The sequence below is a fragment of the Culex pipiens genome, chromosome 2 (assembly GCF_016801865.2).
Source record: "Culex pipiens pallens isolate TS chromosome 2, TS_CPP_V2, whole genome shotgun sequence".
In the NCBI taxonomy this organism is placed as follows: Eukaryota; Metazoa; Arthropoda; class Insecta; order Diptera; family Culicidae; genus Culex; species Culex pipiens.
In genome coordinates, this window is record NC_068938.1 from 117,902,132 (window position 1) to 118,120,627 (window position 218,496).

Below are 218,496 nucleotides of genomic sequence, written 5' to 3' on the forward strand. Positions count from 1 at the left end.
CTAAAATTCTAAAATTCTAAAATTCTAAAATTCTAAAATTCTAAAATTCTAAAATTCTAAAATTCTAAAATTCTAAAATTCAAAAATTCTAAAATTCTAAACTGCTAAAATTCTAATAAAATTAAGTTCCGAAATTCGAAATTCTTAAAAACTAAATTTTCTTGAATCATATTTTTTTTTTTAATTCTAGGGTGCCTCAATACCAAAATCATTTATTTCAATTCGTAATATTTGTATAACTCCTATTTTTTAATAGAATTTGTTTTAAATTTTGACCTTGTAATTTTCTAAAGTTTATAGATTTGAGATTTTTTGTACTATTTGAAAATTCAAGAATTTGTTTAATTTTTTTCAAATTTGTTTTACTCTTTTTAATACAAAAACAACAGTTTTAAAACTTAAAAAAACATTGAATTTGCATTTTTTTTTTCAAATTAGTGATAAAAATATTTTTTAAAATTTTTTTTTGAATTATTTTTAAATTTAACATCTAAAAAAATAAAAATCTGACATTTTTTATTTTTAAAATTTTAAGAAACTTATGAATTTTTCAAATGCGTAAAATAAAAAAATAGAATTTTTGGAATTTTAGAATTCAAAAATATAAGTTATTTTAATTTTAGAATTTATAGAATTTACAATTTTGGAATTTAAGAACTCATAATTTTTAGAATATTAGAATTCATAATTCCAACTCGTGCGTCCAACGTTTTGGGTATTTAAGAACTTTATAATGTTAGATTTTTATTATTTATAAATTGAAGAATTTTAGTATTTAAGAATTAAGGAATGTTAGTGTTTAAATTTTTTGTCAATTAAACAATTTTCTTATTTTTGAATTTAATTGTTTTTTGAGAATTTGAAGAATCAATAAATTCTAGAATTTAAGAATACTAACAATTTGCACAATATCAAGAAATTAAATAAATTTAGAATTTTCAAATTCTTGCATTTTTAAGTTCTGGAATGCTAGAATTTTACAACTTTACAATTTCAGCGTTTAAGTTTTTTTTTAAGTTTTAGTATTTTAGATTTTTTAATTTTCAGTTTTGAATTATTGGATTGAAAAGTTGAGGATTTGTTATGTTCCATTCATCCTATTTTTAATTTCGATTGTCCAATCGCACTTCCAGCACACCTCCATCGTTTCTAAAACATGACTCACCAGTTCCATTAGGCATGCGTCGCAACCTCCCGCGAACGGTAATACACCAAACATCAACCGCTTCCACGATCGCAAACTGGTTCCTGCCTGTCCCGTCTTCCGGAATGACCCGCCGAGTAAATAATATTTCCCGTCCTCCTCCTCCACCGCCACGAAGACCGAAATCTGGAATACAAGACACTTTGATTCGGTCGCTCGCCCACTCCGGCCGGAACTTTTCGGCAGAAAAAGTAATTGAACCTAGTAAACAACTTACCTATTAACTGTCCAAAATCCTCCAAAAGCCTAAAAGCAATAACAACTGGTTCGACTCGGTTGCAATCAAGTCCGAACAAGATCAACTGAAGAGAACTGTCAAACTGTTTGCGTCGACGATAATCGACGTCGAATTGAGGTAAATCGATGGAAAAACAATGTCGGGCATGTTGAGTGTTTGTCGCACATTTGTCGTCCTTTCGACAAACCGATATCGAAACGGTAAAATCACAACCGCCCTGACTGAAAAGTCCGTCAGACGTCCGTCGTTTGTCGTCCGTGCAATTGTACGACGTCGCACGACAATGTCGTGCGACTTTCGCACGAATGTCATACGTTTTTGCACCAAAATGTCGTATTTGTCGTGCGATCGATCATCGAAATTGTACGACATTGTCGTACGACATTCGACCGACGTCGCACGGTTTTGTTATTTAGAATGTCGTGCTATTGGCGTATGCTGTCATTTCGGATTTTTAGGTTATGTTGCAGTTGAAATAACCGCTGTTTTATTTTTATTGTTTTTTTTTATTTAATCTGTCAAAATTTTACAAAAATATTCACTTGTTCACCTAATTTCACTTGCGGACCGCCGATTCTTCTCCAACTTGGCTTCCTACGGGATTTGCCTTGACCGCAGCTTCCGGTTTGGATATTGGTATTCTTCCGAGGCGGCTTGGTCGTGTTGGACATTTGCTCCTCGGCGAGCTGATCGAAACCCGGATGCGACGCCAATCTTGGATCTCCGACGGATTGATGTTTACCGGAGTACGAGGAAACGTGGCTGCTTCCGTGGGTTCTACGAAAGCCACGCGGGACCACACGGGGACGCATGGTATCCGGCAGGATCAGATTGGAAAATGTGCGTTGCCCTCGTTGTTGCCTGAAAAAATATATCATCAGTCAACAATTGGCAAAATTCTAAAATTCTAAAATTCTAAAATTCTAAAATTCTAAAATTCTAAAATTCTAAAATTCTAAAATTCTAAAATTCTAAAATTCTAAAATTCTAAAATTCTAAAATTCTAAAATTCTAAAATTCTAAAATTCTAAAATTCTAAAATTCTAAAATTCTAAAATTCTAAAATTCTAAAATTCTAAAATTCTAAAATTCTAAAATTCTAAAATTCTAAAATTCTAAAATTCTAAAATTCTAAAATTCTAAAATTCTAAAATTCTAAAATTCTAAAATTCTAAAATTCTAAAATTCTAAAATTCTAAAATTCTAAAATTCTAAAATTCTAAAATTCTAAAATTCTAAAATTCTAAAATTCTAAAATTCTAAAATTCTAAAATTCTAAAATTCTAAAATTCTAAAATTCTAAAATTCTAAAATTCTAAAATTCTAAAATTCTAAAATTCTAAAATTCTAAAATTCTAAAATTCTAAAATTCTAAAATTCTAAAATTCTAAAATTCTAAAATTCTAAAATTCTAAAATTCTAAAATTCTAAAATTCTAAAATTCTAAAATTCTAAAATTCTAAAATTCTAAAATTCTAAAATTCTAAAATTCTAAAATTCTAAAATTCTAAAATTCTAAAATTCTAAAATTCTAAAATTCTAAAATTCTAAAATTCTAAAATTCTAAAATTCTAAAATTCTAAAATTCTAAAATTCTAAAATTCTAAAATTCTAAAATTCTAAAATTCTAAAATTCTAAAATTCTAAAATTCTAAAATTCTAAAATTCTAAAATTCTAAAATTCTAAAATTCTAAAATTCTAAAATTCTAAAATTCTAAAATTCTAAAATTCTAAAATTCTAAAATTCTAAAATTCTAAAATTCTAAAATTCTAAAATTCTAAAATTCTAAAATTCTAAATTCTAGAATTCTAAAATTCTAAAATTCTAAAATTCTAAAATTCTAAAATTCTAAAATTCTAAAATTCTAAAATTCTAAAATTCTAAAATTCTAAAATTCTAAAATTCTAACATTCTAAAATTCTAAAATTCTAAAATTCTAAAATTCTAAAATTCTAAAATTCTAAAATTCTAAAATTCTAAAATTCTAAAATTCTAAAATTCTAAAATTCTAAAATTCTAAAATTCTAAAATTCTAAAATTCTAAAATTCTAAAATTCTAAAATTCTAAAATTCTAAAATTCTAAAATTCTAAAATTCTAAAATTCTAAAATTCTAAAATTCTAAAATTCTAAAATTCTAAAATTCTAAAATTCTAAAATTCTAAAATTCTAAAATTCTAAAATTCTAAAATTCTAAAATTCTAAAATTCTAAAATTCTAAAATTCTAAATTCTAAAATTCTAAAATTCTAAAATTCTAAAATTCTAAAATTCTAAAATTCTAAAATTCTAAAATTCTAAAATTCTAAAATTCTAAAATTCTAAAATTCTAAAATTCTAAAATTATAAAATTCTAAAATTCTAAAATTCTAAAATTCTAAAATTCTAAAATTCTAAAATTCTAAAATTCTAAAATTCTAAAATTCTAAATTCTAAAATTCTAAAATTCTAAAATTCTAAAATTCTAAAATTCTAAAATTCTAAAATTCTAAAATTCTAAAATTCTAAAATTCTAAAATTCTAAAATTCTAAAATTCTAAAATTCTAAAATTCTAAAATTCTAAAATTCTAAAATTCTAAAATTCTAAAATTCTAAAATTCTAAAATTCTAAAATTCTAAAATTCTAAAATTCTAAAATTCTAAAATTCTAAAATTCTAAAATTCTAAAATTCTAAAATTCTAAAATTCTAAAATTCTAAAATTCTAAAATTCTAAAATTCTAAAATTCTAAAATTCTAAAATTCTAAAATTCTAAAATTCTAAAATTCTAAAATTCTAAAATTCTAAAATTCTAAAATTCTAAAATTCTAAAATTCTAAAATTCTAAAATTCTAAAATTCTAAAATTCTAAAATTCTAAAATTCTAAAATTCTAAAATTCTAAAATTCTAAAATTCTAAAATTCTAAAATTCTAAAATTCTAAAATTCTAAAATTCTAAAATTCTAAAATTCTAAAATTCTAAAATTCTAAAATTCTAAAATTCTAAAATTCTAAAATTCTAAAATTCTAAAATTCTAAAATTCTAAAATTCTAAAATTCTAAAATTCTAAAATTCTAAAATTCTAAAATTCTAAAATTCTAAAATTCTAAAATTCTAAAATTCTAAAATTCTAAAATTCTAAAATTCTAAAATTCTAAAATTCTAAAATTCTAAAATTCTAAAATTCTAAAATTCTAAAATTCTAAAATTCTAAAATTCTAAAATTCTAAAATTCTAAAATTCTAAAATTCTAAAATTCTAAAATTCTAAAATTCTAAAATTCTAAAATTCTAAAATTCTAAAATTCTAAAATTCTAAAATTCTAAAATTCTAAAATTCTAAAATTCTAAAATTCTAAAATTCTAAAATTCTAAAATTCTAAAATTCTAAAATTCTAAAATTCTAAAATTCTAAAATTCTAAAATTCTAAAATTCTAAAATTCTAAAATTCTAAAATTCTAAAATTCTAAAATTCTAAAATTCTAAAATTCTAAAATTCTAAAATTCTAAAATTCTAAAATTCTAAAATTCTAAAATTCTAAAATTCTAAAATTCTAAAATTCTAAAATTCTAAAATTCTAAAATTCTAAAATTCTAAAATTCTAAAATTCTAAAATTCTAAAATTCTAAAATTCTAAAATTCTAAAATTCTAAAATTCTAAAATTCTAAAATTCTAAAATTCTAAAATTCTAAAATTCTAAAATTCTAAAATTCTAAAATTCTAAAATTCTAAAATTCTAAAATTCTAAAATTCTAAAATTCTAAAATTCTAAAATTCTAAAATTCTAAAATTCTAAAATTCTAAAATTCTAAAATTCTAAAATTCTAAAATTCTAAAATTCTAAAATTCTAAAATTCTAAAATTCTAAAATTCTAAAATTCTAAAATTCTAAAATTCTAAAATTCTAAAATTCTAAAATTCTAAAATTCTAAAATTCTAAAATTCTAAAATTCTAAAATTCTAAAATTCTAAAATTCTAAAATTCTAAAATTCTAAAATTCTAAAATTCTAAAATTCTAAAATTCTAAAATTCTAAAATTCTAAAATTCTAAAATTCTAAAATTCTAAAATTCTAAAATTCTAAAATTCTAAAATTCTAAAATTCTAAAATTCTAAATTCTAAAATTCTAAAATTCTAAAATTCTAAAATTCTAAAATTCTAAAATTCTAAAATTCTAAAATTCTAAAATTCTAAAATTCTAAAATTCTAAAATTCTAAAATTCTAAAATTCTAAAATTCTAAAATTCTAAAATTCTAAAATTCTAAAATTCTAAAATTCTAAAATTCTAAAATTCTAAAATTCTAAAATTCTAAAATTCTAAAATTCTAAAATTCTAAAATTCTAAATTCTAAAATTCTAAAATTCTAAAATTCTAAAATTCTAAAATTCTAAAATTCTAAAATTCTAAAATTCTAAAATTCTAAAATTCTAAAATTCTAAAATTCTAAAATTCTAAAATTCTAAAATTCTAAAATTCTAAAATTCTAAAATTCTAAAATTCTAAAATTCTAAAATTCTAAAATTCTAAAATTCTAAAATTCTAAAATTCTAAAATTCTAAAATTCTAAAATTCTAAAATTCTAAAATTCTAAAATTCTAAAATTCTAAAATTCTAAAATTCTAAAATTCTAAAATTCTAAAATTCTAAAATTCTAAAATTCTAAAATTCTAAAATTCTAAAATTCTAAAATTCTAAAATTCTAAAATTCTAAAATTCTAAAATTCTAAAATTCTAAAATTCTAAAATTCTAAAATTCTAAAATTCTAAAATTCTAAAATTCTAAAATTCTAAAATTCTAAAATTCTAAATTCTAAAATTCTAAAATTCTAAAATTCTAAAATTCTAAAATTCTAAAATTCTAAAATTCTAAAATTCTAAAATTCTAAAATTCTAAAATTCTAAAATTCTAAAATTCTAAAATTCTAAAATTCTAAAATTCTAAAATTCTAAAATTCTAAAATTCTTAAATTCTTAAATTCTAAAATTCTAAAATTCTTAAATTCTAAAATTCTAAAATTCTAAAATTCTAAAATTCTAAAATTCTAAAATTCTAAAATTCTAAAATTCTAAAATTCTAAAATTCTAAAATTCTAAAATTCTAAAATTCTAAAATTCTAAAATTCTAAAATTCTAAAATTCTAAAATTCTAAAATTCTAAAATTCTAAAATTCTAAAATTCTAAAATTCTAATATTCTAAAATTCAAAAATTCAAAAATTCTAAAATTCTAAAATTCTAAAATTCTAAAATTCTAAAATTCTAAAATTCTAAAATTCTAAAATTCTAAAATTCTAAAATTCTAAAATTCTAAAATTCTAAAATTCTAAAATTCTAAAATTCTAAAATTCTAAAATTCTAAAATTCTAAAATTCTAAAATTCTAAAATTCTAAAATTCTAAAATTCTAAAATTCTAAAATTCTAATATTCTCCAATTCCAAAATTCTAAAATTTTAAAATTCTTTTTTTTTATTTTAGAGTACCTCAATACCAAAATATTTAATTCAATTCGTGATATTTTTATAACTCCTGACTATAACTAAGTATAACTTAGACCATTTTTTTTAATTTATACTTAATCCTTGAAAATTTTCAAAAATGATAGATTGTAGATTTTTTCCAATTTAAAATTTAAGAATTTTTAGATTTTTTTTAAAGAATTTTTAAAAGTTTAAAGTTTGTAAAAGAAATTCAAAACTTTTACATTTTTAAAACTTAAAAAAAATATTTTGTATATTTTTAAATTTTGTATAATTTTTGTACTTTGTTTTTTTTTTCATTTTTAATTTTTTTTTAATTTTTAGAATTTGTATTTTTTTATTTAAAAATATGAATAATTTGAATTTAGGCATTTTTAGAATTTACAATTTTGGAATTACATAACTGATAATTTTTAGAATTTTCAAATTCGTGCGATAAACGTTTTGGAAATTTAAGAACTTTATAATGTTAGATTTTTAGTATTTATGAATTGAAGAATTTTAGTATTTAAGAATTAGAGAATTAGTATTTAATTTTTTGTCAATTTTAAAATTTCATATTTTCGAATTTCAATTTGTTTTTTTAATATTTGAAGACTTTGAGAATTTTAAGAATTAATAAATTCAAAAAATTTAAAATTATTACAATTTGCACAAAATCAAGAAATTAAATAAATTTAGAATTTTCAAATTCTTGCATTCTTAAGTTCTGGAATGCTAGAATTTTAAATAAGGAAGAAAAAGTTTCTAATTTAATTTTACAATTATCAAATCAAATCAGCGTTGAAGTTTTTTTTAAGCTTTTGTATTTTAGATTTTTTTTATTTTTCTGTTTGAAATTATTGAATTGAAAAGTTAAGAATTTGTGATGTTCCATTCATCCTATTTTTAATTTTGATCGTCCAATCGCACTTCCAGAACACCTCCTCCATCGTTTCTAAAACATGACTCACCAACCGCTTCCTCAGTCTTCTGGAATGGCACGCCCTCCTCCTCCTCTTCCTCCTATACCGCTACGAAGACCGAAATCTGGAATACAAGACACTTTGATTCGGTCGGTCGCCCACTCCGGCCGGAACATTCCGGCAGAAAAAGTAATTCAGCCTAGAACACAACTTACCTTTAAACTGTCCAAAGTATTCCCAAAGCCTAAAACCAACAACTCGGTTCGACTCGGTTGCAATCAAGTCCGAACAAGATCAACTGAAGAGAACTGTCAAACTGTTTGCGATAATCGACGTCGAATTGAAGGTAAATCGATGGAAAAAACAATGTCGAGCATGTCGAGTGTTTGTCGCACGTTTGTCGTCCTTTCGACCAATCGATATCGAAACGGTGAAATCAAAACCGTGCGACAACTCGTACGACGTGCGACATTTTTCAAACAGGGCGTGCGACAACTCGTACGACGTGCGACATTTTTCAAACAGGGATTGAACGCGCAACATGGAGTTAAAATTTCTGTCAAGCTGTTGTGAAGTTTTTCATGACAGCAGTGAAAGTTTCACTTCATGTTACCGGCTCACATCTCTCTTTTTAATTTCTCGATGCTGTAGAGCGAATAATTTAGATTTGTTTAGACTATCGAGAAATTAAAAGTGCAACATGGAGTTAAACTTTCTGTCAAGCTGCTGTAAAGTTTACCATGACAGTTGCGAAAGTTTAACTCCATGTTACCTGCTCACATCTCTCTTTTTTAATTTCTCGATAATAAGATGCAAAATGCGCAATACCGGCTCACATCTCTTTTTTAAAATTTTTCTATTTAAGCAGAAGGATCTGGGACGGGACGGCTGGATAGAATCCTGAGTTTATGTTCCATCATTTTACGGTGGATTCGTTCATAAGGAGCTGCCGGATATAAATCACTAGAAATGGTTGGCAAATCAAAGATGACTCGAGGTCACGCTCGAGGTAAATGATACGATACGATCACGACGAGTCAAAAAATGTTCACTTCTTCAACTTGTAATGTGTTTTTTTTTATATGAATGATTTTTAATTTTCATTTGGATATGAAAAATGCAATATGATTTAAATGCGTTTTCATACTTCAATCTTAAAAAATCCTAAAAAGCCTGCAAGTCATTAAATGGGAGGGGAGATTTTTTCTTAGATCTGCTCCTGTCGTTGTCCTGTTACGCAAAGAAAGTAAATAAATCTTTCCCAGTTCCCCAAAGAGGAGCACACTTGAAGAGCATCGGGGCCGGCATTTACAAAGCGAATTCAGCGGCAATTTTTACTCAACTAATTCGCAATTCGCAATTCGCAATTTTCAGTGTAAGAACGGGCCTTGACCGATCTTATGCACCAGGTTCCCGACGAACACGCACTGCCCTTACACCTACATCTCACCCATGCTCTGAGTCAGTACGAGCAACACGCTAGAACACGCTTTGAGTGTTTGTGCCAGGCATGCACACCTTCTTTTCCGGTTACGCATTTTAACTCGGCCGGGGGTGGTACATTACGTAGGGTTTGATGTAAGTATAAGCGCCTAACCATTTATAGTGTGCCTATCAACGTTCAATAAAGCAAAAACTGTTATATTTTTAGTTTGAATTCAAAAACTAGTTGTTATTTACTGTGTATTGTTTTCTCCTGAAAGCTTCCCTATTGTTGAGTCGTGTTTATCTGTTGCTATTTCTTTTGTCGCGGGGTTTTGTTACAATATTTTGGTCCTAAGCATTTTAGAAAAGTTTTTCAAAATTACAATAGTAATATTTGTGTTAATCTTTTAATCATTCCATAAATTGAGTAAGGGCTCGAACCTCACTTGCTCAAGGAAAAGGTGAAGTTTTAAAACAATGGACAGTGTTCCGTCTAACGTCGGAGTTTTGCCCCTCCCGCGCAACCAGAAATCCCGACGCCCATGCGCTAACGGCGCAGCCGTTTGACAGCAGATGAAGGAGAGAAAATACCGCGTGTGACAAGCGACGCGGCCAGCATCAACAGAAGTATCCGATCGACCGACCGAGTCGGACGCGCTCGACGCGCGTCATCCGAGCAGCAGCAGCAGAGTGAAAACCGCGATCAGAAGAGAGAAAGTGTTTGTGGGAGAAATATAGTTTTAGTTTAAGAAACATTCCAGTGGTTTTCTTTCTGGACAAATCCGATACAGTCCACTATTTTGATTTGGCCAGCCGTGGCAAAAAACCCCGAACCAGTGCGAACATAAAACTGGTCCAACCGAACCGGATCTAGAGTGTGTGTGCGTGCGTTTTCCTGCTGCTGCTCCGCGCGTACGTGCTGAGACACGTCAAGTTCGACGTGCACAGCGGGCGAAGAGTTTTCTGTCGACGCGAGTGTTTGTGCGTCTCGATTCCGGAAAGTGGTGTCCCCGATTCCGACGACGGAACCTGTGGCTTCGCACCAACCGGAGACGGGAAGTCCGCCGATTCCAGTGAGTGAAAAGTGTCGAACCCGAACGCGAGTTAAAAACAAAAAAAAAAAAGAACCGGAAACAAGCTCCGAAAGTGAAACCATGACCCCGGAAGAAAAAATCCCTGCTGCGGCAGAACAGTGGTAGACAAGTGACGGTTTTTCCAATCACGGAAACGCCGAAGACAAACCCCAACGTGACTGCTGCGACCGAGTAGCAGTATTTCGCTGCAGCCAAGCCTGTAACGGAACATCCGCCCAAAATGGAACCGATCACCACGAGCGAGCTGGAGGAAGCCTCCCGATTGCGTGAGAACACCAAACAGAAGGTTTGCCTGCTCCGAGCCACGGTGCTCAACCTCCAACAACCGACACTGCAGCGGCTGACATCGCTCAAGGCGAGCCTCTGGAAGCTGTACGGTGAGTACAACAAATTCCACGGTTTCATCATCGGAAGCGTTCCGGAAGAGGCGCTCGCTGAACAGTACACGGAGTGCGAATCGTTCGACCAACTCTTCAACGAAGCTGGCGTGCCATTTGGAGGAGATGCTGATTGCTCTGAGGAGCAACACAGCAGCGGAACCAAGCACAGCAGACAACATTGAGCACCTGCCGGAAAAGCACCCTTGGAAATGTTCAGTGCCGACGGTCTACAGGATCAGCAGCTGGTCAACCCCGATGGCGTCTTGGGAGTCTGTCCGAAAGGAGCTCTCCGGGCGAACCGACAACCGATCCCGATTCCAAACCCTGGAAGCGGAAGTGGGTTTGCGGAACCACTCTCCGCCGACGAGTTATTCGAACTCACATCCCGAACTTTGGTCCAGGCCCCACAACCTGGAAGCGGATACGGCTTTGCGAAGTCGCATTCCGCCAACGAACGGCCCACGTCGCCGATCCAAGCCTACATCCGCGAGCGATGTCTTGGAACCCGAAGTTGTCATGCGTGACCTCTTCCCGCCTATCGAACCAAACACTACAAGCAAGAGCCGAGAACCGATCACGGCAATCCCCGAACCGAACGAACAGACGGACCTGCGAGCGTTCGTGAACGATGACACCGGCACAGACGGCGTGCCTCCATCAACAGAAGCAGTCAACTCCGAAGTATCTAGAACCGACCGAACCCATCCGGGCGACCGTTCGCTCACGAAGTTCAAAGACGACCCGCGAGTAGCAGAGCCTCCGACGGCGGCACAAGCCATGGACAATCTCTACAATCCTGATACCAGTCTTGCCGCCGCAGACAGCACCCTCGAAGAAGAAGTGGACAACGACAAAATGGCCAAGGCAACGTCGTCCACACCACCGCGACGCTTAGCCAAATCCAACAAGGTCGAGCTTCATCGTGCCTCCACGGACGGTGAAGTACGAATGGATACAACCGAACCGCTGCCAGCGGTGAAACTTCCAAACACGCTCGACGATCCGACACTCGAACCGCAGTTGCCAGCAGCTGCAAAAGCACCGGACAAACAAGACCTACCGTACGCCAATAGAGGCCAGCAGAGCAGCGATCCTCGTGGAAACAATTCTCCGTCGAAAAGCAGCCCAAGCTCACCATCCCGATCCGGAACCCGGAAAGCAGATACGGCTTTGCAAAGTCGTGTGGCTCCAACGAACGGTCCAAATTGCCGACCCAGGCCAAAACTCGCACGCATCTTGAACACCGGAGTGGTCATGCATGACCACCTCGCAACAACCGTTGCCGATCCGAAGGACCTGTCAGTGTCCTCTATCCACAACGAACCAAGAAGAGGCCGTGTCCACCCGGACGAAGATTCCTGGACGACTGTTACGCAAACCTTCGAGTGTCAGAACATCCCTGAAGCCGACCGTGTCTCTGTAGACAGCGCTGAATCGAAGGTCGTACGCGAAGACAGCGGAACACAACCTGAAGTTGAGTTGATGCCAACAGCCCCATCAAGCTCGTCCAAAGCCGACCAGCACAATTCCCAGCGTGCGCTCACGGACGGTGACGCACGGACGCAAGTAACCGAGCAGTTCCCAGCGAATCTCCTGATCGAACTCCACCAGAAAACATTTCTCCGAGACCAGCACAGCTTCCCGAAGTCCGCACAGCTGGACTCTCCAACTCGCCGGACCAGAGCAGATCCCGATCCACATTTGCCAGCTGCTGCGAAAGCGCCAGACAAAGATTGCCAACTGAAAGCCCGTCGCGGTCGCCTGGACAGCGACCTTCCTGAGTTCCAGAAAAAGCAGGACAACATATTTGCTGCTGGAGATCCAAGAGACAAGATCGACCTATCTCCGAAGAAACAGCCACGCAGCCAGCCGCCCAACGAAACATCGCAGCAAGCTGCACATCGTGAACCACGAGCAACCATGCGAACCGCCTGCGACCTGCCAGAAGCGGAAGCCACTGTGAACGAACGTCTCACACATAACCAACTCAAGGTACACAAATCCGAGACCGTCCCGCCGACGGAAAAGAGCACCCAGCCTGAACGTAGAAGTCCCAAATCCAAGTACATCCACTCCGAGCACCCAAACTCACCGAAGAAACGCGTCCGAACGATCGAGGCGCTCGAGAGTCGGCCGCAACTGAATCGATCACCCGGTTTGCCGCTGAGGTGGCGACTCATTTTCGCAGTCTACAGGACCTGCCTGAAGGGATGGATCCCGGACAATCTGCCTAAAACGGACACTCCAGCGCGTATTCCTCGAAGCAGCAACCGATACACCAACCGCGGACGAGAGAGGTTGCCCCGCAATCCGATCATCAACCGAGATGGCAAACGAACTCCGACGAATGAAGCCGAACCAAGCCACAGGAAGTGTTCTGTAGGCAAGCGCAAGCTAAACGCGAAGATCGTTCCTCGACCAAGCAGAACGTGCAGCCAAACGACTACTTCACCAAGATGGACGATCTGCCCGAACGAAGCAGTCTTGTTGAGCGGACTCAACGGGGGGAGCATGTTCCGTCTAACGTCGGAGTTTTGCCCCTCCCGCGCAACCAGAAATCCCGACGCCCATGCGCTAACGGCGCAGCCGTTTGACAGCAGATGAAGGAGAGAAAATACCGCGTGTGACAAGCGACGCGGCCAGCATCAACAGAAGTATCCGATCGACCGACCGAGTCGGACGCGCTCGACGCGCGTCATCCGAGCAGCAGCAGCAGAGTGAAAACCGCGATCAGAAGAGAGAAAGTGTTTGTGGGAGAAATATAGTTTTAGTTTAAGAAACATTCCAGTGGTTTTCTTTCTGGACAAATCCGATACAGTCCACTATTTTGATTTGGCCAGCCGTGGCAAAATACCCCGAACCAGTGCGAACAGACAGTGAAGGCAATATACTATGTAAAGAATCAATAGTAAAAGAAAGATAGTAATTTATGAAGTAGATAAAGAAATTAACAATAGTTAATAAATAGAGGTAACAAACAAGCTTAGATGGTATTGAGGGCAATTTACAGGAAAGATGAGAAATTATTCAAATAGATAAATAAAGAAAAGGCACATGACAAACAAAATTGACATCGCTGCCAAATTAAGGGAAAGCAGACAGTGTTACAGCAGCATCAATTGGTAAAATAGAGTGGAAAAGAGTTGAGAAATAAGAAAATCAAATAAGTAAAATCGAAATCAAATAGAGGATAGTAAACAGAAGCCGTTTTAGAAAATCAGTGAAACAAAATAAACAGAAGATAGCTGTTAGCTGAAATGGAAAGAAGAGAAACCCCGTTCTGCGATGCTCAGGTACATCCACAGCAGTTGACTCAACATACTGCGAATCAAAACAATACCGTCTACAATCACAAATTACTTCCCTTTCCCACATTGACGCGCCCCTTTCTTCTAGCAGTCACTACTCTGACCCTCGCTGGTCAAAGGTTTACGAGTCGTTTCCACAGGCCACCAGCTAGGTTACACCTTGTCATCATGATGACTAAACCAAGCCAACGTGGAGGTAAGAAAATAGGACACTTGCAAGGAACCAGAGCCATGCTGTTTTGTCCAAACAGCACTACGGATGTAGTTGGGCTCCTTCCGGGATGTTCCTCGCCTGGGTGTCAACCGACGAGTATCATCAGTATCATGCACCCTTGGCCTGCAGCAATTTTTACTCAACTAATGTTAACTAAAGTTAACATTCCATAGGTCGCACGACCTAAGGTGGCAGAATCTAAAGAAATGGCTGGCAAAAATTTAAATTTGTACCAATTCGTTCACTTCAAAGAGCAAAAACTTTGTTTTTCAATTTGTGGAAACATGTTGAAATGAAAAGGTGCGAAAAAATCAAATAGGCTATACTGTGGCCATTTTTTTCGTTTGCTTTTTAAATCCAGTTCGACGTTGTTCCGTCACGCCACATTTTAATTTCACGGGAAGCACGGGTTTAATATTGTTCAATCTAGATGACATTTTTATGTAACGCCCAAAAAATTTAAAATAGTTTTAAATGGGCAAAAGAATCGTCAGTTCATGAAATGTATTGTTTTTTAAAATGAAATGTTGATAAGTCAACATTCGGTGTACGATAGAAATAAATGCCTTTCAATTGAAAATATTTTAATTAATCTATTAATGCAATTTACAATTATTTGTGAAATTGATTTGATTTTTTTTATTTTTTTCAGCTCAAATTACAATACTTCTCATTTTCTTCTCATAAGAAAGGACTGGTTTAGGTTGACAGAAGCGGCCATGTTGAAAGTGGTTTAGTTTGACAATAGGTTTTTTTTTCTCTTTGTTTATCCCATCCACTCAAAAAAACAATCACGTTGAAGTTACGTGAAAAGTTATGTGGTTTTTTTCCACTACAGTTTTCACGTAACTTTTACGAGGTGGCCCTAGTAGAAACGAGATTTGATTGGTCAGATTATTTCACGTTGATTCTACGTGTTTCACACGTGAAACCTACATGAATCAACCGATGAGTTTTACTTAAGCGTTTTAGTAAACATTATATGAACTTTATAGTAGAAGGTTCGTATTTTATGGTATTTTTTTCAAAATAGAATAAAAAATAATTGATATGGTGTAAAATTGTTTTATTGATAAATTAGCATCTTCGGAACAATCTCGCTATAAAAGCACGTCATAAAAAAAACTAACAAATAAGTTCGTTTCACTTTCTTGGAACAAACAGATAAACGCATCCGGTCTTCCCAAGATTGCGGAACATGGTCTTCCCCCCAGATCAACGCAGCAACCCGTTTCAAAGTCGTAGTCTTCTGCCTTGACCTTCTGGCGGCGGAAATAGCCGGTACTCTGGCGTAGCAGATAGTTGTGGTCAAGGTTGTGGCAAGGGGTTGGAAACTCTTAGAGCTATAATTATTATGTTAACCAGTATATCAAAATATATGTTAGTATACTTATTATTTTCTTTACATATCGCCAGTATACTAACCAATATACTGAGAGTATCTTAATATACTAACAGATTATTTCTTTTCGGTTAGTATACTAACAAGTATACTGGAATATCGTTAGTATACTCAATATTCTTAAGTAATATTAGAGTTTCCAGCCCCTTGGGTTGTGGTATTTTAGGGAGGTTTGTGTCTTGGAACATATTTGACGCGGACACAACCCCAGCTGCTTGACCAAGAAACGGCAGACCTTCGGGCCACACTCAGGAATGGCCCACAACTTGTTGGCTATGTCCCCTTCGGTGGCGTCAAGATCCACAGTAGCACCAACCATGGCACCGACGGAATGGTAATCCGATGTATGAAATCGACGTCGAGACTGCCAAGTTGCCTTCGAGGAGTCTATAGGATACCGGCTAGAATTCCAACGGCCGTCGGATACGAAAATGCAGGGTCCAGAAGTTGTTTTCTGCCAAAATAAATAATTAGTTTTGAAAATACTATTACACCTAATTAAACATACCGTTTATGACATTTTAATTAGCACAAGTTCGGCAGCAAGTTTTCACAGAACGCCATCAATTTTCATACTAAAAAAATCACGTAGAAATTTGGCCGACTGGCACACTCGAAGCTAGTTGAAGTCACATTACAAAACACATAAAAGCTACCCCGCATAAAGATTTCTGATGAACTTACAGTAAATTTTAACGTTACAAAACGATAAAATATATTGTCATTTTGACAGTGTTTTAACAGTAGACAGCATCGTTTTTTAAGATAATTTGCGTCGTATTTTGGGATTTTACCATAAAAAAGGGGGGTTGTTATGCACCGGTACCATAAAAATTTCGAAATTTTTCCATACATTTTTTTTCCAAATACGACGCATTTTACTGTTAATCTAATGTTGCATTTTTCATCCAAAAACTCGTCCTGACTATAGAAAACATCATACATTAATAATAAAAACAGCAAGCATTACAATGGATTGCACGGTCAATCTACAGTTCTTCATGGTTTTTTCTCTACTAAATGGTACTGTAAAAACTATATTCGGACAATGAAATAAATAATAACTACAGAAGGTTTTATGGTTTTTTCATATTATTTATTTTTTAATCCTCACAAAATGATACTGTAAAATCTATATACGAACAATGAAATTAATCTTAAATAGAATACACTTTATAGTTTTTTTTTGTATCCAGGTTTTTAAGCGAAGATGGCGTTCGAATGGTGAACGCCCGAAATGTTCAAATCGCGCAGTAGCACCAACATTAGAAAAAAAAGTGTGGCTGTCATGCCGTGTCACACTTGTTTCGTAATGTTGATACCACTTCGTGATTTTGACATTTCGGGCGTTCACCATTCGAACGCCATCTTCGCTTAAAAATCTGGATAGCCTCAAAAAGCTGTGTGCGTGTTACAAATCTTTGTTTCTTTAATATTATTCCTCTCCTTCCTTCTGTTCTTCGCGCACTTCCCGCTACGCACACTTGCACTCCTCACTACGCACTCAAATCTGGAGTTTTGTTAATGTCTAGTAAACCAAATTTTCAGTTTTTGCTTTTTGGATGTTTTTTATTACCCCTGGCTCAAGACGGTTTCAAGAACACCCAAAAAGCAAAAACTGGAAATTTGGTTTATTGGACCTTTTTTTAAAAAAAAAACTCCAGAAATGTCTTCCCCTTTCACCGCAGCCACTTCGTCGGACACCCTGCACGTCGTCGTTAAATTTGTACTCGGACGTAGACTCCGGCCGATTTCGACCTCTTGCTGGATCGAACTTTCACAGGAACTACGAGACTCCATTACACCTTTTCGCGCACTTTCTGTATCCAACCACGACAAATCTGACTGCCGTTGGGCCAATATAGAATCACCTTAGCACCTGCCATCAAACTGAGCTGGGAGTGTGTACCCTTGGTCATCAGCTGACCCGAGTGCGGTGGTGTTCCTCCTTCTTGTAAATTGTGGCCGGACTAGAACCCCCGGCAGCACGTGGACCATACGCAATCCACGATCGAAATAGTTCCTGTAGAAAAGAGAAAAGAAAACAATAAATTAATAACACTCAAACAAGGAAAACATCGAGCCGAAATCCGTTTGTTTATACCCAAGCAGGCCATAGAAATTGTCTGCAGGTGTCCACCTCGTTGATCTTCCAAAAAAAAAATCATCGCAGTTCAAATACTCACCCAAGTTGCAGAAAAATTAGAACTCCCGTCAACATTCCGGATCCGTCACTCGGCAGAACGGTCCAACCAACTGGGAACGCGTTTAGCACCTTGCCAGCTGTCTTTTGTCCTGGAGGCCACGCCTCGACGTCGGCCGAACCTGCTTTCGATTCGAGAGCCTCTGTTGAGTTTGGTCCCGGAATCGAATGGTAAAAGAAGTCCCTATAAAAAAAAGAAACACAACTTAGAAAATGCTGGCTGCTGCTAGTGAGATTCCGTCCTCTCCAATTATCACGAAACTCCCAATACTTACCAAAATCTGTAAAGTTTCCGCCTTCCCAGAGCTGTTCCGGATCGATAACCCGGCGGATTTGACGCCGGAGGTGACTTTTTCACATTCACTCGCGATTTTTTTTTTAATTTCGTTCAACACCACGGCCAAACACAAACGATACCAACAGGATTGAACACGCGCGCGGGAGAAAAAATGACAGCTCAACCATGGTGCGTCGTACGAGTTCAGTGTAATGGTGTGTCCGTTGCAAGAGCGTCGGCTGCATAGGTTAAGTGTCATGTTGGATTGGTTGGGTTCGTTTATTGTTATCAGGGGTGACATTGGGTCTAAGGGGGGAGGGGTGAGGGGGGAAGGGTGGAGGCGTGGGGGGGGGGTGGGTGTTTAAATGTTCAAATGTTTAAATGTAAAAATGTGAAAATGTAAAAATGTATAAATGTAAAAATGTAAAAATGCAAAATTTAAAAATTTAAAAATTTAAAAATTTAAAAATTTAAAAATTTAAAAATTTAAAAATTTAAAAATTTAAAAATTTAAAAATTTAAAAATTTAAAAATTTAAAAATTTAAAAATTTAAAAATTTAAAAATTTAAAAATTTAAAAATTTAAAAATTTAAAAATTTAAAAATTTAAAAATTTAAAAATTTAAAAATGTAAAAATGTTAGAAATGTGAAAATGTAAAAACTTCGACATTTCAAAATGCTAAAGTGTCAAATGGAATTTTTTTTTATGTTCTTGAATTTAAAAATTAATATATTGTGTTGGCAATTGTTCACGCTCCTTACAAAAAAAAGTGTGTGGACACCTAATCTATGAAAACCTAAAAGCAGCAAACACAAAATAAACTCTAAACACTGAAGGTTGAGACACAGAGCTTGTCTGTGGTTGAGTGTTCAACATTAAAATAGTGCATTTTATCAAAATATCACATATGACTGTTTAAAATTCAATTTAGCATTGAAATTTTATTTCTTGTATATTAAAATTCATTCTCAATACTTACCAAGTTTAACTTTTTTTAAATCCTTAAAACGAAACGAAAACGAAGTTGACTTTATAGCTGTTGGCCACCATTGCTATCCAGGTTTATAAGCGAAGATGGCGTTCGAATTATAAACGCCCGAAATGTCAAAATCGCGCAGTAGCACCAACATTAGAAAAAAAAAGTATGGCTGTCATGCCATGGCACACTTTTTTCGTAATGTTGGTACCACTGCGTGATTTTGACATTTCGAACGCCATTTTCGCTTAAAAATCTGGATAGTTTGCTAGTACCAACCACTAGTGTCTTCTTTTTATCTACAAGGACTTTGCCGCCCTGGGCTCCTAATTTTACGAGACCATGTCACGGAGCGAAGGCGCTGAAAACCCATCCTGACACTTAGCATTTCAGGGTGCCCGCTACGGGATCCGAACCGGCGACTTGCCGGCGACCTCTGGATTGAGAGTCCAGTGCGCGGTCCGATTGATCCACACGGAATGGACAATCTTTAATCAATTTAATTTAATTTTTATCCTTGCAAATATTTTTCATAGTTTATGTCGCTTTCTTCAAAATCGGCTCGAAAAATCAGGAGGTAAAAAAATCATTAACTTATTTTTTAATGGAATTAGAAGTCTAATCAGCTGAAAACAATTTTAAATGCATTTACTGCGTTGATAAACTTATTTAGCATGTTTGAGCGCGTTTAAAAATATGTTTAATGTTTGTGAAATTGAGGCAGTACCGCAATTTTTTTTTGCAAAACAAAAAATTTGTATTGAACTTAGATATTTTGAAAACTAAAGATTGCAAAACAATTGACCAGGTGTAAAATGCATTTTAAAACACTTGTTTCATTCAAATATTGAATCCATTTGAAGCTGGCGTATTTTATATTTCAAAGAATAACAATTTTCCATTACGTAACTAAGATATTACAATGGAATTTACTATTGCTAAAAAATTTAAAAAATACATCATCATATTACTAATGTCAAAACTATGCAATTTGATGTATCCATACATTTTACGGTAGCTTATTTGTTATAACTTTATGAGACTTCCAATAACAAAACCTTCCAATTAGCTGTAACCATGAATTTTATAGTAGCTTCATCGTCATTCCAATGAAGTTGTAAAAAGTCAACAATAAACTTACCATAAATATTATAATATGTATTGTAATTGCTTAGTTTTAACAGTGCAAATCATCATATAATTTTATGCGGGACATGGAAGATCCTAGTGGAAAAATACTAGAAGGTTTTTCACGTAACTTCAACGTGAAATCATTTTTTTGCCAGTACACTTTCACATTATTTTTACGTGTATCACGTAAAAGGGGCATAGCGAGGGGAAAATTGGGGTTACGTGATTTTTCACGTAGCATCAACGTGTGGATTTTTTTGAGTGTCCCAGAGAGGGATAAGCGTGCCGCAGCCAACTGTGATAGGGCGTCCTCAGAATACTAATGCTAAAAAAACAAGTAAGGTTTTCTTGATATATCGTAAGTTTATTCGTAACCAAACAACTACTTGTAGGAAAACCTAAGCGATCAACATACTTTTCCAGAAGCGACACTATTTTCAGTTATTTAGAAGCATCTATGATTAATAATATGTTCTCACATTTCACATTTTGTTGCTCGTTTATTGTGATTATTGTACAATACTCATAAACAACAGATATTTTACATCATCTTTATTATAGTTTTGATTAACATTTAAATATTGAGTTGCGTCCATGCTGCATTGGCGCACATTATAACATAGGTATATATGCATATCTTACATGAATATCATCATTAAGTTTTTCGTTAGCAATGAATATCGTGAATACATGAACTTATTTATTCAATAGTCATTGTGGGAATTCATGTGAAGTTTTGTTTTGTTCAACATCTACATAGTTATTGCATTTTAATATTTATGCCCGGATTTGCTGCTTATTGTTTTTAGAGTGCTCCGAATGGGTCCAGCTGAATGTTTGCCGCGCTAGCCGGGGGTTGCGTGGGCTGTGGCAGCGGAGATTGACCAATGACACCGTGCGGCTGCGACTGTTGCATAACCATGCCAGCAGGTTGTGGAGATCCCATCATCGGATTCATCATGGGCCTGATTTGGGGCATTCCCTGCTGTAAAAATAATAGTAATAAAATATAAATATGTTTGTACATTTTTGTAAAAGCATAAAGTGCAAAACCAAAAACTGTATGAATTGAGAACAAAATCTTGTTTTGAACTCTGAAGATCTTAAAGCTTTCACCATAGTAAAATGAAATAAGGAAAAATATTGGTCTAATTTTAAATAATCTAAACAATTCTTTACGAACAGTTTTGGCTTCGTCTCTATAGTTTTCAAAAGAGTCTCGAAGCAGTAGGGTAGAGTAGTCATCAATGAGACACGGGGAAATGGCTCTCACAAGACATAGTTTCAACCAAACAGGCTCATATTTGGGGGAAAGGTGTGTCTACTAGATACACGTCTGCCATAATAGTGGCTTTGGTTATGGCCGCTCCCTTGCAAAGTTATTCATACATGTTTGATTCTGAGGTGTAAAAGTAAATTTTGCCTAAAAATTACATTTTCGTTCATAGGCTACCATTAACACAAAAACTAATTTCTCCAAATTTCTTTCGTCATTTCACAGGGCATGAGTTGGGTTACAATTTCCTTTTATTAGGTTTGACCAAAATTTAGAATATACCCAGGATCCAAGGCTGTCACATTGTTCCCCACTCTTTTCTGCCCATGGGTAACAATGAGACACTTTGATTTTTCTTCATTAAACTTTTCAAAATCTATGGAAATGTTTCAAAACATGAGTTGGAAGTGATTTTTGGCATATTTATTGAGTTTGAACTTCATTTAAGCAAACATATAAAGTTATTTCGTAAATTATATGGATTTTACCAAATTTAAATACTTTTTAGTATAACTTTTGTTAATTGAAGTTTCATGTTGACAAAATTGGTTGAAAATGTTTAAAGCAAGTCTCCTGCAATGGAACAATATAAAAACATGATGTTTTACTAGAAAAGTATTGATTTTCGTAGAGTGTCTCATTGTTCCCCACCTGTCTCATTGTTCCTGCCAAGTGCGTCTACAATGAGACAGTTGAATAACTCTGGCTGTAGACGTCAGATCGATCTCATATTTTGGTCAATGTTAGAACACATTAAAAGAAAGTAAATGCAACAAAAAGCTCATGAAAACATGCTGATGAAAAAAAATACAAAAATCGTTGAAAGTTAAAAACCAAAAGTGTCTCATTGATGACTACACTACCCTAATTGCTTTTTATTAGAAAATAAAGCAATAGTTTTGGTAGAAACAAATGATTCTAGAGAAAAGTTAGTATGATATCAACACTTAATTAACAAACAAACACACACACACACATACATACCGCTACACGGTTATTGTTATATTAATTACACTTACCTGCAACATGTACGTTGGTACTACGGGGTAAGAAGTGTGAATAATTGGTTGAATAGTGCTAGGAGCAGGGCAAACTGTCATACCTTGCGCCTTTTGTCAATGTTGATGTAGATTCATTGTAAAGTAAATTGTTGAATATAATACAAAAGAATAACAACCGAAAAAGAAAAAAAAAACAAAAGAAAAAAGAATGAAACCATAGACTCTACCGCCTTAGGATCTATTCATCTATTCAGTTAACAAAATTCATCAAGCAACATGTTCCAATCGATCCGAAAGTTTTCACCGAGAAAAAGCAAAACCAAGAGAAAGAACTCGATAAAGAGAAAAAAACAGGCAATAAGCAGTCATCAAACTGTGCATGTAACTGCATCTAAAGACAGAATATTCAAAGTACACTTAAACACCAATCTTTGTAAATTTATATTATTTACATTCATAAACTAGTTTAACATAGGCTTACAGTACTTACCATTGGTTTGTATCCCGATTGATTTGTCGCCGGCTGTGGCTGAGGAGACCAACCAACCGATCCAGGTTTTGTTGTGTTTTTGGGAGAATTCCACTGAACATTTCTGTAGTTGAGGGAGAGCCAAAACAAACACATTTGCGGACATTAGAACGCACTTAGGCGAGTATGAGCTTTAAAAATGATAGATTTTCTGATTACAGCCAATACAGCCCAAAACTTTTGCAATCAATAGGGTGTCCCAAAAAAAAGGATGTTGTAGGGCATGCCCATAGGACTCTCATGTCTAGTGTCAATTATTATTCTGTATTCATATTGATCCACGAAGCTGCCATTTTTTGTTACTTTATTTGGAGCTTAGAATTCTAATCTTTTTCTTAAAAAAATTGCAAAAACCCGATTTATACAAAATAACTAACATATGCATAAATGGATAAATGTACGAACTGTGCTGAAAAAATCTTCTATCCCGCGACATCGCGTTTTATGACAACCTATTGTACAACTGTTATTACACAAAAATTAACGCGACTTACTTGATTTGCGCCGATGACGTTTTATTGATAGATAAGCTTTCTGCCAGCGATGCCAATGAGCTATCTAAATCTCCTGTGAGCACCTTTCCTGGCTGTTGAGCAGTTGTTGCTAACGGTGCGCTTTCTCCTGCAAATGAAAATGTTCATGAGTCATTTCTACCCTTTCCTTTGCTCTTCGCCGATTGGTCTTGAATAATGTTTTTTGTGTTTAAAAAATACCTACAACTAGAAAGGTGGTGTTACGGAATCCGTAACAAAAAAAGAGGCTTGTTCCAAAACCTGAATATTTCACAACTGCTGGTTATTTGAAATTTGTTGGAACCTTTCAGTTTTTAGAACTAGCCTCTTTCTCTGTTACGAATTCCGTAACATTTTGATTTTTTCGTTTAGTGCCTCTTATCGCTTATCTGTCCGGAAGCCCAAAGTCAATGATATCATGCATGGACATGTAGCAATCAGGAACTGTGCGACCACCTGTCTGTATCGTGCTACAGGTATCTTGAGTGGTAGGAGACGGATGCTTGCAACACACGGTGTGGTTTGGTCACCTTAATGAAAGATCGACAACGATCTGAATTGTGTTCCTGGGAGAATGCACTCGTAAGATCTATCGTAGCTTTCACCGTAATCTAATTTTTACCATGCTTGATCGGATCGCGGCCTACTAGTCTAGTGAGGACAATTGAACATATCCGTCTACTTCGACTGATCTGGCCTATTGCGATCGGCCAAAATTGTGTTCGTGCCGTCGCAGGCATTTTCTCTTGAGACTTCCTGCTTGCGATGTTTTGTCGGGGGGATTGTCAGGTTTCTGCTTACTCTCGTTGAAGCCGAAGTCAAGTACAGCCAGCTTTAAAGCGAATCGATCGTACAGCCGATCACCCGTGCGCACGGATGCGCTTAGGGTGCCCACAGGAAAAATATATATCAGAATCTGTCATAGAAGATATTCTCACTTCTCTGGCAACTTCAGAGCCAGTTACATCACAGTTCTTTGTGCTCCGCGAAAAATCCGTTTTCACGTTGCGATCGTACCGTCAAGTCGCGAGTTAGTGTGTCCGCGATGCGGAAAGGCGCTTCGACCCACCGCAACCCGTTTTTAAACTCGGGCCATTCGCGGAACTCGTCTCCCGGACGAGTGACAAAATGTTCCACATCGAACAACCAAACAAGCCAATCTGCCATCTTGTCTGCACTTGATGGATTAGACTCCACCAAACTTCATCCTCTGTACCAGCCCAGAAGTCCAGTGCAAACCAGATCCAAGAATAAATCTGGACATCCCGCGCCGGTTCCAGGTAATCCAGCCACAGCCTCCAGCAGCAGCGCTTCAGCAACGATCCCAACCAGCAACACGTTCGACGCACTCTCAATTGGTTCGGATGACGAAAACGACGACAACGACCTTGAAGTCCAGTCACCCGAAAATTCAACGCCAGCCAAACAAAAGGCTAGCCGTCTGCCGCCAATACACATTGTTGGTATGGATATACCTTCAACAATAACAGTGCTCAATAAAGCCGGTGTCCAACTGAGCGACACTGTCCAGTATCTGCTCAAGCTGACAAAAACCTCTGTTCAGCTGATGGCAAAAACTAAAGATGTTTTTTCTGCGGTGCTATCAGCGCTGAAGAAAAACAACATTAATTTCTTCACCTACAACGTGGCTGAAGACAATCCTACCAAGATCGTCTTACAAGGACTGCCAGAAATCAGCATCCCAGATCTGAAGGAGGAACTGGAGCTAATTAATATTACCCCCCGGGACATCAAGCTACTTCACAAATCCAACGAAAATGATTACGCGCTCTACCTTCTCTACTTCACCAAGGGAACGGTGAAACTGCAAGACCTACGCAAGGTGAAATCCATCTTCCATGTTGTTGTCTCGTGGAGATATTTCACTAGGCGGCCTACGGACGCGGCCCAATGTCACCGGTGCCAGCGATTCGGGCATGGTTCTCGGAACTGTAATCTTCCGCCAAAATGCGTAAAATGTGGGGAGTCCCATTTTACCGACAAGTGCTCGTTGCCGCAGAGAGCGAACCTCGGAGTTGGGAACAATGCAGAGGTTCACAAACTGCTTGTCAAATGTGTGAACTGTAAAGGTAATCACACAGCAAATTACCGTGGATGCACCGCCAGGAAGGAATACCTCGAGAAGCTGGAGAACAACAAAAAGAAGAAACCAGCCAACTCAACGCAAAAATCTGCCAGTTCATCGGCTGCAGCTCAAGTCAACCAGGGATCTGCTGGGAAACCAAATCCACCCGGGTTTCGGACGTACGCTAACGTCACTGCTGGAAACACAGCACAGGACGGGGTAGCTGATGGTGATCTCTTCACGATCACGGAATTTCTCGCCCTCGCGAGAGAAATGTTTACTCGCCTTCGTGGTTGCCGAAATAAGGAGCAACAGTTCTTAGCCTTAGGGGAACTTATGACGAAATACGTGTACTCAGCCTGAGTTTTACAACTGTGATTTAACATTTAAGCTTCCTTCTCCTATCCCCCATCTTTAACAAGTGAAGTAGGTTTTTTGCTTGATTTCCCTGCTTTTGTTTATTCTTTGCTCCTATTTATAAAATCGCATATTTAATTTTCTAAGCAATAATTCATAGCTGTAAGGAAATCCAAAGCTCTATTTTGTCAACAAATTGAACTCATTGTACATTGCTAACTGGTGAAATAAAAATTGAATTGAATTGAATTGAATTGAAGATATTCGCAATTCGCAATTTTCAGTGTAAGAACGGGCCTTGACCGATCTTATGCACTAGGTTCCCGACGAACACGCACTGCCCTTACACCTACATCTCACCCTTGCTCTGAGTCAGTACGAGCAACACGCTAGAACACGCTTTGAGTGTTCGTGCCGGGGGTGGTACATTACGTAGGGTTTGATGTAAGTATAAGCACCTAACCATTTAAAGTGTGCCTATCAATTTTCATTAAAGCAAAAACTGTTTTATTTTTAGTTTGAATTCAAAAACTTATTGTTATTTTACTGTGTATTGTTTTCTCCTAAAATCTTCCCTAATGTTGAATCGTGTTTATCTGTTGCTATTTTTTTTGTCGCGGTGTTTTGTTACAATTTTTGGTCCTAAGCATGTTATAAAAGTTTGCCAAAAATACAATAGTAATATTTGTGTTAATCCTTTAACCATTCCATAAATTGAGTAAGGGCTCATACCTCACTTGTTTGAAAAAAGGGTGAAGATTGAAAACAATAGACAGTAAAAGAGAATTTATTTTATAAAAATCAAGTATCAATAGTAAGAGAATGATGAGCGTATTTTGAAGAATAAAAATGAGAAGCTAGATGTATTAGATGTAAAATTAGACAATAGTTAATAAATAGAGATACAAAACAAGCTTAGATTATAGTAATGATAATTTATAGGACAGATAAAGAATTATTTAAATAAATAAATTCGCAATAAAATCAAAAAAGATTAGTCGAATGATAAATAGACTTGATATTACTAGTACATTAAGGAAAAGTATATTTTTAAGGAAGAAAAAAAAAAACAAAACAAAGTCTGTTACAGCCAGGCTTGCAAAATGTTTCCAACCCAGCGTACACATGAAGCAAACCAAAATGTCAGTTCACTGCTAGCATCTAACTGTAAGCCTACTGTGTCCGTTCAACCACTGCCGCCTGACTCGTGCCGGTCGGCTGCTGGAGAATGAGAGACTTGAAAAAATGAGCTACACTCACTCAATTCGTGTCGTATGACTGACTCGTAAAATCCTCTCTAAACACTATTTTAACTATTTTTAAACAATTGAATGGTTCTAGACTGTGCAAAACACTTAAAACAACCATAACTTATATTCAAAATAACATTTCCACGCATAAATACCAACTTTTTGTGTAAAAACTAGTTTCTTTAAGTGTGTGCGTACAACGTCGAATGAGCGTTGGTCGACTACTGCCTCGAATTGCAGCTGCTCAGTGAGCTAGGGCACTCACGACTGAGTCGGGTTTGTTTATGTCACGGTTTTGCGGTTCAGTGAATGGATCTGAAAAAATCGTGTATGCGTCGCCGATTTTCGCGTCAGGACCCCTGACATTTTCAGCTCTGGTTACAGCAGTACCAATTGATAGAAAAGAGTGGAAAAGCTTTGAGAGATAAGAGAATCAAAAGTTAGTTAAATTAAAATCAAATGTTGGATATTAAATAGAAGAATCAGTGAAGAATTGGGAATCAGAGGAGCAAAATAAAAATAGGAGATAGGTGGTGGCTGAGAATGAAGAGAAGAGAAACCCCGTTGTGCGATGTTTCAAGTACATCCACAGCAGTTGACTCAACATACTGCGAATCAAAACGATACCGTCTACAATCACAAATTACTTCCCTTTCCCACATTGTCGCGCCCCTTTCTTTTAGCCGTCTCGACTCTGACCCGCGGTGGTCAAAGGTTTACGATCCGTTTCCACAGGCCACCAGCTAGGTCATCATGAAAACCAATCCAACGTGGAGGTAAGAAAATAGGACACTCGCAAGGAACCAGAGCTATACTGTTCTGATCAAGATAATTCGGATGATCTAACAGAACTACGGATGTAGTTAGTTACGCTCCTTCCAGGATGTTCCTTACGTGGACGTCAACCGAAGAGCACGCAACAAGGTCAGTGCCATTGCATGCTCTTAGGTATCAATCCTTGGCCTGCAGAATCTGTCATAGAAGATATTCTACAAAAAATGTTACCTTTTATAACAGATTTTGCAGCAAGGCCATAGATAGTGCGTCCATCCCGGGAATTCCCGGGACAAAAATATCGGGATTTTTCCAAAACCGGGAATTCCCGAATCCCGGGATTTTCTATAATTTGTCCCGGGAATTCCCGAAATTGAAAAAAATCATATTTTGGTCTGGAAATTCAGATTTGGTTCTGAAATTAGTAGAACAATAAAATGAATTAAAATTTGTATTAAGAAAATCTCAGCATTAAATTGGCTTTTTTGGAAAAAATATTATAATTTTAATTAACAGGTGCCTAGTGCATTAAATTTTTTCTCTATTATTTTTTTTAAAGACTGGATATATTTACGTATTTTCGCAATTCGCAATTTTCAGTGTAAGAACGGGCCTTGACCGATCTTATGCACTAGGTTCCCGACGAACACGCACTGCCCTTACACCTACATCTCACCCTTGCTCTGAGTCAGTACGAGCAGCACGCTAGAACACGCTTTGAGTGTTCGTGCCAGGCATGCACACCTTCTTTTCCGGTTACGCATTTTAACTCGGCCGGGGGTGGTACATTACGTAGGGTTTGATGTAAGTATAAGCGCCTAACCATTTATAGTGTGCCTATCAATTTTCATTTAAGCAAGAACTGTTTTATTTTTAGTTTGAATTCAAAAACTAGTTGTTATTCTACTGTGTACTGTTTTCTCCTGAGATCTTCCCTAATGTTTAATCGTGTTAATCTGTTGCTATTTCTTCTGTCGCGGTGTTTTGTTACAATGTTTTGGACCTAAGCATGTTATTCAAAAGTTTACCAAAAGTACAATAGTAATATTTGTGTTAATCCTTTAACCATTCCATAAATTGAGTAAGGGCTCAAACCTCACTTGTTTGAAAAAAAGGGTAAAGATTGAAAACAATAGACAGTAAAAGAGAATTTATTTTATAAAAATCAAGTATCAATAGTAAGAGAATGATGAGCGTATTTTGAAGAATAAAAATGAGAAGCTAGATGTATTAGATGTAAAATTAGACAATAATTAATAAATAGAGATACAAAACAAGCATAGATTATAGTAATGATAATTTATAGAATTATTCAAATAAATAAATTCGCAATAAAATCAAAAAAGATTAGGCGAATGATAAATAGACTTGATATTACTAGTACAAGTATATTTTTAAGGAAAAAAAACAAAACAAAGTTAGTTACAGCAGTATCAATTGATAGAAAAGAGTGAAAAAGCTTTGAGAGATAAGTGAATCAAAAGTTAGTAAAATTAAAATCAAATGTTGGATATTAAATAGAAGAATCAGTGAAGAATTGGGAATCAGAAGAGCAAAATAAAAATAGGAGATAGGTGGTAGCTGAGAATGAAGAGAAGAGAAACCCCGTTGTGCGATGTTTCAGGTACATCCACAGCAGTTGACTCAACATACTGCGAATCAAAACAATACCGTCTACAATCACAAATTACTTCCCTTTCCCACATTGTTGCGCCCCTTTCTTTTAGCCGTCTCGACTCTGACCCGCGGTGGTCAAAGGTTTACGATCCGTTTCCACAGGCCACCAGCTAGGTCATCATGAAAACCAAGCCAACGTGGAGGTAAGAAAATAGGACACTCGCAAGGAACCAGAGCTATACTGTTCTGATCAAGATAATTCGGATGATCTAACAGAACTACGGATGTAGTTAGTTACGCTCCTTCCAGGATGTTCCTTACGTGGACGTCAACCGAAGAGCACGCAACAAGGTCAGTGCCATTGCATGCTCTTAGGTATCAATCCTTGGCCTGCGGATATATTTACGTATTTCGCAATTCGCAATTTTCAGTGTAAGAACGGGCCTTGACCGATCTTATGCACTAGGTTCCCGACGAACACGCACTGCCCTTACACCTACATCTCACCCTTGCTCTGAGTCAGTACGAGCAGCACGCTAGAACACGCTTTGAGTGTTCGTGCCAGGCATGCACACCTTCTTTTCCGGTTACGCATTTTAACTCGGCCGGGGGTGGTACATTAAGTAGGGTTTGATGTAAGTATAAGCGCCTAACCATTTATAGTGTGCCTATCAATTTTCATTAAAGCAAAAACTGTTTTATTTTTAGTTTGAATTTAAAAACTAATTGTTATTTACTGTGTTTTATTTTCTTCTGAAATCTTGCCTAATGTTGAATCGTGTTAATCTGTTGCTATTTCTTCTGTCGCGATGTTTTGTTACAATGTTTTGGACCTAAGCATGTTATTCAAAAGTTTACCAAAAGTACAATAGTAATATTTGTGTTAATTCTTTGATCGTTCCAAAAATTGAGTAAGGGCTCGAACCTCACTTGTTTTAAAAAAGGGTGAAGATTGAAAACAATGGACAGTGAAAGAAATAGACTATTTGAAGAATCAATAGTAAAAAAAAAAGATAGTAATTTATGAAGTAGATAAAGAAATTAACAATAGTTAATAAATAGAGGCAACAAACAAGCTAAGATTGTAGAAGGGCAATTTATAGAGCAGATGAACAATTATTCAAATAGATAAATAAAAATAAACAAAATTGACATCGCTGCCAAATTAAGGGAAAACAGACAGTTTGTTACAGCAGCATCAATTAGTAAATAGAGTGGAAAAGCGTTGAGAATTGAGAGAATCAAGAGAATCATGAAAGTAAAATCGAAAATAAAAAGGACGATAATAAACAGAAAGCGTGTTAGAGAATCAGTGAAACAAAATAAACAGAATATAGATGGTAGATAGAGAAGCTGGAGCCCGTTAGAGAACGGACATCTCAAATCAAAAACACCAATCGAAGCACGAGAACCGTCACAAAGGATTTTGCTCGATAGGCACCTTCGTTTGACAGCTCCGGTACCTCGATTGGCACCTCAGGCCTGAGATGTCCGTTCTCTAATAAGCTCCAGGCTCTCGAAAAAGAAGAGAAACCCCGTTGTGCGATGTTTCAGGTACATCCACAGCAGTTGACTCAACATACTGCGAATCAAAACAATACCGTCTACTATCACAAATTACTTCCCTTTCCCACATTGTCGCGCCCCTTTCTTTTAGCCGTCTCGACTCTGACCCGCGGTGGTCAAAGGTTTACGATCCGTTTCCACAGGCCACCAGCTAGGTCATCATGAAAACCAAGCCAACGTGGAGGTAAGAAAATAGGACACTTGCAAGGAACCAGAGCTATACTGTTCTGATCAAGAATGATCTAACAGGACTACGGACGTAGTCAGTGACGCTCCTTCCAGGATGTTCCTCGCCTGAGCGTCAACTGAAGAGGTATCATCAGAATCATTCGCACTTGGCCTGCGGATATATTTACGTATTTATAATCAAAAACCGGCATCTTGGGCAAATAAGTACAAATGTAACGAATAAATACAGCTATTAAAGCAAAAAATAATTGCATGACGTTTTGGATGACTTCGGTTAAAACAGGAACAGAACAAAAAAAATGTACTTCCAAATGTATTGTTCTAAAATCTCCTGTACATATTTACACTGTAATTCTGATTTTCCCTCGGTTGGCGGTAGTAACTTGAAGATAATTTGTAAAATATGTTTTATATAGAACAATGAATTCAAAACTTATCTAAAATTTTATATTGACTGTTATCATTTTATTTATTGTCCTTTTTTTTGTTTTTTAGACATATAAAATAAATTTTTTAAGCTGTTTTAGTCATATCATATAAAAATATATATAAAAGAAAAAAATATTAAAAGAATTCTAAAGTTTTTTTTTAAATAAGTTTTATAAACACATGGAAGACAAAAGCTTATTGGACCTTTTTAAAAAAAAAACTTGTCGTCTTTGTTTAGATTGAAGTGAAAGGATTATCACCATTTGATATTATTAAGCTAATTCTATGAATTTAAGCTTGAAAACATAACAAATATAATGAAACATAGATTTTATTACTGATTCAAAAATTTCCCGGGATCCCGGGAATTCCCGGGATTCCAAAAATATTTTTCCCGTTTCCCGGGAAATTCAAAACCCGGGAAAATTGGACGCCCTAGCCATAGATCAGGTTTGTAGACAAAATGATGCGACCACCGTTTGGGTTAAGCATGGTGTTTTGAAGAACTTCTTTTGATAGACTAGAGTTCACATCTAGCTTGCCTAGTTAATTAATGGATCACGCTGTATTTATACAGAAAATTTACTTACCGAGTGCATCTTTATTTCCAAAAACTGACGTAAAGTTGTTTTCTGAAACAAATGTATCGGTCAAATTAGCTGCAACCGGTGCTGGCTGTGATCCCATTGCAACTGGTGTACTATTGAAGCCTGAAAGGTAGATAAAAAAGAAATAGCTGTAAATCCAGATTTTTTATACAAACTATTTAATGTAATTACCATTGCTTGTCCACAAGTCGTTGACGGAGGCGAGAGATTCGATCGGAGCAGCCGCCACTGGTGCTGGCTGAGCGCCAAACATGTCTGCAAAGGGATTGCCGAGTTGAAGAAGATCATCGGATGTTTTAATCGTGGCGCTTGGTGCAGGCTGAACATCGACACCAGCGAACAAATCGACTGCACTTGGAGTAGTAGTAGGTGAAGACAGAAATGGGTTGGTAATTGTTGCACTATTGCCACCGGCTATTGGCGATGACACTTTCGACTGAAATAAATGTAAAGTTTTGTAATGCCCATCTCTATCAATCTTTAAAAATCTTTATATACCTTGTACTGATTCATCGCTGCTTCCTCTTCGGCCAGTACCTGAGCTTTAAGGTTATCATCAATTGAACCGTTCGATGGGTTATCAAACTTAGTAGATGCGGCCGCGGTTCCAAAAGAAGAACTGGTAGAAGATAGGGCTGTGACTCCACTCTTTATGTTTCTTTGATTGCTATTAGGTGTTGCAATAGTAGGATACACATATTTAAAACCGGAAAAGCAATAGAGTATTGATTGATGGTGTGATTTGAGGATTTGTTTTTTTATGGAGCCACAAAAGAAATTATATGAACAGAGCTTCACTTGTCGCAGTTCGCAATTCACAATTTTCAGTGCACAGTTATTCACATTTCAAAATGGCGTCTGTTTCGTCGTATTTTGGCTATAACTTTCGTTAAAAAGGTCCGATTTTTGCTCTCTTGGAAGATAAATGTGTGTTTTGATAAGCTCTACAAATGTCTAGAAGACGCTCGCTGCGACACAAGCCTGAGTTGATAAATTCAAATAACTAATTTTTTCATCAACAATTCAACCTAAATTACAAAAATGGCTCTAGAAACTTCCCGTTTGAAAATAGAGCTTTGTGCTCTTCAGCAAAGTTGCTCAGAATGGTGTTCCCTACAACTTTTCTGAAGACACCAAAGCGCTATCTCGTCATCCCGCCAAAATAAAAATTCTGAACCACCCTAAAATTTGGACCACCCTAATGTCCACCATACCAAAAGATGTCCCAAATACCAAAGCTCTAAATCTTAACGTGTGGCCGCTATCAATTTTGTCACGCTAGATTTCGGTTTCGGACCACTGTGCAGTGTAAGAACGGGCCTTGACCGATCTTATGCACTAGGTTCCCGACGAACACGCACTGCCCTTACACCTTTATCTCACCCTTGCTCTGAGTCAGTATGAGCAACACGCTAGAACACGCTTTGAGTGTTCGTGCCAGGCATGTACACTAGGGTGGGTCATTTTTTTTCGAAAGTGCTCGGATCCGGCTGAAATAAAGTCCATCTTGTAGAGGGTACCCATAGGGACTCTCATACCAAATTTGAGCTCATTTGGTTTGTCGCTGGGGGGGTTAAAGTTTACATGGAAATTACTATGGAAAACGCGTACTTTGGCTTCAAACGCTCCTACAAGCTAAGCGACAAACTTTAGTCCACACTTAAGGGGGTGGTCCAAGGAACATTTTTCTCTAAGGGTTCATGGTCATCCGTTCAACCTCGAGCTTGCGCAAAGCCGAAACATCCGGCGACGCCGGAATTCTTCAAAATCTCAGTTTTAACGGTCAACGCATGGAATCATTGACCTTATCGAAGCGGTTAGCATCGGTTTACGTTGATAATATTTCTATTTGTAAGAAACATACTAAGATAGTATAGCTTTTTATTTTTTATTTTTTAGACCAAACAAAGTTATTTTACTAAAGTTTCATGATTGTATCACTTTAACTTCTACTGCATGCTTATCTTGGCCGCGTTGATGATATGGCTCTCATAGAAATCAATCACCAGCGCCGGTACGTGCAGGCGGACCATCCCGGACTGGGACAGTTCCACCTCGTCGACTCCCTTCCAACGAACCTGGAACGGCCGTTCGCCATCCTCTTCGGGCACTCCTTCCGACTTCTTCGCCACGTAACCTTTTCGAATCCGTTTTAGGCCCTAGTTCGTTTGGCCGGAATCACCGGAGGGCCCCCCATCTTCTTCGACCCGATCCATGTTCGCTTGTCGCAGCTGACCTGCTTCTCGCCCTCCTCGCGTGCAGATTTCTCCAGAAGACTCTGGCAGTTGAGATTTTTCTCCGGTTCCCAGGTGTTTTCGGGATCCTCGCAACGCTTCCACTTGATCTGAAACTGGACCTTTTAGCGCCGGGTTCTCTTCGCAACGACCCGCTCAACGACGAACTCGGGTTCGGAGGCCATGTTTATTTTCAAATTGCCTATTGCAAACCATTTTATTTTTCAAGAAAAAACACTTTGTTGGAAAAGCGCAAACCAAAAGGCAAACCCTCACATTAGCTTCCAAACAGTGAGTTGACGTTTGGCGTCGCGTTTTTTATTCAATCAAACGATGCTTCTGTCATAGTTTGTTGACCGTTAAAACTGAGATTTTGAAGAATTCCGGCGTCGCCGGATGTTTCGGCTTTGCGCAAGCTCAGGGTTGAACGGATGACCATGAACCCTTAGAGAAAAATGTTCCTTGGACCACCCACGGCACGGCTACCTAGTGTAAGTGTGGACTAAAGTTTATCGCTTAGCTTGTAGGAGCGTTTGAAGCTAAAGCACGCGTTTTCTATAGTAATTTCCATGTAAACTTTAACCCCCCAGCGACAAGCCAGTTTTCAACCAAATGAGCTCAAATTTGGTATGAGAGTCCCTATGGGTACCCTCTACAAGATGGACTTTATTTCAGCCGCTTTCGAAAAAAATGACCCACCCTAATGTACACCTTCTTTTCCGGTTACGCATTTTAACTCGGCCGGGGGTGGTACATTGAGTAGGGATTGATGTAAGTATAAGCGCCTAACCATTTATAGTGTGCCTATCAACATTTATTTAAACGAAAAATGTATTATTTATAGCTTGAATTCAAAATCTAACTGTTATTTACTGTGTATTGTTATTTACTGTGTATTGGTTCTCCTGAAATCTTTCCTAGTGTTGAGTCGTGTTTATATATTGCTATTTCTTTTGTCGCGGTGTTTTGTAACAATTTTTGGTCCTAAGCATGTTATAAAAGTTTACCAAAAGTACAATGATAATATTTGTGTTAATCCTTTAACCATTCCATAAATTGAGTAAGGGCTCAAACCTCACTTGTTTGAAAAAAGGTGAAGATTGAAAACAATAGACAGTAAAAAAGAATATGGGTCATTCCAGGTCAACTGAGTACACTTTTGGACTCGACCTTCACCGATTTGGACCAAACTTGGAGGGAACGTTTATCTATCGATAGTTAACAGAAATCCCAAGTTTGGTGCTGATTGGACCATCCCTCTATTTTTGGCACCGCCCTCTTTTTTGGCGATTTTCTAAAAAACTTTTTTTTCTTTTAATCATAACTTTGCAACTATTTGAGCAAAAGACTTTCTACAGGTTGCATTTTATAGAAAATTGTCCAAGGAATTCGATAAAAATAAAATTTTAACCCTTAAATGCCCACTAATATTACATTTTATCGTTTTAAGTATAAAAATTCAGTTTTGACCAATTGATTATATTTTTATTTTTATTATTTTATCGCCATCGTGTTCCCCGGACAATTTTACATAATAATCAATATAGACTTCAAACTAAAATGAACTATTGACGAGATACAGCGATTTTACTGAAAAAAGTTTGATTTTGCGCAGCACTCGGAAGTTCATGGTGTACTTTTCAACAAAAAGGAATGAATCTCGCATAATTCGGTTTTTATATGTGAGAAACTTATTTCGGATTTGAATTCATAGGACAGAGTGCTGCGCAAAATCAAACTTTTTTCAGTAAAATCGCTGTATCTCGCCAATAGTTCATTTTAGTTTGAAGTCTATATTGATTATTATGTAAAATTGTCCGGGGAACACGATGGCGATAAAATAAAAAAAATAAAAATATAATCAATTGGTCAAAACTGAATTTTTATACTTAAAACGATAAAATGTAATATTAGTGGGCATTTAAGGGTTAAAATTTTATTTTTATCGAATTCCTTGGACAATTTTCTATAAAATGCAACCTGTAGAAAGTCTTTTGCTCAAATAGTTGCAAAGTTATGATTAAAAGAAAAAAAAGTTTTTTAGAAAATCGCCAAAAAAGAGGGCGGTGCCAAAAATAGAGGGATGGTCCAATCAGCACCAAACTTGGGATTTCTGTTAACTATCGATAGATAAACGTTCCCTCCAAGTTTGGTCCAAATCGGTGAAGGTCGAGTCCAAAAGTGTACTCAGTTGACCTGGAATGACCCATATACTTTATATAAAACCAAGAACCAATAGTAAGAGAATGATGATTGACCTTTCTTACAGGAAAGTTTTAAATTTGGTTTCGACCCGATTTACAAACTAACCCGATTTGGAACCAAGGTGACCTGTCAATGATTTTGACAAGTTGCAAGAGCTCCTCAAGAAGAAGAAAGTGAATTCTAGACCCACGACCGAAGAAGCGAATGATTTCACCGGGTCGCTCTTCGTGGTTTACCTGATGAACTGAAATCGGATGAGGCCAAGTACCTGCTGAAGAGGGATCTCAAGCTGGACGCGCTGGAGGTGCATGCCATCAAGCGGAAGGAAAAGTCCACCGTGGACGAAACTCCGTACATTGTAGTCTTCCCCAAGGGATACACCAATCTGAAGAAACTCTCTGCAATGAAAGTTGTGGCAAGCACTATCATCCGGTGGGAGGCCTACCGGAACAAGCGGCCAAACGTGACCCAGTGCAGGGACTGCTTGCAGCTGGGTCATGGAACCAGGAACTGTAACCTCAAGGGGAGGTGCAACAACTTTGGGGGTCCCCATAAGACGGACGAGTGCAAAGTCCAAGAAGCCGAGCCGAAGCGATGTGCCAACTGCTGTGTAGCCCACGAAGCCACGGACCGCAGCTGCCCCAAGCGTGCGGACTTCATCCAGAGGCGCCAGCAGGCGTCAAAACCGAAACCGCCAGCAAGGAAGGCGGAGAAGCAGAGTCCAGCAGTTCCGGCGTTCACGCCGGCGGAGTTCCCTCCGCTGCCGGGCACAGTCTTGGAAGTGAAGCCAAAAGATCGCCCTCGACCCGCAGGAAGCAGTCAAGTAAATACCGGCGCCGGCACCGGTGCTACCATCACGGCGGAAGGAGAGGAGGTGCTCTACAGTTCGACTGACTGTGGCACATTTTTAACGAGTACAGCGCCAGGTTCCAGACCTGCAAGACCCGCGTGGACCAATTGAGACTCGTCAGTTACATGCTCGGCAAATACGGCGGATAATAGAAATCTTTTTTTTAAATGTATTCTAAATTATTTTGAACCGTCCCTCGGTCCTAACCTGGTCATAGCACCTAAACGGACCTAATAAAAATAAGTTAAGAATAAAAAAAAAAGAATTATGATTGAATTTTAAAGAATAAAATTCATGTGGTAGATGTAAAAACAGACAATAGTCAATAAATAAAGATTAAAAAACCGACTTATATTATAGTAATGATGTTTTTTAGGGCAGATAAAGAATCATTCAAATAAATAAATAAAGAAGAAAATCAAAAAAGATTAGGCAAATGATAAATAGACTTGGTATTACTAGTACATTAAGGAAAAGAATATTTTTAAGGAAAAAAAAAACAAAATTTGTTACAGCAGTTACTGCCCCTGATCGCATAAATGTCCCATATGCATTTTCATCGTTTTTGAGTTTTTGATGCAGTTTGGTTCAAAATCGTGTGCTCTTTCAAAAGAGCCTATAACATCCAGTACTTTGTTCTAAAAATCAGGAGGAAATTCAGTTTTTTCGCGAAAACTGAACACGTATACTTATGTATGGGACAAACTTCAAATGCGTTTTTCTCAGCTTGCTGTTTTTGCATATGGGACATTTATGCGAACATGGGCAGAGTATCAATCGGTAAAAAAGAGTGGAAAATCTTTGAGAGATAAAAGAATGAAGGTTAGTAAAATCAAAATCAAACGATGGATATTAAAAAGAAGAATCAATGAAGAAGTGAGAATCAGTAGAGCAAAACAAAAATAGGAGATATAAAGAGAAGAGAAAACCCCGTTGTGCGATGTTTCAGGTCCTTTTTGATTTACTATTCAATATCTTGCTTTGAAATGTGAGTGACTGTTTGACCTGAATGTAAAAAATCAACATTTCATAAATAGTGTTTGGATATTTTTTTATTGGAAGCCGACCAATATTCTCATGCAACATTTTTAATCTCGGGAAAATGCTATTTATTTCACTTTAACTTTGACAGTTGGAACTGTTTTGCAGGTATTTTTTTTCTGTTTGAGTATTAAGACACGGAATCCTGATTACAAGGACTATTGTATCGTGTTACCCATTTTTACTGTTATTAAGCATTGCCAGATCTATAAAACAGTTCCTATTGAGAGGAAAAGTGCTGTTCCATCCAGATGCTGTAAACTCCATTCCTTGTGCCTTGTGCGCTATGTATCGCTAGAACCGCGGTGACAATTTTGACAAAGGACTTTGTCTTAAAGCTTTCGAAAATGTAGCGTTACCGTCGCATGCCCTCGGCGTGACATTCTGTTTCTGTTGCGTGGATGCCGTGCCAACTATTTAAGCTAAAAGTTAGCCATCAGACTTTCATCAAAGACGGACCTTACGTTGGGAATTTTATTGCTCACACACACACACGCACACGTTGAAAGAAACAGGTGGTGCACAAACCTGAGGGAGGTCCAAGAAGATATTGACGGTTGCCATAACGGTCACCGGAATACCGAAATGATTGGGAACAATTTGGTAGGATATCGGCCACACCCGGAGTGGCCAGTGCCCTGAGGGAAGGTTCTATCGGGGACATTTATCGAACCATACGACTTGGGGCAATATGGGTATCAAAATTCATGGTTTTTGACACTGGTAATGAAAATGGCCATTTTGACAGGATTGGCCGCACCCGGAGTGGCCATTGCCCCAGGGAAGGTTCTTCCGGGAGGACATTTACGGAACCATACAAATTTGGGCAATATGGGTATCCAAATTCATGGTTATGAAAATGGCCATTTTGGCAGGATTGGCCACACCCGGAGTGGCCATTGCCCTGAGGGAAGGTTCTACCGGGAGGACATTTACGGAACCATACGAATTGTGGCAATATGGGTATCAAAATCCATGGTTTTTGATACTGGTAATGAAAATGGCCATTTTGGCAGGATTGGCCACACCCGGAGTGGCCATTGCCCTGAGGGAAGGTTCTACCGGGAGGACATTTACGGAACCATACAAATTTGGGCAATATGGGTATCAAAATTCATGGTTTTTGGTACTGGTAATGAAAATGGCCATTTTGACAGGGTTGGCCACACTCGGAGTGGCCATTGCCCTGGTGAAGGTTCTCCCGGGAGGACATTTACGGAACCATACAAATTTGGGCAATATGGGTATCAAAATTCATGGTTTTTGATACTGGTAATGAAAATGGCCATTTTGACAGGATTGGCCACACCCGGAGTGGCCATTGCCCTGAGGGAAGGTTCTACCGGGAGGACATTTACGGAACCATACAAATTTGGGCAATATGGGTATCAAAATCCATGGTTTTTGATACTGGTAATGAAAATGGCCATTTTGGCAGGATTGGCCACACCCGGAGTGGCCATTGCCCTGAGGGAAGGTTCTACCGGGAGGACATTTACGGAACCATACAAATTTGGGCAATATGGGTATCAAAATTCATGGTTTTTGGTACTGGTAATGAAAATGGCCATTTTGACAGGGTTGGCCACACTCGGAGTGGCCATTGCCCTGGTGAAGGTTCTCCCGGGAGGACATTTACGGAACCATACGAATTGTGGCAATATGGGTATCAAAATCCATGGTTTTTGATACTGGTAATGAAAATGGCCATTTTGGCAGGATTGGCCACACCCGGAGTGGCCATTGCCCTGAGGGAAGGTTCTACCGGGAGGACATTTACGGAACCATACAAATTTGGGCAATATGGGTATCAAAATTCATGGTTTTTGGTACTGGTAATGAAAATGGCCATTTTGACAGGGTTGGCCACACTCGGAGTGGCCATTGCCCTGGTGAAGGTTCTCCCGGGAGGACATTTACGGAACCATACAAATTTGGGCTATATGTGTATCAAAATTCATTTTCCGAACAATACTTGTTTTGGAAATTAACTTATTTCCACAGAGGTGCCAATAATTGCAAACATTAAATTAGAATTAATTATTAATGATTAAATAAATTGGCAAAGAATAAAAAAATATAAATAAAAATAGAATTACTTTTTAGAGTTTTGTACAAAGTTCTTTGTCATATTGGTCATGTAGAACATAACCACCTGCACCTTTTTTCGTGTCATTTTTCAAGCTCTTCCCAGCAGCTATTATTTGCCGCGCGGGGTCTTGTAAAGACAATTGTCTCTGATCTGGACAAAGCGACTGGACTGCAGTGCAATACCGATCGGCTGGGCATTATTTACATGCGAAGACACGAGGAAAGTATTTTGGGAAGAGGCGCAAAGGAATATCCCAAGATTGATCACATGCTAGAAGAGCACGTGAAGCAGCCGTTTTATACTCATACGGTTGCTGCTACCTCTGAACTTAAACCTAAGGCTGCCACCCTGAGAAGAACCCATGACTTTCCGCTTATGAGGCGAAACCCGTAACCATTCGGCCACAGGAGGTTGGCGTTGCAGGTAACCTTCTAAAACTCAAACGATATAACAATAGCTGGCCGCAAAAGGAGATAATCATTGTTATTGGTTTAGTTGACCCAAACGCACTTAATTGAAGAATGTGGTTTGGTTTTTGGTTTTGGCAATAATTTAACAAAATTCTGTTTTGTCAGAAAAAAAATGTTTTTAACTCTGTGCTGTATTGAATCCCATTTTTAATTATGGGACCATTTTTGGAAATCTCAAACCTTCCGCCCCCCCCCCCTCCCCCCCCCATGCGTTTGGAACGCATGAATTTCCCTATTATCGGTTTCCCGCACGGGTGATGTGGAAATTGTTGCACATGGCTGATGTTTCAAAATTTAAACACGAATCTACAGCGAATCGATGTGAAAACTAAAAATACACTAAAGGCACGATGATTTGATGTGCAATCCTGATCAGAATCGCGATAAAAGCGGTTTAAATTGAAAAATAAAAATAAAACAAATTCTGGTCTAGAATTTAACGAAATTTTGTCTGTTTTGTAAGACTTAATGTTATTGCACAATGGTTATAGATTTTTTTACAAAAATGTAAATTTTTCGGTTCGTCCACAAACAATCTCATGCTTGTAAACAAACGGCGCCATATTGCCAATGTTGTTCGGTAGCTCATATCAGGCCATCGCCGGGGCCCTGCACACACTCGATTCTGTTCACGTCAGCGAAGGTTTCTATTTAGAATGAGTTGAATAGCTTGCTTGTTTTTAAATCCACATTGGTTCATTCAAAATGTGTTGCTTGAATTTTGCTTTTTAAACGTATACGCAATACAAAAGACCTTTTCAAATGTCCGGCAGGAGATCGACAATGCGACAAAATCTCGCTTACATTTTCAAAATGTTCTATGTACATAGGTAACCCATGGGGCATTGGTTGTTTCGAAAAAGTTATCTAATCAAACACTGCCCCAACGCGACATAAACAAACTAACTAACACCCCAGATTACCAAAATTCATTTTTCATGCGTAAACTTGCAGCACAGGAGGGAAAATATCTTCAAACTCGAAGAATTGAAATCGAAAAATCAAGCATCTCTCCTAATGTAAACATTTACTGACGTTTACAAACTCACATTGACCCAAATACATTGTTTTGCTCGAAAAAAATCCGAATTTTGTTTAGATTCAGATGAACACGGATGAACTCGAAGCTAAATTAACTCTCGCACAAGTACCGTGGATTACGGAAAACCCTGATATCTGATCGAGTGCAACGTGCCACGAAGCTGACCCTGTACAAGACACTGATTAGAACGATTGCCCTCTATGGCCACGAGACCTGGACGCTGCGGCAAGAGGACGAACGAGCCCTTGGAGTTTTCGAACGGAAGGTGCTGGGAACGATCTACGGTCACGGCTTGTCTAAAGGTTATTTTTATAAAACTTGAATGAACCTCGGTAATTCTTTTTGGAGCTTGTTGGGGCGACTATCCCGAGTCAGCGAAACTGTTTATCGAAAAATTCTATCGGTAAAAATTAATTTTATCTCATTTTGAAGTTTTTATACAATATATTTAAGCTAATATAATGAAAAGTATTAAATAAATTGCTGAAATTATGATTTTTTGTGTTGTTATTTCATCAAAACATCAGTTTCGAGTTCCTTAAACATGTCTTCAATATCCTACATCATGGAAAAATTCGAGCCAAACATTTCATTAGGGCACAAAACCAAAACGTAAACATTCGGGATTATTCCACTATTCCATTCATTAGTACACTCCCTACATGCCATCCAAGAATCAGATTGATAACAAACAATTTCCTATTGAAAAAATCAAAAACATAAAAGGGCACATAACCATGTTCACTGCAAACCAAAAAAAAAGTTCAAATGTGCTCTTTTATTTTTCGTTAGGTTCTCGTACTTGAGGAACTTTTTGTGTTATAAAGTGAACTTTTCATACATTCTTAACATTAATTCACCTCAAAAAAAAGTTTGGTTTACTTTTCACCAAGGATTTCTGCAGAGAAAAACTTCGTCAATAACAATATTTAATACGGTCCCGCGGCTGCGTTCAGTACATTTTTGAAGAATTTTTATGTTTCACATCCCGCATAGTCATGAACTATATAACTACTTTATGACAAATAGTTACTCAACTATTTATCAAATGGTCTCTACTATTCATTAAATTGTAACCCAACTATATATGTACGATATATCAAACCATTAATTCCATTCCCAAAATAGTTTTGGTCGATTTTACTATATGAGAAATTAGTTGTTAGGCAGAAAACTATATGAGGTTTTCATACATATGTAAATATTTTTATAAACTTGGATTTTACGTCAAATAGTCATTGCCCAAAAAATTGACTATTCCCTATATAGTTTCTGAAAAACTACTTTACCGACACTACTTTGCCGACACTTTAAAAAAGACCGCAAAAATGAACCCTACAATTGTTGTGATAACTACTTCGGATATAATCAAATTTGATTTTTAAGTTCTATCGATAGTTGGTGAATGTTTACCGCCATTATATGTGATGTTATTTACGTTGCTGCCGAACTGCTGCCGCCTTATCCGATTGATCTATATCTGTTGGTGGTTTTTCAGTGGTTTTGGTGACATGTTGTGTTAGAAGGGAGCAAGCTCGGGGGCAAGTATTTTTCGATAAGTCCAAGTAGTCCAAACAATTGACTCATTTTATAGTGAACAGTAATAGTCCACCATGTAGTACACATATTTTTGGTGTATGGTAAGAACAGCATGCCTACTTTTTCTGGAATAGTGAAAGTCAATTTCATGAGCCATCGTAACATTTTTCTTCTTTTGGGGAGTTTTCTGATAATCTGAGGAGAAGTGGGGGTGTTGAAGGTTCTCTATCATCCAGAGGAATCGACTGTGATCAATTTACTTGATAAAAGTTGAAATTTTTGTACCAATCGTTTAACATATAGTTGGATTATATAACAAACTGTAATTGTACTCCATACTGCTGAAATATTGTTTGAACTATTTGGACTTATAGAAATTTTTAATTCAAAATAGTATGGTGTATAGTAATTTTACTTCATGTAAGTTGACAAATTATTTGGATTATACAAACTTATCGAAAAAAATGTGGCCGCCATCAATTGTGTTCTACTATAGCATTTATAGTAGGTTTTTAGTTCTTACAGGTTCGGACTATAAAAATCTAAAATCTGTGGAATTTTGCTATATTGTTCTCAATAAAGTTGATAAATTGTTTGAACTATTTGGACTTGTACATTTTTTCGTTGAGTCACGTTGTCTAAACAATCCGAACTGTTTAGTGTAAGGTTATTGTACCCCAAATAGTTCAAAAATAGTTAGAATCATTAGATTTACTTCAATAAAAACGTCATCATTTGACGATCAGTTTCGTTATGGTTTTGTATAGTGCCGTAACTATATGATAATAGTTAAGTATGTGGTAACTACATCTCTTTTAGTAGTAATATAGTTTGGACTATTCCCCCGATGGTTTTTGATTATGCGGGATACCTTATCTATACTATCCAATCACAAAACTTCACTAATAATCAAAATTTCTACTGAATTCCTCATTATTTCTAACTAAACAAAAGGGCCCGTAAACATCATTCAAAACAACAATCCGGTGACAGCGCTTTAGTGCCCTTTCAGCTCTCTACGAAATTGCATATAGAAAGTGCCCATTATGAACAACAGTTGGAAAGTTAAAAGGGCCCAATAACGTTTTTTTTTAAAATTATGAGTTTCATTGCGAAAATCAACAAAAATTAAGAAGCATTTGAGCAGAGTTGAGAATAATGATGTGTTTTATCGTATCATCAGTAAAAATACCATCAGTCAAGCTTCTTTTTTAAATAGAATTTGAAACAAGTTGTCCACTTTTTGCAAGCGATTTTCTCGAATCGCGGTTTTTGGTTTTGTGCCCTAATGAAATGTTTGGCTCGAAATGTTTATCTTGGTCGTCAGTTTCGATAACAGCTGCAAAATAGGTTTCTTCCTATTTTTTTTCTTTCAAATTCATCTGGAAACATCAACTTTATTCGTGTTTATCAAAACTGTTTACGTGGATTTGTAGCAAATAACATCCACAATAAATTTGCAGGATAAACATGATATTACATCAAATTTCTGAAATGTTTCAACAATTTTGGTGTAGAGATAAAACTACAAATTTTAAATTTCTGTGATATTTATTCCCTTTTTGTCCTTCTACTATTTAAATTAATTTCAGGATAAAAATCAAAATTCCTGAGCTGGATTTTGATATTCTTTTTATTTGTAAAAAAAACATGTTGACAAATTATTGAACATCTTACAATATTCTGCTAAGTGACTTAAGTGTATTGATGAATAAGAATGTTATATTTACGGTATTCCAATACAACAATTTCCTACGCAAACGGCATGACCAAACTCTGAAGTGTTCAAATCGGCTTAAATTTTTCGGGATTCTCTACCCAAAATAGTTTGTACATAATTTTTGTTAGGTCATTTGGGTGGTTTCGGCTGCGTCAAAGTGGGCCATAATATGGCAATTTTGTCGATTTTGCAGAAAAAAAAAATAAATAAAAATATAATACATATATTTTTATTTATTTTTTTTCTGCAAAATCGACAAAATTGCCATATTATGGCCCATTTTGACGCGGCCGAAACCACCCTAATGACCCAAAACCATTACTTGACATTGTTTCACCCAACTTTTGTTATCCGGTTTGTGAAAGATAAGTGACTAATAAGGCTTTCAAGGAAAAATACGCATGATCATGTGAGTTTAGTTAAAATTGCGTTTGATTATGATTTAAAAAAAATCTCAAATTTGAAACTAAAAATTAGCTACAAATCCACGAAAACGGTTTTGATAAACACGAATAAAGTTGATGTTTCCAGATGAATTTGAAATAAAAAAAAAACAAGGAAAAAACCTATTTTGCAGCTATTATCGAAACTGGCGACCAAGATAAACATTTTTCCATGATGTAGGATATTGAAGATATGTTTAGGTAACTTGAAACTGATGTTTTGAATAAATAACAACAAATACATAATAATTTCAGCAATCTATTTAATACTTTTTAATGATTTTAGCTTAAATATATTGTATAAAAACTTCAAAATGAGATAAAATCAATTTTTACCGATAGATTTTTTCGATAAACAGTTTCTCTGACTCGGGGCAGTCCCCGCAACAAGCTCCAGAAAGAATTACCGAGGTTCATTCAAGTTTTATAAAAATAACCTTTAGACAAGCCGTGCGGTGGAGTACGTACAGCTCAGAACGCGTGGCGAAGGCGCATGAACCACGAACTGCACGCGCTGCTGGGAGAACCGACAATCGTCACCCTGGCGAGAATCGGAAGGCTCAGGTGGGCCGGCCATGTCGCGAGGATGGACGAAGACCATCCTGTCAGGATGCTCTTTGACCGCGCGCGACCGGATGGCGGCACAGGCCGAAGAGCAGGAGCACAGCGTGCACGATGGGGTAATCAGATCGAGGCGGACCTAACTTGTTCAGAATTATTCATACTAAAAAACCAGAATATTTATATACTAAACTCAGACCGCTAAGATCTACAAGAACTAAAAGTTTTTTGATACCGCAACATTCGACTTTTTACTATAGTCAATCTTTCTTCGCAAGAGGGGTTGTGAATTGGAATCAATTAAGCATTAGTATAAAAAATAGTCATTCTTATAAAAATTTCAAAGAAAACCGACTGTCAGAACTCGCCAGCGTAAATTAGAATTAGGATAAAGAGAAGCATAGCATTAAGGAATCGATTTATCGATATTGAATTAAATCCTGCATCTGCACACTTTGTAACAAATTAAAAGGCTAAGCCTTAAGTAACATTATTTGAATTAAATAAATAAATAATAAGAAAGATCTGCAACCTAGGAGACTGGCGAGCTGCAGCCCAGAACCGAGCAACATGGAACAACCTTCTTGATACAGCACGGGCACCGCGTATGGTGTTCTAAGCTGATTGGTATGGTATGGTATGGTATGTACAAGTACCGCGGTGGGCTTGACGCGAGTGCCAAATTAGCTTTGCAACGCAATAGAGCTATCTACGTGCGCATGTATTGCGTGTACGTACACGATGGATTTTTAGGTTAAAATTTGTTGTCGCCAGCAAAAACAAATGGTAAGCTAGTGTGCGTGAGATCGGGCTTAGATAACTCTATTAGGTCCCTGCGGTGGAGATGCCCTAAACAGAGGAACGTAAGAGGGCAATCCCCATTTCTCCGCTGTAGATTCAGAATTTTATTCTTGTTAAAACATTCATGCTCAAACTCAATCCAATTTAACGAATCATCTTTGCGGTTAAGACACCATCCATAAACCACGTGGGCACTTTTTTAGAAATCTCATACTTTCTACAAGTGACGAATGACCTCTCTAGGTTAAAGTCACGTTAATAAAAAAAACAACATCATACTTTCTACTGAAATTTACCAAAAACTTATTTTTAACGCAACCAACAAAATTTGCAAAAAAAATAAGAATTTTAAAAATTTTAAGAATTTTATTTTTTTTTTAATTTAGCAATTTTAAATGTTTTTAAAAATTTAAAGTGTAAAATTAAACTTTTTGAAATCAATATTTTCAAAGATTTAAAATCAAGACTAACTTTTTGAAAGGGCCAAACATTCCATAGTACGCCCATTTGAAATGTTAGTCTTGATTTTATTTTTTTGAAAATATTGTTTTCGAAAAGATCGGCAAATTTCAAGAATGTTTCATATTTGAACATTGTAAATCGGGCCATTAGTTGCTGAGATATCGAAATTAGAAAATTGTGGTTTGTTTGGGTAAGACATCAATTGTCCTGTGTTTAAACCTTTGCATGGCAATATCTCAGCAACTAAGGGTCGCATCAACAAAGTAAAAAAAGCTAAATATAGAGAATTTTCTCAGCTTTTCAAAAATATTTTTTTCAAATGTGGACAAACATGGGCACTAATTTAAAAAAAAGAATAACTGCGACTATTTTCACAAAAGTTACCTAAAAATTGCTATAACTTGAAAACGGTGCACTTTATCAAAATTTCACTTAAGTACTTTTTGATTGCAAATTCGCTTGTACTTCGAAAAATAAATTTGAAAAATTTTTGCGACCAATATTTCGATTTTTTGAAAAAATCTGTATTGATTCAAAAAATTATAACTCGATCAAAGATTTTTTGTAAAAATAAAGTAAGTAAATCTTTCATTGTTCCTGAGAGGAACACCCGTGAAAAGTATCGGGGCCTGCATTTACAAAGCGGATTCAGTGACTAATCAACATAATGTTAACATATTGAGGTTAATGTTTACATTCCATAGACTGTCTTCATAAGGTGTCTTTATAAGGTCCAGTTTGTGACGATACACTACCTTCCCTTTATCATGCAATCGGATCCAGAAGGGAATAGATTACCAGTTGTGTTGGTCCGAGACGGGATTTGAACCCCGATCTACCGCTTACGAGGCGGAAGCGGATTTTTTGCCCATTCTGGAAACTTCTGAAAAGTTGGCATTTGATGTCCTCTAAAACATATCAGAAAATAAAAAAAATAGTGTTTTTTTTTTGCAAATGAAGTTTTAGTGGCAAAAAGTGAAATTAAAAATTACAAAATTTTTTTACCGTATATAATTTTTTTTCAGTGTAGTCCATACCCATACCTATAACTTTGCCGAAGATACCGAATCGATTAAAAAATGCCTTCAAAAGATACAGATTTTTGAATTTTCACATAAATCATTTTTGTATGGACAGCTGCCAAATTTGTATGGAAAATTATATGAACAAACTAATGATGCAAAATGGCTTCTCTGAGCATACCGAAGGCACCAAAAAAGTTTAAGCCGGATTAAAAAGTACAAAAAATAAAATAAAAGAAAAAAGACCGATTCCGTAGAGAACTGCTCTTTTACAAAAAGGGTGTTCTGCTTGCGTTGTAACGTCACGGAAATTCACAATGCTTTTCGGGGATGTGGCATTTTCGGGGAAATGATTCTCGATGAATCCCGATGGATTCGGGGAAAAGGGATAAAACCGAAAAATGGTTCCTGGCCACCGGATTTATTTAGGGTTTCCGGAGGTGGTTTTGAGGTGTTTTTTTGCTGATGCATAAAAACACGATATTTTGTTTTTTTACAGTTAATACTTCACTTGAGTCAAATACGGAGTTTATAAATCTTTTAAAGTATGTAAAAGTTGTTTTTAGAATCCTGAAGCTTTGTAGAATGCACTCACTACATGTTTTCAAGTTTTAATTTTTTTCCACTGATACACTAGCCCAGTGAATGTATCAACTGCTATGAAATGAAATGAAAAACGCCCTTACTTCGAATAAAAAAAACCATTCGATCGTCCCAAAAAAAACATGTTCACGTGATTCTGGGGATCTTCTGGAGTGTGCTTTTCTATGAATGAAGAATGTGCAAGCACTTTCTTGCATTTTTGTTGGCTTGTTTTATTCTGCACTAGAGTACGTGACTTTCCGATCAGAAACAGTTCGAGCCAACCAAATATCGCGCAAGTAAGTATAGCTACTTGGCATCGAATTGTGGTGCAGGTTTAAATGACGCCCTCTGTAGAAATAATATTTTTGTTATCGTTTCAAGCTTACTTTGCTGACTGGGTAGGAGTATTCGCAGCAGAACCTTTTCTTCCTTCCAGTGTTGCCAAATGTTGCTCGAGAGCATCGAGGAGAGAACTCGGCGCTTTTGTCAAATCTGGTAAATCACCTTTGTCAATGCCAACATTCTGAAAAAAGCAAAACAATACAAATGAGTGGTGAGCTTTGTATATTTTGTGTTCAAACCAACCTCAGCAACTTTCAGAAACTCTCCAACGCGGTCCATGCGAGTTAGAAACTTCTTGTACAAATCCAGAGCGTCCCGGCACTGTTTCTTATTCATGTCAAAATATTTCTCTAGCAAGTTGATTATGCCGTCATTGTAGCAGGCAAACAACCGAATTAAATCTCTGAATAGTAACATGAAACACATGTTGATAACGCCTATAATTGATAAATATGTTTACATTTTGTTTGGTTTATTTAAAATAATTCTATACCATTTGTTAAATCGTTCGCTGTACAATCAAATTCAAGCAGCGAGTCCAGTTGTGCTTGCAGAACCGGCAAAGTTTTCAGAAGTTTCTCAGCAGTCATAACGCGAAGTGAACCCTCTTCTTTTCCGCGTTTCAGCTTACAGAAATCAAATGCACAAGTACGATAAGAGAGCGCCTTTTCATTTAAATATTTTGCATATCTTCTTATGAAGGGAGACATGTCATATCCTGAGATAGTAAAGCAAAGTATTATTCAACTTCCAGGAATTAAAGGAAAGCACAAGGCAAAGTTATTTTTCTAATATTATCAAATTTTAACTTACCAATCCTTGCCCCAACAGCACCTTTAAAATAAGAAAATTACATTTAAGTAAAATGTATGCCATTAAAGTAAAATGTTTGCTATTTACACAACGAATACAAGTGGTTCCGAGCCATTAAACTACAAACATTACAGAATTAGCCCAAGTATTTTACCTTGTACTCCTCCCTTGTCAAGAAAACTATTCAGTTGAAAAGAAGAATTGCTCGATGCTAAGTACTGAATGAATCTCTGTAAAAAAATAATAAATGTTAAAAGCAACTCGTAACAAAAATATAATCATTCGTTGGGAGATGTATTACCTCATTGCCGTAGGCCAATATATGATGTGTTGTAATCAGACCCTTGTAAACGACAACCCAATTCGTATTTTGCGTTCTCTCCAAAAGCAGATTAGCCAAATGCGGAATTGAAACGTTGGGCTCATTGGTGCAGTGGACCAAATCTGTAAAGAAAATGATGATGCATTAATGTGATTTTTATGGCTTTTAATTAAAAAAACGTTTTTGAATCCACCGGTGGTTGATGCCTTCCTCACATTTTTTTTGGTAAAATCAAAAAAACAACCTACAAATGTTCTCTAAACCGAGGGGCGCGACAATAGTAAGGAATTAAATAAATTAATTAATTAATTGCCAAAATTAATTAACGATGAATTTATTTAGTTTACGATCAAAACATCGCCACCTCTTTTTACAGCACATTGGTAAGACCGTTTGACATCGCGTTTGTTTTTGTTGTGTTGGGTAGAACTGCCGCAAACAAAAAGTTAAACAGAAGAACGGTGGCGCTGGAGATCAGAAAAAGTAGCTGATACAGAAGATGCTGCTGGCCAGAGAATCTGTCATCGCCCAGCAACTGGAGGCTAAGATAAACAACAACCTTCACGCAAATGCGCAGGCGCACGAGAACTTGCTCGAACTCTTGCGACGAACTCGAGTGGTGGTACTGGGGGTCAAGGGTACTGATTGCTCAAAATCAATCACTCCATTCGCGAGCGCAAATAGCAGGCGACGCGATACTGCCCTGATGAATTCCTACCGTTTGTCACATTCAATCCATTCGCTCCCGAACACTCTCTTTTCAACTCTCCTTCTCTCTCTGATCGGCTCAGTCTCCGAACGGCTCAGGCAGGCCGAACGTCGCCGATCACTCTGAACTGAACACATTTTTTCTCTGATGCGCTGCGTTATACTCATTGATTCGGGTTGCCTAAAATCAATGTTATCAATTAAATTGTGCATTTATTTTGATTTCACCATACAAAGAAACTTCCACAAAGAAAAAATCAAATTGATGGCAAACTGAGGGCGTGAAGACAAAAAGACTGCCGCGCTGGCATTTTGTGAGAGTGGCTCTTCGCTGAGTATGTTAGTGTGTGAGTGTCGTCGAGCGGCGGAGTAGGCAAATATTTTCACGATGTATTTGTTCGCTGAGTGAACAGTTCGGGCCACTCGCTGGATGGATGCGAGACTCATTCGCTTATGAATGCTAGCGGGTTGGAATAGGTGACGAATGGATAGGCGATGAGTGAGTGGTTTCTATTCATTGAGCCGAAAATCAGGACCCTTGCTGGAGGTGGCGGAAGTGGTGCCCAGAGTCATGACGGTCACGGTGTGGTTGGTGGAGAGCATCACGGAGGGCCGCACCACCATTATCAGGCGTTGCGAGTCGGAGAGGTCAGGGTCTCGGGCACGGACCCGGCGGATCACATGGCGTTGCCGGAGCGTTTATGCTCGAGAACAAACCGCTGTATGTATGATGAGTTAGTGGTTAGGTAGAGTTTCGCGAGCTACATTTTTTTTTGTTTCTCCTCTCAGGTGCCTCGAAGGCACCAGGTTACCGTGGAGCTGCCGTATCATCGCCGGTTAGCTCCAAAGCATCGTGCAACTAGATGACACCACTTTCGGGAAGTTTGCATCTTAGTCTGCAGAAGCAGCAGTAGCAACAACCGCAGCTCAGTCTCAACTCATTGGAGGACCTCCATTGAGTAGCAGTGGCCATATGCAGCCACAGGTGTGACAACAACAACACTAGCAGCAATCTCAGTTCGGGCCGTACCTGTCGCCAAACGAGCAAAACGTCATCATACCTCCACAGCAGTCGGGTACACGTTCGAGCGGGCTAGCCGTACAACACCTCGGATCTGCTCAATCCGTGACATCTTTTGACTCCGTGAAGACCACTATCACCGGTACGACCATGAAACCCGGCGGTCCAGCAACATTTGTTAGACAGTTAGGGCATCTCCACCGCAGAGATCTAATTGCGTGGCAAACCTATCGGTTGGATCCCCAGTTTAAGCTTTGCTCCGTAGCTAATACACGTTTTCGCACCGCTGGGAGCTAATTTGGCTACCGAATAAAGCCCACCGCGGGGATCTAATTTATTCATTTTCAAATTCTAGCCGTTTTGTTGATCGAAATCAATAAAACTATATTCTAGCATGATAGAACATGCTTCCAATTGCATTATATGTCCAAATTGTTTGCTTACATCAATAAAATATCATTTTCAAATTTTTGAAAGAGTTCACCCGATTTGCTCCCGACATGTTTGAACCCCAACTTTCGCACCGCGGGTAGCAAAGCTATAGCTAAATTAGCCTTCGAGTTCATTCAGCGAAGAAAAAGTTAATCGGGGATCCGTCGAGTAGCCAAGATAGGTGCTCGAGAAGTCCCCGAGCTGCCGGTGGCTAATTTTTTCAGCGATTTTTTGAATTATTTGTATTTGTTTTGGTTGAAGTTGCATTTATTTTGAATATCAAATTTGAATGAATATTAAAGAAATCAGTAAATTAGATCAAAAAGATTTTATTAAATTGAAAAGTTGTGGAATTTATATATTTTTTTGTATTTTTTAAATAAAAAATAATCAACCACATATATTAATATAAAAAAATCATCACCGAAAATTTAAACATGAATGCCCAAAATTTAAAAATAACTAAACTGATTTGAACATTTTAAATTATGTATAAAATATATATCAAGCGAAACAATGTAATTGGTCCAATGTGAGTTTGTAAACAAAGGGTGTATCTTGCTCACGTCAGTGAGGAGTAAGAAAAAATTACGAATACGTTTATTTTTATTATTATTTTTTTCCAAAAATCAAAACCATCCACATTAACGACCCCCGGGTCTTTTGTGGTCTCTATTGCAAGTTTCTGCTCGAACCTAGGAGTCCGCCGGCTTGAATGGGGAGAGCACCCAAACCTCTTTCTACTCCAAGGAACCTTCTACCCCAGTGTTTGAACTGACGACCTTCGGATTGCGAGTCCAACCGCCGCCAGCGATTCCACCGGAGTAGGCTTGGTTTGGTGTGTTGTTTCTACTTATGGCATGGAGACGACTCCTAAACCTGGAATGACTTAACGGCGTAACAACCAAGGCCGGGACCGACATTTTACTTCCTCATCCGATGGAAGGTTGCAGCAGATGGGAATCCAACCCAGAATCATCCGCTTACAAAGCGGACAGCGTAACCATCCGGCCACGCACTGGCACATTTTTTTCCATTTCATTTAAAAATATTTTGAATGGTTGTAACGTAAAGGCTGATACGCAGATCCGAAGGAACGCAAAACTCCATATAAAAAAAAACGCCCAAGAAACGGTCAGGGAAAGGGTCACGAAAAGATTTTTCTTAAGGTGAAGCCATTGATCATTTTCAAAGAAAATTAATCATCACTATTAAAAAATGTGTATTAAATTCAATTTAACGAATTTCAGCACCAAAAGGTATCAGCATGTGCCGGTTGTTGCCTTCTTGAAGCCACTGAAGGAATTTTTGATCTAAATCAATTGTGCTTAAAAATTTATATACTTTTGTGGCACAGTCATTGCCGTCCTAGTTGGCAATCATTGATTAATGACGATTTCCATATCTTAACAAGGAATGGGATAATCATTACCAAAAGGAATCAGCATGAGTAGGGAACTATTCTAAACAGCTTGTTGAAGGAATTTTGTCAAAATATTGAAAGCGACGCAAAATTTATATCTTTGAAGGAAAAATCATGACAATGATGGAAGTCTTCACGTTAAGTGGTACGCAGCATAAACGAAAAGTGGCGTTTGACGTTTCTTCACGCGGTGCTTGTTTGCAATATGTTCTGATGAAAAAATCGAAGAATTGGAATTTTCCTTTTTAATAATCTTGTATTCGATATAATAATATTTAAAATCCCCGCCAAATCTCAAAATGCAGAATTTTGAAATTAAAAGGACAGATGAGCAATTCTCTACCAAAACCGGAAATGGATTTTATTTGTATTTTTTGATTTGGCTCAAACTTTGTGGGGGCCTTCCCTATGACCAAAGAAGCCATTTTGCATCATTAGTTTGTCCATATAAATTTCCATACAAATTTGGCAGCTGTTCATACAAAAATGGTACGTATGTATTCGAAAATCTGTAACTTTTGAAGGAATTTTTTGATCAATTTGGTGTCTTCGGCAAAGTTGTAGGTATTGTTAAGGACTATTTAGAAAAAAATAGGTACACGGAAAAAAAAATTTCCCGATTTTTTTATTAACTTTTTTTTCACAAAAACTCAAATTCCCAAAATACGTATTTTTTGATTTTCGAGATTTTTTGATATGTTTTAGGGGACAAAAATCCGCAACTTTTGAGCTATAGAGAAACATGGTCAAAAAATCTGTTGCCGAGTTATGATTTTTTGAAAAACTAGTGATTTTTGGAAAAAATCGAAATTTCATGCATAACATTTTTTTGACCTCATTTTTTTATGCAAAATTGAATTTGCAATCGAAAAGTACTTTACAGATTTTTTGATAAAGGGCTCCGTTTTCAAGATATAGCCACCGAAAGTTTGATTTTAGCGAAATATTTGCAGTTTTTCAATTTTTAAAAATAGTGACCATGAGTGACCATTTCTAAACATATTTTTTTTGAAAAGTTCAGAAAATTTGCTATAAAATTGTCTAAAAGACATTGAAGATTGGACCTCCGGTTGCTGAGATACAGCGGCTTAAAGAAAAAGAAACACGAAAATTGAAGTTTTCTAAGTCTCACCTAAACAGCCCACCATTTTCTAATGACGATATCTCAGCAATTAATGGTCCGATTTTCAATGTTAATATGTGAAACATTCGTGAAATTTTCCGATCTTTTTGAAAAAAATATTTTGAAAAAAATTAAATCAAGACTTACATTTTAAAAGGGCCAAACTTTGAATATTATGCCCATTAAAAATGCTAGTATTGATTTATTTTTTTTCAAAATATTTTTTTCGAAAAGATCGGAAAATTTCACGAATGTTTCATGTATTAACATTGAAAATCGGACCATTAATTGCTGAGATATCGTCATTAGAAAATGGTGGGCTGTTTGGGTGAGACTTAGAAAACTTCAATTTTCGTGTTTCTTTTTCTTTAAGCCGCTGTATCTCAGCAACCGGAGGTCCAATCTTCAATGTCTCTTAGACAATTTTATAGCAAATTTTCTGAACTTTTCAAAAAAAATATGTTTAGAAATGGTCACTCATGGTCACTATTTTTAAAAATTGAAAAACTGCAAATATTTCGCTAAAATCAAACTTTCGGTGGCTATATCTTGAAAACGGAGCCCTTTATCAAAAAATCTGTAAAGTACTTTTCGATTGCAAATTCAATTTTGCATAAAAAAATGAGGTCAAAAAAATTTTATGTATGAAATTTCGATTTTTTCCAAAAATCACCAGTTTTTAAAAAAATCATAACTCGGCGGCAGATTTTTTGACCATGTTTCTCTATAGCTCAAAAGTTGCGGATTTTTGTCCCCTAAAACATATCAAAAAATCTCGAAAATCAAAAAATACGTATTTTGGGAATTTGAGTTTTTGTGAAAAAAAAGTTAATAAAAAATCGGGAAATTTTTTTTTCCGTGTACCTATTTTTTTCTAAATAGTCCTTAACAATACCTACAACTTTGCCGAAGACACCAAATTGATTAAAAAATTCCTTCAAAAGTTACAGATTTTCGAATACATACGTACCATTTTTGTATGAACAGCTGCCAAATTTGTATGGAAATTTATAAGGACAAACTAATGATGCAAAATGGCTTCTTTGATCATAGGGAAGGCCCCCACAAAGTTTGATCCAAATCAAAAAATACAAAAAATAAAAATGGTCGAAATCGGCCGGTTTTGTAGAGAATTGCTCAGATATAGATTTTTGGTCGAAATGGAGTAGAAGCATAGACTAATAAAAGACTACTCACTGGGCTCTGAACCATGACTCAAACTTTTTATGACCCCTCGGCACGGCCGGTTCACTGTCAAATATGACAGATCAAAATGTCAAGAACTGGCTCCACTGTCGATTTTCTGACGTTTCTTATTTTTTGTTTTTGTTTTGATTTGTTAATCTAAACAAACACACACATTCGCACAGGGGAAGGGCCATGAACGTTAGGTTTCACCCTAAGTCACCGATGGAACGTATGTCCATCGGTTCCGGGTTGGTCAGCAGCTGTCGCATCCGGTCATGTGACGTCGACTACCTGACGCACAAGGAATGAAGCTAGTGAGAGTAACCTTTACGTAAGGCATTCTGAACTTTCCGGAACAACTCCGGGACCGGTTCTGGGGTTCCATGTACCGGGATGGCGCACGTGACTTTTCGGAGGAATCGAATCGAGTTTCATCGATCGGTGCCTAGGAGGTAATCAGCCGTCCCAAGAGGCGACCCTCCTGCAAGGCGTCATCCGATAGATGGCAAGGTGACCATTTCCTTGAACATGTCAATAGTAGTAGCTCTAAATAGTTAATTGGGTACTAAAGCCCTATGTCAATTTTTATGTACAACGGTAAAAAACACGATTAAAAACCATTTCTGATAACTTTTTTTCATTTCAATGCAAAATTTTTTTTTGACAAGACAACATTTTTTCGATGAATCAACTATGGTCCCCTTGGAACGAGCTGTCAAGTAGGAGCTTTTCTGTCAAGAAGGACCGCGAGGTTAATTTTTCAAAATTGATTTAAAAATCCATTTTAAACTCTTTGTGGTCGTACAAAGGGTCATTGTACTCAGAAAAATAAGCTTTATCGCTGTAAACAATAATATCAGCAATCTAAGCTTCATTTTAGGACCAAATTCCTCCTCCCCCTCCCAATTCTCAGTCAGAAATCGGCGCCACAGACGTGGACACATCATGGGAGAAGAGTTGGCAATTGTCCACTCGCCATACAAAAGTGACTCCCCTACACTCAACCCCCGGTGGTTGGTCACTTTTTTGTTTGACACTTTTTTAGTTTGTACCCCGTTGGTTGGTCAAAGTCAAACTAAAAAGTGACGAACTGTCACTTTTTACACGGCACTCACGCATACTATCAAAACAAACGTTTCGGAGTGTGTGTGAACTCCGTGTAAAAGGGGTGTCAAACTAAAAAGTGACCCCGTTCGTTTGACAACAGTTGGTGTCAAACCATCGGGGTTTGAGTGTACTACCTGGAATTCGGTGCTTTTGGTGCTTTTCCAATATACTCTGCGAACACATTGACCAAAAGCTTTATTTAATATATTTTCACAAAATAAGTATTCTAAACCTTTAGTAAGCTGACGACTTGGCGGCGGTAGTCACTGCTTGGGAGTTCTCCTCGCGGATGCCGTCCTCCTCGCTGGCGGCGCTGTTTTTGACAAACTTGCCATCTTTGGAGTAGATTTCAGCTCCGATGCAGTAGATCATGAAGTTTTCCTTGATTTATTCTAGCCCAGATCGTTGATCCACTTCTTGGAGGTCTTGGTGAAGGTCTTCTTTTTGCTCACGTGCCAGCATTGCCGTCAAAAAGCTCGTCTCTTTGTCCAACCAGGCGACCATGGGCAATCCAGACAGCAGCTCTGATGCGTTCAGTTAATTCCGGCACAGCTGCAACTTCCGCCAGGACATGTATTTAAGAAAGTGACAAAATTTAGTGTGCACAGCAACTTTTCAGTTCTTTTTGGGGTCCGCAACTGGCACATGGAACCCCGGGGGAAGGCGGGAGTGCGGTTTAATCGAACGTAATCAAACCGATCTGTGCCGGGGTACGACTCAGCAGTCCCAAGAAGCAAACCCACCTGCAAGGCGTCGCCCGTTTCTTAGATAGGTGGTCAACTAAAGATCTTCAGGTTTGTGGTATGGACACTAAGTGAAATCTACTTTGACTAAGGAATTTCTATCCGGTGCTTAAACAAAATCCTCTACGAACACGACCAAAATCCATATACATATTTTATGTATTTTTACGTCATACACATCACGCTTCTCCTTAGTGTGGATTCTAGTTGATTGTTGATCTTTGTACGATGGTTGTACTCCTTCTGAACTGCACGGGCCACGTTCAACGCCACACGGAACGGATGCCTAGGACTGATACAAATCGACCTTTCGCAGAACCTTGAGCATCTTGCGGAGCAGCTTCTTGATGTGTCAACGGTTAATCATCCCCCTGAAGCTCTTTCTGTTTAAACACGAACACGCCACCGGCTGTTCGAGGTGTTCTTTAACCCAGTTGACCTTGCCCGATTGAATCTGCTAAAAAAACGTAATTCAATTTAGATTTGTTATAAGAATCAGAACCAAATCCAACTTACGACTGACTCCGCTTCTGCAACTGCGTCTCCAATCTGTCGATGCTGTCCATCTGGGGTACATCCGTTCCTTCACCTTCAACACGAGATGCTTCGGTTTGGGTGCCTAACGATTCTTGCAGCTGTCGGCTGATGTGACGTACCTGCACGTAGGTACTCTTCTTTGATTGATTCGATATATACGGTGCCGGATTGGAACATCAGATTCTGTTTTCACCTTCTCCGCTAACTTGCTCAATAATGCTGCAATCGATGCTAATCCGCCGACTTAGTTTTCCCAGGGACACAGCAGTGTCATGAAAGCGAACGACGGCTCTAGAAATAAGGGACCCAACTGAAGACTGGTTACTGCAAAATACTTACAGCAAATTAATTAAAACTTACAATTTCCAGCATTTTCTAATATTTATGACAAAATACACCGGCCAACTGAGGTGCGGAATAAAAACAAAAACAAAATTTGCGCTCGCAAACAAGCACAAAGGAGAATTGAAAAAAACGCAGTGCTGCCAAGCAAATCTTCTAGACGGGGGGCAAGCCGATGCGGTACATCGCGGTTCACACGGTTCACAGCTCATAAGTCATACTTTTTTGAAAAATTTGTTCGGAGTGTTTAGTCTTTAATTAGTCTATGGTAGAAGTCAGCCCAAAGTTCCCACAAGTTTGCTCTTCCGACGCCATTTTAAAGTTTGGGTGAAATAAAATTGTCTTAAGCTATTTTCGCACTGCTGACATTTGTAAATAGCGAATGTCCAAGCTATAAAATCCATAGGAAAATCTTATGAACTTTGTTGCCAAGTCTTATAAAAAAACGTTACTTAACCCACCCTCAGGTGGTTGATGCCTTTCTCACATTTAGAGGATTATGCTATCCAAAATAGATACAAAAGGGTGGATCTTTCAGTGTTCTATCAATTTGATTTATTATTCATACCATCTGATTGGGTAATTCAAGGCACTTATGTGCTTATAACTTTTGATAGGGTTTTCAGATCTTCAATCTTTTGAACTCGTTGAAAAGGTCTTTTGAAAACCTTTCTAACAATGTATAACATGACGGGGTTTCATACAAAAACCACCCTTTTTACAATCTTCCGGACTTTTGTTAAAATCGTTATTTTAGCATAACTTTCGAAGTACTTAACTAAACTTTATAATTTTCAATAGCGACTAATGGGACCCCAAGACGGATCAAATGAGACCAAAACGGTCCAAATCGGTTCAGCCACTGCCGAGATAATACAGTGCAAATTTTTTTTGATCAACATCCCACCACACACACAGACATTTGCTCGTTTTTCGAGTGATTTTATAGCCTTTCCTCACCCAAGTAACCAGAAGCACTAAATCAAAACTCTAAATCCACTCTAAATAAACTTTCACGATGCTATGACACTTTAAATAGTCTTTCCTAATGTTTCGAAACATTTGTAGCTTGAAACATTATTATCTACTGTATAATGACATATAGAACAGCCAATTAAAGTTTCAAAGCATTTAGCTCAATAATGTTTCAAAGCATTAATTGTAAGCTTTATAAATCAATGTAAAGTAAGCTTATAAAGTTACATCATACTTTGACATTTCTTCAAATGTTTCAAAACACTAACTCAACATTAGTGAGAGCAAAGAAAGTTTGGCAGTATTTGGTGGTATTTTTGTTGATGCAGGAAAAATCGTTTGGAGGAGGTCCAGGTTTTGCTCGGACGAGATCGTGTTCGGAGTGGCATACGTATACGCCAGTTTCAACGATACCTTCGTCCACGTTACGGATCTTTTGGGCAAGTAACTATCTGGCGGAGCACCGGCGGCATGAAGGTCAAGGCTGATCGTGACGAGGCTCGCCCTACGCTGCTATGTGGCCGCTTTGTACGTAGGCGGAAAGTGCAAGTCCCTCGGAATCACCTCGCTGCACATAGGGACGTGGCGTTACATCGTGCTGCCATCTGGTTTTTTTAAGTGCAAGAGTGGAAAAGTGCTGAGTCATCGTCTAAAAATAGACGGCTTCCTATCTCGCCCAGCAAAATGAAGTCAATAAAGTAGTCGGTTTCGATGAGAAAAAGTGGAAAACGTGGTCTAAAAATAGCGACGCCATCCTCCTATGAAGTTGCGTGCCGCCGGCGGAACTTGCACCAAGACTCCGGGACCGGGTGCGCAATCGGTGCTCCGTGCCCTAGCCCGTTCGTCGATGAATATTGTGAAGATTATCAATATCTTGTAAAGGTTTGAAGTGTATTGATTAATAAATATGTACTTTGTTTTAACCTGGCTAGTGTATTCTTTTTTCATGCAACTAACTGAAGGAAGACTCTATCGACAAAAATTTTACGTGTAAACATATTTCAGGACGTGCGAGACGGTTGGCGAAGGGCATCTAGGTGAAACATCTCTGAACATCAAATCAACACGCAGTTTAGAATCTCGAATGAAGCACAACACAGCAAAAAAACGGAAACAAGCTTTCAAAAACCGTCATCCCAGCGTGAAAAGCACTGCGCGCAAAGCATTTTTTTCTATTTAAAATACTGTCGGTAAGGTAGTATTTTGACGAGGGGATTTAAAGCTACCTTATCCAGATTTTTAAGCGAAGATGGCGTTACGAATGGTGAACGCCCGAAATGTCAAAATCACGCAGTGGTACCAACATTACAAAAAAAAAGTGTGCCATGGCATGACAGCCAAACTTTTTTTTCTAATGTTGGTACCACTGCGCGATTTTGACATTTCGGGCGTGCACCATTCGTAACGCCATCTTCGCTTAAAAATCTGGATACAGTCCTACGGTTACTTGGGCAGTAAGGTGAGGAAGGCAAAAACAACAAGGCATTGGTCGAACAGCATTGTAAAATCTTATGTAAAGCATGCGCTTATTAGATCTGATCTCATAAGCTTTGCTAATGCTTTTAAGCTTACTTATAAATTTCGTGAGGGCCTCAATGGACACAGCTGGGACCTCGTTCATAAGGGTGGATTTTCATGGATTTTTCGATGACCGACATCGAAAGCGGCTTTCGATGCTCGTGCTCATATTTTGCCAAAAACTCATTTTTATCAATCAGGTTAAATCGCAAAATGGTTTGGATTGATATTTTATGGTAGTATAAGCACAAACAAATACATACCCATCGCCGGAAAGTTGCGAAAATGCGATTTTCCGACTTTTCATTTTCGATGCACGAGCATCTTCAGACGACCGACATCGAAAGCATACTCACGACCATGCTTTGCTAAAATGTCCGTGCATTGAAACTCGATGCTCGTCCAGTGCCTTTTTGCTACCTCAGCGGCACCCTAGACACAAACCTAAATAACGCTTTGAAACGCTTGGTACGGGATGGGAATGAAACTTGACGAAACAAATTCTATCTGTCAAACCAGACCTTGTCAAAAATCAAAACAGCTGATTTTGCATGGTGAAATGGAGTTGATCTTCTGGCCATTGTTTTGCAGGCGGAATCCGCCACCGGTGGACGGATTGCTTGCCTAGGTTAGCAAGAGGAACTGATCCACCGGTGGCCGGATATCTGGACATTGTTTTGCAGGAGGATTCCGTCCACCGTTGGACGGATTGCCAAGTTGACAAGACTTGTCCACCGGTGGATGGATTTCGGAGCATTGTTTTGCAGGAGGAATCGGTCCACCGGTGGCCGGATTTCTGGACATTGTTTTGCAGGAGGAATCCGTCCACCGGTGGCCGGATATCTGGACATTGTTTTGGCAGGAGGAATCGGTCCACCGGTGGACGGATTTCAGGGCATTGTTTTGCAGGAGAAATCCGTCCACCGGTGGACGGATTGCCTGGCCAAGTTGACAAGAGGAACTTGTCCACCAGTAGATGGATTTCGGAGCATTGTTTTGCATGAGGGTTAATGTTTAACCGGTGGCCGGACTTCTGGACATTGTTTTGCAGGAGGAATCCGTCCACCGGTGGTTGGATTTCGGGGCATTGTTTTGCAGGAGGAATCGGTCCACCGGTGGCCGGATATCTGGACATTGTTTTGCAGGAGGATTCCGTCCACCGTTGGACGGATTGCCAAGTTGACAAGACTTGTGAACCGGTGGATGGATTTCGGAGCATTGTTTTGCAGGAGGAATCGGTCCACCGGTGGCCGGATTTCTGGACATTGTTTTGCAGGAGGAATCCGTCCACCGGTGGCCGGATATCTGGACATTGTTTTGGCAGGAGGAATCGGTCCACCGGTGGACGGATTTCAGGGCATTGTTTTGCAGGAGAAATCCGTCCACCGGCGGACGGATTGCCTGGCCAAGTTGACAAGAGGAACTTGTCCACCAGTAGATGGATTTCGGAGCATTGTTTTGCATGAGGGTTGATGTTTAACCGGTGGCCGGACTTCTGGACATTGTTTTGCAGGAGGAATCCGTCCACCGGTGGTTGGATTTCGGGGCATTGTTTTGCAGGAGGAATCGGTCCACCGGTGGCCGGATTTCTGGACATTGTTTTGCAGGAGGATTCCGTTCACCGGTGGACGGATTGCCTGGCCAAGTTGACAAGAGGAACTTGTCCAGCGGTGGATGGATTTCGGGGCATTGTTTTGCAGGAAGATTCCGTGCACCGATGGACGGATTGCCTGGCCAAGTTGACAAGAGGAAATGTTCCACCGGTGGATGGATTTCAGGGCATTGTTTTGCAGGAGGAATCCGTCCAGCGGTGGACGGATTTCTGGGCATTGTTTTGCAGGAGGATTCCATGCACCGTTGGACGGATTGCTTGCCTAGATTTTGATTAAATTTCTTAAATTCCAAAATTTCTAAAATTTCAAAAAAAAATTAAAATTTTCTTAAACTTATAAATTTACTAAGTTTTTTAAAAAATCAATGTTTTCTAAAATTTCAAAGTTTTCTAAAATTTTATAATTTCTAAAATATAAAAAATATACACTTTCTTTAAATTCTTAAATTCCTTTAATTTCTTTATGTTTATAATTTCCTGAATATCTTAAATTTCTTAAATTTCTTAAATTTCTTAAATTTCTTAAATTTCTTAAATTTCTTAAATTTCTTAAATTTCTTAAATTTCTTAAATTTCTTAAATTTCTTAAATTTCTTAAATTTCTTAAATTTCTTAAATTTCTTAAATTTCTTAAATTTCTTAAATTTCTTAAATTTCTTAAATTTCTTAAATTTCTTAAATTTCTTAAATTTCTTAAATTTCTTAAATTTCTTAAATTTCTTAAATTTCTTAAATTTCTTAAATTTCTTAAATTTCTTAAATTTCTTAAATTTCTTAAATTTCTTAAATTTCTTAAATTTCTTAAATTTCTTAAATTTCTTAAATTTCTTAAATTTCTTAAATTTCTTAAATTTCTTAAATTTCTTAAATTTCTTAAATTTTTTAAATTTCTTAAATTTCTTAAATTTCTTAAATTTCTTAAATTTCTTAAATTTCTTAAATTTCTTAAATTTCTTAAATTTCTTAAATTTCTTAAATTTCTTAAATTTCTTAAATTTCTTAAATTTCTTAAATTTCTTAAATTTCTTAAATTTCTTAAATTTCTTAAATTTCTTAAATTTCTTAAATTTCTAAAATTTCTAAAATTTCTAAAATTTCTAAAATTTCTTAAATTTCTAAAATTTCTTAAATTTCTTAAATTTCTTAAATTTCTTAAATTTCTTAAATTTCTTAAATTTCTTAAATTTCTTAAATTTCTTAAATTTCTTAAATTTCTTAAATTTCTTAAATTTCTTAAATTTCTTAAATTTCTTAAATTTCTTAAATTTCTTAAATTTCTTAAATTTCTTAAATTTCCTCAATCTCTTAAATTTCTTAAATTTCTTAAATTTCCTCAATTTCTTAAATTTCTTAAATTTCTTAAATTTCTTAAATTTCTTAAATTCCTTAAATTTCTTAAATTTCTTAAATTTCTTAAATTTCTTAAATTTCTTAAATTTCTTAAATTTATAAAATTTCTGAAATTTTTAGAATTCCTAACATTTCTGAAATTTCTAGAATTCCTAACATTTCTGAAATTTCTGAAATTTCTAAAAATTTTATAATTTCTAAAATTTTTATAATTTCCATATTATTTCTATAATTTCTATAATTTTAAAAAAATTCTAAAATTTCTTTTATTCTTTTAATCCCTTAAATTACTTATTTTTTTAATTTCTTTAATTATTTCAATTTCCTCAATTTCCTAAATTTCTTAAATTTCTCATATGTCTTGAATTATTTACTTTTTTTAATTTCTTAAATATTTTAAATTACTTAATTTTTTTAAAATTCCTAAAATTTTTCCAATTTTTTGTCCACTCTATTATCTCTCATCTTTTTTGCATGATTTTTCGCAACGAACATGAGGCAAAAGGTTTTATTTAATTAAATTATGCGCTAGTCTAATCATACGCCTTTTTGAAAAAGATTTATTGAACAACATCAGCTTATTTCAAAAGTTGTTCTGGAATTCCGATCGCCACCAATGCTGCTTTGTTTACGTTTGAATCTGTCATTTTCCATCCTTCGTTAACTTGCATGCAAGTGTTCCTTATTCCGGGAAGACGATTTTAGGGTTGTGTCTAAGCTAAATGAAGTAACGCAAGCCACGAGCATCGAGTTGGTTCGATGCTCGTGCTCTCGATGTCGTTGCACAATCCATGAAAATCCAGCCTAAGACTTAACTTATGGTATTATTAGGAGCTTTTCTCTCACTGCCCATAATTGAAAATTCGGCTATTATGCCAAATCAAGTATTCCGAGAAAAACGCGTTTTAGTGTTTGTCACAAAATCTCCGTCAAGGCAATTTCCCATAAGAGTGGCATATTAGCCGTTTGGTTTTTCGCATCGGCAGCCAAGTCTAAACACTATTTCGTTGAAATTCAAGTTCCAGGAGATGCGTTGGAACAACCTCTACCGCCTGGTGCTAACATCTCGTTTTTGCCAAAAGTGGATATTAGCCGTTTTTTTCAATGATGGGCAGCTCAGTGTGGAATTCGTATACGATTCTAATTAAATTCTGTTTCAGAATTCGGATTGAGTTAACTGGGTTATGTGGGCTCTTCGCACGTAGTAGTGCGTGGGCTCTACGAGGTTTTGGTGACTGTCAAACGTTCTAGATATTTACAGTGGTGCCAAGGTGCTGCCATAATGTCTAGTCTTTGAAGAATAGCTAAGGCACTAAATACAATCCACCACCGGGTCCGGTGATGTAGTGGCTAGCGTGGTAGTCTCTCACCCCAGTATGGCCTGGGTTCAATCCCAGACGTGGCATTTTTCGAGACGAAATTTGCCTGACCACGCCTTCTATCGGATGGAGAAGTAAAACGTCGGTCCATTTGCGTAAAAGAGGTTTTGGGTGACTCACCACACATAACCTTCGGACGCCTAGAAATGAGTAGAAACTTGCAACAGAGACCACAAAAGACCCGGGGGTCGTTAAAGTGGATTGCTTTGCTTTGCTTTTTTAGGCAATACAATCTAGAAGTCAAAGCGTCGGAGATCACGAGTGCACGGCTGACATTTCTTTGCACTGCTAAGGTGTTAAGGTTGTTCAGCTTACAGCGGCTTTCGTAACTAGGCAGACACTGTCTGTTCATTCTTTTGTAGCAGCTATTGAGTCGCACGTAATAGTTGTGCAAAGGTCCGTCGAACGGGGAAGTAAATGAGATTTCAAAAAAGTGTCCACGTGCATTCGAAAAAGGGAGAACTAGCTCTACAAACGATGAAAAAATCTCAGGGCGGTTTTTCTTTAAACTCGAGATATCTTCATTTGCAAATTTTTAATTTTCAAGGGAAAAAATTATAGTAAAATTCTGAAGGGATTCTAAATAGGGAGAGGGAACGTTCTTTTATTACGTAACGCATAAACGGATTTTTAGACTCCCCCCCCCTCGTAACAAAATTTCCATACAAATTTTTAAACATTTGTATGGAGCGTAACACGGCCTCCGACCCCCCTCCCCCCCCTTCTGCGTTACGTTATAAAAGAACGCTTCCAGACTGGTCGATGCGAATTTGACGTATCCAAACAGACACGAGCTTGACGTATATCCAAATGAGCCTTTACCTTTACGCCCAGCAAAAATGGCAGTGTTGGCATGCTCAAAACAAACGTACCAGTTAAATTTAGCCAAGTCTAACAAGTCTCCCTATTAATGGTCTCTAGTTATTTACGAATGGTGCACGTCCGAAATGTCAAAATCGCGAAGTGGTACCAACATTAGCTAAAAAAGTGGCTGTCATGCCATGGCACTCTTTTTTTTTTGTAATGTTGGTACTACTGCGTGATTTTGACATTTCGGGCGTGCACCATTCGTAACGCGTTTATCCTTTTCTCAGCTTACTGTTTTTGCATATGGGACCGAGGGGGATGTCACTTCCGCGCTAACCGAGCGATAAAGCTTCCTTTTCAAACCTTTGCAGCGTTCACTTTCACCTTTCCGCTTTAACTTGCTTTAACGCGCGTTAACCGCGATAACTTGCTTTTTGGCTTGCCTTTACTTGCGTTCTCTCATCACACTGCTCGATTTTTTTTGGCAGCGAGAACTGTCAAGAGCAAATGACAGTTCTCGTTGTCAAATCAGTCGAGCAGTTTGTTTTGCTAGATTTTTCTCCGTCACCGGACGGATGGTGGTCAATAAACGGTGGCGCTCTAGGAGGAAACAAGATTCTCGCCGCGTTGTGCTGATGCAACTTCCAAACGGAATATTAATTAAAACGGGCGTGTTCCGGGGCCGGTGTTGGCTGCGAAGAGCCTGCTAACGGAGCTGTACCACGATGAACCTACGGAGGGCAAAACCGGTGGGGACAGATCAGCCGTCGGAACCGTTTCCTGTGCCTTCGAAGGGTTCCTGTTCCAGCGATTCGAGACGGGTCGGTCTTTCGTCGATTTCATGGTGGAGGAATCGAAAGGTCGCGCGACACTCTGAAGGAACAGAGCAGAAGTTTGGCAACCTGGAAGTGGCCATTAAGATCCTTGAGCTGGCTGGTGAGAATCAGAGCGAAGCGTTCGAACATCGGCATGATTGATGCGACTGGCTGTGAGTTTGAGTTGAATAATCCTTAAATAAATATTTGTTTAAGGATTAATTTTTAATCTTTAATTGTTTTTGAACAGGCCGTGGAACAGACTCTAGAACAGACTACATATGTTTACATAATAGGTAAATTTGATTGGCAAATAATAAATTATACCTGAAACCAATTTGATAGAATTGTGTCGAACGAAGGGGTCAACAAGGAGGTATTAGACTATACCAAACAAATAATAAATATAATTGATTATATAATTGATGAACATAACATTTTTCTGAAACTAAACATACGTTGTTTACACATCATATTTTATATTATTTAAAATTGAAATACATTTTATTAAAAATCCAAACTTTCGGTATACCTTACACCTCATTTCTCCGTTAAGGAATTGTTCTTATTTTTTTAATTCTTAGAGTTTTTAATTCCTTTATTCTTAAATGCCACCATCATGAATAATAAAAAAACTACACATTGGAGTCATATTTTAGGTTAGAAACTCAAATTTAAAGGATTTAAAGATTCGAAATTTTGGATTTACAGCGTTTCCAAATTTTACTTATTTTTGAAATTAAAATTTCTTAGATTTTTTTAACCATTAAAGATTTATGCTTGTCATTTTTAAATTATATTAGTTAAACTTACCTGCAACTCTTATTTCTAAAATTGTTTACCTAATGTCAAAGTTTTGACCTGTTTCTAATGTATAATTTCTACCTAAGCATAATTAATTAAATTGAGTTGCATAGAACAATAAGTTCTAGAAATAAACTTTTAAATATTAAAAAAAAATAATACCCAATTTGAGTAAATCCACTCAACTGTGTACAATATTGCAGTAAAAGTACTGGAACGCGCTACCCAGGCAAAAGTTTTGCGGTTTCTCTCCTTGCAGAACTTCTGCAAAAGAGAGAGATGAAGAGAGCGAGCTGAAAAGTACGGGAACATGCTGCAAAAAAGTGACTCATGCTGGCTGCAGAATTCTGCAGAAGCTGCAGAAATTTTGCAATTCTGCAAGTACGGGAATAGACCTACTATTAAATGCAAGTGTTTGGGCGATTAACTTTTTGGTGTTTTTTGACACGTTATTGTCATTCGGGTGGCTCAAGCTTTTCAAGTGTTTTGCTCATGAATTTGTCCCACTGTCTTGAATTATTCAAAGTGATGAGGAAAACACTTGACATTGATCTTAAGATCTACACAAAACAAGCACTATTCGAAGTCAACGTGATTTTCTACTTGAATTTAATGTATTTCACAGATTGATTTGGCAGTGCGTGGCCGAATGGTTACGCTGTCCGCTTTGTAAGCGGATGATTCTGGGTTCGATTCCCATCTGCTCCAACCTTCCATCGGATGAGGAAGTAAAATGTCGGTCCCAGCCTTGGTTGTTAGGCCGTTAAGTCATTCCAGGTGTAGGAGTCGTCTCCATGCCATAAGTACAAACAACACACCAAACCAAGCCTACTCCGGTGGAATCGCTGGCGGCGGTTGGACTCGCAATCCAAAGGTCGTCAGTTTAAACACTGGGGTGGAAGGTTCCTTAGAGTAGAAAGAGGTTTGGGTGCTCTCCCCATTCGAGCCTTCGGACTCCTAGGTTCGAGCAGAAAATTGCAATAGAGACCACAAAAGACCCGGGGGTCGTTAATGTGGATGGTTTGATTTTTGACAGATTGATGTTAGCGCAACTTTTATCGATGGCTAGAAGCGAGGCTAGAACGAGTAGCATAAACAACTCTCCCGTTTTCAACTGGCCGGCCGGCGCAGTGGTAGCGTGCACGACTAGCAAGCGAGAACCTGTATATCGCTTGTACGTACCATTATTTTTCAACACCATTTAAAATTCAAGCGTTTGGCTATTGAAATTATTTCATGGCCAATCACCGCAATTTCGAGTGTTTTGCGATTGATATTTGAGTGCTCTGTACTGCAGGGTCAGATCATGTGCGAAATCATGTGTGAGTTTTGCTCAGTGTAGCATGGTGCTCCCAACGGATACAACCAAATCTCGGAGCATATGGTGGCGTGTCCCCACGCTTCTTCCTCTTCTGTCGATTCAGAATTGTGTTGTTGTTCGAACACTCAGTGCTCAAACTCAACCCAATTACGAATCATCTCTGCGATACGGCTTTAAGCAGTAGGCCTTGCCGCCTTAACGCTTGTGATGTTTCAATGCATTGTCGATGCAATTGCGCACTACAAATTCGCAATTCGCAATTTTCAGTGTAAGAACGGGCCTTGACCGATCTTATGCACCAGGTTCCCAACGAACACGCACTGCTCTTACATCTACATCTCACCCTTGCTCTGAGTCAGTACGAGCAGCACGCTAGAACACGCTTTGAGTGTTCGTGCCAGGCATGCACACCTTCTTTTCCGGTTACGCATTTTAACTCGGCCGGGGGTGGTACATTACGTAGGGTTTGATGTAAGTATAAGCGCCTAACCATTTATAGTGTGCCTATCAATTTTCATTAAAGCAAGTACTGTTTTATTTTTAGTTTGAATTCAAAAACTAGTTGTTATTTTACTGGGTGTTGTTTTTCTCCTGAAATCTTTCCTAGTGTTGAGTCGTATTTATCTGTTGCTATTTCTTTTGTCGCTGTGTTTTGTTACATTTTTGGTCCTAAGCATTTTAGAAAAGTTTTTCAAAAGTACAATTGTTGAGGATACGCATAAGTATGCCTTGACTTGTTATTGACTTAATGTTATTTGTTGAATAAATCATTCTTATTCTGTTCGTTGCCCTTGCAAGACGTGTCCGCCAATAGGTTATGGGCCCAGTAACCAAGGCGATAACGGAATCGGAATCGGAAGTTTGTAGAAAATTTTCTCGAGAAGAATGGAAGCGAAGCTTGGAGTTGAGAAGCTGAGCAACGAAAACTACGCGCAATGGGCGTTCGAAACGGAAATGCTGCTGATTCGCGAGAAGCTGTGGAAGTACGTCGAGTACGCGCAGCCCCGGTTCCAGAAAATGAAGAGTGGACGGATGGAGTCTAGAGAGTACGCGCAACGATTTCGCTGCTGGTCGAGAGGCGCCAGCATCCGCTAATCCGAGAGCTCAAAACGGCGAAAGAGGTGTGGCTCAAGCTTAAAAACGAGCACCAGAAGACATCGATGTGCTCTCGTGTGTCCTTGATCTGCCAGATCTGCGACCGGAAGTTGCCGGAAGGAGGAGACGTTGCAACACACATTTACGATCTTGAGGAACTGTTTGCGAAGCTACGGAGTGCTGGAAAGGACCTGGGAGAGGATGTACAGGTTGCGATGCTCTTGCGAAGCTTGCCGATGAGCTACGATCAAGTCCGGACTGCTTTGCTGATCATGAAGGACGAGGATCTTAAGCTGGATTACGTGAAAGGGAAAATTCTGGACCAGGAGCGCAAGATGAACGAAGGTGAATCGGGAGACACACCAGTTGCGTATAAGGTGGCATTCAAGAGGAAGCTGATCTGCTACGGATGCGGTAAGGAAGGCCATAGGAAAGGGGATTGTCCAGCCGAGATGAGTGATGACGACGTGGAAGTCAACGCCAGCGCTAGTGTCAAGAAATCGTATGCTTTTGTATTGGACACCAGCAAACGGCAAGAATGGATCGTGGATTTGGGAGCCAGCTCCCACGTTGCTGCATGAAGGCTTGTTTCGATTCGCTGAAACCTGCCCCCAGAGGACAAGTGCTATTGGCGAACGGTAAGGAGGTGGATGTCCAAGGGATTGGAACGGTGTCGTTGAATAGCGTGGACAACAATGGAGAGCAAACGGTGATCAAGCTGACGGACGTGTTGTACATCCAGGGACTCGAGATGAACCTCATTTCGGTGGCTAAGCTGATAGTGAAGGGAGCGGTTATCCGGTTCGGCAAACATGGCTGCCGGATAATGTCACGAGGAGAGACAGCAGCGGTGGCAGTTTTGCGCGACGGACTGTACCGGCTCAAGCAACGTCGGTGGCGCTCCGGACAACAGAAGGAGACCGGTACGCAGTTTGTGGGAGTCCTGATCGAAAGCAAACGTCGGAGCAAGAAGACGAAGAAAAGGGAAGTATTTGAGTATCCAGGTTTTTAAGAGAAGATGGCGTTCGAATGGTGAACGTCCGAAATGTCAAAATCGCGCAGTAGCACCAACATTAGAAAAAAATGTGGCTGTCATGCCATGGCACACTTTTTTCGTAATGTTGGTATCACTGCGTGATTTTGACATTTCAGGCGTTCATCATTCGAACGCCATTTTCGCTTAAAAATCTGGATACATTGAGCGGTGCTCCAAGTTTGGGTCAACGGAAAATGGAGGATCCCGTCCAGTATCACGAGGATGTGGTACAACCGGTTTACTTCTTTCGAGCATCATCCAAACGGCGTGTGAGTGGTCGAACCAAACGAATGGGTCCAGTGGAGCGGAGTGGAACCGTGCCAAAATCACGTCGATTGGCTGATCCAGATGAAGACGAAAACAAACTGTCCAGGATTCAGGAGGAGATGGAGATCCTCATCATTGGAACTCGCAAAAATGAAGCCTGAAGCCGTTAGGGATACTCATGCGAGGAGGAGTGTTGAGGATACGCATAAGTATGCCTTGACTTGTTATTGACTTAATGTAATTTGTTGAATAAATCATTCTTGTTCTGTTCGTTGCCCCTGCAAGACGTGTTCTGCCAATAACAATAGTAATATTTGTGTTAATCCTTTAATCATTCCATAAATTGAGTAAGGGCTCGAACCTCACTTGCTTAAGAAAAAGGTGAAGTTTCAAAACAATGGACAGTGAAGGAAATATACTATGTAAAGAATCAATAGTAAAAGAAAGATAGTAATTTATGAAGTAGATAAAGAAATTAACAATAGTTAATAAATAGAGGTAACAAACAAGCTTAGATTGTATTGAGGGCAATTTACAGGGAAGATGAGAAATTATTCAAATAGATAAATAAAGAAAAGGCACATGATAAACAAAATTGACGTCGCTGCCAAATTAAGGGAAAGCGTTGAGAAATAAGAGAATCAAATAAGTAAAATCGAAATCAAATGGAGGATAGTAAGCAGAAGCCGTTTTAGAAAATCAGTGAAACAAAATAAACAGAAAATAGCTGTTAGCTGAAATGGAAAGAAGAGAAACCCCGTTCTGCGATGCTCAGGTACATCCACAGCAGTTGACTCAACATACTGCGAATCATAACAATACCGTCTACAATCACAAATTACTTCCCTTTCCCACATTGACGCGCCCCTTTCTTCTAGCCGTCTCGACTCTGACCCTCGCTGGTCAAAGGTTTACGATCCGTTTCCACAGGCCACCAGCTAGGTCATCATGAAAACCAAGCCAACGTGGAGGTAAGAAAATATGACACTTGCAAGGAACCAGAGCTATACTGTCCTGATCAAGAATGATCTAACAGGACTACGGAAGTAGTCAGTGACGCTCCTTCCAGGATGTTCCTCGCCTAAGCGTCAACTGAAGAGGTATTATCAGTATCATTCGCCCTTGGCCTGCAATTGCGCACTACAAATGTTAATAGTAATAGTAATTTTATTTGGCAACGATATCCTGTTAGTTAGACTTTTTATCAGGGCAATAAATGACAAGAAGAGTGCTAGACGTAATCTAACCTAAGGCACTCTCCAGGATCCCTTCGAAAGATTGGCTGCTAGGGTCTGATTTGATTAGATTAGAAAACGGTGCTTTTCCATCTTTGAGACTCTTTAAGATTTTTGAATTTTTCAAAAACTTTATGAACTTAGTTATTGTTGCAGGGAGCAATTTTGCCTAAGAGTGCGAACACTCTTGCTGAGAAATGTAACGCCCCGATCGGCCTTTGTAAGACCGATTTTATTGAACCATCAGACAGATCCGGCGTTACATTTCTCAGTGGGCTTTGTCAACTATGAAGAATGTTACAGAATTTAAAACCACTTTTCTAGTTTAACAACATTCTGTATTCAAATTATAAGTTAAGCTAGGATTAACCTGTGTTACTTTGGAACCACGGCTCAGATTAATAGCAAGATAAGGTCCAACGAGGACACGATACTGAATTCGTAAAATTTGTGAATTCCAGAATGGACAAGTAATTGAGATTTAAATTTTATGCTTCCAAATGTTAACATTTTTCTCCAGAAATATAGACGGATACCTAGATTAAGACCATTTTCGAGTATTTTTCTGCCTTACTGTACATGTACTTGTTTTACGTAATGTTTGGACGACCCTCCAAGAACATATTCAACTTGGACTTTTCACATAAACATTTTTTACAGTTAACTAGAAAGTTTAATTAATGAACATAATCAAAATCATTGCCACTTGATAATGAAACATGAGTTTAAATTGATCAATGATATTGGCCTTAAATTTTTGCCAGCGAAATACATTGCGTGGAAAGTATTGATTATGATGTGGAGGAAGGAGATAAAAAGTTTGGCCCACCACAGCACAGCCTACTTGACAGTCGCGTAGACCCATTGAAAATCAATTTTAACAGCAAAGCCACACTTACAGTCCAGATGCTTTTTCTTCGGTCCGATCAATTCTTCCGTTGTGGCCTTGCAGACGGATTTGGCCAGACCCTGACCAGCAAGACTATGGCGTGCTGCTAGGAGGCGATCGTTTATTGTCTGTCCTGCCATTTTAGTGCTATGTATTATTATCGAATTAAAATTTCACTACTTTATCTGCCTACTGCCTCCGAAAACTTGACTAAATGCACTCTCAACTCAGAGGAATGATGTGTCAAAAACTTCTAGTCTAGAAATAAGGATTATGTATTAAAAGGTTGCCACCAGCTTGATATGTTTATGTGTGAGTGTCGCACTCATGTACAATAATCACGCAGAAAAATATGTTGTACGACTAGTTCCCAGATACGAGATTTTCATACAGAATAGAGTTATCTACGAGGTTATCTACGTGCGCATGTATTGAGTGTACGTACACGAAAAAGATTGAGGTTAAATTTTGTACCGACCAGCAAATCAAATGGTGTGTTAGTGTGCGTGAGAGCGGGCTTAGATAACTCTATGATAATCTTCACAGCAACTTCACAGAAAGTTTAACTCCATGTTGCACACACTCTCACTTTTAATTTCTCGATTGGTTCTGTAAGAATCCTGCTAGAATGATTCTAGCAGCCTTGTCAGAATTCTGTAAGAATTTTGCAAGAATTTTCTTATAGAAATACTGCTAACTGATTGGCTGGCGGTTTACCGTTTCAAATTACACTTCAACGAGATAAATTTTCACTCACAAACTATTTAAATCTAAGTTTTAAAAATTCTCTTATAATTCTACAAGATCAAAAATTCTATAGCTGTTCTAATGTTTTTAAACACCGAAATTTTTGTGAATTCTTTAATTCTAAAATTTGAAAAGTCTACAAATTCTGTTATATCGTCAACATTTGAAAATCATAAAAATAAATATTAAAAATAAATACTAGAATACAAAAATATCAAAATTTATAAAATTCTTAAATATTAAAAATCAAAAATCGTATAACACTAAAATTCTAATAATTTAAATATCAACAAAAAATCTAGAATTCTAAAAAAAATAATCATACAATTCTATAATTATATACATTCTGAAATTCTTACATTCTTTAATACCAAAATTGTAAAATTCTTAAATTCAAATGTTCTAAAATTGTACCCGAGGGGCAGGACACAGTTAATCAATCATGTTTACACTAATTAATTAGCGCTATAATTATAATTCTTTAATTATATACATTCTGAAATTCTTAAATTCTTTAATACCAAAATTGTAAAATTCTTAAATTCAAATGTTCTAAAATTGAACCCGAGGGGCAGGACACAGTTAATCAATCATGTTTACACTAATTAATTAGCGCTGATTTTCGTCAACTAGCTAATTGATTAGCGCTGATTTGACATTCCATTCCCATCTCATATTGAGTTATCTTGACGTTGAGAAAAGTCATTTTGACAGCTTGAAAATGTCTCTATCTTTGATTTGAACCGCAGGAAAACACTTAACTTTCAAATTAATCTGTTGTGCGGTTTTATCCGGTGCAGGCAGGTTCCGGGCACAGCCGGAGCATGGATTTCGGCGTGGTTGAGAGCAGCCTGCTAAATCCGGCCAACTTGGTGCTGCACAAGAAGGAGACCAAAGACAAGAAGCTGTCGGCGAAAAGTCGGAAGATTTTGGCCAAACGAGAGCAGGAGGAGCGCAGAAAGATGCAGCAGGCCTGCCAGATTCGGCAGCTAGATCGATAGGCAGGACACGGCCATGATGTTTTAGGGACCAAAAAAGCTGACCTAGGACAAACAGATCAAGTGTGCAACATCTACTACCGCGGCCAAACTCCCGCCTGTCTCTCTTCCACAAGCGGTGCCTTATCCAAGAAGGTCTTAATTGACGGAGCATTGAGGACTTCGGCTCCGAAATGGGCGCCTTTTTCGACGTCGGGAGACCTGTTTGGCATTCTCCAAGCCACCGATGTCGGTTTGTCTTCCACGTCTCATCGTCCTCATCATCCCGAATGGTGAGTTTCAAGTTCTACTGCTGCGATTCTGTTCCGGTGACAACCGACTTTTTGCCCTCGTCCTTGATCAAAAGGCCGGTCGATGTACCGCAGCGTGATGCTGGAGTGGTGGAGGTGACATCGTCTGTAAGGGAATATTTTGCTTTCGCAGTTGATGATGCAAAAAACAACAACGTGGATTCAAAAATCTCCCAAAATAACAGTTCTTTAAGTTTATCAAAAACTCCTGTATCATTTCATAGCAAATTTGAATCAAATTTGATCAAAACGATGTTCTTATGCAATTTTTCCTTTTATTTTCACAAAACCTCGTGCTTTTTGTTCTGCTGCAACAGCAATCAAGCGGCATAAACAGAAATATCCCGCGCTCACACACACAACCAATCAATTCAAGAAACGTTAAAGTGTACGGTGGCGACATCATTCTTGATCGTGTCTCGTTGCGGTACTATGGCATCCATGTTTTTTGCTTGTTTGAATTTTAATTGACCGTTTTCGTTGGCGATGGAATAGAAAAGAGTTTCACGTCTGTTTGTCTGTGTTTAATGCATGAGAGAGTAAGCATTATTTTTGATTTTTTTTGTTGGTGTTCTCTCTTTCGCTCTTACACGGAACAAAATCGTGTTGCCAGTTTGATAAAATATGTTGTTGCTGTGTTGCTAGTAGCAGCATCAAATCAGCACTATTCCGGCTATTACTAGAGCAGTTGTTTTAAAGCTAATTTGCAATCACCTTAGCTGTTTTATGACTAATAAGCTGGTGAATGCTGTTTAGCAGCTCATTAATGATTTCTTTCTGGATGGTTACTTGGGATGTATTGCGTGTAAATTAGCCCGGGTCAAAAAAAAAGAAAGTTGCTCAAATCAAAAATTATATGAGATTGCCCGAAAGAGTACTCAAAAAGGAGGCTCAGGCCAAAATTTCAGCCCATTTGGTTGAAAATTGGCTTGCCTTGAGCAGGAACAAGTTTAAATGGGAATTAACCCGTAAAACTGGAGCATTTAGGTAAATTGCTCTGTACAAGTCAGCCGTTAACAAATGACGACTTTTGCATACCATGGGGTCCTAGGGGATGGTCTGGGGAACAATTCCTCCCAAGGGTGCAAGACGATCCGAGGCCCCTGGTCTTGCCTTGAACCGGATTTATTCCGGCGTCGCAGAAATTCTCATGGTCCCAGCTAAATGTATAGCGAAAAATCAAAGCACACTAAGAAGGCTGCCTCGATCAGAGGACGCCACATGGCAATCAGCCACCACGTGGTTGGAGGGTATCATCAATTTTTGCTTTCAAAGTGGTTTTGTTATTCCTTGGACACTTTATTCAACCAGATATTTGATCAAAAACACATTAACAACGCTAAATGTAATTTTGAAGCCGAATTTGAAGTTATTTTCCTGCCACGTGGTAGCTGATTGCCATGTGCTGTCCTCTGATCGAGGCAGCCTTCTTAGTGTGCTTTGATTTTTCGCTATACATTTAGCTGGGACCATGAGAATTTCTGCGACGCCGGAATAAATCCGGTTCAAGGCAAGACCAGGGGCCTCGGATCGTCTTGCACCCTTCGGAGGAATTGTTCCCCAGACCATCCCCTAGGACCCCATGGTATGCAAAAGTCGTCATTTGTTAACAGCTGACTTGTACAGAGCAATTTACCTAAATGCTCCAGTTTTACGGGTTAATTCCCATTTAAACTTGTTCCTGCTCAAGGCAAGCCAGTTTTCAACCAAATGGGCTGAAATTTTGGCCTGAGCCTCCATTTTGAGTACTCTTTCGGGCAATCTCATATAATTTTTGATTTGAGCAACTTTAGTTTTTTTGACCCGGGCTAGTGTAAATACACGAAAAAGATAGAGGTTAAATTTTGTACCGGCCAGCAAAACAAAAGGGCGTGCTAGTGTGCGTGAGATCGGGCTTAGATAAATAACTCTATTGTTGAAAAATTGAGTAACACATTCATCTCAAAATTGGGTTTGCTGAAAAGGCCTTTTCTGAGATCTACTCATAAGTTGACATACCCTCGGTAAGCGTGCAGGGATCTGACAGGCATGCACTTTCCCGAAGTCACCGCCAGAGGCGCTGTCAATGTTATTTACGTGGGGTTTTTGAAAAAGTTGTATGAAACAAATTAATAAACTTTTATCTTCAAATTAATAAATTTTTAGTTTTCATCATCTTTTGCTTATATATTTAATCAAATGACAAGTATTACGTACAGATTTCCTCTTTTTTTATTTATAAGACCGATAAACAAAGTTGTACTAGAACAACACGTAACATTAAGCTAAAAATTAAATATATTCAGTTTCCTTGAAACAAAATTAGCAAGGTAAGATTTTACCTGACTCACCTGACTGTTGGTTTAAATTCAATTACATTTTTAGAATACTCAGTTAATTTAACATTTAATTAATTTTACCAGTTTGCTACAAGTTATTTGAATATTAATTAAAGTTCAAATCTAGAGTTTTTTTTTATCAGGTCCTATAAACATATGAAAGACAATAGTTTATTGGTCCTTTAAAAAAAACTCTGAAAATCTGAAATTAAATGTGTATCGCTTGAAAAAAAAAGCTTGGTGATTAAAAAAAAGTTTTTATTTTTGCAATTCATGTGCATACAACATTTTCAAAAACCTCGCTGCAAAAACTTGGTTCGATCTTCCCCGTAAAAAAAATCCGACTTTTCGCATAACTAAGTCGGGTCTAGTTGGGTGGTTTCGGCCGATTCGTTGGCCAACGAATCGGCCGACCGGGCAACAGACTTCTGTGTAATCTGGTCTGGTGGTAAATCGGTTGTCGAAATCGGCCGACGAAATCGGTTTCAAAAACAACCGATTTTTTACCGATTTAGTCTGTGAATAAAATAAAATCTTACTCAACCCAATTTAATCGGTCTATTCGTAGGCCGATTAAAAATCTTACTCCTGACGAATCCCGACTAAAGGTGTATTCACTAGAGACCCTGGAGCTTATTAGAGAACGGACATCTCAAACCAAAAGTACCAATCGAAGCACGAGAACTGTCAAACGGAGGTACCAATCGAGCAAAATCCTTTGTCTTATGCTCGATTGGTACCTCCGTTTGACAGTTCTCGTGCTTCGATTGCTACTTTTGGTTTGAGATGTCCGTTCTCTAATAAGCTCCAGGCTCTCTAGTATTCACATTATACCGCATCCGCAGCCGCAGCCGCATCCACACAAAATTTGACAGTACGGACGCACAGTGCGGACGCGATTTCTCCAATGCATTTCAAATGTTTCCATTCACACTGTTCCGCATCCGAATACGAATCCGTACTGCGGATACGGATGCGGAACAGTGTGAATGGCTGAATATGAAATGCATTGGAGAAATCGCGTCCGCACTGTGCGTCCGTACTGTCAAATTTTGTGCGGATGCGGCTGCGGCTGCGAATGCGGTATAATGTGAATACACCTTAAATCGGCTAACTGGTTGGTTGTTTTTGATTACCCGATTTTGAAGGGTGTTTCGTTAGGTCGAGAACTGTCAAATTTTTTACGGGGTTGGTTCGATTTTGACTTCACTCGCTTTGTATGTGGATGACAGTCGTGACGTATCCGTGTAAGCGTGTTGAATTGACATTCAGATTGTCAATGGCAAATTGTTTTTCTTTGGTTTTATCGCAAAGTTCGGTTCGGTTCCCTCGTAATATTAAGTTTTACACAAATTTTATGAAATTCTAGCAGTTCATGTGTCCATGTAACCATGGCCGAAAAAGATATTCATGAGAAGCAAAAGATGGCCCAACCTCTGGAAGAAAAGGTAATTTGTTAAAATAGCTTCGACATAAACTTTTGTTTTTATTAAACACCTCTTGCGTTTGCAGCGTCTGGAAGCGGCCCTCGACGTAGAGCCATTTCTTTCTTACGCCCAAAAGGTGCTGACCGCTCCGTTGACCAGCAGCGACGAGTACGACGAAAGTAGCGATGAAGATTCGACCAACAACACAGATTCGTCTAGTGGCGGCGGGGCCGGAAGTATTCGTAACTTTCGGAAGCTTGCCTACGGTGTTAAAGCGTCCAAGCAGGGTAGGTTTTACTAACGATCCCGGAAAACGTTAAACAAAATTGTCCTGCTTTTTGTGCTTTCAGAACGCAATGAAGATAAGCGATACTTTTACAATCTGTCCTCTGTCGGACCGGAACGCTTGTGGTTGCAAAATTTGCTCCTGTCGGACACCGAAACGGACCAGGATATATCCGACGAGGATGAGTACATTAAAGATATGTTGCGGATGCACATGCGAGAGCAAAAATATCGTGAAAAATATTACACCAGTCGGCAGAATTCCCAGTACGGATATTACGGAGTGGGATTTTTGTCTAGCTTCGATATGTTCCCGGAACATAGGCGCTCGATAGTAGGTGTTCGCAAACGTAAAATGAAGCGGGGGAAAAAGATCGAGAAGTTGATGAAATTGAAGCAGGGCAAAAAGCCAACAGTAAGTGTCTTTCTTATTTGTTTTTTTTTATTATTATTATTATTTTGAAATGACTGGAACTGTTTCAGAAGCGGAATGACCTGGAAGATCGTGGCTGCTCCGACATAGATTGGGAGGAGCAGTTGGCCGCGCTGAGAAATGACGATGACGATGAAATCGATTCCAAGCCCACCAGTCCCACGGGCATCAAAAGCAAGCGGGGCCGAAAATCGATGGCGAAAACGCCGGAAATGATGGCGATAAGACGGCGCAAGATTTGGCAGCTGATGGCGAAAAAAGAGCTGGGGAAAGTGCAGCGAGCTAAAATTAACAACCACAAAGATATGGTAACCAACTGCCGGCGGGTGGCCTCGCTTTGTATGAAGGTATCCCGCCAGAAGGCGATGCAATCGCAAAAGCTCATGAAAGATACCGTTTGGCGCGCAAAACGGCTCACACGAGAAATGCAGGGCTACTGGAAAAGGTATGATCGCGTGGAGCGAGAAACGCGCCGCCGTATGGAGAAGGAAGCCGAGGAGCAGCGCAAAATTGATGTTGAGATTGTGGAAGCAAAGCGACAGCAGAGAAAGTTGAACTTTTTGATTACGCAGACGGAGTTGTATGCTCACTTCATGTCTAAAAAGTTGGGCAACGTGTCCAAGGAGGAGCAGTTGAAAATTTTATCACAGCTCGACGAAGAATCCAATCCAAGGTTGACTGCCATCGACAATTACGACGCCGAGCTTATGAAGGAGCAAGCACATCGCAACGCAACCGACGCGTTCAACAGCGAACGTGCTCGAAAGGAACAATTCGATAGTTCCGTGCAGCAAAAGGTGCCAATTTATCAGAATGTTGACAATTCTGGGACCATCATCGATTTGCCACAGCCGTCGCTTTTCCAGGGATGCCTCAAAGGATATCAGCTTAAGGGAATGACGTGGTTGGCGAATCTCTACGATCAAGGCATCAGCGGCATTCTGGCGGACGAAATGGGTCTGGGAAAAACGGTCCAATCGATCGCATTCCTCTGTCACATCGCGGAAAATTACGGCGTGTGGGGTCCATTTTTGGTCATATCTCCTGCCTCGACGCTGCACAACTGGCAGCAAGAGATGGAACGATTTGTGCCCGAATTCAACGTAGTCCCGTATTGGGGATCGCCAAACGAGCGCAAAATTCTTCGACAATTCTGGGAGCAGAAAGATCTCCACACCAAGGATGCTACGTTCCACGTAGTGATCACCAGCTATCAGTTGGTCGTGTCCGACTACAAGTATTTCAACCGGATAAAGTGGCAGTATATGGTGCTGGATGAGGCGCAAGCTATCAAAAGTTCCAGCTCGGTGCGATGGAAGTTACTTCTCGGGTTCAACTGCCGGAACAGGCTGCTGCTCAGCGGTACTCCGATCCAGAACAGCATGGCGGAGCTTTGGGCGCTTTTGCACTTTATCATGCCCACACTGTTTGATTCTCACGACGAGTTCAACGAGTGGTTTTCAAAGGATATCGAAAGTCACGCCGAAAACAAGACGGGAATCGACGAAAGTAAGCATTAAGTTATTCTTCCATATAATTATCTGAATGTTAAATTCTACCAAATTTATTTCTACTGCTTATTACTGATTTTCAGAGCAAATTTCCCGACTTCACATGATATTGAAACCATTTATGCTGAGACGCATCAAGAAGGACGTTGAAAATGAGCTTTCGGACAAGATCGAAATAATGGTGTATTGTCCGCTGACGACGAGACAAAAGTTGTTGTACATGGCATTGAAGAAGAAAATTTGCATTGAAGATCTGCTGCACCTCACGGGCCACGGCAATGATGGCCACTCGTTCGACAAGAACTTTACTTCCAACCTGATGAATCTTGTGATGCAGTTTCGAAAGGTGTGCAACCATCCGGAACTCTTTGAGCGTCGGGACGCCAAGAGTCCATTCTTTTGTCGTCCGGTGGAGTACGAGGTGCCACGGTTGGTTTACTACGAGGCTTACCTGGTCCAGACAATTGCCAGCAAGTGTCATCTTCTGTACAATCGGTACAATGTTTTCAATTGCGAAAACGTGCACCGATCCGTGTTCGGAAAGTTTCAAACAAGCGGCAAGCTCGACTGCGCGCAGGACTTGAACACAAACGATGCGTTTTCGTTTGCGAGATTCAGCTGTTTGTCCCCCAATGAGGTGGACCGTTTGGCACTGGCAGGGTTGATCTATTTGTATGTGTTTTTAGATAAGGGTAGCTACAGATATTAAAAACTTTTTTTTACAGCTTCCGACACATTCGCCAATTGTTCAAATATCTAATTCTGCTACACCATCGCTGGATATGGTGGGAGCGTCAAATCGATAAGCAATGCATGCTGCTGGAACCAACGATTGAACGCTGGACGAACACGCTGTTCAAAGACTCGCACGAGGTACTAAAGTCGATCATTTTCACCTCAAGCGGTGTCAACAGTATCTACAGTCACGTCGATCTCATAATCCATAGTGATATGCAGGAAACAATGGAACATAGAATTCTTCGAAGTCGGAATGCTCTCAAGCTGTCCAGTGTGAAAAAAACAACTCCCCCATCAGGCACATCGGAGATTAAACTCGAAGGTCTGGACGAACTTCCGGTAGGTTCCAGTACGAACTTGACTCTTTTGCCGGAGTTACCACACCGCTTCCATCCTACAAAAATGCATCAATGTTGGCCAACCGAGATGCCACAATTTCTGTACGGACTCATTCCACGGGTCGCCAGTTCGGAAAAGAAATTCTAGTGAGTTTACATTGCACTCCATGGTGGGAAACGTTGTATTTCTCTTAAGGACGTATTAGACTATGACAAACAAACAAACTCGCAAACAAACAATGTTGTTAACAGTTGGCAGTTTGCATTTGTTTGCAGAAACGTCAGCTCGTATACATTTTGCAGTGTTTGCGAATTTGGCAAACTGTCAAACACAACAATGTGCGAGTTTGTTTGTTTGTTTGCCATAGTCTAATACTTTCTTTAGTCAAGACCAAAGTTTCTCCTGATGGAATTAAACCTTCGCACGAGTGCATAATTCACCTCTCGTTTTCCAGCTGCAAGAGTCGTCGGGCCGCGTGGGCAGCCATTCGCCACGCCCAATGCGAATCTCCGGATGGGTTTGCTCTGGTTTTGGACGCGTTGAAGCTGTCCTACACGAGCTCGGTCGGGTGGTCCAAAATAGTCATCCCGGACAAGCAAACGCTAGTTTCCGACGCGGGCAAGCTGGCCGTACTGGACTCCCTGCTGACTCGGCTTAAAACCCAAGGCCATCGCGTGCTAATTTACTCCCAAATGACCAAAATGATCGACCTGCTGGAGGTAAGCAGCTGTTTGAGGCTATTTGCTAGAATTATTTGAAAAATCTGTTTTGTTATTTTTTTTGCATTCTAGGAGTACATGTGGCACCGAAAGCACCGGTACATGCGGCTCGACGGATCCAGCAAAATTTCGGCAAGACGCGACATGGTTGCTGACTTCCAGAGCAGAACTGACATTTTCGTGTTTTTGCTCTCGACGCGTGCCGGGGGATTGGGCATTAACTTAACAGCGGCGGACACGGTTTGTGGCATAGCATTGATCCGGTCGGACATGAGGACGGCACAATTTATCTTTAATTTTGGCAGGTTATTTTTTACGACTCCGACTGGAACCCGACGGTTGATCAACAAGCAATGGATCGAGCGCACCGTCTTGGGCAAACAAAACAGGTCACTGTTTATCGCTTGATTTGCAAGGGAACCATCGAGGAGCGGATATTGCAACGAGCTCGGGAAAAAAGTGAGGTAATGTGGGTTTTTGGATTCGCGAATCATCTCCTCCCCTCGAAAAAAATATTTATGTGAGGCGTAACACAGTCGTCGACCAACACTGGCAGAGTGAATAGGTCATCACCGGACACAGCTGCTTGTTCCGGAACTGTACCGCTCGTCGCGGTCACGCTTCCGTAGGAACCTCCCCAGCCAGGAGGAATCGCTGGAGTAATCCGATCTGCCGCGCCTTTTCCAGCTACAGCAGCGATTCTCAACCTTCTTCTAGGCTGGTACACCAAAAAAAAAAAAAAAAAAAACCTCCAACCAACATCTGACCTATATAATAAGATAACTGCGTTAATTGCCAACCACATAGATCCGCATGAACGGGATCCGGTCCCAATTCTCGTCACATAAGCTGATCGATATCAACTTCCATTGCAGATTCAAAGAATGGTGATAAGCGGTGGCAACTTTAAACCAGACACGCTGAAGCCAAAAGAAGTAGTCTCTCTACTGTTGGATGACGAAGAAATTGAGTTGAAATGTATGTTTTGTTAGATTTTGTAACCTCCCTACTAACTCTTTATTTGTTAATCAACCATTTTTTTAGATCGTCAAAAGACGGAAGAAAGGAAGAGTGTTGCTGACGATGAGAAGGAACGTGAACGAAAAAGAGCAGCTCCATCAACGATCAAGGTGGCTTTGAACAACAGCTAGTATTCAATATATTTAACTCTGCTTAATTGATTGCAGATAGGCGAACTGAAAAAAAGCAAGAACGAAACGCAACTAAACGCGGATGATTTGATATTTCTAGAGTCGGGCGCGCCCAGTCCGGCCGCTAGCGAGCAATCAAACACAAGTGGGAATGTAAAATTTTCGGAATCCGTGCCTCAAGGTGGCGCCGACTCCAGTAACGATGACAATGATTGTGATAGTGCAAGCGGTTCGCATATATCAGGTAGGTGTCCGTAGTCTGATTGAAAACGTTATTATTTTCTCTTCAATTTTTCAACAGGATCACTCATGCCCTACGGTGTCCTTGGGAAGCAACGAAAACGCCATCACCCTCGTGGAACAAAGCGGGGCAGACCACGAGGATCTCGCCGCGGTGGTGGCACTGGTAGTGTTGGCCGATCAGACTTCGTTGGGCAGTCACCGAGCGGTAAGTCATTGTCCGTTCCCCACAACTGCGAATGAACACGGAAAATTTCCTTTTCAGATGCACACACACCAGCGGCACCGGCAGCAATTCAGCAGCTTCCCCAGGTCAAAAGAGGGCCAGGTCGACCACGCCTCAAAAACGGTCCCGGAAACCAAGGCCATCGGAGTCATTCTACACGAGTAAGGAAACCTGTCGGCCCACTGGTTGTACCGTTGGGGGGGCAAGGTACCGCTCCATCTCCGCCGGAAACTAGTAGAAGTTCGCCATGAAATGGTGCAAAATAAAAAACAAATCCTAGTATTGTTTTCTTGACAATATTTAATTATGACCATCCCAAACCTAAACAAACAAAAACGTTAACCCTTACTTTATTTTCAATTGATTGAAAAAAAAGTTTTTCGGAAAAACCACTGACAAACAGACGTTAATCACGTTTTAATTTTATCAATCAGTATATAATGATGACTGATTTAAATTGTAAATTTAATTCTTGGAACAATAAATTCTCGGGTGACAAATAAATAAAAACGACATTAGAGATACACTCTGACTCGATTCCTTAGCAAAAATAATTATCTGTGCCAACTTACTTTACTTTTGTTGGCGCTACACCATTAGTTTGGCCTGCTGCACGAGTCTCTGCCAACAAGCTCGGTCCATGGCTGCTTGTCTTCAGTTTTGCGGGACACTCACTCTCTCCAAATCGTTCTCCACTTGGTCCACCCACCTCGCGCGTCTTGTTCCTACCGGCTCCGACACAAACACCAACTTCGCAGGGTTGATCCTCTGGTTCCGCTGGCTCAATTGCTCCGGCATCCTAGCAACATGACCCGCCCACTACAACCGTCCAGCCTTCGCGACCTTCCGGATGCCTGGTTCGTTGTAGAGTTGTGCAAGCTCGAGGTTCATTCTCCGCCGCCATCCGTCGTTCTCACATACGCCGCCAAAGATAGTCCTTACCACTCAACGTGTTCGAAGACGCTTAGCGCTCGTAAGTCCTCTTCGAGCATTGTCCACGTCTCGTGCCCGTAGAGGGCGACCGGTCTTATCAGCGACTTGTAGATGGAACACTTCCAACGTTCGACCTGTCCGTTCGCTTGCGGACACGCGGTCGCGACGAGTTGATGATGAAATCCGTGATCGTTAGCGAAAGCTTTGAACTGATCGGAAGTAAACGCGGTTCCGCGATCGGACACGATAACGTCGGGTGTCGAATACGCAATGAAATACGATTTCAGATGTTTCAATACTTCGCGCGAGTTGGTCGTCTTGGTCGGGTAAAATTTAACGTACTTCGTAAACGCGTCGATAACGGCAAGTATGTGCTAGTTCTTACCTTTCGTCTTCTCCAGCGGTCCTAGATGATCAATGTGAACGGTCCGGAAGGGCACGTTTGACTTGTCCACCAGGTGCAACGGTCCATCTAACTTCTTCTGTTTCGGGTTAAACGCGATACACGTAACACACTTCGCAACGAGGGGCGGGACAGTAATAAGAAATTAAATAATTTAATTAATTAACGGTAGGAATTAAATACATTAACGATTGTTTACGTTCAAAACAACGCCACCTCTTCTTACACTACATTGATTTGACAGTTTGACACCGCGCGTGTTTGTTGTTGTGTTTGGCGCAAAATTTGTGTCGTCGGAAAGCCGGTTGAGCAGGAAAGTGCCAGCGGGGCCAGTGCGGCACAGGCAAACCGGAAAAGTTGCGCAGCGCCATCCAAGGCGGTAGCAATGACGTTTTGGACGATATCGAAGCTGCTCCAGCCGGAAATTTGTTGGAGAAGGCCATCGAGCGGCGCATTGATACACACCTCGATGCTGCGTTTGTTGAAACGGATCCTCGATTCCAATTCTCCACCCACATATTTTCGCAAACATGGTCCAGTTGGTTTGGTCTGGCTTTTTCGTTAGTCCTCCCGCCAAACAGCTGAGCATGTTGAATGCGGCCCACCAGCTTCGCCCCAGCCCCAGCTTCTGCGCCTGGGTCCTTGGCGATCGGCAAAGTGGCGCCGTTATTCCAGACACTCAAGAACTGGCCAACTTAACATGGCGGAATTATTATTGAAATAAATGAAACAACAAAGATGAGATATTTTATTTTCTTCTTTTCCATGCAATCTACCTGTGGCACCCTTGTTGGGTCAGGCCACACCGGATCTCCGGGATGTCCGTCCTGGTTCCCTCACTCCCGCTTCTTCCTCCACTCACTCTACTCTAATCTGCCCTGATGACAGTTCTCCCCTCTCTCGTCATCCGACCTACCCGTCACTGACATCGCGCGTGACTACCCGACCAGAGTGCTACAGAGATTACCCGATCAGAATACTGTACTTCTAATGGATCACCACATCTCGTTTTTTCTACAGACAGATAATTTCTATATCAAAGTGAGCATCTTTGCACCATAAAGCCTCATCTACAATCTAATTCCGACAAGATCTTCAGAAACAATCACCATATCTTAGATTGCAAGGCAGATATCAATAATGGTTGTGTCATGTGTATATGACATTGTATTGAAGGTGCATTCTGAGATTGTAGATGAGACGTAACATCGATAGCACAAAACTCAACCCAGGGGTATGACAATCGTTTACCATGGACATTTTTTCATTCCCTAGATCAAACTATGTCGCAAGAGACAGGTTTCGATAGGTTGCGGTATTTCGTTTTATGACTACATTATCTTTGGCTCAAACCTGCCGTTCATCATTGTGGGAGTGGGTTGTGTAATTAAAGAATTATATCTTTTATCTTACTTGACAAGATTTGATGCTTTTTGGACAACATTTATTTTATTTAAGAATACCGCATATCCTACCTTTTCATTATTTTATTTATTTTTTTAATTTTTTTTCTTGCTTTTTTATGAAAATTGAAACTAAGGTTAGGTCTTTCATTTACAATTCCTTTCGGGCTCAAGGCTCCGATTCTCATAGGCTTCCTTATTTTGACCTTGTTTTGAATACGTGATTGAGGCTCTTTTTTAACGTTTGAATTCGAGCTCTAATACTATACAAAATTCTGTCGAGCGCGAAGCTTCCTGTCTTTCTCAATGAGCTCAAAGCTGAGAGCGTATATAGTTTTATCGAGCTTGGAGTTTATGGTTCCGAACTCTTGACCCTTATTTAAGAGCTTTAGGCTTATTTTCGAGCTCGTTGCTCATTTATTGTTCCAGCCAGTAACTCTACTTGTTCTGTTTTTTTTAGATCTTGTGGCTTAAATTTGTTTTTCAAAAACGAGGCTCGAGCCAAGATTTTTCTTATTTTGTTTTTTTTTACGAGCTCATGGCTCAGTTGACGTGTCTGTAGCTCGGCGCTCTCGACGCTCAGATTTTGTTTTAAAGAGCTCGTAGCGCAGACTCCTGAGGAGCTGAATGCTTTGAGTTTTGTTGTTTTTTTTAAGGGGTTCGAAACTCACACTCCTGAAAGCTCGAGCTCGAAGCTCGGTGATTATTATTATTTTTTAAGAGCTCTAAGCTCGGAGTTTTTTTTTTAACGAGCTCGAAGCTCCGGGTTTTTTTTAACGACCTCGAAGCCCACATTCCTTAAGAGCTCGAAGCTCGGAGTTTGTTTTTTTTACGAGCTCGAAGCTCAGAGGTTTTTGTTTTGTTTAAGGAGCTCAAAGCTCAACCTCGGGCTCGAAGCCCAATCCCGAGCTCGAAGCTCAATGTCCCGAGCTCGAAGCTCAATATCCCGAGCTCGAAGCTCAATGTCCCGAGCTCGAAGCTCAATGTCCCGAGCTCGAAGCTCAATCCCGGGCTCGAAGCCCAATCCCGAGCTCGAAGCTCAATATCCCGAGCTCGAAGCTCAATATCCCGAGCTCGAAGCTCAATCCCGAGCTCGAAGCTCAATCCCGAGCTCGAAGCTCCATCCCGGGCTCGAAGCCCAATCCCGGGCTCGAAGCCCAATATCCGAGCTCGAAGCTCCATCCCGGGCTCGAAGCCCAATACTCGAGCTCGAAGCTCCTTCCCGGGCTCGAAGCCCAATACCCGAGCTCGAAGCTCCACCCCGGGCTCGAAGCCCAATATCGAGCAAAAAACTCTCAGACTCCCAACAACCAATTGTTTGGTTTTTGTTTACACTTGCCATATCGTTCGGTGTCGTCGTCGATTTTGTTCAGGAATCATCATAATACGGTAGTCACTGAAGTATTTTTTTTTAATAAAAAGCGACTTTGACGTAGTGAGGTAATTTTTTGCACTACTTTCGTTCTTCTTTTTACTACACCTGCTCGTTGTTTTTGTTTACATCACTTTTCGTCACTGATTGAGGATAACCAAACCGGACCTGATGGATTCGGGACCATTTGGAGGATCCCATCCTCGTCGCCACTTGTGGCACCCTTGTTGGGTCAGGCCACACCGGATCTCCGGGATGTCCGTCCTGGTTCCCTCACTCCCGCTTCTTCCTCCACTCACTCTACTCTAATCTGCCCTGATGACAGTTCTCCCCTCTCTCGTCATCCGACCTACCCGTCACTGACATCGCGCGTGACTACCCGACCAGAGTGCTACAGAGATTACCCGATCAGAATACTGTACTTCTAATGGATCACCACACTACCAAAAAGTACCACCTAACGTAGATAAAAGCCACTCCAAGTAGGTTACTCTGATGAAATTATAATGGACTACTCCTGAATGCTTTTCCGTGTCACCCATTCCCGAACCTGCCTCAGTCTAGCACCCTAGCTCTAGTGCACCGCAGAGCGGCGTTGTCATCACAGCGCTCGTAGTGCAGTTTACGGTTGCACAGAAGTTGCAATTTATTTCCCCCGATGCCGATTTGTTGAAGGCATCGCTATCGCAAGCCACCACCAGCTGCAACGAAATCTTGCTCTTGTCTAACGTCTGATTTATATTCTTGAACTTGACCATAACACTACGGCAAAGCGCGTTCCAGGATCTTGTCATAGGTGAAACCGCAGTTAACCATCTACTGGTTAAAGTAATCGACTCCGCCGGCTGCAATTTTTCCGTCAATGCACGTTTGGATCGTCCTCCTCCAAAATCTCTTCAGCTCCACGTCGTCATTCATTTTTACACGAAACCAAAACAAGCTTGACAGCCGAGCGTGCGAAAGAGACACAAAGCAAACCAAAGTTTTCAAAGCAGGTGTGGCGCTGTCAAATCTCAAATGACATGAGGAATTTAATTCCTTAATGTATTAAATACCAAAAATTAATATATTAAGGCCTTTGTCACGCCCCTCGCTTCGCAATGTGATCCTGAAGCTTCGGCCGTAGCTTCGGAAACCAATACGAACGTTTCACGAGCTCGCAGACTTTGTCAACGCCGAAATGACCTAGTCCATCGTGTTACTTATAGAAGATCGATTCTTCCATGTTCGCGGGGACGTACAAAAGCAATCTGTTCTTGTACTTACGAAAAACCAAATTGTCGCGTATCTCGAAGTCCTTGCTGTCGCCGTTCTCGAGATCGGATTTAATCTTTATAATCGCGGGATCTTTGATCTGGTTCACGTACAGCGCGTTTTCGAAAACGTTACTCGATTGATCGGTTTCTTCGATCACGTGGCAGTACATTCGAGATAGCGCATCAACATGCTGCATCTTTGCGCCAGAACGATGTTCAATCACGTGGTCAAATTCGTCGATAAATAAAGCCCAACGCGCGATCTTACGGTTGACGTCCTTCCTAGCAAGTGTCGCTTTCAACGCGTTACAATCCGTAACGATCGTGATGTGGATACCAAACACGTACACGCGGAATTTCTCGAGACTGTAGAATACGGCGAGCGTTTCAAGCTTAAACGAGTGTAGCTTCGATTCGTCGGCGGAAGTTTTACGCGAGAAAAACACCCTATTAAATTTTATTCTGTTTAGTAAAGTATTTAAAAAGTTATGCCAAGAAAAAGATTTTTGTAGATACAAAAAAGGGTGATTTTTTGCATAACCTCAAAAGGCCGGGTCTTTTTGTTTACGTGCGAGAGTCGCGCCAGATGCGAAACGCCCGGTTGCCACATTGCTTCAAATGAGAGTCTGCATGTTTTCTGGAAAAGTCTGTATCAGGTATATATTTTTTCATGAACTTATTTTCATTATTACTTTGTAAATGTGAGGAAGGCATCACCCACCTAATGGTGGATTAAGAAAAGTTTTACCGTTGAAGTTTATCCAGATTTTTAAGCGAAAATGGCGTTAGAATGGTGAACGCCCGAGATGTCAAAATCACGCAGTGTTACCAACATTAAGAAAAAAGTGTGTAATGGCATGACCGCCACATTTTTTTCCAATGTTGGTGCTACTGCGTAGTTTTGACATTTCGGACGTTCACCATTCGAACGCCATCTTCACTTTTGATGATTTTTCTAGTAAAAATTATTTTCTTATGTACTTCTTATATACCCCTTATATTCTTTCAAGTATATAAGCCAATTTCTTTTCATCGCATTGTTAATAACTCATCAAGATCAACTCGGATCTTCTTGCACCCTTCGACAAAGTTGCAGGAAATTAAATTTCCTACAAGAATCTCACGCTTGGACAATTTTGGGCGAGACCTGCGCCACCTGCTGCCAAAATCCTGAAGCGATGTTTTTCCCCATACATTTTAGCGATTTTCCCCATATAAACTTCAACGATAAAAAGCGACCCCTTAGCCTTAACCGATTTGACTCAAAATTGGCACAGTAACTTATTGTTGCCTGAAGAATCGATCCAGGGGGTATCTCTTCAGATTTCCCAACATTTTCATTTTTTCTTGTCACCCTAATCTGCAACCTAGGAGACTGGCGAGCTGCAGCCCAGAACCGAGAAACATGGAACAACCTTTTTGATACAGCACGGGCACCGCGTATGGTGTTCTAAGCTGATTGGTATCGGTATGTATGTAGTTTTTGTCACCAGATTGAGCCAGCCACAGATAACTGTTGTGATCAATGGATTCCTGAAAAAAGTTTAATAGTTTACGTTTATTTGTCTGTGATTGACGGTACAAAAACGTTTTTTTAACTTGTTTTAGCAAATTCATAGTCAAGTTCTGATTTTAAAGTATTATCAAAAATCATACTGACTTTTTAAACTTTTTTTATGGTTGTCATAATCATTTCCTTAGCTTGTTACACCTGCCACACACACACACACACACACACACACACACATTTTTCCCTTCAAGGTGCTTTCTTTTACTTTTATTACAAATTTTAAACCCAATTTATTTCAACTGTTCTATGAATGGTTTAAACACAGAGTAACCCAGAGCAAACATTCAGAAGAAAAGTCATTTCAATGTTTGGCTCCATAAGGTTTGCTGGTAGCAGCAAGTATTATATACAAACAGTGGAACCAAAAATTAAATGGCAGTGGTGACTCTGTGTTACTCTGTGGTTTAAACCTAAAATCCTTTCCATTTAATCGAACACCAAATTGACGTGATCGTGCTATCACAGACTATCCGTGATAAAAGTATAGGCGGAGGGTTTCTTACCAGGTCTATACTGCCGTTCTACACATAATTGTCCCATGTCAGTTTTGGACGATTTTGACTTTATGACATTTTTAAGTTTAGTTTGATGTGAACTTTAAGAAAAACACATAAAATCTGGTACTTTATTCGGAAACTCATTGATAACAACACCAAGTCTGTTTATCCCATCGTTAAACTTCTACGCATAATTGTCCCACCAAGTATTTTCCTACACGGAATCATTAGTTTTACTAAGCATTATGTCTTATTTACCTGTTTTATTGCAAGAGAATCACAAATGAGGGTGATAAACTGCTGACTGGGGCGATTAGGGACACATAGGGCGAATAGGAACTCACGGGACAAATATGCGTAGAAACACAGAAATCGGTCGAAAAATTTCAATCGCGTTTTTTCTCAGTTGCACTTTTTTGAACATGGGACAATTATGCGTAGAACGTATACTGCCGTTCTACGCATAATTGTCCCATGTTCAAAAAAGTGCAACTGAGAAAAACGCGATTGAAATTTTTCGACCGATTTCTGTGTTTCTACGCATAACTGTCCCGTGGGTTCCTATTCGCCCAATGTGTCCCTAATCGCCCCATTTAGCAGTTTATCACCCTTATTTGTGATTCTCTTGCTATACAGCAGGTAAACAAGACATAATGCTTAGTAAAACTAATGATTCCGTGTAAGAAAATACTTGGTGGGACAATTATGCGTAGAAGTTCAACGATGGGACAAACAGACTTGGTGTTGTTTTTGATGAGTTTCCGAACAAAGTACCAGATTTTATGTGTTTTTCTTATAGTACACATCAGACTAAACTTAAAAATGGCATAAAGTCAAAATCGTCAAAAACTGACATGGGACAATTATGCGTAGAACGGCAGTATAGTCCACTTAAGGAAGGATGGGGTGCACACATTTTCGGTTACAAATAAAACAACAGTACTTTTTTTGTATTTATTTTTTTATTAATGAATCCATTTAAATTCAGTCAATTGGTTCAATATATTATAAAAAAGTGCAATTTACAAAAAAACATGTAAACTATTTTTCTGACTTAGTTTTCATCATTTCTTAGATCCAAACTACTAAACCGCTTGAATATTCTATTCATATAGTTTATCTTAATACCTAAATGGTCGAATTAAGTATGAATCACAATACTTTTTTAATATTTGTTGTTAAAACATTCGCATTGTATAGCATTTATTTATAACTTAGTGTTTGTCATAATTCTTTGTTGCAAGAACGAACGTCACAGTGTTTCACCATGTTCAAAATACTTTAATTTTCATTTAAATACCTGAAGTTATTCTATTTTAGCTGACTGTGATTGTTTTCGTTCTTTAAGACTGGCTGCTTTATTTTGTTTATTTTTACATACATATACAATAGGATCAGCATGATGCGGGGTAGAAAAAGCACGTATTTTCGCTGTACCGATTTACGGTGGAACAATATAAATTAGAGCTTTCTATCGAAAATATGTGCATTTTTCTTTGCTAACGTTTTGTTTTCTTCTCATAAAATGGAACGGTGTGTATTTGGCCGAGCATTATCCGGTCGAATTTTCCAACATTAAAAAATGCGATCGAATTCTAAATCAGACCCAAAAGTTTGCATCAACTATTGACCAGCAAAGTTTGCCAAAACGTTTCTGATTCTAGCGACTTAAGTAACCGAGTGTGACGGGCGGGTCTATGTTGATATGTTGATTTACATATTTCACCGTTGCTTCACAGCAATTTTATTCCTACTAAATATATATCCTATACGGAAGTAGCGAGTATTATTTACAAATATTATTATGGCAGTCAAATTGTCAGTGAAACTGTCGCTTTCGATTGATGCAATTTTTATGATATTGAGAAGGACATAGATATGTTTCCGTCTAGTTTAAGCCATTCAAATGTGTTTTTTTCGGCATTGTGCTTATTTCATTATCTATTTGCTTTTTTTTCCATAATTATTTCTGCATTTAAAATTTTTGTGTAAAATCAAAGACAAAATTATGAAAAGTTTGGAATTGTATGTAGGAAATTTAGAGTATTGCCCTTATTGAGAATTATTTAGTTTTGTATAGGATTATAATCGAAAACATATTTGCTGTGAACATTACTACTTCCAAATGGCTCGCAGAACGGGGCGAAATCATGTGTGAAAACAGATTTTCGCTCAGTGTGAAATGACGGAGTGGTTGACTTCCGCCAAACCTTTTATGACTGGCATCGATCAGCAGCAACAAAAAAAAAAAACTCCATGTGAGGGTGAAATTTTGCGAAAAGGGCCAACGTTCCAACTTGCGCACGGAGGAAACAGGTCAGAAATCAGTGCCAAGAGACCAAAATAATCCGGTTGTAAGCGATTGGGCTGTCGAAAAGAAAAAAAATGGCGTCGGGTGCCGCTGAAATACTGCCCTACAGAAAAAAAATTACATTACAGTTTACAACTTTGGTTACAACACTCAATGCTCTAAATCCTTTCCGAACAAAAAACGTACCCCTATTCAGTCCAATGGAGGTTCGTAGCTGATTCGTAACTTGTCACAGATTGGCTCAATTTGGAAGGTTTTTTTGTGTTCGTTAACTTAGCTAGTAGTTAAATATGTTCCGATAAAAATCAATAAATTACACCGCAGTCGTTTAGACGTGCTTCTAAAGAGATAATAAATACACCGTTCGGTCGCTTGCTCGTGGCCGAAAGTGATTACGCTATTATTTAGATAACACTTGTGTTGTTCTCCCTATTCTATGTTACAACTATCCTCAGCCACGATACTGGCCGGTGACTTCAAACTCGGAAATTCCATTTGGTTGGAATTGGTTTTTATTGAAAATGATACAAGTGGGGCTTCCAACAATTTGTCATGACCACTTTGTTTCTTTTGATAAATGTTTTAACCTAATTATTCCATTGAAAATTCATGATTTACATTTTCAGTTCGTTTTTTAAGAACATCGAAATTCACAGCTAACTTAATAACATTTCGTTATAACTCTGTAGGATGTTGAAGTTACATGATTTAACCGTCAATTCAGTTTGTAAGATTCTAGTTTAAAGGAAAAAAAACTTAATATTAATAATTACAAATATACGCATCTTCAACGTATAACAAGAGCAAAGGGAAAAAAGAGATCTCTTATAAAACCGAAGCGTTCAATGATTAAAAGTTTTAAACGTGCGGCGGACTGCAGGGGCCGATGATCTGCCGATTCTGGGGCGCCCCGCTCCACCGACTGTTGCACAGGCTAACGTCCGACAGCACCGATATCCGCTTCTCGAGCAGCATCTCTTTCGGATTCACCACCGAAACCGCTGCGGACGATGAACTGACCCCAGCGCTGGAAACGCCGGCGATCGGTCCGGCCACGTGCTGCGACGATTGACCGCCGGCCGTCGTACCACTTCCGGTGGCGATCATTTGCGATGCTCGATGCATTACCATAGGATCGGTATTGAGCTGTTTTTGCGATTTGGCACGTTGCAGGGTGGCTGGAATGGCGGCAGCCTGGTAGCATTGTTCACTGCTGGAAGGGTTGCTGTCGTAAGTCGCGGGCAGCGCTCCGTACAGGCTGCTGTTCATTAGACATCCGTCGTCTAAACTGGCCGAGGCGGACATGTTGTTGACGCTTTTATCCCAGGTGTTCTTGATCATATGGTGGGAAGTGTCGAGATTTGTGAGAGCGCTGTTGCTGCTCCTCTTCGGTGAAGACATTGAGTTGTGGTGGTGGTGCGTCATGTGTGAAGCGTTCTGTTCGTTTTGCTTGCGGGCTTCAGCGTCGTCCTTTTCCTGTTCTCGTCGACGTTTGCGCTTCATGCAAATCACTACGGCCGTCGCGATGAATGCGGCCAATGGCGTTGCAACAGAAAAGATGGCAATCAACACAATCTGGCCACTGCTCAGGCCGTCACTTCGGCCGCTGTGTGCCTCCTGATGACCTCCTGCCATGTGCGCCGATATACTTCCAGTTGCCGAGCCCCAGCTGGCTGACAGTGCTTCTTCGTCACACGACGCACCCCGGAATCCTCCCGCACATACGCACTGATAGCTGTTTACGCGATTCACGCACGTCCCACCATTTTTGCAAGGCGATGAATGGCACTCGTCCACGTCTACGCTGCAATCCTTGCCGGTAAATCCGGGACGGCACTTGCAGCTGTAATCGTTGTTCAGGTTCGTACAGGTTCCTCCGTTGGCGCAGGGTTTCGTGAGGCACAAATCGACTCGGTTCTCGCACAAAGATCCAATGAAACCGGGAACGCACTGGCACCGGAACTGGTTAACCATATCCACGCAAGAGCCGCCGTTATTGCACGGATTTCCCTGGCAGTCGTCAATGTTTACTTCGCATCTCGTTCCACTGTACCCATCGGAACACTTGCAGCTGAAGGAGTCTCCTTGGTTCGAGCAAACGCCACCGTTCTCGCACGGGCTTGGATTGCACTCGTTGATTTGGACCTCGCAAGCCGTTCCGCTGTATCCGGCCGGACAATCGCACTTGAACCCTTGAAGAGTGTCTTTGCACGTCCCATGCAGGCAGGGCTTCTCCGCACACGTTACCGTTTCCTTCTCACAGTGAGCTCCGATCCAACCGTTGGGACAATCGCACCGGTAACCTCCCTGCTTCTCGTCGTGACACACTCCGTTGTTGAGGCATGGCGTGGCCGCGCAATCGCTGATGACCGTTTCGCACTCGGTGCCGGTAAAGCCCGGCGGACACTTGCACGTGTACGAGCCCTGGCCCGTGTTGAAGCAGGTTCCACCGTTCTGGCACGGTTTGTGGTTGGTGCAAAAGTTCAAGTCCTGGTTGCAGAACAAACCGCCCCAGCCTTCGTTGCACAGGCACTCCCACGGCTTCTTGCAGGTTCCGTGCATGCAGCCCGGGTACGGTTCGCACTCGTCGCACAGCTCTCCCTTCCATCCGGACTGGCAGCTGGAAGTAGAAAATAAAATCGATTAATCTCAGCGCAAACGGTGGTCAACGGAACAGTGTATGTAGTAGAATGTAACAAAAATGACTTTTTGGCGGGCATTCAAGGGTTTGTTCCGGTGGGCATACTAAGCCCAAATCCAAAATATGAGCTTGATTGGACGTAACAGGAGCTGGCGCTCCACCCTTCAATTTTAAATGGGATTTAACCCGTAAAAAAGATTTTTTTCAAAATTGTCACTATTTGAGGCATTTTGGCCACTGAAGCATTTATTTTCAACATCATTGGCGTGTAGGCCAGATCCTTGCGCATCTTTTGGACGCCTATCTTTTTTGCCGGGATCGATTTTTCGAAAAAATGCCAAATTTTGAAGGTTTGTACCGAGATCCAGGTTTCAACAACTTTAAATGTTATATATACCAAAAGATGCGCAAGGATCTGGCCTACACGCCAATGATGTTGAAAATAACCGCTTCAGTGGCCAAGATGCATCAAAAAGTTACATTTTTGAAAAAAAAAAACTATTTTTACGGGTTAAATCCCATTTAAAATTGAAGGGCGGAGCGCCAGCACCTGTTATTAATTAATTTATTTTTAATCAAGCTCATATTTTGGATTTGGGCTTTTTTCTGTTTGAGTATTAAGCCACTTAATTCTGATTACGAGAACTATTGTAGCGTGTTATCCATTTTTATTAAGCATTTCCAGATCTATAACACAGTCCCTATTGAGAGGGAAAGTGCTTAAACCTTAAACCTAAGGCTGCCACCCTGAGAAGAACCCATGACATTCCGCTTATGAGGCGAAAACCCGTAACCATTCGGCCACAGAAGGTTGGTTTTTGGGCTTAGTATGCCTTAGTATGGAGTGATGAAAAATTCTGTTACGTAACGCAAAGTTTCCATATAAGCACTCCTTAAAATTTGCAAAAAGACCTTGAGTTACGCGTTACAGGAGACACTCCCAAAAAGACTATAAAACTCGCATTAAAAAAAAAGTGTATCTTGAATAAGCCTTTATTTTTGGTTTGTATGCATCCAAGTTCTGCTTTTTCTTTGTGTTAAATATGGTTTATCATGCGACTTATAGCTGCTTTTTTAGGTTGACCGCCTGAAGTCAAGCCAACACATTTCGCAGGGACTGTGACAGCTGCTGAGAGTGAGATTCTGACGAATATTTTCCAAGTAGATCAAAAGTTGATTGATCTACATTTCTAATTGATTTAAATTTGAGCATGAAATAGCTTTGTTTGGGAAAAGTTACGAAACAAAACAGCTGAAATTGTCCTACCCTTCAAAGACGACAAAGTTCCGGTAAAACATCCGAGAACATCAATTCAATCCCGCTGCTGTCTCGTAAATCATTTAAAAAGCGTAACGTAATGCTTGAACTGTGCTCATCAGGAGTTATTTGATTGTGGCGATGCAATTTTATTATTGTTATTATTAGCTTCTTGGCACGCCTCTTCTGAAGGTATTTCCCACGGCACGAGACACACCACTGCCAAGTTAGGTCGTCTCTTCCAGCCAGCCAGCCAGCCAACAGCGACTCCACGGCAGGCCCGGGCAAGATTCAACTAAACGAGGTTCTGTTCGTACACACAACTACTCTCTATAGGCAAAACAAAGCATCATCTCGCGGAGGAGAGAGGAGCAAGTCTTTTCGCCTTTCAAGAAAGAAGACTGAAAGTGCAAGAAGTGGGAAATGGGCGCGCACGCGGGTGGTGCTAGGGATGATCCACACCGGTACAAACCCGTGCCCGCGCGCTGATCCCTTTCGAAGCTCGGACCCAAAAGGTAACCAAGGTGTGTTGAAATGGGGCCGAGGCTCACATGCACAACTGAACATCCCAAGCCCGAGAGCCGTGGATAATGCTCGCACAATAAAACAAAACTGTGAAACACCACGTCTGCTGGTGGGCGAATGAATCGTGTGTGTGTGTGTGTGTCGCAACGTGTCAAGTAAATCGAATCAATTTAATCATTAGGTGCTTTCAATTGCCGTAATCGTTATGATTTGTGTCAATAGTTTTTGTCTAACTGCAATCAGCGAGCGCGCGGCGGCAACAACAAACCCGAGTTCTGGATGCGCAATTTTCAGCACAAAACTTCTTTTCAACTTTGTATAATGTGTCTTCCCGGTGCCCCTTCAGGAAGCGACCGGTGGCGGTTTCAGCGGCGGCAAATTGTTATAAAAGAAGCAAGACAGCGCAAAAAAGAGATACTTACATGCATTCATTGGGCTTATTGCAATGGCCGTGCTGCTCATCACATCCGGGGGTGCAACGGGCTAGAATGGGAGAAGAAAAAACGTCAGAATAAAAATTGGTTAATTAAAAAAAGCTTGATTTGTTTTTTTTCTAAACAAAGATCACTCAGACTTCAAAAGTAAATACATTTTAATTTATGTATTGGCAGGGTTTAAAGAAAGCCTCCAACTTGTTATGTTTTTCGTAGTTGAATGTCCGAGCTTGTTGCATATTTTACTTTCAAAAGATTTGTCGTAAAAAATCTGCAGAATAATTCTTCCGAAAATAATTCCGGAAGCAAAAAGAAAAAAATGTTCCACATTTGAAAAACTCAATTAACAGATAGTCAAAACTTTATCAAACTGTTTGGGGTTAACCAGCGCCAACAAGGACCCTTGAAAGCGATGCGCGCTTCGATTACATTATCATGCGGTTCTACCCGCCAATCATCACGCGGTCGGGCCAACTGTCCTCGGCAGAGTGATTCGAGTTACCCCACGTGACGCTGGTTGGCTGGTTGGCAGCCTGACAAAATATGGGGGGCATGTTGACTCCCAACAACGCAGCTGCCGGCATAAAATTTTCGTGTAAATGCAAACAACAACAAAAAAAAAACGGTGCGACTTAGCAGGGCAAAGCTTCTTCGCGGAGCGTGGTTCTGTGAATGTTTGCCAAGCGAATTTTGCTCTTTTCCAGCAGTGACGCTTCCGTTAGACTTTGGGAAGATTTTCACCCAGGTCGCGAGAGGATCCCGAGTTCCAGAGTCACCGGCGGGCGCGCTTACATTTGAAACACAAACAAGTTTCACGTTTACACTTTTCATCGTTGCGCACCCGGATGATGTAGGCAACCGAAAAAAATATATATAAAAAAATGCAGTTGTGGGTACCGTCTCCAGCAGCAGAGTAGCGCGCGCTGTTGCTTTCTCTACAACGCCACACCACCGGGCACTCCAGTGCCGGGAAGGACGCAATGGAAAAGAGCAGACGAACCAACCGGTTGCCCGTTTGCAGCTGTCTGCAGCAATATCACAACATGCTGCAAAAGCGAGAAGTTTTACTCTGCTACAAAAAAAAAAAAAGCATGACGATATCATCACTAATCTAACTTTGTATTTTAAAGTGACAGCTTTTGAAAATATTGTCTTTGAAAATTCTTTTACGAAATGTCAATATTTAATGTTTTGGATTTCCAGCTGTCAGAGGATGCCTTTTTCGCGTTGGTTCAAAAACTTGGTTAAGCATCGTGATTTTTTTTTTTTCGACGATTTAACAATTTTGCGCTTCTTTATGATCGTCCCAAAATTATTTCTGCAAAATTACGAAAAGCACTTTTTAGAGATTAATTCGAAAAATGAGAGCTAACGTTGATTATCAGGTTAGTGGTTCTTAGACAAACATTAACTCTTAGAACAAGTTCGACTTACACCAAGGTTTAGATACAACGCGAATACCGCAAGCATTCCCTTGCCCTTTTAATTGCGGTGCGAGAGCTCTCCGGATCGCTTCTAGTAGAATCCGACGTAGAGCACTGAGAAACCTGTAGCTGCTCTCAGCTAATATTTTGATTTAGGCATTGGTATAATCTCCGTGGATTAGCCGTAATTATTATAATCAATACTAGACTGAGTAATAACAACCAATATTTCCAAGTGCTTCTTAATGTGAATTTACGCTTCTCTTTGTTCTATCTTCCGGGAAATCCCGGGGAGCTCTGGCGGGGTGGACTAGGAGCCAAGTGATGAGCCGCCCGGCAGTGTATTAGCTTACCCCAAGCGAACGGAGCATAGAGAAGGAACAACAAGTAGTGAGAGAAATATCGCCGAGATAATTGATTAGCGTGCGAACCTCGTCCTACCAACCAGCTTTGCTTGGCGTTCTGATAGAGTATTCACGACTGCTGCTTCTGCAACGAAAACACATCCATATTTCCATAAAAAAGGCTTACTGCCAACTTAATAGGAATCATGCCTGAAGAGACCGCGCCACACACCGGTTGTAAGTTATGGAAGGAGAAAAACTCGAATTCGAAAATTAATGAATCGAAAATGCAGCTGTCAATGAGCAGCAGCAGCAGCAGTTGTCTGTGTGCGCTCACTAGCTGGCGCGCGCTCGTTCGCCCAACTACCTCCTCATCATCATATGCTTCACATGGCCAACACGGAGGGACCCAGTATTACGGCGACGACGGTGACGGGTTTCGTGCCAACCAGCCCATCCATCTCTCCTTCGTCGTCGTCGTCGTCGTTATACTCATGCAACTAGAGAGAAAGAGAGAGAGAGAGAGCGTCGTAGATCCCGACCTGCAAAATTGTGCCTCGATGTGTTCCCATTACGTGCGCGCCGGTCTACGGTTGTGTGCGCGCGCGCTCCATTGAGAACACAGACACCGATACCACCTCTGGAGGAGAGAGGCTGCTGTGCCACACTGTTTAGATGTGTGCGAGTAGGAGGAGGAGGAGAAGGAGGAGAAGAAGAAGCTGCTCAAAAGACTCATCACCGGATTCTCTCACGCAGCAGTCACGCACCTCACCTCTCAACTCAACTCACACTGGAACTCGCGTGTAGTTCACCTCCAAAATCGACGATCAACGATTGTGGCGCGCACTTTTGCGGGTTTTTACTTTTCGAGGGATGTTTTCTTTTAAATTCATTCACAAACGATCAGCTACGATGATCGTTGGTGATGGGAGTAACACGCGATTTGAATCGCTTTCTATGACCTTCGTGTTTTCCCGGGGCCACCAAAGGGATTATGGAATGATTTACTCTGTTATAAATCCCAGAAAAATAATAATTCTTGATGTGTAAAAAAACTATTCTATTAAAAGTTTATGTGATGTTAATGCTAACACAAAGCAGACAATGAAACGACATAATTGGTTCATGGTTTTCGAAACGCTGAATTTGACAACCCTCCTATCGCGTTTTTTTCTGTTGTATTGTGTTCCACGCTTTAAAGCTCTATAGGTCCCTATTTAAAGCTTTCAATTTACTAATTCTGAATTGAGTTGTACAGTTGTATATACATCCTAATAGCAAGTCTAACCTTTATTCGGTGACTATCAAGGAAATCAATCGGACGCAATCATCATTTGCCGATCATTACATCTAAGGGCAAGATTTTCCAAGATCTGTCAGTCAAACTCTGTTGCATTGGTTGCATTGTTCAATGGTCGAAGACAGGCTATGATGACAGACGCAAAATTCTGCAACTACGTTGGACGGACAATTTTGTTCATAGCTTAACGAAATCTACACTTACTTCAAGGTCAAGGCAATACTGGACTGGCCACTAGGACCATGTTACGGAACTCCGCAATCTACTGTTTACACAGTCTAAATTGATTGTTGAAATTTCCCCCCTTACAAAAGCGACGACGGCTAAAGCGGATTTTTTTAAGAGCGAGTCCACGAACAGGGCATACCCCTTTGTATGGGACGTCGTTTGGACCTCACCAATCTGCCTGAAATTTTCAGGGGTTGTTTGTACATATAAAACTAGCATCTGGCCAAAATATGAGCACTCTAGGTCAACGGGAAGTGGGGCAAATCGGGACACAAAGTTTGAAGGTTCAAAAACGTCAGAAAATCTTAAAAAGGCTATAACTTAGGCAAAATTCAATTAAATTTCAAAATTTAAAATGCATTTGAAAGGGCATAGAAAATGCAACAAAATGCAGGAAAAAGCATCCCAATTGGTTGAATTTAAAGGTAGTTATTGGCATTTTAGTGAAAAAATAGCGTAATTTTCAAACTCCACTAAAAAAGTGTTCCATCCAGATATCAACTCGGTTCGACATGCAGCTTGTAGGAGACATCTGGGACTACCATCTGAGACAGAGAACGCTTTGGGTAAGGCAGTTTAACATATTAAATAGACACTTTTACTTTTAGTGAATTTTTTGGTTGTAAATTTTTACTCGGGGACCCCTTAGATCCCATTTTCTGGTGATATTTTTTTCATATTCGTGTTCCTGAGACAATTTCATAATAGAAACATGCATAAAAATGTTTATTTTGATCCATTTTAACCCTTTAAAAAATAAAAGTTAAAAAAATTAAAAAGCTGCTTTTTTCTGGTGTCATCTAGTATCCTTGGAAACGAGCTTGGTTTTCAATAAATGTGAATCGAAGATTTTTTTTTAACTTTTATTTTTTAAAGGGTTTAAATGGATCAAAATAAACAATTTTGTGCATGTTTCTATTGTGAAATTGTCTCAGGAACACGAATATGATAAAATTATCACCAGAAAATGGGATCTAAGGGGTCCCCCGAGCAAAAATGTACAACCAAAAAATTCACAAAAAGTAAAAGATTCTATTTAATATGTTAAACTGCCTTACCCAAAGCGTTCTCAGTCTCAGATGGTAGTCCCAGATGTCCTCTACAAGTTGCAGGTCGAACCGAGTTGATATCTGGATGGAACACTTTTTCACTAAAATGCCAATAACTACCTTTAGATTCAACCAATTGGGATGCTTTTTCCTGCATTTTGTTGCATTTTCTATGCCCTTTCAGATGCATTTTGAATTTTGAAATTAAATTGAATTTTGCCTAAGTTATAGCATTTTTAAGATGTCTGACGTTTTGAACCTTCAAACTTTGTGTCCCGATTTGCCCCACTTCCCGTTGACCTAGAGTGCTCATATTTTGGCCAGATGCTAGTTTTATATGTACAAACAACCCCTGAAAATTTCAGGCAGATTGGTGAGGTCGATGCGAGATGCGTATGCTTTGCTCGTGGACTTGCTCTTAAGCTGTTTCCATCACGACACTCTCTCGAGAAGTTGGGCATTTTATGTATAAATGATTTCCAACATACTGTTTTCAGTGGGTCCTTCAAATTCTCATTTAAGTTGTGCTTGTTATTTCAGGTATGTTTTAAATTTGTAGGTTTCCAAAATCGCTTTGAAAATATTGTGACTATTTCGGTTGTTGTTTGGCTGTTTTCATTCAGCTTGCATTCCTTTGCATGAAAAACCGCACGAAATCAAAAAGAGTTCAGGCTCGGTCTCAAGTGTCACCAGCGCACCGTTTACTAGGACACCGCCGCCGTTGCGTTGTCGTTTTCTCAATGTCGCGCCGTGATGCTGGCTCCACGAGCCACGACGACGACTCTGCCGGTAACCTCCGCCAGGCCAAGCCAGTGCAGCGTTCCCAGTCGCAATCGCACATACCAACAATTTCTCATATATCAATTTGGACTGTGTCGGCATGATTTTTTGCTGCTGTTGTTGCTGTTTATGTTTTTTTTTTCTCCCCATTTCTGTGCACTTTTACAACGTGTACACGAAAGCGTCGGTTACAATGCACGAAAGTCTTCGAGAGGGTGTTTGGTGAGGGAAGGTGCATAACAGCCAACAGTGTCTCTCGCTTCTCGGCGCAAGAAAACTCAATTTTCGAAAGTGAAGCGTAGGTTTAAGCCATTCCGAAAAATTGCACCATATTGGTGGGTACGGTTGCTCTCGCGTCTATACATATATTTAGGTGAACTGGAAAAAAAAACTGGCGAAGGTTTTTCATTTACCAAACCGATGCCGCGCTCTCATCCGTAAGCAATATAGCGGCAGTTTCATCTATTAGCAAATGGGTGCCTCATCGATTGGCGTTATGCACACGAGCGACAAAGGCGTCGTTCATAAGTGACGCAACGGAATTGAAAAAAAAAACTATTCTTATTTTTGTCAGGTTCAACTATTTAATTTTCTGCTGAATTTAGGAAATAAATTGTTTGAAACGCGTAATCCAGCTGCCGAAAAATCAAAATTAGCTACTTAAAAAATTCAAGTTATTTATATTGTATTTTTTTTCATGTTAATTGCGTGAAATTTATCGTATTATAATAGAATACGATTCTGGGGCAATTATGGACAGTCGGAACTTTTGTCAAGGTCGAAGCATGCGTTGCGTAATGACTGGCCGCGCCAGAACAAGGATGTAGTAATCTCCGGTTATTTAAAGCGAGCCGTTTGCAGCTTCCCAATGGAAATTGAACTTTGCTGCGTTGTGATGATGAGATCAGCGAACGAGAGAAGATACTTACGGGTCGTACAGTAGTCGCCCTGCCAGCCGGTGAGGCACACCCGCTCGCCGTTTGGGGAGCAAGTGTAGTGGCCGAACTGGTCGTCACGCTTCCGACACAGGTTGGCACATCCCGGCCCGTAGTACGATGAGTCACAGGTGACACGGAAGGCGTACTGTATTGTCGTGTGCGATGAGTTATAGCTGTCCTCGGTCCAATCCGGCGACACGTCTAGAACCCGCTGGATCGACAGTCGTGAGATTAAAACACCTGAAATGAAACGGTACACAGAGAGGAGATATGCGATTAATTTCCGAACGGGCGCAAATAGCGAGGTGTGGGATGGATGTAATACATTTTTTTTCAGTAGATGCCTATTGTTTCGTTTCGGCGATATCGCGCGAATGTGGAGAAAAGGGTCAAAGCAATGGGCGCGCAGCACACTCATCAGGAAATGAGCAGCAGTTTTCGAGATATGTTTCTCTCTCTCGCTACTCTTTTCCCAAATTCCAGCCCCGTAAGTTTGTAAGTGAGTGTGTGTGCTGCTGGCTTCGGAGGTCGAATTTTAGTTTCAATTGATTAAGTTGAAAATCGAAGCCCAAATTAAACAAATTTAACATTAATTTCAATTCTCCGGGGGGCCTACGGGCACTCGGTGATGGGAAGAGGTGCCGGGCCCGGCTCGTATGGAAAACTAGAGAAATGATTAATCGTATTTTGCCTCTCCACATACGCACTGCTCGTCGGTGGTGGCAGCAGCAGTGCTCACAAACATTGATTTAACCCAGATATGTGTGTATAACGGGGAGGAGGAGTAGGAGGATGCTGGGAGCTCTGGGGCGCCGGGAAACCAGTAGTAATAAAACGGTGAGAAAAAAAATAGCTTGAAATGGATGGGTATAATCGAGAGGAAAACAATACACATTTTCAATATTTGGAGATTAGGAAGCGTAATTGAACTGCGGACGGACGGACTCCGGGAACCTGTTGATGCTGGGCGCCACAGGTTTCGCGAATCTCGTCGCCGCCGATCGCGATCGGTGACGGCGCGCCGGGGACAACTGGAATTCATCAATGGTTGATGGATGCGCTCTTTTTTTTCTTTTCAACAGTCGGTGGCTGTGGCTGAAACAGTACCAGCAGTAGTAATAAAGCTTAATTGATGCCTTCCAGAAACGCCGCAAAACCCCTGGCGGCGCAAAACTTGTTTGTGTCCGCCGTTCGGCAACGTGTTCTGTGGCAACATTGCATGCCAACCCGGCCGGGCAAGTATGCGCGCCCGACCAAGAGAATATCGAAGAGCAGAGACGAGACACTCGAGTGCACAACGTGGCTGGTTGGTTGGCTTGGCTGATGACTGCTGGATATGAAACACCTGTAGCCCGCTTTTCAGCGCTTTTGCCTTTTTATGCTTTGGCACAACATACACACACTGACACACATACAACCGGACGCGCGCGCACTCGCTCGCTCATAACAAGCCCCACTCACTGCTGCTCGGTGTGCACAACTTGTCCAGAACATTCAAAAAATCATACGAGCGAGCCTTGAATGTTCAGTTATTTGTGCCACTATGGGCCACTGAAGCTGCACATTCCTCCGGCACTACAATATACTGATCTCTTGAGCGCGAGCGCGCGCCAGATCGTTCGAAAGGCTTTTGAAACTTCATTCCATCGGGCAGCACTAAAAATCTTTTTATTTTAGCTTTTAATTTCGGGTTCAAAAATGACCGCTGCTTTTTTAATATCCCCCTTTTTTAACTTCGTTACTGGTTTATGATAATTTTAACAGATGCTCGACCGAACGTGCAAAGAGGAATTCCAGATCAATTAAGTTAAACTGGGCTTCGCGAAATTTTTAGTTTTGTGTAGACAACATCCTGCAATGGGACAACTAGTTTTTTTTTGCGATTTTGCAACCCAAAAAGTCAATAGTTTAAAAATTAGGAAAAAGCTAAATTCGTTAATTGGAAACACGAAAACTAAATTTTCGATTTTTGCTAGCTTAGCTAAAAATCAGCACCTACGGTGAAAATTCTTAAAGTAAAAAAAAATCCGGTAACGAAAAAAAAACTTCAAGACCAATCCAGGCTTTCTCGCTAGACCATCAATCCGTTGCAGGGTCGCAGAGCGGTTTTCATCAAAATTAGTGTTGCAGGTTTTGAGCGGAATTATGCAACATTTAACCATTTTACACGCAGGTTAATAAAATCGTTTGTTTGTATTCATTTGGAATTTAGTAAGATCGGTTGACGAGTTTGTTCCAGGTTATGCACTTATTTAAACAATTTTAATAAAGGATGTATTGGAACCTAAAGTTATCTAGTACATCCTGTAACTGTAACAGGTAAAAAAACAAATGAGTACGAAACGCGGAAACAATCTAAAATCAAAGTTTCCGGTAGTGGAATACCACCTTTAAGCTAACCTGTGGGAATATTATGTTTTTTAAGGATAAGCCTCAAAACTCGATTCATATTCAATTGTGGGCGGAAAGGGATCGTCCTCCGAGCACATGTAATTATGCAATGCACCTTTTGCTTTGGTGCCCATCGGAATAGAACTTCCGGCTCAACTCGCAGCACATCCGGTGCTTCATGTTGATCCAGATCTTTCAGAGATTATGAATTGAGCGCAAAAATGAGCAACAGTTGTTGTTGTTGAACCAAACACAGAAAAAAGCACTTCTCTTTTCGAAAGAAAGAATACACAAAAAAAATCCTGGACGAACGAAATCGTGTGAGTGCTCGGAACCCAAACGGAGCCATGTGATGATCGAGAAACAACAACAGCAAGGTGGAAATATCCTCCCAGAGTGGAATTAGATTTTATTATGCCCTCTTTCCCTACGCGACGACGACGTCGACGAGTCCCAAGTGTGGGTCGTAGGAAGCAGCCATATGTTCAACGTGGAACTGCTGCTGCGAGTTGCCTACCGCAGCACTGAGGATGTGCTTACGATTTGGGCCCTTGAAAGAACGTGTGGTAGGAGGGTAGATTTACCTCACTCAGTTTTTTTTTAAATTCAATCTAAAGCAGAGAACTGGTGCGCCGCCATTCGAAAGAGGAAGTGAACAGAACAATACCGAATGTTATTACACTACACAGGATTTCCTTTCACGAAGCATACGACGAAGCATGGTTTTGGAACGAAAATAAAGCATATGCATGGGCCCGTGTAACCGGATCACCGAATAGGTGAAGAAGTGATTATGAAAGCACCTTCTAACAAACACACAAAACAGGCGCGCACGCCGGCGTCGTCACACGTGTGTGTCCTGCGCCTAAAGCACCCTAACGAAATAGAAGAACGACGTTTAATTCGTGTTTGCGTTACACCTATTAGACTGGATCCCGAAAATTATAGCTGCTCAAGTGAATACGTAAGCAACACAGCATTTTCTCCAATTAAAACCCAAAAACGGTTTTAAAGCGAAAAAAAAAGAAACTCACGAGCACACGGAGAGTGTCCCATCCCATCATAAGTGGTCAACAAAAACATAAATGGAATATTCAAGTGAAGACATCAAGCAAACGAAATTAATTGCTTTAAATTCACTGCGCTGGGACGCGCAACACAGCAGGCTGAGGCAATTTTATTCCTGTTCTTGTTACGTACAGAATGGGAATGGGGCGCACACACGAACTTCCTGCCGGTGGGATGGACTCCGGGAGCAAGGTGCATCTTTCCTGCTCTTCTCGCAAGGGTGAACAAGCGGGAAAGACGTAAACCGAAAACGTTCCTGTAATGAGAGGTTTATTTTCCAACGATTTTCGGTTCGCTCTATTGCCAAGATAATTCAAGAAGTAATCTAATAACAAATACTGCAACGAAGCAAGTGCACCAGGCGCACAATCAACTTGAAACTAATTACCTACTTATGAATGGATCAGGAACGACCGTTGGAGGGATTCTTTTTTGGGGGGGAAACGTGCACAAAATGCGCATCCAGCGCGAGACTCGAATCGCTAGAAGTGGGTTTAAAGGCTTTAATGGGTCGTGCCAGACGTGATCAAAAAAAGGGAATCGATCGAAAGTGTGGTGGGGGAGATCGCACACACCCCACCCACGCATACACAATGGCACGTTATTGTTCGGAAATCGTTCTACGAGGGGAACAAGGAAAAGCTTTGATTGAAAGTGATGACCCTCAACTTACCGTGCGCTCTGGATGTCGTTTCGTTCGTATCAAGCCATGCTTCAACTATCAGCGTGAAGGTGCCCTGTGTAGGATGAAAAAAGAAGAGGTAAATAAATGTATTTTGCGTGAGGGGAGGCGTAAGTTTAGCAAGAGCCTAGAGTTTACGCGAAAAAAATAACTAACAAAAAATTTCCCGGAAGGTTGCATCATTTAAAATAAAATGACAAATGACAAATGATAGAATTATGTCCTGCTCAGAAGTAGTACCGCAGTCTTGAATATCCCCAACTTAATTATCCCAATTTTTGTTCTTGGTTAGATTAACCATAACTTTATTATCCTTAAAACATTTAACCAGAACCAGAAAATTGTCATTTCTTAATTTGCTGGATTTAACAGCTATATTCTTTTTTGTTAAATTGGATATTTTAACGAACCATTCGATTATCCCAATTCCAAGTATCGGTTAAAAATAAAAGAAAAACAATTTTCAAAAACAATCCATTGGCTCAGGTAAAAGTCTGTAAAATCTAAAATGATAGTTTTCCAAAAAAAAAAAAGTTCAAAAAACATGAAATAGATAAGAATGTTTGGTATGGTAAAGAGATTTCAACCTCACCAGCAACCATCATAAAAGTTCCACTCCAGCGTCATTTGTTAAACGGTTACATGTGTTCGGGATTCGCCTACTTCCAAGTGTCGGATAACTCATCAAACATCAAACCTGCCTCTGCGCAAACAGCAGGAGGTGCTGTCGTGTAGATCCTTCCCAGGATCTGGAAAAAACCGGAAGTCGAAAGATATAGCAGTAGAAATCCTCCGAAAACCACATTTCTTCTCGTGCAAACAGGAAACGCATTTGAAAGCCCCCGGCTTAAATTTCAGCCAATTCAGTTCGCAGCAGAACCGGAAATAAAGATCCTTGCCAAGCGACGGGAGGAGGGGAGAGATCCAAACAGGATTCGGCAGCGATCGTGGCCACATTTCATATACATTTAACGACGTTGATCACTTTCTCAAATTTCCAAGCATCTTCGGCAAGGCGAACTGAAGGGACAGGAAGTGTGTGGCAGCACTTGAGCCGAATAAAAACGTTTGTTTGCTGAGGAAACTTGAATTTTCGGTCAATTTTGTATCAATGCATTAATGGTGTCGCGGACATTTTTCAAAGCAATCAACGATTTGAAGTTTTTCTCCAAACCGTTTGTTCGTTCGTTCGGTGGAAGTGGAATTCGCACTTGTAGGCACGATCGTCCCAAGTACTTTTCTCTTAAAAGTAATGTTTTATATCGAGAGAGAGAGAGAGGTTGAGCCGGTTGAGCCACCCGTTCTCTTGAGCTAAGCACTCTGCAGAACAAACATATTCATAAGAAAGAGCATGGGAAGGAGCAGGTAATTCCGACCGGATCGATGGTTGTCATGAATCAATTAAAGGTCTCGACGATCGCACGAGCACAGTCGTGGCCACGGTGGGATCGCGTCGCCTGGCCGAAAATAGCTGCTTTTGCCCTATGTATTCAGTTGGTATGCCATACAACGGAATAAAAAACATGAACAGCAGATGCTTCCTTTCGACAGCAGCGGCCCAACAGGGAGAGTGAGTCTGCATAAACACGAAAAATAAGGAGTGATAAATACCTCAAAGAGAAACGCTTTTTCACATATAGCATGTAGTTAAACTGGTATTCTTGAAGAAAATTAAAGTTTTTCGGCCTGTCTCCCCAAAGTTTGTGCCAACTATTTGCCTATATGTTATTGTTAAATATCTCTCGTTTGACTGGATTAGTCACAACTTGTGGCGAACGACGAATAGAGCTGCATTTTTTTTTTTTCGTTTGCAAATTCAACGCCTTTTCGGCACATTTATCATCGCGGTTTCCTCGGCGTTCTAAATTCGGCCAAATCCAGAGAGAAAAAGCGCACTTTTTTTCGCGTCTTTTGCGTCGGAAAATGCCAAAAATGTTTTAGCGTGCGAAATTAGATTTGTTTGGATCGCCGACCGATTGCCAGCCATCGATAGAGCAAAAATAGAAGACGCGGGTCTGGCGGGTGTCTGATTTTTCTGGGAGTCTGCTAGGCGGATTGTAACAGGAATGAAGGATAAAAAAATGATTTAAAATTTATGGAATTATAAGATCCAAAACAATACTGAAAAGTTATGCTGTCCAGATTCGACTAGGGTGGCACCCTAGGTCGCACCAGTTCGATCTGTCAACATTGCACCACCATTAGGTTTTACACACACACACATTTTTACAGAGATAGACGTGCAAAAAATGTAAACAGTGCAGCCAAGCTGTCAAATTTCTAACCTCGAAATCGAGTCGGCGTAAAACCTAATTGTAAGGCTCTAAAAGCCAGATTTCAGAATTACTTTTTCGAAGAATTTTTACTTGAATAAAACGAGAAACTTCTCGATTTCGAGCAAAGTTCAGAGGTCCAGTAGTGGAAACTTTTAAAAATAAGGAATGTTGTGTTTTTCAGCATTACAAAATTCTGAAACACAATAGCTTGTATTAAATTGATTAGGCCATTGCAGATTTTATTTCAAGTATCCCCCCCCCTCCTACTTTCAAATTGCCTCAAAAAAATTAGAGGTCAAAAAAATATTGCTAAAAATTTAAATTTAAACTGAAAAAACTTGGTCAGTCGATTGTACATTATTTGGGATACATTAATTGAAGTATATTTTGGTATTTTTAATCAAACAACATCTTATTATATTAGTTTGTGATTTGTTTAGGCAAATTTTAAACTAATTTCAATATACAAGACGACTCGAGTTTTTGAAAGCAGTTTTGAGGAAAACTTTATAAATAACAAAAGTTATCCGTGTTGCAAACGTTCAATAGGACAAGAACAAGCAATCTGTTGAGTTCAAAGATAGGTTAAAGTTGAATGGGATGTTATAAAATCTTTTTGAATCCTTCCTTATTTCTTTGATATCTAAAGTCTTCTATGCCAAAATGTTCTCAAATGCGACGATATCAGAGTACCAAATAGGACTCTCAGTAACAGCCATGACATTTCCACTCGCAAAACATCGATATTCTATTATTTTGCTACTTTCTATCACGATATCAAGCAAGAAGAATGTGGAACCGAAAGGAGTTCACTCAATAGGACGGGGTCGTTGAATTCGATTGTGGAACTTTTTCGGGGGTTGACATTCTCGATTCTCAACCCACGGGTCATAAAACTTTTTTCGTTTTTGCGACATAGATTTTTGGGAACTGGCAGAAATAACGAACGAAAAAACAATTTACTAGCATGCCGACACGCCACGCACGCGTCCCAAATCTTGCAGCAGTAGTTTTGATAAATCATTCGATTACCATAAACCAACCACGGTGCTTTCACGGTTTGGGTTGGGTCTATTTCTAGTACACAGGGTTAAGGGTGGTGACTTACCGGCCAACCAAACTCGAACGGGAACCGGATCGGGTTCTCGAATGGCACTTGCTTGCTCCGCTCGGTCAGGTTGAGTGAGTTGCCTTCCAGCACGGGTGTAATAACGTTGCCGAACGTGCACGGCGAGGACGGATCGATTTTGGCCTGGTAATGCTTCAAACATGCCCGAAACCGTGTCTTGCATGCCCCGATACAGTTCCCGCTAACCGGGTCGGACCGCCCCGAACAGCAAGCTCCCTCGTTATCCACCCCTCGCTCGTTGTTGAAATATTTGAGCTTTAGCTCGAAAAGTCCCGAACATTCAGTCTGTAAATGGAGAAGAAGAAAAGAAAAAAAGTACGTCGATTAGAGAGGTTAATTCCACTGTGTCAACATTGTTCATCTCCCGGAAGCCGACATGTGAAAACAGCAGAATTTATGAGGTTGAGATCACCTGCCCAACGCGCTTTTTTGTTGTTTTTTTAAGATGCTGTGTGAATTACTCGGATCCAGCAACAGTATCATGTACAGCGTTGACCAAAAAGATGTACTTGACTTTTGCCCTTAATACCCAACAAGACCATTCCGAGCCACCCAGACTACCAGACTTAATTAGGAAACAGTTTCCAAGAAAGAAATAAAACAAAACTGAATGTTAAAAATATATTTAATTACATTTATTTCTCGCGCGTTGCCTTTTTTGAGCCTATCCTCTTTGAAAGCTACATGGGAAAAAAATCCGAGCACTTTTATAGTAGTCAGATCACACAAAGCCCACCGTCGTTATGCGCCACATCAAGAAGAAGAAGAAAAAAAAATAGTGGTGGATAGATGCTCTGCTCTTTAGCGGCTCCACCGTGTTGGTTCCCGGGAGATTATTTGATATCTCTATATAAAACAATCATGATAAAACGCTGCTTTGCGCGCGGCCAACAAAAGAAAGACAAAACTCATTATCATAATTAATAATTAAAATAATGAAGCAGTCCCAGCATCCCGGACTGACTGACTGCACCACCGGCAACAAACGATCTGGCCCCGCGCGCGCTCTTGGGAACCGGTAATTTCTTTTTTGGGTGTTCTCTCTCTCCCTAATGTTGTTCGCGTTCGCGCTTAAGCGGTTGCAAAGCGTTTGCCCGAAATTCATCAATCTGTTAATCACAAAACTGCTGCCCCTTCCCCAAGCAAAATAACGAAGGAAATTTCGATTGTGTTACACATAACACCACTTTTTTTCTCTCTGTTTCTTGGTGAGGAATCGCGGTTATGTTGCACAAGGAAATTTAGGCAAACCCTCGGGGAAACCTGTTTAATTTTGCGCTAATCGATTCATTTAACATTTCATTCTAAAAAGCTGTAGCACGGGAACTTTTTGAAGACCCGAAGTCGAAGTCGGCACAGTTTCTACATCTTTGTTTAGAAGTTGCTGTTACAGTCAGGGTCGGGCTCGACAACCCTTTATGTAACAAAAAAAAAAAAAAAAAATACATTAAAGTTGGCATCGAGCACTCTTATCAAAACCATAAAAAGAAGTCGTGTGCACAACAGGAAACACAGAATTATGATGAAAGCCTTATTGATTGGTAAAACTTGATCAGCTCAGTAATGATAACTCAAAAAAAAAAAAACCGGGCCTAATTTGCATTGGAGACACCCGAGCATAATTAAATATCATTGCATGCATTGCCTCGCTATAGCAAAAGAAAGTTGCGGTATCGTTCGCTTGCTCTTCTCCGGCCAGAGAATGCCGGCCGGCCGGCTCCAAAATACAAGCAAGAACCAATTGGCGCTTTCCCCGCGCAGTACTTGCATGAGGGTTTGTTTGGAGAGCCTGCAGCAAAGTGTCGCATCAACTTCCATCTGATATTAAACTGTAAATGATTTTAGGTCCTCGCGCTCGCTCGCGATTGTAAAAATAAACCAGTTTCGAGCCCGCGGGAAGAGCGCTCCATATGTGCCGCAGCGGTCCCGAAGTTCATCTGTCTTCCTCCCTGCGCCCAATTTTAACGGGGGAGAAGGGGGTGCTGGTGGGTTGAGGGACGCTCGAAAGCCCAGGACAAACAAATAAAACAACACACGAGAGCGAGAAAAAAAATATTCTCAATCATGGGAACACAACGAAAACAGGCTGCAAAACTTGAAAAACTGCACGATTTTTCCTCCTTCTTTCCTTTTGGGACCTCTCCTTCGAGAATCGTTTTACGTCCGTTCATTTAACTGTTTTGGTTAAAAATTCTCGCGCTCTTCTCGGTCCGCGTCGTCTGCATGCGACCGGGTAAGGTACCTTTTACGACCGCTGAGACGGGCGCACTGCCAGACGGTGGAGGACCGACGGTGTAATCGACCGATGCCACTGGGAACTGTCAACGCGCGCAAAGGAGAAACGGAGAGAAGAAAAGTGCGTGTGTGACGCACAGGGGAGGTGCGTTTTTAGCAAGTCACCATTTTATCAAAACAAAGTGTGAATCTTGCGCGAAGTTAGTTTTCGGAGTTTGCGAGAGAAAAAGTGGGGTAAAGCTGTGGAAGTTTAATTTTATTGAAATTAAAACACGAGCACACCTGTAAGTAGAAGAAAAGATAAAGTTAGTGCGAATTTCGAAGACTGAAACATTTAATACTTACCAGCAGCGAAGGAAGCAACAGAAACTGCACCGTCGTCGCCTACCGTCACTGAACGCTACATTGTACAGTGTCGGTAGTTTGTAAGTAAACCTGAAATCCAGAGTTTTTTTTGAAAAGGACCAATAAACTATTGTCTTTCATATGTTTATAGGACCTAATCAAAAAAAACTCTAGAAATGGAAAGTAAACAAAATATTAATAAAATTATACACAAATGCAGGAAGTGGAACGAAGGAGAAGATAAGGAAGAGGAAGAAGTGTAGGAGAGATAGAGGAAATCGTTGGAAAGGAAGACTAATTAAGTAAGTGAAATTCAAACAAACATGTACACAAATAACTAAATAAAAACTTACCTTTTTAGTTTTGTAGCTGTCGAAAACGACTGCTGACAGAAAGTTAGTTTTTTACTGACAATCACCCGAACAAACTACAAAATTAATTACGGGTCCAGTAATCCTCTCCACGATGGCCGACGAAACAACATTCTGCGGTGCGTGTGGACTCTTCTTCGACAACGTGGATCGGATAATCACCTGCAGCAGATGCGACATGATCTACCACTCACGCTGCGTGGACGCAACGGCGGCGGAAAATGAGTGGTGCTGCCCGGAAGGTTGTTGGTGCGAAGAAAACAAAGAAGCCCAAAGCAACAACAATAACGACGGTTCTAAGAGCTCATCCGAAGAAGCAAGCGAGATGCCAGATGCGGCGACTGAACCGGATAAACCGGAGGTCGTCAAGGTCGCGTTGGATCAGCATGCGGAGCAGTTCGATGCTGAACGTTGGATACGAGAGAAGCAGCTAGAAATCGAGGTAGAACTAGCAGAACGGCAGGCCCGGATCGATCGCGAGCTGCAAGCCAAAGAAAAGAAGATGACCGAAGCGATCCGGAAGGAGATGCGACGGTATGAAACAAACTTGGAGCTTGAGCAGAGGAAAAAGTCGGACCACAACAGGCGAATGGCAGAATTGGATAGCTCGTACCGTAGAAGGTCTTCGCTCATCGACGAGCAGCTGGAGCTCATCAAATTCGGCTTCGAAAAGCTCCTGCCCTCCCCCCAAATCGTTGACTTGGCGAAGGAGGAGGAGGAGGATGCAGAAAACGAAACGGATGCTGAACGCGATGAAAACTCGTCGGATCCGGGCGAAGAGAGCGATGGAAGTTTGAAAGTTCGCGCAGAGGACACCAGCGAGAACGAGACGAAGCTGTTAATGCAAGATTTCGTCAGCATAAGTCCAAACGGGCTGGGGCAGCAGTGTTCCGGATTTGAGAAGGCACGACTGGCCGCGGGCGGGGGACTCACAAGACAGTCTCCTTGTTATCCGATCGACCCAGTACAGTGGCCAAAGTCTCTCGGAACGCGAGAAGGATCCTCAACCCATGGAGTGACGGACGAACGAAACCTTGTGGGGCTTCGCCACTTGCTTGAAGGTGCGGCGCAAAATACTGGACACTTTCCTCGCCATCTGTCCGAGCCAGACATCGTAAAGCGTCATCTGTCGTTGGAATGCCCGGAACTACTGCCACAATGCCGTTTGGAGGAAGCATGCGAGGCCGAGCGTTCGGTCGACGGACTTGAACAAATCAAATCGCTCGAAATCGTGGAAGACATACTGCGCGAGCAGATGGAGGGGGCGGATCTCACGCTTGAGAATCCGCTCACAAAACAAGACCCAGCCAGCGTTCTCCTAGACGCGGAGCAACGGCTCTGGGCACCAACTAGGTCGACGGAACCAAAGATTTTCTTGTTGACCAACCCGGACACGATAACCGGGACAAGCAGAAGAGGACAGATAGAGGAAGCGGCTCGCTACTGTCTGAACGAGGACAGCTCGGGACTGAGCAGGGCCAACCAAACGCCACACGCATGCGACGATCATCAGTGGCGGTTCTGCGAGGGGATCGAAAGGCTGTCCGTCGACGTCCGCATGCAACTCGTCGCAAACTGGAAGTTCGGTGACGACTTGAAATGTCAGCTGGAGAAATTGGGCCAACGCGATGCGTGCCGGGAGCTGCACATCCTGGTAGCTCTTCCGCTCGTGAGCACGGTCGACTTCAGCCCGCAAAAGGAATTCACCAGGGATGCATCGACTGCGGACGAGGCCACTTCTGTCGCTTTGATCGAATGTGCACAAGCAGTTCGACCGGGACTCGGAAGTGTAAGGGCGATGCTCTGCCTACAGCAAATGGCGGAGACACGTGGCGCGTGGCCAAGAATCACGCGGAACAGTGGGTGGATCTTTGCGGTGAGGACAACCGGCGGCGAAAAATGGCTACTGTCATCGGTGCGTCAGAAACCACACTTGAGCCACCACATGTTGAAAGCAGAAGAGCTATCGGCGCATAACAGCATCGTTGTAGCGGCTGACGACGCTCGGCGGGAAGAATTCTTCGGAGAGCTGAGATCGATGGAGTCGGTTGTAGCAGTCGAGGTGAATCTGCACCAAGCGTCGTTTGAAGATCTGGACAGTCCGAAGGAGCACAGTACACTGCTGAGTTCGGCGGCATGTGCTCAACAAGATCCGGCGAGTACTGATCGAACAACGCTGATAAATGGTGCAAGAGACTCGAAGAATGCTGTTCGCGCCAATGGTGGCAGCATCGACAAACTACTCCAAAACAACAGCACGCCGCTGAGGAACCCGAGCGTTGGACTTTTGCCGAAAGGTTCTCGGATCCCAACGAACGCCGAGGTTGATTACGGTGAGGGCAACTACGGCGTGGGGAATCAACCCTGTGTGATGGCTTCAGCGAGAGCTGTGGCACACAAACAAGATGATCTGGGACTAGGAATCCCGGACAGCACTGCGAGACTGTGTGCGGCGCAACCAGTGATCGTCGTTGAGCAACTGCCAGAGCATATCGGTGCGCAGAAGCCGACGATTGGAAACGTCAGTAAGGCGACGAACCTGGTTGCCACCAAGCGCAACGCGATGGATATCAACAGCAGCAACAAGTACGAGTGGGCAAAAAAGCAGATAAACCAGGTGGAGCACTGGTCGATGGGCGATCGGCCGCAGCAGGTAGACTTGGAGACCGGAAACTGGAAGTGCCTAGCTGAAAGAAAAACGGTGAACGCAGCGGTGATAGAGATTTTTGGTAAATCCGACGCGCCGGACGGCCCGACGGATGTTACGGGCTGGGGTGTTACGACCGCTGAGACGGGCGCACTGCCAGACGGTGGAGGACCGACGGTGTAATCGACCGATGCCACTGGGAACTGTCAACGCGCGCAAAGGAGAAACGGAGAGAAGAAAAGTGCGTGTGTGACGCACAGGGGAGGTGCGTTTTTAGCAAGTCACCATTTTACCAAAACAAAGTTTGAATCTTGCGCGAAGTTAGTTTTCGGAGTTTGCGAGAGAAAAAGTGGGGTAAAGCTGTGGAAGTTTAATTTTATTGAAATTAAAACACGAGCACACCTGTAAGTAGAAGAAAAGATAAAGTTAGTGCGAATTTCGAAGACTGAAACATTTAATACTTACCAGCAGCGAAGGAAGCAACAGAAACTGCACCGTCGTCGCCTACCGTCACTGAACGCTACATTGTACAGTGTCGGTAGTTTGTAAGTAAACCTGAAATCCAGAGTTTTTTTTGAAAAGGACCAATAAACTATTGTCTTTCATATGTTTATAGGACCTAATCAAAAAAAACTCTAGAAATGGAAAGTAAACAAAATATTAATAAAATTATACACAAATGCAGGAAGTGGAACGAAGGAGAAGATAAGGAAGAGGAAGAAGTGTAGGAGAGATAGAGGAAATCGTTGGAAAGGAAGACTAATTAAGTAAGTGAAATTCAAACAAACATGTACACAAATAACTAAATAAAAACTTACCTTTTTAGTTTTGTAGCTGTCGAAAACGACTGCTGACAGAAAGTTAGTTTTTTACTGACAATCACCCGAACAGTACCTGCACCAACAGTGTCTGCACACTACACACCTGTGATGCATCACAATATGCTTGAGATATTCGGAATAGATTTTTGTTTTAAATCTTTCAAGTTTTAACAGCTTGAATTTATTTTTAGTTTTTACTTTATTTGGGGGGTTTATTCGGATATGTTGAGGTACCTTGAAACAGTTTCAAAGGAACTTAGGATGATCAAATCGTTTTAAAAAATATTTGCAATTCAGTTTTAAAAATACCTTCTTTTCCTGTCATTCCCTAGCAGTTGAGCAGTTTGATTCGATTATCCAAAGTGTTTTTTCCGATGACTTCGGACAATCCAGTCTGGACTATATTTAAACGCAGTTATAAATAGGTACATTCGAATAATTCTCCGCACTATCTGTGAATCCTGATAAACTGCCATAAACCTGGAGATTTATGGCGTTATTCAATAGGAGAGTCTTTATTTCATTACCGTTTTAGTAAAAGTACGTTTCTCGGATGTAATTTTTCAGGTTTTGTTAAGAAAACTTATTATCTAAAATGCTGATACAGTTTTTTGGATTATCATTTGTTTGTTTTGGATATTGCAAATTGTTATGCTCATAGAAAAAGTGAATGTGAGTGAGTGAGTTACAGCCAACTAATTTTCAAAAACTTTTATGCGAGTTGTTGTTGCTGTCGGGGTCAACTCCGTAGCTCTGCTTAGTATTATCCAGATACATGTGGATCCGTAAACCAATCAAATTAGGAGACCCGGACAACTGATACTGGCAGCACCGCCGCGCTTGAGGAAACAATAGAAGTAAATCTTGAGAGCCAAACTCGTGATTTGAAGCTCCACACCAATCTCTCACCCACTTGAAGCGCAACTTGCCGAAGCAATGGAGCTTGCAATTCCCGAGCCTTTTGTTGCAATGCATTAGTCGTCGAAGAGTTTCTTTTCTCCAAGAATGAAGACAATTTGTTGCTGCATCAAAAGGAGGCTCTCTAATGGTGAAAAAGCACCGTAGCAGCACTCCGCTCTCATGGACTTCACCTGTCTGAAATGTTGAATAAATTTACCACACGTGCTTTGCGCTACCGTTGCCTCAACTAAACTCAGCGACTGTAATTGTGGGTAAATTGAACTTAGAGTGCGCGTTCGTTCGCACGACCAATTAAGGCCTCGGGTTCAAACCTATTTTTGACACATTTAAAATCCATCAGTTCTGGAGCCCATCTTGTCGCGACAATGACGATAACGACATGACAACGATTACGTGCGTTGTTTTGGGCTTTTAAGAAAATTGCGTTTACGCGACCCAAGCAGAGAGCTTTTTAACGAGCTACTACTCATCGAAAATTAACCGCTGAGAACCGCCGGCCAGCCCAAGGAGAATAGGTGCTTTTCCCCTATATAGCATTTTCTTTTTTCGCTCGTCGTCGTCACAATTATGTTCATCTGTTACCTACTCCCGAGACCCGACCCCGGCCTTTCGAATGTATTGGGTGCCGTCGACTGCCTGCCATCCGTCGGTCGTTCCATTAGGAATGCAAGGTTTTCGTATACCGGTCGTCCCGGCCGCGCTGGTACGACGGAGAAGCGCTATCTGTCCAACTATCTCTTTGTGTGAGTGTGTTTTTATGTACACTTAAATGCTCCTGCTGCCATTTGGCTCTGTGTTGGTGGTGGTGGTGAATGAAAGGGTCCCCGCGCATATTTCAATGGTTGGACGCACCACTGGATGAGCTGCATAAAAAAAAAGCAAGGACCCGAGCAAACTTATGAACGGATGTAGCATTTAGCCTTACGGAAACTATGCTTGCTAGTGTGTTTGTATGCGTGTGAGTGCATATGGAATATCCGACTGTACGTTTCGTTTCGTTACACCAATCATGATCATATTTCAATAACTGATAAAAATCACTCCAGCGCTTAGTGCGCGAGGAAGATACGCAACAGTGTCACGCGGGCCGTCACGATACTTGGAAAAAACAGCAAAAGAATAAAAAATGATCACCAGATGTTTTCCGTTTTTCAGCTGGCGTTGGCGCGCGATTGTACGTGTTTTCAGATTTCTATTTGAAGTTGCTTGAAAAAAGGCAGCTGCCACCACGGACGAAAAAGGTCCGGAAAAAGAAAAGCAAAGAATTATTTTTTACGTTTCGAATTTTGTAGGCAGATGGAACCATCGTCTATCCTGTCAGAGTTCACACACGTGCAACGAACACACAGTCGGCCTGAGTAAACTTTAAAAATGTGCGCGATCAAACGAAACGGCAAGAAACTTTCGCGAGCAAAATAAATCAAAATGGGCCCCCAAAAACACGCGGGATGATTGACTCGAGGTCATTCAAAGCATTCACTAGAAAGTCCCAGTTTGTCCCGCCACCAGCCCCGCACTGACTGCCGGGACAGATGATCAAACACTCACAGTCATATTGTTGCCATCGAGAAATAAATTAAAACAATGTCACGCACCAAAAACGACCACGCCGTCAGGCTGCAACTGAAACGTCCAGTCATGTGTGCAGAGTTGCACGATTGAACGTTGTGTAATGAGTTTTTTGAGGATGAAAGTTGGTTTCTTGACTGTCGAAATTATGGACAGGGTCAGGTGAGCTATGTTTACCGATGAACTGCACCACTGAATGTCAATTATTGGATCGTTTTGGAGTTTTTTGCTACGGCAACTCTGGGTCCTCCACAAGTACATCTGACAGGTTTCAAAGAAACTCAAGGACGAAATATCCTTTTGTTTTGTATTAATTTGATCGGCATCATGTCCGAATCGTGTTGGCACTAAGTCTTTTAGTTCTTTCCAATATTGTAGGAGCACCCCCATTGTTCCAACTTCGGATCTTCAAAAAGGCTCCCTAGCTGGAATCTTCCTGGCGCCCAAGTACCACTCTCGCGATTCGGAGCTCCACTTTGCTCTCGATCTTCCTTTTTTCGTACAACAAGCCAACCTAATCTTGTCACTCATTTTTTAGGGCTGTAAAAGAACGCGTTTACGATCGCAGCAAGCCGATTTACAGCGCACGATAGGGTGAGCAAACGTTGTCACGCCGCTTTACGGCTCTTTTATAGTCGTAATTTATTGAAAAGCGTTCGACCGCGCGCACGCCGCTGCTCTGCTCCGCGAGGAAATAAGGTTTTCCGCCCAACGATGTTGATGACGATGATGGGTCATGCGCGGACACGTGGAATTAGTTATCAATGAGCGATCACCGTCGGTACGACCCAGCACACGGAGTGACACAAGATGGTACTTATTGGTCGGTGGTTGCCACGTCCGTCCGTGATTTCGATTTTGCGTTATAAACGAACCGTTCAAGTTGAGTTATTTTTCTCTCCTCGTTGATTTCTCATCGTTTCGAGCAGCACGGCACAGCGAGTAAGGTGTATTAAAGTGAACGTAAGGGCAATTAACAAACAAAGCAATTAATTACTTCAACTCTAATTAACAGAAAGATGTGAAGTTTTTTTTGTGGATGGATATAATTGGACTTTTTTTTGGAAACGTAACATAAACATCACATTAATACGTTAAACATTGTTAGAAAGATGAAAGGGTTTCTCATTTACCTCAAAAGTAGATAAACATTTTGCTTCTGAATTTATTGTAAATACAAAAAAATAATCAATTTTATTTACAAAAAAAAATCCAAGGACGAAAGTCCTTACGACGTCAAATCAGCAGCAGGTAGGTGCCAAAGAATCCGATCTCCTTGTCGATTTGACACAGAGAAGAAATCTTGTAAAGAGCCACCCGCTGCTGGTCACCCGTTAAGAATGATCGTTTGGCGCCAGGGTGGGTTCCAGGATGCCCCGGTACCGTCCGTTTACTAATCATATATGCTTCCAATGTTAATTTTTTCCCAAACTTACACGATATTGGAATCTGGAATTTTGTAACTTTGACTGCAGAGGATACTTTGAACCATCACGATCAATCGTCAAAAGTAATTACAAATCAACGAGGGGTCAGTAAATGTAAAGAGAGCAATGACAATCTAGCTTTGATTAGCTTTGTGTTTTTGAAATTTCTAAGATAGACAAAATCATCTGGAAATCCATATTTCAGTTTGACATCCACACCTGTTTTGGTCACCATCCTAATCTCTAATATTAGGTTTACGGTCCTACTTAATTAGCGATCCTCGACCGACGACGTTGCTGCATTTCCATGGGGTCATTTTCTGTGACGCACGGTATTTACTGTTGCCTCATTTTACTAACAAATCCGATTTGGCTCAATACCTAGAATAAGAGACGACAGGTCCACTGACTGGCTCTCACTCCCACTCCCGCGCTTCCTCCTCCTCCTCCAGCTACTCCAAGGGAGTAGAAAGTACCTCACCTTTCTGGATAATATGCGAAATTTATTTAATGGAATCGGTTCGTGCGTTTAATACGAATTTATACCTTCGCAGGCAGGCCAGGCAGGCAAATACTGCTGAAGTCACCGCTTTTATCGTTGCTACCTCGCACTCTTCTTGCTTGCTGGATTGCTGCTTCAAGTTGCGCTGCGCAACGTTCGCGCTCTCCACGGTCCTGCTGCCCGCCTGCCTGTCCGCCCGCCCGGTGCTGACCGGCAAATCGTGTGCCGTGGGAAAACAATTTGTTCCTTTTATTCTTCTTCGTCGTCGTCGTCGTCGTGGTGGTGGTGTGGAGTTCGCTTCATGCATACGTACACTCTCCGCTCACACTCCGCACGCCCGGACCGTCGGTTCTGAATGGAGCATTTTTCGCGGGTCGGCGGAAACGATTTAAGCTTGTTCCGAAAACCCATCTTTAAGGTGGTATGCATTTCTCCTCCTCCCCCTTGCTTATCCCGAACGATGGAGCTCTTAACGGGCGGGCGAAAGGTACGCGGTACACAATAGGGATGGATTTCCAAAAGCAACAACGGCCGTGTTTATTTTGAGATGTAAACCATTGTTGGCCCGCGCAGCTATAAATTATCGACGCGATGAATAAAGTGGTTCTCGGTTGCCTAGGTGGATTAATACACATTTTTTTGTTGTTGAATGTTCACCACTCGTTTACATCGGGCTATACGAAACGATGATGATGGTTGTGTAAGGTAAGCAAAGAAAACGAATGGACGAACAAACGGACGGACAGTTGGTGTGTTTGATACACTCCAGCATGCCGCTTCACACAACACTACCAATACCAACAAGAGCAAACAGCAATAACATCAATAACAGTAATGATCAAGCAGGAGTTGATAGTCAGTCAACGACGACGACGACGGGTAGCAAGTGATCGCGAGAGAAACCATTGGGAGGAGAAGATACACCACAGACGCAACGATGTGTGTGCAGCTGTGTTTTCGGATAGGAATTTTAACCTCAATCCCTCCCTACAAATACCACCCCAAACTCGCGCGGATTGGATTAGAGACGCGAAAGGAATCCGCAAAATTGTTTGGGAAAGATAGATTCGCTTTTTTATTTATTTGATCGGTGAATCATCACTATCGAAAAATGTCGTCAGATTGGAGCATAAAGAAGATCAAGATTATTCCTGATCGCAATCGGCTCAAAAAAAAAAAAAAAAAGACTTTGCGTTGGCGCATATTTATACAGTGCTCGTCAGAATTGGATAAACATTGGAAGAGCGATGATCTTGATGTTCGTTCCAAACAATAACCAACTAAATCAACTCTTAATCAGCATTTTTGAGTGCCGTATCTTCAACTGTAATTCAAAGCTTAAACACCCCGTAGTAAGGCCGTTGCAAATACTTTTCAAAGTTTATGTCGCCCCCCTCTCCCCTCCCCCCTTCAAAATTGGTCTGAAAATCAGCGGGCAAAAAAAAAATTTTTTCCAAAAAAACTTAAAAAATTTCATGAAAATAGAAGTCTAATCAACTGAAAACAATCTAGAGCGCATTTTTCTGCATTGTTTGAGCTTGTTTAAAAATGTTTTGAATTTTTATGAAATTCAACAGAAAATTCTTTAAAATGAATCCTAAACTAGCACATAAGCTAGCGTGGAAAAAAACTAGTCAGCTGCCACTAGCATATGTTTGAATATCTTAAAAAATGAGCTAATAGCGCGACTGAAACACGAGAAACTAATTTCCCGAAAAAACTCGCAGATGGATTCCACAAAAAAAGAAATCCTTGAGTTGCAGACGTGTCCTTTTTTCAAGTTCTTTTTCTTACAATGGTATAAAACAAACTCAACAATCGGAAACTCTGGGTGCTTTCTGTGTTATCCCTTTTGCCACAGTTCTGCATGGTGGTGATGATCCTTCTTTCTCGGTACCCTGACCTGAGCAGTTGAGATCCTTTTTTAAGCGTTCAAACAGCTGTCGGTGAAGATTTCCCATCTCTACCCTCACATAGTACAGAGTTGAGCAGATGCTTTGAGCGCGCTGGTAAGAGGTCGCTTAAACTCATATTCTATGATTTTTTGGCGTATTGCTCGGAATAACAATCCTGCTTAGTTTGGACTTTAGTTTTTTGGTGCCAACATTTAAGTGGTCAAAAGGTTCAGCGAATTTAATTACAGAGGGTACTTTTCGAATGAAATGGAGAACATTATGGTTTGACTTTCAAAACATAGACTTTTGGGATTAAACCCCTTATACTGCCCATGTTCGCATAAATGTCCCATATGCTGAGAAAAACGCTTTTGATGTTTGTCCCATACATAAGGCTACGTGTTAAGTTTTCGTAAAAAAAAAACTGGATTTCCTCCTGATTTCTAGAACAAAGTATTGGATGTGATAGGCTTTTCTGAAAGAGCACACGATTTTGAACCAAACTGCATTATTAACTCAAAAACGTTGAAAATGCATATGGGGCATTTATACGATCATGGGCAGTATAGTCAGTCCATAAACTTAAAGGTAATTTCGGACAAAGAATGTAAGTGAAATTTTTTCAGCATACTTGAAACAAGAAGGAATTTAAGACTATTTCATACCGAGCTATCCCTTTGAAAATTGTTAGAGTTAGCGATAAAGAGACTTCCTCTTGTTTCGTTTCACATCTACTGCGACTCGAACATAAGACTGATTAATTTTTTGGATTCAGGAATCGTAACATTCACAAGTATTTTACACCGCTATTTATCTTCATTGAGAATAAAGGGATATTCGAATTTTGTGTATATGAACGGTCATTTTTTTTTCCTCACTCTGATATAAAACGATACAATATTATGCCAGATCACATGAAGTGTTTTGAAATGAAGGAAAAAGCAAATCACTATGCTATTTTTATTTTATTTTCTGTGATTTTTCAATAAAATTTGACGGACTCTGAACTGTTCCGAAATTGTGGGATAACTGAGTACAATACAGTTTGTTTCGTACATGTGCCCCAATACAATCATAATCGATTTTTCGATTCTGAAAATAAATAAATAAAACGTAACTAAATCTCAATTTGACATTTCTGCCTAAAAATTTCGTCTGTATATGTATCAAGACAAGGTTACAAAATATTTTAAATGTACTAGAATTTTTTTCTGCACCTGTTTTCCAATGAGCAAAAGATGAGTTCGGAACTATTTTTTACATTTACGATTCGATTTAAAAAAGTTTAATCAATATATTTCAAGTCTTATTACCAAATCGAGAAAAAGGACTCGTTAAAATCTTACAAATGCGAGGAATGTTAAATTTCCGAAATCGTGTTCTGTTTTTTTTTTTAAGTTTTAAATAAGTGAATATAATATAAATTCTGTCTGTAAAATAGATTTGCTGTTGGTTTTCGTTGCAGCTTCAAAAATAAAAAAATATTGTAACCAGTTATCAGCTGGGTGATGAATAGAGAGAATGCGTATCGTGATTTTCGAATGATCCCACTTTGTTTATATCTACAAAGTAGGAGGTTGTTCAAGCACAACCATGACCTTTTTTACTAGTGAATGAGCTATTTTTTAATCAGTGTATGTGTTTTATTTTGTCTAGTTTATGACTTTTTTGTTGATAAATTATGTGTGTTTTCAAGTTTCAATCCGTAAGAAGAGGTTTTTCTTTTTTACGGGTGACGAAGAAGTGCAGCGAGAGTGTCATTCTGTGATATCGCCGATAAATTCTCTGGCTGATTTTGAAATCCTGCAGCTCTTCCTGGTCCAGCGAAAAAATATCGCTAATTCTAGCGAAGCTGATCCAACAAACAGAGAAGATTTTCACTAAACCACTAAACGGAATCAAACAATTAAGGCAGGTTCTGGATGGATACAACCGCATCGACTCCATAAACAACTTCCATTCATATTTTTAATAAATTACGATCACGCCATTAACTTTCTTAAGATTTCTTGACTTCAACTCCAAATCCTCAAAAGCCACATTTTTTTCATTCCTGAAAAAAATTTGTTTTTTTCTAATGATCGATAACAATACTCTCTACTTTTGGCGAACAGTAAATTGGTTCCACTTTGACAGTTCAAAATTGAAGCCGTTTTGCGAACCACTATTCAGCACCCAGGTTATCAGCACTCTATCCCATAAAGATTTTTAATCGATGACGAAATCTTTTCAGAATTAGATTTTTTCAAAGGGTGATTCATTTGAAAAAACTTTCGGAAGTTTCGATCATTTCTAAACAATGTATGCGTATTTCAAAGAAACAAGCTCTAATTGTTGGAGCATTTTCGGCTGAAAAAAAAAAAAAAAAAAAAACCTCCATCGCAAGACCCCCCGATTATCATCATCGCCGTGAGCTTGTATCAGTACAATTCTCATCACCTTCTGTACCGGTTTTTTGCTGCTGCTGCCGATGCTACAGGTGATGGTCCAACTATACGCGGAGTAGAGCACACCTTTCATTTTTCCATTTATTCATGGCCAGGCTGCTTGCCATGGTGCCTCCAGGTTCTATAGTGGTGGTAGTGAAGCTTATGTTTTATATGTGTATAAATGTATAAAATATACTCCACACCACACTATGTTGCCTTCGTGCGGGCCTCAACTGATGGAGAGGCAGAAATAACGAAGGAGAAAGAAAGACAGAGAAACAGCAACAGGAAAGGTGGAAACCACACACCGTGATGAAGCTGTCCAGGTAAGTAAAATGGTAAGAAAGATGGCCAAAGATATTTCTTTTGTGATAAACAAAGTTGCAATTTCCCAAAAAAAGTTTAAAAAAGGTATTGAAATATTTGCGAATCCCTTGAAAATATTTAGCAACAAGGCACTGAATTCCTCGGTTTTTACAGAGGTACTAAACCCCTTTTGGGTCATTTCGGATATGACCTTTCGAAAAGTTGGCCCCGATAAACGAAAAAAGAAAACAACTGCAATAAAGAAGCCCCTAATTCTCAACTTGGTTTTCTTCTTTCTGTCTGCGATCCAGCTGCTCCCGGCCTCGTCGTTCGCTGTGTACATATATTTGAACCGTAAACTACCGTGAGATTTCCTCTCTTCTGGCATGTTATGAAAAATAAAAACCCCGCGCCGCGCGGATCTGTCCACCGCCACCGCCACCCCACTATCCCTCTCTTTTTCTTATTTCTTTTTTTTTCTTCTGGATGTTCGGGAGAGCGAATTAAGAAATAATTAAATATTAAACAAAGTGAAAAGGGGGAATACATATTTACTCTTAATCGATAGCATAGTTTCGGGAAGAGACATAGCTATTCTTTTTTTGTATTGCGCGTCGTCGAAATTTCACTTGATTTACATGATTGAGTTTTTGCTGCATTTTTTAGGATCTGTCTTTTTAAAAAAGTTACATACAAAGTGGACATTAAAATAGTTTTGTTATGTGATTTCATCATTTTTATTTCAGTTTTTGAGTAGCAGTTATCTCGCAGTAAAAAATGATAAAGCGTTATCAGTTATCATTTATGCAACTTGTGCAAATAAAACAAAATTTTGCATATTTTTGAATCACTTTTCAAACTGAAAACAGAATATGTAGTAGACATGCATTACGCAGTTATTTCACTTGTTTTGTAAAATAACAAGGAACTGATCGTTAGAGTCGGCATTTAAAAATGGAGTTTTCAATGAAAAGGCCAGGCAAAATGTTATGTAAATAGAACTCAATGGATTAATACCTACTATTATAATACTGCCCAAAAACCCTATTAAATATCACCGGATGTGCAATAGAGCCTTTCTTACAAAATGATGAAACTCCGAGAAATATATTGGTGCAATTAATTTTTCAGAATCATAATGATACCACCCAGTGAGAATTACACCTAAACCTCAAGTGCATTTTTTTTATTTTAGAGGTACATTATTTGTCGCAAGATATTTAAATTTAATTAAGAAAAACATATTGGATTGACATTATTAGAAAAAAAATAAAGGGTACTCAGTCTTTATTGTAAGTCTATGATTAACTTTGAAAAATATGTATCGCTATTGTACTTTGTCGATCTATTATGAGAAGCCAGAAAGAACACTTTCACGCGCAGCGTAAAACGCGCAAGCGTAAAAGCTTCGACTTGACGACTTGTCGAGCGAGAACGAGCCGGGACTTTGAATTTGATGTTCAGTATACGATTTTGTGTAAATCCCAAAAATTAAATGGAAAAAATAGGGTAAAAATAAGACGAAAAACACTAAAATGGCTATATCTCTGGAAATACATTTTGAAAAAGCTTCAAATTTTGGGCCCAAGCTGTTTATGGCGCATTTTTTTTTCAAATGGCTTTTTGTTTGAAACTGATTTCTTTTAATTTGATAGTGTTATCTGTAAAATAGTCCAAAAAATACCTCTAAAAATGGCTTTGACCACATTTACTGGTCGAAAATTGTGAATCGAAAAATAAAATGTTCGACAACTACCCCACGGCTACAGATCTGACTTATAAAAATTGTGGGTTTTACGAGTGGTTTTCCAGTGATGGAAGACACAAATTTTTAAGAGCGGATACAGACATCGCTCATATATTTTAGAAAAAGAGCTCTCAAAAATCAGACTTTGAGCTCCGGGTTTCGGGCCAAAATTTAATCGAAAGAGCGCATCCTAACCTTCAATTTAGTAATAGGATTTTTTCCTGGGACGAATCCTCGCCGTGCAAGAATTTTTTATGATTTCTGAGAAAAGCGTTTTTCCAAAAGCAAACCTTAAACCATTCTTTTGTAAGAAAGGCAAAACGCAAGACTTTCCAAGTTTTTCCCACACATAAGACTACGTGTTATGTTTAAGCGAAAACGACTGGATTTTCTCAAAAATTCAAGAACTAGATATTTTTGGTTTTGCCTTCCTCGCTGAGGTAAGGCTACAATCCTGCTTTAAAATTGAACTTTTGATTAAAAGCTCGAAGACCCACCTTCATGTATATATTGACTCAGAATCGAAAATTAAATAAATGTCTGTGTGTGTGTATGTTGTTGCCAAGTTTTCTCAGCACTGACTTAACCGATTTTGATCAAATCAGTTGCATTAAACTTGGTTTAGGGTCCCATACATCGCTATTGAATTGTTTGATGTTTCGATAAGTAGTTCAAAAGTTATGTATAAAAATGTGTTTTCACATATATCCGGATCTCAATTATATGCATATAAACGATGTCCGGATCAATCACCCAACCCATCGTTGATTAGGTAATCGAAAAACCTATCCAACGAGTCCAAAACATTGAAAATCTGGCAACTCTGTCTTGAGTTATGACCACTTAAGTGATATTTATGAACGTTTTTGGTAATGGCTGTCTGGATCCACTATCCAACCCACCGTTGGTTAGGCAATTGAAAGACCTTTGTGTCCAACCCACTTGCTAAAAAGCGAGGAAGGCATCAACCACATAGGTGGATTAAGTTAGTATTTCTTCTGAAAGAGCACATGATTTTCATGCATGTGGGACATTTATGCGAACAGGGGCAGTATAATGATCATAATGTAGGATTTTTCAAAGGCAGTCGACAAACATTAGAACATTTGGTCTGTACTGGTAATGATAGAAGGTTAATGCAACATCTATCATCTACATTTGCTGAAAACACTTCTTTTCCAGCTACAATACAGCTTCGAATCCAACAGAAATATCCATCTGGAGTTTTATATTTAGGCAAGCCAAAACAATGCCCAGGGTTGAGCTCCTCCAGGCAATCTATCATTCTCTGAAACGGATCGAAAGCAACAGGCTAGCAGCGTCCTCTCCTTGTTCCCGAGCCAAGGATGTAGAGAAGATTGTGGAATGAAGGACCGATGTTAAGCTTTTTTCCCAGAATTATGTTCTGGTTGGCATGGGAATCGCAAAGGATATATCCAACACAAAAAGCTCGAATCTTTCAAAAGGCGAAACGGGTGATGAAATGGAATGAATGAAAGGACGAAATCGGTTCGACGAATGCCAAAGTAAGCAAACGAGAAAAAGATTGCGTTTAGAATTGGAAGCTGGTTTTAGCAGTAAAAATAAAGGCAGCTTTATTTTCAATATAAGCCAAACATTTAGTGAAATTCTACAATTGAACAAAGAGGGACAATTTTTGATTTAATTGATCCTGACGGATAAGAAGCCGCTGTCCATGTTTCTATAATCATCACTACGATTATGACGGCCACGTTGACTGACAACTTGAATATAATTTTGTTAAAAATGCATCTTACTTAACAAAAAAAATGCTCAATTCTATTTTTTTAATTCTGCAACCAAGCATTTTTGTTACAGGCATAAGGTTGAGGGCTAAGATATTTCAGCAGCAAAAGTTATTGCAAATTGAAAAGAATATTCATATTTTTAAATTTTTACTAAAGCAAAAAATTCGGTTGACCGAGCCACGTAGCCCAGTGGTAACGCTTCCGCCACGTAAGCGGTAGATCGGGGTTCAAATCCCGGCTCGGACCAACACAACTGGTGATCTTTTCCCTTCTGGAATCGATTGCTTAGTAAAGGGAAGGTAGTGTATTGTCACAAACTGGACCTTATCACGACACCTTAGGGAGGCGACCTATGGAATGTTAACATTAACCTTAACATGTTAACATTAAGTTGAGAATGAAAATGCCACTGAATCCGCTTTGTAAATGCCGGCCCCGATACTCTTCAAGGGTGTTCCCCTCAGGAACAGGGAAAGATTTACTTTTTACTTAAAAAATTCGGTTAAAACGAATAAAAAATTAGGTATTTACAATTATTTAAATACAAAAAATGTTAAGAAGAATCAAAGTAGTAGGGTGGAAACGGCTGTTGTTATTATTTTTATTAAAACAACACAAAAAAAGTGGGTGCCAGGTGCCGCCGCAGGTACGTAACAAACGTACGCACACACTGGATGACAGCTGTAAATCCTTCCTGTACTTCGGGGCCGACGCCATTTTGAGAGTCCCTTGGAGGTTCGACAGTGCGCCCAGTGGATCGCGGTTTTGAAATTAAAACTGGATCAAAATAAGTCGCCGTCGGTCGGTCGGTTGATAACGACCGTGTGAAGATTGTCGATCGAGAGATTGGAGAGTGGAATGGGGAGTGGATGGGTTGAAGTTGGTTTGGTAGGAGCAGGAGCGGTGGGGGATGATCGACAGCGTCCGGATGAGTTTCGCGGTAGATGCAGCAGGCGAGTGGACGTGATGTGACGGGGGGAGAGGATTTGTGTGTTTTCGTTCCCATTCACTCGACTGCTGGCAATCTCTCACGTGTCGGATCTGATCCTTCTCTACCCTAGGGTAGAGTGGCTGGTGATTCTTACCTCAGCGATGAAAAGCAACAGCGTTAAACATAAAGCCGATCCAAAGTAGATTCTATTCATTGTGCTAAGCACGTTCTTCTCCCTGGTGCAGCTGCGGGAAGACGAGGGTGGAAGGTGGTGTACAATTTATCACACACGGTCGTCGGAGTCGAGGACGTTGGCGGATCAGTTAGAGAGGAGCGGTAGTCGATTAAAATTCACTATTAGGTGGAAGAGATAAAACGCTCATCGGCACTTCGTCATGATACACTGATTTCTAATTATTTCTCTTCAGTCGCCGTAACATTGTAACACCTGGCTTTTTTTTTTTCTATTTTTCACGATTGATCACAATCGCCTTCGCCACTCTCAACAGATTCCTTGTTCTTCCTTTTTTTATTTCTCACTTCACCATGTTAATCCGGATATCGGGGAAAAGTTGTCTACACCTGGCAATATAATTTTAAAGACCGCTTATTTCACTTATCACACAATTATTGTTATCATTCTATTCACCACATCGAAAATCATCCCAGCAGGCCAATAATAATGCAATTTCTTCTATCGCCACCAAAATCCATTGGACAGCAGAAAAAAATGCTTTCACCGAGCGCGTCGCAAAACACAAAAAACCGGCACCGGGATCACAAAATCCAAGCAAGCGGCGGCAACCCGCGATGGAAGAAGAGACGTTGTCCGCACACACACGAACACACGGTACGGCCTCGAGAAAGGGTTCCCAAAGCGCAGAAAACAGTTTTTCCCCCACCGTTAAATGCAATTTCCTTCCTTGCTTGATTTTTTATTTGCCTTTCACGGAAGATCTTTTCTAGCACTACAAGCAGCAGCGACAATAAAACACGACCTCTCTCTTCAACGTCATTTCTACAACTGAGAATAACACGAGGCAAGCCGAAAGCAGATGCACAAAACGAAACTGACAAAATTACTTGCTGAGAAGGTAGCGTATGCTGGAACGCGCATTAGTGGTAGTGCTTAGTTGAGACTGGTTAAGACGGAAAAGTTTTGAATTTTATTTCCACCGGATTAAAACAAAATAAGATGATTATTAGGGTGACAAGGGAATTTAAAATTTTGAAAAATCTGAAGAGATACCCCCCTTCTTTAGGCAATACACTCAAACCCCGATGGTTTGACACCAACTGTTGTCAAACGAACGGGGTCACTTTTTAGTTTGACACCCCTTTTACACGGAGTTCACACACACTACTGAACGTTTGTTTAGATAGTATGTGTGAGCGCCGTGTAAAAAGTGACAGTTCGTCACTTTTTAGTTTGACTTTGACCAACCAACGGGGTACAAACTAAAAAAGTGTCAAACGAAAAAGTGACCAACCACCGGGGGTTGAGTGTAATAAGTAACTGTGCCAATTTTGAGCCAATTCGGATAAAGCTAATGGGTCGCTTTTTATCGTTTAAGTTTATATGAGGAATTCAGGATTTTTATAACAGGTGGCGCAGGTCCCGCCCGAGGGGCGCGACATTGGCCTTAATGAATTAATTTTAGCAGTTAATATATTAAGGAATTAAATACCTCACGTCATTTGACATCTGACAGCGCCTCACCTGCATTCTAAACATTGGTTTGGTTTGGTTTGTTTCTCTTTCGCGCGCTCAACTGTCAAGTTTGTTTGGATTCCGTGAAGCGTTGGAAAAAAGTGGTGATGGATAAAGTGAAATTTACGGAGAATGCAGAAAAGATGTGATCCGCTGGTAGAGTAGATGCTGCCGGCGGAAGAGATTATTTTGCATTCATCATTTGCATCATTATTTTTCTTCCAGAACGATGGCTTTGCTGAGGGGAACGGAGAATTATTCTTTAAGCACGAACCCAACCTCTCCGCGCCCGGATCGCACACAATCTACGCCAAAATCCCGCCCAACCTGCATGAACATCCCTGCGAGTGTCCCCGCTGGACGATGCCCATCAGCCGGCTGCTGACCGAGGTGATCGGCCTAGATTCGAGCGAGGCGGACGGCCTGCCGCAGAAGATTTGTGTCGTGTGCATTTCCTACCTCAAGCACGCGTACACGTTCCGGCGGCAGGCCATCGACAATGTGGCCGCACTGCTGGCCGCCCGGTATCTAGTCACACGGCGGGCGGTGCCCTTTCAGAAGAACCTGGACAAGCAGCAGCTGATGCAGACGTGTTGCTTATTGGGAATGGGTGGACGCAGGAGAATTTTTTTTATGGCAGAGTTGTTGCGGATGATTACGGTGGAACCTATGCTGAGGATTCTGAACCGGGCTGGAGAACAAAACGGTGCTGCTTCCCGAAGGATTGAAAGGGCAAACCGAAGTTTCTTCTCCATATTGTTTCTTAGGACTAGACAAAATCAAAATAAAGCGGAATAATATTCTTTAGTGTTGTGTCGATATTACGTTGCGTGGTGAAAATGCATTTTTATTATCACAAATAAAAATAAGATTTGGTTGTTGTTTTTTTTGTGTTCGCTTTTTATTACCAAAATAATTTTACCGAAAACTCTGCTCTCGAAGGCATCTTCCGTCCTAACCACTTCTCTGGAACACGTACGTAATTTTACATCGTTACATGATTCGCCACAATTGGCTCTTGGTCCTGGCCCATCCACCTCATATTCCGGGTCTTCCGGTCACAAAATGTACGTCCGCTGGATCATCTTCGATGGCTTCTTCGTTGATGTTCAGGTGCAGGCGCTTTTCCTAGACGAAATCCATGAAATCGGTGCTGTAAATGTTGGGAAGGCAGGGTTGGAGGCCAGTTTGCACTCGAAAACAGACACGGCGATTTGTCGAAGCCCCGTGAATTCATTTGCGATCATCCAATGGGGACGAGTCAGCTAATTTTCCAGAGTTAATCATGCCGATGGAAATGATGTTGGACGTTGTCTGCCTGGATCCGGTTGACCACGTTCAGGAGGCAGGTTAGGATCTGGAACGCCACAGTTCCAAGTGAACTGGCATTATTGTACTTTCCGATGCAGTAAAAGCGATGTACATCTGGCAGGAGTTCAACCAGTTGGCTTGTTGGAGCAGATTCCTGGCGAGCAATGCCCTTTGGTTTGGTTAACGCAAATACGCAATCAAAACAAAATTTGACCAAACACAACAACAAATATCCCGCGCAATGTCAAGCTGCCAAATCAATGTGATGTAAAAAGAGGTGGCGTTGTTTTGGTCGTAAACAAAAGTTAATTTTGCCTTAATTTGTTAATTTTGACCGTTAATTAATTAAATTATTAAATTTCTTACTATTGTCCCGCCCCTCGGTCCCGCCCAAAATTTTCCAAGTGTGGATAAAGTGGTGCGTGCAGCTCTCTGTCACGACGGCCATGTTTATGAAACCTAAATGTTCTACGCGAAAATAAAGACAACAAAGAAGATGAAGAACGCATTCGCTGTCAAAATTTTAAAATAAACAAACCGCGTGACATAATTTCATAATGTGGAAATGATTTCCCTGAAAAAATAACGACACGGAACGGATTTCCAAACACAAGTTCCCGAAGGACACTATCCGCCAGAGACTATGGATAAATGCCTCGCGAAGTGGCGATGAAGACGGTTTTTTGCAAATTCAAAGTTCAAATTAAATCAAATCAAATTATTTTTTCGGACCACTTCGCGATGAACTTCTTGTGAGTCCACAAAAGGTCGGATTCTACACAAGCACGCGATTCCTTCGATTCCCTGTGCGAGTCAACAGCGGGAGTGGACCAGTCCTCGGAGAAGGTTATCGAAGGATGCTCGGAAGGACCAGTTCCGCCACAATCACCGGAATCACGGATGTTTCTGCACTTGGTCGGTTACTCCCTGCCGGAGATTGCAGCGAGTTGTTAGGAAGGATCAACAGCGGGACTTGGCCAGTCCCCGGTCCAGTACTACCCGGCAAATCTTCCTGGTCAATCGGAATCAACAGCTCTCACCTTTTTTCGTAACAGATTTGCACACACAAAACGTGATGTTTGGTTCGAAAGCATCAAAGCTCAGTCGAGACACGCACCCAACCCTCTGGCACCACTGTAAATGGCTAGAACGTTTGACAGTCACCAAAACCTCGAAGAGCCCACGTAGTAGTATTAGTGAAGAGCCCACGTTGTTTATCGTGGGCTCTTCACTAAATAATACAACTACGTGGGCTCTTTGAGTGTAGCAATATTGGTGTTGCCTGTTTGTTTACACCAAATCTTCATGAAATAACAAAAACTACCAGATTACTATCAACAACAGTTTTACAATACTTGTGATTGTTATAAGTTGTAACCGTTGGTTACAATTCTGGATAATTGAAGCTTCGCCTCAGCATTTTATACCACTTACACTACACTACAACAGTTTTGATGGGGCGAAGCGTATCAGTGTAAGCGAGGCTGATGTCCACCAGTTTCCTGCGGGCGCATTTGAATACGTCACAAAGGAAATGGTGGGAAAAATGGACTTGGGAAAACAAATGAGGGAAGTCGATTTGGGGAAAATCGCTCTCTTCCAAACAGGCGTCCGAGTGGACAAGTCGTGCTCCCGCGAAGGGTCGTCAATCGCCCTTCCCATCGGCGGAACCAGGAGGTTTCCGCGAGCAGCTCGTCCATCTCGGATTGGTCGGCCTGGGTTGCGTAAATCCCGTGCTGGTAGCTTCCCACGTCTAATCCGTAATAGGACCACCCCCGTCGTCTGGCGCCTCCCCGCGCCATCACCGTCAAGGACGACCACCCTCAGGCCGCTGGCCTTAACCGCAAAGGAGGGTCCCCTCTCGGCACGCCCGCTTCAGTGGACTCTGGGGCTGCCGATCAGTCAATGAGAGAAGACGCCTGCCCATCGGAACCAGCAACGCCCGCTGGTCGTCCATCATCCCGGCACAGAAGCCGGAAGAACCGACGCCGCCCAAGGAGGCCGGCGAACAACGCTGCATCTGGCGTCGAAGTCCAGACTCGCAGGGGCAGTTCCCGCCGCAGAGTGGAGGTTGGACGAACTCCTCTGCCGGCCCGCAATCGCCGGAGGCGAACCATCAGCTGAGCGGATCACGGTATGTTAGCCCCTGAAAAACCCACACTTTACACACCCACACCCACACGAACCAAAACCCCAAATAAAGTGCTGTTGAAAAGTGGAAATCCTTCCGTGTTTTTCTGTTGTAACCGATCCTCCCTTGAATCACCTAGTAGTTTGCCGACCCTGGGATTACCCGGTTTGAGTCTTGTGCTACGCTGGCCAAGCCATTACTTTCAAAGTCTCGTTTTTTGCCAAAATTATTTTAAATTGATTCCAATCTTGTTCTTGCATGATCTTATTGCTCGATTGGAACCCCGATTTGACAGTTCGATTGGGAGCCCTGAGAGTGACATTTCGCCTCTCTAGGCCAAATATGAGCAAAATCGGTCATCATTTACCCATTGATACTCTAAGGTGAAGTTTGTATGGAAAACATCGAAAAAATGTATGGAAAACCCAAGTTTCTTACGATTTGGTCTGCACGGTGCGCTACTTCCATGCAAATATTCCCAATAGTGAGATTCTTATTGAAAATTTAATGCTCTACAACTTTGTAGAACATACAAAAGCTGTAAAACTCGGTCCTGAAAAGTTATTAGCGTAAATCGCTAATAAAGTAAAGTATTTTTTATGAAAAACAGTTTTTTCATTAACTATAGGCTCGGGTATCAATGGGTTAATCTCATCCAATTTCGCTCAAAATTTATATAGAAGCTTAACATAATCCAAAAAACCGTTTTTCACTTGTGGACCGGGGGTATTTTTTTCTGGGCACCCTACTGCGCATACAAAAATGATATGTGAAAATTAAAAAAAAACTGTATCTTTTGGAGGAATTTTTTGATCGATTTGGTGTCTTCGGCAAAATTGTAGGTATGGATATGGACTACACTGAAAAAAAATGATACACGATAAACATAAAAATTGGTGATTTTTAATTTCACTTTTTGTCACTAAACTTGATTTGCAAAAAAACATTATTTTTATTTTTTTTATTTTCTGATATTAGAGGACATCAAATGCCAACTTTTCAGAAATTTCCAGAATGGGCAAAAAATTTTGACTCTGGACTTGCAGGACTCTGAGCCAAATATGAGCAAAATTGTACTTTTTGAGGGGGGGTTCAACCTTGTGTGACAAAGTGTGATTTAGGGGAGAGGGGGGGTTAATTTTGGCCGATTTTTGCGTGACGTACTTTATGGCTGACGCCTAATTAACAGTCTGGACCCGATGCCTGATTTTTCTGTTACATTCTAATTGGAATTCCATATAAACTCTAACGGGAATCGCAGGCACTGGGTCCTGACTATTAAAAAAATATATTTAGTTTTAGTGAATTTTTGATATACAAAACCCAAAACTAAACCGCAAAAAGATTTCGTCAGATCTTAATTTTTTGAAAACTTATGATTGCATATCAATTCTATGGGTGTATAATGCATTTTCAAACGGGGTTTTCATTGAAAAGTTGGCGATATTTGGATCAGGAAACTGTTTTCACGCAACTCGAAGTGTAAAACAATAGCTGGCCCCCTTTAGCGAACTCTCAACACTTCGGCAAAATTGTTACTGTTGTCAAAATGCTTATGCGCCCTTTTCAAATGTTGCCCTAGTTATATTGTATTAACAATAGTGTAAACTAAGAAGTTATCGTATAAGGATGTAACAAAAATGACTGGCATTCAGGGGCTGGATCCGGTGGGTGTACTGAGCTCAAATCCAAAATTTGAGCTTGATATGACTTAACAGGAGCTGGCGCTTTGCAATTGACTATCAAATGGAATTTAACCCGTAAAAAGACATTTAAAAAAAACATTTTTTGAGGCACTTTGGCCACTGAAGCATTTATTTTGAACATCCTAGGACTCCTAGGTTCGAGCTTGGGTTCGAGCAGAAATTTGCATTAGAGATCACAAAAGACGTGGGGTCGTGAATGTGGAAGGTTTGATTTGATTTTTAAAGTTTCAACATTTGCATGTGTTTCAAAATGCATTTTACACAATTTCAATTGTTTTGCAATCATTAGTTTTCAAAAAATGTAAAATTTGACGAAAAAAAAAAATTAGCGAAAAAAACTTTTAACGATAATAAACATCGAAAATATTCAAAAAATTAAAAAGATTTTTAAATCAACTCAAACATGTTAAAAATGATTCTTAAAGCAGAATTTAAATTTTAAATTGATTTCAGCTGATTGTACAATAAATATCACTTGGCAAACAACTGTCTTCGAAAGCTTAACGATACTGTACCATTAATAAAACATCACGAATCCGATTGGACAATTTAATTCTGGGCAAATTGATATCAAGCTGCTACTTTCAGCATGCAAAGTGTCCCTTAACTCAATCAAGCACAGGAAGCCGAATGCCTAGAATCAATGTTGTCGACAGTAAACTTTAAAATGCACCTGATGTTGAATGTACATCAAAGAAATTTTCACCTGTCGGCTTAAAATTGATGTGTATCGTACGACGTCTGCTCTATCTTTTTTATTCTGCTTTTGGCTTCGACCCGTGCAATCGAGCTGGCTTCCACTCTTGCCACTCTTTCCAGCGAAATATTGTAAGCAGCACTAGATTGAGAAATGAATAAAATGAGTGTTCGTAAAAAGCTGGCACCTGTTTGATGAAGCCCATGCGACTGGCCGAAAAGGAAGCCCGATTCTTCGTCGTGCAATCCTGGCACTCGTTCGTATCAATATGCTCAGACATGCGTCAAGTTAGTACGGCAATGACGAACAGCAAAAGGAACAGATGGAAGCAACATTTTGATTTTTTTAAGTGTGTGCTTTTTGGAAAAGCACGTGTTGTTCAGGACCAAATGGAGCATACAGGATTTTTTAAAAGCTGACCATCATGTAATGAGTGTATTTTAATAAAAACGAGTTTCACCTTAAGCAACCTTGTCTCTAAAACAGAAGGCTAGCTCGTTAATTGTGATCAGTCGACAGGTTCTTTAATTGATATTTCAAACATTTGTGGCTTTATAATTTAAATGAGCAATTCCCTACCAAAACCGGAAATGGATTTTATTTGTATTTTTTTATTTGGCTCAAACTTTGTGGGGGCCTTCCCTATGACCAAAGAAGCCATTTTGCATCATTAGTTTGTCCATATAAATTTCCATACAAATTTGGCAGCTGTTCATACAAAAATGGTACGTAAATATTCGAAAATCTGTAACTTTTGAAGGAATTTTTTGATCAATTTGGTGTCTTCGGCAAAGTTGTAGGTATTGTTAAGGACTATTTAGAAAAAAATAGGTACACGGAAAAAAAAATTCCTGATTTTTTATTAACTTTTTTTCACAAAAACTCAAATTCCCAAAATACGTATTTTTTGATTTTCGAGATTTTTTGATATGTTTTAGGGGACAAAAATCCGCAACTTTTGAGCTATAGAGAAACATGGTCAAAAAATCTGCCGCCGAGTTATGATTTTTTGAAAAACTGGTGATTTTTGGAAAAAATCGAAATTTCACACATAAAATTTTTTTGACCTCATTTTTTTATGCAAAATTGAATTTGCAATCGAAAAGTACTTTACAGATTTTTTGATAAAGGGCTCCGTTTTCAAGATATAGCCACCGAAAGTTTGATTTCAGCGAAATATTTGCAGTTTTTCGATTTTTAAAAATAGTGACCATGAGTGACCATTTCTAAAAATATATTTTTTGAAAAGTTCAGAAAATTTGCTATAAAATTGTCTAAGAGACATTGAAGATTGGACCTCTGGTTGCTGAGATACAGCGGCTTAAAGAAAAAGAAACACGAAAATTGAAGTTTTCTAAGTCTCACCCAAACAGCCCACCATTTTCTAATGACGATATCTCAGCAATTGATGGTCCGATTTTCAATGTTAATACATGAAATTTTCCGATCTTTTCGAAAAAAATATTTTGAAAAAAAATAAATCAAGACTAACATTTTAAAAGGGCCAAACTTTGAATATTATGCCCATTAAAAATGTTAGTCTTGATTTAAAAAATTTCAAAATATTTTTTTCGAAAAGATCGGAAAATTTCACGAATGTTTCATGTATTAACATTGAAAATCGGATCATAAATTGCTGAGATATCGTCATTAGAAAATGGTGGGCTGTTTGGGTGAGACTTAGAAAACTTCAATTTTCGTGTTTCTTTTTCTTTAAGCCGCTGTATCTCAGCAACCAGAGGTCCAATCTTCAATGTCTCTTAGACAATTTTATAGCAAATTTTCTGAACTTTTCAAAAAAAATATTTTTAGAAATGGTCACTCATGGTCACTATTTTTAAAAATTGAAAAACTGCAAATATTTCGCTAAAATCAAACTTTCGGTGGCTATATCTTGAAAATGGAGCCCTTTATCAAAAAATCTGTAAAGTACTTTTCGATTGCAAATTCAATTTTGCATTAAAAAATGAGGTCTAAAAAATTTTATGTGTGAAATTTCGATTTTTTCCAAAAATCACCAGTTTTTCAAAAAATCATAACTCGGCGGCAGATTTTTTGACCATGTTTCTCTATAGCTCAAAAGTTGCGGATTTTTGTCCCCTATAACATATCAAAAAATCTCGAAAATCAAAAAATACGTATTTTGGGAATTTGAGTTTTTGTGAAAAAAAAGTTAATAAAAAAATCGGGAAATTTTTTTTTCCGTGTACCTATTTTTTTTCTAAATAGTCCTTAACAATACCTACAACTTTGCCGAAGACACCAAATTGATCAAAAAATTCCTTTAAAAGTTACAGATTTTCGAATATTTACGTACCGTAAAACGGGGTGACTTTGATAGCCGGGGTGACTTTGATAGGTTTGCGATTTTTCCGCAGAATGAAGAGTACAATTAAATTACGCAAGGAATGATTTAGAAACATACTGACCGTGGTAGAGAAGTGTTCAAAGTACCTCAAGAAGAACTTTTCATAAAATTTTGACAAGTTTAAAAAGTTAGTTAACTATAGTTTAGAAAATGTTGATGAAAGTCATTATTTTAAACTTCTCAAAGTGTCATGATTTTCTCAATGAACATGATTTTTGATCGAAAAACAGAATGAATTTTCGGATTCTTTGGACAATTTTCCACTACCATTTTTGTATGAACAGCTGCCAAATTTGTATGGAAATTTATATGGACAAACTAATGATGCAAAATGGCTTCTTTGGTCATAAGGAAGGCCCCCACAAAGTTTGAGCCAAATCAAAAAATACAAAAAATAAAAATGGTCGAAATCGGCCGGTTTTGTAGAGAATTGCTCAAATGTAACTCTGAAAGAATATGCTTATTTTTCAAGATCTCACAGTAAAAAAAAACTGAAAACATAAATAATTGACTATTGTAGATATTGTTTTTGTTTTAGTATTAAGCCATTGTATCCAGATTCCGAGGATTCGACAGTTTTTTTTTTGGTTTTGGTAAAAGCGTTTCAGTGGGGTTCAGCCGAGCAGGAAGCGTTCGATTGTCTGCTGCTACTCATTGGCAGATCGAGCAGTTTGTCCCATTTCGACGCAAAACTATCGACGCGGGTCATCTGTAACCGTTCGGAAACTCACTCGTGAAGGTTACCGCGATTTGTTTTCCGTTTAATTTAAAAGTTGGAAAGTGTTCGCGTGTCAAGTGTTTGGTCTCCTGTAAACGACCCAGCAAGTGACGTCCACCAAGAACGCACCCAGCAGAAGCTTCCAAAACCAACCACCAGAGGACCTCGTCAGCAGTGGGTGGTAAAGGCGCGGAAGGAGAAGGGGAAAGACGAAGTCCGTCAACCGCCAATGACTCCTCAAGACTCGTCCAATTGCCCGGTAAGAGACACAGCGAACAGTTGGACCGCTACAACTCCACTGTTTCGCAAATAAGTTGAAGTGCACGGCCACGGCCGTGAGTGATAGTGCCAGCGGGAACCAGGAGTGTTTGGGACCGCTGATGGACATCAGGTATGTCCACAAAACCCGCCAGTTTGCCAACACTAACGGACCCCATCCACCTAACCAACAAATCCAACCGTCATGGCTCACCTAACGTCAACCATCACCTCCAGGATCCCTCGTACCTCACGTTTAGTGCCAGTTCGGCACCGCCCAGTAACAACCGTGTCGAGGACATAAACCGGGGACTCGCCGCAACCTTCGAGTCACCCCAGAATCCAGTCCGCAGCCGGACATGGACTCGCGTCGTACCTGCGCCTCATCCGGGTATTCCGGACACCCTTGATGGTGCTCCGAAGGTCGTAGGACGCAACCAACCACGACGGAGGACAGGACGACAACAACCGGAACGAGTGGGATCCGTTAATGACCGCAGCCGGTCGAGTACGCCATCCAGTACAACAACCTCGCCATCATGCGGCGCAGCAACCACAACAGAAGGAGAGGAAGCGGCGTCACCGGAAGCTGAGTCGGAGTACGGGGCCCAGAGAAGAAGGAAGGAAAAGAAGGTCAGATAGCCATAAGAAAGCCATAAGGAAGGAAAAGAAGGTCAGATAGCCATAAGAAAAATAGAAAGGGTTCAACCAAGATTGTGGAGTTTTCACTGGATTCCGACGCATTTCCCAGCTTACCGCGATTCAGGACCGCAAGCATGCCGACTAGGTCGACCCAAAAAAATGAAAAGTTGTCAAATCTTCGGTGCTCACCCCTAGAATGATAGATTAGGATGTCAGGAACAATGTTTTCATACAACAAAAAAATCCCAAAAATGGTTTACAACTCGCGCGCGGAGCTTGAATGAAAAAAGTGCATTTTTCGAGTTTTTTTCAGAAATGCGCGTAACAATCATACTAAAGTCACTCAAATTTGGTCGCCTTGAGCTTCAAGTTATAGTTTAATGTCCCCTGAACAAATTCCTGTACAGACATAGTCCATAAAAGCTTGTGTTTGGGCATGAAAGGGCGTTTTTGGGAGAAAAAATTGTATTTTTTATCTAAAAAATTTCAAAAATCACTCCCCAAAACGAGCCAAAAAAATTTGCAGCCAAAACTAATGCATTCAGCTTATAGGAAATTTTACGGAGATCATTTTGCTTTGTCTAACATTCAATTTATGTTCACGCAAAGCCGAGATATTTGCATTTTAGTGAACAAAAAGTGACGAATTTTTAAAATTTTTGGTATATAAGCGTTTTTAGAATAAAACATGATTAAAAAAAAGAAGGCATATATTTTGGATATATTTATTTTGTTCGCTCAAAAAAGATTTTTGTTAATAACATTTCATGAAAAAACATGAGATTTTCTCACAATGTGACGTAAACGACAAATAATCATAAATTAAAATTAATTTTATTTAAGTTCATATCTCCAAGCTGTGAACGTAATTTTTTTGTGTGTACATTCGGATGAAACAAATTTATTTATAAAAAAAAACTTATTTTTTTTTCCAAAAAAAGTTACCCATTAGAGCTTCATTTGTTCATATCGAGAAGAGCACAGAGCAGTACTTATAAATATGTCGTTTACGTCACATTGTGAGAAAATCTCGTTTTTTTCATGAAATGTTATTAACAAATATTGTTTTTGAGCGAGCAAAATAAAAATATCCAAAATATATGCTTTCCCGTTTGTAATCATAGTAGCCAATGTTTTATGCTAAAAACGCTTATATACCAAAAATTTCAGTGATCCCCGTGCACCGCGTTCAACCGCGTTCTCTGTTTTCTGTACTCGATCAAACACCAGCACCGCGTGTGCACGCGTACAAGCAAACCTAAACTCTGCCGTGTACAGTCTGTACGCGCACACGAACCTCGAGTTTAAAACCGAACCTTGCACCCCGGGTACAAACCCCGTGCAAGCAGAAAAGAGACAAAAATAGTTCCCACACGCTCCCTCTGCTGCAAAGCGGTGTTTCATTCTCCGCTGCAGTCATTTTTTCGTCTCTTTACACGCTCTTCGCTCGCACGGCGTTGTACCCGAGGTGTGCACCGCGTGTTTACACCGCGTGTAAACTTGAGTGCGCCGTGCGGGGAGAACTCGAACATGGCAGCCTGGTGTGTTTGAGGTTCATCTGCACTGAAAACTTGTACGGCGTATACGGCGTGCGCGCGTTTCGGGAAGACTGAAAAAATTTGAAAATTCGTCACTTTTTGTTCACCAAAATGCAAATATCTCGGCTTTGCGTGGACATAAATTGAATGTTAGAAAAAGCAAAATGATCTCCGTAAAATTTCCTATAAGCTGAATGCATTAGTTTTGGCTGCAATTTTTTTTTCATCGTTTTGGGGAGTGATTTTTGAAAATTGTTGGCTAAAAAATACTGATTTTTCTCTCTAAAACGCCCTTTCATGCCCAAACACAATCTTTTATGGACTATGTCTGTAGGGGAAGGTGGGGCAAGAGGAACAATCGCTCGTAAGACCGTAATTTTTACAATTTTGATTATTTCCAGTATGAAGAATTGTTGCTAGCAATGCAATTAGCTGACTCTACTGCCACATAACCGCCAAAACGACGTAAACGCCACGGGTTATGTTTTAGTTATTTTTGTAGAGAGCTTTTAAAAAATCTTGTTTAGGTGGGGCAAGTGTACTAATACGAAGAAGTCCGGATTTTTTAGAAAAGATGTGCTCGGTTTGAGTTCTAGATGATAAAAGGGAAAGATTTATTCAACCTCACAGCGAAGTCGTTTCAGAACGTTACGCTCTACGTTTGACATTTGCGTTCTAATTTAGTACAACGAACGAGGGGTGTACATAACAACTCCTCCCTCTTTTAGCAAGAAAGATTTCTAATGAATACAATTCAATTTAGTTAATTTATCTGAACGAATTTGTTTTTTTTTTCCTAATTCTCTGATATCACTTTTAATGATTATTTAATTTAAAAAAAATCCTAGTCTTCTGAATTCACTAATTATATTGATAATTCAAATCATGAATCGGCTTTCTGAGCCTTTTTGATCTGCGTGGATACTCTTCAGGCAATTCTGCCGTAAGCGCACTTCTTTTTCTTCTTTTTCCTCCAGCCATCACCGGAAATCCTCGAAATTCTTCTTCCGAACTAATATCTGCTGCAGCCGTACAAACTGCTTCCTCCTCGCCCTCGTATTCGCCGTGCACCACCGGAAACAGGTGCACATTCGGGCGCTCCTTACGCTCGTGATGGGGTTTAAGCTGCATCTTGTGGGCCATCACCCGAGCGCTTCCAACCGACACCTGGAATAAGTTTTTGGAAAATTGTTTTAGAAAATGTGCTCTAATCCATTTGTTTGGGATATGCGCATTATGGTTTTTGTACCATACAACATCCCCTGGAATCAGATCTTTTAAAAAGTCATTAGAAACTTCCACATCCCTAAGACAATCATCTAGGTTTTCATCAGGCGAGGATTGTTGCTTGAGAAGATGCTGCTTATAATTGTTTTTGGGATTAAGTAAATCAAGCAAAGTTTTAGGTTTATAATTGAACACCTTTTCCGCAGGAAGTTGCCCGGTACTAGAAACTACATTGTTCCTATAATTCATCAAAAACAAACTAATCTGGTTCTCCAAATCAATCTCAGCCATTGCAGGTTCTAGTAAAAACTTCTTTAAAACATCCTTCGCAGTTCTCACCAGCCTTTCAGCTTGGCCATTACTAGATGGATTATATGGTGGACTTTTCAACACCTTAATGCCCTGTTTTTCAAGAAATGAAACAAATGCATGAGAATTAAATGGAGGACCGCCGTCCGATACCAAAACATCTGGTAACCCAAATCTTGCAAAATATGCAACCAATTTCTGCAATACTTTGGCACAATCCGTACCTTTCTTCATCCACTCAATCTCTAACCACTTTGTGTTTGAATCCACAATTAAAAGAAAATTGCTATGAGAAAAATGGAAAAAATCAATATGTATCCTACTAAATGGTCTTGTTGTTGGAGTCCACTGAGACAAAATTTTTGGTTTTGGCACCACTGCCATGCTAGCGCATACATCACAAGTTGAGACAAAGCTTTCAATATCTTTGTTTATACCAAACCAATAGACATGTTTCATTTTCACTATCCCTGCGTGATTGGCATGCAAAAGTGTCAAAATTCCGCTTTGCATTAAACGTGGTATAACCACCCTGTCCTGGTACAAAACGCACCCTTCAACTACTTCCAAATCTTTCTGATTTGCAAAAACGTCCATTAAGCGTTTGTCAAACTTAAGCGGCCAACCATCACGCAGATAGTTAATAATTTGTTGTAAATAAACGTCGTCCTTTGTCACCTTCGCAACCATAACATAATCTATTGGCAATGTGTTACTGAAATTTATGCTCCGAACAAAATCTTGATCTAACTCAGCAGGCACCGCCTGCTCCAATGGAAATCGCGAACAAAAATCCGCATTTCCCATTTTCGCAGAAGGCCTGTATCTGAGCTCAAACTTGTAAATGGACAGCTCCAAAATATAGCGTTGAAGTCTCGTTACAAATATTGAGTTTTTGCCCTCCTTGCCGAAAATCCCCAGCAAGGGTTTGTGATCAGTGTAAGCAATAAACTCTTGTCCAAATAAATATTTATGAAATTTCTTAATAGTACAAACTAATGCCAAAGCTTCCAAATGCAGAATTGGATACTTTTTTTGTGCGTCATCTAAACTAAAAGAGGTAAAACTAATTGGTTTTTCAACCTTGTCAATTACATGAGCAATTACTCCTCCCAGACCATAGCCCGAGGCGTCAGACACCACAACAATTTCTTTATGGGGATCATAAAACTCCAAAATATTGGCTTTAATCAAAGATTGTTTACTTTCTTGAAATGCCGTGTCACAATCATGACTCCAGACAAATTTAACATTTTTCCTCAACAAATTGTAGAGATGATATAACTTGGAAGATAAATTAGGCACAAATCTGTTATAATAATTAATCAATCCCAAATAAGACTTTAGTTCATGTACATTTGTAGGCACTTTAGCTTTTTGTATAGTTGAAATTTTGTCAGGGCTGGTCATTAAACCTTTCTCCCCAATAATATGTCCCAAATAATTTAATTCAGGCACAAAAAATTTGCACTTTTCCCAATTTACTTTAATGTTTGCCTTCGCAAGTCTGTCCAAAACAATTAACAGCTTCTGACGACAATCATCAACATTCTCTCCTGCTATTAACACATCATCCAAGTAACAGAAAACATTTTCAATGCCACCCAATATTTGGTCCATGACAAATTGAAAAATTGACGCACTAGGAGAAGCCCCCTGTGGTAAACGGTTATATGTAAACAAACCTTTAATAGTATTAATAACCATAAATTTTCTGGACCTCTCCGATAAAGCAAGTTGAGTATAAGCTCCCTCCAAATCCAAACAACAAAAAACCTTGCAATTTGCCAATTTAGCAAATAAATCACATGCAACCGGCAAAGGATAGGAATTTGGAACCAACACCTTGTTGATTGAGACCCTGCAGTCAATCACCAATCTAATCTGATTATCTTTTTTCATTACAACAATAACAGGAGACGCCCAGTCACTCGACTTTACCGGAGTTATCACATTTTGTTTCTCCAATCGATCTAAATAAATTAAAACTTTCTCCCTTAACCTGTAAGGTACGTCATAAGCCTTTTTAAAAATGGGCACATCACTCCTCAAAACCAATTCAGCTTCAAAACCTTTAATAGGAGTAGAAAAATCCTTAATGAAAACCTCACCATAATCATTTTTAATTTCCTCAATCAATTCTTCACGTTTTGGTGTAGTTAAACTATTGACTTGTTCATCAACAATCAAATTGCTAGAAAAAAATTGCCTCCATTGAGAGAAGAAAATATCCATCCAGTTCCTGCCAAAAAGTGGAATAAATTTAAAGTTTGAATTCAAAATAAGAAGCTTCAAAACATGTCTAGAACCATTGAGCTCAACTAACACATCTGTTTCTCCCTCAATTTCCAGCTTGTTTCCGTTCACCACCAAAAGTTGCTTATCACATTGTTTCAAAGGTTTGTCAAAAAGAGTAAAATATTGGCTCTTGCCCATCACAGTAACCGTAGAACCACAATCTACTTCCATCGACACCAAAATATCATCAAGTTTGACATTCATCAAACATGGCTCACTAATCTTATTAATGGACTCCACACACATACACTGCAATTCACCTGAGTTCCATTCGGAGTAACTATCATCGCTGTCACTTCCAGCCATGTCGCCAGCTGTTGTCAATCGACCCATCATGTCCGTGAGCTGCTTCTCTGAACTGGTTCCAGGTTTCGCTAGATCTACAAATTTGACCACATCACGCTTCAAATTCTTGAGAGTAAAACACTTGCGTTTCACATGGCCAGGAACCCCGCAATATTCACAGACTACCACAGATTCCTCTTCTAACTCTGGCTGAGAACCTTGCCCATATCTACTGTTTGATTCATTATTTCTAAAATTTTTGTTATTGTAACGGTTCGGTTGTTGATTGTTTCTGTTGTTGTTGTTTGTGTGATTGGCATTGCGATTATTGTATTGTGTGTTGTATCTGCCAGAATAGCGATGATTTTGATTACGATGATAAAAATTGTTCGCATCACGTCTGTAGTTATTATTATTGTTGTTATTTTGTGACTGTGAGTTTTGCCTAATGTACGGACGAAAACCTAATCTCTCATGCACCGATCTACGAAAGTTGTTCACTTGCCCAGAAGAACGAAAATTATGTTGTTGTGGAGAATATTGATCGATAAACCCGACAGGAAGATTATAATAATTGAAGTTGTTGTTGTTATTGTTCAATGCATGCGCGTTATCCCTGGCTATATTCCACGTCGTAATTAGTTTATCCATTTTATCTAACGTTAAACCTTCCTCCTTCAACAACATTTCCTTCAACCGATCATCCCTTAAGCCCGCCAAAATGCGGTCTTGGATGGCCACATCACGAAAGGCACCGAAACCACAAAAATCCGCCTGCAGCTTGACGGCCTGTACAAATTCTTCTGCCGTTTCGTCAGGCTGCTGATTACGCAGACTCAACCGGAATCTTTGAACAAGGTCAGGTTCTACCCTATCTAGCTTCAATTTAAGTTTGGCTTCAATATCGTTGAAGGTTGCATTGGCCAAATCCTTCTCATTATAAATCGTTTTAAGTTGAGTAAATAGATAAGGACCGCATAAATTCATAAAGTGAGCTTTTTGTTTTTTAGAATCTGTCACGTCATTACCGTCGAATGTATATTTCAGACGGCAAATCCAGTCCGAAAACGAAGAACCCTTGCGGAACGGCTCGATGGATGAAACCATGCCTCCTTGGCTCATTTCAACAAACTTCAATCAATAGTTTTTAAAAAAATCAAAAAAAAAGCACAAGGAGACCTATTAGTCTGGCTCAAAATCAATATATATAAAGGTTTGAAGTGACTCACCCACACAGCGGCAACTTAACCTCAAAAAATCAGCGCTTCCAGGTACTGCAACACGTGGCTCGTTCCCCGCTCACCCGTAGCGACAGAAATTACCAGCCGGTCACCTATCAGCTTCCGACAACGTCGAAATCACTTGGTTCTGTTCCGAAATCACCGGAAGGACAATCCACCGCCTCGTTGATGATTCCCGACACGTCACAAAAGGCAGAACACACCGCCCCGGCCAGAAAACACCAAAATGTCCGGCTCCTCGGATCGACCCTGTTAAAACAAAAGATTACACTCTTATTACTCTTCAAACAAAGATATTAGACCTGCCGTAAACAGGCAGTCGTTAAAAATTAATTATTGTTATAGTTTCAATAATAAAAAAGAGGTTCTACACCACGAACACTGCACTTTTTTTTTGCTTAACCGTCTACAGAAAACTCCAAAAAAAACCACTTTTTCCACGCTCCGCGTCAGGGAAAGAAAACAAAATGGCTTCTCTTTTGTCTGCCCCTCGTGCGATTCCTTTTGTTCTTTCCTTCGTCAACTTGCTGCTTACCGACGTGTTCACACGGACAATTCTGTATTTTCTGGACAAATCGATTATCACCGACTGTCTTTTCACACGGACCAAATCTGTAGTCTTCCGGGACAATCGATTATCACCGACTGCCTTTTTCACACGAAACAAAAATTCCGCTGCTTCACGGGCCAATCAGTTATCACCGATTTCCCCGGTAACCAAAGAAAAACTTCTCCCAAATTTTCCTCCAACCGATGCGCTTGCCTACACCGATTTCCACCGAGGAAAACTGAGAAAACTCTTTTTTCCTCGTCGCCAATTAATACGAAGAAGTCCGGATTTTTTAGAAAAGATGTGCTCGGTTTGAGTTCTAGATGATAAAAGGGAAAGATTTATTCAACCTCACAGCGAAGTCGTTTCAGAACGTTACGCTCTACGTTTGACATTTGCGTTCTAATTTAGTACAACGAACGAGGGGTGTACATAACATGTACCATATGGATTTTTAGTATGGAAAAAAATACGAATTGCTGCAGAAACATATTTTATTGTGAAAAAAATACATACAAGTTCTTAAAAACTGATAAACAATTGTTCAAAAAATGGTCCATACACGATATAATAATATCATGAAAATTTACTATTTATCATATAAGTAATATTTTTTTTCGTAAAAACGGTCAAGTTTTTAGTAAAATATTATTTTTTAATCTAATAATGAAAGAAACGTTTCAAATATATCCTAAATTAGCATGTTTTTTCATGCATTGTTCCTCTTGCCCCAACGGGTTGTTCGTCTTGCCCCACTATATGAGTAGAACGCACGAAAAATCGAAAAATTTAAAATCAGTTTTTACATTAAAAAACAGATTTTTTTTAGCTTGTTCTTTCAAAGTCTCAGTCAAGACCTGGAATAAGATGATTCTAAAAAATACGACAGATTTTTTAACGTATTTAATGGGTATAACGAGCATTTCCTTAGCTTGTTACACTTGCCCCACTTTCCCCTACAGGAATTTGTTCAGGGGACATTTAACTATAACTTGAAGCTCAAGGCGACCAAATTTGAATGACTTTAGTATGATTGTTTCGCGCATTTCTAAAAAATACTCGAAAATGCACTTTTTTTCATTCAAGCTCCGCGCGTGAGTTGTAAACCATTTTTGGGAATTTTTTGTTGTATGAAAACATTGTTCATGACATCCTAATCTATCATTCTAGGGGTGAGCACCGAAGATTTGACAAGTTTTCATTTTTTTTGGGAAGGCCTAATGCCGACCCTGAGGCTACATGAGGGAGTCTCGGTAGCGCTCATGAGCCGATGGTAACCCGACAGTTCACATCGCAGATGCTTCTCCAGTTGGATTGGGAGCAGTTTTAATCCAATTTCCGGAAGGAGTACAAAAAATCAAAATCAAATTATTCGCTCTACAGCATTGCCTTGGCGTTCTCGATTGCGAGATTCCTACTCGAAACTAGGTGTCCGAAGGCTTGATTGTTGAGGCAATTGCAAACCTCTTTTTACACCTAAGCTTCCATCCACGCCGGGATTCGAACAGACGACCTTTGGATTGTGAGTCCAACTGCCTACCAGCGACTCCACCGAGGCAGGACCCAGGGAGACGACTCCTACACCTGGACTGAACTAACGACCTAACCTCTAGGTTAGACCGGGGCCAACATTTACTTCCCTGTCCGACGGAAGGCGTGATCAGACAAATCTCGTCTCAAAATTTGCCACCGGGACCTTCTGGGACCAAACCCAGGCCGACTGGGTTAGAGGCAACCACGCTTACCCCTACACCACGGTCCCGGCATCAAGGAGTACAGTCATCCCATATATTCTGAACGGTTTACAGATCGGCCAATGCTCAAAAAATCATAGCAAATCGATAATTTAACTTAATGATTCGCTTTTGCCTCCATTCTTTTCTTGCGATTTTTGGAATGCTGTATCGAACAATTGCAAATTTAACTTTTATATCAAGTTTTTGAAGAAAAATTTGACCCTTGGAATTCACAAATTCGGAACACATTTTTCTTTCGGATGTAAACAAACTTTGGTTCTCCCCAGGAGCACATAATTTTAAAAAAATAATAGGTCTATTCCCGTACTGCAGAATTCTGCAATTCTGCACAAAAACGGCAGCAGAGCGTTCCCGTACTTTTCTGCAACAATAGTAACTTTTCTCTCAGGCAGAACTTCTGCGGTGAGAGAGGTAGAAGTTGCAGCAAAACCGTTCCCGTACTTTTCTGCTAGCTCTCTCTTCTCTTTCTTGTTGAAAAGATACTGCAATTTGGTGTGATGGATGTTGACTACACGCTTACATAAAATCTGCTAGTTGGGTGAAATTAAGCATTTTATTATAAGTTGTAATAAAAAATGATTTTGGGTTATTTTTTTATGTCTGGTTTTATTGAGAACGATTTTTTTATGTAAACGATTTCAGGCTTAGTTCATTTATGTAAATGATATAGCGATTTTTTTAGTGTTTATATTTTAACCTGATAAAAAATTGATAACTTAAGCCATAGTATTACAGCACGGCTAGTACCCCAACAAAAAATTGTACTATAAAAACAAATTGTATTTAAAAACTTTTAAAAGACACATTTCTTTTGAGTTTAATATTTATTTTTTTTTGCAGAGCGAGGTGGGACAGCTAGGGTCAAGTCAGTCCAAGTCCGGTTGTGTCAAGGAAAGGTAATGAATGTGTTAGCCTGTGAAGTGCCACTTACACCCCATGGGGAGCGGGGAAAGAGGACATGATTGGGTAGGTTATAATGAGATTGTGTATGTGAGAGTGTGTATTGTTGTAAATATTCTAATTTGATATTTCGTTCTCTATCGCCGCTCCCCACAGTGTCATAAAAACCCCGTCTGCAAGAGCCCCCCAAAACTAGTTTTGAAGGTTCTAACTGTTTAAAGTAAAACTGTTAAAACTCCCAAAACCAGGATCAGGTAGCACGTGCAAACGGAGTACATTTTCCATACGCTAACGGACTTTTACTGATTGACAACTTGACTGTTCCAACAAAGCAATAAACGCAAAATTAATTTTAAGGGAAAATGCCAGAAAAACTTTTTTTTAATGGAAATTACTGTATATATAACCTGTAAAGTTAGGAAAAATATAAAGAGTCGAATCTCTGGACCATCGAGACAGATAAAATAAGAATCCAAAAACCGATTCGATTAGAAAATCTAAGCAAGGTGTGATCGTCATTGAGATCATATTAACAAAAAGAAAGTTTAACTAAAATCAGATAGACCGTCAAAATAGAGAAAAGTTGGGATAAAGAGAAATGGAAAAAAGAAAGCATCGAAAAATGAAATTTGAAGCACTAAATAAATCTTCTACAGAAGGAGGAATACATAGAGAGATTGACAACCAGTGAGCCGACTATAAATAATAAAGACAACTAAAGTCACATACCTGATGATGGGTAATACCTTGGGTAATACCCATCTTACCGATCACTGGAAAAAGGCACTTTTTGCGGGAGATGCAATTGCTTGATGGCCTACATGCCTTGGCGATCCCCAGGTTGAAGTTTCAATCGCTTACAGCCGCATCCGGAACATCACGCAGACGCTGTAGTTTCTCATCGTCCTTTTAGTGTTCGTCTTCCTTCCTTCTGGTGTAAGCTGCTTTCTTTGGTTGTTCTGGTTTTATTTCTCGACCCTTGATCTGGAACTGGTTCGAAAAGAACAGAAAAAAAAGGACAGCAGTATCTTCGTTTTCGTTTCGTTTTACGGAGCAAGGTGGGGGCGCGGCCTCAAGTCAGTCCAAGTTCGGTTTCTTGTGGAAAAAGGGTAGTGGCCGAACTAGCATTGCATACAAAATGAACAACACCGGAAGATATAGGGGATCGGGAGGGGGAAGGTGAAAGAAAATTAGTGTTGGTGTGAGTAGTAAGAACTTGGATGACATGAGCAGTCACGGTAATCTAAGTTTAACACTGAATAAAGAAAATCTTAAATTGTGATTCAAAGTAAAAAGGCCCGGAATAAATTAAATTATTAGTTAATTAAATAAAAAAATGTAGCTAATCGGAGATCTATACTAAAGAAAGCTATGATGTATTCCAAATTTAAAGGAAATAAAAAAATACTAGAGAACAAAAGATGAAAACTAACTGCCGACCTGTCGCGTCCGTCAGTAGTCCTGTCGTACATTACAACTAGAAATAGACACTTCGACCAAATCAACAAATAATTTAAATCCAATTATTCATCTACGGAAACCTAACTACACAGAAAAAAAATTTGAATTTTGGAATGTTGAAAATTTGGTAGGTTGAATATTACCTCTTTTTTTGGGTAATATTCCATAAAAAATGTGTAAAAATGTGAACCTGATGAATATTCATCAAAAACTGACGAAAATTCATCATTTTCTGGGGTGAAATTCATCATTTTTTTAGCCACAAAATCTGTCACCATTTCCTGATGAATATTACCATCATTTTTTTTCTGTGTAACTTTTATCAACAACCTAAACTAAACTGCCTGAATGTAAATTTAATCTCAAATCCTCAAATGTTTTATTACAACGCCAAATAATGTAAAGGACCTTTTTAAACCAGTCATGCCGCTTCCAAAAACCAATAAACATAAATGAACAGTTCATAAACATAAATGAAGTTGAACACATTTCTTTTGAGTTTAATAATTTCAAATAAATATTTGTTTATGAATAATTTTTGAATATACCTCGGAATATACTAAATATGTGTGTTAAATAACAGGTAAATTTAATTGGCAAATAATAAATTATACCTTTAACAGTGCTACCAATATGTATTCTTATATGAACCAAAAACAATGTTATTTTGTTGAAATTAAAATTCTCAAATTCTTACATTTTTAAATTCTTAAATTCTTGAACTTTTAATTTCTACGTCATCTTGAATCATTATAAATACACATTTTTTGAAGTCATATTTTAGGTTAGAAACTCAAATTTAGAGGATTTAGAGAATGAAAATTTTGACTGTTCCTATTTTATTTATTTTTGAGTTTTAAAAATTTTGATTTACAGAATTTTTTAATGTTACTTGTATTTGATATTATAATTTCTTTAAGTTTCTATCTTATTATTTTTAACTGTAGCTTTTGAATTTTTTGTGTTCTGAACTCATAAATGTTAAAAATCTTTTGTTATTTTATTTCGATTTTTTTTCAACCTTTTTTATTTTGAATATTTTAAATTAAGATTTTTTTGAACTTTAATCATTTTGAAATATATAGTTTTTAATTATTGAATTTGTGATTTTTGTTTTTTTTTTCTGATAAAATTATTTGCATTTTTAAATTTCTCAAATATCTAATTTGTTTTTTTAAAGTTTTTTATATTTTTAATTATGGATTTCTTAATTTCCAGATTGCTTAATTAATTTCTGAGTTTGTGATCATTTTTTTTATTTGTCAATTTTACTGCGTCACCGTTGTACTTTCATGTGACATCCAGTCATAATTTATTTATGTTATCCTGAATAATCTTTCAAACATGTATTTATGGTCCCTTCTATATGAAACCTTTTTTGGGTGGTCGTAAAAAAATATTCGGAGTGAAAAGTGATTTTTTTTGTGTGTGCCTTTTGTTTCGCATTTTTGTCGTGAATTGTGCGCTGCGAGAAGATTACCCTCCGAAAATGCAGCGTCATCAGTGCATAATTGGCAAAGGGAGCGCGTGGTCGTAAAAAATATATTCGGAGTGAAAAGTGTTTTTTTTGTGTGTGCCTTTTGTTTCGCATTTTTGTCGTGAATTGTGATATAGTTTTCGATAAAAACGATCCGAGTTCGTTAGGTTTATCGCGTAACAAATTTATTTTGATTCAAGAACGTCGTGTGGTGCGGGAGTCTTTTTGTGTTTTTGTCTTTTTTATCATATTTATTAAACGTACCTGCCACTCTCATTTGTAAAATTGTTTACCTAATGTAAAATTTTTAAGTTGTTACTAATATATGATTTCTACCCACGTTTCTACCTAAGCATAATAAATTTCTAGTTACTTCATAAATAATACATCCTTGATTTTTTAAATAAAATGTTGTGCTGCATAAAACAATAATGTCTCAGTTCTAGAGGTAAACTTCGTTCAATTACCTTTTTTGTCAACCATTTTTTTAAATATTTTGAAATAAAAACAAATAATACCTAATAGGGTGGTCCAAATCCGGACTTTTTTGGGGCTACCCCCTGAAATCAAAGATCGACCCATCACTAGGCTAAATTCCAAATTTGAGCTCATTCTGACCACGGGAACCCCTCCCTCCAATCGCTTAAAGTTTGTATGGGAAAAATCGTCAAAATGTATGGAGAAAAGCAACTGTTTTACTTTTTTACCTTTGGAAGGCGCCATAATTATCCGATTCTTTCCATTTTTCAAATGTAGAACCTTCATTAAATTTAGAGCAACTTTCCCGAAGACACCATATTTTTAGGATTTTTTCCCGCGAAGTTATTAGCGCCCAAAACTGACCCTTTTTGCGCGGCCAGCTGTAAGGGGCTACCTAACAACGATGTTTATTTCCAATTCGTACACGCACGTGCTCTCTCTCAGGTTCAAACTCTCTCACGAGCTTGCTCGCCTGCCTGCCTGCCTGTTTAGCTACAAGCGCGCGCTGTTTCTCTGCTTGGACTTTTGTCGTCGTCGTCGTTTTCGTTTGCTATCCGCTGCGCTGCGTTCTTGACATGTTTATTATTATGTTGAACTAAAATACCAGGTTTGTTTTGAGATATAAAATTAAATTTAATATGTGATCAACAAAAGATATCATATTATAAGAGCGGAACACAGAAAGAAATTTCCAGAAAGAATAAAAAAATAATTTTAGAGAGTATGAATGAAAATTTGCAGCAATAATTGTAAAATTGCCTTTATTTGTTCTGATTTGTACTAAAGTACATTTTTGTTAAAGCAAACTACCTAAAGGAACAACATTTGTATTACCTGAAGATTTTTTTTAAATAATTGAATCATTATCATGTTTCTTTAGCATATATGAAAAACTGCGTGTAATGCTTGGAAAAACAAACAAACCCTGTTCTTATGACATTTGCTGTATTTTTTTAATCGACCCTAAGCTGTCTTTTCTTTAAACTATTTTACAGCGCAGTTTTTTTATTTTAAACATAATTTAAGAATTTATATGCTAAAAATATCTCAAAACAATCCTGCTATTTTAGTTGAAAATTATAATAAACATGCCAGAAACGCAGCGCAGTGGATAGCAAACGAAAACGACGACGACGACAAAAGTCCAAAAAAGGCGCTAATAACTTCGCGGGAAAAAATCCTAAAAATATGGAGTCTTCGGGAAAGTTGTTCTAAATTTAATGAAAGTTCTACATTTGAAAAATGGAAAGAATCGGATAATTATGGCGCCTTCCACAGGTAAAAAAGTAAAACAGTTGCTTTTCTCCATACATTTTGACGATTTTCCCCATACAAACTTTAAGCGATTGGAGGGAGGGGTTCCCGTGGTCAGTATGAGCTCAAATTTGGAATTTAGCCTAGTGATGGTTCAATCTTTGATTTCAGGGGGTAGCCCCAAAAAAGTCCGGATTTGGACCACCCTAATACCCAATTTGAGTAAATCCACTCAACTGTGTACAATGTTGCAGAAAAAGTACTGGAACGCGCTACCCAGGCAAAATTTTTGCCGCTTCTCTCCTTGCAGAACTTCTGCAAAAGAAAGAGATGAAGAGAGCGAGCTGAAAAGTACGGGAACGTGCTGCAAAAAAGTGACTTATGCTGGCTGCAGAATTCTGCAGAAGCTGCAGAAGTTCTGCAATTCTGCAAGTACGGGAATAGACCTAATGACTTCACGCACTGAAACCAACAAAACTTAAGCATAGTTATGTATAATGAATTTTCTGATAACTTTTTTTGTGTGTGAAAATATCAGTTAATTACAGATGTTCCACTATTGTGGGAGGCACAATAACATCCCACAATTATGGAACAGGCTATTTGGAGGCAGTGTTTTGCTGCTCTTGATAAAATAGTCATGACATGAGGTTTTGTGTTCAAAAAGTACTGCTTTTACTAGTGAAATAGCAAGAGAATGTCCAAATAAAGGTCCTAAAAATAGTAGTTAGTCCGAATATCGCAGTCACGATGCCGGATTCCTTAAGGCTTAAGGTAAGCGAGATATTCAAGATGGCGGGTATATAGAGAAGTCAACAATATCACAGTATGACGATTGTCGACGTGTCAATTTGAACTAATTTCGGGCTGCTGAACCCGAATATGACCATGAAAATCGGTCACGGCGACCCAGGAGCGTGTTATCTAAAATGGTGCCAATATGGTGAAGAGAGAATCTTCAAGTATTTTCAAACAACATGCAACAGGCTTGTGACCGATTAAATTTAACTAATTTAGGGTCGCTGAACCTGAATATGACCATGAAAATCGGTCACGGCGACCCAGGAGCGTGTAATCCAAGATGGCGTCCAATATGGCGAAGAGTGAATCTTCAAGTATTTTCAAACAGCATGTAACTGGCTTGTGACCAATCAAATTTACCTAATTTAGGGTCGCTGAACCTGAATATGACCATGAAAATCGGTCACGGCGACCCCGGAGCGTGTAATCCAAGATGGCGTCCAATATGGCGAAGAGAGAATCTTCAAGTATTTTCAAACAACATGTAAAAGGCTTGTGACCGATCAAATTTAACTAATTTGGGGTCGCTGAATCCGAATATGACCATGAAAATCGGTCACGGCGACCCAGGAGCGTGTTATCTAAAATGGTGCCAATATGGTGAAGAGAGAATCTTCAAGTATTTTCAAACAACATGCAACAGGCTTGTGACCGATTAAATTTAACTAATTTAGGGTCGCTGAACCTGAATATGACCATGAAAATCGGTCACGGTGACCCAGGAGCGTGTAATCCAAGATGGCGTCCAATATGGTGAAGAGAGAATCTTCAAGTATTTTCAAACAACATGTAACAGGCTTGTGACCGATCAAATTTAACTAATTTCGGGCCGCTGAACCTGAAAATGACCATGAAAATCTTCGCAACAGGCTGCGAAAAGCAAGGAAACGTTTCCTTAAACATCCGACGGAAATGCTGGGCAGGGAGTTGGCGGATCGAGAGTTGCACTACGAGATGAGCTTAGAAGCTGCCTTCCGAGGATACATCAGTGGCATCGAATTGAACCTGAAGCGTGAGCCGAAATCCTTCTGGGCGTTCGTGAAGAAGCGGAAGCAAGACAAAGGGATTCCGCAGGACATGGTGTATCGTGACTCAAGCGCCTCAACGCCAGACGATTCTGTACAACTGTTTGCAGTTTTTTTCAAAACCATTTACAGCGCCAATCAACCTACACCCAGCAACGAGTCCCTGGACAAGATCCTGCCGCATGAGTTACACATGCCCTTGGTGTGTCTCACGGAGGAAGACGTGCGCAAGGTCTTGGCCTCTACCGACGCCTCCAAAGGACCTGGCCCGGACTGTATCCCTCCGTCCATTGTAAAGCAGTGCGCAGCTACACTAGCAAACCCGCTCGCCATTATTTTCAACCGCTCCCTCGAATCGGGTGTGTTCCCTGCTAAATGGAAGGTAGCTTCGATCACGCAAATTCACAAGTCCGGGAACGTGCACAACGTGGAAAACTATCGTTCGATCTCCATTTTGAGCTGCCTACCCAAGGTGTTCGAGAAAATTGTGCATGAGTTTTTATCCCATACCGTGCAACCAATAATATCTGCCTGTCAGCATGGTTTCATGGCCAAGAGATCTGAAGTTCTATCGCACAATTACTTCACCTCTCGATTGCCTGGCTCTCCAATCCAAAGTGACATTGATTCGCTCATGAGGTGGTGCGATCAAAACGGGATGGAGGCCAACGCAAAAAAGTGTCAAGTAATTACATTCGACCGTAAGCTGCGCCCAATCATGCACGCCTACATGATGGGAATATCCTTGCTAGACCGGGTATGTTCTGTTAAGGATCTTGGCGTTACTCTTGACAGAAAGATGACTTTCAACGAGCATATCACTTCCGTCACGGCTAAGGCGTTTGCTACAATTGGTTTCATCCGAAGAAACACGACTTCCTTCAAAGACATCCACGCTCTAAAGCAGGGGTGACCAAAGTAAGGCCCGCGGGCCAAACGTGGCCCGCGAGGTGATATTTTGTGGCCCGCGGACCCATTTTGAATGATTATGTAAAATGGCCCGTTGACCCCTTGTAAAGCGATTTTATCCTTTTTTACAATTATGGTTTATTTTAAACATTTATATGCTAACCTTTTTTATATTTTGTTAGAAAAAAAACTTATGATTTATCAATATTTTGATCCCCACTTTATGATACAAATAATTTGTTCAAAAAAAATATACTTAAAACAATTTCACACGTTTGTGAGTGAAACTAGTAAATATCGTCAAAACTTTCATCAAAAATTTTGGAAATATTAAAAAAAAACGTTCAAGTTTGACTTAGGTAGAATTCTTTAATAGTTGCAAAAATATAAGTTTTCTTTATTAATTTGCAAGTCATAATGACCCTTTTATGAACTGAACCTCAAACTTACATTGCACTTCCTTCGGGATTCAAACTCATTACAGTTAGATAACGAATCTGATTGACTACCAACTGATTCAGGCAGACAAAATGTGACATTAGCCACACTTAACCTATCCAGGTTTTTAAGCGAAGATGGCGTTCGAATGGTGAACGCCCGAAATGTCAAAATCGCGCAGTAGCACTAACAATAGAAAAAAATGTGGCTGTCATGCCATGGCACACTTGTTCCGTAATGTTGGTACCACTGCGTGATTTTGACATTTCGGGCGTTCACCATTCGAACGCCATTTTCGCTTAAAAACCTCGATACATAAAATTACGCATTTAGAAGAATTGTTCAATATGTAATGTTACCATTTTCGAAATATAAATACTAAACATTAAAAACTAGAACATTCAGCTATAAACTTTTTTTTCAAATACCTAAATCAATAAAATCAACAATACCGATAGAAAACCGTTATTTTGTGGTTTCTATTATTTTGAATTCACTTTTTTTTAAATAACAGAAATTGAATCTTTTAAATTAAACTAAAGTAATTTATTTTTTTAATAACCTTTTTTGTAAATTTGGCCCGCAAGCTCATTTGAGCTTCAAATTTGGCCCGGCCTCCAAAAACTTTGAGCACCCCTGCTCTAAAGGCTCTGTACAGCGCCCTAGTCAGAAGCCAGTTGGAGTATACTGCCCAGGTGTGGGCACCATATCACAATGTTCACATCGCCAGGTTGGAGAGGGTGCAACGCGCGTTTGTGCGACTAGCATTACGCACGCTGCCGTGGAGGAATCCGCCGGAGCAGACATCAATCGAGGATTGCCGTCGTCTGTTGGGGCTGGACATGCTGTTGAAGAGGAGACAGAGGATGCAGCAGCTGTTCATCTTCGATCTTTTGACGAAAAGGCTGGACTGTCAAAAATTGTCTCAACTTCTGATCGTTTATGTTCCACCACGTAATCTTCGTCGAAATCCGTCTATGTTTCGTCTATCTGTGCACCATACTGTGTATGGACACAACCAACCATTTGATGTATGCTCGTTTGTTTAATGTAGTTTCTGACCGTTTTGTTTTAAATATGACGAAAGATAGTTTAAAGAAATTAATTAGCTGTTAGGAAACAGTCTGTTCAAGACGAAGATAAATAAATTAAAAAAAATCGGTCACGGCGACCCCGGAGCGTGTAATCCAAGATGGCGTCCAATATGGCGAAGATAAAATCTTCAAGTATTTTTAAACAACATGCAACAAGCTTGTGACCGATTAAATTTAACTAATTTGGGGTCGTTGAACCCGAAAATGACCATGTAAATCGGTCACGGCGACCCAGGAGCGTGTAATCCAAGATGGCGTCCAATATGGCGAAGAGTGAATCTTCAAGTATTTTCAAACAACATGTAGCAGGCTTCTGACCATGAAAATCGGTCACGGCGACCCCGGAGCGTGTAATCCAAGATGGCGTCCAAAATGGCGAAGAGTGAATCTTCAAGTACACCCAAAATTCAGAATCGAGATAATCGTTCTCTCAAAATTTATTGAGGGCTCAGTGCCAAAATCGATAGAATAATGGTACCAACTCACACCATCATAACACATGAGTTCATTCGTTAGTTGAATCAATAAATCTCCAACAAGTTTCATACATCGACTTCTGACTTCTCCATGGTCAACAAGCTGTGGTTGCCGAGGCAGCTAAGTCATTGGATTGGTTTGTCAAAGGTCTCTGGTTCGATTCCCGTTGTCGACACTTTTGGTTTTTTGTTTGACGGATGAACTTTTTTGCAAATGAACCTCGAAAGAAAAGTTCTATCGCCCATCTCGAGTTGTGTTCTCTGCATCCGTGAATGGTACCACTAATCTCTCGACTCGAGACCATCATTCTCTCGGACTAGTGTTGCCAGTTTTGGATGTATTTTCAAACAACATGTAACAGGCTTGTGACCATGAAAATCGGCCACGGCGACCCCGGAGCGTGTAATCCAAGATGGCGTCCAATATGGCGAAGAGTGAATCTTCAAGTATTTTCAAACAACATGCAACAAGCTTATGACCGATTAATTTTTACTAATTTGGGGTCGCTAAACCCGAATATGACCATGAAAACCGGTCACGGCGACCCCGGAGCGTGTAATCCAAGATGGCGAAGAGTGAATCTTCAAATTTTTTCAAACAACATGTAACAGGCTTGTGACCGATAAAATTTAAGTAATTTCGGGCCGCTGAACCCGAATATGGCCATGAAAATCGGTCACGGCGACCCAGGAGCGTGTTATCTAAAATGGTGCCAATATGGCGAAGAGTGAATCTTCAAGTATTTTCAAACAACATGTAACAGGCTTGTGACCGATCAAATTTAACTAATTTAGGGTCGCTGAACCCGAATATGACCATGAAAATCGGTCACGGCGACCCAGGAGCGTGTTATCTAAAATGGTGCCAATATGGTGAAGAGAGAATCTTCAAGAAGTTTCAAACAACATGCAACAAGCTTGTGACCGATTAAATTTAACTAATTTGGGGTCGCTGAACCCGAATATGACCATGAAAATCGGTCACGGCGACCCAGGAGCGTGTTATCTAAAATGGTGCCAATATGGCGAAGAGAGAATCTTTAAGTATTTTCAAACAACATGCAACAAGGTTGTGACCGATTAAATTTAACTAATTTGGGGTCGCTGAACCCGAATATGACCATGAAAATCGGTCACGGCGACCCAGGAGCGTGTTATCTAAAATGGTGCCAATATAGTGAAGAGAGAATCTTCAAGTATTTTCAAACAACATGCCAATATGGCGAAGAGAGAATCTTCAAGTATTTTCAAACAACATGCAACAAGGTTGTGACCGATTAAATTTAACTAATTTGGGGTCGCTGAACCCGAATATGACCATGAAAATCGGTCACGGCGACCCAGGAGCGTGTTATCTAAAATGGTGCCAATATGGCGAAGAGAGAATCTTCAAGTATTTTCAAACAACATGCAACAAGCTTGTGACCGATCAAATTTAACTAATTTAGGGTCGCTGAACCCGAATATGACCATGAAAATCGGTCACGGCGACCCAGGAGCGTGTTATCTAAAATGGTGCCATTTTAGATAACTTTTTGGGATAATTTTTTTGGTGTTATGGTGAAGAGAGAATCTTCAAGTATTTTCAAACAACATGCAACAGGCTTGTGACCGATCATATTTAACTAATTTAGGGTCGCTGAACCCGAATATGACCATGAAAATCGGTCACGGCGACCCAGGAGCGTGTTATCTAAAATGGTGCCAATATGGTGAAGAGAGAATCTTCAAGTATTTTCAAACAACATGCAACAGGCTTGTGACCGATCAAATTTAACTAATTTAGGGTCGCTGAACCCGAATATGACCATGAAAATCGGTCACGGCGACCCAGGAGCGTGTTATCTAAAATGGTGCCAATATGGTGAAGAGAGAATCTTCAAGTATTTTCAAACAACATGCAACAGGCTTGTGACCGATCAAATTTAACTAATTTAGGGTCGCTGAACCCGAATATGACCATGAAAATCGGTCACGGCGACCCAGGAGCGTGTTATCTAAAATGGTGCCAATATGGTGAAGAGAGAATCTTCAAGTATTTTCAAACAACATGCAACAGGCTTGTGACCGATCAAATTTAAGTAATTTCGGGTCGCTGAACCCGAATATGACCATGAAAATCGGTCACGGCGACCCAGGAGCGTGTTATCTAAAATGGTGCCAATATGGTGAAGAGAGAATCTTCAAGTATTTTCAAACAACATGCAACAGGCTTGTGACCGATCAAATTTAACTAATTTAGGGTCGCTGAACCCGAATATGACCATGAAAATCGGTCACGGCGACCCAGGAGCGTGTTATCTAAAATGGTGCCAATATGGCGAAGAGTGAATCTTCAAGTATTTTCAAACAACATGCAACAGGCTTGTGACCGATCATATTTAACTAATTTAGGGTCGCTGAACCCGAATATGACCATGAAAATCGGTCACGGCGACCCAGGAGCGTGTTATCTAAAATGGTGCCAATATGGTGAAGAGAGAATCTTCAAGTATTTTCAAACAACATGCAACAGGCTTGTGACCGATCAAATTTAACTAATTTAGGGTCGCTGAACCCGAATATGACCATGAAAATCGGTCACGGCGACCCAGGAGCGTGTAATCCATGATGGCGTCCAATATGGCGAAGAGTGAATCTTCAAGTATTTTCAAACAACATGCAACAAGCTTGTGACCGATTAAATTTAACTAATTTGGGGTCGCTGAACCCGAATATGACAATGAAAATCGGTCACGGCGACCCAGGAGCGTGTAATCCATGATGGCGTCCAATATGGCGAAGAGTGAATCTTCAAGTATTTTCAAACAACATGTAACAGGCTTGTGACCGATCAAAGGAGAATGGGCGAATTTGGTCCAAGGATGTACACGAACGGGACCAACTTTTTTCGAAAGATCTCGCCGAGACATGAAAAAAAGTCTTCTGGACCAACTCTCTAGACCCCGGGGTTCAAAAGTTACATGCTGTTACAGTATGAGCATTTTGGGTAAAAATGTTCAAAAAATCTTATTTTTGCTATTTCTAAAATCATTCATAAAATCTCTGTTTCATTATGGATTTCAATTTTCTTGACTTCATTCGACGCGTATCAGCAAAAACTATGAGTTCTGATATGTCTTAGCATGATTGAAACATGATTTCTCTGGTTTTTATCCGTTTGAACCGTTTGGCCAAGAGGCATCCCATATAAACAAGTCGAAACTTCAAGGTTTTGAAACCGGATCCGACCCAGATTGTTTCAGTGAGTATGGAAGGCTTCAGTACATTGTTGTAACAACTTATTGGGATGGTCTGAGTCATCCGAGAACTCCTTGGAGTTAAGACCGGTGAGTCTACCGCCGTAACAAGCAAGATGTCGGCGGTTTTTGACCACGGATCATACCCGCATGGCTTCAGTGAGTATGGTGCACTTCTTGGTTAATGTGTTGGGATGTCTTTGGTCATCCTAGGACTCCCTGGAGTTATGATCTGTAGGTTTACGGCTGTTACAAGGACTCCCTGGAATGGTCCAGAACAAGCTTCCCTGCACCGTGCGGTACACGCGGTTCACTTGTACCTCGGTTTTGCTTTGCGCCTGCTTTGTTCGGTTTACACCCGTACCCGACTCTCTCGAGCCGAGGGTATTTTGGTTCAAAGTACCAGCGCACCACGACACTCTCGGTTCGTCGCCTCGGTTGTGTGTCTGGCACTCACCCGAGGCATGAACCCAACGTATGAACCAAGGTGCTTATCTCGGCACGAGCCGAGGTACGTGCCGTGGTACGCGCTGGCGGTACACACCGGTTTCAATACCACGGCGCGTACCACGGCACGCTGGGTTCATGCCTCGGGTGAGTGCCAGACACACAACCGAGGCGACGAGCCGAGATTGTCGTGGTGCGCTGGTACGATGAACCAAAATACCAACACACAATGGGTTCAGGCTCGTGTCGAAGCTAGAAAACCAAACCCGCGGTGTGCGTTGGCACTGGCGCATGGGAAGCTTGGTCCAGAACATACCAACACAACAGCAATACAGTCTGCCATACTCACTGAATCTTTGCGGTTATGATGCGCGGTTAAAAATCGTCGACCTTTTTCTTGTTACAGTGACCCAAATATCTTAACTTCAGGGAGTCCTAGGATGACCAAAGACATCCCAACATATTAACAAAGCAGTCTACCATACTGACTTAAGCTATGCGGGTATGTTCCGGGGTCAAAAACCGTCGACCTCTTGCTTGTTACGGCTGTAGCTCTACAGATCATAACTCCAGGGAGTCCTAGGAGAACCCAGGACACTCCAACACATCAGCATAGTAGTCTACCATACTCAATGAAGCCATGCGGGTATGATCAGTGGTCAAAAACCGCCAACATCTTGCTTGTTACGGTGGTAGACTCACCGGTCTTAACTCCAATGAGTTCTCTGATGACTCAGAACATCCCAATAAGTTGTTACAACATCGCGCTGTAGCCTTCCATACTCACTGAAGCAGTCTGGGTAGGATTCGTTTTCAAAATCTTCAAGTTTTGGCTTGTTTCTATGGTAAGCCTCTTGCAAAAACGTTTCAAACGGATAGAAACAAAAGAATTCATGTTTCAATCATGCTAAAACATATCAGAACGTATAGTTTTCGGTGATACGCGTCGAATGAAGTCAAGAAAATCGAAATCCATAATGAAACAGTGATTTTATGAATGATTTTAGAAATAGCAAAAATAAGTTTTTTTGTACATTTTAACCCGAAATACTCAAACTTCAACAACTTGTAACTTTTGAACCCCGGGGTTTAGAGAGTTGGTCCAGAAGACTTTTTTTCATGTCTCGGCGAGATCTTTCGAAAAAAGTTGGTCCCGTTCGTGTACATCCTTGGACCAGCTCCCATACAAATTTGCCCATTCTCCTTTAAGTAATTTCGGGTCGCTGAACCCGAATATGACCATGAAAATCGGTCACGGCGACCCAGGAGCGTGTTATCTAAAATGGTGCCAATATGGTGAAGAGAGAATCTTCAAGTATTTTCAAACAACATGCAACAGGCTTGTGACCGATCAAATTTAACTAATTTAGGGTCGCTGAACCCGAAAATGACCATGAAAATCGGTCACGGCGACCCAGGAGCGTGTAATCCATGATGGCTTCCAATATGGCGAAGAGTGAATCTTCAAGTATTTTCAAACAACATGTAACAGGCTTGTGACCGATCAAATTTAAGTAATTTCGGGCCGCTGAACCCGAATATGACCATGAAAATCGGTCACGGCGACCCAGGAGCGTGTTATCTAAAATGGTGCCAATATGGTGAAGAGAGAATCTTCAAGTATTTTCAAACAACATGCAACAGGCTTGTGACCGATTAAATTTAACTAATTTGGGGTCGCTGAACCCGAATATGACCATGAAAATCGGTAACGGCGACCCAGGAGCGTGTAATCCATGATGGCTTCCAATATGGCGAAGAGTGAATTTTCAAGTATTTTCAAACAACATGTAACAGGCTTGTGACCGATCAAATTTAAGTAATTTCGGGCCGCTGAACCCGAATATGACCATGAAAATCGGTCACGGCGACCCAGGAGCGTGTTATCTAAAATGGTGCCAAAATGGCGAAGAGTGAATCTTCAAGTATTTTCAAACAACATGCAACAGGCTTGTGACCGATCAAATTTAACTAATTTAGGGTCGCTGAACCCGAATATGACCATGAAAATCGGTCACGGCGACCCAGGAGCGTGTTATCTAAAATGGTGCCAATATGGTGAAGAGAGAATCTTCAAGTATTTTCAAACAACATGCAACAAGCTTGTGACCGATCATATTTAACTAATTTAGGGTCGCTGAACCCGAATATGACCATGAAAATCGGTCACGGCGACCCAGGAGCGTGTTATCTAAAATGGTGCCAATATGGTGAAGAGAGAATCTTCAAGTATTTTCAAACAACATGCAACAGGCTTGTGACCGATCATATTTAACTAATTTAGGGTCGCTGAACCCGAATATGACCATGAAAATCGGTCACGGCGACCCAGGAGCGTGTTATCTAAAATGGTGCCAATCTGGTGAAGAGAGAATCTTCAAGTATTTTCAAACAACATGCAACAGGCTTGTGACCGATCATATTTAACTAATTTAGGGTCGCTGAACCCGAATATGACCATGAAAATCGGTCACGGCGACCCAGGAGCGTGTTATCTAAAATGGTGCCAATATAGTGAAGAGAGAATCTTCAAGTATTTTCAAACAACATGCAACAGGCTTGTGACCGATTAAATTTAACTAATTTGGGGTCGCTGAACCCGAATATGACCATGAAAATCGGTCACGGCGACCCAGGAGCGTGTAATCCATGATGGCTTCCAATATGGCGAAGAGTGAATTTTCAAGTATTTTCAAACAACATGTAACAGGCTTGTGACCGAACAAATTTAAGTAATTTCGGGCCGCTGAACCCGAATATGACCATGAAAATCGGTCACGGCGACCCAGGAGCGTGTTATCTAAAATGGTGCCAATATGGTGAAGAGAGAATCTTCAAGTATTTTCAAACAACATGTAACAGGCTTGTGACCGATCATATTTAACTAATTTCGGGCCGCTGAACCCGAATATGACCATGAAAATCGGTCACGGCGACCCAGGAGCGTGTTATCTAAAATGGTGCCAATATGGTGAAGAGAGAATCTTCAAGTATTTTCAAACAACATGCAACAGGCTTGTGACCGATCATATTTAACTAATTTAGGGTCGCTGAACCCGAATATGACCATGAAAATCGGTCACGGCGACCCAGGAGCGTGTTATCTAAAATGGTGCCAATATAGTGAAGAGAGAATCTTCAAGTATTTTCAAACAACATGCAACAGGCTTGTGACCGATAAAATTTAACTAATTTGGGGTCGCTGAACCCGAATATGACCATGAAAATCGGTAACGGCGACCCAGGAGCGTGTAATCCATGATGGCTTCCAATATGGCGAAGAGTGAATTTTCAAGTATTTTCAAACAACATGCAACAGGCTTGTGACCGAACAAATTTAAGTAATTTCAGACCGCTGAACCCGAATATGACCATGAAAATCGGTCACGGCGACCCAGGAGGGTGTTATCTAAAATGGTGCCAATATGGCGAAGAGAGAATCTTCAAGTATTTTCAAACAACATGCAACAAGGTTGTGACCGATTAAATTTAACTAATTTGGGGTCGCTGAACCCGAATATGACCATGAAAATCGGTAACGGCGACCCAGGAGCGTGTAATCCATGATGGCTTCCAATATGGCGAAGAGTGAATTTTCAAGTATTTTCAAACAACATTCAACAGGCTTGTGACCGAACAAATTTAAGTAATTTCGGGCCGCTGAACCCGAATATGACCATGAAAATCGGTCACGGCGACCCAGGAGCGTGTTATCTAAAATGGTGCCAATATAGTGAAGAGAGAATCTTCAAGTATTTTCAAACAACATGCAACAGGCTTGTGACCGATCAAATTTAACTAATTTAGGGTCGCTGAACCCGAATATGACCATGAAAATCGGTCACGGCGACCCAGGAGCGTGTTATCTAAAATGGTGCCAATATGGTGAAGAGAGAATCTTCAAGTATTTTCAAACAACATGCAACAAGCTTGTGACCGATCAAATTTAACTAATTTGGGGTCGCTGAACCCGAATATGACCATGAAAATCGGTCACGGCGACCCAGGAGCGTGTTATCTAAAATGGTGCCAATATGGCGAAGAGAGAATCTTCAAGTATTTTCAAACAACATGCAACAGGCTTGTGACCGATCAAATTTAACTAATTTAGGGTCGCTGAACCCGAATATGACCATGAAAATCGGTCACGGCGACCCAGGAGCGTGTTATCTAAAATTGTGCCAAAATGGCGAAGAGTGAATCTTCAAGTATTTTCAAACAACATGCAACAAGCTTGTGACCGATTAAATTTAACTAATTTGGGGTCGCTGAACCCGAATATGACCATGAAAATCGGTCACGGCGACCCAGGAGCGTGTAATCCAAGATGGCGTCCAATATGGCGAAGAGTGAATCTTCAAGTATTTTCAAACAACATGTAACAGGCTTGTGACCGATCAAATTTAACTAATTTCGGGCCGCTGAACCCGAATATGACCATGAAAATCGGTCACGGCGACCCAGGAGCGTGTTATCTAAAATGGTGCCAATATGGTGAAGAGAGAATCTTCAAGTATTTTCAAACAACATGCAACAGGCTTGTGACCGATTAAATTTAACTAATTTGGGGTCGCTGAACCCGAATATGACCATGAAAATCGGTCACGGCGACCCAGGAGCGTGTTATCTAAAATGGTGCCAATATGGCGAAGAGTGAATCTTCAAGTATTTTCAAACAACATGCAACAGGCTTGTGACCGATCAAATTTAACTAATTTCGGGTCGCTGAACCCGAATATGACCATGAAAATCGGTCACGGCGACCCAGGAGCGTGTTATCTAAAATGGTGCCAATATGGTGAAGAGAGAATCTTCAAGTATTTTCAAACAACATGCAACAAGCTTGTGACCGATCAAATTTAACTAATTTAGGGTCGCTGAACCCGAATATGACCATGAAAATCGGTCACGGCGACCCAGGAGCGTGTTATCTAAAATGGTGCCAATATGGTGAAGAGAGAATCTTCAAGTATTTTCAAACAACATGCAACAGGCTTGTGACCGATAAAATTTAACTAATTTGGGGTCGCTGAACCCGAATATGACCATGAAAATCGGTCACGGCGACCCAGGAGCGTGTTATCTAAAATGGTGCCAATATGGCGAAGAGTGAATCTTCAAGTATTTTCAAACAACATGTAACAGGCTTGTGACCGATCAAATTTAACTAATTTCGGGCCGCTGAACCCGAATATGACCATGAAAATCGGTCACGGCGACCCAGGAGCGTGTTATCTAAAATGGTGCCAATATGGCGAAGAGAGAATCTTCAAGTATTTTCAAACAACATGCAACAAGCTTGTGACCGATCAAATTTAACTAATTTAGGGTCGCTGAACCCGAATATGACCATGAAAATCGGTCACGGCGACCCAGGAGCGTGTTATCTAAAATGGTGCCAATATGGCGAAGAGAGAATCTTCAAGTATTTTCAAACAACATGTAACAGCTTGTGACCGATCAAATTTAACTAATTTAGGGTCGCTGAACCCGAATATGACCATGAAAATCGGTCACGGCGACCCAGGAGCGTGTTATCTAAAATGGTGCCAATATGGCGAAGAGAGAATCTTCAAGTATTTTCAAACAACATGCAACAAGCTTGTGACCGATCAAATTTAACTAATTTGGGGTCGCTGAACCCGAATATGACCATGAAAATCGGTCACGGCGACCCAGGAGCGTGTTATCTAAAATGGTGCCAATATGGCGAAGAGAGAATCTTCAAGTATTTTCAAACAACATGCAACAAGCTTGTGACCGATCAAATTTAACTAATTTAGGGTCGCTGAACCCGAATATGACCATGAAAATCGGTCACGGCGACCCAGGAGCGTGTTATCTAAAATGGTGCCAATATGGCGAAGAGAGAATCTTCAAGTATTTTCAAACAACATGCAACAAGCTTGTGACCGATCAAATTTAACTAATTTAGGGTCGCTGAACCCGAATATGACCATGAAAATCGGTCACGGCGACCCAGGAGCGTGTTATCTAAAATGGTGCCAATATGGCGAAGAGAGAATCTTCAAGTATTTTCAAACAACATGCAACAAGCTTGTGACCGATCAAATTTAACTAATTTAGGGTCGCTGAACCCGAATATGACCATGAAAATCGGTCACGGCGACCCAGGAGCGTGTTATCTAAAATGGTGCCAATATGGCGAAGAGAGAATCTTCAAGTATTTTCAAACAACATGCAACAAGCTTGTGACCGATCAAATTTAACTAATTTGGGGTCGCTGAACCCGAATATGACCATGAAAATCGGTCACGGCGACCCAGGAGCGTATATTCCAAGATGGTGAAGAGTGAATCTTCAAGTATTTTCAAACAACATGTAACAGGCTTGTGACCATGAAAATCGGTCACGGCGACCCAGGAGCGTGTAATCCAAGATGGCGTCCAATATGGCGAAGAGTGAATCTTCAAGTATTTTCAAACAACATGCAACAAGCTTGTGACCGATCAAATTTAACTAATTTCGGGTCGCTGAACCCGAATATGACCATGAAAATCGGTCACGGCGACCCAGGAGCGTGTTATCTAAAATGGTGCCAATATGGCGAAGAGTGAATCTTCAAGTATTTTCAAACAACATGCAACAAGCTTGTGACCGATTAAATTTAACTAATTTGGGGTCGCTGAACCCGAATATGACCATGAAAATCGGTCACGGCGACCCAGGAGCGTGTTATCTAAAATGGTGTCAATATGGCGAAGAGTGAATCTTCAAGTATTTTCAAACAACATGCAACAAGCTTGTGACCGATCAAATTTAACTAATTTCGGGTCGCTGAACCCGAATATGACCATGAAAATCGGTCACGGCGACCCAGGAGCGTGTTATCTAAAATGGTGCCAATATGGCGAAGAGAGAATCTTCAAGTATTTTCAAACAACATGCAACAAGCTTGTGACCGATCAAATTTAACTAATTTAGGGTCGCTGAACCCGAATATGACCATGAAAATCGGTCACGGCGACCCAGGAGCGTGTTATCTAAAATGGTGCCAATATGGCGAAGAGTGAATCTTCAAGTATTTTCAAACAACATGCAACAAGCTTGTGACCGATCAAATTTAACTAATTTGGGGTCGCTGAACCCGAATATGACCATGAAAATCGGTCACGGCGACCCAGGAGCGTGTTATCTAAAATGGTGCCAATATGGCGAAGAGTGAATCTTCAAGTATTTTCAAACAACATGTAACAGGCTTGTGACCGATCAAATTTAACTAATTTCGGGTCGCTGAACCCGAATATGACCATGAAAATCGGTCACGGCGACCCAGGAGCGTGTTATCTAAAATGGCGTCCAATATGGCGAAGAGTGAATCTTCAAGTATTTTCAAACAACATGCAACAAGCTTGTGACCGATCAAATTTAACTAATTTCGGGTCGCTGAACCCGAATATGACCATGAAAATCGGTCACGGCGACCCAGGAGCGTGTTATCTAAAATGGTGCCAATATGGCGAAGAGAGAATCTTCAAGTATTTTCAAACAACATGCAACAAGCTTGTGACCGATCAAATTTAACTAATTTAGGGTCGCTGAACCCGAATATGACCATGAAAATCGGTCACGGCGACCCAGGAGCGTGTTATCTAAAATGGTGCCAATATGGCGAAGAGTGAATCTTCAAGTATTTTCAAACAACATGCAACAAGCTTGTGACCGATCAAATTTAACTAATTTGGGGTCGCTGAACCCGAATATGACCATGAAAATCGGTCACGGCGACCCAGGAGCGTGTTATCTAAAATGGTGTCCAATATGGCGAAGAGTGAATCTTCAAGTATTTTCAAACAACATGCAACAAGCTTGTGACCGATCAAATTTAACTAATTTCGGGTCGCTGAACCCGAATATGACCATGAAAATCGGTCACGGCGACCCAGGAGCGTGTTATCTAAAATGGTGCCAATATGGCGAAGAGAGAATCTTCAAGTATTTTCAAACAACATGCAACAAGCTTGTGACCGATCAAATTTAACTAATTTAGGGTCGCTGAACCCGAATATGACCATGAAAATCGGTCACGGCGACCCAGGAGCGTGTTATCTAAAATGGTGCCAATATGGCGAAGAGAGAATCTTCAAGTATTTTCAAACAACATGCAACAAGCTTGTGACCGATCAAATTTAACTAATTTGGGGTCGCTGAACCCGAATATGACCATGAAAATCGGTCACGGCGACCCAGGAGCGTGTTATCTAAAATGGTGCCAATATGGCGAAGAGTGAATCTTCAAGTATTTTCAAACAACATGCAACAAGCTTGTGACCGATCAAATTTAACTAATTTCGGGTCGCTGAACCCGAATATGACCATGAAAATCGGTCACGGCGACCCAGGAGCGTGTTATCTAAAATGGTGCCAATATGGCGAAGAGAGAATCTTCAAGTATTTTCAAACAACATGCAACAAGCTTGTGACCGATCAAATTTAACTAATTTAGGGTCGCTGAACCCGAATATGACCATGAAAATCGGTCACGGCGACCCAGGAGCGTGTTATCTAAAATGGTGCCAATATGGCGAAGAGAGAATCTTCAAGTATTTTCAAACAACATGCAACAAGCTTGTGACCGATCAAATTTAACTAATTTGGGGTCGCTGAACCCGAATATGACCATGAAAATCGGTCACGGCGACCCAGGAGCGTGTTATCTAAAATGGTGCCAATATGGCGAAGAGTGAATCTTCAAGTATTTTCAAACAACATGCAACAAGCTTGTGACCGATCAAATTTAACTAATTTAGGGTCGCTGAACCCGAATATGACCATGAAAATCGGTCACGGCGACCCAGGAGCGTGTTATCTAAAATGGTGCCAATATGGCGAAGAGAGAATCTTCAAGTATTTTCAAACAACATGCAACAGGCTTGTGACCGATCAAATTTAACTAATTTAGGGTCGCTGAACCCGAATATGACCATGAAAATCGGTCACGGCGACCCAGGAGCGTGTTATCTAAAATGGTGCCAATATGGCGAAGAGAGAATCTTCAAGTATTTTCAAACAACATGCAACAGGCTTGTGACCGATCAAATTTAACTAATTTAGGGTCGCTGAACCCGAATATGACCATGAAAATCGGTCACGGCGACCCAGGAGCGTGTTATCTAAAATGGTGCCAATATGGCGAAGAGTGAATCTTCAAGTATTTTCAAACAACATGTAACAGGCTTGTGACCGATAAAATTTAAGTAATTTCGGGCCGCTGAACCCGAATATGGCCATGAAAATCGGTCACGGCGACCCAGGAGCGTGTTATCTAAAATGGTGCCAATATGGCGAAGAGTGAATCTTCAAGTATTTTCAAACAACATGTAACAGGCTTGTGACCGATCAAATTTAACTAATTTAGGGTCGCTGAACCCGAATATGACCATGAAAATCGGTCACGGCGACCCAGGAGCGTGTTATCTAAAATGGTGCCAATATGGCGAAGAGTGAATCTTCAAGTATTTTCAAACAACATGCAACAAGCTTGTGACCGATCAAATTTAACTAATTTGGGGTCGCTGAACCCGAATATGACCATGAAAATCGGTCACGGCGACCCAGGAGCGTGTTATCTAAAATGGTGCCAATATGGCGAAGAGTGAATCTTCAAGTATTTTCAAACAACATGTAACAGGCTTGTGACCGATCAAATTTAAGTAATTTCGGGTCGCTGAACCCGAATATGACCATGAAAATCGGTCACGGCGACCCAGGAGCGTGTTATCTAAAATGGTGCCAATATGGCGAAGAGTGAATCTTCAAGTATTTTCAAACAACATGTAACAGGCTTGTGACCGATCAAATTTAACTAATTTAGGGTCGCTGAACCCGAATATGACCATGAAAATCGGTCACGGCGACCCAGGAGCGTGTTATCTAAAATGGTGCCAATATGGCGAAGAGAGAATCTTCAAGTATTTTCAAACAACATGCAACAGGCTTGTGACCGATTAAATTTAACTAATTTGGGGTCGCTGAACCCGAATATGACCATGAAAATCGGTCACGGCGACCCAGGAGCGTGTTATCTAAAATGGTGCCAAAATGGCGAAGAGTGAATCTTCAAGTATTTTCAAACAACATGCAACAAGCTTGTGACCGATCAAATTTAACTAATTTCGGGTCGCTGAACCCGAATATGACCATGAAAATCGGTCACGGCGACCCAGGAGCGTGTTATCTAAAATGGTGCCAATATGGCGAAGAGTGAATCTTCAAGTATTTTCAAACAACATGCAACAAGCTTGTGACCGATCAAATTTAACTAATTTAGGGTCGCTGAACCCGAATATGACCATGAAAATCGGTCACGGCGACCCAGGAGCGTGTTATCTAAAATGGTGCCAATATGGCGAAGAGAGAATCTTCAAGTATTTTCAAACAACATGCAACAAGCTTGTGACCGATCAAATTTAACTAATTTGGGGTCGCTGAACCCGAATATGACCATGAAAATCGGTCACGGCGACCCAGGAGCGTGTTATCTAAAATGGTGCCAATATGGCGAAGAGTGAATCTTCAAGTATTTTCAAACAACATGCAACAAGCTTGTGACCGATCAAATTTAACTAATTTCGGGTCGCTGAACCCGAATATGACCATGAAAATCGGTCACGGCGACCCAGGAGCGTGTTATCTAAAATGGTGCCAATATGGCGAAGAGTGAATCTTCAAGTATTTTCAAACAACATGCAACAAGCTTGTGACCGATCAAATTTAACTAATTTAGGGTCGCTGAACCCGAATATGACCATGAAAATCGGTCACGGCGACCCAGGAGCGTGTTATCTAAAATGGTGCCAATATGGCGAAGAGAGAATCTTCAAGTATTTTCAAACAACATGCAACAAGCTTGTGACCGATCAAATTTAACTAATTTAGGGTCGCTGAACCCGAATATGACCATGAAAATCGGTCACGGCGACCCAGGAGCGTGTTATCTAAAATGGTGCCAATATGGCGAAGAGTGAATCTTCAAGTATTTTCAAACAACATGCAACAAGCTTGTGACCGATCAAATTTAACTAATTTGGGGTCGCTGAACCCGAATATGACCATGAAAATCGGTCACGGCGACCCAGGAGCGTGTTATCTAAAATGGTGCCAATATGGCGAAGAGAGAATCTTCAAGTATTTTCAAACAACATGCAACAAGCTTGTGACCGATCAAATTTAACTAATTTAGGGTCGCTGAACCCGAATATGACCATGAAAATCGGTCACGGCGACCCAGGAGCGTGTTATCTAAAATGGTGCCAATATGGCGAAGAGTGAATTTTCAAGTATTTTCAAACAACATGTAACAGGCTTGTGACCGATCAAATTTAACTAATTTGGGGTCGCTGAACCCGAATATGACCATGAAAATCGGTCACGGCGACCCAGGAGCGTGTTATCTAAAATGGTGCCAATATGGCGAAGAGTGAATCTTCAAGTATTTTCAAACAACATGCAACAAGCTTGTGACCGATCAAATTTAACTAATTTCGGGTCGCTGAACCCGAATATGACCATGAAAATCGGTCACGGCGACCCAGGAGCGTGTTATCTAAAATGGTGCCAATATGGCGAAGAGTGAATCTTCAAGTATTTTCAAACAACATGCAACAAGCTTGTGACCGATCAAATTTAACTAATTTAGGGTCGCTGAACCCGAATATGACCATGAAAATCGGTCACGGCGACCCAGGAGCGTGTTATCTAAAATGGTGCCAATATGGCGAAGAGAGAATCTTCAAGTATTTTCAAACAACATGCAACAAGCTTGTGACCGATTAAATTTAACTAATTTGGGGTCGCTGAACCCGAATATGACCATGAAAATCGGTCACGGCGACCCAGGAGCGTGTTATCTAAAATGGTGTCAATATGGCGAAGAGTGAATCTTCAAGTATTTTCAAACAACATGCAACAGGCTTGTGACCGATCAAATTTAAGTAATTTCGGGTCGCTGAACCCGAATATGACCATGAAAATCGGTCACGGCGACCCAGGAGCGTGTTATCTAAAATGGTGCCAATATGGCGAAGAGTGAATCTTCAAGTATTTTCATACAACATGCAACAGGCTTGTGACCGATCAAATTTAACTAATTTAGGGTCGCTGAACCCGAATATGACCATGAAAATCGGTCACGGCGACCCAGGAGCGTGTTATCTAAAATGGTGCCAATATGGCGAAGAGTGAATCTTCAAGTATTTTCAAACAACATGCAACAAGCTTGTGACCGATTAAATTTAACTAATTTGGGGTCGCTGAACCCGAATATGACCATGAAAATCGGTCACGGCGACCCAGGAGCGTGTTATCTAAAATTGTGCCAAAATGGCGAAGAGTGAATCTTCAAGTATTTTCAAACAACATGCAACAAGCTTGTGACCGATCAAATTTAACTAATTTCGGGTCGCTGAACCCGAATATGACCATGAAAATCGGTCACGGCGACCCAGGAGCGTGTTATCTAAAATGGTGCCAATATGGCGAAGAGTGAATCTTCAAGTATTTTCAAACAACATGCAACAAGCTTGTGACCGATCAAATTTAACTAATTTGGGGTCGCTGAACCCGAATATGACCATGAAAATCGGTCACGGCGACCCAGGAGCGTGTTATCTAAAATGGTGCCAATATGGCGAAGAGTGAATCTTCAAGTATTTTCAAACAACATGCAACAAGCTTGTGACCGATCAAATTTAACTAATTTAGGGTCGCTGAACCCGAATATGACCATGAAAATCGGTCACGGCGACCCAGGAGCGTGTTATCTAAAATTGTGCCAATATGGCGAAGAGAGAATCTTCAAGTATTTTCAAACAACATGCAACAGGCTTGTGACCGATTAAATTTAACTAATTTGGGGTCGCTGAACCCGAATATGACCATGAAAATCGGTCACGGCGACCCAGGAGCGTGTTATCTAAAATTGTGTCAATATGGCGAAGAGTGAATTTTCAAGTATTTTCAAACAACATGCAACAAGCTTGTGACCGATCAAATTTAACTAATTTCGGGTCGCTGAACCCGAATATGACCATGAAAATCGGTCACGGCGACCCAGGAGCGTGTTATCTAAAATGGTGCCAATATGGCGAAGAGTGAATCTTCAAGTATTTTCAAACAACATGCAACAAGCTTGTGACCGATCAAATTTAACTAATTTGGGGTCGCTGAACCCGAATATGACCATGAAAATCGGTCACGGCGACCCAGGAGCGTGTTATCTAAAATGGTGCCAATATGGCGAAGAGAGAATCTTCAAGTATTTTCAAACAACATGCAACAAGCTTGTGACCGATCAAATTTAACTAATTTAGGGTCGCTGAACCCGAATATGACCATGAAAATCGGTCACGGCGACCCAGGAGCGTGTTATCTAAAATTGTGTCAATATGGCGAAGAGTGAATCTTCAAGTATTTTCAAACAACATGCAACAAGCTTGTGACCGATCAAATTTAACTAATTTGGGGTCGCTGAACCCGAATATGACCATGAAAATCGGTCACGGCGACCCAGGAGCGTGTTATCTAAAATTGTGTCAATATGGCGAAGAGTGAATTTTCAAGTATTTTCAAACAACATGCAACAAGCTTGTGACCGATTAAATTCAACTAATTTGGGGTCGCTGAACCCGAATATGACCATGAAAATCGGTCACGGCGACCCAGGAGCGTGTTATCTAAAATTGTGTCAATATGGCGAAGAGTGAATTTTCAAGTATTTTCAAACAACATGCAACAAGCTTGTGACCGATTAAATTCAACTAATTTGGGGTCGCTGAACCCGAATATGACCATGAAAATCGGTCACGGCGACCCAGGAGCGTGTTATCTAAAATTGTGCCAAAATGGCGAAGAGTGAATCTTCAAGTATTTTCAAACAACATGCAACAAGCTTGTGACCGATCAAATTTAACTAATTTCGGGTCGCTGAACCCGAATATGACCATGAAAATCGGTCACGGCGACCCAGGAGCGTGTTATCTAAAATGGTGCCAATATGGCGAAGAGAGAATCTTCAAGTATTTTCAAACAACATGCAACAAGCTTGTGACCGATTAAATTTAACTAATTTGGGGTCGCTGAACCCGAATATGACCATGAAAATCGGTCACGGCGACCCAGGAGCGTGTTATCTAAAATGGTGCCAATATGGCGAAGAGTGAATCTTCAAGTATTTTCAAACAACATGCAACAAGCTTGTGACCGATCAAATTTAACTAATTTGGGGTCGCTGAACCCGAATATGACCATGAAAATCGGTCACGGCGACCCAGGAGCGTGTTATCTAAAATTGTGCCAAAATGGCGAAGAGTGAATCTTCAAGTATTTTCAAACAACATGCAACAAGCTTGTGACCGATCAAATTTAACTAATTTGGGGTCGCTGAACCCGAATATGACCATGAAAATCGGTCACGGCGACCCAGGAGCGTGTTATCTAAAATGGTGCCAATATGGCGAAGAGTGAATCTTCAAGTATTTTCAAACAACATGCAACAAGCTTGTGACCGATCAAATTTAACTACTTTTGGGTCGCTGAACCCGAATATGACCATGAAAATCGGTCACGGCGACCCAGGAGCGTGTTATCTAAAATGGTGCCAATATGGCGAAGAGAGAATCTTCAAGTATTTTCAAACAACATGCAACAAGCTTGTGACCGATCAAATTTAACTAATTTAGGGTCGCTGAACCCGAATATGACCATGAAAATCGGTCACGGCGACCCAGGAGCGTGTTATCTAAAATGGTGCCAATATGGCGAAGAGTGAATCTTCAAGTATTTTCAAACAACATGCAACAAGCTTGTGACCGATCAAATTTAACTAATTTGGGGTCGCTGAACCCGAATATGACCATGAAAATCGGTCACGGCGACCCAGGAGCGTGTTATCTAAAATGGTGCCAATATGGCGAAGAGTGAATCTTCAAGTATTTTCAAACAACATGCAACAAGCTTGTGACCGATCAAATTTAACTAATTTTGGGTCGCTGAACCCGAATATGACCATGAAAATCGGTCACGGCGACCCAGGAGCGTGTTATCTAAAATTGTGCCAAAATGGCGAAGAGTGAATCTTCAAGTATTTTCAAACAACATGCAACAAGCTTGTGACCGATTAAATTTAACTAATTGGGGTCGCTGAACCCGAATATGACCATGAAAATCGGTCACGGCGACCCAGGAGCGTGTTATCTAAAATGGTGCCAATATGGCGAAGAGTGAATCTTCAAGTATTTTCAAACAACATGCAACAAGCTTGTGACCGATTAAATTTAACTAATTTGGGGTCGCTGAACCCGAATATGACCATGAAAATCGGTCACGGCGACCCAGGAGCGTGTAATCCAAGATGGCGAAGAGTGAATCTTCAAGTATTTTCAAACAACATGCAACAGGCTTGTGACCGATCAAATTTAACTAATTTCGGGTCGCTGAACCCGAATATGACCATGAAAATCGGTCACGGCGACCCAGGAGCGTGTTATCTAAAATGGTGCCAATATGGTGAAGAGAGAATCTTCAAGTATTTTCAAACAACATGCAACAAGCTTGTGACCGATCAAATTTAACTAATTTAGGGTCGCTGAACCCGAATATGACCATGAAAATCGGTCACGGCGACCCAGGAGCGTGTTATCTAAAATGGTGCCAATATGGCGAAGAGTGAATCTTCAAGTATTTTCAAACAACATGTAACAGGCTTGTGACCGATCAAATTTAACTAATTTCGGGTCGCTGAACCCGAATATGACCATGAAAATCGGTCACGGCGACCCAGGAGCGTGTTATCTAAAATGGTGCCAATATGGCGAAGAGAGAATCTTCAAGTATTTTCAAACAACATGCAACAAGCTTGTGACCGATCAAATTTACCTAATTTAGGGTCGCTGAACCCGAATATGACCATGAAAATCGGTCACGGCGACCCAGGAGCGTGTTATCTAAAATGGTGCCAATATGGCGAAGAGAGAATCTTCAAGTATTTTCAAACAACATGCAACAAGCTTGTGACCGATCAAATTTAACTAATTTAGGGTCGCTGAACCCGAATATGACCATGAAAATCGGTCACGGCGACCCAGGAGCGTGTTATCTAAAATTGTGCCAAAATGGCGAAGAGTGAATCTTCAAGTATTTTCAAACAACATGCAACAAGCTTGTGACCGATCAAATTTAACTAATTTGGGGTCGCTGAACCCGAATATGACCATGAAAATCGGTCACGGCGACCCAGGAGCGTGTTATCTAAAATGGTGCCAATATGGCGAAGAGAGAATCTTCAAGTATTTTCAAACAACATGCAACAAGCTTGTGACCGATCAAATTTAACTAATTTAGGGTCGCTGAACCCGAATATGACCATGAAAATCGGTCACGGCGACCCAGGAGCGTGTTATCTAAAATGGTGCCAATATGGCGAAGAGAGAATCTTCAAGTATTTTCAAACAACATGCAACAAGCTTGTGACCGATCAAATTTAACTAATTTAGGGTCGCTGAACCCGAATATGACCATGAAAATCGGTCACGGCGACCCAGGAGCGTGTAATCCAAGATGGCGTCCAATATGGCGAAGAGTGAATCTTCAAGTATTTTCAAACAACATGCAACAAGCTTGTGACCGATCAAATTTAACTAATTTCGGGTCGCTGAACCCGAATATGACCATGAAAATCGGTCACGGCGACCCAGGAGCGTGTTATCTAAAATGGTGCCAATATGGCGAAGAGAGAATCTTCAAGTATTTTCAAACAACATGCAACAAGCTTGTGACCGATCAAATTTAACTAATTTAGGGTCGCTGAACCCGAATATGACCATGAAAATCGGTCACGGCGACCCAGGAGCGTGTTATCTAAAATGGTGCCAATATGGCGAAGAGAGAATCTTCAAGTATTTTCAAACAACATGCAACAAGCTTGTGACCGATCAAATTTAACTAATTTAGGGTCGCTGAACCCGAATATGACCATGAAAATCGGTCACGGCGACCCAGGAGCGTGTTATCTAAAATTGTGCCAATATGGCGAAGAGTGAATCTTCAAGTATTTTCAAACAACATGCAACAAGCTTGTGACCGATCAAATTTAACTAATTTTGGGTCGCTGAACCCGAATATGACCATGAAAATCGGTCACGGCGACCCAGGAGCGTGTTATCTAAAATGGTGCCAATATGGCGAAGAGAGAATCTTCAAGTATTTTCAAACAACATGCAACAAGCTTGTGACCGATCAAATTTAACTAATTTAGGGTCGCTGAACCCGAATATGACCATGAAAATCGGTCACGGCGACCCAGGAGCGTGTTATCTAAAATGGTGCCAATATGGCGAAGAGAGAATCTTCAAGTATTTTCAAACAACATGCAACAAGCTTGTGACCGATCAAATTTAACTAATTTAGGGTCGCTGAACCCGAATATGACCATGAAAATCGGTCACGGCGACCCAGGAGCGTGTTATCTAAAAGGGTGCCAATATGGCGAAGAGTGAATCTTCAAGTATTTTCAAACAACATGCAACAGGCTTGTGACCGATCAAATTTAAGTAATTTCGGGTCGCTGAACCCGAATATGACCATGAAAATCGGTCACGGCGACCCAGGAGCGTGTTATCTAAAATGGTGCCAATATGGCGAAGAGAGAATCTTCAAGTATTTTCAAACAACATGCAACAGCTTGTGACCGATCAAATTTAACTAATTTAGGGTCGCTGAACCCGAATATGACCATGAAAATCGGTCACGGCGACCCAGGAGCGTGTTATCTAAAATGGTGCCAATATGGCGAAGAGAGAATCTTCAAGTATTTTCAAACAACATGCAACAAGCTTGTGACCGATCAAATTTAACTAATTTAGGGTCGCTGAACCCGAATATGACCATGAAAATCGGTCACGGCGACCCAGGAGCGTGTTATCTAAAATTGTGTCAATATGGCGAAGAGTGAATCTTCAAGTATTTTCAAACAACATGCAACAAGCTTGTGACCGATCAAATTTAACTAATTTAGGGTCGCTGAACCCGAATATGACCATGAAAATCGGTCACGGCGACCCAGGAGCGTGTTATCTAAAATTGTGCCAAAATGGCGAAGAGTGAATCTTCAAGTATTTTCAAACAACATGCAACAAGCTTGTGACCGATCAAATTTAACTAATTTGGGGTCGCTGAACCCGAATATGACCATGAAAATCGGTCACGGCGACCCAGGAGCGTGTTATCTAAAATGGTGCCAATATGGCGAAGAGAGAATCTTCAAGTATTTTCAAACAACATGCAACAAGCTTGTGACCGATCAAATTTAACTAATTTAGGGTCGCTGAACCCGAATATGACCATGAAAATCGGTCACGGCGACCCAGGAGCGTGTAATCCATGATGGCGTCCAATATGGCGAAGAGTGAATCTTCAAGTATTTTCAAACAACATGCAACAGGCTTGTGACCGATCAAATTTAACTAATTTCGGGTCGCTGAACCCGAATATGACCATGAAAATCGGTCACGGCGACCCAGGAGCGTGTTATCTAAAATGGTGCCAATATGGCGAAGAGAGAATCTTCAAGTATTTTCAAACAACATGCAACAGGCTTGTGACCGATCAAATTTAACTAATTTAGGGTCGCTGAACCCGAATATGACCATGAAAATCGGTCACGGCGACCCAGGAGCGTGTTATCTAAAATGGTGCCAATATGGCGAAGAGAGAATCTTCAAGTATTTTCAAACAACATGCAACAAGCTTGTGACCGATCAAATTTAACTAATTTAGGGTCGCTGAACCCGAATATGACCATGAAAATCGGTCACGGCGACCCAGGAGCGTGTTATCTAAAATTGTGTCAATATGGCGAAGAGTGAATCTTCAAGTATTTTCAAACAACATGCAACAAGCTTGTGACCGATCAAATTTAACTAATTTAGGGTCGCTGAACCCGAATATGACCATGAAAATCGGTCACGGCGACCCAGGAGCGTGTTATCTAAAATTGTGCCAAAATGGCGAAGAGTGAATCTTCAAGTATTTTCAAACAACATGCAACAAGCTTGTGACCGATCAAATTTAACTAATTTGGGGTCGCTGAACCCGAATATGACCATGAAAATCGGTCACGGCGACCCAGGAGCGTGTTATCTAAAATGGTGCCAATATGGCGAAGAGAGAATCTTCAAGTATTTTCAAACAACATGCAACAAGCTTGTGACCGATCAAATTTAACTAATTTAGGGTCGCTGAACCCGAATATGACCATGAAAATCGGTCACGGCGACCCAGGAGCGTGTTATCTAAAATGGTGCCAATATGGCGAAGAGAGAATCTTCAAGTATTTTCAAACAACATGCAACAAGCTTGTGACCGATCAAATTTAACTAATTTAGGGTCGCTGAACCCGAATATGACCATGAAAATCGGTCACGGCGACCCAGGAGCGTGTTATCTAAAATGGTGTCAATATGGCGAAGAGTGAATCTTCAAGTATTTTCAAACAACATGCAACAGGCTTGTGACCGATCAAATTTAAGTAATTTCGGGCCGCTGAACCCGAATATGACCATGAAAATCGGTCACGGCGACCCAGGAGCGTGTTATCTAAAATGGTGCCAATATGGCGAAGAGAGAATCTTCAAGTATTTTCAAACAACATGCAACAGGCTTGTGACCGATCAAATTTAACTAATTTAGGGTCGCTGAACCCGAATATGACCATGAAAATCGGTCACGGCGACCCAGGAGCGTGTTATCTAAAATGGTGAGTAATATGGCGAAGAGTGAATCTTCAAGTATTTTCAAACAACATGCAACAAGCTTGTGACCGATCAAATTTAACTAATTTCGGGTCGCTGAACCCGAATATGACCATGAAAATCGGTCACGGCGACCCAGGAGCGTGTTATCTAAAATGGTGCCAATATGGTGAAGAGAGAATCTTCAAGTATTTTCAAACAACATGCAACAGGCTTGTGACCGATCAAATTTAACTAATTTAGGGTCGCTGAACCCGAATATGACCATGAAAATCGGTCACGGCGACCCAGGAGCGTGTTATCTAAAATGGTGCCAATATGGCGAAGAGAGAATCTTCAAGTATTTTCAAACAACATGCAACAAGCTTGTGACCGATCAAATTTAACTAATTTAGGGTCGCTGAACCCGAATATGACCATGAAAATCGGTCACGGCGACCCAGGAGCGTGTTATCTAAAATTGTGCCAATATGGCGAAGAGTGAATCTTCAAGTATTTTCAAACAACATGCAACAAGCTTGTGACCGATCAAATTTAACTAATTTGGGGTCGCTGAACCCGAATATGACCATGAAAATCGGTCACGGCGACCCAGGAGCGTGTTATCTAAAATGGTGCCAATATGGCGAAGAGAGAATCTTCAAGTATTTTCAAACAACATGCAACAAGCTTGTGACCGATCAAATTTAACTAATTTAGGGTCGCTGAACCCGAATATGACCATGAAAATCGGTCACGGCGACCCAGGAGCGTGTTATCTAAAATGGTGCCAATATGGCGAAGAGTGAATCTTCAAGTATTTTCAAACAACATGCAACAAGCTTGTGACCGATCAAATTTAACTAATTTAGGGTCGCTGAACCCGAATATGACCATGAAAATCGGTCACGGCGACCCAGGAGCGTGTTATCTAAAATGGTGTCAATATGGCGAAGAGTGAATCTTCAAGTATTTTCAAACAACATGCAACAGGCTTGTGACCGATCAAATTTAACTAATTTCGGGTCGCTGAACCCGAATATGACCATGAAAATCGGTCACGGCGACCCAGGAGCGTGTTATCTAAAATGGTGCCAATATGGTGAAGAGAGAATCTTCAAGTATTTTCAAACAACATGCAACAAGCTTGTGACCGATCAAATTTAACTAATTTAGGGTCGCTGAACCCGAATATGACCATGAAAATCGGTCACGGCGACCCAGGAGCGTGTTATCTAAAATGGTGTCCAATATGGCGAAGAGTGAATCTTCAAGTATTTTCAAACAACATGTAACAGGCTTGTGACCGATCAAATTTAAGTAATTTCGGGTCGCTGAACCCGAATATGACCATGAAAATCGGTCACGGCGACCCAGGAGCGTGTTATCTAAAATGGTGCCAATATGGCGAAGAGAGAATCTTCAAGTATTTTCAAACAACATGCAACAAGCTTGTGACCGATCAAATTTAACTAATTTAGGGTCGCTGAACCCGAATATGACCATGAAAATCGGTCACGGCGACCCAGGAGCGTGTTATCTAAAATGGTGCCAATATGGCGAAGAGAGAATCTTCAAGTATTTTCAAACAACATGCAACAAGCTTGTGACCGATCAAATTTAACTAATTTAGGGTCGCTGAACCCGAATATGACCATGAAAATCGGTCACGGCGACCCAGGAGCGTGTTATCTAAAATTGTGCCAAAATGGCGAAGAGTGAATCTTCAAGTATTTTCAAACAACATGCAACAAGCTTGTGACCGATCAAATTTAACTAATTTGGGGTCGCTGAACCCGAATATGACCATGAAAATCGGTCACGGCGACCCAGGAGCGTGTTATCTAAAATGGTGCCAATATGGCGAAGAGAGAATCTTCAAGTATTTTCAAACAACATGCAACAAGCTTGTGACCGATCAAATTTAACTAATTTAGGGTCGCTGAACCCGAATATGACCATGAAAATCGGTCACGGCGACCCAGGAGCGTGTTATCTAAAATTGTGCCAAAATGGCGAAGAGTGAATCTTCAAGTATTTTCAAACAACATGCAACAAGCTTGTGACCGATCAAATTTAACTAATTTGGGGTCGCTGAACCCGAATATGACCATGAAAATCGGTCACGGCGACCCAGGAGCGTGTTATCTAAAATGGTGCCAATATGGCGAAGAGAGAATCTTCAAGTATTTTCAAACAACATGCAACAAGCTTGTGACCGATCAAATTTAACTAATTTAGGGTCGCTGAACCCGAATATGACCATGAAAATCGGTCACGGCGACCCAGGAGCGTGTTATCTAAAATTGTGCCAATATGGCGAAGAGTGAATCTTCAAGTATTTTCAAACAACATGCAACAAGCTTGTGACCGATCAAATTTAACTAATTTGGGGTCGCTGAACCCGAATATGACCATGAAAATCGGTCACGGCGACCCAGGAGCGTGTTATCTAAAATGGTGCCAATATGGCGAAGAGTGAATCTTCAAGTATTTTCAAACAACATGCAACAAGCTTGTGACCGATCAAATTTAACTAATTTAGGGTCGCTGAACCCGAATATGACCATGAAAATCGGTCACGGCGACCCAGGAGCGTGTTATCTAAAATTGTGCCAATATGGCGAAGAGAGAATCTTCAAGTATTTTCAAACAACATGCAACAAGCTTGTGACCGATCAAATTTAACTAATTTAGGGTCGCTGAACCCGAATATGACCATGAAAATCGGTCACGGCGACCCAGGAGCGTGTTATCTAAAATGGTGCCAAAATGGCGAAGAGTGAATCTTCAAGTATTTTCAAACAACATGCAACAAGCTTGTGACCGATCAAATTTAACTAATTTCGGGTCGCTGAACCCGAATATGACCATGAAAATCGGTCACGGCGACCCAGGAGCGTGTTATCTAAAATGGTGCCAATATGGCGAAGAGAGAATCTTCAAGTATTTTCAAACAACATGCAACAAGCTTGTGACCGATCAAATTTAACTAATTTAGGGTCGCTGAACCCGAATATGACCATGAAAATCGGTCACGGCGACCCAGGAGCGTGTTATCTAAAATGGTGCCAATATGGCGAAGAGTGAATCTTCAAGTATTTTCAAACAACATGCAACAAGCTTGTGACCGATCAAATTTAACTAATTTAGGGTCGCTGAACCCGAATATGACCATGAAAATCGGTCACGGCGACCCAGGAGCGTGTTATCTAAAATTGTGCCAAAATGGCGAAGAGTGAATCTTCAAGTATTTTCAAACAACATGCAACAAGCTTGTGACCGATCAAATTTAACTAATTTGGGGTCGCTGAACCCGAATATGACCATGAAAATCGGTCACGGCGACCCAGGAGCGTGTTATCTAAAATGGTGCCAATATGGCGAAGAGAGAATCTTCAAGTATTTTCAAACAACATGCAACAAGCTTGTGACCGATCAAATTTAACTAATTTAGGGTCGCTGAACCCGAATATGACCATGAAAATCGGTCACGGCGACCCAGGAGCGTGTTATCTAAAATGGTGCCAATATGGCGAAGAGTGAATCTTCAAGTATTTTCAAACAACATGCAACAAGCTTGTGACCGATCAAATTTAACTAATTTGGGGTCGCTGAACCCGAATATGACCATGAAAATCGGTCACGGCGACCCAGGAGCGTGTTATCTAAAATGGTGCCAATATGGCGAAGAGTGAATCTTCAAGTATTTTCAAACAACATGCAACAAGCTTGTGACCGATCAAATTTAACTAATTTAGGGTCGCTGAACCCGAATATGACCATGAAAATCGGTCACGGCGACCCAGGAGCGTGTTATCTAAAATGGTGCCAATATGGCGAAGAGAGAATCTTCAAGTATTTTCAAACAACATGCAACAGGCTTGTGACCGATCAAATTTAACTAATTTAGGGTCGCTGAACCCGAATATGACCATGAAAATCGGTCACGGCGACCCAGGAGCGTGTTATCTAAAATGGTGCCAATATGGCGAAGAGTGAATCTTCAAGTATTTTCAAACAACATGTAACAGGCTTGTGACCGATCAAATTTAAGTAATTTCGGGTCGCTGAACCCGAATATGACCATGAAAATCGGTCACGGCGACCCAGGAGCGTGTTATCTAAAATGGTGCCAATATGGCGAAGAGAGAATCTTCAAGTATTTTCAAACAACATGCAACAGGCTTGTGACCGATCAAATTTAACTAATTTAGGGTCGCTGAACCCGAATATGACCATGAAAATCGGTCACGGCGACCCAGGAGCGTGTTATCTAAAATGGTGCCAATATGGCGAAGAGTGAATCTTCAAGTATTTTCAAACAACATGCAACAAGCTTGTGACCGATCAAATTTAACTAATTTAGGGTCGCTGAACCCGAATATGACCATGAAAATCGGTCACGGCGACCCAGGAGCGTGTTATCTAAAAGGGTGTCAATATGGCGAAGAGTGAATCTTCAAGTATTTTCAAACAACATGCAACAAGCTTGTGACCGATCAAATTTAACTAATTTGGGGTCGCTGAACCCGAATATGACCATGAAAATCGGTCACGGCGACCCAGGAGCGTGTTATCTAAAATTGTGCCAAAATGGCGAAGAGTGAATCTTCAAGTATTTTCAAACAACATGCAACAAGCTTGTGACCGATCAAATTTAACTAATTTGGGGTCGCTGAACCCGAATATGACCATGAAAATCGGTCACGGCGACCCAGGAGCGTGTTATCTAAAATGGTGCCAATATGGCGAAGAGAGAATCTTCAAGTATTTTCAAACAACATGCAACAAGCTTGTGACCGATCAAATTTAACTAATTTAGGGTCGCTGAACCCGAATATGACCATGAAAATCGGTCACGGCGACCCAGGAGCGTGTTATCTAAAATGGTGCCAATATGGCGAAGAGAGAATCTTCAAGTATTTTCAAACAACATGCAACAAGCTTGTGACCGATCAAATTTAACTAATTTAGGGTCGCTGAACCCGAATATGACCATGAAAATCGGTCACGGCGACCCAGGAGCGTGTTATCTAAAATTGTGTCAATATGGCGAAGAGTGAATTTTCAAGTATTTTCAAACAACATGCAACAAGCTTGTGACCGATCAAATTTAACTAATTTAGGGTCGCTGAACCCGAATATGACCATGAAAATCGGTCACGGCGACCCAGGAGCGTGTTATCTAAAATGGTGCCAATATGGTGAAGAGAGAATCTTCAAGTATTTTCAAACAACATGCAACAAGCTTGTGACCGATCATATTTAACTAATTTAGGGTCGCTGAACCCGAATATGACCATGAAAATCGGTCACGGCGACCCAGGAGCGTGTTATCTAAAATGGTGCCAATATGGCGAAGAGTGAATCTTCAAGTATTTTCAAACAACATGCAACAAGCTTGTGACCGATCAAATTTAACTAATTTGGGGTCGCTGAACCCGAATATGACCATGAAAATCGGTCACGGCGACCCAGGAGCGTGTAATCCAAGATGGCGTCCAATATGGCGAAGAGTGAATCTTCAAGTATTTTCAAACAACATGTAACAGGCTTGTGACCGATCAAATTTAACTAATTTCGGGCCGCTGAACCCGAATATGACCATGAAAATCGGTCACGGCGACCCAGGAGCGTGTTATCTAAAATGGTGCCAATATGGTGAAGAGAGAATCTTCAAGTATTTTCAAACAACATGCAACAGGCTTGTGACCGATCAAATTTAAGTAATTTCGGGTCGCTGAACCCGAATATGACAATGAAAATCGGTCACGGCGACCCAGGAGCGTGCTATCTAAAATGATGCCAATATGGTGAAGAGAGAATCTTCAAGTATTTTCAAACAACATGCAACAGGCTTGTGACCGATTAAATTTAACTAATTTGGGGTCGCTGAACCCGAATATGACCATGAAAATCGGTCACGGCGACCCAGGAGCGTGTTATCTAAAATGGTGTCAATATGGCGAAGAGTGAATTTTCAAGTATTTTCAAACAACATGCAACAAGCTTGTGACCGATTAAATTCAACTAATTTGGGGTCGCTGAACCCGAATATGACCATGAAAATCATGATGGCGTCCAATATGGCGGAGAGTGAATCTTCAAGTATTTTCAAACAACATGTAACAGGCTTGTGACCGATCAAATTTAAGTAATTTCGGGCCGCTGAACCCGAATATGACCATGAAAATCGGTCACGGCGACCCAGGAGCGTGTTATCTAAAATGGTGCCAATATGGTGAAGAGAGAATCTTCAAGTATTTTCAAACAACATGCAACAGGCTTGTGACCGATCAAATTTAACTAATTTAGGGTCGCTGAACCCGAATATGACCATGAAAATCGGTCACGGCGACCCAGGAGCGTGTAATCCATGATGGCGTCCAATATGGCGAAGAGTGAATCTTCAAGTATTTTCAAACAACATGTAACGTCATGATTCGAAATCCGGACACTTAGTAGCATATCATTTTTGTTATGGCTGGCAAAAAATCCTGAAATAAGTTGGAAATGTAGAAATATTATCAGGATGTAGTATAAACAGTCAGTTTCGCGAAAATGCATGCAAAATACGTCTTTTCTAACAATTTTTCATCAGAATTTTAAAATTAAAATGACTTGTTGTGCTTCGAATTCCGGACACTGATAAAAGCTGATTCGAAATCCGGACACTTTTGCTTCGAATTCCGGACACTCGATTTTACTTATGAATCGCACAAATTTGGACTGAAATGTTAGTGAATGGCATTCTGTAGGTCTCAAATAAGCTGTTAACATCGATACATTCGATAGTTTATATAAAAATTTGCTAGAATTTAAGGAAATCGAATCCATAAATTTCAGTTTTGCCTTCCCGGTGCTTCGAACGCCTATGAAATATTTCAAGTGAAATGTTTCGCATTTTTGGTAAACTTATAATTTTATTGTATTTAATTGTTTTGGCATTAACTACAGCGTTCAGACAAACTTTAAATGAAAGTTGATGTTGGAATTCATCAAATAACACAGTTTTGAAGTTCATAATGCGAACTAATATCCAAATAATTGATAAAACAAGATGAAGTGTCCGGGTTTCGAAGCGTCCGGGAATTCGAATCATGACGTTAACAGGCTTGTGACCGATCAAATTTAAGTAATTTCGGGTCGCTGAACCCGAATATGACCATGAAAATCGGTCACGGCGACCCAGGAGCGTGTTATCTAAAATGGTGCCAATATGGTGAAGAGAGAATCTTCAAGTATTTTCAAACAACATGCAACAGGCTTGTGACCGATCATATTGCCCTAATTAAGGTTCACTGAACCCGAATATGACCATGAAAATCGGTCACGGCGACCCAGGAGCGTGTTATCTAAAATGGTGCCAATATGGCGAAGAGAGAATCTTCAAGTATTTTCAAACAACATGCAACAAGCTTGTGACCGATCAAATTTAACTAATTTAGGGTCGCTGAACCCGAATATGACCATGAAAATCGGTCACGGCGACCCAGGAGCGTGTTATCTAAAATTGTGCCAAAATGGCGAAGAGTGAATCTTCAAGTATTTTCAAACAACATGCAACAAGCTTGTGACCGATCAAATTTAACTAATTTGGGGTCGCTGAACCCGAATATGACCATGAAAATCGGTCACGGCGACCCAGGAGCGTGTTATCTAAAATGGTGCCAATATGGCGAAGAGAGAATCTTCAAGTATTTTCAAACAACATGCAACAAGCTTGTGACCGATCAAATTTAACTAATTTAGGGTCGCTGAACCCGAATATGACCATGAAAATCGGTCACGGCGACCCAGGAGCGTGTTATCTAAAATGGTGCCAATATGGTGAAGAGAGAATCTTCAAGTATTTTCAAACAACATGCAACAGGCTTGTGACCGATCAAATTTAACTAATTTAGGGTCGCTGAACCCGAATATGACCATGAAAATCGGTCACGGCGACCCAGGAGCGTGTAATCCATGATGGCGTCCAATATGGCGAAGAGTGAATCTTCAAGTATTTTCAAACAACATGTAACAGGCTTGTGACCGATCAAATTTAAGTAATTTCGGGTCGCTGAACCCGAATATGACCATGAAAATCGGTCACGGCGACCCAGGAGCGTGTTATCTAAAATGGTGCCAATATGGTGAAGAGAGAATCTTCAAGTATTTTCAAACAACATGCAACAGGCTTGTGACCGATCATATTGCCCTAATTAAGGTTCACTGAACCCGAATATGACCATGAAAATCGGTCACGGCGACCCAGGAGCGTGTTATCTAAAATGGTGCCAATATGGCGAAGAGAGAATCTTCAAGTATTTTCAAACAACATGCAACAAGCTTGTGACCGATCAAATTTAACTAATTTAGGGTCGCTGAACCCGAATATGACCATGAAAATCGGTCACGGCGACCCAGGAGCGTGTTATCTAAAAGGGTGTCAATATGGCGAAGAGTGAATCTTCAAGTATTTTCAAACAACATGCAACAAGCTTGTGACCGATCAAATTTAACTAATTTAGGGTCGCTGAACCCGAATATGACCATGAAAATCGGTCACGGCGACCCAGGAGCGTGTTATCTAAAATTGTGCCAAAATGGCGAAGAGTGAATCTTCAAGTATTTTCAAACAACATGCAACAAGCTTGTGACCGATCAAATTTAACTAATTTGGGGTCGCTGAACCCGAATATGACCATGAAAATCGGTCACGGCGACCCAGGAGCGTGTTATCTAAAATGGTGCCAATATGGCGAAGAGAGAATCTTCAAGTATTTTCAAACAACATGCAACAAGCTTGTGACCGATCAAATTTAACTAATTTAGGGTCGCTGAACCCGAATATGACCATGAAAATCGGTCACGGCGACCCAGGAGCGTGTTATCTAAAATGGTGCCAATATGGCGAAGAGAGAATCTTCAAGTATTTTCAAACAACATGCAACAGGCTTGTGACCGATCAAATTTAACTAATTTAGGGTCGCTGAACCCGAATATGACCATGAAAATCGGTCACGGCGACCCAGGAGCGTGTTATCTAAAAGGGTGTCAATATGGCGAAGAGTGAATCTTCAAGTATTTTCAAACAACATGCAACAAGCTTGTGACCGATCAAATTTAACTAATTTAGGGTCGCTGAACCCGAATATGACCATGAAAATCGGTCACGGCGACCCAGGAGCGTGTTATCTAAAATGGTGTCAATATGGCGAAGAGTGAATCTTCAAGTATTTTCAAACAACATGCAACAGGCTTGTGACCGATCAAATTTAACTAATTTAGGGTCGCTGAACCCGAATATGACCATGAAAATCGGTCACGGCGACCCAGGAGCGTGTTATCTAAAATGGTGCCAATATGGTGAAGAGAGAATCTTCAAGTATTTTCAAACAACATGCAACAAGCTTGTGACCGATCATATTTAACTAATTTAGGGTCGCTGAACCCGAATATGACAATGAAAATCGGTCACGGCGACCCAGGAGCGTGTTATCTAAAATGGTGCCAATATGGCGAAGAGTGAATCTTCAAGTATTTTCAAACAACATGCAACAAGCTTGTGACCGATCAAATTTAACTAATTTGGGGTCGCTGAACCCGAATATGACCATGAAAATCGGTCACGGCGACCCAGGAGCGTGTAATCCAAGATGGCGTCCAATATGGCGAAGAGTGAATCTTCAAGTATTTTCAAACAACATGTAACAGGCTTGTGACCGATCATATTTAACTAATTTCGGGCCGCTGAACCCGAATATGACCATGAAAATCGGTCACGGCGACCCAGGAGCGTGTTATCTAAAATGGTGCCAATATGGTGAAGAGAGAATCTTCAAGTATTTTCAAACAACATGCAACAGGCTTGTGACCGATCAAATTTAAGTAATTTCGGGTCGCTGAACCCGAATATGACAATGAAAATCGGTCACGGCGACCCAGGAGCGTGTTATCTAAAATGGTGCCAATATGGTGAAGAGAGAATCTTCAAGTATTTTCAAACAACATGCAACAGGCTTGTGACCGATTAAATTTAACTAATTTGGGGTCGCTGAACCCGAATATGACCATGAAAATCGGTCACGGCGACCCAGGAGCGTGTAATCCATGATGGCTTCCAATATGGCGAAGAGTGAATCTTCAAGTATTTTCAAACAACATGTAACAGGCTTGTGACCGATCAAATTTAACTATTTCGGGCCGCTGAACCCGAATATGACCATGAAAATCGGTCACGGCGACCCAGGAGCGTGTTATCTAAAATGGTGCCAATATGGTGAAGAGAGAATCTTCAAGTATTTTCAAACAACATGCAACAGGCTTGTGACCGATCAAATTTAACTAATTTAGGGTCGCTGAACCCGAATATGACCATGAAAATCGGTCACGGCGACCCAGGAGCGTGTTATCTAAAATGGTGCCAATATGGTGAAGAGAGAATCTTCAAGTATTTTCAAACAACATGCAACAGGCTTGTGACCGATTAAATTTAACTAATTTGGGGTCGCTGAACCCGAATATGACCATGAAAATCGGTCACGGCGACCCAGGAGCGTGTAATCCATGATGGCTTCCAATATGGCGAAGAGTGAATTTTCAAGTATTTTCAAACAACATGTAACAGGCTTGTGACCGATCAAATTTAAGTAATTTCGGGCCGCTGAACCCGAATATGACCATGAAAATCGGTCACGGCGACCCAGGAGCGTGTTATCTAAAATGGTGCCAATATGGTGAAGAGAGAATCTTCAAGTATTTTCAAACAACATGCAACAGGCTTGTGACCGATCATATTGACCTAATTAAGGTTCGCTGAACCCGAATATGACCATGAAAATCGGTCACGGCGACCCAGGAGCGTGTTATCTAAAATGGTGCCAATATGGCGAAGAGAGAATCTTCAAGTATTTTCAAACAACATGCAACAAGCTTGTGACCGATCAAATTTAACTAATTTAGGGTCGCTGAACCCGAATATGACCATGAAAATTGGTCACGGCGACCCAGGAGCGTGTTATCTAAAATTGTGCCAAAATGGCGAAGAGTGAATCTTCAAGTATTTTCAAACAACATGCAACAAGCTTGTGACCGATCAAATTTAACTAATTTGGGGTCGCTGAACCCGAATATGACCATGAAAATCGGTCACGGCGACCCAGGAGCGTGTTATCTAAAATTGTGCCAAAATGGCGAAGAGTGAATCTTCAAGTATTTTCAAACAACATGCAACAAGCTTGTGACCGATTAAATTTAACTAATTTGGGGTCGCTGAACCCGAATATGACCATGAAAATCGGTCACGGCGACCCAGGAGCGTGTTATCTAAAATTGTGTCAATATGGCGAAGAGTGAATTTTCAAGTATTTTCAAACAACATGCAACAAGCTTGTGACCGATTAAATTCAACTAATTTGGGGTCGCTGAACCCGAATATGACCATGAAAATCATGATGGCGTCCAATATGGCGAAGAGTGAATCTTCAAGTATTTTCAAACAAAATGTAACAGGCTTGTGACCGATCAAATTTAAGTAATTTCGGGCCGCTGAACCCGAATATGACCATGAAAATCGGTCACGGCGACCCAGGAGCGTGTTATCTAAAATGGTGCCAATATGGTGAAGAGAGAATCTTCAAGTATTTTCAAACAACATGCAACAAGCTTGTGACCGATCAAATTTAACTAATTTAGGGTCGCTGAACCCGAATATGACCATGAAAATCGGTCACGGCGACCCAGGAGCGTGTTATCTAAAAGGGTGTCAATATGGCGAAGAGTGAATCTTCAAGTATTTTCAAACAACATGCAACAAGCTTGTGACCGATCAAATTTAACTAATTTCGGGTCGCTGAACCCGAATATGACCATGAAAATCGGTCACGGCGACCCAGGAGCGTGTTATCTAAAATGGTGCCAATATGGTGAAGAGAGAATCTTCAAGTATTTTCAAACAACATGCAACAGGCTTGTGACCGATCAAATTTAACTAATTTAGGGTCGCTGAACCCGAATATGACCATGAAAATCGGTCACGGCGACCCAGGAGCGTGTTATCTAAAATGGTGCCAAAATGGCGAAGAGTGAATCTTCAAGTATTTTCAAACAACATGCAACAAGCTTGTGACCGATTGAATTTAACTAATTTGGGGTCGCTGAACCCGAATATGACCATGAAAATCGGTCACGGCGACCCCGGAGCGTGTTATCTAAAAGGGTGTCAATATGGCGAAGAGTGAATCTTCAAGTATTTTCAAACAACATGCAACAAGCTTGTGACCGATTGAATTTAACTAATTTGGGGTCGCTGAACCCGAATATGACCATGAAAATCGGTCACGGCGACCCAGGAGCGTGTTATCTAAAATGGTGTCAATATGGCGAAGAGTGAATCTTCAAGTATTTTCAAACAACATGCAACAAGCTTGTGACCGATCAAATTTAACTAATTTAGGGTCGCTGAACCCGAATATGACCATGAAAATCGGTCACGGCGACCCAGGAGCGTGTTATCTAAAATGGTGCCAAAATGGCGAAGAGTGAATCTTCAAGTATTTTCAAACAACATGCAACAAGCTTGTGACCGATCAAATTTAACTAATTTAGGGTCGCTGAACCCGAATATGACCATGAAAATCGGTCACGGCGACCCAGGAGCGTGTTATCTAAAAGGGTGTCAATATGGCGAAGAGTGAATCTTCAAGTATTTTCAAACAACATGCAACAAGCTTGTGACCGATCAAATTTAACTAATTTCGGGTCGCTGAACCCGAATATGACCATGAAAATCGGTCACGGCGACCCAGGAGCGTGTTATCTAAAATGGTGCCAATATGGTGAAGAGAGAATCTTCAAGTATTTTCAAACAACATGCAACAGGCTTGTGACCGATCAAATTTAACTAATTTAGGGTCGCTGAACCCGAATATGACCATGAAAATCGGTCACGGCGACCCAGGAGCGTGTTATCTAAAATGGTGCCAAAATGGCGAAGAGTGAATCTTCAAGTATTTTCAAACAACATGCAACAAGCTTGTGACCGATTGAATTTAACTAATTTGGGGTCGCTGAACCCGAATATGACCATGAAAATCGGTCACGGCGACCCAGGAGCGTGTTATCTAAAAGGGTGTCAATATGGCGAAGAGTGAATCTTCAAGTATTTTCAAACAACATGCAACAAGCTTGTGACCGATCAAATTTAACTAATTTAGGGTCGCTGAACCCGAATATGACCATGAAAATCGGTCACGGCGACCCAGGAGCGTGTTATCTAAAATTGTGCCAAAATGGCGAAGAGTGAATCTTCAAGTATTTTCAAACAACATGCAACAGGCTTGTGACCGATTAAATTTAACTAATTTGGGGTCGCTGAACCCGAATATGACCATGAAAATCGGTCACGGCGACCCAGGAGCGTGTTATCTAAAATGGTGCCAATATGGCGAAGAGTGAATTTTCAAGTATTTTCAAACAACATGTAACAGGCTTGTGACCGATCAAATTTAAGTAATTTCGGGCCGTTGAACCCGAATATGACCATGAAAATCGGTCACGGCGACCCAGGAGCGTGTTATCTAAAATGGTGCCAAAATGGCGAAGAGTGAATCTTCAAGTATTTTCAAACAACATGCAACAGGCTTGTGACCGATCAAATTTAACTAATTTAGGGTCGCTGAACCCGAATATGACCATGAAAATCGGTCACGGCGACCCAGGAGCGTGTTATCTAAAATGGTGCCAATATGGCGAAGAGAGAATCTTCAAGTATTTTCAAACAACATGCAACAAGCTTGTGACCGATCAAATTTAACTAATTTAGGGTCGCTGAACCCGAATATGACCATGAAAATCGGTCACGGCGACCCAGGAGCGTGTTATCTAAAATTGTGCCAAAATGGCGAAGAGTGAATCTTCAAGTATTTTCAAACAACATGCAACAAGCTTGTGACCGATCAAATTTAACTAATTTGGGGTCGCTGAACCCGAATATGACCATGAAAATCGGTCACGGCGACCCAGGAGCGTGTTATCTAAAATTGTGCCAAAATGGCGAAGAGTGAATCTTCAAGTATTTTCAAACAACATGCAACAAGCTTGTGACCGATTAAATTTAACTAATTTGGGGTCGCTGAACCCGAATATGACCATGAAAATCGGTCACGGCGACCCAGGAGCGTGTTATCTAAAATTGTGTCAATATGGCGAAGAGTGAATCTTCAAGTATTTTCAAACAACATGCAACAAGCTTGTGACCGATTAAATTTAACTAATTTGGGGTCGCTGAACCCGAATATGACCATGAAAATCGGTCACGGCGACCCAGGAGCGTGTTCCTAAAGTGCAATGGCGAAGAGTGAATCTTCAAGTATTTTCAAACAACATGCAACAGGCTTGTGACCGATCAAATTTAACTAATTTCGGGTCGCTGAACCCGAATATGACCATGAAAATCGGTCACGGCGACCCAGGAGCGTGTTATCTAAAATGGTGCCAATATGGTGAAGAGAGAATCTTCAAGTATTTTCAAACAACATGCAACAAGCTTGTGACCGATCAAATTTAACTAATTTAGGGTCGCTGAACCCGAATATGACCATGAAAATCGGTCACGGCGACCCAGGAGCGTGTTATCTAAAAGGGTGTCAATATGGCGAAGAGTGAATCTTCAAGTATTTTCAAACAACATGCAACAAGCTTGTGACCGATCAAATTTAACTAATTTCGGGTCGCTGAACCCGAATATGACCATGAAAATCGGTCACGGCGACCCCGGAGCGTGTTATCTAAAAGGGTGTCAATATGGCGAAGAGTGAATAGTCACGTATTTTCAAACAACATGCAACACGCTTGTGACCGATCAAATTTAACTAATTTGAGGTTTCTGAACCCGAAATGACCATGAAAATCGGTCACGGCGACCGGAGCCGTGATTTCTAAATTGAGTGAATGGCGAAGAGTGATATTCAAGTATATCAACATGCAACAACTTGTGACCGATCGAATTTAACTAATTTAGAGGTGCGCCGAATATGACCATGACCATGGTATCGGTGGAGCACGGGCGTGTTTCTAAAATGGTGTCTAATTATTGGCGAACAGGATATTCAGTGAGTTGTGATTGGTCATTTTAACTGAACATAGTTGTGACCGATCAAATTTGAGTAATGTTGGGTTGTGGTTGTTATATTTGTGATGGGGTATGTTTGTTTTTTGATTGTTTTTGTGGTGTTGTGTATTTTTTTGTTTGTGGGTTTGTTGAGGTTTTCGTGTGTGTGTTGTGTTGTTATGGTGTTGTTTGTGTGGTTGTGTTTTTGGTATTTTGGGTGTTGGTTTGGGTTGTGGTTTTGTTTGTGTGGGTGTTGTGTGGTTGGTGGTGGTGGTGTGTGTTATTTGGTTGGTATGGTGTTGTTGTTTTGTTTTTTGTTGTGGTTGTGCCGTGTTTGTGATTTGGTTCGTGTCGGGTTATGTCTTGTTTTTGGTTGGGTTGGTGGTTGTGTTTTTGATGGTGTTTGGTTTTTGTTGTTGTTTGTGATTTTTGATTTTGTTTTATTTTGATTGTTTTATTATATAATATGGCTTGAAGTGTGAATGTTAAATTGTAATTTGTATGTAGTAACTGTAATATGTTGATGATGGTATTTAATTTTAATGGGTAATATTCGGGTGGCTTTGAACCGAATTATGACTTTGAAAATCGGTATGATACCGACCCAGGACACGTAGTTATCTAAATTGTCAATATGGTGAATTTATCTAAGTATTTTCAAACAACATGCAACAGGCTTGTGACCGATTCAATTTAAGTAATTTCGGGCCGCTGAACCCGAATATGACCATGAAAATCGGTCACGGCGACCCAGGAGCGTGTTATCTAAAATGGTGCCAAAATGGCGAAGAGTGAATCTTCAAGTATTTTCAAACAACATGCAACAAGCTTGTGACCGATCAAATTTAACTAATTTAGGGTCGCTGAACCCGAATATGACCATGAAAATCGGTCACGGCGACCCAGGAGCGTGTTATCTAAAATGGTGCCAAAATGGCGAAGAGTGAATCTTCAAGTATTTTCAAACAACATGCAACAAGCTTGTGACCGATCAAATTTAACTAATTTAGGGTCGCTGAACCCGAATATGACCATGAAAATCGGTCACGGCGACCCAGGAGCGTGTTATCTAAAATTGTGTCAATATGGCGAAGAGTGAATCTTCAAGTATTTTCAAACAACATGCAACAAGCTTGTGACCGATTAAATTTAACTAATTTGGGGTCGCTGAACCCGAATATGACCATGAAAATCGGTCACGGCGACCCAGGAGCGTGTTATCTAAAATGGTGCCAATATGGCGAAGAGTGAATCTTCAAGTATTTTCAAACAACATGCAACAAGCTTGTGACCGATTAAATTTAACTAATTTGGGGTCGCTGAACCCGAATATGACCATGAAAATCGGTCACGGCGACCCAGGAGCGTGTTATCTAAAATGGTGCCAATATGGCGAAGAGTGAATCTTCAAGTATTTTCAAACAACATGCAACAAGCTTGTGACCGATTAAATTTAACTAATTTGGGGTCGCTGAACCCGAATATGACCATGAAAATCGTCACGTCGACCCGGAGCGTGTTATCTAAATGTGCCAAATGGCGAAGAGAGAATCTTCAAGTATTTTCAAACAACATGCAACAGGCTTGTGACCGATCAAATTTAACTAATTTCGGGTCGCTGAACCCGAATATGACCATGAAAATCGGTCACGGCGACCCAGGAGCGTGTTATCTAAAATGGTGCCAATATGGTGAAGAGTGAATCTTCAAGTATTTTCAAACAACATGCAACAAGCTTGTGACCGATCAAATTTAACTAATTTAGGGTCGCTGAACCCGAATATGACCATGAAAATCGGTCACGGCGACCCAGGAGCGTGTTATCTAAAATGGTGTCCAATATGGCGAAGAGTGAATCTTCAAGTATTTTCAAACAACATGCAACAAGCTTGTGACCGATCAAATTTAACTAATTTGGGGTCGCTGAACCCGAATATGACCATGAAAATCGGTCACGGCGACCCAGGAGCGTGTTATCTAAAATGGTGCCAAAATGGCGAAGAGTGAATCTTCAAGTATTTTCAAACAACATGCAACAGGCTTGTGACCGATCAAATTTAACTAATTTAGGGTCGCTGAACCCGAATATGACCATGAAAATCGGTCACGGCGACCCAGGAGCGTGTTATCTAAAATGGTGCCAATATGGCGAAGAGAGAATCTTCAAGTATTTTCAAACAACATGCAACAAGCTTGTGACCGATCAAATTTAACTAATTTGGGGTCGCTGAACCCGAATATGACCATGAAAATCGGTCACGGCGACCCAGGAGCGTGTTATCTAAAATGGTGTCAATATGGCGAAGAATGAATTTTCAAGTATTTTCAAACAACATGCAACAAGCTTGTGACCGATTAAATTCAACTAATTTGGGGTCGCTGAACCCGAATATGACCATGAAAATCATGATGGCGTCCAATATGGCGAAGAGTGAATCTTCAAGTATTTTCAAACAACATGTAACAGGCTTGTGACCGATCAAATTTAAGTAATTTCGGGCCGCTGAACCCGAATATGACCATGAAAATCGGTCACGGCGACCCAGGAGCGTGTTATCTAAAATGGTGCCAATATGGTGAAGAGAGAATCTTCAAGTATTTTCAAACAACATGCAACAGGCTTGTGACCGATCAAATTTAACTAATTTAGGGTCGCTGAACCCGAATATGACCATGAAAATCGGTCACGGCGACCCAGGAGCGTGTTATCTAAAATGGTGCCAAAATGGCGAAGAGTGAATCTTCAAGTATTTTCAAACAACATGCAACAAGCTTGTGACCGATCAAATTTAACTAATTTGGGGTCGCTGAACCCGAATATGACCATGAAAATCGGTCACGGCGACCCAGGAGCGTGTTAATCCAAGATGGCGAAGAGTGAATCTTCAAGTATTTTCAAACAACATGCAACAAGCTTGTGACCGATCAAATTTAACTAATTTGGGGTCGCTGAACCCGAATATGACCATGAAAATCGGTCACGGCGACCCAGGAGCGTGTTATCTAAAATGGTGCCAAAATGGCGAAGAGTGAATCTTCAAGTATTTTCAAACAACATGCAACAAGCTTGTGACCGATCAAATTTAACTAATTTGGGGTCGCTGAACCCGAATATGACCATGAAAATCGGTCACGGCGACCCAGGAGCGTGTTATCTAAAATGGTGCCAATATGGCGAAGAGTGAATCTTCAAGTATTTTCAAACAACATGCAACAAGCTTGTGACCGATTAAATTTAACTAATTTGGGGTCGCTGAACCCGAATATGACCATGAAAATCGGTCACGGCGACCCAGGAGCGTGTTATCTAAAATGGTGTCAATATGGCGAAGAGTGAATTTTCAAGTATTTTCAAACAACATGCAACAAGCTTGTGACCGATTAAATTCAACTAATTTGGGGTCGCTGAACCCGAATATGACCATGAAAATCATGATGGCGTCCAATATGGCGAAGAGTGAATCTTCAAGTATTTTCAAACAACATGTAACAGGCTTGTGACCGATCAAATTTAAGTAATTTCGGGCCGCTGAACCCGAATATGACCATGAAAATCGGTCACGGCGACCCAGGAGCGTGTTATCTAAAATGGTGCCAATATGGTGAAGAGAGAATCTTCAAGTATTTTCAAACAACATGCAACAGGCTTGTGACCGATCAAATTTAACTAATTTAGGGTCGCTGAACCCGAATATGACCATGAAAATCGGTCACGGCGACCCAGGAGCGTGTAATCCATGATGGCGTCCAATATGGCGAAGAGTGAATCTTCAAGTATTTTCAAACAACATGTAACAGGCTTGTGACCGATCAAATTTAACTAATTTGGGGTCGCTGAACCCGAATATGACCATGAAAATCGGTCACGGCGACCCAGGAGCGTGTTATCTAAAATGGTGCCAAAATGGCGAAGAGTGAATCTTCAAGTATTTTCAAACAACATGCAACAGGCTTGTGACCGATCAATTTAACTAATTTAGGGTCGCTGAACCCGAATATGACCATGAAAATCGGTCACGGCGACCCAGGAGCGTGTTATCTAAAATGGTGCCAATATGGCGAAGAGAGAATCTTCAAGTATTTTCAAACAACATGCAACAAGCTTGTGACCGATCAAATTTAACTAATTTGGGGTCGCTGAACCCGAATATGACCATGAAAATCGGTCACGGCGACCCAGGAGCGTGTTATCTAAAATGGTGTCAATATGGCGAAGAGTGAATTTTCAAGTATTTTCAAACAACATGCAACAAGCTTGTGACCGATTAAATTCAACTAATTTGGGGTCGCTGAACCCGAATATGACCATGAAAATCATGATGGCGTCCAATATGGCGAAGAGTGAATCTTCAAGTATTTTCAAACAACATGTAACAGGCTTGTGACCGATCAAATTTAACTAATTTAGGGTCGCTGAACCCGAATATGACCATGAAAATCGGTCACGGCGACCCAGGAGCGTGTTATCTAAAATGGTGCCAAAATGGCGAAGAGAGAATCTTCAAGTATTTTCAAACAACATGCAACAGGCTTGTGACCGATTAAATTTAACTAATTTAGGGTCGCTGAACCCGAATATGACCATGAAAATCGGTCACGGCGACCCAGGAGCGTGTTATCTAAAAGGGTGTCAATATGGCGAAGAGTGAATCTTCAAGTATTTTCAAACAACATGCAACAAGCTTGTGACCGATCAAATTTAACTAATTTGGGGTCGCTGAACCCGAATATGACCATGAAAATCGGTCACGGCGACCCAGGAGCGTGTTATCTAAAATTGTGCCAAAATGGCGAAGAGTGAATCTTCAAGTATTTTCAAACAACATGCAACAAGCTTGTGACCGATCAAATTTAACTAATTTAGGGTCGCTGAACCCGAATATGACCATGAAAATCGGTCACGGCGACCCAGGAGCGTGTTATCTAAAATTGTGCCAAAATGGCGAAGAGAGAATCTTCAAGTATTTTCAAACAACATGTAACAGGCTTGTGACCGATCAAATTTAAGTAATTTCGGGTCGCTGAACCCGAATATGACCATGAAAATCGGTCACGGCGACCCAGGAGCGTGTTATCTAAAATGGTGCCAAAATGGCGAAGAGTGAATCTTCAAGTATTTTCAAACAACATGCAACAGGCTTGTGACCGATCATATTGACCTAATTAAGGTTCGCTGAACCCGAATATGACCATGAAAATCGGTCACGGCGACCCAGGAGCGTGTTATCTAAAATGGTGCCAATATGGCGAAGAGAGAATCTTCAAGTATTTTCAAACAACATGCAACAAGCTTGTGACCGATCAAATTTAACTAATTTGGGGTCGCTGAACCCGAATATGACCATGAAAATCGGTCACGGCGACCCAGGAGCGTGTTATCTAAAATGGTGTCAATATGGCGAAGAATGAATTTTCAAGTATTTTCAAACAACATGCAACAAGCTTGTGACCGATTAAATTCAACTAATTTGGGGTCGCTGAACCCGAATATGACCATGAAAATCATGATGGCGTCCAATATGGCGAAGAGTGAATCTTCAAGTATTTTCAAACAACATGTAACAGGCTTGTGACCGATCAAATTTAAGTAATTTCGGGCCGCTGAACCCGAATATGACCATGAAAATCGGTCACGGCGACCCAGGAGCGTGTTATCTAAAATGGTGCCAATATGGTGAAGAGAGAATCTTCAAGTATTTTCAAACAACATGCAACAGGCTTGTGACCGATTAAATTTAACTAATTTAGGGTCGCTGAACCCGAATATGACCATGAAAATAGGTCACGGCGACCCAGGAGCGTGTTATCTAAAATGGTGCCAAAATGGCGAAGAGTGAATCTTCAAGTATTTTCAAACAACATGCAACAAGCTTGTGACCGATCAAATTTAACTAATTTGGGGTCGCTGAACCCGAATATGACCATGAAAATCGGTCACGGCGACCCAGGAGCGTGTTATCTAAAATTGTGCCAAAATGGCGAAGAGTGAATCTTCAAGTATTTTCAAACAACATGCAACAAGCTTGTGACCGATCAAATTTAACTAATTTGGGGTCGCTGAACCCGAATATGACCATGAAAATCGGTCACGGCGACCCAGGAGCGTGTTATCTAAAATGGTGCCAAAATGGCGAAGAGTGAATCTTCAAGTATTTTCAAACAACATGCAACAAGCTTGTGACCGATCAAATTTAACTAATTTGGGGTCGCTGAACCCGAATATGACCATGAAAATCGGTCACGGCGACCCAGGAGCGTGTTATCTAAAATTGTGCCAAAATGGCGAAGAGTGAATCTTCAAGTATTTTCAAACAACATGCAACAAGCTTGTGACCGATCAAATTTAACTAATTTGGGGTCGCTGAACCCGAATATGACCATGAAAATCGGTCACGGCGACCCAGGAGCGTGTTATCTAAAATTGTGTCAATATGGCGAAGAGTGAATTTTCAAGTATTTTCAAACAACATGCAACAAGCTTGTGACCGATTAAATTCAACTAATTTGGGGTCGCTGAACCCGAATATGACCATGAAAATCATGATGGCGTCCAATATGGCGGAGAGTGAATCTTCAAGTATTTTCAAACAACATGTAACAGGCTTGTGACCGATCAAATTTAAGTAATTTCGGGCCGCTGAACCCGAATATGACCATGAAAATCGGTCACGGCGACCCAGGAGCGTGTTATCTAAAATGGTGCCAATATGGTGAAGAGAGAATCTTCAAGTATTTTCAAACAACATGCAACAGGCTTGTGACCGATCAAATTTAACTTATTTAGGGTCGCTGAACCCGAATATGACCATGAAAATCGGTCACGGCGACCCAGGAGCGTGTTATCTAAAATGGTGCCAATATGGCGAAGAGAGAATCTTCAAGTATTTTCAAACAACATGCAACAAGCTTGTGACCGATCAAATTTAACTAATTTAGGGTCGCTGAACCCGAATATGACCATGAAAATCGGTCACGGCGACCCAGGAGCGTGTTATCTAAAATTGTGTCAATATGGCGAAGAGTGAATTTTCAAGTATTTTCAAACAACATGCAACAAGCTTGTGACCGATTAAATTCAACTAATTTGGGGTCGCTGAACCCGAATATGACCATGAAAATCGGTCACGGCGACCCAGGAGCGTGTTATCTAAAATTGTGCCAATATGGCGAAGAGTGAATCTTCAAGTATTTTCAAACAACATGCAACAAGCTTGTGACCGATCAAATTTAACTAATTTGGGGTCGCTGAACCCGAATATGACCATGAAAATCGGTCACGGCGACCCAGGAGCGTGTTATCTAAAATTGTGACAATATGGCGAAGAGTGAATCTTCAAGTATTTTCAAACAACATGCAACAAGCTTGTGACCGATCAAATTTAACTAATTTAGGGTCGCTGAACCCGAATATGACCATGAAAATCGGTCACGGCGACCCAGGAGCGTGTTATCTAAAATGGTGCCAATATGGCGAAGAGAGAATCTTCAAGTATTTTCAAACAACATGCAACAAGCTTGTGACCGATCAAATTTAACTAATTTAGGGTCGCTGAACCCGAATATGACCATGAAAATCGGTCACGGCGACCCAGGAGCGTGTTATCTAAAAGGGTGTCAATATGGCGAAGAGTGAATATGTCAATATGGCGAAGAGTGAATCTTCAAGTATTCTCAAACAACATGCAACAAGCTTGTGACCGATCAAATTTAACTAATTTAGGGTCGCTGAACCCGAATATGACCATGAAAATCGGTCACGGCGACCCAGGAGCGTGTTATCTAAAATGGTGCCAATATGGCGAAGAGTGAATCTTCAAGTATTTTCAAACAACATGCAACAAGCTTGTGACCGATCAAATTTAACTAATTTAGGGTCGCTGAACCCGAATATGACCATGAAAATCGGTCACGGCGACCCAGGAGCGTGTTATCTAAAAGGGTGTCAATATGGCGAAGAGTGAATCTTCAAGTATTTTCAAACAACATGCAACAAGCTTGTGACCGATCAAATTTAACTAATTTCGGGTCGCTGAACCCGAATATGACCATGAAAATCGGTCACGGCGACCCAGGAGCGTGTTATCTAAAATGGTGCCAATATGGTGAAGAGAGAATCTTCAAGTATTTTCAAACAACATGCAACAAGCTTGTGACCGATCAAATTTAACTAATTTAGGGTCGCTGAACCCGAATATGACCATGAAAATCGGTCACGGCGACCCAGGAGCGTGTTATCTAAAAGGGTGTCAATATGGCGAAGAGTGAATCTTCAAGTATTTTCAAACAACATGCAACAAGCTTGTGACCGATCAAATTTAACTAATTTCGGGTCGCTGAACCCGAATATGACCATGAAAATCGGTCACGGCGACCCAGGAGCGTGTTATCTAAAATGGTGCCAATATGGCGAAGAGAGAATCTTCAAGTATTTTCAAACAACATGCAACAAGCTTGTGACCGATCAAATTTAACTAATTTAGGGTCGCTGAACCCGAATATGACCATGAAAATCGGTCACGGCGACCCAGGAGCGTGTTATCTAAAATGGTGCCAAAATGGCGAAGAGTGAATCTTCAAGTATTTTCAAACAACATGCAACAAGCTTGTGACCGATTGAATTTAACTAATTTCGGGTCGCTGAACCCGAATATGACCATGAAAATCGGTCACGGCGACCCAGGAGCGTGTTATCTAAAATGGTGCCAATATGGCGAAGAGAGAATCTTCAAGTATTTTCAAACAACATGCAACAAGCTTGTGACCGATCAAATTTAACTAATTTCGGGTCGCTGAACCCGAATATGACCATGAAAATCGGTCACGGCGACCCAGGAGCGTGTTATCTAAAAGGGTGTCAATATGGCGAAGAGTGAATCTTCAAGTATTTTCAAACAACATGCAACAAGCTTGTGACCGATCAAATTTAACTAATTTAGGGTCGCTGAACCCGAATATGACCATGAAAATCGGTCACGGCGACCCAGGAGCGTGTTATCTAAAAGGGTGTCAATATGGCGAAGAGTGAATCTTCAAGTATTTTCAAACAACATGCAACAAGCTTGTGACCGATCAAATTTAACTAATTTCGGGTCGCTGAACCCGAATATGACCATGAAAATCGGTCACGGCGACCCAGGAGCGTGTTATCTAAAATGGTGCCAATATGGTGAAGAGAGAATCTTCAAGTATTTTCAAACAACATGCAACAAGCTTGTGACCGATCAAATTTAACTAATTTAGGGTCGCTGAACCCGAATATGACCATGAAAATCGGTCACGGCGACCCAGGAGCGTGTTATCTAAAATGGTGCCAATATGGCGAAGAGAGAATCTTCAAGTATTTTCAAACAACATGCAACAAGCTTGTGACCGATCAAATTTAACTAATTTAGGGTCGCTGAACCCGAATATGACCATGAAAATCGGTCACGGCGACCCAGGAGCGTGTTATCTAAAATTGTGTCAATATGGCGAAGAGTGAATCTTCAAGTATTTTCAAACAACATGCAACAAGCTTGTGACCGATCAAATTTAACTAATTTAGGGTCGCTGAACCCGAATATGACCATGAAAATCGGTCACGGCGACCCAGGAGCGTGTTATCTAAAAGGGTGTCAATATGGCGAAGAGTGAATCTTCAAGTATTTTCAAACAACATGCAACAAGCTTGTGACCGATCAAATTTAACTAATTTAGGGTCGCTGAACCCGAATATGACCATGAAAATCGGTCACGGCGACCCAGGAGCGTGTTATCTAAAAGGGTGTCAATATGGCGAAGAGTGAATCTTCAAGTATTTTCAAACAACATGCAACAAGCTTGTGACCGATCAAATTTAACTAATTTCGGGTCGCTGAACCCGAATATGACCATGAAAATCGGTCACGGCGACCCAGGAGCGTGTTATCTAAAATGGTGCCAATATGGTGAAGAGAGAATCTTCAAGTATTTTCAAACAACATGCAACAAGCTTGTGACCGATCAAATTTAACTAATTTAGGGTCGCTGAACCCGAATATGACCATGAAAATCGGTCACGGCGACCCAGGAGCGTGTTATCTAAAATGGTGTCAATATGGCGAAGAGTGAATTTTCAAGTATTTTCAAACAACATGCAACAAGCTTGTGACCGATCAAATTTAACTAATTTCGGGTCGCTGAACCCGAATATGACCATGAAAATCGGTCACGGCGACCCAGGAGCGTGTTATCTAAAATGGTGCCAATATGGTGAAGAGAGAATCTTCAAGTATTTTCAAACAACATGCAACAAGCTTGTGACCGATCAAATTTAACTAATTTAGGGTCGCTGAACCCGAATATGACCATGAAAATCGGTCACGGCGACCCAGGAGCGTGTTATCTAAAATGGTGCCAAAATGGCGAAGAGTGAATCTTCAAGTATTTTCAAACAACATGCAACAAGCTTGTGACCGATTGAATTTAACTAATTTGGGGTCGCTGAACCCGAATATGACCATGAAAATCGGTCACGGCGACCCAGGAGCGTGTTATCTAAAATGGTGCCAATATGGCGAAGAGAGAATCTTCAAGTATTTTCAAACAACATGCAACAAGCTTGTGACCGATCAAATTTAACTAATTTCGGGTCGCTGAACCCGAATATGACCATGAAAATCGGTCACGGCGACCCAGGAGCGTGTTATCTAAAATGGTGCCAATATGGTGAAGAGAGAATCTTCAAGTATTTTCAAACAACATGCAACAAGCTTGTGACCGATCAAATTTAACTAATTTGGGGTCGCTGAACCCGAATATGACCATGAAAATCGGTCACGGCGACCCAGGAGCGTGTTATCTAAAAGGGTGTCAATATGGCGAAGAGTGAATCTTCAAGTATTTTCAAACAACATGCAACAAGCTTGTGACCGATCAAATTTAACTAATTTCGGGTCGCTGAACCCGAATATGACCATGAAAATCGGTCACGGCGACCCAGGAGCGTGTTATCTAAAATGGTGCCAAAATGGTGAAGAGAGAATCTTCAAGTATTTTCAAACAACATGCAACAAGCTTGTGACCGATCAAATTTAACTAATTTAGGGTCGCTGAACCCGAATATGACCATGAAAATCGGTCACGGCGACCCAGGAGCGTGTTATCTAAAATGGTGCCAATATGGCGAAGAGTGAATCTTCAAGTATTTTCAAACAACATGCAACAAGCTTGTGACCGATCAAATTTAACTAATTTCGGGTCGCTGAACCCGAATATGACCATGAAAATCGGTCACGGCGACCCAGGAGCGTGTTATCTAAAATGGTGCCAATATGGCGAAGAGAGAATCTTCAAGTATTTTCAAACAACATGCAACAAGCTTGTGACCGATCAAATTTAACTAATTTAGGGTCGCTGAACCCGAATATGACCATGAAAATCGGTCACGGCGACCCAGGAGCGTGTTATCTAAAATGGTGCCAATATGGCGAAGAGTGAATCTTCAAGTATTTTCAAACAACATGCAACAAGCTTGTGACCGATCAAATTTAACTAATTTGGGTTCGCTTAAACCGAATATGACCATGAAAATCGGTCACTGCGACCCAGGAGCGTGTTATCTAAAATGGTGCCAATATGGCGAAGAGAGAATCTTCAAGTATTTTCAAACAACATGCAACAAGCTTGTGACCGATCAAATTTAACTAATTTAGGGTCGCTGAACCCGAATATGACCATGAAAATCGGTCACGGCGACCCAGGAGCGTGTTATCTAAAATTGTGCCAATATGGCGAAGAGAGAATCTTCAAGTATTTTCAAACAACATGCAACAAGCTTGTGACCGATTAAATTTAACTAATTTAGGGTCGCTGAACCCGAATATGACCATGAAAATCGGTAACGGCGACCCAGGAGCGTGTAATCCATGATGGCTTCCAATATGGCGAAGAGTGAATTTTCAAGTATTTTCAAACAACATGCAACAGGCTTGTGACCGATCATATTGACCTAATTAAGGTTCGCTGAACCCGAATATGACCATGAAAATCGGTCACGGCGACCCAGGAGCGTGTTATCTAAAATTGTGCCAAAATGGCGAAGAGTGAATCTTCAAGTATTTTCAAACAACATGCAACAAGCTTGTGACCGATTAAATTTAACTAATTTGGGGTCGCTGAACCCGAATATGACCATGAAAATCGGTCACGGCGACCCAGGAGCGTGTTATCTAAAATGGTGCCAATATGGCGAAGAGAGAATCTTCAAGTATTTTCAAACAACATGCAACAAGCTTGTGACCGATTAAATTTCAACTAATTTGGGTCGCTGAACCCGAATATGACCATGAAAACTACGCATGATGGCGTCCAATATGGCGAAGAGTGAAATCTTCAAGTATTTTCAAACAAAATGCAACAGCTTGTGACCGATCAAATTTAAGTAATTTCGGGCCGCTGAACCCGAATATGACCATGAAAATCGGTCACGGCGACCCAGGAGCGTGTTATCTAAAATGGTGCCAATATGGTGAAGAGAGAATCTTCAAGTATTTTCAAACAACATGCAACAGGCTTGTGACCGATCATATTGACCTAATTAAGGTTCGCTGAACCCGAATATGACCATGAAAATCGGTCACGGCGACCCAGGAGCGTGTTATCTAAAATTGTGCCAAAATGGCGAAGAGTGAATCTTCAAGTATTTTCAAACAACATGCAACAAGCTTGTGACCGATTAAATTTAACTAATTTGGGGTCGCTGAACCCGAATATGACCATGAAAATCGGTCACGGCGACCCAGGAGCGTGTTATCTAAAATTGTGTCAATATGGCGAAGAGTGAATATTCAAGTATTTTCAAACAACATGCAACAAGCTTGTGACCGATTAAATTCAACTAATTTGGGGTCGCTGAACCCGAATATGACCATGAAAATCATGATGGCGTCCAATATGGCGAAGAGTGAATCTTCAAGTATTTTCAAACAAAATGTAACAGGCTTGTGACCGATCAAATTTAAGTAATTTCGGGCCGCTGAACCCGAATATGACCATGAAAATCGGTCACGGCGACCCAGGAGCGTGTTATCTAAAATGGTGTCAATATGTGAAGAGAGAACTTCAAGTATATTCAAACAACATGCAACAAGCTTGTGACCGATCAAATTTAACTAATTTAGGGTCGCTGAACCCGAATATGACCATGAAAATCGGTCACGGCGACCCAGGAGCGTGTTATCTACAAGTGTTAAAATATGGCGACGAGTGAAACTTCAAGTATTTTCAAACAACATGCAACAAGCTTGTGGCCGATCAAATTTAACTAATTTCGGGTCGCTGAACCCGAATATGACCATGAAAATCGGTCACGGCGACCCAGGAGCGTGTTATCTAAAATGGTGCCAAATATGGCGAAGATGAGAATCTTCAAGTATTTTCAAACAACATGCAACAGGCTTGTGACCGATCAAATTAAACTAATTTAGGGTCGCTGAACCCGAATATGACCATAGAAAATCGTCACGTGCGACCCAGGAGCGTGTTATCTAAAATGTGCCAAAATGGCGAAGAGTGAATCTTCAAGTATTTCAAACAACATGCAACAAGCTTGTGACCGATTGAAATTTAACTAATTTGGGGTCGCTGAACCCGAAATAATGACCATGAAAATCGTCACGGCGACCCCGGAGCGTGTTATCTAAAAGGGTGTCAATATGGCGAAGAGTGAATCTTCAAGTATTTCAAACAACATGCAACAAGCTTGTGACCGATCAAATTTACTAATTTGGGTCGCTGAACCCGAATATAACCATAGAAATACGGTCACGGCGACCCCGGACTCGTGTTATCTAAAAGGTGTCAATATGGCGAAGAGTGAATCTTCAAGTATTTTCAAACAACATGCAACAAGCTTGTGACCGATCAAATTTAAACTAATTTAGGGTCGCTGAACCCGAATATGACCATGAAAACGGTCACGGCGACCCAGGAGCGTGTTTATCTAAAATGGTGCCAAAATGGCGAAGAGTGAATCTTCAAGTATTTTCAAACAACATGCAACAAGCTTGTGACCGATCAAATTTAACTAATTTAGGTCGCTGAACCCGAATATGACCATGAAAATCGGTCACGGCGACCCCAGGAGCGTGTTATCTAAAATGGTGTCCAAAATGGCGAAGAGTGAATCTTCAAGTATTTTCAAACAACATGCAACAAGCTTGTGACCGATCAAATTATAACTAATTAGGGTCGCTGAACCCGAATAATGACCATAAAATCGGTCACGGCGACCCAGGAGCGTGTTATCTAAAAGTGGTCAATATGCGAAGAGTGAATCTTCAAGTATTTTCAAACAACATGCAACAAGCTTGTGACCGATCAAATTTAACTAATTTCGGGTCGCTGAACCCGAATATGACCATGAAAATCGGTCACGGCGACCCAGAGCGTGTTATCTAAAATGGTGCCAATATGGCGAAGAGGAATCTTCAAGTATTTTCAACAACATGCAACAAGCTTGTGACCGATCAAATTTTAACTAATTTAGGGTCGCTGAACCCGAATATGACCATGAAAATCGGTCACGGCGACCCAGGAGCGTGTTAATCTAAAATGGTGCCAAAATGGCGAAGAGTGAATCTTCAAGTATTTTCAAACAACATGCAACAAGCTTGTGACCGATTCAAATTAACTAATTTGGGTCGCTGAAC

The 218,496-nt window shown here is 40.2% G+C and overlaps 7 protein-coding genes and 3 long non-coding RNA genes across 23 annotated transcripts; 5 read left to right on the forward strand and 5 right to left on the reverse strand.

Moving 5' to 3' along the window:
* Positions 1 to 20,566: 20,566 nt before the first annotated feature.
* LOC120417922 (phosphatidylinositol-binding clathrin assembly protein LAP) lies at positions 20,567 to 74,923 on the reverse strand. 3 transcript variants are annotated; one of them, XM_039580158.2, is made up of 14 exons: positions 74,699 to 74,923; positions 50,941 to 51,083; positions 50,794 to 50,869; positions 50,640 to 50,660; positions 50,320 to 50,544; positions 50,070 to 50,263; positions 49,871 to 50,007; positions 32,916 to 33,036; positions 32,589 to 32,853; positions 32,400 to 32,519; positions 23,524 to 23,650; positions 22,991 to 23,093; positions 22,519 to 22,608; positions 20,567 to 21,208 (listed from the first exon to the last, which is right to left on the reverse strand). In XM_039580158.2, exons 1-14 carry the CDS (start codon positions 74,826 to 74,828, stop codon positions 21,029 to 21,031), a joined length of 1,932 nt encoding a protein of 643 aa, XP_039436092.1. In that variant the 5' UTR covers positions 74,829 to 74,923; the 3' UTR covers positions 20,567 to 21,028. The 3 variants fall into 3 exon arrangements, with proteins under 3 accessions (XP_039436092.1, XP_039436091.1, XP_039436094.1); XM_039580157.2 differs by having other exon boundaries at positions 32,916 to 33,084; XM_039580160.2 differs by lacking the exon at positions 22,519 to 22,608 and having other exon boundaries at positions 32,916 to 33,084; positions 74,699 to 74,922.
* On the forward strand, positions 51,143 to 54,868 carry LOC128092734 (uncharacterized). The gene is made up of 3 exons (XR_008211962.1): positions 51,143 to 52,390; positions 52,459 to 54,291; positions 54,689 to 54,868. It is a non-coding gene; the product is annotated as an uncharacterized LOC128092734 (long non-coding RNA).
* LOC120417924 (uncharacterized) lies at positions 58,296 to 61,760 on the reverse strand. 2 transcript variants are annotated; one of them, XR_005605527.2, is made up of 2 exons: positions 59,223 to 61,760; positions 58,296 to 59,160 (listed from the first exon to the last, which is right to left on the reverse strand). It is a non-coding gene; the product is annotated as an uncharacterized LOC120417924 (long non-coding RNA). The 2 variants fall into 2 exon arrangements; XR_005605526.2 differs by having other exon boundaries at positions 58,296 to 59,163.
* Positions 74,924 to 80,317: 5,394 nt separating the features above from the next.
* LOC120417930 (chromatin-remodeling ATPase INO80) lies at positions 80,318 to 86,384 on the forward strand. 2 transcript variants are annotated; one of them, XM_039580167.2, is made up of 14 exons: positions 80,318 to 80,489; positions 80,554 to 80,755; positions 80,819 to 81,168; positions 81,237 to 82,695; positions 82,781 to 83,369; positions 83,423 to 83,920; positions 84,229 to 84,493; positions 84,566 to 84,733; positions 84,799 to 84,957; positions 85,369 to 85,471; positions 85,538 to 85,623; positions 85,681 to 85,888; positions 85,946 to 86,092; positions 86,150 to 86,384. In XM_039580167.2, the coding sequence occupies exons 1-14, from the start codon at positions 80,433 to 80,435 to the stop codon at positions 86,359 to 86,361; spliced, it is 4,503 nt and encodes a 1,500-aa protein (XP_039436101.1). In that variant the 5' UTR covers positions 80,318 to 80,432; the 3' UTR covers positions 86,362 to 86,384. The 2 variants fall into 2 exon arrangements, with proteins under 2 accessions (XP_039436101.1, XP_039436102.1); XM_039580168.2 differs by having other exon boundaries at positions 81,240 to 82,695.
* An 8,103-nt stretch (positions 86,385 to 94,487) lies between these two features.
* LOC120417918 (neurogenic locus protein delta) lies at positions 94,488 to 135,269 on the reverse strand. Of its 2 annotated transcripts, XM_039580156.2 has the most exons (7): positions 135,140 to 135,269; positions 134,392 to 134,819; positions 114,302 to 114,607; positions 110,909 to 110,972; positions 106,768 to 107,016; positions 100,702 to 100,762; positions 94,488 to 98,475 (listed from the first exon to the last, which is right to left on the reverse strand). In XM_039580156.2, exons 2-7 carry the CDS (start codon positions 134,449 to 134,451, stop codon positions 96,714 to 96,716), a joined length of 2,502 nt encoding a protein of 833 aa, XP_039436090.1. In that variant the 5' UTR covers positions 134,452 to 134,819; positions 135,140 to 135,269; the 3' UTR covers positions 94,488 to 96,713. The 2 variants fall into 2 exon arrangements, with proteins under 2 accessions (XP_039436090.1, XP_052563140.1); XM_052707180.1 differs by having other exon boundaries at positions 134,392 to 135,266.
* LOC120417920 (uncharacterized) lies at positions 115,785 to 126,203 on the reverse strand. The gene is made up of 3 exons (XR_005605524.2): positions 125,205 to 126,203; positions 120,815 to 125,143; positions 115,785 to 116,564 (listed from the first exon to the last, which is right to left on the reverse strand). It is a non-coding gene; the product is annotated as an uncharacterized LOC120417920 (long non-coding RNA).
* LOC128092730 (uncharacterized) lies at positions 116,576 to 120,804 on the forward strand. 5 transcript variants are annotated; one of them, XM_052707178.1, is made up of 4 exons: positions 116,576 to 116,982; positions 117,123 to 120,324; positions 120,389 to 120,465; positions 120,606 to 120,804. In XM_052707178.1, the coding sequence occupies exon 2, from the start codon at positions 117,368 to 117,370 to the stop codon at positions 120,101 to 120,103; it is 2,736 nt and encodes a 911-aa protein (XP_052563138.1). In that variant the 5' UTR covers positions 116,576 to 116,982; positions 117,123 to 117,367; the 3' UTR covers positions 120,104 to 120,324; positions 120,389 to 120,465; positions 120,606 to 120,804. The 5 variants fall into 5 exon arrangements, with proteins under 5 accessions (XP_052563138.1, XP_052563136.1, XP_052563137.1 ...); XM_052707176.1 differs by having other exon boundaries at positions 120,392 to 120,465; XM_052707177.1 differs by having other exon boundaries at positions 116,576 to 116,841; positions 116,906 to 116,982; positions 117,123 to 120,465.
* A 774-nt stretch (positions 135,270 to 136,043) lies between the features above and the next one.
* LOC120417933 (uncharacterized) lies at positions 136,044 to 137,461 on the forward strand. The gene is made up of 2 exons (XM_039580170.2): positions 136,044 to 136,104; positions 136,174 to 137,461. Exons 1-2 carry the CDS (start codon positions 136,081 to 136,083, stop codon positions 136,744 to 136,746), a joined length of 597 nt encoding a protein of 198 aa, XP_039436104.1. The 5' UTR covers positions 136,044 to 136,080; the 3' UTR covers positions 136,747 to 137,461.
* A 7,331-nt stretch (positions 137,462 to 144,792) lies between these two features.
* Positions 144,793 to 146,268, forward strand: LOC120417917 (uncharacterized). Of its 2 annotated transcripts, none has more exons than XR_005605523.2 (2): positions 144,793 to 145,270; positions 145,375 to 146,268. XR_005605523.2 is itself a non-coding variant. In XM_039580154.2 (2 exons), exons 1-2 carry the CDS (start codon positions 145,109 to 145,111, stop codon positions 145,777 to 145,779), a joined length of 435 nt encoding a protein of 144 aa, XP_039436088.1. In that variant the 5' UTR covers positions 144,793 to 145,108; the 3' UTR covers positions 145,780 to 146,268. The 2 variants fall into 2 exon arrangements, 1 of the variants encoding a protein (XP_039436088.1); XM_039580154.2 differs by having other exon boundaries at positions 144,793 to 145,138.
* A 1,910-nt stretch (positions 146,269 to 148,178) lies between these two features.
* Positions 148,179 to 152,804, reverse strand: LOC120417962 (uncharacterized protein K02A2.6-like). 4 transcript variants are annotated; one of them, XM_052707174.1, is made up of 3 exons: positions 152,666 to 152,804; positions 152,465 to 152,567; positions 148,179 to 151,531 (listed from the first exon to the last, which is right to left on the reverse strand). In XM_052707174.1, exons 2-3 carry the CDS (start codon positions 152,556 to 152,558, stop codon positions 148,179 to 148,181), a joined length of 3,447 nt encoding a protein of 1,148 aa, XP_052563134.1. In that variant the 5' UTR covers positions 152,559 to 152,567; positions 152,666 to 152,804. The 4 variants fall into 4 exon arrangements, 3 of the variants coding, with proteins under 3 accessions (XP_052563134.1, XP_039436133.1, XP_039436131.1); XM_039580199.2 differs by lacking the exons at positions 152,465 to 152,567; positions 152,666 to 152,804 and having other exon boundaries at positions 148,179 to 148,484; positions 151,412 to 151,547; XR_005605538.2 differs by lacking the exon at positions 152,465 to 152,567 and having other exon boundaries at positions 148,345 to 148,484; positions 152,666 to 152,803.
* Between the last annotated feature and the right edge of the window lie 65,692 nt (positions 152,805 to 218,496).

What these genes read in the sequence shown, in the direction of transcription:
- LOC120417922 (XM_039580157.2), bottom strand. Translation starts at nt 74,828, where the DNA reads ATGGCAGGACAGACAATAAACGATCGCCTCCTAGCAGCACGCCATAGT. An exon ending in CGACTTGTGGACAAGCAATG is followed by an intron (nt 32,520 to 32,588) that starts GTAATTACATTA and finishes TCTACCTTTCAG; the next exon opens with GCTTCAATAGTACACCAGTT. An exon ending in ACGTCATCGGCGCAAATCAA is followed by an intron (nt 23,094 to 23,523) that starts GTAAGTCGCGTT and finishes CCTCAACTACAG; the next exon opens with AAATGTTCAGTGGAATTCTC.
- LOC120417930 (XM_039580167.2), top strand. Translation starts at nt 80,433, where the DNA reads ATGGCCGAAAAAGATATTCATGAGAAGCAAAAGATGGCCCAACCTCTG. An exon ending in TGTTAAAGCGTCCAAGCAGG is followed by an intron (nt 80,756 to 80,818) that starts GTAGGTTTTACT and finishes TTGTGCTTTCAG; the next exon opens with AACGCAATGAAGATAAGCGA. An exon ending in CAAGACGGGAATCGACGAAA is followed by an intron (nt 82,696 to 82,780) that starts GTAAGCATTAAG and finishes ACTGATTTTCAG; the next exon opens with AGCAAATTTCCCGACTTCAC.
- LOC128092730 (XM_052707178.1), top strand. Translation starts at nt 117,368, where the DNA reads ATGGCCGACGAAACAACATTCTGCGGTGCGTGTGGACTCTTCTTCGAC.
- LOC120417918 (XM_039580156.2), bottom strand. Translation starts at nt 134,451, where the DNA reads ATGAATAGAATCTACTTTGGATCGGCTTTATGTTTAACGCTGTTGCTT. An exon ending in TGTTGCTTTTCATCGCTGAG is followed by an intron (nt 114,608 to 134,391) that starts GTAAGAATCACC and finishes CTCCATTTACAG; the next exon opens with ACTGAATGTTCGGGACTTTT. An exon ending in CGTTCGAGTTTGGTTGGCCG is followed by an intron (nt 110,973 to 114,301) that starts GTAAGTCACCAC and finishes CATCCTACACAG; the next exon opens with GGCACCTTCACGCTGATAGT.
- LOC120417933 (XM_039580170.2), top strand. Translation starts at nt 136,081, where the DNA reads ATGCAGAAAAGATGTGATCCGCTG. An exon ending in AGAAAAGATGTGATCCGCTG is followed by an intron (nt 136,105 to 136,173) that starts GTAGAGTAGATG and finishes TTTTTCTTCCAG; the next exon opens with AACGATGGCTTTGCTGAGGG.
- LOC120417917 (XM_039580154.2), top strand. Translation starts at nt 145,109, where the DNA reads ATGACTCCTCAAGACTCGTCCAATTGCCCG. An exon ending in AAGACTCGTCCAATTGCCCG is followed by an intron (nt 145,139 to 145,374) that starts GTAAGAGACACA and finishes CATCACCTCCAG; the next exon opens with GATCCCTCGTACCTCACGTT.
- LOC120417962 (XM_052707174.1), bottom strand. Translation starts at nt 152,558, where the DNA reads ATGAGCCAAGGAGGCATGGTTTCATCCATCGAGCCGTTCCGCAAGGGT. An exon ending in TCTGAAATATACATTCGACG is followed by an intron (nt 151,532 to 152,464) that starts GTAATGACGTGA and finishes TCAAATTTGTAG; the next exon opens with ATCTAGCGAAACCTGGAACC.